At 42.3% G+C, this 257,946-nt stretch overlaps 7 protein-coding genes, 1 long non-coding RNA gene, 1 other non-coding gene and 2 pseudogenes across 15 annotated transcripts; 8 read left to right on the forward strand and 3 right to left on the reverse strand.

Moving 5' to 3' along the window:
- Positions 1-12,365: 12,365 nt before the first annotated feature.
- Positions 12,366-16,456, forward strand: LOC124004932 (zona pellucida-like domain-containing protein 1). The gene is made up of 11 exons (XM_046313739.1): positions 12,366-12,375; positions 12,548-12,649; positions 12,951-13,171; positions 13,359-13,540; positions 13,907-13,979; positions 14,185-14,282; positions 14,728-14,808; positions 15,037-15,208; positions 15,443-15,545; positions 15,873-15,902; positions 16,214-16,456. Exons 1-11 carry the CDS (start codon positions 12,366-12,368, stop codon positions 16,387-16,389), a joined length of 1,248 nt encoding a protein of 415 aa, XP_046169695.1. The 3' UTR covers positions 16,390-16,456.
- A 3,227-nt stretch (positions 16,457-19,683) lies between these two features.
- Positions 19,684-23,578, forward strand: LOC124006409 (annotated as a pseudogene).
- Positions 23,579-84,401: 60,823 nt separating this feature from the next.
- LOC124005562 (CD166 antigen homolog A-like) lies at positions 84,402-158,495 on the forward strand. Of its 2 annotated transcripts, XM_046314946.1 has the most exons (16): positions 84,403-84,661; positions 129,199-129,305; positions 140,219-140,420; positions 140,595-140,659; positions 141,103-141,190; positions 141,456-141,614; positions 142,950-143,074; positions 143,327-143,459; positions 143,981-144,093; positions 144,390-144,516; positions 148,470-148,591; positions 150,371-150,503; positions 151,123-151,152; positions 156,657-156,768; positions 156,878-157,027; positions 157,139-158,495. In XM_046314946.1, the coding sequence occupies exons 1-15, from the start codon at positions 84,610-84,612 to the stop codon at positions 156,990-156,992; spliced, it is 1,683 nt and encodes a 560-aa protein (XP_046170902.1). In that variant the 5' UTR covers positions 84,403-84,609; the 3' UTR covers positions 156,993-157,027; positions 157,139-158,495. The 2 variants fall into 2 exon arrangements, with proteins under 2 accessions (XP_046170903.1, XP_046170902.1); XM_046314947.1 differs by lacking the exon at positions 151,123-151,152 and having other exon boundaries at positions 84,402-84,661.
- A 1,072-nt stretch (positions 158,496-159,567) lies between these two features.
- On the forward strand, positions 159,568-171,980 carry LOC124005076 (dual specificity tyrosine-phosphorylation-regulated kinase 1A-like). Of its 4 annotated transcripts, none has more exons than XM_046313995.1 (12): positions 159,568-160,348; positions 162,100-162,169; positions 163,656-163,852; positions 164,025-164,117; positions 164,259-164,447; positions 166,163-166,310; positions 166,439-166,725; positions 166,910-167,056; positions 167,182-167,322; positions 167,443-167,746; positions 167,967-168,091; positions 168,429-171,980. In XM_046313995.1, exons 2-12 carry the CDS (start codon positions 162,160-162,162, stop codon positions 168,999-169,001), a joined length of 2,214 nt encoding a protein of 737 aa, XP_046169951.1. In that variant the 5' UTR covers positions 159,568-160,348; positions 162,100-162,159; the 3' UTR covers positions 169,002-171,980. The 4 variants fall into 4 exon arrangements, with proteins under 4 accessions (XP_046169951.1, XP_046169953.1, XP_046169952.1 ...); XM_046313996.1 differs by lacking the exon at positions 159,568-160,348 and adding an exon at positions 160,355-161,096; XM_046313997.1 differs by lacking the exon at positions 162,100-162,169.
- Positions 171,981-172,397: 417 nt separating this feature from the next.
- trnap-cgg lies at positions 172,398-172,469 on the forward strand. The gene has a single exon. It is a non-coding gene; the product is annotated as a tRNA-Pro (tRNA).
- A 658-nt stretch (positions 172,470-173,127) lies between these two features.
- On the forward strand, positions 173,128-176,667 carry LOC124005287 (52 kDa repressor of the inhibitor of the protein kinase-like). Its single transcript, XM_046314406.1, has 5 exons — positions 173,128-173,389; positions 173,830-173,950; positions 174,121-174,228; positions 174,391-174,427; positions 174,523-176,667. Exons 1-5 carry the CDS (start codon positions 173,301-173,303, stop codon positions 176,418-176,420), a joined length of 2,253 nt encoding a protein of 750 aa, XP_046170362.1. The 5' UTR covers positions 173,128-173,300; the 3' UTR covers positions 176,421-176,667.
- A 7,126-nt stretch (positions 176,668-183,793) lies between these two features.
- LOC124005640 lies at positions 183,794-189,008 on the forward strand. Its single transcript, XR_006833660.1, has 3 exons — positions 183,794-183,931; positions 186,127-186,188; positions 188,899-189,008. It is a non-coding gene; the product is annotated as an uncharacterized LOC124005640 (long non-coding RNA).
- Positions 189,009-189,133: 125 nt separating this feature from the next.
- LOC124004933 lies at positions 189,134-192,481 on the reverse strand (annotated as a pseudogene).
- A 2,860-nt stretch (positions 192,482-195,341) lies between these two features.
- LOC124005878 (microtubule-associated protein 6 homolog) lies at positions 195,342-199,749 on the forward strand. 2 transcript variants are annotated; one of them, XM_046315511.1, is made up of 4 exons: positions 195,342-196,504; positions 197,658-197,883; positions 198,394-198,442; positions 199,256-199,390. In XM_046315511.1, exons 1-3 carry the CDS (start codon positions 195,759-195,761, stop codon positions 198,436-198,438), a joined length of 1,017 nt encoding a protein of 338 aa, XP_046171467.1. In that variant the 5' UTR covers positions 195,342-195,758; the 3' UTR covers positions 198,439-198,442; positions 199,256-199,390. The 2 variants fall into 2 exon arrangements, with proteins under 2 accessions (XP_046171467.1, XP_046171466.1); XM_046315510.1 differs by lacking the exon at positions 198,394-198,442 and having other exon boundaries at positions 195,343-196,504; positions 199,256-199,749.
- Positions 199,750-204,891: 5,142 nt separating this feature from the next.
- Positions 204,892-209,148, reverse strand: LOC124006017. Of its 2 annotated transcripts, XM_046315680.1 has the most exons (7): positions 208,456-209,148; positions 208,003-208,260; positions 207,753-207,865; positions 207,443-207,659; positions 207,077-207,214; positions 206,890-206,922; positions 204,892-206,313 (listed from the first exon to the last, which is right to left on the reverse strand). In XM_046315680.1, exons 1-7 carry the CDS (start codon positions 208,598-208,600, stop codon positions 206,054-206,056), a joined length of 1,164 nt encoding a protein of 387 aa, XP_046171636.1. In that variant the 5' UTR covers positions 208,601-209,148; the 3' UTR covers positions 204,892-206,053. The 2 variants fall into 2 exon arrangements, with proteins under 2 accessions (XP_046171636.1, XP_046171637.1); XM_046315681.1 differs by lacking the exon at positions 206,890-206,922.
- Positions 209,149-227,486: 18,338 nt separating this feature from the next.
- LOC124006347 (autism susceptibility gene 2 protein-like) lies at positions 227,487-237,393 on the reverse strand. Its single transcript, XM_046316319.1, has 8 exons — positions 237,350-237,393; positions 237,012-237,197; positions 236,804-236,920; positions 231,010-231,081; positions 230,818-230,889; positions 230,551-230,692; positions 230,353-230,436; positions 227,487-230,206 (listed from the first exon to the last, which is right to left on the reverse strand). The coding sequence occupies exons 2-8, from the start codon at positions 237,030-237,032 to the stop codon at positions 229,071-229,073; spliced, it is 1,644 nt and encodes a 547-aa protein (XP_046172275.1). The 5' UTR covers positions 237,033-237,197; positions 237,350-237,393; the 3' UTR covers positions 227,487-229,070.
- Between the last annotated feature and the right edge of the window lie 20,553 nt (positions 237,394-257,946).

Consider the following 257,946-nt stretch of genomic DNA (forward strand, 5'->3'; position numbering starts at 1 on the left):
GCTGCTATTGACTCGTTTGTGTTGATTAGGTCTAGGCTACACAGGCTCAGTAAGTGCATTCACACAAGCAGCCAAGATTCTGATCTTTTTCCACTAATTGGTCTTTTGACCAATCACATAAGATCTTTATCAGAGCTGATATGATTGGTCAAAAGACCAATTAGTGAAAAAAGATCAGAATTGAGCTGTCTGTGTGAACGCAGCGGATGGAATCATCTTGGACGTTATTAAACTGTGGTTCAATTCAGTGCTACCACTTCCAAATACCACCAGGGGGAAGTATAGTGCCACAAAACTCTCAACTAACTTGATCACATCCTTCATCCCCATCCCACCCTGAACAATGAACATCCATTCATCTGTTCATCATAGGCTGTAAAGAAAAAGGTTTGTACAGTTACTGTAAAAAAGCAGAATCACTCTAGGTATTAAGTTTACGTCTATAGAAATAGTTTAGAGCCCCTTCGATAACTAAATGACTGCTAAAGTTGTTGGATAACCTCAAGTTAGATTAATTTGAACTGTTTGTAATCATTTTTCAATTACAAAGTAGCCCCAGAGCCATATATTTTATTCTAATATGGCTCTGGCTCTAAGTAGGCCTATACATCACAACACTGGAAGGAAAAAGTTCAATTGTGTGTCAAGTGCCTTGACCCATGAGGCAGGCTGTATCACAACTGGCCATGATTGGGAGTCCCATAGGACGGTGCACAATTGGCCCAGCATCATCCGGGTTTAGCCGGTGTAGACCGTCATCGTAAATAAGAATTTGTTCTTAACTGACTTGCCTAGTTAAATAAAGGTTCAAACATTTTTTTTATATAAATGGGACATAGGCTGTAATGTACAGAACCTTAAAAGGAAAAGAAAGGGCTAGTGTTGAACAACAAATGTTTTATTTCTTAATTTTGTCTTGACAGTCCAACAGCCTATGTAAATTCTTCATTTATTATAATTACATCAGATTATTGCAGGTGCATCCATCATGACTTCACTATCTCCTCTATTCTCATTGCGCTGGATATAAAGCCCATTATTCATTTCCCTTATCCTGCTTGCCTTTCTTTTCTATTTTCAATGAAGATGGATGTCTGATATTTGACTACTTATAGTATTTATGACTATTTGAGTATTTATGACACTCTCGTTATTCTCTATGTAAAGGGTTGCGTTACATACATAAACAATACAGTTGAAGCCGAAAGTTTACATACACTTAGGTTGGAGTATTTAAAACTCATTTTTCAACCACTCCACAAATTTCTTGCTAACAAACTATAGTTTTGGCAAGTCGGGTAGGACAGCTACTTTGTGCATGAGACAAGTCATTTTTCCAACAATTGTTTACAGACATATTATTTCACTTATAACTCACTGTATCACAATTCCAGTGGGTCAGAAGTTTACATACACTAAGTTGACTGTGCCTTTAAACAGCTTGGAAAATTCCAGAAAATGATGTCATGGCTTTCTGATAGGCTAATTTACATAATTTGAGTCAATTCGAGGTGTACCTGTGGATGTATTTCAAGCCCTACTTTCAAACTCAGTGACTCTTTGCTTGACATCATGAGAAAATCAAAAGAAATCAGCCAAGATCTCCTAAAAAAATTGTAGACCTCCACAAGTCTGGTTCATCCTTGGGAGAAATTTCCAAACGCCTGAAGGTACCGCTTTCATATGTACAAACAATAGTACGCAAGTATAAACACCATTGGACCACGCAGCCATCATACCGCTCAGGAAGGAGATGCGTTCTGTCTCCTAGAGATGAACGTACTTTGGTGCGAAAAGTGCAGAACAACAGCAAAGGAGATGCTGCAGGAAACAGTTACAAAAATTTCTATATCCACAGTAAAACGAGTCCTATATTGACATAACCTGAAAGGCTGCTCAGCAAGGAAGAAGCCACTGCTCCAAAACCGCCATAAAAAAAGTCAGACTACGGTTTGCAACTGCACATGGGGACAAAGATCGTACTTTTGGCAAAATGTTCTTTGGTCTGATGAAACCAAAATGGAACTGTTTGGCTATAATGACCATCGTTATGTTTGGAGGAAAAGGGGGAGGCTTGAAAGCCGAAGAACACCATCACAAACGTGAAGCACGTGGGTGGCAGCATCATGTTGTGGGGGTGCTTTACTGCAGGAGTGGCTGGTGCACTTCACAAAATAGATGGCATCATGAGGTAGGAAAATTCTGTGGATATATTGAAGCAACATCTCAAGACATCTGTCAGGAAGTTAAAGCTTGGTCGCAAATGGTTCTTCTAATGGACCATGACCCCAAGCATACTTCCAAAGTTGTGGCAAAATGGCTGAAGGGCAACAAAGTCACGGTATTGGAGTGGCCATCACAAAGCCCTCACCCTATAGGATCACCCATACGTAGAATGTATGCACACATGACTGTAAGTCGCTTTGGATAAAAGCATCTGCTAAATGGCATATATTATTATTATTATTATTAGAAAATGTGTGGGCAGAGCTGAAAAAGCGTGTGTGAGCAAGGAGGCCTACAAACCTGACTCAGTTATACCGGCTCTGTCAGGAGGAATGGGCCAAAATTCATCCAACTTATTGTGGGAAGCTTGTGGAAGGCTACCCAAAACGTTTGACTCAAGTTAAACCATTTAAAGGCAATGCTACCAAATACTAATTGAGTGTATGTAAACTTATGACCCACTGGGAATGTGATGAAAAAAATAAAAGCTTAAATAAATAATTCTCTCACCTATTATTCTGACATTTCACATTCCTACAATAAAGTGGTGATCCTAACTGACCTAAAACAGGCCATTTTACTAGGATTACATGGCAGGAATTGTGAAAAACTGAGTTTAAATGTATTTGGCTAAGGTGTATGTAAACTTCTGACTTCAACTGTATGTCATCCTGTGGTTTTCCTCTCCCACATGGGAATATTAGCAGCATGGTTCTCGCCCAACATAAGACCCTTGCACATTTCCATTCATGGTCAAAGTTCAAGAGTGACCCAAAGCTCTGCTCACATTACCATAACATATTGCACTCATGTAAGCATACACTACATAAGGCTTTTATCCTAGTAGTTTAGTGTAATTTATATCCTAAAACTCAAGACCCAGCGGAATTTGGTCCCCCCCTGAGTGTTTTCTTTAGTATTTTTTATCAATGAGCCACTCTTGCTGTGTCTACTACATAAGTAAGTAAGCATTTCACGATAAGGTCTACACTTGTGTATATTGAATAAGAGAAACTCATGGGACAGGCTCATATAAAGGGGTTTTAAATCCACTTTAAACCCAGTCCCATGGTAGGAGAATGTTATGGCTTTTTAGAAACATTGCTCACTGAAGATCAAATGGCAGAACAGTTTTGGATGAGGACTAGGTTTCCATGTCCATGTTAAAGCTGGAGAGTCAAATTACACTGAAACTCACCAGTTTTGCGATTAACTCAGATTGTAGGATTTGCGTGTCTGTTTGGCCAGACTGTTTTTAGAAGGTGATCTGATAGAGACTGTAATATCTGGCAGAACTCACAACTCACCTAAGTGACCTTGGAGATTTCAGAACACTATAGAGGATGAACCTCAGGGAAATAGGGTAGACTATGGTACAGTGTAAAAGCATGTCAGAATCTCACTAGGCAAACGTTTCATTCCAGCATACAAATAAATTATGATACTTGTATTATGGAATGTACAGTATAAGCTGTAATAACCATAACATTGAAAATAAGATTTCTAAATAACGAAGAACATCTCACCTACACACACACCTTATAAGGTGGTCTTAACAATATATGCTTCTTATTAAAAGTAATGACTTAAGTGGAACACATGGCCAAGTAGGGCATGTGTTAGATGGTAATGGTTTCACTATGTGGATAGATGTAGGATCTTAATACACTACAAGTTTCATTTTCTGAAGAATTCTCAGCAACAAAAGTGATCAAATTCTACATCTGTATACAGATATAGGAGCTTAATTTGATCTGTATATAGATGTAGGATCTTATTTTGATCACTCTTTTGTTGCCAAGAATGTTCCTGCACGGCAGGAAATGAAAACTTCTAGTGTATTCAAGGTTTAGAAATGCTTCTAAAGTTTGACATTTCCACTTTAAAATTTCAGACTTGATTTGCCCTAAAGGAAAATGTATCAGCCCCTACAAACAATGCCCATAATTTTTAATACACATTATAATTCACAATTCCTGTTACTGAAAGACTATTTTCCTGTTGCAAACTGGCTCAAATTAAGATCCTACATCTGTACATTTTTTGTGTACATGGCCATCTGATCCTATTTGTTCTCAATGGCAGTTGTGTTCTTGTGTGTGCTTCATATTTGATTACAGCCCAGCCTCATCATGCTAATGAATAGCAGGGTCCCCTTTCCCATTGTGTGCTGAAGGCTTTGTGACCAGCTGTGGCCTAGCTTCAATCTTGCACCAAGTGTGACACATGAGGGAGGCTGCTATCAATACACTAATGCTCTATTGGGGTGCATACAGTATTATGGGGTGTTAACAAACAAACAAAAATACATGTGACAAACACACACACAAGGACAATACACACATACAGATCTTAACATGGTCACCCTTTTGCAGGAGAACTTTCCTGCAATGCAGGACATTTAAAACTTTTAGTGTATAAAAAAGGCTTCTGGAGTTTGTGATTTCCACTTTGACATTTGTTTCAGACTTAATTTTCCCTCATTAAGTGTGTATTGATCTAAGAAGGAAATACACCAGACATATTTCATGAGTAGCCTACAACATGACACACTGCTTTTCATACGTGAATCAATGCAAACACCAATGTTATCTTGCAAGCTACCTTAACATACTATGCTCTTTATACACTGTAGAAGTGGCTCTCCTAGCGGCTGGGGACTTTAAAGCAAGAAAACTTTAATCTGTTTTACGTCATTTCTACCAGCATGTCACGTGCAACGAGAGACCACCTTTACTCCACACATAGAGATGGATACAAAGCTCTCCCTCAACCTCCATTTGGCAAATCTGACCATAATTCTATCCTCCTGATTCCTGCTTACAAGCAAAAACTCAAGCAGGAAGTACCAGTGACTCATTCGATACGGAACTGGTCCGATGACATGGATGCTAAGCTACAGGACTGTTTTGCTAGCACAGAGCCGTGATTCATCCAATGGTATTGAGGAGTATACCACATTAGTCACAGGCTTCATCAATAGGTGCATCTACGACGTCGTCCCCACAGTGTCCGTACGTACATATCCCAACCAGAAGTCATGGATTACAGGCAACATCCGCACTGAGCTAAAGGCTAGAGCTGACGCTTTCGAGGAGAGGGACACTAATCCGGACACTTATAAGAAATCTCGCTATGCCCTCTGACGAACCATCAAACACGCAAAGTGTCAGTACAGGACTAAGATTGAATCCTACTACACCGGCTCTGATGCTCATCGGATGTGGCAGGGAACACACCAAGACAGTCATGAAGAGGAAAATAGAGCCATAAAAAATAGAGCCATCACCGTTTGGTATGGTAACTGCTAAAATTCGACCACAAGACGCTACAGAAAGTAGTGCAACGGCCTAGTACATCACTGGGGCCAAGATCCTGCAATCCAGGACATCTATACCAGGCGGTGTCAGAGGAAGGCCCTAAAAATGATCAAAGGCTCCATTCACCCTAGTCATAGACTGTTCTCTCTGCTATCGCACGGCAAGTGGTACCAGAGCTCTAGTCTAGGTCCAAAAAGTTCCTTAACAGCATCTACCCCAAGCCATTAGACTGCTAAACAGTTAACAACTTCTGAGGGTTAGGCCCCTTTTTTCTCAATTTTCCAAAGTAAACTGCCTGTTGCTCAGGCCCTGAAGCCAGGATATGCATATAATTGTACCATTGGAATGAAAACACTTTGAAGAAATGTTAAAATAATGTAGGAGAATATAACACAATAGATATGTTAGGAGAAAATCCAAAGAAAATCCAACCGGAAATGGTGCTTTTTTGAGAGACCATCCTCTTAGAATGGCAAGTATAAGGTCATATTGAAAATTAGCTCACTGGATGCAATTTCTATGGCTTCCACAGGATGTCAGCAGTCTATATTCAAGGTTTCAGGCTCGTAACTTAAAAAACAAATAAGAAAGTTCAGTTTTAGTACAGGGACACTGTCTTGGAAATGCATGTTTGCGCGTGCCATGAAGACAGGACGCACCTGCTAAAATCAGTTTCTTATTGAACATAGAAATGTATTTTGACTTTTTGAAACAAAGTTTAGGGGTAGATTTTCAGATTCCTTTCTCTGCATGTTGAATGAGTGGATTACACAAATCGATGGTGCCAAGTAAACTGACTTTTTGGGATATAAAGAAGGATTTTATCTAACAAAACGACACTACATGTTATAACTGGGACCCTTTGGATGACAAATCAGAGGAAGATATTTAAAAAGTAAGTGAATATTTAATGGCTATTTGTGAATTTATGAAACCTGTGGCGGTGGAAAAATATTTTGATGTGGGGCGCCATCCTCAAACAATCAATCCTGGACGCCTAGCCCTAACCAACAATGCAGTTCAACAAAATATACAGATAGGAAGAAGAGATAAAAGTAACAAGTCATTAAAGAGCATTAGTGTAATAACAATAACGAGACCATATTCAGGGGGGTACCGATACAGAGTCAATTTGCTGGGGCACCGGTTATTTGAGGTAGTATGTACATATAGATAGAGTTATTAAAGTGACAACAGAGAGTAGCAGTGACAAAAGAGAGTAGCAGTGGTGTAAAGATGGGGTCAGAGGGGGTGAAGGAGGGCACTACAAATAGTCTGGGTAGCCATTTGACTAAATGTTCAGGAGTCTTATGGCTTGGGGGTAGAAGCTGTTTAGAAGCCTCTTGGACCTAGACTTGGTGCTCTGGTACCGCTTGCTGTGCGGTAGCAGAGAGAACAGTCTATGACTAGGGTGGCTGGAGTCTTTGACCATTTTTAGGGCCTTCCTCTGACACCGCCTGGTACAGAGATCCTGGATGGCAGGATCTTGGCGCCAGTGATGTACTGGGCCGTTGCACTATCCTCTGTAGTGCTTTGTGGTCGGAGGCCGAGCAGTTGCCATACCAGACAGTAATGCAACCAGTCAGGATGCTCTCGATGGTGCAGCTGTAGGACCTTTTGAGAATCTGAGGACCCATGCCAAATCTTTTCAGTCTCCTGAGGGGGAATAGGTTTTTTCATTCCCTCTTCACGACTGTCTTAGTGTGCTTCAACCATGTTAGTTTGTTGGTGATGTGGACACCAAGGAACTTGAAGCTCTCAACCTGCTCCACTGCAGCCCCATCGATGAGAATGGGGGCATGATCAGTCCTCTTTTTCCTGTAGTCCACAATCATCTCCTTTGTCTTGATCACGTTGAGGGAGAGGTTGTTGTCCTGGCACCACACGGCCAGGTCTCTGACCTCCTCCCTATATGCTGTCTCATCGTTGTCGGTGATCAGGCCTACCACTGTTGTGTCATCAGCAAATGTAATGATGGTGTTGGAGTCGTGCTTGGCCGTGCAGTCATGAGTGAACAGGGAGTACAGGAAGGGACTGAGCACGTAACCCTGAGTGACCCCTGTGTTGAGGATCAGCATGGTAGATGTGTTGTTACCTACCCTTACCACCTGGGGACGGCCCGTCAGTAAGTCCAGGCTCCAGTTGCAGAGGAAGGTGTTTAGTCCCAGGGACCTTAGCTTATTGATGAGATTTGAGGGCACTATGGTGGTGAACACTGAGCTGTAGTCAATGAATAGCATTCTCACATAGGTGTTCCTTTTGTCCAGTTGGGAACGAGCAGTGTGGAGTGCAATGGAGATTGAATCATCTGTGGATCTGTTTGGGCGGTATGCAAATTGGAGTGGGTCTAGGGTTTCTGGGATGATGGTGTTGATGTGAGCCATGACCAGCCTTTCAAAGCACTTCATAGTTACAGACGTGAGTGCTACGGGTTGGTAGTCGATTAGACAGGTTACCTTAGTGTTCTTGAGCACAGGAACTATGGTGGTCTGCTTAAACATCATTAAGTGTCCTGTGCACTCGGAATCTTGTTACATTTTATTTTATTATTTGAGTGGCATGCATCACAAGCAAAGTCGATACGTTGGCTTTTTTTCATTTGGGCAAAAGTCTGTCCTCTCGCCTCCTTGCCCTTTCCACCGTGACCTGGAAACAGATAAGTGGTCAAGTAGTTGAGGAGAGTGTAAGTTTGGGATGCAGAGTGGTATGTTGCTGGATATCTGGGTCATATCCTGAGTCGTTATACTTAGGCTTATGTGGGGCTACTCAACCATGGAAACCCATTTCATGAAGCTCCCGACGAAGCTCCCGACATGTGCTCATGTTGCTTCCAGAGGCAGTTTCGAACTCAGTAGTGAGTGTTGCAACTAAGGACAGATGAGTTTTACACCCTACACGCTTCAGGTCCCATTCTGTGAGCTTGTGCGGCCTACCACTTCACGGCTGAGCCGTTGTTGCTCCTAGGCATTTCCACTTCACAATAACAGCACTTACAGTTGACCGAGGCAGCTCTAGCATGGCATAGATTCTGCAAACTGACTTGTTGAAAATGTGGCATCCTATTCAGTAAGGCTATTCTACTGCCAATGTTTTTCTATGGAGATTGCATGGCTGTGTGCTCGATTCTTTTTTTACACCTGTCAGCAATGGTCTGGCTGAAATAGCCGAATGCACTAATTTCAATCGGTGTCCATATATATAGTGTATCTGCCACACCCTCTTTGAAGCAGTTGTTGTTTTCTCAAAGGACAAAAGCATGTAAACATTTAAAAACTATACGCTACTTAACCTTTTACTTATAAAACATCTTGCACAATTAGCAACATTTGTTTTACCACTTTACACATTTATTTTGGGATTCCACCCCTGTAAATGTAATTTGCTTGATGATGCACAAGTGGAGAGAAGAGTCTCACTTCATACAAGTACATTTTCATCTACTTTCATTACATTTACATTTAAATCATTTAGCAGACGCTCTTATCCAGAGCGACTTACAAATTGGTTCATTCACCTTATGACATCCAGTGGAACAACCACTTTACAATAGTGCATCTAAATATTTTAAGGGGGGTGAGAAGGATTACTTTATCCTATCCTAGGTATTCCTTAAAGAGGTGGGGTTTCAGGTGTCTCCGGAAGGTGGTGATTGACTCCGCTGTCCTGGCGTCGTGAGGGAGTTTGTTCCACCATTGGGGAGCCAGAGCAGCGAACAATTTTGACTGGGCTGAGCGGGAACTGTACTTCCTCAGTGGTAGGGAGGCGAGCAGGCCAGAGGTGGATGAACGCAGTGCCCTTATTTGGGTGTAGGGCCTGATCAGAGCCTGGAGGTACTGAGGTGCCGTTCCCCTCACAGCTCCGTAGGCAAGCACCATGGTCTTGTAGCGGATGCGAGCTTCAACTGGAAGCCAGTGGAGAGAGCGGAGGAGCGGGGTGACGTGAGAGAACTTGGGAAGGTTGAACACTAGACGGGCTGCGGCGTTCTGGATGAGTTGTAGGGGTTTAATGGCACAGGCAGGGAGCCCAGCCAACAGCGAGTTGCAGTAATCCAGACGGGAGATGACAAGTGCCTGGATTAGGACCTGCGCCGCTTCCTGTGTGAGGCAGGGTCGTACTCTGCGGATGTTGTAGAGCATGAACCTACAGGAACGGGCCACCACCTTGATGTTAGTTGAGAACGACAGGGTGTTGTCCAGGATCACGCCAAGGTTCTTAGCGCTCTGGGAGGAGGACACAATGGAGTTGTCAACCGTGATGGCGAGATCATGGAACGGGCAGTCCTTCCCTGGGAGGAAGAGCAGCTCCGTCTTGCCGAAGTTCAGCTTGAGGTGGTGATCCGTCATCCACACTGATATGTCTGCCAGACATGCAGAGATGCGATTCGCCACCTGGTCATCAGAAGGGGGAAAGGAGAAGATTAATTGTGTGTCGTCTGCATAGCAATGATAGGAGAGACCATGTGAGGTTATGACAGAGCCAAGTGACTTGGTGTATAGCGAGAATAGGAGAGGGCCTAGAACAGAGCCCTGGGGGACACCAGTGGTGAGAGCGCGTGGTGAGGAGACAGATTCTCGCCACGCCACCTGGTAGGAGCGACCTGTCAGGTAGGACGCAATCCAAGCGTGGGCCGCGCCGGAGATGCCCAACTCGGAGAGGGTGGAGAGGAGGATCTGATGGTTCACAGTATCGAAGGCAGCCGATAGGTCTAGAAGGATGAGAGCAGAGGAGAGAGAGTTAGCTTTAGCGGTGCGGAGCGCCTCCGTGATACAGAGAAGAGCAGTCTCAGTTGAATGACTAGTCTTGAAACCTGACTGATTTGGATCAAGAAGGTCATTCTGAGAGAGATAGCGGGAGAGCTGACCAAGGACGGCACGTTCAAGAGTTTTGGAGAGAAAGGAAAGAAGGGATACTGGTCTGTAGTTGTTGACATCGGAGGGATCGAGTGTAGGTTTTTTCAGAAGGGGTGCAACTCTCGCTCCTTTCCTTTTCCTTGCTGCCTCTCTTCGATTACCTTTGACCTTTTTCAAAAGGAGGCGAGGCAGGACGTAGGAGAGAGGACACAGGAGTTGAGCAAATCCAATTAAGAAATAGCCATTTCATAACTTCACCTCACCTGTGAGAGATGAGGAAATTCTGAAATATTCAGAAGAGAGTGGAAGTTGATAAAAGTGCTTCAGTAGGTTATAAAGGAAAACTTTGGTCATCATTATATATGCAACCTTTGCTTAATTGCTTTAGTTTTACAGATGAAATGCTGAAGGAGCCTGTTATATTTTTCAAATGGGTTCAGGGGCCAATCACAATGGGAAAACAAAAAACATGATGTGATTAGTAAATCAGTTTTAAAAATGTGACCAATAACATAATGTTTTGTTTTGTATTCTCATTGTGATTGGTCCATTAACAGAGGACACTTTTAAATATACTGTATAAAAGCCTCCTTAATTTTCTAATTGATTCTGTTTGCTACACAATTTATGCACCTTGGTTGGATCTTGGAGCGAGGTAGCGGCGGTCTGCAATTCACTTCCTTTTGCACTTGAGAACCATTAACACACCGCCAAGCCTTGTCTGATGATGCTTTGCTGTACCAAGAGTAGTATTTGTGACCGTCATGGTTCCACCCCACGTTTACCATTTAGAAAACATCTAATCTCTAGAACAAACCGTTCAAAATGTATAACTCATATTACCTGAGATAGATTTTTTAATTGTTGTCATTATACATTCATATACCATGTTGCATACCGTTTTAAACTACTTATGGGTCGCTAAGTGTTTGTTTGAAAATAAAAAAACCTTGTTCAGTCATGTTACCATGTTCAGTCATGTAACTTAACCTGTATGTTTTAAGATGGCACTGGAAGAAAGGAAAGAGGCTCCTTGAAAGGAGATGGGCTTATGTAGTCCATATCTAATCAATCACTTTTCTGGTGCTCCTAAATACTGTTTGGTGTGCTCCTAACTTTTTAAAGTTTGGAGCACCAGTGCTACCAATGACTAAAGTAAATTTAGAGCTTTGCAGCTTAAAGTTTTATAAATCAAAAGTAATATAAGTTCATGTAAACCTTCAAAACAAAACTTTCAAGTCTAAATAGGTCCAAATTACACCATAAACTCTTCAGTTTAAATCACGGAATTAACTTTACCCTAAGTGATACCCTGTGCATCACAATGACCTACACACAGCCCTGCATTAGACTATGCAAACCAGACGTGAGTTGACTTTTATGTCCATGTGAATGCAGGCCACGGCCCGCTCTTCTCAGCACCTGATGACAGCTTAATTCCCAGGCCTGGCCCCCTGCTGAGGTGGCCGTTTGTGTGGGATGACAGACGGAGATCAGACCAAGGGGAGATGAGTGGGAACCCTGCAAGTCCGCTCAGGTTTCGAGCACCGTGAAAAGATTTGTCCAGGCCATTCACCTCTGATGGAGTTTCCCATGTTCTGCTGGGAAGCACTTTTTATTGAAGTGTTTCCATAATGAGTCCCCATTTCTCTCTATCTCTGTGTGGGCACACACATATGCGCTCACGCACGCACGTTGGCACACATATTTTGTGGTGAGAGCTGGCCTGTCCATTCGTTTTTCTGCTGCAGCCGATACCACATGGAGCACCGGTGAGCTACCAACTACACAGACCAGGGTAAGATAGGCTCGGGCCCCGGGCAAAGGGATCAGAAAAAGAAGGGAACCGGATTAAAAGGGGTTGGGGGGTCTTGGAAAGAGGAGATTTGTTAGAGTATTTAGGGGATTAGAGTAAAGGGGCTGGGATATTGAATTTTGGAAAGAGGGGCAGTAAGGGGACCAGGGAAAGATGGTTTATGGTAAGAGGAGGTCTAAATGAGAGGTGTTGGAGGACATTAGGGGATTTGAAAAGGCTTTTAAATCATTTGAGTACAGCACAGTTGCAGACATTCATGCAACACCCTAGATATTTTGGAGGTTATACATTGTTAACATTCTGAAGGATGGAAATGTGTGAACCTCGCTCTCTAGGTGTTAAGATGGAGCGGATATGTTTGATCCTCCTGCTGATGGGTAGGACCACTTCAGTCTTGGCACAGTTTAATGGATACAACTGTGATGCCAACTACCACAGTAGGTTTCCCGGTGAGCATGACAGTCATTTAATCTCCATGTAAATTCTCTCAAATCATTTTAACTTATTCTTAGCTCTGAGAATAAGTTGTTAGAATTGCAGTTTACCCTTTTATCCCGTTGTCTATTTTCTCTTTGTCTCTTTGTCTCTCTCTCTCTCTCATTCTCTCTCTCTCTCTCTCTCTCTCTCTCTCTCTCTCTCTCTCTCTCTCTCTCTCTCTCTCTCTCTCTCTCTCTCTCTCTCTCTCTCTCTCTCTCTCTCTCTCTCTCTCTCTCTCTCTCTTACTCTCACTCTCTTTAGCGGAGCGCGACATCAGCGTGTACTGCGGGGTTCAGACCATGACCCTGAAGATTAACTTCTGCCCGGTGCTGTTCTCCGGCTACACCGTTGCAGACCTTGCGCTCAATGGTCGCCATGGCGATACCCACTGCCGGGGCTTCATCAATAACAACACGTTCCCCACGGCAGTACTGTTCAGCATCAGCCTCAGCACACTGGAGGCCTGCGGCAATAGCCTGGTGGTAAGGAATACACACACAGATGGACGAACACACACACACCTACTGTTATGTTTTATACTTACACAGGTTTGTATTAGTATGACCACCAGAATCGAATGTGTTATATATTTTGGGAGCACGTCTTGCTTGAGGCTAAGGTGGGCGTTGTACTAGATTGTGTATTTAGAGACAGTGTCCCTGTCCTCAGGTGACAACAGCCTACGGGGCTAATGCCTACGGGAACATGTCGCTGGTGCAGATTGGTAATATCTCAGGGTACATCGACACTCCAGACCCGCCATCCATCATCAGCTATCTGCCCGGCCTGCTGTACAAATTCAGCTGCAGCTACCCCCTGGAATACCTGGTCAACAACTCACAGCTGGCATCGTAGGTGCCTGCAATAAACACCTGAAGGGCTTATTTTGAATACAATTTAAGTATTGAATAAGTAGAGATATTTCAGTATTTTTGACAGATGAATTTGACATTTGAAAGATAAATTTGACATTTGAAGGCAGTCAGCAATTTCATATTGACCTCGAATAGTTTGTGTCTTTTGTGCCTTTTTTAAATTGATGTAGTTCTGTCCTTGAGCTGTTCTTGTCTATTAATGTTCTGCATTATGGCATGTTTCTTGTTTTGCGTGGACCTCAGGAAGAGTAGCTGCTGCTTTCACAAAAACTAATGGGGATCCTAATAAAATACAAAAAAAAACTGTACTAAACTCTACTAATCAATTTGAACCTTTTCTAGGTCATCTGCTGCAATATCAGTGAAGGACAGCAATGGTACCTTTGTGAGCACATTGAGTATGATCCTTTACAATGTGAGTACACAACATCAGTGTTTTTTAGAGCACACACGGACTTCATAACAGGGCCCTCATAGTGGGAATTCAATGTCAAATAATAACTAGAACATGCTGAAAATACTAAACAAATGATGAGACAGTTTTATTAGGTAGGAATAGACATACAGTAGCATAAAAATAGGCAACTTTTTGATTCACGGCCAAACTCCTTTTTGTGCAGGACTCAACCTACAACCAACAACTCTCTATCCCAATGGCCGGACTGGCTTTGAAAACCCGAGTGTTTTCTGCAGTGAAAGCCACAAACCTGGACAAACGGTAAGAGATAAGGAGATCTTCAGATATGAAAAGTTATATTTTTGGTTCTAGTTTCTACTATTCACAATATAGATGGGGATATGATCTGAGATTTCCCACATGATGTGAACAGAAGCCTATGATTATGACATTATAAGTGCTGTTCAAAAAAAAATTGAATCGCTGTAACCTTCTCCCACATAACCTGGATGGCATAGAATTGATATAGTAGTCAAGTACAACTGCACTATGCTACACAGTATGTCATACACATACGCTATCATTTAAGACCTATCCTCTATGCCCCATACCAGTTCTATAAACTTTGGTTCATTGCCATTCAGCTGTCCTCTATGACTGTGTGAAGGCGCCAGTGGTGGTGCTAAAAATGTCTGATCTATCCTGTTGTGTTGTGTGGTTATATCTCTATCCTGTATCAGCCCCGTACTGTTTTGTCTCTCTCTAGATGGAATATCTTGATGGACTACTGTTACACCACTCCCTCAGGGAATCCCAATGATGAACTGCGCTACGACCTTTTCTTTGGGTAATCACGCTTTTTCTCAAACGATGCCAAGATAAATGACAAAAGTGTCCCATTACCCATTCACCCTCAACCACTTATCATAGAGCCCCTTACAATGGGTTCTCATGGTGAATGATAGGACATTTTTCTCATTGAGCAGTTAAAACAGGTCTAGACGTTTCAGTGCATTTTTGTGTGTGTTCGTGCTTGTGTGCATGCTTGTGCACATGCGATGCTCTTTCCAAACAGCTGCCATAAAGACCCACAGACAACTGTTTTTGAGAATGGGAAGAGTCAGATGGGTCGTTTTGCCTTCGAAGTGTTCCGTTTTGTCAAACACAGACACCAGAAGATGTCCACTGTGTTTCTGCACTGTGTCACCAAGCTGTGTCGGGTAGATGACTGTGTTCTGCTCATGCCGGTAAGAACATTTGACATCTTACCAAATGGTGTGTTCAACATCAGTACAGTCAGTAGGGGGAACTTCAATGCTCTGCAAATATCAGAAAACATGTACCATATTTCTTGACTTCTGATCAATATGAAGCTTCACATAGTCCATTAATACCTAAGCACTATTCACTATTCCCTATTGAATACAGTTTCATATAAAGGAGTATATGTATGTGATTTTATATTCATATAATATTGGAAGATCTGTGGCCATCGACGTAGGAGGGATGTAGAGGATAGCCTGGAGTCTAGGCCGTCGTCTGGGGATGCCATCATCACTGCTGGACCCATCATCACCAGGATTGGTACGCAGGATACCTCTTCATCCATAACCACTTCAACTAACCTATAGTTTTGTCTGAATTCAATTAGATTATTTTGATATCCATGATATAGTTGTAGAGTGAGTATTAAAACTGTATGATGTGATGTAGCCCATACATGATAATCCCTTTCGATTATATATTGTATAGTCTTGAAATCTACTGGAGGGTTATGTGAGAATAAAATTAGGTGGGATTTGACAGTATACTCAATGGTTATTCAGTACATTTGTATTAAAATGCATGGTTGTGTTCCTCAATAATGTTGAAACTCTGAAAGCATCAATGATTGATTTTGTTTCTTTACAGATGAAACTCCAATGAATAACTCACAACTCGGTAAGCTCTCTCACTTTGTCACTGCTTGTGCAATGCCTTGACAAGTGATACATTTATTTAATCTATAAACTTTATGATGTCAAAGGAGAATGTTTCTGTGCTACATATTTACATTCTTTATACATTCACTACCTTCAAAAGAAAATATGACACCATTGGATTTACCGTGGAAATGATGATAGTAATGGTTAACGCACAAGTTTCACTTCCCTCTTGTGTTTCTTAACCATTAACTGTGGTTTTAGCCTATATGAGTGAGTGTTTGTGTCTGCCCATACTTACTCTTTGTGTGTTTGTGTGTGGTAATCCAGTTGCATCGAGTGGCCACTCCCTCCCGTTGAACCCAGTGACCAGTGCTCTGCTGTCAGGTGTGGTCATTCTTGGCGTGTTCAGTCTGGGCTTCTTCCTGCTCTCGCTCCGCCTCCTCCGCAGACCCCGCCTCCCTACAGCCACACCCTCAGGAGCATGGAACCCTGGCTTCAAATAAACCTCTCGTGGGTGTGCTCTCTCTCTCTCTCTCTCTCTCTCTCTCTCTCTCTCTCTCTCTCTCTCTCTCTCTCTCTCTCTCTCTCTCTCTCTCTCTCTCTCTCTCTCTCTCTCTCTCTCTCTCTCTCTCTCTCTCTCTCTCTCTCTCTCTCTAGCTAAAATAGGCAGGTGCAGTGTAATTGGTGTGAAAATATGATGCAGAATGTCAATAACTTGCAAATAAACTCACAGTAGACATATCTGTGATCTCAAACAATTATTCTAGAGTAAGAGGTTTAGCCACAAGCAATAGTTTCACTATGTGCCTATGTAGCTACCAAGTAAATACATCAATACATAATAGGGACAGTTATTGTAGAACGGGACCTGTATTTTCTGAAAGGTTTACTTAGCTCCTCTACCTTCCTTGAATGTGTATTTTACTCTCCATTTCGCTAACTTACTCTTATCTGTCAGCTGTAACAGTCATTGTCATGCCAAACTCTGTCACACATTCATGTGTACATGTACATACACATACTCAAGCGCATATTGATACTGTAAATAGTTCATTCCTACTTTGTGTACAGGGGAACAGTACATGTTCAATAATAATAATGTTATGTACTGTTTTCCTTGTTTCGTTATGATCCTTTGATAGACCCGTGTATTGTTTTTTTACAGGTAGTGTGTAATAAAACTGACCCAGGTCAGTATGTGAGGCTGATTTCCCATCTTTACCTTAGTGTCTTTTTGTCATCCATTGCTTGGCACGGGGTCAGTTATATTAAATAAATAAAGGGTCATTCAAATAACCCTGACACCTGGGGATGACTGATACTGTCCTCTACAAAGGCCAGCACCAAAACATTACTTGTAGCTATTTCTATAACACACTGCCTATTTTAACCTGAGAAAGGGTAGGCTTAAATATAGTACTAACATCTGAGGAGAATTGAAGACGTGATTCATCATTCTATATGTATGATCATGATGAATATTTATATACCGTATGTACAGTACTTATTGGTATTAAGTATGGCTGAAATCCTGACTTCCACATAACTTGGATGTTTGTGAACGTTTTTGCCATCAATGCTTAATTAAAGAAAACTCTAATAACTTGCTCAAGTCAGGATTTCACCCTGTGCTTATTTTATTTGAGGATGATGTGTTTTTTCCCCTTTTTAGGGAATGTGCTATTTGATGTGGAAAGTTAAACAAAGAACGCAATAATCCATTTACTATAATTACTTCATTTCGTATTATGTGTTTAAAGTTATAATCATGTTGATAGGAGTTACAGGAGGGGGGGGGTATTTTTCAAATAAACCTTTTACATATCAGTCTGCCTAATGATATTATTTAATGGCCTTCATAGTGCATTAGTATCATTTTAACACTGATATTGTGGCGTGTTTGAGACTTCAAGCTAGAGTTCAATCGGACCTGATTTAGTCTTTTACCCAAGGTCAAAAAAAATCACAGAAGGTTTTTGAATATTGTAGAAAGTTTTCAGTTTTCAGAATAAATGTGCAGGCAGTTTGTAAAGAAAGATACAGCATAAATATAGCTATTTTTGTTTGAATTCAAGCTATTGTAATTCAATTATATGATGATCATGATTTATATACCTCCATATTATAGGAATATGATCCCAGTGAACTGCTTTAACATGTCTAACTATAACATGCCAATTGTCGAAATGTAACCCTCACTACAATCCTGCAATCTGGGCCCTTTATTGTGCTAATCCCATATTTCAGCAGCTATTATACATTATATTCTTTGTCCACAATGGCTGTTGATGACTGAGAGGAGAGAAATGAGAGCATGTTTTGTTTTTTCATGGACAATATTCAACCCAAGTTCAGGTCACTGCCAGGTCCAAACCCAGGCTGCATTTTGTTTTTTCTAGTGACCAGAAAACACATGATCTGTGAAAAAAAGGCGGAAAGACCCTGATATGTTTAAGTGTACACGTCATGACAATGACAATGTCATGTGTGTGTGTGTCCATTATCCTCTCTATGGTTTTGTGCACTTCACAAGGGACCATGGTAACCACCCATGTGCTCTAATATGACTCTAATCAAATTTGAACTTTGGGATAACTCTGTATGAAAAGCGCTATACAAATGAAATGTATTTGTATTATTATTATTTATTAATCAGGATAAATGTTTTCCCTTCCCAGGTGGCTGACCTGACAAGATCAGGTATTCCACTGACCTTCATGCAGTTCCTTTCAGTCCCACTACTGATTCCAGACTGGAGAAGAAGACTAGATATAGATACACTAGATATAGACACTAGATATAGACATGATGCATAATAAGTATGTGGACTCACTCTTCAAAGTCACACAGGGCACGTTTCTTGGTAATGTTTTTGGTGACATTTGCATATCATATTTGGTTTTATTTGAATTGGAGTCACATTGACGTTTTTTCAAAGGTTCATTATGAATATGTGTCTGGGTGGGTGCTTTACATTATTCGGACATGCTCTATATAATATTAGTACTTTCCCCAACACAGGAAGAATTGAATTTGTTTAAAGTGTTTTTGATAACTGTAATCAGTACTTGCTCACTGTAATGTATTTGAAATGATCATATCAACAAAGGGATTCACTTGATTAGTATAGGGCTTTAAAGATGACATTTTTAATGTTATGTTAATTACTCACCCAACATTTTAAAAAACATCACATAATAATTAATGCTCATATACTACAGTGCTGAAGCCCCCACCCGTAAAAGTGGTTGAAAACTAGGTGTGGGTCACCTAAATCGTATTAGAACTTAAAGGAAACAACAAGACGCCCCTCACATTGTGTGTGTGGTCCCTAAAGACCATGAACCATATACTTACTTGATTGTTATGTTTCATATAAGCATACAAAGGGGAGCAGGATCACACACAAAGTCACAAAGCCACCTGCCCTATGTTTACCATATAACTTTGAAGGGGACTGTGTAGGGTTTCACGAATTTGCCTCCAGGATAAGACCTGGTGCTTTATCCCCAAAAGTGAATGGTTCCCACTACCTTAGACAACCCCACCAAGATGGTAATGACCCTGTTTCCAACCAATCCCAAGGAAGTATGAGAACTATATAACTAGTCCTGGTCCCTATATATACAACCTGTCGACAGTAAATGTACTACAGATTGCACACATCTAGGAACATGGAGTCATCCCATAGCATTTTATGCTAGTCTATAAATTGGATTTTGGATTTGCACATTTTGTGCTTGACATTGACATCTGTGTGTTTTGCTGCAGATCTTCAGCGAGGATAGATTGGTGAGATGGATTTATGGAGCTCCCTCATACTGACTTCCCTGTGGATTGTGGGCCATGATCAGGCCATCACCCCTGCTGAATGTGGGGCTTACGCCAGACAACCAGGTATAGTAACTACATCACTTATACATTTCACCTCTTGTTTACTGTAGCTAATCCTAACCATCTCAGCTTCATCCAAGACAGTGTTTATGATAAAGGATTTGAGGTGGGCCTCCCGAGTGGCACGGCGGTCTAAGGCACTGCATCGCAGTGCTTCAGGCGTCATTACAGACCCAAATTCGATCCCAGGCTGTGTCACAACCGGTCGTGTTAGGGGAGGGTTTGGCCGTGGGGGCTTTAATTGGCTCACCGCGCTCTAGCGACTCCTTGTGGAGGGCCTGGCGCCTTTAGGCTGACTTCGGTCATCAGTTGAACGGTGTTTCCTCCAACGCATTGGTGCAGTTGGCTTCTGGGTTAAGCCGGCGGGTGTTAAGAAGTGCGGTTTGGCAAGTTTTGTTTTGGAGGATGCATTTGGGGGAGTTGCAGCGATGAAACAAGATCGTAATAGGATCATAATTGGATTGCAAAGAGGGGGTAAAATACACAAAAAAAGGGTTTGAGGTGGATAGGATTATAGTCTTGTTATTATAAATCATATCTGAAACAGCTATATTGCTTCAGAGCAGAGACACTTAAACTATAGTGGTTTATCTGTATACATTAGCTCAGAGTACATTTGAATGTTTTTAATCTTACTCAGTGTCTTCCTGCATCTATCAGAATACACAGACATCTCTGTGGTCTGGGGGACCTCCTCTATTGACCTCGCTATTCAAATCTGCCCTGCCATCTAGTCTGTTGATCCTGAACCACATCATGGATAACACAGTCTGTAAGGGAACTCTGAACACCAGAGTCATTCCTCCTGTCCTCAGATTCAGCTTTCCCCTTTGCCAAGGGGACGCCTGCGGGAGTGTCTTCTTGGTGATTATTAATAGGATCATGTTTATTTATGCTCTCCTCTGCCCTGGAGGAGTGCTGTGATAGAGGGAAGGCTCACAGCACACCTTGACTGAGGGGAAAGAGGGAGCAGAGAATGTATGTTTCTGTCAGAGGTTTTGACTCCTGTGAAACTTTTAAAACATTTGAAACTTACCTTATCACGAGCTAGAAAATAACACTAAATTGAACGCCCATTTACGCTAAAGAACAGGTGATGGCTTTCAGTCTAAAAGAAACTTCAAGGGAATGAGAGATCTTGTTTTCTGGTTTGCTTGTGTGCTGAAGAGGTGTCCTTCTGACAGAGAAAAATGCTATTTTGTACACACAATTGCACACAGCAACCTTCAAAGCCACATAGTCAACATGTGTTCCAGAAACAGGGATATTCTCATGCTTCTTCAGCCTCCAGACGTTCAATGTGAGCGCCGTGGTCCGATCATACGACCCCAACATAGGAACGGTCACCTATAATGCTGAGCTCAAGTACTTTTACTCCTGTGCTTACCCTCTGGAGTACCTCATCAAGAACACCCTAGTGGACGTGTAAGTGAAAAGATTTACTGGATATATCGCTTACATTACACATGGCTGCGACATGGCAAAGTGCCAATTTGCCAATGTGCTGCCACCTTATGAAATAACTCTAAACCTCTACCAACATGTGTAAACATGCCTGATCATATGTCTGATCTTAGTTAAGTGTGATTTTATAATGGTGCCATCTTCCTTTCTTCTATCACCAGGATGCAAACTATACCACACCCCTGGTTATCCCTTCTCTGGTTATTGAGGACTAATGTCTACATTCAGGTTTTAGCTGCCAACCTGACTTGCCAGTAAGAACCTTCTTGTTGTGTTCCCTCTTAGCCTTGGTAATAATTAATAATCGAACAGTTTTAGAATGTGTATAAAGGGTTCTAGTTCTGAATTGTCTGACTCAGTTCTGATGACCTCACTCTTTCTCTACAGATATCATGTGCTTCTGGACTGATGGTATGTGTCCGTCTCCCCACTGCTCTCCATCTCAACATTCATTCATCTCTTTATATCGTAAGTCAATAAAGAAAAACCAATCTTCAATCAAATATTGAAAAAGTGTTAGTTGCCCGGTTCATATCAAATGAGTATTCATTGTTTAAAATAAAAAAAATGATATCACCTTTCTTTAACCAGGTAAGCTAGTTGAGAACAAGTGTTTATTTGCATCTGCGACCTGCGAATAAACAAGCGTACAGTCAATAACACAATAGAAAAAAAATAAGTCTATATTTAAGTCTATATATTGTAATACTGGGCTTGATTAAACATTTTGCCTCCTTTGCATTCAGACACAGACACCTGCTCACTAGATAATTTAACTATCTCTATCCAGGTTCCTCTTTATCTAGTAAGCTCAATGCAAAATGGAGGAGTAGCCACTTTGTCTAGGCACCAAGGTGCCATATTCAATCATTAATACTCTTTCTGTATCTAGCAGTCTGTTGTCCTGCCTGTGTGCAAATGGGCAATTGTGAGGTGAGGTTCACCTTTTTTGTAAAGCTGCTCCATTTATCAGATGACCACCATGCTGGAGAATGGAGACAGCCAGAAGGCCCGTTTCTACTTTGTGATTGCACCACTTGCAGCAACTTCAAGGTACAGTACTATTGATCTGACCACACGACTTTAGGCCCAATCCATCCACAACAGATGTCACAGCTTTAGTTGTTGTGAGATTTACAAATTAAAGTAAAAAAGTTAGAAAATGTAGGGTATCCTCCAGAAGTCACATTTGGCCTGTCTAAGTTTACAGCCCGGTCTCATACACTAAACATAACATAGTAAACGAGGGACACTGTTTGGTATGGTTATATGAGAGGGAAGGTAAAGTCAAAAAACGAAAGGAGTCTGGTTGGTCGAGGTGGATAGGTAGGCATACAACGCAAATGTCTAGCAACCCAAAGAGTCCTATTTTTGTAACATATCATAGGAATTATAATTCGTAACATATCATACAAAATGGATGATGGACATCCAAAATAATACATTCCATACGTAACATACGTGCCAAACATAATATTTGATACTAATTTCAGTGTTCCGGATTTTTGTTTTCTATGCTACCTCTACCCTCACCTCAGGACCCAACAAGACCATGGCAGAGAGCTGTATGTCCACTCTCTATGTACCTACAGTATATTCAATGTAGCAATATGCTCATAATAGGACGTTATATCTTTCCTAAAAGACATTTGTTAATGTAATGATAATTTCACCATCATTATGTTCAGTAGGCCTATCTATTGTTTTCCAATTCCATTTCCAATACTAACATGTAATGCCAATTTGTTTGGAATAATCTTATGAATACTTTTTTTCCGGGGGGTTTTTCAGTCTCTCTTACTTCCAAAGAAGAGGGTACATTTTTCTTTATCAAGTTAACTCTACTATCATATGACAAATTAGTGACAGCAAATCCTTCGCTTTTAAAGTTGTTGACATCCTTCTAACAGGAAGGTCAGAGTTGCTCAGATGGGAAGAAGCTTTTCCACTGGCTGTTGGTGTAATGTGTCATGTTGCTCCCTCTCCCCTTTGTGCACAGCGCTTTCTGGTGGCCAAGAGAGCAGCTTGGGTACGTCTGTTGGCCTGGGGATTGCTGTATCAGTTCTCATTGTGGTTGGTGTGGCTGCTCCACTGATGGCTGCAACCGGTTAAGCTAATGCCAGTGTCTAAGACTACCATGCCAAAGCCCTTTGGTAATCAGGAGATAGAGACATGACATGACATGAGATTGACAGAGTAGCAAGGGCGGATTTCAAGGTTAGACTGCTAACCTACAAAGCATTACATGGGCTTGCTCCTACCTATCTTTCCGATTTGGTCCTGCCGTACATACTTACACATACGCTACGGTGACAAGACGCAGGCCTCCTAATTTTCCCTAGAATTTCTAAGTAAACAGCTGGAGGCAGGGCTTTCTCCTATAGAGATCCATTTTTATGGAATGGTCTGCCTACCCATGTGAGAGACGCAGACTCAGTCTCAACCTTCAAGTGTTTACTGAAGACTCATCTCTTCAGTAGGTCATATGATTGAGTGTAGTCTGGCCCAGGAGTGTGAAGGTGAACTGAAAGGCTCTGGATCAACGAACCGCGCTTGCTGTCTCTGCCTGACCGGTTCCCCTCTCGCCACTGGGATTCTCTGCCTCTAACCCTATTACAGGGGCTGAGTCACTGGCTTACTGGTGCTCTTCCATGCCGTCCCTAGGAGGGGTGCGTCACTTGGCAAAGTGGGTGGGGTTATATCCTGCCTGTTTGGCCCTGTCCGGGGGTATCATCAGATGGGGCCAGTCTCCTGACCCCTCCTGTCTCAGCCTCCAGTATTTATGCTGCAGTAGTTTGTGTCTGGGGCTAGGGTCAGTCTATTATATCTGGAGTACTCCTGTCTTATCCGGTGTCCTGTGTGAATTTAAGTATGCTCTCTCTAATGCTCTCTTTCTTTCTTTCTCTTGGAGGACCTGAGCCCTAGGACCATGCCTCAGGACTACCTGGCATATTGACTCCTTGTTGTCTCCAGTCCACCTGGCCGTGCTGCTGCTCCAGTTTCAACGTTCTGTCTGCGGCTACGGAACCCTGGCCTGTTCACCGGACGTGCTACCTGTCCCAGACCTTCTGTTTTCAACTCTCTAGAGACAGCAGGAGCGGTAGAGATGCTCTCAATGATTTGCTATGAAAAGCCAACTGACATTTACTCCTGAGGTGCTGACTTGTTGCACCTTCGACAACTACTGTGATTATTATTATTTGACCATGCTGGTCATTTATGAACATTTGAACATCTTGTCCATATTCTGTTATAATCTCCACCCGGCACAGCCAGCCTGGTTCCTCTCTAGGTTTCTTCCTAGGTTTTGGCCTTTCTAGGGAGTTTTTCCTAGCCACCGTGCTTCTACACCTGCATTGCTTGCTGTTTTAGGTTTTAGGCTGGGTTTCTATACAGCACTTTGATATATCAGCTGATTTAAGAAGGGCTATATAAATACATTTGATTTGATTTGATTTGATTAACAAGTAGAATGAACCGTGAGGATGGTAAACACAGATAGTTGACTACTGACCCTGTAAGAAACCTAATCTTTAGTTGGATAGGCAACATGGACAGTGTAATGTGTATGTACAATCCAGAGCTGCATTTTAAAGTTGAATTCAAAACTTAATATTATTGTAATCTTGATTTTTGTTGCATGTTATATAGAATTAAAGATTAGTTGCAAATGACTGTACCTTGCAATCAAGTGATCTCAGATGCCATAAGGATGAGTGAAAATGATATGTGTACTTAAAAAAAATCTGTATTCCAGAAAGATTACTAAAAGTTAATGTTAAGATTAATTTTGTTATTTAATTAAGTATTTTACCTTTATATCCAAAGGAAGTGAGACTAAGGACTGCAAACTTTTCCTGTCTAAAATAGGACTTTTTCAAATAATATTACACGTATGACGACCTATAATTCTTGTATCATGAATACTCAGGTGTGTTTCTGTTGCTTTACTTTTGGATTGATGCTTAAAAACTTGTAACGAATCTCTTCGTTGTCTGAGGAGGAGTAGGAAGGATCCGACCAATATGCAGCGTGGTAAGTGTCCATGTTAATTTATTAGACTGAACACACAAAACCAAAATAACAAAGTGAAAGTAAGAAACTTAACAGTTCTGTCAAGTGAATACACGAAACAGAAAACAACTACCCACAAATCATAGTGGGAACACAAGCTACCTAAGTATGGTTCTCAATCAGAGACAACGATTGACAGCTGCCTCTGATTGGGAACCATACCAGGCCAAAAGCAGAAATACAAAACACATCAAATGCCCACCCCAACTCACGCCCTGACCACACATAAACAGAGACATAAAAAAGGAACTAAGGTCAGGACGTGACAATGGCTTAGATCCCGCTAACGGGATCAATATGACAACAGCCAGTGAAAGTGCAGGGCGCCAAATTCAAAACAACAGAAATCTCATTATTAAAATTCCTCAAACATACAACTATTTTACACCATTTTAAAGATAAACTTGTTGTTAATCCCACCACAGTGTCCGATTTCAAAAAGGCTTTATGACGAAAGCACACCAAATGATTATGTTAGGTCTGCACCTGGTCACAAAAACACAGCCATTTTTCCAGCCAAATAGAGGAGTCACAAAAAGCAGAAATAGAGTTCAAATGAATCCCTAACCTTTGATGATCTTCATCAGATGACACTCACAGGACTTCATGTAACACAGTACATGCATGTTTTGTTCGATAAAGTTCATATTTATATCCAAAAATCTCAGTTTACATTGGCGCGTTACGTTCAGTAATGTTTTGCTTCCAAAACATCCGGTGATTTTGCAGAGAGCCACATCAATTTACAGAAATACTCATCATAAATGTTGATGAAAATACAAGTGTTATGCATGGAACTTTAGATAAACTTCTCCTTAACCTCTTAAGCGCACCCGACACACAGGCGTGCGATCTAGCCATCTGGAAATGCAAATGCGCTATGCTAAATGCTAATAGCACTCGTTAAAACTCAAACGTTCATTAAAACACGCATGCAGGGTACTGAATTAAAGCTACACTCGTTGTGAATCCAGCCAACAAGTCAGATTTTTTAAATGCTTTTCGGCGAAAGCATGAGAAGCTATTATCTGATAGCATGCAACACCCCGAAATACCTGAAGGGGACGTAAACAAAATAATTAGCATAGCCGGCGCTACACAAAACGCAAAAATAAAATATAAAACATTCATTACCTTTGACGATCTTCTTTGTTGGCGCTCCTAGATGTCCCATAAACATCACTATTGGGTCTTTTTTCCAATTAAATCGGTCCATATATACCCTAAATATCGATCTATGAAAAGTGTGTGATACAGGAAAAAACACAGTTTTAAAATGTAATGTCTTTTTTTTTTATTAAAAAAGTCGACGATAAACTTTCACAAAACACTTCGAAATACTTTTGTAATCCAACTTTAGGTATTAGTAAACGTTAATAATCTATCAAATTGATCACGGGGCGATGTGTATTCAATAGCTCCACGTCTTAAAATCATGGTCGGAAATTTCTCTGCCAAAATATCCTGTCGGAGACCGGAAGGAATGGGCTCTCTCTTACTCGTTTGACCAAGAAACAAAGCCCAGGCAATTGACAAGACTGGCGACGTCGTGTGGAAGCTGTAGGACTTGCAATCTCAGCCCCATGTAATTTGCTTTCCAATAGACAATACATGCAAGTGGCGGATTGATATTTTTTCCAGATTTTGGTGATCAGTTTTTCTTCCGCTTTTCGATGAAACACACGTTCTGTTATAATCACAGCCGAGATTTAACCAGTTTTAGAAACGTCAGAGTGTTTTCTATCCACACATACTAATCATATGCATATACTATATTCCTGGCATGAGTAGCAGGACGCTGAAATGTTGCGCGATTTTTAACAGAAAAAGTAGGGGGTAGGCTTAAGTGGTTTCTAGTGCAGGCGTTCCGGTAGCGGAACCCCTCGATAACATTCCGCTGAAAAGGCAGTGTGCGAAATTCAAAAATATTTTCTAGAAATATGTAACTTTCACACATTAACAAGTCCAATACAGCAAATGAAAGATAAACTTCTTGTTAATCTACCCATCGTGTCCGATTTCAGGAATGCTTTACAGTGAAAGCACAACATATGATTATGTTAGATCATAATAAACATTGATAAAAGATACAACTGTTATTCACATAATTAAAGGTAGACTTTTCCTTAATGCAACCGCTGTGTCAGATTTTTTTTTAACTTTACGGAAAAAGCATAATCTGAGAACGACGCTCAGAGCCCAATTCAGACAGAGAAATATTTGCCATTTTGGAGTCAACAGAATTTAGAAATAACACCATAAATATTCACCTACCTTTGATGATTTTCATCAAAAGGCACTCCCACCTGTTGTTAGCGTGTTCAGCCCAGTAATGCATCTTCATGAGGCGCAAGCACTTCGTCCAGACAAAAACTCAAAAAAGTTCCATTACAGGTCGTATCAACAAGTCAAACGATGTATGGAATCAATATTTAGGATGTTTATAACATAAAACATCAATAAGCTTCCAACCGGAGAATTCCTATGTCTGAAGTAAAGCACTGGAACGAGAGGTAACTCTGTCGGGAGCGCACGTCACAAGCCTGAGACACTCTGCCAGACCACTGACTCATACAGGTCTCATGCGCCTCTACTTTATAGTAGAATCCTCATTCAAGTTTCTAAAGACGGGTGACATCTAGTGGAAGCCATGGGAAGTGCAACTTTATCCATATCCCACTGTGTATTCGGTAGACCAAGCTTTGAAAAACTACAAACCTCAGATGTCCCACTTCCTGGTTGGATTTTTCTCAGGTTTTCACCTGCCATATGAGTTCTGTTATACTCACAGACATCATTCAAACAGTTTTAGAAACTTCCGAGTGTTTTCTATCCAATACTAATAATATGCATATATTAGCGTCTGGGACAGAGTAGGAGGCAGTTCACTCTGGGCACGCTATTCATCCAAAAGTGAAAATGCTGCCCCCTGTCCCAAAAGAGTTCATGGAACCACTGTGTCAGACTTCAGAAAAGCTTTACCGAAAAAGCACACCATGCAATAATCTGAGTACAGTGATCAGACAACATTTACATTTGCCATACAGATATCCGCCATCTTGTGGAGTCAGCAGAAGTCAGAAATAGCATTATAAATATTCACTTACATTTGATGATCTTCATCAGAATGCACTCCCAGGAATTCCAGTTCCACAATAAATGTTTGATTTGTTCGATAAAGTCCATTATTTATGTCCAAATACCTCTTTTTTGTTCGGGCGTTTAGTACAAAATCCAAACTCACAAGGCGCGGGCAAGTCCAGGCGAAAGTTCAGACAAAAAGTCATATTACAGTTCGTAGAAACATGTCATACGAAGTATAGAATCAATCTTTAAGATGTTTTTAGCATAAATCTTCGATAATGTTTCAACCGGAGAATTCCTTTGTTTGTAGAAATGCAATGGAACTGAGCTAACTCTCACATGAGCGTGCGTGATCAGCTCATGGCACTCTGGCAGAGCCCTGACTCAATCAGCTCTCATTCCCCCCTCCTTCACAGTAGAAGCATCAAACAAGGTTCTAAAGACTGTTGACATCTATTGGATGCATTAGGAAGTGCAATATAACCACATAGACACTGTATATTCGATAGGCAATGACTTGAAAAACTACAAACCTCAGATTTCCCACTTCCTGGTTGGATTGGGCCTGAGTACCAGGCAGTTTACTCTGGGCACCTTATTCATCCAAGATACTCAATACTGCCCCAGCCATAAGAAGTTCAAATCTATGTTGTGGAAACTGTTATCTGAAACCTTTGTATATTTCCAAGAAGTGAATGGTTTTAGTTGTGTATATACACTACACTGCCAAAAGTATGTAGACACATGAAAGTATGTAGACCTTCAAATTAGTGGATTCAGCTATTTCAGCCACATCTGTTCTTGACAGGTGTATAAAATTGAGCTTACAGCCATGCAATCTCCACAGCAAAAACAACATGGCACTGGCATAGGATGCCATCTTTCCAACAAGTCAGTTTGTCAAATTTCTACCCTGCTAGGGCTGCCCGGGTCAACTGTAAGCGATGTTATTATGAAGTGGAAGGTCTCGGAGCAATAACCTCTCAGCCACGAAGTGGTAGGCCACACAAGCTCACAGAACATTACTGTGGAGTGCCGTTCTCACTGCCGAGTTCAAAACAGCCTCTGGAAGCAACATCAGCACAAGAACCGTTCGTCTGGAGCTTCATGAAATGGGTTTCCATGGCCAATTAGCCGCACACAAGCCTAAGATCATCATGCGCAAGCCAAGCATCGGCTGGAGTGGTGTAAAGCTTGCCTCCATTGGACTCTGGAGCTGTGTAAACGCGTTCTCTGGAGTGGTGAATCACGCTTCACCATCTGTCAGACGGATGAATCTGGGTTTGGCGGATGCCAGAAGAATACTACCTGCCCCAATGCATAGTGCCAACTGTAAAGTTTGGTGGTGGAGGAATAATGGTCTGGGGATGTTTTTCATGTTCCAGGCTAGGCCCCTTAGTTCAAGTAAAGGGAAATCGTAATGCTAAAGCATACAATGACATTCTAGACGATTCTGTGCTTCCAACTTTGTGGCAACAGTTTGTGGAAGGCCCTTTCCTGTTTCAGCATGAAAATGCCCCTGTGCACAAAGCAATGTCCATACAGAGATGGTTTGACGAGATTGGTGTGGAAGAACTTGACTGGCCTGCACAGAGCCCTGGCCTCAACCCCATCAAGTACCTTTGGGATAGATTGGAACAGGCTAGGCTACTCTACTTGAAGCCAGAGATGCTTGTCTTGTTGCAGAGTTGTGGCCAGTTCTATTTCATGCGAATATCAGAAAACAAATGAAAATTCTGTTAATTGAAACGTTCAAAACTCACTCAAAATGATTGCCAATAACAAATGGACCTCCTCCGACTGGGTTGAAATGGAAATGACCCTAATCCAATTTTTCATTGAAAAATGTAGGGTGACAAAATAAATGGAGAAATTAAAGAGCCTATTTGATGGAATGTAAACACAGACTGCCTTTTCATTACCATACAGTAAACATTTGGTAGATTTGTTCATATGTCATAGGATGATTTTCCTTCTAAGTACAGTACAGTACATGCTGTTCTTCCAGCATCTTCCCACTAGAGGGTATCTAACCACCATCTTCAGTTTTTCAGCATGGTGTTAATGTTGGTGAGTCTATGATTTACTACTACTCTAACGAAGGATATAGTGATAGAGAGGAATCGTCAAAGATAAGCTTGTGCTGTCTGCAATGCAGTGGTAGGGAGTGCCTTTATTGTTTAACTGGCCCTCCAGTAAATTAGAGCACTTACAGTGCCTTTGGAAAGTCTTCAGACCCCTTGACCTTTTCCACATTTTGTTGCGTGCCTTATTCTAAAATGGATTAAGTAAAAACAAATCCTCAGCAATCTACACACAATACCTCATAATGACAATTCGAAAAAAGGTTTTTAGAAATTTTGGGGGGAGGGACTTGGTCAGGGAGGTGACCAAGAACCCGTTGGTCAATCTGACAGAGCTCCAGAGTTTCTCTGTGGAGATGGGAGAAACTTCCAGAAGGACAACCATCTCTGCATCACTCCACCAATCAGGCCTTTATGGTAGAGTGGCCAGACTGAAGCCTCTCCTCAGTAAATGGCACATGACAGCCCGCTTGGAGTTTGCCAAAGGACACCTCTCAGACCATGAGTAGCAAGATGCTCTGTTCTGATGAAACCAAGATAGATTTCTTTGGCCTGAATGCCAAGCTTCACGTCTGGAGGAAACCTGGCACCATTCCTACGGTGCGTGGGGGTGGCAGCATCATGCTGTGGGGATGTTTTTCAGTGGTATGGACTGGGAGACTAGTCAGGATCGAGGCAAAGTTGAAAGGAGCAAAGTACAGAGAGATCCTTGATGAAAACCTGCTCCAGAGTGCTCAGGACCTCAGACTGGGGCGAAGTTTCACCTTCCAACAAGACAACGACCCTAAGCACACAGCCAAGACAATGCAGGAGTGGCTTTGGAACAAGTCTCTGAATGTCCTTGAGTGGCCCAGCCAGAGCCAGGACTTGAACCTAATCGAACATCTCTGGAGAGACCCGAAAATAGCTGTGAAGCAATGCTGCCCATCCAACCAGACAGAATTTGAGAGGATCTGCAGAGATGAATGGGAGAAACTCCCCAAATACAGGTGTGCCAAGCTTGTAGCGTCATACGCAAGACGACTCAAGGCTGTAATTGCTGTAAAAGATCTGAATACTTATAAAAATGTGATATTTCCATTTTTTACAATTAACAATTTAGCAAACATTTCTAAAAATCTGTTTTTGCTTTGTCATTACAGGGTATTGTGTAAAGATTGAGGAGGGGAAAAATGTAGAATTAGGCTGTAACCTAACAAAATATGGAAAAAGTCAAGGGGTCTGAATACTTTCCGAAGGCACTGTATATCATGATTTGCTCTTGATGTCTCTTCAAAGTAATCTTAGCACCATATTCTTGACAGGTAAAGTGAGTGGTCTGGCTTTGTTTGATAATGGTGTCCTAAAAAATACAAGGTGAATATGTTGTGTGACCTTATGAAAAGTGATCTGCCTGAAATAGGGGGGAAAGGTCGAGGCACTGTCCTTAGCCTTTTAAGTAGGCCATATAACAAACTGTGACAGGATGACCCATTTTGAAACAGCAGAAGATAAATCAGTTGTATAAGTAATCTCCGTAATGATTCGTGTAATTGTGTGTTAGGTATAAATCTCCCCTCTCTTTATAAAGGCTTCTTTATAAGTGAATTAAAATAACAAGGACAGGCGTGTGCTTCTCTAATAGTGTGGATATTAACCTTTAGCTGCAGATGGTTCTCTAAAATGTTAATACTCTGGATCTAGTTTGGGGAGTGGTTGGTTTGGAACTCTGTGTTCTGTTTGGTTGCTCTGCTTCTGTTGCTACTGTATTTATCTGGGCCTAACTTGACAGGCCAGATGGAACAGATGACCATTACAGTAACACAATAATGCATGCTCATGATGTGATTTGTTTTAGGTAAGTGCCTGTTAGTATTGTTGGGGAAACCAGCTGCCTGCAACCAGTGCCTTTCCTTCCACAGATGTGTGTTGCTTTATATACAGTACAGAATAGAAATAAATCATGCATTCAGTTGAGATTGAATTTTGCCAATGTGGGAGAAAATCTTACGTGGTTTTAGAGTATACACCTTTTTTGAGCCACACTCACCACAGAATGATGGTTTATCACAGAATAACAGAAACAAGAAACAATCACTATCTCAAGAGCTGTCTCTACTGGGCACAGACTTCAATTCAACATCTATTTCACATCTGTTCCACGTCATTTCATTGAAATGACGTGGAAACCATGTTGATTCAACCAATGTGTGCCCAGTGGGGTGAGACTAATGAATCTATTGATCCGTCTTTAAGTATAAGAGCACAAGGCGAGACCCAAATGCAGACACAGGAGGCAGATGGATGAGCTCCGATATTTATTAAACCAAAAGGGGTAAGCAAAAGGCAGGTCGGGACAGGCGAGAGTTCATAAACCAGTTCAGAGTCCAAACAGTACCAGGGGATAGGCAGGCTCGAGGTCAGGACAGGCAGGGGTTCAGTGAACAGGTCCGAGTCCAAACAGTACAAGGGGATAGGCAGGCTCGAGGTCAGAACAGTTAGAGTGGTCAGGCAGGCCGATTCAGTGTCAGGACAGGCAAGCATCAAAACCAGGAGGGCTAGGAAAAAACAGAGAGTAGGGAAAATAGAAGCTAGGAGAAACGCTGGTTGATCAAGATGAACTGGCACAGAGATACAGGAAACACAGGGATAAATACACCTGGGACTAATGGAGAAATTAGGAGACACCTGGAGGTGGGTGGAGACAATCACCAAGACAGGTGAAACAGATCGGGGTGTGACATTAAGGGTAATATTACACTGATTCAGCTGTACATTATTTTGGGGATTCTATTGCTGAGCAACTGTTTGCATGGCACTGTGTTAGAATTGGTCAGACAGGCCAAGTATGAAGGATTGATAGACCTGGTCTACTGTAATTTAGGTCAGCCATATGAAGAGTGAGAGTCCATCAATTTCACGTATTAAATCAACAAAGCCTTCTCTTTCTTTCTTTACAGACACATCACTCTGTCTGTCATAGAGCTCTGTATTCTGACAGAATTGAAAAGAGTGTTAATGTTGGCATGGATACCAGGCAGGTAAACTGCATGGCCCTTAGAACAGATATGACCAACTGAAGATGCATTAGATGACACATTAGATGTGGCCCCAGAGACACTAGTACACCAGATTTAGATGTTTGAAAGAGGATTGGGTGTGTGCACAATTATGCATGTATGTGTGTATTTGTGCATACAGTGCCTTGCGAAAGTATTCGGCCCCCTTGAACTTTGCGACCTTTTGCCACATTTCAGGCTTCAAACATAAAGATATAAAACTGTATTCTTTTGTGAAGAATCAACAACAAGTGGGACACAATCATGAAGTGGAACGACATTTATTGGATATTTCAAACTTTTTTAACAAATCAAAAACTGAAAAATTGGGCGTGCAAAATTATTCAGCCCCTTTACTTTCAGTGCAGAAAACTCTCGCTAGAAGGTCAGTGAGGATCTCTGAATGATCCAATGTTGACCTAAATGACTAATGATGATAAATACAATCCACCTGTGTGTAATCAAGTCTCCGTATAAATGCACCAGCACTGTGATAGTCTCAGAGGTCCGTTAAAAGCGCAGAGAGCATCATGAAGAACAAGGAACACACCAGGCAGGTCCAAGATACTGTTGTGAAGAAGTTTAAAGCCGGATTTGGATACAAAAAGATTTCCCAAGCTTTAAACATCCCAAGGAGCACTGTGCAAGCGATAATATTGAAATGGAAGGAGTATCAGACCACTGCAAATCTACCAGGACCTGGCCGTCCCTCTAAACTTTCAGCTCATACAAGGAGAAGACTGATCAGAGATGCAGCCAAGAGGCCCATGATCACTCTGGATGAACTGCAGAGATCTTCAGCTGAGGTGGGAGACTCTGTCCATAGGACAACAATCAGTCGTATATTGCACAAATCTGGCCTTTATGGAAGAGTGGCAAGAAGAAAGCCATTTCTTAAAGATATCCATAAAAAGTGTTGTTTAAAGTTTGCCACAAGCCACCTGGGAGACACACCAAACATGTGGAAGAAGGTGCTCTGGTCAGATGAAACCAAAATTGAACTTTTTGGCAACAATGCAAAATGTTATGTTTGGCGTAAAAGCAACACAGCTCATCACCCTGAACACACCATCCCCACTGTCAAACATGGTGGTGGCAGCATCATGGTTTGGGCCTGCTTTTCTTCAGCAGGGACAGGGAAGACGGTTAAAATTGATGGGAAGATGGATGGAGCCAAATACAGGACCATTCTGGAAGAAAACCTGATGGAGTCTGCAAAAGACCTGAGACTGGGACGGAGATTTGTCTTCCAACAAGACAATGATCCAAAACATAAAGCAAAATCTACAATGGAATGGTTCAAAAATAAACATATCCAGGTGTTAGAATGGAAAGAACTGAAAATTGCTGTTCACAAATGCTCTCCATCCAACCTCACTGAGCTCGAGCTGTTTTGCAAGGAGGAATGGGAAAAAATGTCAGTCTCTCGATGTGCAAAACTGATAGAGACATACCCCAAGCGACTTACAGCTGTAATCGCAGCAAAAGGTGGCGCTACAAAGTATTAACTTAAGGGGGCTGAATAATTTTGCACGCCCAATTTTTCAATTTTTGATTTGTTAAAAAAGTTTGAAATATCCAATAAATGTCATTCCACTTCATGATTGTGTCCCACTTGTTGTTGATTCTTCACAAAAAAAATACAGTTTTATATCTTTATGTTTGAAGCCTGAAATGTGGCAAAAGGTTGCAAAGGTCAAGGGGGCCGAATACTTTCGCAAGGCACTGTATGTGCTCACATGTCACCCACATGTGTGTGCCACGTGTGTGTGACTGACATCTCTTTCAAAGAGAAACCTGACCAGTTGCTCTGCAGATCACCGTGGGCATCTCTTTAGATACAGAGCCTAGACTCACAAATACATGTTTTAACCAGGAGAAGTGTTAGAAGATAAAGGCAGAAAGTGTATGGTCATGCAAAGGTGATTTCTAATCTTGTGACCCAAGCACCTGGTTTAGATTTGGAATTTCTCAAATTTTCTCCCTATTTTCAGCAGGTATGTGGATATGAGACAACAAGAGGGTTGGGTCTGGCTCTGTCTTTATGCAAACAGTACAGCAGACAAAGAAAGACAAAAGTATGTCAAATCCCCCAAAAGGAGGGGTAATACTACTTTCGAGGAATAGCCCTGCTTGTCCTCTTGACCGCTACACAAACGTATTACACATATTTTACTAGACTATTATAAAACTATAGGTACCTACAGAAGAGTAGAGTAAAGCAAACCCCTGTGGAAGTTCTAGGTGAAGTGGTGGCCACCCAAGAAACAGGATTTGAGTGTCAGATTCACAACACATCAGGAGTCCACCAAACCCCTTTAAAGCATGGTGAAACTCATCTGTTGACTCTGGTTTGAGACTTTTACTTATTTCAGAATACACTTGAACAGCGTTGATCTCTTCCACTCTCTCTCTGTGAAATTCATTCCCCTGTTCCCATCTTGATATCACATATAGTATTAAATACATCTTCTGAAATGGGTAAGATCATCATCACCCTGACCTGCTTCATCTTAACATATTTGTCAAGCAAGCCACCATTCTCTCAACATTGGGCTACTTGTTAATGATTGATGCGGCACCTCTTAATGTGATGGATGAAGCCCCGCTGCATGCCGGGATAGGGGGCAGAAGGCTCCTCCTGTCTACTCTGTGAGTGTAAGTGAAGGGAACACGCCTTGTGCCTGTCTCTCATGGAACAAAGGCACATTTAATTTAAACTCCATCAATAATGCACATCCAGGCAGACAGAATGCAGGGAGGGGCTAAGGCAAAGAGGGGGCTGAGGGAGTGGGGGAGCACTGAAGAGCACCAACCTTAATTTGATAGAAGCAACATTTTCTTAAGAATGTATTTGTCAGATATGCACACAGTAAAGTCTTAGCTTTTGCTTTATCAACACTCACGGCTCATGGCTTTTACAAAAACATATGTTTCCTTTTAAAAGATTCTGGTGCATCCCTTACAACTCCCTAAGTGGTCATATTGTCAGCAAAAGGGAAGTATGTAGAACAGATACCGTACTGACATTGTCAAGCTAGCACATATATTATGGCAGACTCCTGATTTTGCAATCACAGAGTTAGTAGTCAACAGACTTGGGGGCAGAGAGTGGAATAGGGAGGATGGGAGGGGGAGTGGTTGAAAGGAAATGTTGTGTGGTGCAATCAGCAGAGAGTAGAGAGGGGGACCATTAGTGTGGAGTGTGTGGCTGGCTGTCTCCCTGCAACCACACCTACTCTACTCAACTGGAGGAACGCATGCCCACTTAGCCCTGCTGACCCAACACTAATGCAGTCTACAGGGGGGCGTAGGGGGAGGTAGGCCAGCCAGAGACACCCTTGCTGCACTCACACAACACAAATGCCCTCTGACACTCAGAGATGGGTGAATGTGCACAAGTCCCCGTGTGAGCCGCTGGGAGACCTGAGGGGCAGGATCACCTTTCATAATTCATGGAGGGAGCCAGACATCCCCAAACTGGGGGCAGACTGCCTGGGGTGTGGGCCTGCTAAGCTAAACCAACCTGTTTCATTATGCATATGGTACATAGCATACTGTGACCCAAACTCACAGACAGACAGACAGACAGACAGACAGACAGACAGACAGACAGACAGACAGACAGACAGACAGACAGACAGACAGACAGACAGACAGACAGACAGACAGACAGACAGACAGACAGACAGACAGACAGACAGACAGACAGACAGACAGACAGACAGACAGACAGACAGACAGACAGACAGACAGACAGACAGACAGACAGACAGACAGACAGTGGTCCTGTGTAGCTCAGTTGGTAGAGCATGGCGCTTGTAACGCCAGGGTAGTGGGTTCGATCCCCGGGACCACCCATTCGTAGAATGTATGCACACATGACTGTAAGTCGCTTTGGATAAAAGCGTCTGCTAAATGGCATATATTATTATTATTATATGACGGACGGACGGACGGACCCTCATACTTGTACATTGGCACTTTAACCTTCCAGCCACAGCTACCAAGTTGATGGGGTCCATGTAATTGCATGCCCTCCATGGCGAATAGTGGAGAAGACCCCCTCTCATCTCACTCAGGTCTTTTGAGTGATTAGGCATGAAAGGGGAACTGGCGAGCTGATCAGGCATAAAGTGCTGGCAAACAGCATTGGGAGAAATCCCCCCTCAGTGCAGTCAAGTGTCAACTCTCAAGGCGAGGAAAGGCAGAGCAAATTGTAATGAGTTAAGTGCAAATCAAATCAAATGTTATTTGTCACATGCACAGACTACAACAAGTGTAGACAGTACCGTGAAATGCTTACCTACAAGCCCTTAACCAACAATGCAGTTCAAGAAATAGAGAAAATATTTAATAAATAAAATAGCACAATAAATAACAATAACGAGGCTATATACAGGGGGTACCGGTACCGATTCAAAGTCCTGAGGTACAGGTTAGTCAAGGCACATGTAGGTAGGTATAAAGTGACTATGCATAGATAATAAACAGTGAGTAGCAGCAGTGTAAAAACAAAGGGGGGTCTCAATGTAAATAGTCCAGGGGGCAAATTGATTGGAGCCAACAGAGATGATCACCTCGCTTCTGGTCCTTAGGAAACTATGCAGTTATTTGTTTTTTCTGTATTCTTTTCTGTATTATTTCTTACATTGTTAGCCCAGGAAATCTCAAGTGTTATGACATTCAGTCGGGAAAAACTATTGGATATAAAAGTGAAGACAACTTACCAACATTACGACCAGGAATATTTCTTTCCCTAAGTGGATCCTTTGTTCGGAGCTCCACTCTAGACATGGGATCTTATCCCAGAAGCCGACCCAAAACAACGCAGTCACCGCAGGAGAGGCAGACTGGTCAGACTCAGGAGGCGAGCACACCATCCACCGCTCCCGAGCATATTACTCGGCAATGTCCAATCTCTAGATAACAAGGTGGATGAAAATAGGGCACGAGTTGCCTTCCAGAGAGACATCAGAGATTGTAACTGTCTCTGTTTCACAGAAACATGGCTCTATTGGGATATGTTGTCAGAGTCGGTACAGCCACCCAGTTTCTTCATGCATCGCACCGACAGAAACAAACATCTCTCTGGTAAGAAGAAGGGTGGGAGTGTATGCCTTATGATTAACGACTCATGGTGTAATCACAACAGCATACAGGAACTTAAGTCCTTTTGTTCACCTGACTTAGAATTCCTTACAATTAAATGCCGACCGCATTATCTTTCAAGAGAATTCTCTTCATAGTCACAGCCGTGTATATCCCCCCTCCAAGCAGATACCTCGTCGGCCCTGAAAGAACTTCACTGGACTCTATGTAAACTGGAAATCATACATCCTGAGGCTGCATTTATTGAATCTGGGTATTATTGTTATTTTTTAAAACACACACACACACAGGCAAGACAACACAAAGCAATATAAAGAATATACTCAACTAGAAAAAAAATACAAATACAAATACAAATAAAAGAATAGCTTTAAAGATAACATACTTTAGACAAGTTAAACACACCAGGCAGAAGGCTACAAAGGTTAAAGGGCAATCTATAGTACAGGGACAGAGCAAACACCTCACCATTGTTCCTGTAAACAGTCAAGGGATAAGGGTGGAGAAATGCAACTACTCGCAGACAGTCATGGCCACAGACCGACCATCCACTGGACCAAAAATAAAGTTTACAATGCTTTAAAATAAAATAAAAATAGAATGATTATTCATGTAGGCGTGAACAAAATGTAAAAATAACTGGGAAAAACAAGCTCACACTTCAGTCTCTGCTAGGGCAAGATGAACAAGGCATCCGCGGGTCACAATCAATAACCACATGGACCTTAATGCCCCCCCCCCCCAGCAAAAACACAGAGAGAAGCTCCTCCAACCCTTAAGTCACAGGGGCGTCAAATACAGACTTATTTTAGTTTTAATTGGAATGCCATCAGAGGATGGACTGTTTAAAGTAAGACCGAAATGGAGCCCAAGCCTCATTAAACAGTTTGGCGTTCCCACGTGAATTGAATTGAATTTTTTCTAGTTTCAGAGAGCACAACACATCTCTCACCCAATATTTATAAGATGGGGGAGCTGCCATCTTCCAGTTCTGTAGTATTAGCCGTCTAGCTAAAAGAGTTGTATAAGCAACAGTATCCGACTGGATTCTTGATAGGGGGGTACCCATGGGCAGTACTCCAAAAAGGGCTGTACGGGGAGACGGATCTATAACAGTGTCCTATATATCAGAGAAACATTTAAATATTAATTCCCAGAAACCTGACAGTTTATGACAGCCCCAAAACATATGCAACAGTGTGGCTGGTTCCACTTTACATCTGACACAGGTAGAATCAAAATCAGAGAATATTCTTCCAAGTTTGGCCCCCGACCAGTAGATATGGTGAACCACCTTGAATTAAATGAGGCTGTGTCTAGTGCGGATGAGTGCACCCTGTGCAGCACAGATTCCCAGGCGTCTTCCCCAAGTTCCTCCCCCAAATCCTTTTCCCATCGAGTCTTTAAAGGCACCAAAGACGGGTTCTGTAAGTCATGAATGATTGCATATACATCTGAAATTGCACCCCTAAGAAGCTTGTTCAACTCCAAGATGCTCGCTATAGCTGTATTCGCAGGCCTATGGTGAAATCCAGGTGTGTTAGCTCTGACAACGTTTCTAGTCTGGAGATAGCGGAAAAAGTGGAATTGGGGGAGATGGAACTTTTCCTGCAGCTGAGAAAAAGAGGCAAATGTATCATCAAAGAATAATTGGGCTAGCGAGGAGAGGCCTAGTGAATGCCAAATGCCAAAAGCCCCATCATTCAAAGATGGAGGAAATAAAATGTTCTGATTGATTGGGCCTGATAGAGAAAAGCCTCGGAGGCTAAAGTCTAAACGGAACTGATTCCAAATTTTAAGAGACTGCTTTACAATTGGGTTGACACACCTTTTGCCGAGGGACACTGGGAGAGACGAGCACAACACAGAGGAAAGTGCTGCAGGTTTACACGATTCAGACTCCATCTGGACCCAGAGTGGTCTAGGTCCAGTAGGATCAGTCTGCAGCCAGTACAGAAGGGCTCTGAAATTTGCAGCCCAGTAGTATGTCTGAAAATTTGGTAGAGCTAAACCCCCCAATGACCTAGGCTTCTGTAAATGTTTTCTACCAATCAGTGGTACCTTGCCATCCCAAATAAAATGCATGAATGTTTGATCCAGTGACATAAAAAATATTTTGTAATAAAAATGGGTAAACATTGAAATAAATATACAAATTTGGACAACACATTCATTTTAATGACATTAATCCTTCCGATAAGAGAAAGGGGTAGTGAATTCCAAAAAGTAAAAGAATGTTTCAAACTGTCTGCTAGAGCAACAAAGTTTTCCTGAAACAAATTTTAATATTTCCTTGTCACTTTAACTCCCAAGTAGGTGAATTGATCCCAGACAATCCTAAACTGAGAACTTATAAAAGAGCACTTTAAAGCATCCCTGTTTTTCCCGGAAAAAGCTCACTCTTGCCTAGATTCAGCTTGTATCCTGAGATTGATCCAAACTTTTTAAGAACAGATAGGGCACGTGGCAATGAGGTATCAGGGTTGGAGATAAACAAAAGGAGGTCGTCAGCATATAGCGAGACTTTCTGCTCCCAGCCCGCCCTGATTATACCTTGAATGGCATCATTAGAGCGTAATGCAATGGCGAGAGGCTCGATTGCCAAAGCAAACAACAAGGGGGAGAGTAGACAACCCTGTCTGGATCCGCGGTGCAAGAGAAAATAGTCAGAGGACAAGTTATTAGTCCGTACCAAAGCCATGGGGGGAAAATATGCAAAGTAAAAATGTTTGAATTGATCATTGATCTCTTTATGTATAACTGTGGTGGCACCAGACGGGGTCCTTATTTGTGGGATTAAATGTGAGGCCTCAGATTTACGGATCTGATGTGCAAGGAGTTTATTGGCCTTGTCGCCTTGTTCATAGACTTTGTATCGAGCTCGCAAGAGTAACTGTTCAGCTTGCCTGGTAGAAAGCTCTTCAAATTCATATTGGAGTAGTTGGCGCTCTTTATGCAGATCAGAGGAAGGATCCGTAGCATACTTCTCATCCAATGTGGCTATGGACTCGCTCAGGTCCCGAAGTCGCTGAGAGCGAACTCTGTTTTGGTTGGCTGTATAAGAAATTATTTGGCCACGTAGGTATGCTTTGAGAGACTCCCATATGGTAGAGCAGGACATACAGTGGGGCAAAAAATTATTTAGTCAGCCACCAATTGTGCAAGTTCTCCCACTTAAAAAGATGAGAGAGGCCAGTAATTTTTATCATAGGTACACTTCAACTATGACAGACAAGATGAGAAAAAAAATCCAGAAAATCACATTGTAGGATTTTTAATGAATTTATTTGCAAATTATGGTGGAAAATAAGTATTTGGTCACCTACAAACAAGCAAGATTTCTGGCTCTCACAGACCTGTAACGTCTTCTTTAAGAGGCTCCTCTGTCCTCCACTCGTTACCTGTATTAATGGCACCTGTTTGAACTTGTTATCAGTATAAAAGACACCTGTCCACAACCTCAAATAGCCACACTCCAAACTCCACTATGGCCAAGACCAAAGATCAGTCAAAGGGCACCAGAAACAAAATTGTAGACCTGCACCAGGCTGGGAAGACTGAATCTGCAATAGGTAAGCAGCTTGGTTTGAAGAAATCAACTGTGGGAGCAATTATTAGGAAATGGAAGACATACAAGACCACTGATAATCTCCCTCAATCTGGGGCTCCACGCAAGATCTCACCCGTGGGGTCAAAATGATCACAAGAACGGTGCGCAAAAATCCCAGAACCACAGTGAATCTAGTGAATGACCTGCAGAAAGCTGGGACCAAAGTAACAAAGCCTACCATCAGTAACACACTACGCCGCCAAGGACTCAAATCCTGCAGTGCCAGACGTGTCCCCCTGCTTAAGCCAGTACATGTCCAGGCCCGTCTGAAGTTTGCTAGAGAGCATTTGGATGATCCAGAAGAAGATTGGGAGAATGTCATATGGTCAGATTAAACCAAAATATAACTATTTGGTAAAAACTCAACTCGTCGTGTTTGGAGGACAAAGAATGATGAGTTGCATCCAAAGAACACCATACATACTGTGAAGCATGGGGGTGGAAACATCATGCTTTGGGGCTGTTTTTCTGCAAAGGGACCAGGACGACTGATCCGTGTAAAGGAAAGAATGAATGGGGCCGTGTATCGTGAGATTTTGAGTGAAAACCTCCTTCCATCAGCAAGGGCATTGAAGATGAAACGTGGCTGGGTCTTTCAGCATGACAATGATCCCAAACACACCGCCCGGGCAATGAAGGAGTGGCTTCGTAAGAAGCATTTCAAAGTCCTGGAGTGGCCTAGCCAGTCTCCAGATCTCAACCCCATAGAAAATCTTTGGACGGAGTTGAAAGTCCGTGTTGCCCAGCAACAGCCCCAAAACATCACTGCTCTAGAGGAGATCTGCATGGAGCAATGGGTCAAAATACCAGCAACAGTGTGTTAAAACCTTGTGAAGACTTACAGAAAACGTTTGACCTCTGTCATTGCCAACAAAGGGTATATAACAAAGTATTGAGAAAAACTTTTGTTATTGACCAAATACTTATTTTCCACCATAATTTGCAAATTCATTCAATAAAAATCCTACAATGTCATTTTCTGGATTTTTTTTTCTCATTTTGTCTGTCATAGTTGAAGTGTACCTATGATGAAAATTACAGGCCTCTCTCATCTTTTTAAGTGGGAGAACTTGCACAATTGGTGGCTGACTAAATACTTTTTTGCCCCACTGTATATACTGTTCTATACCATCTACTGCATCTTGCCTATGCCTATCATTAGTTACTTTAAATAATGCCACTTTAATAATGTTTACATATCCTACATCACTCATCTTATATGTATATCCTGCTCTATACCATCTACTGCATCTTGCCTATGCTGCACGCTCATCCATACATGTTTATGTACATATTCTTATTCATCCCTTACATTTGTGTGTACAAGGTATTTGTTGTGAATTTGTTAGATTACTTGTTAGATATTACTGCATTGTCGGAACTATAAGCACAAGCATTTCGCTACACTCGCAATAACATCTGCTAACCATGTGTATGTGACCAATACCATTTGATTTGATTTGATTTGATTTGATTAATTGTTCAGCAGTCTTATGGCTGCTGAAGCTTATGGTGGTGAAGCTGTGGTGATATGGGGTGGCAGGTAGCCTAATGATTAGAGTGTTGGGCCAGTAATCAAAAGGTTGCTAGACCAAATCCACGAGCTGACAATGTAAACATCTGTCGTTCTGTTCCTGAATAAGGCAGTTAACCCACTGTTCCTAGGCCGTCATTGTAAATACGAATTTGTTTTTAGCCTAGTTGAATAAATAAAAAATATTCTAATGGTACAGGCAGAAACCCCTGCAAAAATGTATCCTTTGGTTTTCTCAAATGATGGTCTCGACTCTTGAGATTGGTTTCAGGTTGTCCTGAAATGTCAGAACTGTCATTTAGAGTAATTGCCATATTACGATTGAGTCAGGCTGCCAGCTTTGGCTGCAAAGGATTTTGGATAAAATGTAAGAATAGCTGCCTGGTCCATGGTTTCAATGCAATTCATGATATATGGGCCTATTCACTCAGTCTCAGACATTAGCAAAACATTTAATTGAGTTTCATTGTTTTCCTTGTGCTGTTTTAGTTTTAATGTATTTGTTCATTATTTGTTAATTCCGTCGGTCACACTTTAATGGATAGTCCGGATTTTCATACTATTTTACAAACTATCTGTTGATAAGCAGCTGCTTGCTAAGGTTAGGGGTAGGGTTAGAATAAGGGTTAGGGTAAGGGTTAGGGTTAGGGTTAGGGTTAGGGTTAGGGTTAGGGTTAGGGTTAGGGTTAGGGTTAGGGTTAGGGTTAGGGTTAGGGTTAGAATAAGGGTTAGGGTAAGGGTTAAGTTTGAGGTTAGGATAAGAATTAAGGTTAGGGTTAGAGCTACGGTTAGGGTTACTAGATAGTTAGTTGACATGTTACTGATAGATAGTTTGTAGAGCAGAGCTCTCCAACCTTGTTCCTGGAGATCTACCCTCCTGCAGCTCCATGTTTTTCCAGACCTACTCCCATTCCTCCTTCTGATAGAATGTGAAAGAGTGGAGGTGCTTAATGTGCAGTACCTCATTTCTGACTCCTCATTTCAGGTGAAAAAATGTATGCATGTGCTATTACTTATTTTCTTCGCAGTCATTCTTCAGCACGCGGGGGTGAGTTGCCCCCCCTCACTAACTCTTTCTTATTTATTATTCACATGCCCTCTCCCACCCACCCACACTCTTTCTTTCAACCTTTGATAAGTTTTCCAGGGAAATAACCAAAGAAATACATGGAAGACAAAAGCATTCAACCTGGAACCAAAAGGGTTTTACCAAGAACCAAGAAGGGTTTTTCAAAGGGTCCTCCTATGGAGACAGCCGAAGAATCCTTTTTTTCCTTTAGTGTAAAGTGAGCTAAAGTAGATAAGGCTGCTGCCATTAAGCCCCAGAGATCTCGTATCCTTATGTGAAGCTTCAGCATACCTATTGGATTAGCCAGAGATATCTATGAAGTGGCTAAATGACATATTGTAGTGGTGCATGTTGGGAGTAAACTCAGATTCTCTCTTCTCTGAGCAATGTTCCCTCTCAGCTGCGAGACTGCTGAGCAGCTTCCCTGGGACTGCTGCGCAGAGTGCAGAAGAATATCAGCCCATGGAGGGAAGCACAAGATTGAACTTCACTCAACTTTCTAGAGTTTTCCCTGTTAGTTAACACTATCAACATTTCCCTTCAATGTGGCATTTGTGATCGAATATTAGCCACTTTCAATGCAACATACCGAAACAAAACGAACCATGCAAGAGATTTTGTTGTAGGCAGAAGGCCTTGGAGTAGGATTCTATTCCTCTACACAGACCAGTGTGGCATAACCAATCAGAGCTGCAGTAGACCTATATGCAAATAAACCATTGCCATATATAGATATGTGCAGTTTACTTTGAACTGGACTGTGTTTACAGCTGTGGTCATACGTAGATGTGTTTCTTTTTAGAGGTGCATGTAGCTATGTGTGCATATTTTGTTCATATCCTTTGCTAGTTAGAGCGTCATTAGCCCACTTATAGATCATTTGTAGTCAGCAATAGTGGAGTGACTGCTTCCTACAAGAGTATAAAATGTGTACATTTCTATACATCTTTAAAAAGCAAGTCAGGTAAAGAGCTTTTTTCGTCTTAAATGGGCAGGGTTATATTTTGAGACAGGCTTGAATAAGCTATGAAGCCAACAAGCAGAGGGTTGCATAATTTGTCTGATTCTCTGTAATAACAACACAACAACATTTTCAGTCACCTTCTTATCTGAAGGAGATAAACAGATTAATGTCAATCAAAAGTCTCATGGCATGTAGGCCTACATTGTACACCACACATTGGATGCTACTGTAGGCTGAATGATAGAACAGCTATTTCCATGTTAAAATGTTATGGGGTGTATTTTCTCCATTGTTTTTGATGGTAGTCCACTCTGGTAGGCCTACATTATGATCAAATAGCCACATTAGCCTACGTGGCCACTGTTAAAACTGTCACTTAAAGTGGGTACAGCCTCAGTGTTTACAGTGAACGCATGCTGGAAGTTGCACAGACTTTTCACAACGTTCAAGTTTGCACTCAGCAAACCTGAAATTGTCTCAGTGCCAAAAATTTTTAAAGGGAACACTGCTTGTGAGGTATGGTGTTTCCTTTTTAGCATTTTCAAAAAGAGTCTAGGTTCAGGGAGAGACATTTGTAGATGATGATATCCTTCAAATCCCACGGTAAAACCACAAAAACAACCTGCAGAGAACTGACTAAAACTACTCTCTTTAAAGATGTTCATGAAAACCATCAGGGAGATTGAGGTTTCAGATTGTTAACTGGGGAGTAAAATAATGAAAAATGAGCTTGTCTACCAACTGTGCTCCACCCTGATTTGAAAACAATGGGAAGATGAGATCCCTGTGGGAACTGAGGAGCTGGAATCCCAAAACACAGATACACCTTTCCCATGACACATCCCTGAAAATAGGGGATTCATCATCATGCTTGTTGGGGAGAAACATCTGAGCTCTCTGCATCATCCGGATTCGGGTGTGAGTGCTGGAGGCAAGGCACATCACCACCGTTTGATTAAAGATTTATACCCTTTCAGACATGATTTCTCTCATTTTCTAAGGGCCTTATCTGAGAAGGTCTGCTGGGCGATGTAGTTCAAGAGAGGGGTGTGGCCCTGTCTCATTTGTTTTGCTGTGGCTGTTGTTGTGGTTGTGTATTTGTAGCTGGGGTTCTAAACAACAGAAGTAGTCATGAATATATTCAGCGTGGCTCATTTGGTTACATGGGTTATGAAGGATTCAACGGCCAGCATAAACAGAGCATGACTGTGCTGTTACCTTCGGTTGGTGTCAGTCAGTCTTCGCCCTGAAGCCCCAGACAACAGCCGTCAATGACTTCAATTTGGTGTCTCTGTCTCTCTGAGAGTGGAAACATCAAGATCGTTTCAGCCTTTTCATTCTACACTGAGCTGTGGTGGTGGGAGTAGAAAATTGGTCACGAAATTCAAATGAATGAATAATGGGATGAAGGTGTGTTCCCGAAAATTCCACATTAAACATGAAATGGGTTTGGCTAATCCTTTGATGAAGCACAAAGAGAGAAGGTGCAGAGAGAAATAATCTGTTCTTTAATTAGTTCATCAATGTTGTATTTAAGGATAGTGAAAAGGCAGGCAGATCCTTTCAAACTCAGGTGGATTAAGTAAGCAGCGTGAGTTTAGGTTCAGAAGATCTAATGAACCTCAGTGTATTATTTAAATGTTTTATACTCTGCAGTCAAGTGTTTTGGAGACTTTTAGGTGTATATCTTCAGCTTTCTATTTAATTTTGTTTACAAGGTTGGGGTATGTGGGTGTGTGCATGCGTATTTTGGTATGTGTGAGTGGGTTTGTGCATATATGTGTGTGCATGCACGTGTTTGATTGTAGTGGATGGATCATGGCTGTAGAGGCATGATGGACTGACTTACAAAAGCCTTATTGTAAAAGACAGACCTCTGGACATGGGTTCTCATCTTTGAATAGAAAGCGGTTACCGGCTGGTGGGATTCTGGAAAGGCTGAAGGCCTGACCTCTGACCTTGTCGTGAAATATGGCCAGTGCTGATGGGATTAGAGCCCTGTTCTGTTTAGATTGAGAGAAAGTGATAGAAGGTTTCATGGAGTCAGGAGTAGGAACCAGACACAGTCTGAGTAACACTAGAACACAGTGGGTTTGTCATCGCAGGAAGCTGCAGAACCAACAAGGAAAATGAACCAGTAACAAAAGGTTTACTGGGGATAATTTCATGAGCTAGCACTACTGTTGTGGCCTTGGGCAAGGAAGGCACATTGTAGAGATTAGTAAATACGCTATTAACATGTGTAATCATTAAAACTGAGAGAGAATTTGTATTATATGAGAGTGCTATGATATAGCTAAACATAGCCTGCTATGTATTTTTCACCTCCACTGTGATGTCTTACTATATGGACAAGGAAAACAAGACAGAGGAACTGAGTTTATTAGCTTCTGTGGTATTTCTGTGAATGTCAAGCATTCAAAATCACCCTTAGCAAAGGTGGTCTTGGAAATGTGGCAGGGATGTTATGCTGTCCACGTATGGCTCAGATGAATGGTTTGTTGTCCTTGTGACAGTTGCCATGGTGGGCAGAAAGATGAATGAGGAGTGGCTTTGAGGCCAGGCACCAGGATGCTTCTGAGGAGAGGCGGAAAAGAGCCTTTGTCTAATTGTTTGTTTTTTTGTCATCAGAGATGGGCCAACCCACTCATTATCAGTCCAGGCAGATTCTCTGGGTGAGAATAGTGGATGGCATCACTGAATAATGGCATTAACCTTCACCTCTGAAGCAGCATTGTGCTGCGGTGCGGACAGACAATAAGCCTCTTGTCTATTTTCCCTGAAGAGAAGACAGTTTGGAAAGAAAGCATGCCTCAATGTAACAGACACACCTTGAAATCCTGACCTATATTTCCGTGGACACAAGCAATGCTGATGGTCTGGGGGCACTGAAAATGCCTCTATGAGAGCTTTTACAAGCATTCATTTCCAACTCTTTTTCAATTCCCTTCCATTTCAAAATGTTTATATTTCCAGTACCTCTCGCTTTTATGTTAAATCTTGGTGTTTCTGTGTTTGTTGCCCTCAAGTTGAACGTGGCCATGGAAATGATCCTCAAAAACAGTTGTTCCTCAAGTAAAGATTAAACATTGCAATAGGAAGCAGATGGCATGCTTTTTGGGCGCATAGTGGATCCATTAACTGTTCATTCAAGTTTGCACACTGACCCAAATGATATTATTTGTGTTTGTTCAATAGCAAGATGGAAACGGTGTAATATGGGGTCATTTGCAGTGATCTATGATAATAAAACAATTATACGTTTAGAATTCCGTAATATAAATGGAATATTATGGTGTCATGAATTGTTAATGTGTTATGAATGCAAGTGCAAACCCCCTTCAAGTTGTGTTACAGATAGGTTTTTCATTTCCCTTCTTCACCTTAGCATTCTCAGAAGGTGAAATCATGAGTTCCTTGCTGCAGGCCGCATATCGTTATGTGGCAAAACAAAAACACAGGCAAAATACACAAGACGATTGGATGAAAACATTTATTATGCACAGAATAAATTGGCCTCTGAAGCTTGGTGAAAGGAATCTTCCTCTGAATTTCCCCCGAAATGTTTTAATTGACACACATCAGTTTGGTTAAGTCAATCCGTAATATTTTCATTTATTGAGGAGTAAAAAATCAAACCACTATTTGGAATCTGAATAAATTGCCGGTAAAACGGCAATTGTCTCCCAGTACAGACATCATTGTACATAATTCATCGTACATTCATGTGTAGGCATCCACTACCACAAGACTGTTTTGTTACTGTAGTCTGTCATGCCATTGGTGTGATGCTGATGTGTATAGAACATGGAGGCCTTTGAAGACTACACCTGATCTTCCATTATATTGATATAAAGTCGGATTTTTTATATTTTATTAAAACATGTTTTTTTAATGTAGATGGTAGATCAGCTTATATATTTCAGATACATTGTGGCTTCCATTAATGTAACGGTCTGCATAATTTTCAATCTCCCATATATTTTTTGTAAATATATATAAATTATATACAATATATATATTTTTAATGTATTGTCCTTTATTACTTTATTATTTCCCCTTACCCTGCCATCCCTTCCCTAATTTTTATTTTATTTTATACGTTCATTTAACTAGGCAAGTCAGTTAAGAACAAATTCTTATTTTCAATGATGGCCTAGGAACAGTGGGTTAATAAGAACAAAATCTTATTTTCAATGACAGCCTAACAGTGGGTTAACTGCCTTGTTCAGGGCCAGAATGACAGCTGTTAACCTTGACAGCTCATGGATTTGACCTTGGAACCTTTTGGTTACAAGGCTACCTGCCTCCCACTACCCAGTAATAAATTGAAGTCGCAAGTTTACATACACTTAGGTTGGAGTCATTAAAAAAAGTTTTTTAACCACTCCACAAATTTCTTATAAACAAACTATAGTTTTGGCAAGTCGGTTAGCACATCTACTTTGTGCATGACACAAGTAATTTTTCCAACAATTGTTTACAGACAGATTATTTCACTTATAATTCACTGTATCACAATTCCAGTAGGTCAGAAGTTTACATACACTAAGTAGACTGTGCCTTTAAACAGCTTGAAAAATTCCAGAAAATGATGCTTCTGATAGGCTAATTGACATCATTTGAGCCAATTGGAGGTGTGCCTGTGGATGTATTTCACTTCACAAAATAGATGGCCTCATAAGGAAGAACAATTATGTGGATATATTGAAGCAACATCTCAAGTCATCAGTCAGGAAGTTAAAGCTTGGTCGCAAATGGGTCTTCAAATGGACAATGACCCAAGCATACTTCAAAAGTTATGGAAAATGGCATAAGGACAACAAAGTCAAGGTATTGGAGTGGCCATCATAAAGCCCTGACCTCAACCCTATAAAAAAATCTGTGGGCAGAACTGAAAAAGCATGTACGAGCAAGGAGGCCTACAAACCTGACTCAGTTACACCAGCTCTGCCAGGGGGAATGGGCCAAATTCACCCACCAAACAAAAATGTTTGACCCAAGTTAAACAATTTAAAGGCAACGCTACCAAATACTAATTGAGTGTATGTAAACTTCTGACCCACTGGGAATGTGATGAAAGAAAGAAATCGTTAAATCTACTATTATTCTGATATTTCACATTCTTAAAATAAAGTGGTGATCCTAAATGACCTGAGACAGGGAATGTTTACTTGGATTAAATGTAAGAAATTGTGAAAAACTGAGTTTAAATGTATTTGGCTAAGGTGTATGTAAACTTCTGACTTCAACTCTATATACAGTACCAGTCAAAAGTTTGGACACGCCTACTCTTTCAAGGGTTTTTCTTTATTTTTGATGTCTTCACTATTATTATACAGTGTAGAACACAGTACAAATAATGAAAAACCCCTGAATGAGTAGGTGTGTCCAAACTTATGACTGGTACTGTATATATTTTTACTAACTGTATACAATACAATCGAGGTGAGTGCATTGGAAATGCTTTTGGCAGTTAATCTGCTTATGTTCTGTGTGTGGCAAAGTGATATATTTAAAGGATTGGGCCCAATCTCTCAAAGGGAAAGGGAAAAGGGGATACCTAGTCAGTTGTTCAACTGAATGCCTTCAAATGAAATGTGACGGTTTTCCCCACTTTTGCACTGATGTAAAAATGTGACATCGGTCCAATACCACTGTGCACAGCTGAAGCAAGTGCCAGACATGGCTAACATGAGGGGACAGGTGGAGAGAACTGAGCAACTATTGACAAAAGGAGGAAATTAAAACATTCTGCTAGTCGAGGAACTGCGTTTGAAATCTGAACAATTAAAAGTCATTGCAAATACTTATGACGATGAACGAGCACAAACTCTTCAACAAAATCATTGTCTCCAGGAACAACTCGATTTACCCAAAACTAAATACTCGGTAGTCCACTCCAAACTAGATAAATCTCTTGTGTTATCTACAAACAGGAACGCACAATTCGATAACATGCAGGCAGTTTTGTTGAACGTTACCCAACGTTACTCTGTGGGGAATATGTCCACTAAACACGAATCGAAACGCCCATACATGGAAACAGTCCTGGAGGACTGCTTAACTTGTCATGTGCTAATTGATTTGGGTGCGACAATATCACTCATCTCTCAAACATTGTTTGATGATCTAAAAAGGGCTTTGAAGCCAACTAAACGTTGGGTAAAAGTGGAATGATGCGACACTACACTTCCGAGGGGTCACTCAGACTACCTCGCCTTTCACATTGAGAGTCATGCTGAAACTACACTTCCAGGACGTATCGCTCGTTCTCCCTGTGTATGTTACCATTTTATTACGTTTGCAATTGCAACAAATAATCTGCTCAGACCCCAACCAAGGAACATCAAAAGTCGTGCTATAAATTCACAGACAACACAAAGATTCCTTGATGCCCTTCCAGACTCCCTCTGCCTACCCAAGGACGCCAGAGGACAAAAATCCGTTAACCACCTAACTGAGGATCTCAATTTAACCTTGCGCAATACCCTAGATGCAGTTGCACCCCTAAAAACTAAAAAAATGTCTCATAAGAAACTAGCTCCATGGTACACAGAAAATACCCGAGCTCTGAAGCAAGCTTCCAGAAAATTGGAACGGAAATGGCGCCACACCAAACTGGAAGTCTTCCGACTAGCTTGGAAGGATGGTACCGTGCAGTACCGAAGAGCCCTTACTGCTGCTCGATCGTCCTATTTTTCTAACTTAATTGAGGAAAATAAGAACAATCCGAAATTCCTCTTTGATACTGTGGCAAAGCTAACTAAAAAGCAGCATTCCCCAAGAGAGGATGACTTGCACTTTAGCAGTGATAAATTCATGAACTTCTTTGAGGAAAAGATTATGATTATTAGAAAGCAAATTACGGACTCCTCTTTAAACCTGCGTATTCCTCCAAACCTCAGTTGTCCTGAGTCTGCACAACTCTGCCAGGACCTAGGATCAAGAGAGACGCTCAAGTGTTTTAGTACTATATCTCTTGACACAATGATGAAAATAATCATGGCCTCTAAACCTTCAAGCTGTATACTGGACCCTATTCCAACTAAACTACTGAAAGAGCTGCTTCCTGTGCTTGGCCCTCCTATGTTGAACATAATAAACGGCTCTCTATCCACTGGATGTGTACCAAACTCACTAAAAGTGGCAGTAATAAAGCCTCTCTTGAAAAAGCCAAACCTTGACCCAGAAAATATAAAAAACTATCGGCCTATATCGAATCTTCCATTCCTCTCAAAGATTTTAGAGAAGGCTGTTGCGCAGCAACTCACTGCCTTCCTGAAGACAAACAATTTATACGAAATGCTTCAGTCTGGTTTTAGACCCCATCATAGCACTGAGACGGCACTTGTGAAGGTGGTAAATGACATTTTGATGGCATCGGACCGAGGCTCTGCATCTGTCCTCGTGCTCCTAGACCTTAGTGCTGCTTTTGATACCATCGATCACCACATTCTTTTGGAGAGATTGGAAACCCAAATTGGTCTACACGGACATGTTCTGGCCTGGTTTAGGTCTTATCTGTCGGAAAGATATCAGTTTGTCTCTGTGAATGGTTTGTCCTCTGACAAATCAACTGTACATTTCGGTGTTCCTCAAGGTTCTGTTTTAGGACCACTATTGTTTTCACTATATATTTTACCTCTTGGGGATGTTATTCGAAAACATAATGTAAACTTTCACTGCTATGCGGATGACACACAGCTGTACATTTCAATGAAACATGGTGAAGCACCAAAATTGCCCTCGCTAGAAGCATGTGTTTCAGACATAAGGAAGTGGATGGCTGCAAACTTTCTACTATTAAACTCGGACAAAACAGAGATGCTTGTTCTAGGTCCCAAGAAACAAAGAGATCTTCTGTTGAATCTGACAATTAATCTTAATGGTTGTACAGTCGTCTCAAATAAAACTGTGAAGGACCTCGGCGTTACTCTGGACCCTGATCTCTCTTTTGAAGAACACATCAAGACCATTTCGAGGATAGCTTTTTTCCATCTACGTAACATTGCAAAAATCAGAAACTTTCTGTCCAAAAATGATGCAGAAAAATTAATCCATGCTTTTGTCACTTCTAGGTTAGACTACTGCAATGCTCTATTTTCCGGCTACCCGGATAAAGCACTAAATAAACTTCAGTTAGTGCTAAATACGGCTGCTAGAATCCTGACTAGAACCAAAAAATTTGATCATATTACTCCAGTGCTAGCCTCTCTACACTGGCTTCCTGTCAAAGCAAGGGCTGATTTCAAGGTTTTACTGCTAACCTACAAAGCATTACATGGGCTTGCTCCTACCTACCTCTCTGATTTGGTCCTGCCGTACATACCTATACGTACGCTACGGTCACAAGACGCAGGCCTCCTAATTGTCCCTAGAATTTCTAAGCAAACAGCTGGAGGCAGGGCTTTCTCCTATAGAGCTCCATTTTTATGGAACGGTCTGCCTACCCATGTCAGAGACGCAAACTCGGTCTCAACCTTTAAGTCTTTACTGAAGACTCATCTCTTCAGTGGGTCATATGATTGAGTGTAGTCTGGCCCAGGAGTGGGAAGGTGAACGGAAAGGCTCTGGAGCAACGAACCGCCCTTGCTGTCTCTGCCTGGCCGGTTCCCCTTTTTCCACTGGGATTCTCTGCCTCTAGCCCTGTTACGGGGCTGAGTCACTGGCTTGCTGGGGCTCTCTCGTGCCGTCCCTGGGGGTGCGTCACCTGGGTGGGTTGATTCACTGTTGTGGTCGGCCTGTCTGGGTCCCCCCCTTGGGTTGTACCGTGTCGGAGATCTTTGTGGGCTATACTCGGCCTTGTCTCAGGATGGTAAGTTGGTGGTTGAAGATTTCCCTCTAGTGGTGTGGGGGCTGTGCTTTGGCAAAGTGGGTGGGGTTATATCCTTCCTGTTTGGCCCTGTCAGGGGTGTCCTCGGATGGGGCCACAGTGTCTCCTGACCCCTCCTGTCTCAGCCTCCAGTATTTATGCTGCAGTAGTTTATGTGTCGGGGGCTAGGGTCAGTTTGTTTATCTGGAGTACTTCTCCTGTCCTATTCGGTGTCCTGTGTAAATCTAAGTGTGCGTTCTCTAATTCTCTCCTTCTCTCTTTCTTTCTCTCTCTCGGAGGACCTGAGCCCTAGAACCATGCCCCAGGACTACCTGACATGATGACTCCTTGCTGTCCCCAGTCCACCTGGCAATGCTGCTGCTCCAGTTTCAACTGGCCTGGGCCCTAGGACCATGTCCCAGGACTACCTGACATGAGGACTCCTTGCTGTCCCCAGTCCACCTGGCCATGCTCCTGCTCCAGTTTCAACTGTTCTGCCTTACTATTATTCAACCATGCTGGTCATTTATGAACATTTGAACATCTTGGCCACGTTCTGTTATAATCTCCACCCGGCACAGCCGGAAGAGGACTGGCCATCCCACATATGCTCTCTCTAATTCTCTCTTTCTTTCTCTCTCTCGGAGGACCTGAGCCCTAGGACCGTGCCCCAGGACTACCTGACATGATGGCTCCTTGCTGTCCCCAGTCCACCTGACTGTGCTGCTGCTCCAGTTTCAACTGTTCTGCCTTATTATTATTTGACCATGCTGGTCATTTATGAACATTTGAACATCTTGGTCATGTTCTGTTATAATCTCTACCCGGCACAGCCAGAAGAGGACTGGCCACCCCACATAGCCCGGTTCCTCTCTAGGTTTCTTCCTAGGTTTTGGCCTTTCTAGGGAGTTTTTCCTAGCCACCGTGCTTTTACACCTGCATTGTTTGCTGTTTGGGGTTTTAGGCTGGGTTTCTGTACAGCACTTTGAGATATCAGCTGACGTACGAAGGGCTATATAAATAAATTTGATTTGATTTGATTTGATTTGTATGTTACCAGCCTCGAAACTGTACCCCTGCTACTTGGAGCAGACTTGATGGATCGGTTACTCCCATTGATGGATTGGAAAACCAACCAGGTATGGTCACAGGCCACAGTGCCTTCTCCACCGACCACACTGTCCACCCCCTAATGCTAGCTGCAACACAGTCATTCCCGAGGGGTATCTGTCGAATGCACCCCTTGGGAAAAATACGTTTAGAAACCTCTTGGTGCAGAATTCTATCCAAAGATATATTACGATATCTCAACACACTCCATCAGCCAATCTGATTGACCATTCTTGTCATGATTTCGAGCCAGCTGTCTATGTGAATGAGCAACTTCCCTCCTCCTTGCAGTCATGCAATACAGTAGTTGAGATGAACTTCTCTTGCCTTTCGGACACTTCCGCAAGCACTGCAGCCGTCTCAGCAAGAAAAACATCGATTTGCAGAGTATAATCTGCTTCCGATGACACACCTTATGCTTTGTGGGGGACTGTCAACCCTTACAATGACACTAATGGCGTCAGTCCATCAGACCCGATGACTCCCACTGGTGAAACACTTTGCGATATGTTAGAGTTGCGTCAATTCGAATCTGGTATCAGGATAAATATGACAATGAGTCACAGATTGTAGACTATGTATTTTTATTAGCTAAGCATTAAGTGATAAATGCAAGTTTCGTATATATGGGCTCTCTGTCCCACCTCGCAGGGAAAACAGAGAACTGCCTTGTTCTTGACAAAGATATTATAAATATACCCTGACAGAAATAGTTCCTGCTTCCGAGCCGGCCTGTCAGAGTTGAGACTGGGCGTGGTTTAAACTCACCCAGCCTATCGTTGATTGTTGGCGCAGAGGCTGGTCCCAGCCCCCTAAGCGCTTCAGTTGATAGATGTAACTGTTGCTGTGAAGAATATCTATGCGCTCATGCTCGATACCGTTATCTCGCACCTGGCTCCTGTTATCTAACAAAATACTGTTTGTTCTCGCAACACTACGTTCTGAATGTGCCTCCCAACTCATTGCACAGTTCCTATCTTCATGTTATTCTGTATTTTTCATCATCATGAGAAAGGCCCATGGCCCTGAAACTGTTAACAATGTTTCAAGTCAGCTATATTGCAAAACACATACATACATCCACACAAGCCAACAGCAGATACTATTCCATCACAAATATGGTAAAGGGCTATAGTGCATAACACAGAATCCTCATAGATATCACAGACCATGATATCCTCGTCTCAGTTCGCAGGTACTGAACAGGTTGCCACACGCGGACGCGGTGGTGACTGACAGACCTCGACAGCCACTGAGGGTGTTGAAGCACAAACACCAGGAGATTTGGTTGAAAGGTTACAGCCATTCTCACAATAATGCGGGCACTGACAACTCGTACATAGGGTCCGAACCTTTCGTTTGCGCCTCGGATACCAACACCACATGCTGGTGGGGGGATCCCGAGACACAAATGGAGGGAATAGTAGCCCAGACCCACGATGAGCCTTATCGAGGCCGGTGGGGGTTCGAGACTATGGACAACACCGTACGAGGCTGCCAGAGCATGAAACTCCCCTTTGAGAACAGTGAGGAGCAGACAGGCCCCTAGATGGAGATTATCTTAGAACACATCTAAAATAGTACTGAGGTGTACCACACTGGTCGTAAAGGAAGTCCAGTGGACTTGTCCACCTCCAAAACAAATGGCAACAATAATCATTCCTTGCCATGTGTAGTAGTCACTACAAGACAACTAGTAAAATGCTCTAATCATGTATTCCTGTAGGATAACATTTCAGAATAAATCGGTAGGACAACTGGACCCCTTGAGTACCAGTACCAATACCACAGTCAGTCCAGCAACACTCAGTAAGAGGATTAGTAACCTCACAAGTTAAATTGCTATTGATAATAGTGACATAGGAGTCACAACACGGGGAAGGGAATCTCCATTGCACTCTTCCAATGGTTACACACGCCACTAATAAATAGAACCCTCCGTTCAGGAGAAAAGTTATTAGAAGTCATGAACTACGATCACACCACGTACGACTGGTCTAATAATTAGAGTACTTCCGTCATGAGGTTAGCTCCTCCGTGGATAACATAGCTATGAAGTAGACTTCTTCATACCTACCGCCACTACTATAGTGGAAGACAGTGACTGGTAGTAAAACCACTACAGACTCCCTCGACACCAATTCTGACTGACCTCCAGGCATTGACCTGAAAATTACCTGACGACGTCAGACTCATTCTGAACAAGTTGTAATCTGCCAGGATACTTGATTTCCTTCCCTTGACATGTGTGCTTACGTAAGCATAAACTCACATGCACAACAGAACATCCAATTAGAATTTATGCTAGGATCACTTAAGGGTCCAAGCAAAATACCAGCCTTAGTAAAGTTGAACATTTATTTTAGGGCCTTTAACTCTACAGCTACAGCACTCACCAGTTTTCTTCTCAGAAGTCCGTAGGTCATCCCTGTAGACTGCCCAAAACTAATGCAGTACAGCTGTAGACTTATCATATAGTTATCAACTTAGGATAGTACCCTAAGCAACACCCCGCAAATTAGGAAAGCCCTAGATATGACATTAGACAATGCCATGATAAGGTAATTTTGCCAAGACCATGGATGTAGACAGAATACAGTCCAAGTAGATGATTAAGGTGGCATAACTATATTTTGTTTTGTTTATGCTTTCATTCATTTTGTTTAATTTTCTTCGGCACTTAGAAAGTGATAGAGCCTAAAACAACATCCACATACAACCATCAGTTAGTGCCACAACGCCACTCATTTGGGAGGAAATGTAATGATATATTTCAGGAGTGTGTGTGCATTGTTAACATCTGCCTAAGTTACTTCCCAGATCTCCCAGTCTGGACGGCCAGACGACGGGTCTGCAACGGCGATCCCAATCCGGACATCCACTGCCCAGCCATGGAGCGGACTTCTTCATTTGCAGACACCCTACCCAGGTCGACCACCAGATGGGGACCACATCGATGGTCTTACAACCAGGACAACCCACGGTCATTTTTATGTTGGTTTGCAACATGCAGGTTAATCGCAAGATTGAACCCAACATGGGGGGACTGTCATGACGTTGGCTCGGGGGATAGGTTTATGACAGTCATAAATACCCCTTCCCCCCTTTTTCCTCTCTACCCTACTGAGGTTACATTTGCAAAACCCTTGGTTAACATAGAGATTCTGGGAATGTCAGAATGTGGGGGGAAAGGAACTATATTCTGGTAATCCGACCAATTGAACATATGCTGTGTTATTTAATGAATATGATGTCAGTTCGGTTGTCATCTGAGACATTCTCATCAATGATAAGATGGCATAAACTCTACAGTGGAAAGTCTACACATCAGAGTTATCGGATTCACATGGAATTGTTGTTCAATTTAAATGTTTGAATATTAAATTATTTGTGATGGGATGAAATGTGATTTTAGCTTCTAAAATGTGAAATGTGCGTTTTCATAAGATATTGCTGCTCACTCAGTGGCCTGCCCACGTGAAGAGACAGAGGTTGTAAACTATGACACACACCCCTTTTCTCCCTTCCTATATAAAGCCTTGACGACAATAGAACTTCCTGTTCCCGATGAGGTAGGATGATGGTCCTATGTCAGAATGGTTCAGATAATAACTACAGAACGAAGCCAACATCAGCATGACCATTGGTTGCGAATAGTATGAACTTTGAACTCTTATTCACGACAGAAGTGATACCTCTTAGCCGTTGAGTTAGCGACCGCAGCTGTAAACACAGGTTAGGTAGGAACAGACAGAGTATCCCATGTACCACACAACGACGTTACTACAACTTATCCAAGTGACCACCAGAGACATTCTTCAAAGGACAGAGGACTCGGTTTGGCAACACGGTCTTCCATCTACCACCAACCTACTGAAGCGCAGCTCAGAGTAAATATTTATTGCATTTTCCTTTTCCAAATGGGTGGTAATTTAGAGTGTATAAAATACTGTATTTACGATAGTCCAGCTTCTTCCCTTTGTTCCTCAGTCTTCCCGCTCCTTCACTCAAACCCAGCCCCTTTTCTTTTGTGTAACAAGCTGTCATATCTGTTCTGCCCGCTAGGGACGTTTTTCTTTATGACGTAATTTGTAATTAGTTATGATTTATTGTGTGTATGTGAATTCTGTGTGATTAGTTAGGTATTTAGTAAATAAATAATTAAACCCAATTTTGTATTGCTGATTCAAATTGTTAAAATCAAATCAAATCAAATTTTATTTGTCACATACACATGGTTAGCAGATGATAATGCGAGTGTAGCGAAATGCTTGTGCTTCTAGTTCCGACAATGCAGTGATAACCAACAAGTAATCTAACTAACAATTCCAAAACTACTGTCTTATACACAGTGTAAGGGGATAAGGAATATGTACATAAGGATATATGAATGAGTGATGGTACAGAGCAGCATACAGTAGATGGTATCGAGTACAGTATATACATATGAGATGAGTGTGTAGACAAAGTAAACAAAGTGGCATAATTAAAGTGGCTAGTGATACATGTATTACATAAGGATGCAGTCGATGATGTAGAGTACAGTATATACATATGCATATGAGATGAATAATGTAGGGTAAGTAACATTATATAAGGTAGCATTGTTTAAAGTGGCTAGTGATATATTTACATCATTTCCCATCAATTCCCATTATTAAAGTGGCTGGAGTTGGGTCAGTGTCAATGACAGTGTGTTGGCAGCAGCCACTCAATGTTAGTGGTGGCTGTTTAACAGTCTGATGGCCTTGAGATAGAAGCTGTTTTTCAGTCTCTCGGTTCTTGCAGATACCCAAGAATTTACAACTTTCAGATTATGAGACTGAAGTAAGATGAAGATTAATGTTGACTGCTATTGATGTAAAATATTACTAGGTCTTTAAGAGTTTATTCAGAAGATAACAGCTCTATAAATATTATTTTGTGGTGCCCGACTCTCTAGTTAATTACATTTACATGATTAGCTCAATCAGGTGATATTAATTACGCATAAATTATTTTATAGAATGGCATGTCATATCACTTAATCCGGCATAGCCAAAGACACGACATATTGGAGCCCCCTGCGTGGAATATAAAATAGAATGAGGCTTTCATTTTGATTCATCAAACAATTGGCATATACATTACTCTTACAGAATGTCCATGTGCGAGAGGGTATTGGAAATGTAATCAAAGTCTATTTATTGGATGTCAACTTGTTTTTAACCAGGACAGAATCATTTATAACTGACTTCTTCCTACATAATATAGGTACAGCAGGTCCCCTTGTTGTATGGGACACTTTTTAAAATGTGACTTTAGAGGCCATGCAATTCAATATCCATCTTTAAAACAAAAGAAATTTAAGTCAAAATAATTAATATTAAGAAAGGAAATAGAGTGACTAACAGTACAGATAGATAGCAATAAAAACAGTACCATAGAGGCACAGAATACATTAAAAACTTAAATAAATGGAGGAACTTATTCAAGAAAGAACAAGTGTAATATATTATTTAAAAGCGGACTGGATGGAATATGGTGAAAAATACACAATTTCTCTTCATCTTCAGCATAGAAATGCTACCAAAAAGAATTTGCTGAAACTTACAAATGACGGAGTTACCCATGATTCACCAAACAATATTTTGAAAGATGAATCAAAGTACTTTAAGCATATATTTTTGTTTCAGTCTCCATCTCCACTAAACAAAGTTAATTGTAAGGATTTGTTTCCTATTAATAATGTAAAATTAACTGTACAGAAAGACTCATGTGAATGCCAAATTACAGAGGAGAAACTTAAAGCCTTAAAGTCAGAGAAAACTCCAGGGCTGGATGGCATACCAGGTGAGGTATTCCTTTGATCAGGGGTGTCAAAGTCAAATGGACGGAGGGCCAAATAAAAAATTTAGCTACAAGCCGAGGGCCGGACTGTTCGAATGTTCATTGAAAATTTTTTAAATGACGCATATAGTCTAGTGAACCTAATTGAACCTACTGAAAACCTAACAAATATATTCCAATATGATCAGATAAATAAAGCAATATTTTCTTATGGCTCTGTCAGTAATCTTTAATTTTCAACAGACACAAAAGACAAATTTCCTTTATATAAAAATCCCCATAACATGAACATTAAATGAAAGAAACCGGTATTCAAGGCACCATCAGTAGCCTATATTTGATATTTTAGCAAAAGTGGGCTAAATTTACTTCAAAGAAAAAAACAATAATAGCAATTTTCTATCATGCACTCAACTGAAATATTTTAAAAATATAATTGGATTGAAATACAATAAAATAAAGTGCAAAAATCTATTAATCAAAAACAACACTTTGTTTAAGGAGAAGTAACATGCAGTGAAAACAAATATTAAACTTTAACTTTTAAACTTGAACTGAGTAAAAACTCTAAATATGTGATTGCACAGTAATGTTCACTTGTTTGAGGTTGAGGGTGATACTTGGTGGTGTCCCATCTTTTCCACAAGTTCATCAATGTTCGGGGTAAGGCTCTGAGCTGAGGAAATCCTCAGAATTGAGTGGAGGTGTTCAGCAGTAAGTCGACTTCTGTGTGATGTTTTGTTCAAGTTCATCAAAGAAAACAGTTGTTCACACAGGTATGTGCTGCCAAACATAGACAACGTTTGAGCAGCCTGGATGCGCAGCTGGGGCATTGTGTCGGGGAGGAAACGGGCGAACTCCGCAGCACCCACTGCCGCATATTTTGCCCTCAGTGCATCATTGCATTGGAGGTCAATCAACTCCATTTGGAGGTTTGGTGGTGAGCTTTCCACGTCAACAGCAAATGGGTTACCGAGCAGTTCCAACCTGCTTTTTGTGCTTCAAAGTCAGCAAATCGGCGTCGAAAGTCAGCGGCAAGCATACCTATTTTATCAGCCAACTGTGCGCTCGGGAACGCACTGGTAGAGAGCTTCTCTTTCATGGTCTGGCAGCTGGGAAAGTGGCTCAAATTTTCTTTCCGCATCTGCGTCTCCCACAGAGTCAGTTTGGTTTTAAATGCCTTCACTGTACTGTACATATCAGAGATGACACGATCCCGACCCTGCAGCTGCAAGTTCATTGCATTCAGATGACTCGTAATGTCACACAGAAAAGCCATTTCACACAGAAACATTTCGTCTCGGAGTTGTGTTGTGTCTTTCCCTTTGCTGTCCAAGAACAGACAAATCTCCTCACGAAGCTCGAAACATCTTTGAAGCCCCTTTCCCTGGCTTAGCCATCGCACCTCTGTGTGATAAGGCAAATCACCATGCTCCGTTTCTAACTCCGTCAGAAATGCCTTGAACTGGCGGTGATTCAAACCTTTGGCTCTGATAAAGTTAACTGTGCGCGTGATGATGCTCATTACATGCTCCATTTTCAAGGCTTTACCGCACAACGCTTCCTGGTGTATGATACAATGATAAGCTGTCAGCTCACCTGTCGCGTTTTCCTCTTGCATCTTTTCCCGTATCTTTGCCACCAGTCCGCTCCTGTGTCCACACATCGCAGGTGCTCCGTCGGTTGTCAAACCCACAAGTTTTTCCCAAGGCAGCTCCATCTCATTTACACATCTTGACACCTCTTCATACAAATCATGCCCCGTAGTTGTGCCATGCATAGGACGTAAAGCCAAAAACTCCTCTGTCACGCTTAGGCTGGAGTCCACTCCGCGGATGAAAATTGACAACTGGGCAATGTCAGAAATGTCGGTGCTCTCATCCACAGCCAAGGAATATGCAATGAAATCTTTTCCCTTTTTCACAAGCTGCTCTTTTAGATTGATGGACAACTGGTCTACTCTCTCGGCAATGGTGTTTCTGCTCAGACTCACATTTAAAAAGAGTTGCCTTTTTTCTGGGCAAACTTCGTCACAAACTTTAATCATGCAGTTTTTGATGAAATCCCCCTCCGTAAATGGCCGGGCTGATTTAGCGATCTCTTCTGCCAAAATAAAACTGGCCTTGACAGCAGCCTGGCCTTGTGATTTGGCTTTTTTGAACAGAGCCTGTCGAGATTTGAGGCCTCGTTTTAATTCCTCTGCCTTTTGTAGCCTTTGTTCCATGTCCATATTCTTGTTTTTGTCCGCGTGTTTCGTTTCATAATGTCGTCTCAGATTATACTCTTTCAGTACCGCCACACTTTCTCCACACAGAAGACACACAGGTTTTCCAGCTACCTCCGTGAACAAATACTCCGACTCCCACCTTGTTTGAAACCCCCGGTTCTCAGTGTCCACCTTCCGTTTTGCCATTTTTGATGGGTATCTGAAAGTTAATTTTACTGTGATGCTGACAACTGCTGTGCCAATAAATATTGAAATGAAGCAGCCTACTGCTCGGTGCGTCACCGTTGCATTGTGGGAAATGTAGTATTGGTGCGTGTAAAAGATCTGCGGGCTGCCGGCTTGCTGCGGTCTGCGGGCCGGTTCTAATAACAAATCAAGATCATCCCAGGGGCCGTAAAAAACCTTCTCGCGGGCCGGATGTGGCCCGCGGGCCTTGACTCTGACATATGTGCCTTTGATGTATTCAAAGGCCCATTATTAGCACGTTTTATTCACTCCTATAAAAATGATAGATTATCAGATAGTCTACAAGAAGGTCTGATTTCATTATTACTGAAACAGGATCCAAGTGGTAAATTTAAAGATCCAGTCCACTGTAACGTGGTCCCTGTAACGTGTCTGCTGGGAGTCAGAAAGCAAGTTCAGGGAGTGAATACATTTAATGAATGAACAAAACATAATACAAAACAAGAAACATGAACAATGTGCAGACATGAAACTGAAACAAAAACAATAATGCCTGGGGAAGGAACCAAAGGGAGTGACATAAATAGGGCAGGTAATCAAGGAGGTGATGGAGTCCAGGTGAGTGTCATAATTTTAGAAAGAGAGGGTCCAGATTGTCTAGCCCAGCTGATTTGTACTGGTCCAGGTTTTGCAGCTCTTTCAGAGCATCTGCTGTCTGGATTTGGGTGAGGGAAAAGCTGGCGAGGCTTGGGCAAGTAGCTGAAAAGACAGAACAAATAATACAACAAATATTGTGGTTAAAATCAAGTATACTAATTTATTGAAAAAACTGTATTTTTCGAATATTTTTTTTAATGGTATAATTTTTGTGAATGTTATCATAAATAGGACTGGTGGAGTTACAGTATGTCACACCTGCAGCTAACACAGACATACGGAAATGTCTGCTCTACCCAAAATTACAACCAATTAATTGCAGCATTACCACAAAAATGGAAGAGGCAAGTAGAAGGGGAAAAAGTAAGGAACTTGTATGTCATCCCTGTATTAAAGAACATAAATGGTTAAAGTAAAGTGTGATAAATAAAAACATATACTAATTTCATTTAAGGACCAAAAAACTGACAGCTGTGCCATATAAACTGCAAAATAGTTGGGAAGAGATTTTCGATGTACCCATTCCATGGCACATGGTTTATGAATTGATACGCAAAACAAAGGCGGATGCAAAACTTCACATTTTTCAATTTAAATTACTATACAAAATTGCATCTAATAGAAGGTTATATATATGGGGGGGATACAATCTTCATAGCTCTGCAGATTCTGCTGTGAGTGTCATGTATTGTATTGTCATGTCTTGTCCCTGTGCTTTCTCTTCTCTTCGTTTCCCCCTGCTGGTCGTATTAGGTTTCTTTCTCTCTCTCTATCCCTCTCTCTCTCTATCTATCGTTCCGTTCCTGCTCCCAGCTGTTCCTCATTCTCCTAACGACCTCGTTTACACTCTCACACCTGTCCCCTATTTTGCCCTCTGATTAGGTCTCTATTTCTCTCTCGGTTTCTGCCTCTGTCCTTGTCGGATTCTTGTTTGCTGTGCCCTTGTTCCGTCCTGTCGTGTTTTGCCTTTTCATCAGATGCTGCGTGTGAGCAGGTGTCTCTGTCCGCTACGGCCCGCGCCTACCCGAAGGGACCTGCAGCCTGTTGCCGCTTGTCCTGCAATTCTCCTCAACAACTAGAGGATTTATGTTTTCCCTGTTTGGACATCTCCTGTAAGGATTGAGGATTATGTTTTCCCTGTTTGGACTTTAATAAACTCAGTTTCTGTTAAGTCGCTTTTGGGTCCTCACTCACCTGCATAACAGTGAGGCAGAGTCATTAGATCATTTATTTTGGTATTGTCCATATGTAGCTCGTTTTTGGTCACAGGTCCAGGAATGGCTGAAAAATTGCAACATTTGCCTCGAACTAATGCTGCAGATAGCAATACTGGGTGATTTGAAAAGCCATAGTCAATCAATCAACAATATAACAATTATTTTAGCAAAAATGTTTATTCTTTATTTACAATCCATTGAAGCCATGAGAATAGAAAGGTTCAATTTGTTTGTGAAGCATCACAGCACAGTTGAAAAATAAATGTCAAATAGAAATCCAAAATGGATGATGCTGAGAGATAGATGGGAGGGGTTGAGAGACAGATGGGAGGAGTTGAGAGACAGATGGGAGGGGTTGAGAGACAGATGGGAGGGGTTGAGAGACAGATGGGAGAGGTTGAGAGACAGATGGGAGGGGTTGAGAGACAGATGGGAGGGGTTGAGAGACAGATGGGAGGGGTTGAGAGACAGATGGGAGGGGTTGAGAGACAGATGGGAGGGGTTGAGAGACAGATGGGAGGGGTTGAGAGACAGATGGGAGGGGTTGAGAGACAGATGGGAGATGAGGACAGATGGGAGGGGTTGAGAGACAGATGGGAGGGGTTGAGAGACAGATGGGAGAGGTTGAGAGACAGATGGGAGGGGTGAGAGACAGATGGGAGGGGTTGAGAGACAGATGGGAGGGGTTGAAGACAGATGGGAGAGGTTGAGAGACAGATGGGAGGGGTTGAGAGACAGATGGGAGAGGTTGAGAGACAGATGGGAGAGGTTGAGAGATAGATGGGAGGGGTTGAGAGACAGATGGGAGGGGTTGAGAGACAGATGGGAGAGGTTGAGAGACAGATGGGAGGGGTTGAGAGACAGATGGGAGGGGTTGAGAGACAGATGGGAGGGGTTGAGAGACAGATGGGAGAGGTTGAGAGACAGATGGGAGGGGTTGAGAGACAGATGGGAGGGGTTGAGAGACAGATGGGAGAGGTGGAATGGAGCAGAAGGGACTGGATGATGCTGAGAGATAGATGGGAGGGGTTGAATGGAGCAGAAGGGACTGGATGGTGTTGAGAGATAGATGGGAGGGGTTGAGAGACAAATGGGAGAGGTTGAATGGAGCAGAAGGGACTGGATGATGCTGAGAGATAGATGGGAGAGGTTGAATGGAGCAGAAGGGACTGGATGGTGTTGAGAGATAGATGGGAGAGGTTGAATGGAGCAGAAGGGTGGGACTAATAGCAAGATAAAACTTGTAAAACATACGTGATCTGTAAAATGTATATAGGTTCAGAACTTTTGTGAAATAGCACAGTTACAAATAGAAATCAAACTGGATGGACATCAGAAATAGAGGAAGGAGTAAAAAACAAACAAAAAATAACTATTGTAAAATAGACTGTCTGTAAAATGTGTATAAGATGTAGAAATTGAAGGTAAAAGCCAAAGTGTTTATTAGTTTACTCCAATTGGGGGTAGGGTTTGCGGGGAATAATAATAAAGGTATATTCTTTAAAAAAGTATGTATGTCTATATAGGTATGTGTATGTACATACAGTGGGGAGAACAAGTATTTGATACATTGCCGATTTTGCATGTTTTCCTACTCACAAAGATTGTAGAGGTCTGTAATTTTTTATCATAGGTACACTTCAACTGTGAGAGACAAAAATCCAGAAAATCACATTGTATGATTTTTAAGTAATTAATTTGCATTTTATTGCATGACATAAGTATTTGATACATCAGAAAAGCGGAACTTAATATTTGGTAGAGAAACCTTTGTATGCAATTACAGAGATCATACGTTTCCTGTAGTTCTTGACCAGGTTTGCACACACTGCAGCAGGGATTTTGGCCCACTCCTCCATACAGACCTTCTCCCAATCTTTCAGGTTTCAGGGCTGTCGCTGGGCAATACAGACATTCAGCTCCCTCCAAAGATGTTCTATTGGGTTCAGGTCTGGAGACTGGCTAGGCCACTCCAGGACCTTGAGATGCTTCTTACGGAGCCACTCCTTAGTTGCCCTGGCTGTGTATTTCGGGTCGTTGTCATGCTGGAAGAACCAGCCACGATCCATCTTGAATGCTCTTACTGAGAGAAGGAGGTTGTTGGCTAAGATCTCGCGATACATGGCCCCATCCATCCTCCCCTCAATACGGTGCAGTCGTCCTGTCCCCTTTGCAGAAAAGCATCCCCAAAGAATGATGTTTCCACCTCCATGCTTCATGGTTGGGATGGTGTTCTTGAGGTTGTACTCATCCTTCTTCTTCCTCCAAACACGGCGAGTGGAGTTTAGACCAAAATGTTCTATTTTTGTCTCATCAGACCACATCACCTTCTCCCATTCCTCCTCTGGATCCTCCAGATGGTCATTGTCAAACTTCAGATGGGCCTGGACATGCGCTGGCTTGAGCAAGGGGACCTTGCGTGCGCTGCAGGATTTTAATCCATGACGGCGTAGTGTGTTACTAATGGTTTTCTTTGAGACTGTGGTCCCAGCTCTCTTCAGGTCATTGACCAGGTCCTGTTGTGTAGTTCTGGGCTGATCCCTCACCTTCCTCATGATCATTGATGCCCCACGAGGTGAGATCTTGCATGGAGCCCCAGACCGAGGGTGATTGACCGTAATCTTGAACTTCTTCCATTTTCTAATAATTGTGCCAACAGTTGTTGCCTTCTCACCAAGCTGCTTGCCTATTGTCCAGTAGCCCATCCCACCCTTGTGCAGGTCTACAATTTTATCATGATAACATTTTATCCCAGTCCGCCACAGGAAGTTTTTGTGCTGGTTAAGGGCAGTCAGGTCTGGAGTGAACCAAGGGCTATATCTGTTCTTAGTTCTACATTTATGGAAAGGGGCATGCTTATTTAAGGCATCCTCAACTGACGGGATGAGGTCAATATCCTTCCAGGATACCCGGTCCAGGTCGATTAGAAAGGCCTGCTCGCAGAAGTGTTTTAGGGAGCATTTGACAGTGATGAGGGGTGGTTGTTTGACTGCGGACCCATAGCGGATGCAGGCAATAAGGCAGTGATCGCTGAGTTCCTGATTGAAAACAGCAGAGGTGTATTTGGAGGGCAAATTGGTCAGGATAATATCTATGAGGGTGCCCTTATTTACAGATTTAGGGTTGTACCTGGTGGGTTCCTTGATAATTTGTGTGAGATTGAGGGCATCTTGCTTAGATTGTAGGACGGGGTGTTAAGCATATCCCAATTTAGGTCACCTAACAGAACGAACTCTGAAGATAGATGGGGGGCGATCAATTCACATTCACACAGGGCACAGCTGGGAGCTGAGGGGGGTCTATAACAGGCGCCCTATAACAGGCGGCAACAGTGAGAGACTTATTCCTGGAGAGAATCATTTTAAAATTAGAAGCTCGAACCGTTTGGACATAGACCTGGAAAGTATGACAGAACTTTGCATGCTATCTCTGGAGTAGAATGCAACTCCTCCCCCTTTGGCAGTTCTATCTTGATGGAAAATGTTGTAGTTGGGTATGGACATCTATTTTTGTGGCCTTCCTAAGGCAGGATTCAGATAAAGTATGACTGGAATTTATATATAAATATTTTAATTTTGGAGAATCTCTTATACAATAGGTTAAAGTCATGCATAGTAAACCTAGTATCATGGCTCAGGATAAGACCAAGATGCAGACACAGGAGGCGGATAGTTCGAATCTCAGATATTTATTATAACACAGGGAGCAGGCAAATGACAGGTCGAGGGCAGGCAGAGGTTCATAAACTAGGTCAGAGTCAGGCAGGTACAGGACGACAGGCAGGTTCAGGGTCAGGACAGTCAGAAAGTTCAGAACCGGGAAGACTATAAACAAATCTTGAGAACTGGAAAATGGCAAGACGAACGGGCAACAGACAAACAGAGAATGCAAGTATAAATACACAGGAGATAATGGGGGAAAATGGAAGACGCCTGGTGGGGGGTGGAGACAAGCACAAGACAGGTGAAACAGATCAGGGCGTGACACCTAGCTGTAAAATAGTAAATCATTCTCGAACGTATTAAACTGTAAAACAAGGTTATCCACTATCAGCATAGCTATTATTATGAAACGTTAGCTATTAAAATCAGATTCAACAATAATATCAAGGGCCTTGAAATCCACGGCTTAAAAACAAAGGTGTCATTGTAAACTGATGTTTGCTTTTAAACCCACAGCCTCATAGATGATATAGATGCTTTTTTCAAACCTCTCTGGATTACATGATGAGTTATTATTTCGTATTGGATCACAAAAAAATACAACTTTTACATTACCGTGTAGTTCACCAATAAAATGGTCTGACAATGAAGTGGACATACTCGGTATTCATATCCCGAAATAAATACATTTTCACTACAATATATTTTAATTAGAGAGATGGGAAAACAGAAAATTCCTGTCTATTTGTGGTAAAATCACCTTGATTAACTCTTTAGTAATATCCCAATTCACCCATTTACATATGGCCTTGTCTAAAGTTAGCAACTTAAATAATAATATTCAATTTGATTTGGAACAGCAAGCCAGAGAAAATCAAACAGGCCTATTGTTCAGAGATAGATGGGAGAGGTTGAGTGGAGCTGAAGGATGGGACTAAAAACAAACAAAAGATAACTATTGTAAAATATACTGTGTCCGTAAAATGTATATGGTATGTATAAGCTGGAAGTAGCAGCCTAAGTGTTGTTGTCCATTAGTTTACTCCAATTAGGCGGCAGGGTAGCCTAGTGGTTAGAGTGTTGAACTAGTAACCAAAAGGTTGCATAGTTCAAATCCCTGAGCTGACAAGGTACAAATCTATCCTTCTGCCCCTGAACAGGCAGTTAACTGACTTGCCTAGTTAAATCATGTTAAAAAATTTATATATATAAATAAATCTTCCATATCTAAATTTACTTCCACAATTAACAAATAATATGTGTAATATTACTGGCTGTTCATACGAAGGATTGTTACCTTTAACCAGGATTAACATTACATTAAAATTACATTTTTGGAAAGCAATTATTATTTCTGTAAACAATTAGTGATTCATCCTGTATTGTCCCTAACATCATTACCCAATAGCAACAGATGTGGGTTACATGAAACCACACACACACACACACACACACACACACACACACACACACACACACACACACACACACACACACACACACACACACACACACACACACACACACACACACACACACACACACACACACACACACACACACCACACCGTTCCCACACAAACAGTCACAAGCTCAGATGTTCAACAATTGTTCCATCCCTGAGCCCAACTCAAGAGAAGACTTGATTTGTGAATACATTAATGTAAAGTATTGGGTGGCAGGCACAAAATGCATCAGTTTGTGCATTTTGCCATGGGGCTGGCCATGGGCCTCTTTGTGTCACACCCTGATCTGCTTCACCTGTCCCTGTGATTGTCTCCACCCCCTCCAAGTGTCGCTTATTTTACAAGTGTATTTATCCTTGTTTTTCCTGTCTCTCTCTGTGCCAGTTCGTCTTGTATGTTTTCCAAGTCAACCAGCATTTTTCCCGTTCTCCTGTTTTTTGCTATTCTCCTTTTTCTAGTCCTCCTGGTTTTGACCCTTGCCTGTTTCCCGCCTGCCTGACCTTTCTGCCTGCATTGACCACGAGCCTGTCTGCCACTTTGTACCTCCTGCACTCTGATCTTGTATTGACCTTTTGTCTGTCCACGACCATTCTCTTGCCTACTCCTTTTGGATTAATAAACATTGTAAGACTCCAACCATTTGCCTCCTTTGTCTGCATCTGGGTCTTGCCTTGTGTCATGATACTTTGGTGTTGTATAGAGTAGGAATCAGATCCCCATTGGTACACGTACGTTAAAATCACAGTAGTACCACACTCTCCAACACATTTACCAAGGCCTGTGTCAAAGAATTAAAGAGGGCTCAAATAGATTTGGTTCCTTTTGAGAAAAACATCACAGGTTGTTTTCATGCAGCAAACAATCCTCAACCATAATTGGGAGAAAAGATTGGATTCCACTTCTTTGTCAGCTATTTTAATATCAGAACATATTTCCCTATGAATGAAAGTACCCGGTGTGAGATGAAACAAAATTGCACAATATAACAGTTGAAAAAGAAACCGTGTACCCCCCATGTAGAATACTTACAGACAATCATTTATGTCACTACAGGCTACATAGAAATGAATTGATTATTTTCAGATGCCTTATACTGTCTTGATTCTTACAATAGACCTAGTCATCAAACATTTACATATCCTGCTTGAAATCGACCGTACCATCCAAAGGCTTATCAAAGGCATTGCTATAGGGAGAAAAATATTGCCAAGATGGGCTTTACTGTTAGCTGCTACTTTCTCAGAGACAAATCATATCCTCTTGAAACAGGTAATCCATTTCATAAAGATTGTGTTTCACTAGAACACATTAGTTTTGAATGGCACAATTAGATAATCTCCATATGAAATGAATGCAACAAAGAATAAAAATTAGGCCCAAAGTTAATTTTTTTCAAATAAGGCATTGGGGGAGGCAGTTGAGGTTGTGAGGAGTGAGAAGGCACCAGAGCAGGGACACGGGGGCTTGCTCAGTCAAGTGCTGAATTACTTAGACCCCACCCCCCCACCCCCATATGTTCCTGCACTGAAACATTTTCTACCAAAGGTAATTAAAATCTGCAGCAAGCACTTAACAAGATTAATTCCATCTTGATCTCCCAAATAAGGGGGGTTGCAAACATATGTGTCTCAGGATCTCAAAATATGTTTGAGCTAGGAGGCACTGCACTCTAATAAATTCCCAGGTTTTCTAAAATAACTCAAGCAATGAGCTTCAAAGTAAACACACCAAGACAGTCATGACGGGGGTACAACAACACCTTTTCCCCCTCAGGAGATTGAAAAGATTTTGCATGGGTCCCCAGATCCTCAAAATGTTTTACAGCGGTTGCATCACCGTCTGGTAAGGCAACTGCTCGGCATCTGACCATAAGGCGCTCCAGAGGGTAGTGCGTACGGGGTAGTGGGACAAAGCTTTCTGCCATCCAAGATGGTAGGCTGTTATTGTAAATAAGAATTTGTTCTTAACTGACTTGCCTAGTTAAATAAAGGTTTTTAAAAAATGATAATAATAATTAAAACTGTACTGGAGCTCCAAGTCTAGGACCAAAAGTCTCATTAACAGCTTCTACCCCCAAGCCATAAGACTGCTGAACAATTAATCAAATAGCCACCCGGACTATTTACATTGACAGCTCCCCCTAAATCCCCCAGATTCAAATGTCACGGGACTTACCTTCTCTGCTGTTCTGCTTTGTCCCCTAGGCCAACTTTAGAGTGAACTACCTCTGTTGAACCAATCTATTAATCAGTTATGTTTGATGATTGAGCCGTTGACAGAAAGTTGAACTGGATCAGGTGTTACCTGTCTGTAAATTGAGAGGGGATTGGAGGACAGGAGTTCTGTACAGTCATCCCTCTGGCGCTGGACAACATGCTCTCCACAGGTTCTTGTCACCACTCTTGTCATGACAGTAACAAATTACTTCTGCCTGTCTTTTTTGTTTTGACTTTGCAACTTTGGAATTGCGGTTACCTAAACCATTACATAACTTCAGTTATTCCATGAGGGCTAGAGCCATGAGAGCTAAAACGCTTAATAAGCTAAAATGTTGAATGTAAATTGCCTTTCACGTTCCTTTTCTTGCCCATACCATCAAGGTACCATAGTACACCTCAGTTATCAAGGGAAGGATCACTTAAATGGCAAGAATGTTAATCAACTCAATCATATAAATACAGTTGTTTTTATTGTTTTGGTGCTATTTTCATAAGTATGTGGTGAATTTTAAAAACTCAGTACAAAAATCCAAACTGGTAACACCTGTAATGTTTCATATTTAAACGTTTAAAATAAATTTTGCTTGAAGACAACCATTGATACAAAATCTAAGTTTACTGTGAAATACCATGAGAACATTGATTTAATTGCCAAAAAACAACATAATGATATCTTCTCAATTTAGTTATTTGAACAATCAAATCAAATCACATTTTATTTGTCTCGTGCCGAATACAACAGGTGAAATGCTTACTTACAAGAACTTAACCAACAATGCATTTTTAAGAAAATAGAGTTAAGACAATATTTACTAAATAAACTAAAGTAAAAACTGTTTTTTTAAGTAACATAATAAAACAACAATAACGAAGCTATTTACAGGGGGTAGCGGTACCGAGTCAATGTGCGAGGTAATTTGTACATGTACAGTACCAGTCAAAATTTTGGACACACTTACTCATTCAAGGGTTTTTCTTCATTTTTACTATTTTCTACATTGTATAATAATAGTGAAGACATCAAAACTATGAAATAACACATATGGAATCATGTAGTAACCAAAAAAGTGTTTTATATATTTTATATTCTTCAAGGTTGCCACCCTTCGCCTCTATATTTAACCAGGCAAGTCAGTGAAGAACAAATTCTTATTTACAGTAAAGGCCTAGGAACCGTGGGTTAACTGCCTTGTTCAGGAGCAGAATGACAGATTTGTACCTTGTCAGGAGGGGGATTCGATCTAGCAACCTTTCGGTTACTGGCCCAAAACTCTAACCACTAGGGTACCTGCCTTGATGACAGCTTTGCACACTCATGGAATTCTCTCAACCAGTTTCACCTGGAATGTTTTTCCAACAGTATTGAAGGAGTTCCCACATATGCTTTTTTATTTACATTTTATTTAACCTTTATTTAACTAGGAAAGTCAGTTAAGAACAAATTCTTATTTACAATGACGGCCTATAAGCTGAGCACTTGTTGGCTGCTTTTCCTTCACCCTGCGGTCCAACTCATCACAAACCATCTCAATTGGGCTGAGGTTGGGTGATTGTGAAGGCTAGGTCATCTGATGCAGCACTCCATCACTCTCCTTCTTGGTCAAATAGCCCATACACAGCCTGGAGATGTGTTGGGTCATTGGCCAGTTGAAAAACAAATGATAGTCCCACTAAGCACAGACCAGATGGGAGGGCATATCGCTGCAGAATGCTGTAGTAGCCATACTGGTTAAGTATGCTTTGAATTCTAAATAAATCTCTAACAGTGTCACCAGCAAAGCAACCCTACAACATCACACCTCCTCCTCCATTCTTGGGAACACTGCGAAGATCCTCCGTTCCCTCCGCTCACAAAGTTTGGAACCCAAAATCCAAATTTGGACTCATCAGAGCAAAGGACAGATTTCCACCGGTCTGCTATGTTCGTTACTTGGGCACAAATAAATCTCTAACAGTGTCACCAGCAAAGCAACCCTACAACATCACACCTCCTCCTCCATGCTTCACGGTGGGAACCACACATGCGAAGATCCTCCGTTCACCTACTCTCACAAAGACACCATGGTTGGAACCCAAAATCTCAAATTTGGACTCATCAGAGCAAAGGACAGATTTCCACCGGTCTAATGTTCATTGCTCGTGTTTCTTGGCCAAAGCAAGTATCTTCTTCTTATTGGTGTCCAATAGTGGTTGGTAGTGGTTTCTTTGCAGAAATTCAACCATGAGTTTCTGATTCACACAGTCTCCTCTGAACAGTTGATGTTGAGATGTGTCTGTTACTTGAACTCCGTGAAGCATTTATTTGGGCACAGTTAACTCTAATGAACTTATTCTCTGCAGCAGAGGCAACTCTGGGTCTTCCATTCCTGTGGGGGTCCTCATGATAGCCAGTTTCATCATAGCGCTTGAAGGTTTTTGCGACTGCACTTGAAGGTGGGATAATCATCGATTCCATCCTTGCATGGCCTCCCGTTACTTTTCCAGAGGTTCGATTCTTTTCCTTCTTTTTTTCCCCCTGCTTTCTGTGTTTGATTTTCTTTTAAAATTCTTGAAGTTTTCTGGAATGACTGACCTTCATATCTTGAATTAATGATGGACTGTCATTTCTCTTATTTGAGCTGCTCTTTATATAATATGGACTTGGTCATTGACCAAATAGGGCTGTCTTCTGTATACCACCCTTACTATACCTTGTCACAACCCAACTGATTGGCTCAAATGCATTAATTAAGAAGGAAATCAATTCCACAAATTCACTTTTAAGAAGGCACACCTGTTACTTGAAATACATTCCAGGTGACTACATCATGAAGCTGGTTGAGAGAATGCCAAGAGTGTGCAAAGCTGTCAAGGGAAAGGGTGGCTACTTTGAAGAATCTCAAATATAAAATGTATTTTGAGTCTTTTAAGACATTTTTGGTTACTACATGATTCCATATGTGTTATTTCATAGTTTTGATGTCTTCACTATTATTCTACAATGTAGAAAATAGTAGAAATAAAGAAAAACCCTGGAATGAGTAGATGTGTCCAAACTTTTGATAGGTACTGGATATAAACAAGGTATTTCTGTTTATTATTTTTAATTTAAAAAAATGTCAAACCTGTTTTCACTTTGTCATTATGGGTTATTTTGTGTAGATTGATGAGGAACATTTTTCATTTAATCCATTGTAGAACAAGGCTGTTTACATACAGTACATCTCTGATTTTGACCGTTTCAGATTTTCTAAAACTTACTTTGAAATAAAATCAGAATAGTCATCATTATAATAGTACATTGCAGTATATATCAACTTAATATGTTTATACTTTACAAACATACATTTTAATTATTAGTTCATTATTATGAATTATTATTATTTCATCATTATTATTATTAGTTCTCAAAATCTGTAGTAGACAAGCCAGTTTAAAATCTATAGGTTTACCAAACAGTTAATTGATGAACAATTAAGAACAGTCGGATTAAGTAATAGTAATGTATTTTAACCATTGATAAGAGAATCATATAAAAAGTTAAGTGAGCATTGCATTAGCCAAATACATTTAAACTCAGTTTCACAATTCCTGACATTTAATCCTAGTAAAAATGCCCTTTCTGTCACGCCCTAATCATAGAGATCCCTTGGTTCTCTATGGTGTAGTAGGTCAGGGCATGACTAGGGGGTGTTCTAGTTCAAAATGTCTATGTTGGTGTTTTGTATGGTTCCCAGCCTTTTTATTCTCTATTTTGGTAAGGTCGAGGTGTGACTAGGGTGGGTGATCTAGTGTGTTTATATCTATGTTGGCCTGGTATGGTTCCCAATCAGATCCAGCTGGTAATCGTTGCCTCTAATTGGGGATTTAGGTAGCCATTTTTCCCACCTGTGTTTGTGGGATATTGTTTGTTAGTGTGTTTGGGCACTACTACTTCACGTTCTTTGTAAGTTTTGTATTTTTGTTTCCAGTTTCACTTTGTATTAAAAAGATGTGGAACTCAATGCACGCTGCGCCTTTGTCCGCTCATTTTGAAGATTGTGACACTGTCTTAGGTCAGTTAGGATCACCACTTTATTTTAAGAATATGAAATGTCAGAATAGTAGTAGAGAGAATGGTATTAGTATTTGGTAGCATTCCCTTTACATTGGATCAAACATTTTGGGTAGCCTTCCACAAGCTTCCCACAATAAGTTGGGTGAATTTTGGCCCATTCCTCCTGGCAGAGCTGGTGAAATTGAGTCGGGTTTGTAGGCCTCCTAGCTCACACGCTTTTTCAGTTCTGCCCACAAATGTTCAATAGGATTGAGGTCCAATAGCTTGACTTTGTTGTCTTTAGCAATGTCATGACGTTGGCCTGGGGGTAGGTTTATGACAGTCATAAATACCTCTTTCCCCCTTTTTCCACTCTCTACCCTACTGATGTTACATTTACAAAACCCTTGGTTAACATAGAGATTCTGGGGACATCAGAAGGTGGGGGGAAATTAACTATATTCAGGTAATCCGACCAATTGAACATATGCGGTGTTATTTAATGAATATGATGCCAGTTCGGTTGTCATCTGAGACATTCTCATCAATGATAAGATGACATAAACTCTACGGTGTAAAGTCTACACATCAGAGTCATCGGATTCACATGGAATTGTTGTTCAATTTAAATGTTTGAATATGAAATTATTTGTGTTGGGATGAAATGTGATTTTAGCTTCTAAAATGTGAGATTTGGGTTTTCATAAGGTAGGGCTCTGCTCAATCAGTGGCCCGCCCCTGTGAAGGGACATGGGCTATAAAACTTTTCAAACACGCCCTCCTCTCCCTTCCCATATAAAGCCTTGACGACAATATAACCTCCTGTTCCGAGGATGTGAATACGACGGTCCAATGTCAGAATGGTTCAGATAATAACTACAGAACGAAGCCAAAATCAGAGTGAGCTTTGGTTGCGAATGGTATGAACTTTGAACTCTTATTCACTACAGAAGTGATACCTCCTAGCCGTTGAGTTAGCAACGGCCGCTGCAAACGAGGGTAGGAAGGAACAGACAGAGTATCCCGTCTACCACACAAAGACGTTACCACAACGTATTCAATTTACCTTCATTTACCTTCAAGTACCTTCAGGGAATTGAAAATTGCTCCCAAAGATGAACCAGACTTGTGGAGGTCTATAATTTTTTGTAGGTCTTGACTGATTTCTTTAGATTTTCCCATGATGTCAGGCACTGAGTTTGAAGGTAGGCCTTGAAATACATCCACAGGTACACCTCCAATTGACTCAAATTATGTCAATTAGCCTATCAGAAGCTTCTAAAGCCATGACATCCTTTTCTGGAATTTTCCAAGCTGTTTAAAGGCACAGTCAACTTAGTGTATGTAAACTTCTGACCCACTGGAATTGTGGTACAGTGAATTATAAGTGAAATAATCTGTCTGTAAACAATTGTTGGAAAAATGACTTGTGTCATGCACAAAGTAGATGTGCTAACGGACTTGCCAAAACTATAGTTTGTTAACAAGAAATTTGTGGAGTGGTTGAAAAACGAGTTTTAATGACTCCAAACTAAGTGTATGTAAACTTCCAACTTCAACTGTATATTTCTAGATGAAACACTGATTACGTATGGTGAAGAAGTGACTGTATGATTTTGTGTGTTGTGCTTAGTCAATTGAAAATGTGCTTAGAGTTTTGAAACATCTGCCTTTTTGATTATCCGTTTTGAGTTTTGTACTATGAGTGGTGAAAATGTTACCACATACTTGTGAAAATTGCACCAAAGCAATAAAAAACCTGTAATTTCTTGCTTTGAGGCAAAAGATAATAGGCTAGCTACCCTTACCTAGCATTGCATGTATCGATTCCCTTTCTTCAGAATCCAGTACTTTGGAATTTGAAAGGGATTAATATAATTTATTTAAAGCCTGGAAATATGGGAAAGTACAGGCCAAAACAAAGTGGTTCAAAAACTACTCCAGAGAAAATACTTTTTGATGTAATGACAGCTCTTTCAACCCCTAGCCCAAAAATGGTATCCGTAGATCCAGCTGCTTCGTTTGTGGTGGAAAAATAGTGTCTTTAATGTTGGATTTCTGTGTCATCTCTTTGATTTTCTTGACATGCCCTTTTCACTCAAATCTATCAGGTTTTATCTAGCTTTTTCTGCTATATATCTCCAGCTTTTGCTTTAAAGATTAAACGGCTAATAGAATATCAACCTGCTTTCTTTCTCACAAAGATTTCTGTTTTGTTTGAATTTGGATCTGTAGCAAATGCTGGTGAACAGAAAGAGGACTATTACAACATCTTTACCTCTAAAGTCAAACACAGCTGGGTCAGAGGATTAGCAGGCTAAGGTTTTCCAATGCTTTCAATTGTTATAAAGCCACACGACAGTGAATAATAAGCATATAAAATTGATGATGTAGTAATTAATACCTTGTTACCTAAAGTGTAGTATGTAAAGTAGTATTTAAGTAATAAACTATTATTGGTTGTAAACATCTTTCACTACATTTTTGGAGAGTCCGCTGTCTTTGGAGACTGAGTTAAATGAATCAGCAAAAGGGTCCACAGTCCCAGACTTGTTCGAGGCAAGACAACATTGCAAAGTTGGAGATCCATACTCTTTGGCAGCTTGGCAGATGCATAGGTTATTGCAGGTCTGTGAGCAAGCCCAAACCATCCCCATGATAGACACAATGTTTATTATTACGTATCAAAATCCAATAATCAAGATACTGTAGTGTTCCAGTGCAATAACTATGAATTGGACTAGACTCCTAAATTAATGTGGGATTTGATCTGGTCTGAGAGCGAAGTTCAACATTTAATGATTTTCCAGTTTTCCTGTAAAAAAACAACAACAACAACAACATTTAAACACAATCCATAATTAACCTGTATCATTGTCTGCATTCATTGCATTAGCTTGTAATGTTATACAAACAGTTGGATTAATGAAACGCTTCAGACCATTGTGCACATGTTGCACATTGGGAGAAAAGAGTAATTAGGTATCTATTAACATAGCCGGGAAGATGTTTTGCTGTCAATATTTTCTCTAGAGGGGGGGACCAGATTTATTTTTTTGCCAGTGCTACAGACGGCTATGATGGTCCGCTAATACAGGACTAGTAATGGCCCAGTGCACTACTTTTGTAAAGAAAAAAACATGTTTTATTCTGATTTTTCAGTGGGTGCTGCAGCACCCTCAGAACCCCTACTTTCCTGCGGCTATGTCTATAAATCTCACCTCATTAAACACACCATTTTCATAAGTTATCATTTGTTTATTTTCTGGGTTTGCTTTCTGATTGTAAGCCTGCAGGCGGAGAAAATATAAGTACGGTTGATTCCAGAGGCATCATTAGCTGACAAACCAACAAATAATTGCAGGTTTGGGTGAGCATAAACATTAGTGATGCCTGACAGCTGCCTGAATCCTAGCAGACAGGCCGATGTCTTTGTGAATAAATTCTTCACCTCTCTAGCTACCAGCGAGTAACACTTTGGGATATAACAGGTACCAAACAAACAGTACAACACAGCACAGCACAACACAGCAGCATGCATGGCAGACTACACAGTGAATGACACAGACTGAGTAATAGAGACTGTGAGTAATTAGCCCAAGAGAAACAATATGATGGGCCTAACTACAATAAAGATGCAACCTGCCTTGTTGCTTTAATAGATAGCATCAATAACTCATTTTTTATTGATTACTTTAATATAATGATGGAGGACTTGAAGGGGATCAAAAAAAGTTGAACTCTACAAAGAACAATAACATCGATTCCGACACTGACTCTTCGCAGAGGCAGAGCTAACCTGCCATCGACCACTGGGCGCTCGCACACTCAATCAGATTAACCAGTGAAGCAATCATCGATTGGAGGCTCTGCGGCTGGCTGACACAGGGCCGGCCATTAAGTGGATCCTCATCTCCCATGGACACAGCACAGAGAGAATGTCAGGGTCACTGTGTTCTCCGTCCGCTCTGTTCCACGGCCTTGTCACAGAGCCTATTCACTGGGAGACTAATCACTCCACCACTGGCCCCTGGAGGAGATGTGACCTAGGCCTCCTGCTTCATGGGACTTGCAATATCATGTCCCCAAGACCCAGTCAGGGGACAGCATGCACTGTGTCATATCAAACATGCTGCTTCTCCACAACGGAACACAGAGACAGAAGCAGGATTAGTATCAAGGCTATGATGGTGTAATTAATGCACCATGTTTCATTAAAATGTCACACTGCTGTCCTGCTCAATGCTTTATATAGCCTATTCAGAGCATGAGATGATAAAATGCACTTAGGTAATCAATATATCATTATGTTACAGTCACTTAAGACCCTCAAAATAAGTAATAAAATCTCACCAGCAATGTAATGATTTCAACCCATGAAAGATTCACTGTGTCGGTATGTTGACTGCCCCTAGATATAACTAGTTTTATTCTACGAATCCATAGAAATGCAAGGTTATTTTTATTCACCCTGATAGCAAAGGCAATGTCACAAGATGTTTCAAAAGACATTCTCTTTCATCAAATAAAAGATGTGAGCATCGGTACAGTGGCTCAGATATGACATGATATGCTGTAATTCATTATTCTCTGTGAAACCTTATTATTTAGCTCTGTGGATAACAAATACTTTCCAGTGCATACTAAATAGTACTACTAAATTACTGGGTATTCATTATCATTCTTTCCCTCCTAAACATTTTTTTTTCCCGAGCCACTGTGCTTCTACATCAGCAATGCTTGCTCTTCGTGGTTTCAGGTGGAGTATCTGTATGAGCACTTTGTGACAATTGATGGTGTAAATTCAACTATCTCAACTATATATGTTGGCCATCACTTCTTTCAGATGTTCAGTCTTGGAGTTATTTGCTTTAGCCTTGTCTACCCTAGCTAGTTTATGGGTCTCCTGAGATCCTAGCTCAAGTGCCAATTATAGCAACCTGTTTTTGTTTGGTAATTGAATGCCGAAGTCTAAGGCTTTGTTACCATTCTGACCTAATCATTCTCACCCGTGTGGAATTTTTTTTTTTTTAAATCTTTTTCTTCCTGTGCAGCCAGGCATATCACTCTCACAGAATATTGCTTTGTGGTTCACTCCTAATCAAATTGCATTTAGTTTTCACAACCAGTGCACGCAGTACATCCTTACAAAACCATTGTACTTGAAATCCTTCCCCGGTTAGATACATTTTCACCCCCACAAATCGGCTTTTTACCCAAGCTTGACGACTCAGTTAATAGCACAGTGAGAGCTAAGTTCACAGTGTCTGGTTTTGTCAAACGCAAACTCCATAATCTCACTCACTTCTGATTCTCAGTCCCACCTCTGAATGTCTAGCAGCATTAGAAATGATGCTCTGCTCGTCTGATCAGAGCACCACCTCCTGAAATTGGTGCTTTGGTGGAGTCACTGGCAGAGACTTCAAGGTAAGATATGAAGCTCAACAGACACAGAAATAAACTCTGAGTCACAGAAACCATCTAAAACCCACGGCCATCTCAGTTAACTGCAGCAGCAGCACACCTCAGCCTTGTACAAATTACCTCGACTAACCCCGCACCTCCTGTATATAGCCTCGTTATTGTTATGTAATTTGTATGAATTACTCTTTTCTTTTTTTCTTTAGTTTATTTAGCAAATATTTTCTTAACTCTATTTCTTGAACTGCATTGTTGGTTAAGGGCTTGTAAGTAAGCATTTCACAGTAAAGTCTACACCTGTTGTATTCGGCACATGTGACAAATACAACTTGATTTGAAAACAAGTAAAGCCAGCAGCAGCACAGTCTGAGTCTAGTGGGAGTATTGACTGTATAGTACTACCTACCCAAACATAAGTACTGACAGCTCACATATTCTCCAACCTTTTAAGATACCGCTGTCCTCATTTCAATCAACACAGGATTCAAGTTTAACACCTGACGTTGCACAATGCTGAGCCTCTAATCAGGACGTTAGTGAGGCGGTAGTTTGAACACCTAATGTCTCTCTCTGCCATCAGCAACTGAAATCAGGATTCAGTATGGGAGGAGCAATGTAATCTAGACATCATGCATTTGACATTTTAGTAATTTAGCAGACACCCTTATCCAGAGCGACATAGAGCAGACATTGGCAGATTTTTCACATAGCGGGCTCTGGGATTTGAACCAGCAACCTTTCAGTTACTGGCCCAACGCTCTTAACTTCTAGACTACCTGCCACCCTCATCATGCATTTTATTTCAGTCATTAGCATTAGAAACTTGGGTGGCACATAAAACAGCACCTTAGCTATGAGGAGTCACAATAGAAACTGGCTGCAGTGGAGGCTTTAGTGCTAGCCCACACCCCACCCTTTTCACATCCAGCCTGGCCTCAGAGCCATACGAAACATACTATACTTGGGTGTAATCCACGATAGTCTAGCAATCCAAAGGTTGCAAATTCCACTGTTATTTTATTCAATCTCTTACAATGCAAAGAGGCAATGTAAAATAACAGTGCGCTGCAGTTATGAATTTAAACTATGAAGAGCCACCTTGAGTCTTCACACTGGGCAAAAACTGGTTGAATCAACCTTCAATGTGATGATGTTGATCAACGTGGAAAACTCTAGGGAAATTCTTGTTTTTTAACCTAAATCCAATGACATGGTGATTTCACATTGAATTCACATTAGTTGACAACTCAACCAAATGTAAATCAAAACTAGATGTTGAAATGACATCTGGCCACTGTGTATGCATATATTTGTCTTATTTCAAAATGTGTTCTTTGCATATCCCAGTCTCTCTGAGAACCTCTGAGTGTGGGGTCACGGACAAGGTCTGCCATTATCAACAGCGAACCTGAAGCAATTTGGGTTAAGTGCCTTGCTCAAGGGCACATCAACAGATTTTTCAAATTGTTGGCTCAGAGATTCTAACTAGCAACTTTTTCGTTACTGGCAGTCTAACCGCTAGTCTGTCTGTGTGTGTGTGTGTGTGTGTGTGTGTGTGTGTGTGTGTGTGTGTGTGTGTGTGTGTGTGTGTGTGTGTGTGTGTGTGTGTGTGTGTGTGTGTGCGTGTGTGCGTGCGTGCGTGCGTGCGTGTGTGTGTGTGTGTGTGTGTGTGTGTGTGCGTGCGGGTGTGCGGGTAATGCAGTGCGGAGTGGGATCCACAAGATTGTGGTAGATCCTGGGCGGAGTTGCTGTAAATCCTACCCTACAGAGCTTCCCGTCGTCGCTCACTCGATGCGCTCCCACATTTGTTTGCCAAGGCAAGTGAGAGAGCACATGTTATACAGCAGTAACTGCACACAGTTAGTGAATATTTAACCCTGAAGTTTACGGAAAGAAGTTAACTGATCGATAATAACAAACATATTATCGAACTTTAGGAACAGCAGGGCAAGGATATCTGGCATTCGCCAGGATGCATTTTTCCGGCTGTCTGTGTGCCCTCCTCGTCGCGCTTGTCTACCAAGGTACTGTATGTAGCCTATCGTGCATCATATCGTACATTGTTTAAAAGAAAACTGATACATTTTGTCAACATTTTTAATAAACACATCATGGGAATTGCATGGTGATGATGAGTTTGTAGACGATACATCTGAAGTGAAAATACATGTCATTCGATTAGCAATCTTGATTTACTCTGCGGTTTGTGAATACATAGTTATAGCTAGTTATAGTCATGGTTAGAACGTTATTTTGCCGCTCTACCATTATTGCTCATAGCATAACTACTGCGTAACTACAAATTGTATAGCGCATTAAGTGTGTACAACCACTGGCCACACTTCGTGGGAGTGTTGAGCAGGTTTCGCCAGGTGATAGTCATGCGCTCTCAATTTGGGAGCGCTGTCCTCTCATTTTATTTCAAGAATTACAACAGTGAATCGACTTTTCACAATAATTTGTGTGGTAATCGTTCATTCCGGAACATATACATTACGCACTCAAACGCGCACACTTACCAGTGTTTTCCCACGAGGCAGGAACGCCTTGCAGATTAAAGTTGGGCTTTTTTACATTCTGTAAATGTCGTTAAAGAAAGCTTTTTTTTCAATCCAACAAGTATGCACCATGTGTTTAAGCGTTCAGACGCAACATTTAACCAATCTGCAGTGGAGCTTTGAATAGTCCTTTGGGAGAGGGAAAAACCTGTTCTCAGAGCATTTCGTATTGTTTTTTACGTAAATCAGAGACATGCCATTTAGTATGAAATGTAAATCAGAGACACTCCATTTAGCATGATATATTATGTTTCGTATGGTATGTATTAATTTATGGATGTCCATCATCCATTTCATATGAAATGTTACGAAATACAATTAGTATAATATGTTACGAATTTTCAAACTTTCAATATGTTACGAATTTGCAAAATGCATGATTTGTTACGAATTCCAGCTAGGTGGCGCTAGCTAGGCTAGGGGTTAGGTTTAAGATTAGGAGTTAGGTTAAATCAAAATCAAATCAAATGTTATTTGTCACATGTGCCGAGGGGTTAGGTTTAGGGGAATAATTAGCTAAAAGGGTTAAGGTTAGGGGAAGGGTTAATTAACATGCTACGCTGTTGCAAAGTAGCTTAAAAGTAGTAAGTAGTTGAAAAGTTGCTAATTAGCAAAAAAATGTAAGTTGTCCGTGATGAGATTCGAACACATAACCTTTGGGTTGCTAGACGTTTGCGTTATATGCCCGACCAACCAACTGCCTGTTGTTTCTGTCTTAAGCAACCATCTGTCTTATGTAACCATACCAAACATAACATATCATACTAAATGGCGCGTCTCGGAATTACATACAGAATAATGCGAAATGCTCTGCGACCAGGTTGGGAAGGGAGGTGGGTGATCTGACTTAGGTCCTCCTCTATCTGACACTGTCACTTGACATGCCTGTCATTGTAAATTACAGTGTGCCTCACTTGTCACTGTCACCCGCTCTCAGGCGTTTTTACTTGAACTGGTTGGAAAAAAGAGCCTCCCCTATAATAATAGCATGTCACGTGTTAACAGTTTTTCTCGTTGGACTGTGTGTTGTCGTTCTGTTGCCAATTGCCGCTGGTTTTAAAATAGTGGAATTGGAAGGCCTTTAGGGTGGGGCTGTAATTTAGGTTTATAGCCCCCCACATCAACATTTGATGAGTTAACATGATGCTGGCAGTTTGGCTGTCAGTCCTCCATAAATGGTGAAACCATGTGTCTGTTTGCTTGTTCTATGGAGGATTGATGATGACTTTTCAATGTGCTGGTTACTCATTACAACTTCATATGCAGTGTCATTTTAAGAAGCACTAGGCAACCATCTAGTTATTCATCTTCATCAAATCACAAAATTCCTTAGTCTAAACACCACATATTTCATCTATCACTCATGCCACCTTGTAAATGTAGAATTGGACGTTTTAAACTAAGTGCTCAGTTTGTGAAGGTAGTTTTCAGAATAGACACCATCAGTCAGTAATTAGATACACTGTTGATCTTTTTTTCCAAAAATTATCCTCTGGCAAGCTGTTCAGGCCAATCATGACCAAAACCTCCCGCAACCTGAACAGTTTCTTTCCCCTGGCTGTGGCCCTCACCAACCGGCCATTGGGCCCATAGAGACTAAAGGACTATGCACTCTATGCTGCACACGGGATCAAGCCATCTCTGTACTGTACACAAAATAACTGCACTATACTGCATTGCACTCTGTTCATCTCTCTGCATTTAGATATATTCATACTGATACTGTACATCCACTGTATATCAACTGTATACCCATCATATATTTGTTTACTGACTGCACATTATCTTATATCTTTATCCTCAATCTATCTAGTTGTATATAATGTACCATATGTCAACTTTGTTTAAACTCCACTGTCGGTATTCTGGCTCTAAAGGTTGTCTATGACTAGCAGCACCATATCACCAAGTCACATTCTGAGTATGTGTAAACGTACTTGGTGAATAAAGGTGATTGGGATTCCATTGTTTTAGAGGGAGGCGGAGGTGGTTAAACGCAGTTCCTCCGGCTCAAACACTGAGAGCTGTGACCCTCAGCCTAGACCAGATAGTGCTGGAAAAACAGGGCCCTGAAAGACTTTTAGAACAAATAGTCTGCATAGGTGCATTTGTTTTTTTGTTCCCTGCTTTCCCGCCACCCCTCCCCCATCCTCCCCCTACCCCCCCTGGAATAGACAACACTCAGTCACACCTGGTATTACTCGTCAAGCAAGTAGGGCTCTTCATTTGCTAATGGACTAATCTGGCCCCTGTTCGCGTGGGGACCACAAGGTTTCATTGTCTGAGTGAAACCTCATTGAAATATATTCATCCACTTTCTCACTCTCCGTAACCAGTTTTTGTCCTGACATGATAGATACATGTTCAGTTGATTGGTGTAGAGAAAGGCTGGAGCGATTTGCATTCTCAGTTTGCACTTGGGATTTTGCGCATGTCAATTTGTGTGACTGTGCACGTCACGTCTTGTTTAGAGGCGGGTTTGTCTAGATGTTTGTGGTTGTTCTATCTCCCGTTGACTCCTTATACAATGTAGCCCTTCATGCAAAATGTAGTTTCATGGACGGAAAGCACAATAACATGAAACTCTTCATCCTTAATCGTAGATGTTTATGATCCAGATCCTATTTTCAAAGGAGAGTGTATGTGGGTGGGGCAAGACAGTGATATCCGATAATGCAATTGTAATATCATTATTAACTTGATGTCCTACAGTTAAATAAAGGTTAAATAATAAAAATGTAAATGCTAATGACAAGTTCCATGACAGTGTTACAGGGAGGTGACAATATAAATAAAGTACCACTGCCATGCTGAAAATGCCACACTTAGCTCTGAGGAGAGCGGGCGTCACTCAGGATGACATCATCATTTTGTGTGCTCTACATTTGCATTTACGGGTCTTCAATCTGTAAATCATTCCTGTAGTATCTTTACAGAAAATGTCACCATCCTACATCATAATACTGCAAATATGGATGTTTTTAATGAGTCATTTGTGCATTGCATGACAGCATCAACAGTTTGGTATACAGGACTATATATTTATTCCTATGAGTGTCTTTCTCTCCTTTTCTGAATTCATTTCCTACCCCTCATTTAGATATGAATTACTGAAAATGGCCTTAATCACACATCATCCCCAATAAACATACCACTTTTATCCAGCTTTGCAAATGTTCAACTCGCACTGACAGCTCTTCATTTCCTTCAAAGCCACTGTGGGACAGTCAGTGTTGTGTTTGAACTGACAGTTTATGTATGTCATAGGAAATTGCAATGAGCAACGTTAAATGGTCTCATTCTTTGAGGGTATCTCTTGCTTTTCTCAGTCTTTCAACTATATCATTGAAGTGCTAGAAAAGAACTGGTGAAAAAAGAAAATAACTTGTATATTTCGATAAGGGGCATCATATTTTGGGCAATCTGGGAGTGGGAGGACATATTAATTCTAGTAAACCTACTGCACTATTGTGGCTCTGCCTCTTTATAATTTAATCCAGATTAGAGTCACAGAGACTAATTTAGTTTTAATCCACTTTGAGGCCTCTCAAGAAAAGGGGTGAGTGAAAGATGGAACCTATCCTTTTACCCAAATGCTGTGGATGAGGGTGAGCTAGCCAATAGGTCAGGGTTCCCCAACCGAATTTGGCCCGCAGGTGGTTTTTATTTAATTGGGAGGACAATGTGTACAGAGACAGTTGACTAGGTGGAGGGTCCAGGATCCTACTGAGGGACCTGTAGTAGTTGCAATGGCCCTGCTCTCTGTGTGTTCTCAGTCGTTAGTAGGACCAAAATTCAGTGTCTTTATGTCTACATATCATTACGATAACTGCTGGTGAACTGGCCAATATTTACCTATCTATTTGAAGTAGATGCTTTCCCGATACAGCTAATATCACAGGTGAGAGGGAGAGCATACAGCTCTATGAATGAAAACGCATCCCTACACTTTAGGAAAAGGGGTTCCAAAAGGGTTCTTCGGCTGTCCTCATAGGAGAACCCTTTTTGGTTCTGTGGAGAGGGTTCTATATTTATTTTACCTTTATTTATTTTACCTTTATTATATTGAACCTAAAATGATTCTTCCTCGAACCAAAAAGGTTTCTTCAAAGAGATCTCTTATGGGGACAGCCGAAGAACCCTTTTAGGTTGTAGATAGCACCTTTTTTTTCTAGGAGTGTACATGAGTGAGAATGGGCTGTGATATACACACATCTAGCATACTAGATTCATTCACTCTGGTTCAATCTCTGATTTCTCCCCTGACATGTTCAATTCTCAGTATTCACTTAGTTTAGAGAAAAGTATCGCCACTTTCTGTTAAGAGCTCAGGATTCTCAGACATTATCTGTAGTGAGAAAATGTTTCAGCACTACAGAGCTATAGTCAGGCAGCAATGAGAACATTTAAGCCAACACGGAAAGCAGTGTATTTCCGCAATGTAAAAAATAGTATTCTCAGTGACTGGACACACACAGCTATAAGATGTACAGCTTTGCTTAAGGAAAATGAAAGGGCTTGTGTGGCCATTGTTAATCAGTCTCAAACAATGACTCACTGGTGAAAAAAACATTTTGTCTGCCTGTGACAGTTTTACACACGAGGGTATCAGTAAAACAGCCAAGGGAGTCTCAATTACACTAGCTAGTATGATTAGCTCATCCCAGTTTTAGAAAGGAGCGGGAGATGCGTTCGGTTTCAACAGTCATGATTGAGATTTCCCCTTAATCCTCCCCTTATCCAGAAAACTCACAACTCTGCTTGTATTGTCACTGGTTAGACAGGTTAGAAAGGCCTGGGTTGGGTTTTATTAGACAGCTTAAGATATATGACATGTTTTACATATAGATTACATTTCCAGTCACACATTCCTGCGTGAAAGCTATAATGTAAAAATGTTGGAGAATGGCACAGAACACCCTGGTATTTCATTGAATGGAGATGCCAGCCTTCGAGTCCGCATATATATTCTACTCCCCATTATCTCTCAGCAATCTTTCTTCATCATAGCACTCCTGCTTTTCACACACCAAAAATATATTTATTTGTTATATGGAGGGAGTAACTACATTTTAGAGAAAGCCTTTAATAACAGGAGTGAGATGACTGTGCAACAGCACTCTCTCTCCCTAGTCCCTTATGCTGAAATGCACCCATTGAAATGTATGAGGGTATCTTTGGTTTTGGGGAAAGCCTACAGATCACTGGAAACGGCTCGGCCCCTGTTTTGGGGAAAAAAGCGAGGTTGTTTCTCTGTTTTGTTATTCACATTATCCCCCCTGGTTTCTCTGGGTTCCTGCAGACTCCTTCCGACAGTATTGATGCTGACTTCTCCTGCCGTCTCCTCTCTTTGTCATGAAGATGGAACAGCACACACCCCTCTGGGAGGGCATTGAGGATCTTCCCCCTGTTCTCCCACCTCTCATATGCGCAAGGCAATCCAAGCCTACTGGGGCAAAGTAGGTCTGGTCCATATGAAAGCTAATGACATGGCCCATAATGAATGACACAACAATCTTAGTTGAAATATTCTTTGGAAAGCTTTTTACTAGGTGTCATTTAATTAGAATAGTTCATTAGCTATACCATTAGCTGTGTGCATGAAGAGGAAGGGGAGGTGTTCCCAAGCTCTTTGTTCTCAGAACTCATAGAAGAAAATGTATCTTGTCTTCTTTTCCTCACATTGCCTGATGGAATCTGAAAAGAGAAAACGCAGAAAAATCAGAACTAGCTCTCAATAAGTGAGCTCCCAAGCACTAGGAACTCAACCAGACCCACTAAAGGTCAGTGGGGAAACTGCCAGAATGTACACACCCATAAAGTGATTATATTGCCACCTATTTACATGGAGTCAGGGCTGAAGCCGGCGGTACTATTGTATCACACCTATTTTTGAATCTCTCTGCAATCCAGAGCGGTCTATTGAGATGACAATGTCATTGTCCAAAAGCTGAAGCAGAAATAAGAAGCATTGGGCAATAAAATGTCATGCAATTTTCACTTTCCCATTCACTTTTAAATCGCTTTTTGGTCAGAAACAGTCCATCAATAGTGACTGGTCTCTATTCATTCAAACTTTATTTTGCAATTTTCAGCCATGAAAACACAATGTCATATTTAGTGTAGCTCCATGAAGTATCCCGCCCCAGGGATCCAAACATAAGTGTTTTGTGTCTGCATTTGACCTCAGTAGTCCCCCATTCTAGCCTTTATAAAAGCTAGTTCTTTGTGCACTGTTGATGTCCCTCATCTATCCTTCTGAGAAGGCGGCACACTACGGAGCCTGGAGCTATCTATGATTACATGCTGCTTCAGATGAACTTGCAGGAGTTCTCATTCAAACCCAGAGAGCGCCTCACTTTCAACAAGGGACAGACACTCAGTCACTGCATATCTCTGCTTTCTGGAGATTAAAACGCCTGTCATTTTTGCATGCCAGGGTATATAAACTCGTAAAAATACAGAATATCATATTCAACCCTTTTTCTTCAGCCCACTCACATGTCAAGAGTGCAGGGTGTACTCTTCCTTAGTTGCTTTGAAAAAAAAAGTATTCTTCAAGGACCTAAACATGTTGCTCAGGCAGTTTCAAATGCATGCTTCCTCTCATGCGTTGGATTCCTGGCTCTAAATCCCAGGTGGTAAAGGACTTTGTAAGAGAGTGGTATTTATGCTGATACTTATCTGGCTGTGGAGCTCTCGCTGCCTGGAATTCAAAGCCTTGTATTAGCCTTGGGTGTATGGAGTTCCTTCACCTGATGCGTACATGAAAAATCCAGAACCAAGGCTTTTGTGATCATTTGTAACAATACATTTTAGTTCATCTTTTATATATTCTAAACATAAATCTGAATGATTATTTTTACCATATGATAAAAGTATGTTAAAAGGTGTCTGGTGAGGTTGAGAACTAGACATATTTACTTGTCACTTACTGACCATAGAGAGCCCTTATTTTCTATGGTAGAGTAGGTCAGGGCGTGACTGGGGGGATTTCTAGTTATTATTTTCTATGTGGGGTTCTAGTTTAGTTTTTCTATGTTGGTGTTTGGTATGATTCCCAATTAGAGGCAGCTGGCTATCGTTGTCTCTAATTGGGGATCATATTTAAGTAGCATTTTTTCCACCTGTGTTTTATGGGATATTGTTTTAAGTTAGTGTATGTTACACCTATTTGTTACGGTTCGTTGTTTGTTTCATTCTTTCTTTGTTGTTTTGTGCGTTTCTAATAAATAATATGTGGAAACCATATCGCGCTGCAGCTTGGTCCGATAATTATTCCAGCGAATGTGACATTGCTGGTCAGTCACTGGTTGATTCTGGCCTTAAGGGCGTGATCCTCATAAAACTGCATTGTGAACGACCACTGCAATTTACTGTTTATATAGAAGGTATATACAGTACAGTGTATTTTTTTAATTAAATCTAAGTACTCAGCATTCTTCACACCAGCTCTATTATCTTAGATGTTGAACCACTTCACTTTCAATGAAGTAAAATGATGCTCTAGTAAATGTGTCACAGTGTGGATGCCATTGATAATGAATGCCATGTAAAACTGTGAGGTGTTTCATTAGCTAGTTGCTACTGTGCAGTAGCTGTATTCTAACCCTTCCATTGTCAGACATTAGTGGGTAGGTGAAAAGCCTCTTGTGCACCATTTAGATGGAGAACCTAATTATCTAATGGGACTCATCTTGAGAGGTCAAGTAGCCCCATGTTCCTGCAGAGAATTCTGAAAAGTACTTTACTCCCATCGGAGCTGTTAAACCAGGGTTTCCCAAACTCGGTCCTTGGGACCCCAAGGGGTGTACGTTTTGGTTTTTGCCATAGCTCTACATAGCTGGTTCAAATAATCACCTAATTATCAAACTAATCATCAAGCTTATCTATGCATTGTCACCTCACCCCTACCTACATGTACAAATTACCTCGACTAACCCGTACCCCCGCACATTGACTTGGTACCGGTACCCCCTGTATATAGCCTCGTTATTGTTATTTTATTGTGTTACTTTTTATTACATTATTTAATTTAGTTTATTTATTAAATATTTTCTTAACTCTTTTTATTGAACTACATTCTTGGTTTGTAAGTGAGCACCTGTTGTATTTGGTGAATGTGACAAATAAAATTTGATTTGATATGAAAAGCTTTGATAATTTGAATTAGCTTTGTAGTGTTAGGGCAAAAACAAAATGCACTCTTTGGGGTCCCCAGGACCGAGTTTGGGAAACGCTGTGTTAAGCAGTGAGACAGCTTAAGACGGACCACAGGAATTTGCAATGAAACACTAGAATCTGTTCTACAATGATGAGTCTTTTGCTTTAGAAACACATTTCATGATAGAGAGAAGGATTTGTGTTTTCTAAAGGAATCACAAACAAATTCAGCTGCATAGTTCCGTGTCAAATAAATGCTGCATTATTCGAAGTGCCAGCCCCAGTATATGAGAGCGAAGCAGTTGTAAAATAAACTTCCAGGTGTTTCATTTTGAGTAATGGAGGTGCCATAACCCATTAGGAATGTGTTTACATTCTCACCTGCAGTAGATACAACGAGGAGAGAATTTCTCTTTTCCTAATGTAATGATAGTGATTTCATTTAAATTCTCCAGGTTATGCAATAAGAGATTCTCACAATGGAAAATGCATAACAATTGGCTAGTCATATTAGTTTATGTGTTGTATGGATGAATGGGTATGGCATTCCCCCTCTCTCTCTGAGGAATTCTCTGGATTACCTGTCCCATGCTCTAGACCTTGCCATTGTGTGTTTGCCTATAAACAGATCTGACACAGGCAATGCATCACAGTGGAGAGCATCACTACCCCTGTCTGCCATTACATGCACATTTACCCAGACAGTAATGTCTCCAGATGGCCTCGCCAGTAATTGGATCGCTTTGTCACCCTTTGGCACCAGACAGTACTTTTCCGGGTTCTCATATACATTTGTTATTGATGTCCATGCTTCATAGAGTGTTGTCTCATATTGTGATCCCCACACAGAATGTTGCTGTTGCTTGTTCTTTTGTCCGTGTGGACTGTTGAGAGGCTGTTGTTCTGTACGTACGGAATGTTCTAGGGCAGGTTTTACATTTGACTATTCAAAGTGTGAGGATCCAGCCCAAGAGCTCTCCAAGCCAACGGACTCTTTAATCAGGAGATGTTTGCTGCGTGGATTCATTCTGTTGGAATGATATGAGTCATACAGCTGAAATGTTGCTTATCGACAGGCTCCTGTGACGTTATCGTGTCTTTCTGCTGCTGGTGATAGTGAAGGCAAATCAGCTCATTATCAGGGGAATCGGCAGACCTCCTGTTCAGAAGCACCAATGTTGGAATATGTTCTGTACAGACAGACAGGAGGGGATACTAGGGAAAGACGCATGGCGCCAGGCTAAATGGTTTAAAGCACTTACGTTGATATATGGCTGCTCTCGTGTGATGATGGAAGGAGAAAATGTAATGGCCATTGAGTCATTTGTAGTACAACTAATGAAAATATGTTACACCTGAGAATGAATGCTCATAAATGAGGGACACCTAAGTGAATGGTAATACTCGATGTGAGGTGACAGTTCTAACAATTGAATGATTTGAAAAGTAAATACAAGTGTTCAACTTCTCTCCTTTGTTTCTGAAGAACATAATAATCTTACCAGAACATCATCTTTTTAAACAATTCATGTTCTCTACCCCACTCTGTGTATAAAATGTATTAATTTTAGTTTTATAATACTCCCTGTGTTTTCAAGACTTTAAAAAAAGGGAACATTTTTCAGCAGTAGGCAGTGAACTTAAATAAGCAATTTTGTCTTGTAATTGTGAGGGGAAGAGTGGCTGAAGTATGCAATTTTCTCAAAGTGCTTGAATGACATTTGAATGTATGCAATTTCTCTCATGGATTTTTGTGACAATGCCACGTTTTCTAATAATGGGTCAAAAGCATACTTATATTATCATTTTTCACGTGCCCACATTTGCATATTTACTGCATGTAGTACACTTACCATTTTATGCTAACTGTAATCTCACCAAAATCCCTGCACAGAAATGCTTATTACATACTTAGTGGAATACAGCCTCTTGAGGATTTAATCACATCTTGTGAAGGTTGATAGTAAATTCATTATCTTTTCTGTACAGTTGTCTGTTGGGGAACAGCTTTGCATTGCACACGTTAATAGACTGAAAGCCTACTTAAATTGAAAAATACATCTGCATATTATGATTATGTTGGGAGAGCGCTCAAGCACTGCAGTGTGGTGGTTAGAAAACGACAGGTATTAAAACCTACTGCCTCCCGAGGTTTACAGGCTGCATCCTGCTCAACCAGTTTGAAAAATACTTTTTAATTTAAAAAAAAAAGTTGTATAATTGTAAATGTCGCTCTTTGCCAGCGAGGCCAGGCGTGGAGACAGTGATAACAGTGTAGTAATAGTTGTAGTACTACTTGTAGTAATAGTTGAGTTCAGCGGGGCATTGGGTTTTCAACTCATGCTGTCTTGGAGGCATCCATGTTAGTCACTGGACTGTGTGCTCAGTCTGTTATTGGACCAGCACAGCGTTCCCTCTCTCCATTTCTCCTTAATCTCTGTGTTAATCTCTCTGAGGGAGTGGAGATCACTGCACTCTATTCTAGATACATGGCTCAACATTGACCTCAGGGTCAACAGGCAGAACCTTTGGCAGCCTAGCCCAGAACCCTAGAATGGGGGGTGCCAAAGAGTGTGCCAAGTCACACACAAAAGCTTTCTCTGTTTTGTTCTGCACATTGAATGTTACTTCCCGGTCCACTTTATTTCGGTAGAAATAGTAGATGATAGATGCTCTACCGACTGTCCACAGAATATCGGTAACATTTGTACTAACTATCTACTAACCCTAGCTCTAACCCTAACCTTGACCCTTATTCTAACTCTAAACTGAACCCTAATCCTTACCCTAACCGTAATATTAGCAAGCAGATGCTTATCAACAGATAGTTTGTTGATATTACGACTGTTTTATCTATTATCTGTAGAGCATCTAAAGATGCAAAATCTGCATTATACAAATAAAGTGTGACCTCCCTTTTTATACATTTACTAAAGCAGAGTAAACAATATTATTTCTGTAAGGAAGACACTTGAGAAACAATATCTTCCTTTTGGAATTGATAGAAACTGTAACTAGGAGCGTGATATCCCCCTCATAAATCAAATCAAATATTATTGGTCACATGCACTGAATACAACAGGTGTAGACTTTACAGTGAAATGCTTACTTACGAGGCCTTTTCCAACAATGCAGAGTTAAAAAGTAAGAGAAATATTTGGTAAATAAAAAAGGAAATCATAACTATATAGAGACTATATACAAGGACTACCAGTACTGAGTCAATGTGCAGGGGTACGAGGTAGTTGAGGTAATTGAGGCAAGTCAGTATTTACATATAGGTAGGGGTAGAGTGACCAGGCAATCAGGATATACCATAAACAGGATATATAATAAACATGTGACGTTGGTTGGTGGGCATAACATTTTAAAATACACAGACAGGATGCCCATGCAGGTATTTAATCATCTGTGTGTATTATCTGCATTCCATGTTTTCATTCATGTTATCTGTGTTGCCATCTGAGTGACCTCAAACCCCCAGTGTTTAGAATGTCAAGCAGAACACAAACTCTCCGAATTCACAGCTAATGCCCTCTTAATACCAACCAGGCTGTGGACCTTATTGGAATGGAAGACAGGCCTGGTCTGTTTCACAGTGAAGGGTTGAAAGGTCAGTTCTGTCATTAGATGTTCCACAACACAGTGCACTACTTACTGGGATCATGAGGAAGCATCAAGCACCGCTATGGCAATTACACAAGATGAAAGCCATTGCCGGCAGTCAGTTGAACAAATGGACATATTTGTATTAGCTTTTTTTTACAACATAATAAGACATACATTATTGATAGTGCAAAGTACAAACAAACCATGAAACTGTAGGTTCTGTTGAGTGTATACACCCATTAATCATTCATTTTGCATCGGGGAAATGTCAACTCCTGCTTCTTACACCATCTAATGAAGCACTTTCAGATCAATAGCTGGATGGTGTTTTGTTTACACATAAATATAAGTGATCAGCCTTGGGGTCGTATCACCTAACTCCCTCCACACACACCCCCATCCAAACAGCCAGGGCAGGAGTGGGGCTGCTAGCATGATCGAGGCTATAGAAAAGAGAGAGAGAGAGACAGAGAGAGGAAGGGGGTAGTAATGAGCCCTGCAGGGGATGCTTTAGGCGGAGACGCGTGCCTGTAACTGAAACATACTATATGTTTGAATGCAGGTTAAACTACAGTCATTCTTACACGAAAGGCAATGGGTTAAGAGCAGCCTATAGCTTTGGTTCCTCTCTGTTTTAATCTGACTACTCCAAAGTGCCTTTCCTTGTCATTGTTGATATAATAGGCTAGCCACAAGGGTTTTGGGTGTCCAGGCTTGCTTGTGAAGTGGTTTGTTACGGGGACATTGTTATAAACCCCCAGGGCTACTAATGAAATTGAACTGAATGGTAAATTGAATGTCAAACGAACCCAGTCTGAGAGAGGACTGGGCCTAGAAATTGTGCTCATGCTCTGCTGCTTGTGTGCTAGCTTTGCCTCAGGCAGGGAAGGATAGGATAAGAATTTTATGGCTGGCCATATGCAAAAAAAAAACGAACGTGTGCTGTCTGATGCAATACCTGTTGAAGAGGTGTGTTGAGAGTAGGAACACTTTTATGTCAAGAATGTTGTCTTCAAGTGCCAAGACCATTTTGAAGTTACCTCAATAACACTTTTGTCAGAGCGCAGTCAGACCACGCCTGTCAGAATGGACCAGTGTGCTATGTAATGATATATCTGTGAGGAGGCTAATGTCTTTGTAAAGAATAGAAAGACCCTCACACTGTTTATGCTCCCAATTCCCCCGTTTTGTCTTTTCCATAGACATGGCGGAATCAATTCAATTTCAGCAGCAATTAGAAGAAACATGTTCTTCAAAGGTCACATGTCGACACAGCTGTTGAGCAGATGTTTAGTGAATAAGCTGGAAAGAAATAACACTGAGGTAAGAATGTCTGATTTGTCATCAAGTTCATTCAAAGTCAGACTCCAAAATGTGGTTCTGACTTGGTAATCAAGAAGCTCCATTAGCCCTCCCACACTGTTTTTTCACTCTGTAGTCTGACTAGTTCAAAGTTACATTAAGTGCTTCCGTAATATACAGTACGTAACCCATAGACTACTAGACTGAGGTAATCTCCGTTTCTGCAGAAGCAGCAGAATGACATCATTGCTACAAATCTGAATTAGATTAGGAGTTAATGGACCACAGGGGAAGCAGTGTGGCTGTGCTTTGTTAATGTCCGGATGTGGCTTTAATGGCACGCCATTAATGGGAGATGTTGGTGGATCTTTGGGGTCAGTACTGTGAGCCTCTGTTGGGGTTTGTTCCCTGTTCCTTGTCAATCCTTGGCTCATTGGTGAAATTAGCATTCAGACAATTTCAGACAGAAGTTGACAACAGGAACATAGCACACATGTTTCTGAGTAAGTTCTCCACCCCACCTAAGGGCACAGCTGATTTTATACATGTGATCACTCCCTAGTGGTATGATCACCTACGTCAATGTATGTGTGTATCAATAAGCTGAGGTTACCTTATAAGGCCACCTAGTACAGTAGTTTCTCGGAATTTATTAGAATTGTCCTCTGTCACACAAGATCAAAATATCATCTCTTTATCTAGTTTCGGTCTGACTTAGGCCTAGGCTGCAAGCACACTCTCACAACAGCCAGGGCTTAACCACAAAGACTAATATAGATAGCTTGTGCAACGTATAGTGGCAGAGTTTTTAGACACATAGCAACAGTATCTTATTATAAGGCCTGCAGCAAAACATATGAATCTTAAAGTCCCCTTAATCAATAATGGGGAGGATCTTTGGGACCCATCCTCTACACCTCCCATGATCTGACCCTCCCTTGTCTGGAGAGACGTCCCTTAACCACACCTCCCCTGGGGTCCCCTCCCCGGCCGCCCCCTTCAAATACATCATTCACAACATAATGGATGTGATTTCAGAGTGCACTTATCCCGTAACCCAACAGAAGGCTGCTGTTTCTGAAAGCAGTTCCTGTACCCTCCCTGCTCATCCACAGAGATAATTTATTAGTTTTTTAAGAGGCTACTGGAGCCTGCATCGGGTTTGAGTGCATAGAAGAGGACATTTGAAAGGTTAATGATTCCCACAAAATCAATTTCAGGCCAACCATGCTGGTCTTTCCAATTTGGTGGCTTTTCTTTTTTCTTATGTGCTTTGTCTCTTCCTGTCTGTCTCGTCCACGTACATACATACATACATACATACATACATACATACATACATACATACATACATACATACATACATACATACATACATACATACATACATACATACATACATACATACATACATACATACATACATACATACATACATACATACATACATACATACGCGAACACACCCTCATTCAACCTAATGTCCTCTCTTTTGTACTGCAGTATGGCACATCAGTCCTTAGACATAATGGCATAGCACAGCATAGATATAGCTCTGTAGTGTCCCAAAATTGAACTCTGTCTGTATTCTTACATAAATCCAGCTATACTAATATAGGTAGCTGGCAAATTTAATTTGGGAGTGAACTTTCCCATATAAAAAACAATTATCAAACTACACTATAAAAAAATATGTTTTTTATTCAGCTTTATGGTAAGCATTTATTCCTAATTACTCTAAGCTCCAAGGTAAACAGCATCCCCAGATATTCCTCTTTCTAAGTGAGTGCTCTGCTCAAGCATGTGAACATTTTTAATTAAACAATTTCAGTTAATTGGAAGTTAGAGATACAAGATTTTCTCTCTCGATTGCGCTGTCAGCAAGATTCAAAGCCTTCTTTAAATGAGCATAGGCTAGATTGCAGGTTGAAAATGGAAAATGTAAGTATTAATCATTTACTGAAATGATCTGCCAATGCTTTCCTCGTTTCATCACTGTAAAATCAACTGAGCTATTTTAGGCATTTACTGTTGGCAATAAAGATCAGTAACATACATTTTTTATGTTCAGTGACTCCTGAGCTTGAATGCTATTGAGCTGGAACCTGTGTGAATATCAAGGCCTGTTTTCTTCTCTGTGACACTGGGATGTGGAAGGCTTCTCTCATGGGAGGGCAGGTGGAGGAAAATGAGGCACCTGTTCACAAACAATGCAAAGACTGCTGGGTAATTTGTTTGCATCACCTAGCGATGGCTTAGGGCTCAGAGGAGACAAAGAGACAGAGAGAGGCTTCATATTGTCTGCCTCTTTGTGTTTACTCTTCAAAATAAACTCTGGTGATGGAGAATCTAGAATATATACTTTTCAGCAGGTGTTGCTGGTGCCTGTGTTGTAGGGTGATAAAATAAATGTGTTAAAAGGGCAATTCCACCACTTTTCAACATAATTGTCATTATCTCCAGTACAATACCAGTGTCCCTGTCTACATATGTGAAAACTGCGCATTTCCACGCTTTATAGAAAATAATATAAAGTTAAAAAGTTTTACCCGATGACATCTTAAAAAGTTAAAACATTTAAAAAACAGTCATTTTCAAACATTGTGAGATTCGCAGTGATGTGGAGAGCAAGAAAACACCCTCCCTCTGGCTAGAAACTCGTTGCAGGTTTTGAAAATTACCGTTTACATTTTTTACTTTTAATCCTACCTTTTGATGTCACAGACAAAGTTTTTTAGGACCTTTCTTGTTATTGTTTTAACCACAGTTCATAGAAACGCGTTGTTTTCACACACTCTGTGGACACCACTTCAAATTAGTGGATTTGGCTATTTCAGCCAGACCTGTTGCTGACAGTTGAATAAAATCGAGCACACAGCCATGCAATCTCAAAAGACAACATTGTCAATAGAATGGCCCGTACTGAAGAGCTCAGTGACTTTTAATGTGGCACCGTCACAGGCACTGTCAAATTTCTGCCCCGCTAGAACTGTCCCGGTCAACTGTAAGTGATGTTATTGTGAAGTGGTAACATCTAGGGGCAACAACGGCTCAACCACAAAGTGGTAGGCAACACAAGCACACAGAACGGGACTGCCAAGTTCTGAAGCGAGTAGCCTAAGGTCACCATGCGCAATGCCAAATGTCAGCTAGAGTGGTGTAAAGCTCGCCGCTATTGGACTCTGGGGAGGTGGAAATGCATTCTCTGAGGTGGTGAATCATGCTTCTCCATCTACCAGTCCGACGGATGAGTCTGGGTTTGGCGGATGCCAGAAGAACGCTACCTGCACGAATGCATAGTGCCAACTGTACAGTTTGGTGGTGGAGGAATAATGATATGGGACTGTTTTTCATGGGTCAGGCAAGGGCCCTTAGTTCCATGGAATGGAAATCTTAACGCTACAGCATACAATGACTTTCTAGATGATTCTGTGCTTCAAACTGTGTGGCAACAGTTCTCTGTTTTAGCATGAGAATGCCTCCGTGGACAAACCGAGGTCCATACCGAAATGGTTTTTCGAGATCGGTGTGGAAGACCTTGACTGGCCTGCACAGAGCCCTGACCTCAACCTCATTAAACACCTTTGGGATGAATTGGAACGCCGACCGTGAGCCAGGCCTAATCGCCCAACATCCGTGCCCGACCTCAGTGACCTTTGTGGCTGAATGTAAGCAAGTCCCTGCAGCAATGTTCCAACATCTAGTGGAAAGCTTTCCCAGAAGAGTGGAGGCTGTTATAGCAGTGAATAGGGTACCAACTCCATATTAATTTCTGTGATTTTGGAATGAGATGTTCGATGAGCAGGTGTCCACATACTTTTGGCCATGTAGTGTATGTAGACACTGGTTTGGTGCTGGACATAATGAATGAGGTTGAAAAGTGGCGGAATTGCCCTTTAACCTGTTGGGTGTCTTTTCAGGGCCACATCCTGGATAGTATTAGAATAGTATCCTTATGCACCGATCAAACAAAACATAGGTAACTGTGTATCATGCACCAACTTTATTTATTGGCATTGAGCAGTTGAAAGACATCTAGTTTCTAGTCCTTCATGTTTTTATGTCTTTCTTCTCCTTTGTTTCCTGAGTATTCCCTGCTACCACAAAGAGAGGGAAAATGGGGGACCTGATCCTGTCTAGTGGCAAGTCTGCACAGGTACTGACTGAGGTCTCCTCAGGATCTGTCTTGGACAGAGATGACAGGAGATGGAATTTCAGTCATTAGATGACAATGGATGCGGGACAGGTGGGACTGCAGGCTAGGTATGGTATGAGCCCTTAAGACGTAAGGTGCTTATATTTGTATTTATTGTAGCTGCCAAGGCAGCAGCTACTCTTCCTGGGGTCCAGAAGAATTTAGGCAGTTATACATTTTTAAAACATTACAATACATTCATAAAGGATTTCACAACATATTAAGTGTGTGCCCTCAGGCCTCTACTCTACAACCACATATCTACAACACAAAATCCATGTGTACATGTGTGTATAGTGCGTATGTTATTGTGTGTTTGTATGCATGTGTCTGTGTCGCTTCACAGTCCCCGCTGTTCAATAAGGTGTATTTTTATCTGTTTTTTTAATCTAATTTTACTGCTAGCATCAGTTACTTGATGTGGAATAGAGTTCCATGTAGTCATGGCTCTATGTAGCACTGTGCGCCTCCCATAGTCTGTTCTGGACTTGGGGACTGTGAAGAGACCTCTGTTGGCATGTCTTGTGGTATGGATGGGTGTCCAAGCTGTGTGCCAGTAGTTCAAACAGACAGCTTGGTGCATTCAACATGTCAATACCTCTCACAAATACAGGTAGTGATGAAGTCAATATCTCCACTTTCAGCCAGGAGAGATTGACATGCATATTATTCATGTTAGCTCTCTGTGTAAAACCAAGGGCCAGCCGTGCTGCCCTGTTCTGAGCCATTTGCATTTTCTCCCCATCCTAGCTACTGTTGTATCAACATGTTTTGACCATGTATCAGAACTCAGGATAAGACTCAGATGCATACAGCTAGAGTCACAGATGTTTATTGGCCCAAGCAGGGGGAGGCAAAAGACAGGTCAAAGGCAGGCAGAGGTCCACAATCCAGGGCAGAGTCAATAAGGTACAGAACAGAAGGCAGGGGTCAGGTCAGGCAGAGGTTTGTAAACGGGTTAGAGTCAGGCAGGTACAGAACGGCAGGCAGGCTCGTGGTTAGGGCAGGCAGAAATGGTCGGAAACTAGGAAACAGAACTTGAGAAAGCAGGGAAACGGGAAATACGCTGGTAAGACCTGACAAGACAAGACGATCTGGAAACAGACAAACAGAGAACACATGTGTAAATACACTGGGGATATGAGGAAGATGTGCAACACCTGGAGGGGGTGGATACAAGCACAAAGACAGGTGAAACAGATCAGGGTGTGACACCATGACAGTTTACAATCCAGGGTTACTCCAAGCAGTTTAGTCTCCTCAAATCTCTCTTATTTTCACTTTATTCATTACAATATTTAGTTAAGGTTTAGGGTTTAGTGAATGATTTGTCCCAAATACAATGCTTTTGAAATATTTATGAATAACTTATGCTCTTTGTTAAGTGTTGCTGTCATTTCAGTCGCTGTGGTAGCTGACGTGTATAGTGCTGAGTCATCCTCATACATAGACACACTAGCTTTACTCAAAGCCAGTGGCATGTCGTTAGTAAAGATTTTTTAAAGTAACTCTTTGTCCACAATATAGCAAAGGGAGTAAAGCCATAACTCATACGTTTTTTTCAACAACAGACTATGATCGATAATGTCAAAAGCTGCACTGAAGTCTAACAAAACATCCCCCACAATCTTTTTATCATCAATTTATCTCAGCCAATCATCAGTCAGTGCTGTGCTTGTTGAATGTCCTTCCCAATAAGCGTGCTGAAAGTCTGTTGTCAATTTGTTTACTGTAAAATAGCATTTTATCTCAAACACGTTTTCCCAAAAAGTTTACTAAGGGTTGGTAACAAGCTGATTGGTTGGCTATTTGAGCCAGGTAAAGGGGCTTTACTATTATTTGGTAGGGGAATAACATTTGCTTCCCTCCAGGCCTGAGGTCACGCACTTTCTAGCAAGCTTAAATTGAAGATATGGAAAATAGGAGTGGCAATATCATTTGCTATTATCCTCAGTGTTTACTTATTTACACCAAGATCTCACCAGTCATCTCAAACAGGCACAGCAGCTCAGGACAAGTTCCTTTTCAGCTGAGGTAGAGAACTCCGTTTATATGCCCCTTCTCCTCTAAGAGCTGCATGTTAAATATATTTTGTACTTTTCTGGAGTGACTGTCACACAACCATTTTTGTTGGTGTGGCCAGTAAATAGAGTATTCACTATAGCTGCATCTTTCCTTTCTGGTATTTCCTCACAGGAACTCACAAGGAATGTGTTTCTTACAATGCCCTTCTTGCATCATCAACAACATATGCTTTACTACTCGTCATAGAGGCTGCAAATTTGGCAGTTCTGTCAATTCTTTTGAAAATGGGGAAGTAGGCCTAAGTGTTGCTACACTAGCTTTGTGTAGAAAATAAAGCCAATGTTCCATCTGGAGGTTTTGTCACCATACATGATTGACTCTAATATCTGGGGAATCTACAGTAAGTCACATCTCCTATAGAGGACTGATTCATAATTGCACAGTTCAACAGAGCCCGGGGAAACACTTGTTTTGGTCTCAGTGTTAAAGAAACTACATGAACATTCAAATGTACCCTTTTCAATAAATAATTGATTGCAAAATATATAGCCTAGCTTTGAAAGTGAGAAAGAAACCTTGGGTTCCTCCTCATTTTTCTTCGTCTCAGAATCTCTGTACGAAGTGTTTCAGTCATAATCCCCTCAGCCATAGAATTGATGACCTGAATTGATAAAACCCCAGCTTAATTTAGTCCCCATTAGAATTCTAGAATACTGCTGTAGATTACTGATCATTTACAAGATAAAGCTCATTTTCTCACACATTTCAAATAAACAGACATAGCTCAAAAACAAAGAACAAATGACAATTACAAGTTAACTTACTTTTAAAGAGCACAACCTGACACCTCATTCATGGCAATAGCAATAACAGAAATTTAGTTTTCCATTGTGTGAAGACACTCACTATCAAAAAATGATTAACACTCAACATATTATTTACATATAAATAAATACAATTATCCAAAATGTGACCAATTTTTGTGACTAGTATTTTAAAACTCACACAAAGTAGACGAGATGATTGACAATGATTCTTAATTCTGTAAAAATGTGAACAACTATTTCAGAATATAGGTAACCTCTCTCAATAAGATTTAGTACAGACCAGGCCTGACACAAAATGTAGAAATAGCAGCCTACTGTGACAACAATTCAGTGAATGCAACAAGTATTAGATAGAGGCAGATAAAGAGAGAAGACACAAAACACAACAGTTCAGAAACAATAAAATATTTTTATGACAAAATATTTCACACTGTCACTTTAGTGTTTAGCCTTAAACATGGCATGGAACTTCTGGAAGCACTGCCCCATCCTGCAAAGTGGCACAGAGCACGTAGAGCACACAAAGGATGTTTCTACTACACATCTCCAACTCTTTGCCCTGCGTCCACTTCGGATGCAGACCACACACCCTCTCTATTGCCCTTCAAACTTCACCTGTTTTCAAATGAGTTACAACTCAGTCTACACACCCTGGTGCCACAAGCTTGGCTCCCCTCTTCCTGCCACTGTAGCCATATCACAAAGTGGATGTACAAACTACATTTTGAATGCCTTCAGTGACCAAAGCCTGCAGTTTCTGGGAAGGGGCTTTGCAGGGTCCCCGTCACAATGTATGCATTTATGATGGCAATGTTGAGCATCCCCCAAAACACATACTTCCATCATTTTCTGCCTGCGTGTCCAACATTGTAATAGCTCCTCAGTTGGTCAAGATGGTCAACCCCCTCCCATTTTCTTGTTGTAATCCATTACAAGCTCTGGAACAGATATAAGTTCCTACCACTTTTAAAAACAACTCCAAAACCCCTGCCAGTATCACTTATGGCCCAGGCTGTGTGGTACAAGGGTGAGACACACTCCATGGAAATGTAGGCTCCCCTCTCAGGTGTACTCTCACTCTTCTTCCTCTTCTCCCTCTGCTTTCTCCTCTCCCTCTGCTCTGTACTCTACCTCTGCTTCATACTCTCCCTCCTCCTCTCCATGTTTGTCGCCCTCCAGTCTCCTCTCCCTCCTCTTTATTCTCCTCTTCCTCTCTCCCTTCACTCTCCTCTCGCTCTACTCCTTCCTCCTTGCGCCACATCACTATCCCTCCAATCATCTCTAACTCCTCTTCCTCCCTGCCTTTTGCTGCTGAGCCCTGACTTTACACATCACTTCCCTCACTTTCACTGACCTAGAGGAACAGAGTAACAGAGGGAGAGGAGAGGAGCAACAAATAGGATATTTGTGGTTAGGAACAAAATCTCTCTCCCTCTCACACTATTTCTCTCTTCCTTCCTCTTTCTTTTTCACAACCATACACATACTATCTTCCTAATAAGGTCTTTCCATAATAAATTGTGTGATACAGTTTCTCACCCACACACGCTCTCTCTCTCGCTCTCTCCCCTCCAATCAACTTCCTTTTTTGTCTGACAGACTAGGCCAGTGTTAGCTGATTAGTTACTAAATTGGGACAGTTTCCAAATTAATTGCATCGGTAGAAACTGGACTAAACAAGCAACTTTTTAGCTATAAACAAATATCCAACTCATAATATGAGCTCTGCACGGCCATCTACTACCCTAACACGACAGCGAAGCTCTCAAATAATAGGTCAACAAAGCAATGTATAGCCTATGAATATCTGCACCTAGCAAACATTACATTTACATTTAAGTCATTTAGCAGACGCTCATAACCCATGCCCAACAGATAAAAACAAATTACTCTAGCCTTCATTCCGGTGGCTAGTTAGCTGGATGTCTTTATGGCTAGCTAGTGAAAGTGACTACTGAGTTTGACACTTTGTGAGCGCAGCCCTAATTTACAGCAACACACAACTTTTCTTGCCTGACAGACTAACTTGGGCTGTTTCCAAATGAATTACATCGGTAGAAACAAGACAAAACAACCAACTAGTTCGCTGACTATATACAGCTAAACACTGCAACTACTTCCATGAGACAGAGAGCAATCATTCGAGCTCTGCCGCTAATGTGCTCACCTGTAACCAACCAAGTTAACATGACAGGATTTTCTAATCGGAGTGTTATTGCCCAAGTTTCACAGCATCAAACATCGACAACACCAAACATATATCTGCTGTTTACTTACTTCCCTCACCTCATCACTTTTCAAAGTGCAAGGACATGTCCAGATCAATTTACTGTAGGGGGTGTAGACATTTCATACATTTTTTCTCTCTTTACTGGTCCCCCATGCGAATCAATCCCACAACCCTAGTGTTGCAATAGTGTCGCTATAATAATTTAAGGAAAGGCCGTCGACGGCCGCTATAGTAATTTAAGGAAAGGCCTTCGACGGCCGCTATAGTAATTTAAAGAAAGGCCGTCGACGGCCGCTATAGTAATTTAAAGAAAGGCCGTCGACGGCCGCTATAGTAATTTAAAGATAGGCCTTCGACGGCCGCTATGATTCAGTTGCCTTTACCCTGTCGTGTCTAATCATTAACCTAGTTGTGCTGGATAAAGTCTGCTGAACAACATGTAGCTTGTCAGGGGACAGCATCAGGCAGAACAACATGTAGCGTGTCGGGGGACAGCATCAGGCAGGACACCATGTAGTTTGTCAGGGGACAGCATCAGGCAGAACAACATGTAGCGTGTCGGGGGACAGCATCAGGCAGAACAACATGTAGCTTGTCAGGGGACAGCATCAGGCAGAACAACATGTAGCATGTCGGGGGACAGCATCAGGCAGGACAACATGTAGCATGTCGGGGGACAGCATCAGGCAGGACACCATGTAGTTTGTCAGGGGACAGCATCAGACAGAACAACATGTAGTTTGTCAGGGGACAGCATCAGGCAGAACAACATGTAGCTTCTCAGGGGACAGCATCAGGCAGGACACCATGTAGTTTGTCAGGGGACAGCATCAGGCAGGACAACATGTAGCGTGTCGGGGGACAGCATCAGGCAGGACACCATGTAGCTTGTCAGGGGACAGCATCAGGCAGAACAACATGTAGCGTGTCGGGGGACAGCATCAGGCAGAACAACATGTAGCTTGTCAGGGGACAGCATCAGGCAGGACACCATGTAGTTTGTCAGGGGACAGCATCAGGCAGAACAACATGTAGCTTGTCAGGGGACAGCATCAGGCAGGACACCATGTAGTTTGTCAGGGGACAGCATCAGGCAGAACAACATGTAGTTTGTCAGGGGACAGCATCAGGCAGAACAACATGTAGCTTCTCAGGGGACAGCATCAGGCAGGACACCATGTAGTTTGTCAGGGGACAGCATCAGGCAGAACAACATGTAGTTTGTCAGGGGACAGCATCAGGCAGAACAACATGTAGCGTGTCGGGGGACAGCATCAGGCAGGACACCATGTAGTTTGTCAGGGGACAGCATCAGGCAGAACAACATGTAGCGTGTCGGGGGACAGCATCAGGCAGAACAACATGTAGCGTGTCAGGGGACAGCATCAGGCAGAACAACATGTAGCATGTCGGGGGAAAGCATCAGGCAGGACACCATGTAGTTTGTCAGGGGACAGCATCAGACAGAACAACATGTAGCTTCTCAGGGGACAGCATCAGGCAGGACACCATGTAGTTTGTCAGGGGACAGCATCAGGCAGAACAACATGTAGCGTGTCGGGGGACAGCATCAGGCAGGACACCATGTAGCTTGTCAGGGGACAGCATCAGGCAGAACAACATGTAGCGTGTCGGGGGACAGCATCAGGCAGAACAACATGTAGCTTGTCAGGGGACAGCATCAGGCAGGACACCATGTAGTTTGTCAGGGGACAGCATCAGGCAGAACAACATGTAGCTTGTCAGGGGACAGCATCAGGCAGGACACCATGTAGTTTGTCAGGGGACAGCATCAGGCAGAACAACATGTAGTTTGTCAGGGGACAGCATCAGGCAGAACAACATGTAGCTTCTCAGGGGACAGCATCAGGCAGGACACCATGTAGTTTGTCAGGGGACAGCATCAGGCAGAACAACATGTAGCTTGTCAGGGGACAGCATCAGGCAGAACACCATGTAGTTTGTCAGGGGACAGCATCAGGCAGAACAACATGTTTGTCAGGGGACAGCATCAGGCAGAACAACATGTAGCTTCTCAGGGGACAGCATCAGGCAGGACACCATGTAGTTTGTCAGGGGACAGCATCAGGCAGAACAACATGTAGTTTGTCAGGGGACAGCATCAGGCAGGACAACATGTAGCGTGTCGGGGGACAGCATCAGGCAGGACACCATGTAGTTTGTCAGGGGACAGCATCAGGCAGAACAACATGTAGCGTGTCGGGGGACAGCATCAGGCAGAACAACATGTAGCGTGTCAGGGGACAGCATCAGGCAGAACAACATGTAGCATGTCGGGGGAAAGCATCAGGCAGGACACCATGTAGTTTGTCAGGGGACAGCATCAGACAGAACAACATGTAGTTTGTCAGGGGACAGCATCAGGCAGAACAACATGTAGCTTCTCAGGGGACAGCATCAGGCAGGACACCATGTAGTTTGTCAGGGGACAGCATCAGGCAGAACAACATGTAGCGTGTCGGGGGACAGCATCAGGCAGGACACCATGTAGCTTGTCAGGGGACAGCATCAGGCAGAACAACGTGTAGCGTGTCGGGGGACAGCATCAGGCAGAACAACATGTAGCTTGTCAGGGGACAGCATCAGGCAGGACACCATGTAGTTTGTCAGGGGACAGCATCAGGCAGAACAACATGTAGCTTGTCAGGGGACAGCATCAGGCAGGACACCATGTAGTTTGTCAGGGGACAGCATCAGGCAGAACAACATGTAGTTTGTCAGGGGACAGCATCAGGCAGAACAACATGTAGCTTCTCAGGGGACAGCATCAGGCAGGACACCATGTAGTTTGTCAGGGGACAGCATCAGGCAGAACAACATGTAGTTTGTCAGGGGACAGCATCAGGCAGAACAACATGTAGCTTGTCAGGGGACAGCATCAGGCAGAACACCATGTAGTTTGTCAGGGGACAGCATCAGGCAGAACAACATGTAGCTTGTCAGGGGACAGCATCAGGCAGAACAACATGTAGCTTGTCAGGGGACAGCATCAGGCAGAACAACATGTAGCTTGTCAGGGGACAGCATCAGACAGGACAGCATGTAGTTTGTCAGGGGACAGCATCAGACAGGACAGCATGTAGCTTGTCAGGGGACAGCATCAGGCAGAACAACATGTAGCCTGTCAGGGGACAGCATCAGGCAGAACAACATGTAGCTTGTCAGGGGACAGCATCAGGCAGAACAACATGTAGCATGTCGGGGGACAGCATCAGGCAGGACACCATGTAGTTTGTCAGGGGACAGCATCAGACAGAACAACATGTAGTTTGTCAGGGGACAGCATCAGGCAGAACAACATGTAGCTTCTCAGGGGACAGCATCAGGCAGGACACCATGTAGTTTGTCAGGGGACAGCATCAGGCAGAACAACATGTAGCGTGTCGGGGGACAGCATCAGGCAGGACACCATGTAGCTTGTCAGGGGACAGCATCAGGCAGAACAACATGTAGCGTGTCGGGGGACAGCATCAGGCAGAACAACATGTAGCTTGTCAGGGGACAGCATCAGGCAGGACACCATGTAGTTTGTCAGGGGACAGCATCAGGCAGAACAACATGTAGCTTGTCAGGGGACAGCATCAGGCAGGACACCATGTAGTTTGTCAGGGGACAGCATCAGGCAGAACATGTAGTTTGTCAGGGGACAGCATCAGGCAGAACAACATGTAGCTTCTCAGGGGACAGCATCAGGCAGGACACCATGTAGTTTGTCAGGGGACAGCATCAGGCAGAACAACATGTAGTTTGTCAGGGGACAGCATCAGGCAGAACAACATGTAGCTTGTCAGGGGACAGCATCAGGCAGAACACCATGTAGTTTGTCAGGGGACAGCATCAGGCAGAACAACATGTAGCTTGTCAGGGGACAGCATCAGGCAGAACAACATGTAGCTTGTCAGGGGACAGCATCAGGCAGAACAACATGTAGCTTGTCAGGGGACAGCATCAGACAGGACAGCATGTAGCTTGTCAGGGGACAGCATCAGGCAGAACAACATGTAGCCTGTCAGGGGACAGCATCAGGCAGGACACCATGTAGTTTGTCAGGGGACAGCATCAGGCAGAACGACATGTAGTTTGTCAGGGGACAGCATCAGGCAGGACACCATGTAGTTTGTCAGGAGACAGCATCAGGCAGAAAAACATGTAGTTTGTCATGGGACAGCATCAGGCAGAACAACATGTAGCTTGTCAGGGGACAGCATCAGGCAGAACACCATGTAGTTTGTCAGGGGACAGCATCAGGCAGAACAACATGTAGCTTGTCAGGGGACAGCATCAGGCAGAACAACATGTAGCTTGTCAGGGGACAGCATCAGGCATAACGCCGTGTAGTTTGTCAGGGGACAGCATCAGACAGGACACCATGTAGTTTGTCAGGGGACAGCATCAGGCAGGACACCATGTAGTTTGTCAGGGGACAGCATCAGACAGGACAGCATGTAGCTTGTCAGGGGACAGCATCAGGCAAGAAGAATGGGCACTAAAGAGCACAACACAGATGGCCGGGTGCTCCCATGATATAGCGGAATGGTGCGTTGAACAAAAAGGGCCCTGTGCGATAAGGTTGTTGTGCAAGTGTGCTGTCAGTCATCCATCAACGAGATGATTACACCCCTTCCTCAGAGAGTGAGACAGAGAGAGGGAGATAGAAATAAAGAGTGAGATGTGCAGCTGTGTGTCACAAACCTGTTCAACTGGTTGCTCTATGCATGTCAAAAATGTTTCCTAAGAACAGGAATCAGTTGAATAACATTGAATTGGAATCATTGTGCAAATTAGCATATGAAACCCTGCCATTGTAACTGACTTACAATGAGCTTGATGAATCGGTGACTGAACCCCATTGATACAGTATGGACAAGACAAACATATACAGTAACTCAGCTTTTATCCTCTGCCTCACATTCCAATCTAGTTACATTAGTTAGCTCATAGTACTGAACAGCTGTGAGGAAATGGTAGGCTAGGCTAAGCTGCTCTGTATTGTTTTGTTTCTTCAGATTCTAGATGAAAGAGTTTGTTAAATTACTGTTCTCTGTGCTCTCTCAAGAGACTCCAGGGATATGGGATTCAAAATTCCGTGGTGCTTGCTTAATAATTCACGAATTCATGGAAGGAAAAGAAAACTGTCATGCAGAGTTAAGTTTCCTTTTATTTCTGCTGCCTATACAAGTAGTGTTCACTGTAGGAGTCTGGCCTTTCTGCAACCAGTATTGATCTAGTTAGAGTGGTTCTCCTAGCTGCTCTCTAACCCCTGCATTCCCAGCTATTTGCCATGGTGCCTTTGTGGACATGCGCCACGGGATCACCATTCATTGCACAGCCCGTCAGTTTCACCACTTAATAAGTGTGGGCTTATTTTTTGTATCTCTCTCCGAAGAGGTGTGTGGCACAGAAAGAGAGAGAGATAGAAAAGAGGAACAACAGAGAGAGGCAAAGGAGAGGAATGCAGGCGGGGGGGGGGGGGGGGGGGCTGATTTCCCCCGTGAGCGCGTATCGGAGCTGTCTTCAGCTGTCTCTCCTCAGGGACAGAGCCACCTTAATCAGGAACATGAAAGTATCTCCCGTCCTGTGGTGCCGCTGTCTCTCTCTCTCTCTCTCTCTTTTATTTGATTTTCCATTTCCACTCTATGCAGTATCAACTCATTTCCACTCTATGCAGTATCAACTCATTTCCACTCTATGCAGTATCAACTCATTTCCACTCTATGCAGTATCAACTCATTTCCACTCTATGCAGCATCAACTCATTTCCACTGTATGCAGCATCAACTCATTTCCACTGTATGCAGTATTAACTCATTTCCACTCTATGCAGTATCAACTCATTTCCACTCTATGCAGTATCAACTCATTTCCACTCTATGCAGCATCAACTCATTTCCACTGTATGCAGCATCAACTCATTTCCACTGTATGCAGCATCAACTCATTTCCACTCTATGCAGCATCAACTCATTTCCACTCTATGCAGTATCAACTCATTTCCACTCTATGCATTTACATTTAAGTCATTTAGCAGACGCTCTTATCCAGAGCGACTTACAAATTGGTGCATTCACCTTATGACATCCAGTGGAACAGTCACTTTACAATAGTGCATCTAAATCTTAAAGGGGGGGGGTGAGAAGGATTACTTATCCTATCCTAGGTATTCCTTAAAGAGGTGGGGTTTCAGGTGTCTCCGGAAGGTGGTGATTGACTCCCCCGTCCTGGCGTCGTGAGGGAGTTTGTTCCACCATTGGGGGGCCAGAGCAGCGAACAGTTTAGACTGGGCTGAGCGGGAACTGTACTTCCTCAGTGGTCGGGAGGCGAGCAGGCCAGAGGTGGATGAACGCAGTGCCCTTGTTTGGGTGTAGGGCCTGATCAGAGCCTGGAGGTACTGAGGTGCCGTTCCCCTCACAGCTCCGTAGGCAAGCACCATGGTCTTGTAGCGGATGCGAGCTTCAACTGGAAGCCAGTGGAGAGAGCGGAGGAGCGGGGTGATGTGAGAGAACTTGGGAAGGTTGAACACCAGACGGGCTGCGGCGTTCTGGATGAGTTGTAGGGGTTTAATGGCACAGGCAGGGAGCCCAGCCAACAGCGAGTTGCAGTAATCCAGACGGGAGATGACAAGTGCCTGGATTAGGACCTGCGCCGCTTCCTGTGTGAGGCAGGGTTGTACTCTGCGGATGTTGTAGAGCATGAACCTACAGGAACGGGCCACCGCCTTGATGTTAGTTGAGAACGACAGGGTGTTGTCCAGGATCACGCCAAGGTTCTTAGCGCTCTGGGAGGAGGACACAATGGAGTTGTCAACCGTGATGGCGAGATCATGGAACGGGCAGTCCTTCCCCGGGAGGAAGAGCAGCTCCGTCTTGCCGAGGTTCAGCTTGAGGTGGTGATCCGTCATCCACACTGATATGTCTGCCAGACATGCAGAGATGCGATTCGCCACCTGGTCATCAGAAGGGGGAAAGGAGAGTATCAACTCATTTCCACTCTATGCAGTATCAACTCATTTCCACTCTATGCAGTATCAACTCATTTCCACTCTATGCAGTATCAACTCATAACCACTATATGCAGTATCAACTCATAACCACTATATGCAGTATTAACTCATTTCCACTCTATGCAGTATCAACTCATTTCCACTCTATGCAGTATCAACTCATTTCCACTGTATGCAATATTAACTCATTTGAACCTGAGGATTTGACTTTGAGGATGTCACATCAGAACTGGTGATCTGAACTTATTAAAAGCCCAAAGCAGCCCTTTTAATATCAAATAATTTCTGGCTAACAATTAAGTAACATACTGTGAATGTTTTCAATTAAAATGATCAAAAGAAACAAAAATAGCCATTTCTCTTGCAATAATTTTGCTAGGACTGTCTGGGAGTGGTCTGAGTGGGAGGGGAAAACTGAAAATTAGCTGTTATTGGCAGAGAGGTTTGGAACTCTCTTTGTTATAGGTCTATTAACTAATTTACCTCATGGTGATGTCACCAGGCAGGCCAAAACTCTATCTCACCAAAATTTCAGCCTGTCTTTTCAAACAGTTCTTATAATAAAAGGGCACAATTTCATAGCAGTATACCAACCTCATATTGTGGAAATATATATAAAACACAGGAAATCAAATGTTTGACTGCAATGGGCATTTAAATCTTCAGAGGACATAACCATGTCATAATATGTCATAACAGCTGACTTAACGTGACATAACTTGTCATAATATGGTCATAATACTGTCATGACACATATCTGTTGTGACATATTGTGTTATTTTATGGCTGGTTATTACACCTACATAAGAGTGTCAGATACCACAAAACCTACCACACAAGGCAAAACATTCCATTACACAATAGCCTACTTGTCAACAGTATGTTTATGTTATTTTAACATTTTCTGAAATTGACCATATTAAATTATCATTGTAATTGGCATGGCCGATTAATTAGTTTTCATAACAATCGTTAATCAGCCTTTTTGGATGCCGATTATGGCCGATTACATTGCACTCCACGAGGAGACAGCATGGCAGGCTGAACACCTGTTACGCGAGAGCAGCATCAAAAAGACATTGTGGCTGCAAGGGGCCAAGGTAAGTTGCTAGCTCGCATTAAACTTATCTTATAAAAAACAATCAATCTTCACATAATCACTAGTAAACTACACATGGTTGGTGATATTACTAGGTCACCTAGCTTGTTCTGCGTTACATATAATCAATGTGGTGCCTGTTAATTTATCATTGAATCACAGCCTACTTCAACTTGATGATTTAACAAAAGCACATTCGCGAAAAAAGAACAATCGTTGCAATAATGTAACTAACTATAAATATCAATGCCTTTCTTAAAATCAATACACAAGTATACTTTTTTTAACCTGCATATGTAGTTAAAAGAAACTTGGGAAATTGTGTCACTTCTCTTGCGTTCAGTGCAAGCAGAGTCAGTGTATATGCAGCAGTTTGGGACCCGGCTCGTTGCGAACTGTTGAAAGGCCATTTATTTCTAACAAAGACAGTCATTAATTTGCCAGAATTTTACATAATTATGACATACCATTGAAGGTTGTGCAATGTAACAGTAATATTTAGACTTAGGGTTACCACCTGTTAGATAAAATATGGAATGGTTCCATATTTCACTGAAAGAATAAACGTTTTGTTTTCAAAATGAGAGTTTCCGGATTTGACCATATTAATGACCAAAGGCTCGTATTTCTGTGTGTTTATTATATTATAATTAAGTATATGATTTCATATTTGATAGAGCAGTCTGACTGAGCGGTGGTAGGCAGCAGCAGGCTTGTAAGGATTCATTCAAACAGCAGCTCTTAGCAATGCTGGGACGCACAGCACTGTTTATGACTTCATGCCTATCAACTCCAGAGATTAGGCTGGCAATACTAAAGTGTATATAAGAACATCAAATAGTCAAAGGTATATGAAATACAAATGGTATAGAGAGAAATAGTCCTACAATTCATATAATAACTACAACCTAAAACTTTGGGATAGACACCTTTAAAAATTATTTTAGCCTAAAATGACATACCAAATCTAACTGCCTAGAGCTCAGTCCCTGAAGCAAGGATATGCATATTCTTGGTACCATTTGAAAGGAAACACTTTGGAGTTTGTGGAAATGTGAATTGAATGTAGGAGAATATAACACAATAGATCTGGTATAAGAAAATACAAAGAAAAAAAGAACCGTTTTTTTTTCTCCCACCATCTTTGATATGCAAGAGAAAGGTCCCAGTTCACACTGGTTGTAATTCCGAGGGTGACCACAAGATGTCAGGAGTGTATGTGAAAAGTTTCAGACGGATAACTTGAAGAATGAGCGAACTACATGACATTTAGTGTTTAGTCACCCAGGTACATTTGGGCAAATTGTGAAGGATACATTTGCATTCATATTACATTTTTCTGCAAGAATATCATCAAATCTGTATACTTAGACTTTGATTTAGCTTTTCAAGTATTAGTAGCCATATTATAGGTTCAACATTTGCAAAACAACCTGTTTTCATAACTTCATAACTCTGAATATTCTTAGAATTTTTGTCCAAAAGGAAAAGGCATGCTGTCATACAAGGTTAGTAGCTACATTTTTTGACATATACAGGGTTTCCGGATACTCCCGGCCAGATACTCCCGGCCCAGCTCATCGGCTATCTAGCTAGCTTTGTTGACCCCGATTGGTGCTTATTTGACAAATTTAGAGTCAAAGTTCAAGTGAAGACCGCCCACCTCATCGGCGTGCCATGAAGGCATTGCTCTCTGACCGAATATGGTGTCCTATGGGAAATACTACACCCCTAATGATATAGTGAAGCCAGGTTGAAGCAACGTTTAGGGTTAGATTTTCACAGATTCCTTTTTAGCAAATTGAACGAGTGGAAATACAAAATCAGTCGTGTATGCTATATGGACCTTTTTAGGATATGAAAAGGGATTTATATCTAACTGAACAACACTTCATGTTCTCTGGGACCCTTTGGATGATTATTCAGAGCAAGATTTCAGAATGTAAGTACACATTTCACCTGAATTTATCAAACCTATCGCGGTGAAAAAGGTGTTGTTTTCTTGTTTGGAGCTCTCCTCAAACAATATCATGGCATTTTGTCACAATAATAGCTACTGTAAATTGGACAGTGCAGTTATATTAACAAGAATTTAAGCTTTCAGTCGATGTAAGACACTTATATGTACCGACATTTTTTGTTTCTCTAAAATCTGCGATGGTGACACAAGGCTCTGCATGATTTACAACTGTCCCGTTGACGGGACGCCAATCCCTAAGAAGCTAGGAATATTGAAGACTCATGTTTAAAGGATCCACCAGCTTTCATATGTTCTCATGTTCTGAGCAAGCAACTTAAACGTTAGCTTTTTTACATGGCACATATTGCACTTTTACTTTCTTCTCCAACACTGTGTTTTTGTATTATTTAAACCAAATTGAACATGTTTCAATATTTATTTAAAAATAAATAGATTTTATTGATGCATTATATTATGTTAAAATAAGTGTTTATTGTTCATTCAGTATTGTGGTAATTGTCATTTATTACATATATATATATATAAAAATCGGCTGATTAATCGTTATCGGCTTATTTTGGTCCCCCATTAATCGGTATTGGTATCGGCGTTGAAAAATCCTAATCTTTCGACCTCTAGCATGTATGTGATAGGCCAATTTGGCTAATGATGGTCATAATACTTCTTGACAGTGTCATAAAGTGCATTTTCTTAGTCCAAGTAAAGTAACAGAGGATGGTCATAATGCTTTATGACAGTGTATTTTCAAATAAGCTGAACAAAATATGACTGTAAAGAATTCATTACAACAAAAGACTTATAAAACAAACTTTCAAATGAAAGGAAACTTCTTGGAAGGGAAAAAAACACTTTTTATGTAGGTGTCATACCTAGCCATAAAATAATACAATTTATAAACTGGGTGGTTCGAGCCCTGAATTTTGATTGCCTGACAGCCGTGGTGTATCAGACCGTATACCACGGGTATGACAAAACATTTATTTTTACTGCTCTAATTACATTGGTAACCAGTTTATAATAGCAATAAGGCACCCTGGGGTTTGTGGTATATGGCCAATATACCACGGCTAAGGACTGTATCCAGGCACTCCGCGTTGCATCGTGCATAAATAGCAGCCTTTAGCTGTGATATATTGGCCATATACCACACCCCTTGGGCCTTATTGCTTAAATATGTCACAACACAGGCGAGTTCAACAAGGCTTCTCTTTGCAGCGAACATGTTGCCAGAGTAACAATTTCAGTTGAATGATTTGAAATGAACAGCTACTTTTTGTAAGTGTTACTGTGGATTTTTAGCGACAATATTCAAACTGAAAATGACTTAGCTATTCCTACTAAATATAGTAAAAAGTCTACATGGCCACTTGATTATTTTTAGCGGCAGTTTAGACCTAAAATTGACACTTATGTTCACCGCACACTATCTTCTCAGACTGTTAGCTAATGTTTGTGAACGGTTGTGGCTAACACAAAACAAATGGAATATGTTAACTAACGTTAGCCAAACTATTTCCCTTGTTGAACGCAACTCAGGTGTAAATATAAGGGTCATGACAGTGTTTTGACCATATTATGACATGGTTATGACCGTGTTACCTGATAATGTGTTACAGTATGGTTGTGACACTATGCTCATGTAACAGCTGCCCAGCGAAGACAAGAAGACTGGTCTCGGCACCAGTGTAACAGATGTGACCGTACTTCGTAACTCTTCCATTGTGTTTTTAAAGAAAAAAAAAAACTGTCCAGCCAGCAGCCCCAGTTAATTGGTGTTTATTCTGACGATAGACACAAGGAAGCACATTAGATGTGCAGAACAACAATATGTTGATGGCTGTAGATTTGTGATTTGTCTGTTAGCATGGAAATAACTGTGAATTAGCAGGGAGCTAATGCAACCATTACATTTAGAACATGCTAACTAACTCACTCGTAGAGCAGTAACATACATACATTACATAATTATGCAGTTAATTAAATTGAATCAAAAGAAGAAAAAAAGTTATTTTACAACAATGCTTTTATTGATTGTAAAAATGAATCTAAAAAGGTATGGAACACAGTTAAGGGCTTACTTGGTAGATCTAACTCATCATGCCCATCTAGTGTGGAGGTTGACGGGAGAATAATAACAAAACCAGTTGATATTGCCAATCATTTTGCAGATTTTTTTGTACCGAAAATTAAATTACCGAGCAACAATGTAGACATACTTCCAAACAAGCTATTGTTCAATGGATTGATGATCATATTATGAGCAACAAGATCTGCTCTTTTAGTCTGCAAACAGTGTCAGTGGAGGAGGTGTTAAACCTGTTGAAGTCATTACCTGATGGTAAATCTACAGGTTATGGTCTTATGGACAATTGTTTGCTTCGCTGTGCTGCTCCCCAGATTGCAGTTCCACTGAGAGATATATTTAACTGGTCACTGGAAAAGGGAATGTTTGCAAATGTATGGTAGCATGCAAAACTGTGTCCTATTCCGAAAGAGAGCAAAGAACCTCCGAAAGAGAGCAAAGAACCCCTTACTCCTGCCAATAGTCGACCAATTAGTCTACTCACTACACTCAAGTAAGATATTGGAGGGTATTGTGAGTAGACAAATGTGGGAGTACATGGAAAAGAATGATCTGATTATAGCTAATCAGCATGCTTATCGCAAAAACCATTCCACTACCACTGCATTGGTTGATATGATTGACCAGTGGCTCAATGCTATGGATAATGGCAAGTTTGTAGGTGTGCTATTTTAATTTCAGTGCAGCATTTGATTTAGTGGATCATGAAATAATTTTGACAAAATGAATGCATTATGGTTTTAAGGAGGTAGCATTGAATTGGGTACAGTCATATCTAACTGACAGGAAACAGTCCACCTATATCAATGGTTCATTTTCTTCCCCTCATGTGTTAAACTGTGGAATACCACAGGGCAGCTGCCTTAGGCCACTTCTTTATTTAATATATACCAACGACCTTCCCTATGCCTTAGTTGAAACTCAAGCTACTATATTTTCAGATGATACTACAATTTATGCAGCAAGTGTAACGGTTCTCTTTTGGTGAAGGAGAGTCGGACCAAAATGCAGCGTGTAAATTTCAATCCATGTCAACTAACACAGCGACAGGAACAAAGACACTAAGGACAATCACCCACAACAAACTCAAAGAATATGGCTGCCTAAATATGGTTCCCAATCAGAGACAACGATAAACACCTGCCTCTGATTGAGAACCACTCCAGACAGCCATAGACTTTGCTAGATAGCCCACTAAGCTACAATCCCAATACCAACACACCACAATACAAAAACCCCATGCCACACCCTGGCCTGACCCAATACATGAAGATAAATACAAAATACTTCGACCAGGGCGTGACAGAAACCCCCCTAAGGTGCGGACTCCCGAACGCACCTCAAAACAATAGGGAGGGTCCGGGTGGGCGTCTGTCCATGGTGGCGGCTCCGGCACGGGACGTGGACCCCACTCAGTCAATGTCTTAGTCCCCTCTCCTCGCATCCCTGGATAGTCCACCCTCGCCGCCGACCATGGCCTAGTAGTCCTCACCCAGAACCCCACTGTACTGAGGAGCAGATCGGGACTGAGGCAGCTCGGGAGTGAGAGAAAGCTCGGGAGTGAGAGAAAGCTCGGGAGTGAGAGAAAGCTCGGGAGTGAGAGGAAAGCTCAGGCAGGTAGATAGATCTACCAGAACCTGGCTGGCTGATGGTTTCAGCAGATCCTGGCCGACTGGCAGTTCTGGCAGATCTGGAAGAGTCTGACTGGCGGATCTGGAAGAGTCCTGGCAGATCTGAAGAGTCTGGCTGGAGATCTGGAAGAGTCTGGTTGACTGGCAGATCTGGAAAGTCTGGTTGACTGGCAGATCTGGAAGAGTCTGGTTGACTGGCAGGATCCTGGCAGACTGAAAGATCTGGCTGCTCACTGGAAGAGTCTGCTGACTGGCGGCTCTGGCTGCTCCATGTTGAGGCTCCTGGCAGACAAAGATCTGGCTGCTGACTGGCGGCTCTGGCTGCTCCAGACTGCAGCTCTGGCGGCTCCAGACTGCAGACTGGCAGCTCCTTGCAGACTGGCAGCTCCGGCTTGCAGACTGGCAGCTCCTTGCAGACTGGCAGCTCCTTGCAGACTGGCAGCTCCTTGCAGACTGGCAGCTCTGGCTGCTTCATGCAGACTGGCAGCTCTGGCTGCTCCATGCAGACTGACAGCTCTGACTGCTCCATGCAGACTGACAGGGTCCTTCACCGTCCAGTTCGTCCTCCCATGTCCAGTCCTCCTCTCGCTGCACCTTGGGGCGGCTACACTCCCCTGGTTTAGCCCAGGGTCCTCTCCCGTCGAGGATTTCCTCCCATGTCCAGAAATCCTTATTGCGCATCTCCTCTTTGGGCTGCTCCTGCCTGTTGACACGCTGCTTGGTCCGTTTGTGGTGGGTGATTCTGTAACGGTTCTCTTTTGGTGAAGGAGAGTCGGACCAAAATGAAGCGTGTAGATTTCGATCCATGTTTAATAAACAGCGTAAACACGAATTAACACAAACACTACAAAACAAAGAACGTAAATAACGAAACGAAAACCGAAACAGCCTATACTTGTGTCAACTAACACAGCGACAGGAACAAAGACACTAAGGACAATCACCCACGACAAACTCAAAGAATATGGCTGCCTAAATATGGTTCCCAATCAGAGACAACGATAAACACCTGCCTCTGATTGAGAACCACTCCAGACAGCCATAGACTTTGCTAGATACCCCACTAAGCTACAATCCCAATACCAAAACCAAAACCCCAAGACAAACACACCACAATACAAAAACCCCATGCCACACCATGGCCTGACCCAATACATGAAGATAAATACAAAATACTTCGACCAGGGCGTGACAGCAAGACAATCGGTTCAACAGGTATAGCAGGCTTTACAAGGAGATTTGGAGAATATCAGGAAGTGGGTTTTCCAAAACAAACTGGTTTTAAACACCAAGAAAACCAAAGTTTTGTTGGTCTGTTCAACTAGGAAAAGGACAAAACAGCATGGGATACAATTAAGTATGGGAGGAGTACAAATTGAAGAAGTGGCAGAAACCAAAGTATTGGAAGTGCAGCTAGACAGCTGCTTATAATGGTTGTCTCAAACAACTAATTGATATAAAAAAGATTAACTTCTTGACGCTACCAATCTCTGTAGCGGGATAAGTTCCGTCTGCAACCGCTGAATAGCATAACGCAACAGTCAAATAATATTACTAGAAAATATTCATATTCATGAAATCACAAGTGCAATATTTTGAAACACAACGTAGCCATGTGTTAATCACCCTGTCATCTCAGATTTTGAAATTATGCTTTACAGCGAAAGAAATCCAAGTGTTTGTGTAAGCTTATCGATAGCCTAGCATAGCATTATGTGCACTTAGCATCAGGAAGCTTGGTCACGAAAATCAGAAAAGCAATCAAATTAACCGTTTACCTTTGATGATCTTCGGATGTTTTCACTCACGAGACTCCCAGTTACACAGCAAATGTTCCTTTTGTTCCATAAAAATTATTTTTATACCCAAAATACCAACATTTGTTTGTTGCGTTATGTTCAGAAATCCACAGGAAAGAGTGGTCAAGACAACGCAGACGGAAATTCCAAATAGTCTTCATAATGTCCACAGAAACATGTCAAACGTTTTTATAATCAATCCTCAGGTTGTTTTTAAAATATATAACTGATAATTTATCAACCGCAAATGTCTTTCACTGTAGGAGAGGGAAAAACAATAGCTGTCCAAACTCTGTTGCACGAGCAAAACTTATGTGACCACCTGACGCGATGTTATCTTTCTGACTCATTTTTCTAAATAAAAGCCTGAAACTATGTCTGAAGACTGTTGACACCTTGAGGAAGCGATAGGAAAAGGAATCTGGTTGATATCCCTTTAAATGGAGCAATGAGAGGCTATGGAACATGGAGTTTTCAAAATAGAAGCCACTTCCTGTTGATTTTCCTCAGGGTTTCGCCTGAAATATCAGTTCTGTTATACTCACAGACTATATTTTGACAGTTTTGGAAACTTTAGAGTGTTTTCTATCCAATACTAACAATAATATGCATATATTAGCAACTGAGACTGAGGAGCCGGCCATTTACAATGGGCACCTTTTCATCCAAGCTACTCAATACTGCCCCTGCAGCCATATGAAGTTAAAGCGAGCAGTGTGTTAAGAAGCAATGAGGCTTGGCAGGGTCATCTTTCGGAGGACGCATGTCTCTTCTGAGTCTGTATGGGAGTTGCAGCGATGGGACAAGACTGTTAATACCAATTGGATACCATGAAAAAAGGGGTAAAAATCCAAACTGGTGAGATAGCCAATTCAAAACATAACTTGCAGCAGCTATCTAGTTAGTCTGTCATCAAGGCAAAGGGTGGCTACTTCGAAGAATCTAAAATATAAAATACATTTGGATTTTAACACTTTTTTGGTTACTACAAGATTCCATATGTGTTATTTAATAGTTTTGATCATCACTATTATTCTACAATGTAGACTTTCTTCACTCTGCAAATAATAAGTTGTATGGATTCACTTTGTGTGCAGAAAAAGTGTTTAACATAATTTTTTAATTACAGCCTCATCTTTGTACCACACACATACAGTTATCCATAAGGTCCCTCAGTCGAGCGCTCATTTTTAACCACAAAGACCAGGGTGGTTTTCCAATGCCTCGCAAAGAAGGGCACCTATGGGTAAATGGGTCAAAATTTTAAAAAGCAGACATTGAATATCCCTTTGCGTAAGGTGAAGTTTTTAATTACACGTTTGATGGTGTATCAATATACCCAGCCACTACAAAGATACAGGTGTCCTTCCGAATTCAGTTGCTTGGGAGGAAGGAAAACACTCAGGGATTTCACCATGAGGCCAATGGTGACTTTAAAAAGAGTTAGAGTTTAATTGCTGTGATAGAAGAAAACTGAGGATAGATCAACATTATCGTTACCCGATTGACAGAGTGAAAAGAAGGAAGTCTGTACAGAAACATGAATCATTTTTGCAACAGGGCACTAAAGTAATACTGCAAAAAATGTGTCAAACCAATTCAATTTTTTTGTCCTGAATACAGTGTTATGTATGGGGAAATACACCACATTACTGAGTACAACTTTCCATATTTTCAAGCATCATGTTATGGGTATGTCTGTAATTGTTATGTACTGGAGAGTTTCTCAGGATAAAAAAAGATACGGAATGCAGCAAAACACAGTCAAAATCCTAGAGAAAAACTTGGTTCAGTCTGCTTTCCACCAGACATTGGGAGAATAATTTACCTTTTAGCAGGCAAAATCTAGACTGGAGTTTCTTACCAAGAAGACATGAATGTTCCTGAGTGGCCGAGTTATAGTTTTGACTTAAATCTGCTTAAAAATGTATGGCAAGACTTGAAAATGGTTGTCTAGCAATGGTCAACAATCAATTTGACAGAGCTTGAAGAATTTTGAAAAGAGTAATGGACAAATATTGTACAATCCAGGTGTGCAAAGCTCTTAAAGAATTACCTAGAAACACTCACAGTTGTAATCTCCATCAAAGGTACTTCTACAAAGTATTGATTCATGGGTGTGAATACTTATGAAAATTTGATATTTCTATATTTCATTTTCAGTAAATTTGCTAAAAATGGTTTCACATTGTCATTATGGAGTGTTTAAAAAAAAAGTATTTTATCAATTTTGAATTCAGGCTGTAACACAACAAAATGTGAAGTAAGTAAAGGGGAATTAATCTTTCCTGAAGGCACTGGATATGCCAATGATTTGTTTAGCATAGCAATGTCGAATGAATAGAAATATTAGAATTATGGACTGGTTCAAAACATGAGAAAATAACTAATGACCAGCCCACTTGGGTAGCAACTTCAAAATGCGAAAAAGATTTTACTTGTTAAAAATGTTAATGAAAACATGTATTCAATATTTGTATAAATATGTTGGAAACCGTTTTATGAAAGGCTCTTGAGCCAGGGGATTATCGTGTGATAACTTTCGACTAAGGGCTGTTCTTAGGCCCTTAAGGTGATAATCCCTGGGTTCTTATGCCTTACTTCTTAAGTAGTTCTACACACCGTTCTACTACTAATGTTCTGTTTTTGAAACTAAACATTAAATGGAGTGTACATGTCATTTGTAATAAAAACATGTGGGGTTTTACGGCTAGTAATTTAAATGGCTGATTATTCAGTTCATGGTTAACATTGTGTCATGTTGTAAGTGTTCATGATTCCTTTTATTCAAAAAAACACTTAAACAAAATAACAAAGCGAAAACGAACAGTTCTGTCAGGCACTAAACAGAAAACAAGATCCCACTGTCACACCCTGACCTGAGATATCTCTGTTTTCTTTATATTTTGGTTAGGTCAGGGTGTGACGAGGGTGAATACGCTAGTTTTTGTATTGTCTAGGGGTTTTGTATTGTCTATGGGTTTTGTATGTCTAGGGTTGTGTAGGTCTAGGTATTTGCATGTTTATGGTGGCCTGATAGGGTTCCCAATCAGAGGCAGCTGTTTATCGTTGTCTCTGATTGGGGATCATATTTAGGTAGCCTTTGGTGTTTGTGGGTTCTTGTACTGTGTGCTGTGTTTAGTTGCCTGTCTGCACTATTCATATTAGCTTCACAGTTTGTTTTGTTGTTTTGTTAGTTTGTTCAGTGTTCATTCTTTAAATAAATTAGAATGTACGCATACCACGCTGCACCTTGGTCTCATTCGTACGACGAACGTGACACCCACAAAACCCAAAAGGAAAATGACAACTTATATGTGATCCCCAATCAGAGACAACGAACCTATAGGGGAGGGTCCGGGTGGGCATCTACTCTCGGTGGGGGCTCTGGGGGTGGACGCAGACCCCGCTCCGCTTGAGGCTCCCCCTACTTCGGTGGCGCCTCTGGTGCAGGGATAGTCGGCGGGACCTCCAGACTGTAGATCATCGCTGCAGGCTCTTAACTGGGGACCGACGCTGAAGGCTCCGGACCGTCGCTGCAGGCTCTGGACCATGGATCAACACTGCAGGCTTCGTGCCATGGATCATCACTGCAGGCTTCATGCCATGGATCATCACTGCAGACTCTGGGCCATGGGTCATCACTGGTGGCTTCATTCCATGGATCATCACTGGAGGCTTTGTACGTGGAGCCGGAACAGGTCTCACTGGACTGAGGAGACATACTGGAAGCCTGGTACGTGGAGCTGCCACAACGAGTCCTGGCTGGATACCCACTCTAGCTCGGTGAGTGTGGAGAGCTGCACAGGACACACTGGGCTATGAAGGTGCACTGGAGGCATAGTGCGTAGAGCCGGCGCATGATATACTGGACCGTGGAGGCGCACTGGAGGTCTGGAGCATAGAGCTGGCACAACGCGTCCTGGCTGAATACCCCCTGTAGCACAGCAAGTGCGAGGAGCTGGAACAGGCCGCCCTGGGTTGTGCTGGCGACCTGGGGATACCGTGCGTGGAGCTGGCACAGGACATCCTGGGCCGAAGAGATGCACCGGAGACCAGGAGCGCTGAGCCAGCACAATCTGTTCTGGCTGAATGCCTACTCCAGCACGGCAACTGCGGGGAGCTGGAACAGAGCGCACCGGGCTGTGAATGCGCACTGGAGACACCATGCGCATCACCGCATAACACAGTGCCTGACTCCGCCAATCACCCCATGTGCCCCACCCCCAATTTTGGGGGAGCTGTCTCTTGGGCTTCCGTCGTTGTCTTAACTCCTCTTATCATCGCTGTTCCTCACTCGCTGCCTCTGGCTGCTTCCATAGCAGGGTCTTGTACCCTGCCATTACCTCTTCCCAGGTCCAGGATGTCCTCCACTCCCTTTTCTCCCAGGCCTAGGATCCCTGCTCCTCCTGGCCATGCTGCTTGGTCCTTTGGTGTTGGGATCTTCTGTTACAGCTCTCGTAAGGTGGTAGGAAGAGTGGACCAAAGCGCAGCATGGTACGTGTTCATGATTCCTTTTATTTAAAAAAAACACTTAAACAAAATAATAAAGTTGAAACGAACAGTTCTGTCAGGCACAGACACTAAACAGAAAACAAGATCCCACAAAACCCAAAAGGAAAATGACAACTTATATGTGATCCCCAATCAGAGACAACGATAGACAGCTGCCTCTGATTGGGAACCACACCCGGCCAAAAACAAAGAAATAGAAAACATAGACTTTCCCACCTAAGTCACACCCTGACCTAACCAAACATAGAGAATTAAAAATGATCCTTAAGGTCAGGGTGTGACATATGTTGATGGTCACCTACTCTTGTTGCTGAGAATTACCTTATCTCAACAGGCAGCAGGAGCTTTATCCTCTGTAATCCTGTCATTTAGCACACTATGATTTGTTCCCATTGTGGTCCATTGCAGTCTGGACAGATAGTATTTTTTTAATACAAACTAATTTAAAGTTCTCCAAGAGGGTGAACACGGCTTTATTTGACTGTTCAAAAATACATATTTGAATTTATCCAATGGAAATAGGATAACTTCACAACTGCTTTGTTTGAGATTATACTGTGGGGGTGTAATATTTAGAACTTGGATTTTAGACTTTTGGTTAAACATTTATATTGGTTACTTACTGCTTGCTGACAGGAACTTCAGCTCTGCCAAAAAAATGTTTTTATTTCTGTGTTTTTCATTGGGGAAAAAACAACACTATATTGAAGTGGCATGTGTAAACAGTGTAGCGAGCGTCTATACAGATAGCATACCCTGCTGCTGCTGCTTTTGTTGAGAAGATCAGGTCCCCTGATGTTGCAATGGAGGTGATCAATTTAGGTTTGAATGTAAAATTGATCTGGACAGTTGAGTACTTAGTTAATTGTTTACGTATGGGGTTAAGGCTTTTTACCAGTAAATCTAGCACGTACAGTATGTTAATTGCCGTCCTTTAGCCTCCGTTCAAGGGGTTTTATTGGTTCCATGGCTCTCCTATGTCATTTCCTTTCCTACACGCCCCCTAACCCTGACCTGAACTCTGGAAAGGCTGAAATGTGAGTGCTGTTTATGGCTAGCTGAGCAACACCTTGTAATCAGTTGAACCATGGAGGACCTCTTTTTTTTCTCTCTATGCCTGTGTAACTATCCCTCCCCTCAGTCCCCTGTTTTTTCTCTCTATGCCTGTGTAACTATCCCTCCCCTCAGTCCCCTGTTTTTTCTCTCTCTCTCATGCTGGACTTTGTCTCCACAGCAACATATTGGGGGCGGGAAAGGTTGTGAAGTAAAGTGGCTGTAAATAAGCAATTTCAAACGTTGGCTACCCTTGTGCATTTCGTTAATGTGCTGTAAGGTAGACAGACACCTGTCAATTAACAACCTTTTAGATTAGATATATTTATGAAGATGAGCTGGAATTCCCCACAAAAATCAGTAAGACCTGAATACATTTGAATGTCAATAGATCTCGGTCTGTGTTAAATATTTAATCAAATTTGCCCACTTACTGAGTAAATAACCATGTGTTTTCCACTCTCTCTCAGTGAGCGGTATGGATACAGTTATCGGCCTGTATGGAGAGACCATTGAGGTGCCATGCAACAATGGAGCCCCCAAACCAAAGGACCTGTTCATGACCAAATGGAAATACGTAAGTTGTTCATACACTGAGTTTATCAAAACATTAAGAACACCTTCCTAATATTTTGTTGCTCCACATATTGCCCTTAGAACAGCCTCAATTTGTTGGGGAATGGAGTCTAAAAGGTGTCGAAAGTGTTCATTTAAGTCATTACATTTACATTTAAGTCATTTAGCAGACGCTCTTATCCAGAGTGACTTACAAATTGGTGCATTCACCTTATGACATCCAGTGGGACAGTCACTTAACAATAGTGCATCTAAAACTTAGGGGGGGTGGGGTGAGAGGGATTACTTAACCTATCCTAGGTATTCCTTAAAGAGGTGGGGTTTCAGGTGTCTCCGGAAGGTGGTGATTGACTCCGCTGTCCTGGCGTCGTGAGGGAGTTTGTTCCACCATTGGGGGGCCAGGGCAGCGAACAGTTTTGACTGGGCTGAGCGGGAGCTGTACTTCCTCAGTGGTAGGGAGGCGAGCAGGCCAGAGGTGGATGAACGCAGTGCCCTTGTTTGGGTGTAGGGCCTGATCAGAGCCTGGAGGTACTGAGGTGCCGTTCCCCTCACAGCTCCGTAGGCAAGCACCATGGTCTTGTAGCGGATGCGAGCTTCAACTGGAAGCCAGTGGAGAGAACGGAGGAGCGGGGTGACGTGAGAGAACTTGGGAAGGTTGAACACCAGACGGGCTGCGGCGTTCTGGATGAGTTGAAGGGGTTTAATGGCACAGGCAGGGAGCCCAGCCAACAGCGAGTTGCAGTAATCCAGACGGGAGATGACAAGTGCCTGGATTAGGACCTGCGCCGCTTCCTGTGTGAGGCAGGGTCGTACTCTGCGGATGTTGTAGAGCATGAACCTACAGGAACGGGCCACCGCCTTGATGTTAGTTGAGAACGACAGGGTGTTGTCCAGGATCACGCCAAGGTTCTTGGCGCTCTGGGAGGAGGACACAATGGAGTTGTCAACCGTGATGGCGAGATCATGGAACGGGCAGTCCTTCCCCGGGAGGAAGAGCAGCTCCGTCTTGCCGAGGTTCAGCTTGAGGTGGTGATCCGTCATCCACACTGATATGTCTGCCAGACATGCAGAGATGCGATTCGCCACCTGGTCATCAGAAGGGGGAAAGGAGAAGATTAATTGTGTGTCGTCTGCATAGCAATGATAAGAGAGACCATGTGAGGTTATGACAGAGCCAAGTGACTTGGTGTATAGCGAGAATAGGAGAGGGCCAAGAACAGAGCCCTGGGGGACACCAGTGGTGAGAGCGCGTGGTGAGGAGACAGATTCTCGCCACGCCACCTGGTAGGAGCGACCTGTCAGGTAGGACGCAATCCAAGCGTGGGCCGCGCCGGAGATGCCCAACTCGGAGAGGGTGGAGAGGAGGATCTGATGGTTCACAGTATCGAAGGCAGCCGATAGATCTAGAAGGATGAGAGCAGAGGAGAGAGAGTTAGCTTTAGCAGTGCGGAGCGCCCTCCGTGATACAGAGGAGAGCAGTCTCAGTTGAATGACTAGTCTTGAAACCTGACTGATTTGGATCAAGAAGGTCATTCAGAGAGAGATAGCGGGAGAGCTGGCCAAGGACGGCACGTTCAAGAGTTTTGGAGAGAAAAGAAAGAAGGGATACTGGTCTGTAATTGTTGACATCGGAGGGATCGAGTGTAGGTTTTTTCAGAAGGGGTGCTGGCCCATGTTGACTCCAATGCTTCCCACAGTTGTGTCAAGTTGGCTGGATGTTCTTGATACACACAGGAAACTGTTGAGCGTGAAAAACCCAGCAGCGCTGCAGTTCTTGACACACTCAAACCGATACCATATCCCGTTCATAGGCACTTAAATCTTTTGTCTTGCCCAAAAACTTGAAATTGGTGAACATAATTATAGAACAAATCAAATCAAATTGATTTATATAGCCCTTCTTCCATCAGCTGATATATCAAAGTGCTGTACAGAAACCCAGGCTAAAACCCCAAACAGCAAGCAATGCAGGTGTAGAAGCACGGTGGCTAGGAAAAAACTCCCTATAACACCACGTAATTATGCAGTTAAATTCAATCGTAAGAGAAAATATATATTTTACTAACATGCTTTTATTGATTGTAAAAATTGTTTAAAAAGGTATGGAATACAGTTATGGGCCTATTTTGTAAATCTATTTCATCATGCCCATCTAGTGTGGAGGTTGACGGGAGAACAATAACAGAACCAGCTGATATTGCCAATAATTTTGCAGATTTTTTTTACAAAGAAAACTAATTTACTGAGAGATAATGTAAACACCCATTCTTGCAAACAAGCCAATGGATTGATGATCATATTAATAGCAAAATAAACTGTTATTTTATTCTACCATTGGTGTCAGTAGAGGAGGTGTTAAACCTTTTAAAGTCATTACCTATGGTTAATCTACAGATGATGATCTTATGGACAATTTTTTACTTTACTATACTGCTCCCCAGATTGCAGCTCAACTGAAATACATATTTAATTTGTCACTGGAAAATGTTTGGAAGAATGCTAAACTGTGTCCAACCCGAAAGACGGCAAAGAACCCATTACTCCTGCCAATAGTCAACCAATCAGTCTACTATTGTGTGTAAACAAATATGGGAGTATCTGGAAAATAATTATCCGATCACAGCCGATCAGCATGCTTATCGCAAAAAAACATTCCACTACCACTGCATTGGTTGACATGAATGCTATGGGTAATTGCAGGTTTGTGTCATGCAGGTAAAAGAGGACCCAAAAGCGACTTAACAGAAACAGAGTTTATTAAAGTCCAAAACGGAATAACAGAATTCCTCTAGACTTGTAGAGGGGAAACAACTGGAGAAGCGGCCACAGACTGCAGGTCGCTTCGGGTAGGCGCAGGCCGTAGTCGACTGAGACACCTGCTCACACGCAGCATCTGATGAAGGCACAAAACACGACAGGACAGGGTGATACACAATCACGGCAAAAACACGACAGGACAGGGCGAAACGCAATCACGGCATGGTGAATACAATACAAGGAACCGACGGGACAGGAACGGATCATAAAGGAATAAATAGGGACTCTAATCAGGGGAAAGGATCGGGAACAGGTGTGGGAAGACTAAATGATGATTAGGGGAATAGGAACAGCTGGGAGCAGGAACGGAACGACAGAGAGAAGAGAGAGCGAGAGAGTGAGAGAGGGAGGGGGAGAGAGAGGGATAGAACCAAACAAGACCAGCAGAGGGAAACGAATAGCATGGGGAGCACAGGGACAAGACATGACAATAAATGACAAACATGACAGTACCCCCACTCACCGAGCGCCTCCTGGCGCACTCGAGGAGGAATCCTGGCGGCAACGGAGGAAATCATCGATGAGCGAACGGTCCAGCACGTCCCGAGACGGAACCCAACTCCTCTCCTCAGGACCGTAACCCTCCCAATCCACTAGGTATTGGTGACCCCGTCCCCGAGAACGCATGTCCATAATCTTATGTACCTTGTAAATAGGTGCGCTCTCGACAAGGACGGGAGGGGGGAGGGAAGACGAACGGGGGTGCGAAGAAAGGGCTTAACACAGGAGACATGGAAGACAGGATGGACGCGACGAAGATGTCGCGGAAGAAGCAGTCGCACAGCGACAGGATTGACGACCTGGGAGACACGGAACGGACCAATGAACCGCGGAGTCAACTTACGAGAAGCTGTCGTAAGAGGAAGGTTGCGAGTGGAAAGCCACACTCTCTGGCCGCAACAATACCTTGGACTCTTAATCCTGCGTTTATTGGCGGCTCTCACCGTCTGTGCCCTGTAACGGCAATGTGCAGACCTCACCCTCCTCCAGGTGCGCTCACAACGTTGGACAAACGCTTGAGCGGAGGGAACGCTGGACTCGGCAAGCTGGGATGAGAACAGAGGAGGCTGGTAACCCAGACTACTCTGAAACGGAGATAACCCGGTAGCAGACGAAGGAAGCGAATTGTGAGCGTATTCTGCCCAGGGGAGCTGTTCTGCCCAAGACGCAGGGTTTCTGAAAGAAAGGCTGCGTAGTATGCGACCAATCGTCTGATTGGCCCTCTCTGCTTGACCGTTAGACTGGGGATGAAACCCGGAAGAGAGACTGACGGACGCACCAATCAAACGACAGAACTCCCTCCAAAACTGTGACGTGAATTGCGGGCCTCTGTCTGAAACGGCGTCTAACGGGAGGCCATGAATTCTGAATACATTCTCAATAATGATTTGTGCCGTCTCCTTAGCGGAAGGAAGTTTAGCGAGGGGAATGAAATGTGCCGCCTTAGAGAACCTATCGACAACCGTCAGAATCACAGTCTTCCCCGCAGACAAAGGCAGACCGGTAATGAAGTCTAAGGCAATGTGAGACCATGGTCGAGAAGGAATGGGGAGCGGTCTGAGACGACCGGCAGGAGGAGAGTTACCCGACTTAGTCTGCGCGCAGTCCGAACAAGCAGCCACGAAACGGCGCGTGTCACGCTCCTGAGTCGGCCACCAAAAGCGCTGGCGAATAGACGCAAGAGTGCCTCGAACACCGGGATGACCAGCTAACTTGGCAGAGTGAGCCCACTGAAGAACAGCCAGACGAGTGGAAACAGGAACGAAAAGGAGGTTACTAGGACAAGCGCGCGGCGACGCAGTGTGCGTGAGTGCTTGCTTAACCTGTCTTTCAATTCCCCAGACTGTTAACCCGACAACACGCCCATAAGGAAGAATCCCCTCGGGATCAGTAGAAGCCACAGAAGAACTAAACAGACGGGATAAGGCATCAGGCTTGGTGTTCTTGCTACCCGGACGGTAAGAAATCACAAACTCGAAACGAGCGAAAAACAACGCCCAACGAGCTTGACGGGCATTAAGTCGTTTGGCAGAACGGATGTACTCAAGGTTCTTATGGTCTGTCCAAACGACAAAAGGAACGGTCGCCCCCTCCAACCACTGTCGCCATTCGCCTAGGGCTAAGCGGATGGCGAGCAGTTCACGGTTACCCACATCATAGTTGCGCTCAGATGGCGACAGGCGATGAGAAAAATAAGCGCAAGGATGAACCTTATCGTCAGACTGGAAGCGCTGGGATAGGATGGCTCCCACGCCTACCTCTGAAGCGTCAACCTCGACAATGAATTGTCTAGTGACGTCAGGAGTAACGAGGATAGGAGCGGACGTAAAACGTTCTTTTAGAAGATCAAAAGCTCCCTGGGCGGAACCGGACCACTTAAAACACGTCTTGACAGATGTAAGAGCTGTGAGAGGGGCAGCAACTTGACCGAAATTACGAATGAAACGCCGATAGAAATTTGCGAAACCTAAAAAGAGCTGCAACTCGACACGTGACCTTGGAACGGGCCAATCACTGACAGCTTGGACCTTAGCGGAATCCATCTGAATGCCTTCAGCGGAAATAACGGAACCGAGAAAAGTAACGGAGGAGACATGAAAAGAGCACTTCTCAGCCTTTACGTAGAGACAATTCTCTAAAAGGCGCTGTAGAACACGTCGAACGTGCTGAACATGAATCTCGAGTGACGGAGAAAAAATCAGGATATCGTCAAGATAGACAAAAACAAAAATGTTCAGCATGTCTCTCAGAACATCATTAACTAATGCCTGAAAAACAGCTGGCGCATTGGCGAGACCGAACGGCAGAACCCGGTACTCAAAATGCCCTAACGGAGTGTTAAACGCCGTTTTCCACTCGTCCCCCTCTCTGATGCGCACGAGATGGTAAGCGTTACGAAGGTCCAACTTAGTAAAGCACCTGGCTCCCTGCAGAATCTCGAAGGCTGATGACATAAGGGGAAGCGGATAACGATTCTTAACCGTTATGTCATTCAGCCCTCGATATCCACGCAGGGGCGCAGAGTACCGTCCTTCTTTTAACAAAAAGAACCCCGCCCCGGCCGGAGAAGAAGAAGGCACTATGGTACCGGCGTCAAGAGACACAGACAAATAATCCTCGAGAGCCTTACGTTCGGGAGCCGACAGAGAGTATAGTCTACCTCGAGGAGGAGTGGTCCCCGGAAGGAGATCAATACTACAATCATACGACCGGTGAGGAGGAAGGGAGTTGGCTCGGGACCGACTGAAGACCGTGCGCAGATCATGATATTCCTCCGGCACTCCTGTCAAATCGCCAGGTTCCTCCTGAGAAGTAGGGACAGAAGAAATGGGAGGGATGGCAGACATTAAACACTTCACATGACAAGAAACGTTCCAGGATAGGATAGAATTACTAGACCAATTAATAGAAGGATTATGACATACAAGCCAGGGATGACCCAAAACAACAGGTGTAAACGGTGAACGGAAAATCAAAAAAGAAATAGTCTCACTGTGGTTACCAGATACTGTGAGAGTTAAAGGTAGTGTCTCAAATTTGATACTGGGAAGATGACTACCATCTAAGGCAAACATGGGCGTAGGCCTGTCTAACGGTCTGAAAGGAATGTTATGTTTCCGAGCCCATGCTTCGTCCATGAAACAACCCTCAGCCCCAGAGTCAATCAAAGCACTGCATGTAGCACCCGAACCGGTCCAGCGTAGATGGACCGACATAGTAGTACAAGATCTAGATGAAGGGACCTGAGTAGTAGCGCTCACCAGTAGCCCTCCGCTTACTGATGGGCTCTGGCCTCTTACTGGACATGAATTAACAAAATGTCCAGCAACTCCGCAATAGAGGCACAGGCGGTTGGTGATCCTCCGTTCCCTCTCCTTATTCGAGATGCGAATCCCTCCCAGCTGCATGGGCTCAGTCTCAAAGCCAGAGGAGGGAGATGGTTGCGATGCGGAGCAGGGAAACACCGTTGATGCGAGCTCTCTTCCACGAGCCCGGTGACGAAGATCTACCCGTCGTTCTATGCGGATGGCGAGAGCAATCAAAGAGTCCACATCTGAAGGAACCTCCCGGGAGAGAATCTCATCCTTAACCACTGCGTGGAGTCCCTCCAGAAAACGAGCGAGCAGCGCCGGCTCGTTCCACTCACTAGAGGCAGCAAGAGTGCGAAACTCAATGGAATAATCCGTTATGGACCGTTCACCTTGGCATAAGGAAGCCAGGGCCCTAGAAGCCTCCCCACCAAAAACTGAACGGTCAAAAACCCGAATCATCTCCTCTTTAAAGTTCTGGAATTTGTTAGAGCAATCAGCCCTTGCCTCCCAGATAGCTGTGCCCCATTCTCGAGCCCGGCCAGTAAGGAGTGAAATGACGTAAGCAACCCGAGCTCTCTCTCTAGAGTATGTGTGGGGTTGGAGAGAGAACACAATCTCACACTGCGTGAGAAAGGAGCGGCACTCAGTGGGCTGCCCGGAGTAGCAAGGTGGGTTATTAACCCTGGGTTCTGGAGGCTCGGCAGGCCAGGGAGTAACAGGTGGCACGAGACGTAGACTCTGGAACTGTCCAGAGAGGTCGGAAACCTGAGCGGCCAGGTTCTCCACGGCATGGCGAGCAGCAGACAATTCCTGCTCGTGTCTGCCGAGCATGGCTCCTTGGATCTCGACGGCAGTGTAACGAGCGTCTGAAGTCGCTGGGTCCATTCCTTGGTCGGTTCCTTCTGTCATGCAGGTAAAAGAGGACCCAAAAGCGACTTAACAGAAACAGAGTTTATTAAAGTCCAAAACGGAATAACAGAATTCCTCTAGACTTGTAGAGGGGAAACAACTGGAGAAGCGGCCACAGACTGCAGGTCGCTTCGGGTAGGCGCAGGCCGTAGTCGACTGAGACACCTGCTCACACGCAGCATCTGATGAAGGCACAAAACACGACAGGACAGGGTGATACACAATCACGGCAAAAACACGACAGGACAGGGCGAAACGCAATCACGGCATGGTGAATACAATACAAGGAACCGACGGGACAGGAACGGATCATAAAGGAATAAATAGGGACTCTAATCAGGGGAAAGGATCGGGAACAGGTGTGGGAAGACTAAATGATGATTAGGGGAATAGGAACAGCTGGGAGCAGGAACGGAACGACAGAGAGAAGAGAGAGCGAGAGAGTGAGAGAGGGAGGGGGAGAGAGAGGGATAGAACCAAACAAGACCAGCAGAGGGAAACGAATAGCATGGGGAGCACAGGGACAAGACATGACAATAAATGACAAACATGACAGTTTGTGGGTGTACTATTTTTAGATTTCAGTGCAGCATTTGATTTAGTGGATCACTAAATAACTGGGACAAAAATAGTGCATTATGGGTTTAAGGGGGCAATTGGGTACAGTCATATCTAACTGACAGAGAACAGTCCACCTACAGTATATCAGTGGGTTGTTTTCTTCCCCTCATGCTTTAAACTGTGGAATACCGCAGGGCAGCTGCCTTGGGCCACTTATTTACTTCATATATACCAACGACCTTCCTTATGCTTTATCTGAAACTCAAGCTACTATATTTGCAGATGATACTACAATTTATACAGCAAGACAATCGGTACAGCAAACAATCGCTACAGCAAGCTACAAGTAGATCTTGGAAATATCAGGGAGTGGGTTTTCTGGGAAACAAACTTGTTTTGAATGCCAAGAAAACCAAAGTTATGTTGGTCTGTTCCACCAGGAAAATGTCAACACAGCATGGGAATGCAATTAAGCTTGGGGGAGTACAAATTGAGGAAGTGGCAGAAACCAAACTACTTGGTGTGTAGCTTATTATTATTATTATGGTCGTCTCATATAACTAATATATTTAAACTCCATGCATGATCAGAAGGATAGCTAAATATTTACCGGGAAAGATTCTGAAGCTAACAACCCAAACATTAATTGGGAGTGAACTACTGTTCTGTGGTCTGGGGAAATGCATCATCAAATCAAATGTTATTGGTCACATACATGTGATTAGCAGATTTTATTGCGGATGTAACAAAATGCTTTTGCTTCTATCTCCAACAGTGCAGTAATATCTAACAAATTACACAACATATACCCAATACACACAAATCTAAGTAGGAATGAATTAAGACTATATACATATGGACGAGTGATGTCAGAGCGGAACGGACTAAGATACAGTAGAATAGTATAGAATACAATATATATATGAGATGAGTAATGCAAGATATGAAAAACATTATTAAGTGAATGAGATACCGTAGAATAGTATAGAAAACATTATATTCATATGAGATGTAGCAATTGATGCATGATTGCAACAACACATCATCAGTAACAATTGCAACAACACATCAGTAGGGTAAAACTAACCTGTCTCACGGCGGTCTAAACCCAGCTCACGTGCCCTATTAGTGGGTGATCAATCCCAACGCTCTGTGATTTCTGCTTCACAATGAAAGGAAGAGCCGACATCGAAGGATCAAAAAGCGACGTCGCTATGAACGCTTGCCAGATTTGTAAACACTATTAAAGTGATTAGTGTTCCATTCCTTAAAGTGGCCAGTGATTTCTAGTCTATGCCTATAGGCAGCAGCCTCTAATGTGTGGTGATGGCTGTTTAACAGTCTGATAGCCTTGAGATAGAAGCTGTTTTTCAGTCTCTTGCTTTCAATTGTGCATCTGCAAAAGTTTGTGAGGGTTTTAGTTGACAAGCCAAATTTCTTTAGCCTCCTGAGGTTGAAGAGGCTCTGTTTCGCCGTCTTCACCACACTGTCTGTGTGGGTGGTCCATTTCAGTTTGTCAGTGATGTGTACGCCAAGGGACTTGAAGCGTTCCACCTTTTCCACTGCGGTCCCATCGATGTAGATAGGGGTGTGCACCCTCTGCTGTTTTCTGAAGTCCACGATCATCTCCTAATCAGCAGGTGAGATTAGGAGGCTGCAGATTGGACAGAACAAAGCAGCAAGAATTGGTGGAGATATGATTCTTCTGTTGTAGTCATGCACAATGCTCTTGGGTGGTCATCAGTCAATAAAAAACATGCTTATTTTATTTCACAATGTACACCATTTAAAACGGCCAAACTCCATTCACAAAAGTATTCAGTTGGTAAGAGACAGACATTCAGTCAATACTAAGAATAGATTGTCCACCGTCTATGTGTTATCCAGACAGAAAAGAGAAAAAGGCTAAATAACATTTAGATTCAGAGCAATAAAGAAAATAAATAATTTATCTGGGCAAACCAGAAACCTTTCAATATATACATTCAAACAATACTTTAGAACCATTTAAATATAATAAATTGGAAGGTTGTGCAGGGCTATGGTAGATGAAGGAACAAATCTATCTTTTCAGACAGTTAGAGTATTTATCTGGTCAATATGTCAGTGTTTTATGTCTGTTGTTTGTAACAGTGTGTTATATATGAAAATGTGTTTGTATTATAAACTGTATTTTAATTTTTTTTTATGTCCCTTTTAAGGACTCTTGGAAGATTAGTCAAAATGAAGACTAAAATATCCTAATAAAATAAAATAAAAATCACTCTCTGAATGGCACACACACAATCAATGTCTCCCTTGTATCAAGGCTTAAAAATCATTCTTTAACCTATTTCCCCCCTTTTAACGACACTTGTTGAAGTGGATTTAACAAGTGACATCAATAAGGGATCATAGCTTTCACCTGAATTCACCTAGTCAGTCTATGTCATGGAAAGAGCAGGTGTTCCTGCCTAAAGTCCACTGGGCTAATGTTGGAGAGACTGATAGAGACTGAGACAATCACATATCTGAATCCCACCCTGTCTGGACACACGTATACACCTTTAAGTGTATTTCCACTGTGAAGACCACAAGGAGATTTCATATTTTGTATACTATATGTGTACATGTTCTCTTTACACCTTCAAGCTTCAACAGCAGCAATGGTTGATATTCTAAAATAGATATTAATAAGTCACAAACTAAGTCTATTGAGCTCCTGCACCATTAGTGGGTGCATGTTTTGTTCAATGGTTTTTATACCAAGACAGTCTTAAAGTAGTGCAGCTCCATTAGCTAAGTTTTTAAAACCCAAACTGTTTTATATTTACAGGACGATGGAGACCTGCTGACCCAGCTTAAAGACCAGGACGCCTCTGTCATAGCCACTGACAAGTACAAGGACCGTGTCAGCATGGCCGAAAACTCCAGCCTGCTGATTGCTGCAGCAACACTGAAGGACGAGAAGACTTTTACTTGCATGGTGGTGGCTGGGGCTGACATCTCAGAATACCCAGTCAAACTCCTTATCCACAGTGGGTACATAAGGGCAATAGTGCAGCCATACTAATGCATGCTATGGAATGGGTCTTTGAGGTACAATTCAATGCTGTGCTGTGCTGTGTGATATTATTATGGTTAGCCCTGGTGATAGTGAGTGCTCTCTGAGATGCCTACAGCTAGTTAATGTTATGAACTGTGTTCTACAGAGGCTCCAACCGGAGTGGAGATCACAGCCCTAGCCACGGAGCTGGAGATTGGCAAACCAACCCAGGTAGGTTCATCATGTGCTTTGCTTATGCCTACATTATGTTAAGCAGGAAATCAAGGGAAATCCTTCATTGCAGATGAAGTATCTTGAGGCAAACTAAGGAAGGATGGTGCTGCTGGAATGATGAGAGATTTAAAGTGATCCTGATGAATTAGTAAACAGCAGAATATCCCTCCTCCAATTAAAACAACCATGGGATCTAAGAGGGGGTTTAAAATGCTTTGGGCATTTCATGCTACATGAGGGAAGTTCACAAATGCAGTAAAGCCAACACAGATGAGAGCTAGTTTGCACAGATATTTGATCAATTTAGCAACAACAATATTGCAATTTTACTGGGCTACTTTCATAACATAAGGATTTTCCAACCTTTTGTGTGCCCTTGTGGATTGTTCTAAAAGAGGATTTTGCAGTTTTTTCTTCACTTTGTTTTATCATCTGCACAGCTAGGGCAATGCAGCACCTCTGATACCAACCCAGCTGCCAGCATCACATGGTTCAAGAACAAGAAACCTCTGGTGGCTGATGGGAAAGGTATGTTATTGAAATTTTGATGGATGTGGTAAATAATGAAGATTGCACATTCACACATTTCACTTGTTCGGTGTGAGATTCCACAAGAACCGAGCAGTGAAATATCACCTCTAGAGCTACATATTTTCTTCAATACTCATAAATGTGTCTGTTTCTACAGGATCTAAAATGTCAGTGACTTGGTGATCATATTATTATTTATCTCTGTGTCTGTAGGCTACTCTGTGACCATACCATTTCTAATCAGTATTGTTGTGATTTATAGGCATTATAATCAGTTCCAAAGTAAAGGTGGACGAAGTCACTGGCCTCACCACCACCTCCTCCATTCTGCAGTACACAGCTGAGAAGGGAGACACAGCAGCTCTGTTCACCTGCGGGGCTTTGAATACCTTGTCCTCTCCAGTCTCCTTCACTGTCACCTGTAAGTAACCAGAGAGCCACCAAACTACTCCAACTACCCAAACTAGCCCAACTGCCCCAAAGACCTAAACTGACCAAACCAACCTCAAACTCCTTCAACTACCCTTACTACCTAAACTACCCAAGCTACCCCAACTACCGTAACTGCCTCAACTATCCGACACAACTTCCCTAACCGCTGGTTGTTCTAGGAAGGCTATTGATCTGCTATCAGCCTCAGCAGTCAGCAGTTAGTGTATCGACAAACAGATTTATGGCTATTTTATTTTCAAGTTATAGTTGGAAAGTTTGTGCCTCTATGGCTTTTTTCTTGCAGCCCAGACAGACAACAACAATGACACCATAATGCCACTAATTTAAAAATGAGGTGAGCATGAGTCTGTTGTGGGAGTGTTTTGGAGCATAGTGTTCAATGAATAGCATAGTCAATGTTATTTGCTCTAGATGGCTCTTTAAATAGGACAGGGCTCAGATGCTGTTTGAATCCTGTTTTTAAAGAAATGTGGGCAATTTGGCTCGTCTGGAGCAGTACCATTGGCGTTTGAAAGGAGCTTTTTGTCTAGAGCCTTGGGGTGTGACTGCCATTCGAACAGCTCCACCGCTGCATTCAAAAGCAGCCATCGCCACAGAACACACTCAGAAATGGAGTGTACAGCTCTGAGGACTTCACTAGCTTGGCTAGTCTGCTCCCTGTGATGGTCTCAGAAGCCCTGTCTGTCCAGGGTCACTGTCAATCACCACATTCTTATCGGCAGACTCAACAGCCTTGGTTTCTAAAAATGACTGCCTATTCTGCTTCACCAACTACTTCTCAGACTGAGTTCAGTGTGTCAAATTGGAGGGCCTGTTGTCCGGACCTCTGGCAGTCTCTAGGGTTCAATCCTCGGGCCGACTCTTCTCTGTCTACATCAATGATGTCGCACTTGCTGCTGGTGATTCTCTGATTCACCTCTACGCAGACAACACCATTCTGTATACTTCTGGCCCTTCTTTGGACACTGTTTTAACCAACCTCCAGGCAAGCTTCAATGCAATACAACTCTCCTTCCGTGGCCTCCAACTGCTCTTAAATGCAAGGTGTAACTCTGTGTTGTTGTTTGTGTCACACTGCTTTGCTTTATCTTGGCCAGGTCTCAGTTGTTCTCTCAACTAGCCTACCTGGTTAAATAAAGGTGAAATAAAAAAATAAAACTGTGTGCCGGGTCTCAGCCTGACTGTGTCCTCCTCCTCTCTGACCCCTTTTCTCTCTCTCTCTCTCTCTCTCTCTCTCTCTCTCTCTCTCTCTCTCTCTCTCTCTCTCTCTCTCTTGTTCTGTCTCTCTGTCCTCTCCCAACAGACCCCACAGAGAGGATCAGTCTGCATGTCATTTCGAAAGGGCCCCTAATGGAAGGAGCCAACGTGACTCTGAAGTGCAAGGCCGACGGGAACCCACCTCCCACCAGCTTCAACTTCCACATTCTGGCAAGCTCTCAGTGATATGACTCCATTACCCTCCCACACAACCAGAAACCCCACCTGGCATACTGTATGCCCTTAGTTCCTACTCTGATCCCATTAATTACTTGCCTTCGGCTGCTATTGTCCTCTGTAACCCAGTCAAACCCTACACCTTGTCAAACTCTACACATCCTACACCATCCACCCTGTCTTTAAAGCGCTACATAGACTCAAGCCCATCTGAGAGTTTCAAAATGTATTCTTATGTTCCTAAAGGGAAAGGTGGTGAAGGTGGAGAACTCTGACTCCTACACTGTGACTGATGTCACACGTGAAAGCACAGGGGAATACAAGTGTTCTATCATTGACAATGCCAAGATGGAAGACTCCAAGAACATTACCATCAATTGTAAGTCACTCTTTATCTACAGATATCTTGATCAATGGTTTAAGTTATTGATTATGCGTTCTTCAATTAAGTTAGGTATTATCTTCAACTGAGATACTGCCAGCAATTTCTTTAACGATGCTAGGCCAGCAATGAATTCATGGGAAATACCAGCCATAATGATAGCCCACTTCCTCCTGCTATAGATTGCAATACTCATCATCTAATTCATAATTAATTTTATGTCCGGCTGTATAACCTCATTAGGGTTAGTTTTCTCAAAGGGGAACATTGTCAGAGTATATTTCCGTTTGCAACCTCATCCCCCAGCAGGAAAGGACATACGGTTTGTTATAGAGAATAGAAGCCAAGCATCTCCTCTCAGGTCCTTTAATGTGTTAAATAAGCTGGATCAATGAGGAGGTGCTGGGGCTTCTGTAGGGAGCTGATATGGTTTTCAACAGGAGTGCTGTTGCCCCTTCTCCTCCAGACTGTTAAAACTGCCAGTTTACAGTGTGTCCTCCTCCCTTTCTCCCTTTCAGACTTGGATATGAGTTTGAGCCCCTCAGGGAAGGTTATGAAGAGGTTTGGTGAAGGCTTGGCTCTGACCCTGCAGACCCATGCATCTGGAGAACTTAAGGTGTCTTGGACTAAGGTAAGACTAAACAGTACCAAAGTTATTATAAGGCCAAGATTTATGTTTTTGGTTGGAAATGGGTGATAAAACCTTCTCAAAGCGATAAGATGACTTCACGTGTTTAAAAGAAAATGTAGGTGAAGGTAGCCTAGTGGTTAAGAGTGTTGGGCTGATAACCTATGGGCTGATAACCTACAGGTTGATGGTTCAAATCCTTGACCCGACTGTGTGAAAAATGTTGATGCTCCCTTGAGCAAGGCACTTAAACCTTGTTGCTCTGTCTGGTAATTGTCAGTTTTGTTCATTCATTTCAGGACAATGGCAAGTTGGACAGTCGTCCCACATTTGACAAGTTGACCTACTCTGATTCTGGAAAGTATGAGGTTGTGGTCACCATGGGTCCTCTCATCAAGAAAGCCTCTTTTGAGTTGGTCGTTGAAGGTAAAGATTTTGTGACAGTTACTCAGATATGGCTTTGCTGTTGTTACTGGGCACATTCAACACTGTTTCTCAAAAATCGATTTTTGTACTTGTTCCTAATGATAGAGATTTTTATTCAAAGATCCCGATTTCCCAGTGGATGGCAGTCTCACTTGAGGAAGAGGCTTTCTCCATATTTGTTTGTATTGTCCATACCTTATCTGGTGTTGTGGCATGGCATGGTGTGTGTTATGCAGGTGAATGAGGACCCAAAAGCGACTTGGCGAAAACAGAGTCTTTAATCCAGTAAAGTAAAATACAATCAAAAAACACAATTTCCACTCGTAATGACGAGAACAGACTGGAGACTCGATCTTGAACTGCAGGTTGCCTCGGGAAGGCACTTGAACCTAGCAGACTCAGACACCTGCTCTCCACGCAGCATCTGAGGGAAACACGACACGACAGGGCGATACACAGACACAGCACGGTGAACAATAGACAAGGATCCGACAGGACAGGAACGGAAAACAAGGGAAGAAATAGGGACTCTAATCAGGGGAAAAGATAAGGAACAGGTGTGGGAAGACTAAATGATTGATTAGGGGAATAGGAACAGCTGGGAGCAGGAACGGAACGATAGAGAGAAGAGAGAGAGGAAGGGAGAGAGAAAAAGAGGAGAACGAACCTAAAAAGACCAGCAGGGGGAAAACGAAGAGGGAAAAGCAAAATGACAAGACAAAATAAGACCAAACATGACAGTACCCCCCCACTCACCGAGCGCCTCCTGGCGCTCTCGAGGAGGAACACTGGCGGCAACGGAGGAAATCATAGATCAAACGGTCCAGCACGTCCCGAGAAAGAACCCAACTCCTCTCCTCAGGACCGTAATGAAAAACGATAAAAAGGGAAACTAGGGTACTACTCTAAAAAAAAAAATGAGACACGGGTAGAGAACTGAAAGCTTTAGAGCAAACAGGACCAAACAGGCCAGGAGAGTAACAACTAGGGACAGACTGAGACACAGCAAGGGCAGGAACAAGAACAGGAGAGATGCGATGGCAGGGAACAGACTGAGACCCAGCAAGACCAGGAGCAGAAGCAGAAAAAAAAATTACCAGACTTCTTCTGCGCGCAGTCTGAACACGCAGCCACGAAACGGCGCGTGTCACGCTCCTGAGTAGGCCACCAAAACCGCTGGCGAATAGAAGCAAGCGTACCCCGAACGCCGGGATGGCCAGCTAACTTGGCAGAGTGAGCCCACTGAAGAACAGCCAGACGAGTAGAAACAGGAACGAAAAGAAGGTTACTAGGACAAGCGCGCGGCGACGCAGTGTGCGTGAGTGCTTGCTTAACCTGTCTCTCAATTCCCCAGACAGTCAACCCGACAACACGCCCAACAGGAAGGATCCCCTCGGGATCGGTAGAAGCCACAGAAGAACTAAAGAGACGGGATAAAGCATGAGGCTTGGTGTTCTTAGTACCCGGGCAATAAGAAATAACGAACTCGAAACGCGCGAAAAACAACGCCCAACGAGCATGACGCGCATTCAGTCGTTTGGCAGAACGGATGTACTCAAGGTTCCTTTGGTCAGTCCAAACGACAAAAGGAACGGTCGCCCCCTCCAACCACTGTCGCCATTTGCCTAGGGCTAAACGGATGGCGAGCAGTTCGCGGTTAGCCACATCATAGTTACGTTCCGACGGTGACAGGCGATGAGAAAAATACGCACAAGGGTGGACCCCATCGTCAGTATCGGAGCGCTGGGACAGAATGGCTCCCACGCCCACCCCCGACGCGTCAACCTCAACAATAAACTGTTTAGTGACGTCAGGTGCAACAAGGATAGGAGCGGATGCAAAACGCTTCTTAAAGAGATCAGAACAACAATCATACGACCGGTGAGGAGGAAGGGAGTTGGTTCTGGACCGACTGAAGACCGTGCGCAGACCATGATATTCCTCCGGCACTCCTGTCAAATCACCAGGTTCCTCCTGAGAAGAGGGGACAGAACAAACAGGAGAAATAGCAGACATTAAACACTTCACATGACAAGAAACGTTCCAGGAAAGGATAGAATTACTAGACCAATCAAAAGAAGGATTATGACACACTAGCCAGGGATGACCCAAAACAACAGGTGTAAAAGGTGAACAAAAAATCAAAAAAGAAATGGTTTCACTATGGTTACCAGATACAGTGAGGGTTAAAGGTAGTGTTTCACATAATATACTGGGGAGAGGACTACCATCCAAGGCAAACATGACCGTGGGCTCCCTAACTGTCTGAGAGGAATGTCATGTTCCCGCGCCCAGGCTTCGTCCATAAAACAGCCCTCTGCCCCAGAGTCTATTAATGCACTGCAGGAAGCTGCCGATCCGGTCCAGCGTAGATGGACCGGTAAAGTAGTACATGTACTTGACGGAGAGGACCGTCTAGTAGCGCTTATCAGTCGCCCTCCGCTTACTGATGAGCTCTGGCCTTTAACTGGACATGAAATGACAAAATGACCAGCGGAACCGCAATAGAGACAGAGGCGGTTGGTGATTCTCCGTTCCCTCTCCTTAGTCGAGATGCGAATACCCCCAGCTGCATGGGCTCAACACCTGAGTCAGTGGGGAAAGACGGTAGTGTCGGAGAGAGGGGAGACACAGTTAACGCGAGCTCTCTTCTATGAGCTCGGTGACGAAGATCTACCCGTCGTTCAATGCGAATAGCGAGTTCAATCAAAGAATCCACGCTGGATGGAACCTCCCGAGAGAGAATCTCATCCTTAACCTTAGCGTGGAGTCCCTCCAGAAAACGAGCGAGCAACGCCTGCTCGTTCCAGTTACTGGAGGCAGCAAGAGTGCGAAACTCTATAGAGTAATCCGTTATGGATCGATTACCTTGACATAGGGAAGACAGGGACCAGGAAGCTTCTTTCCCAAAAACTGAGCGATCAAAAACCCTTATCATCTCCTCTTTAAAGTTCAGATAATTGTTAGTACACTCAGCGCTTGCCTCCCAGATAGCTGTGCCCCACTGCCGAGCCCGACCAGTAAGGAGTGATATGACGTAGGCAATCCGAGCTCTCTCTCTGAGTATGTGTTGGGTTGGAGAGAGAACACAATATCACACTGGGTGAGAAAGGAGCGGCACTCAGTGGGCTGCCCAGAATAACATGGTGGGTTATTAACCCTAGGTTCCGGAGGCTCGGAAGAACCGGAAGTAGCTGGTGACACGAGACGAAGACTCTGATACTGTCCTGAGAGGTCGGAGACCTGAGCGGCCAGGGTCTCAACGGCATGTCGAGCAGCAGACAATTCCTGCTCGTGTCTGCCGAGCATCGCTCCCTGGAACTCGAGAGTAGAGTAGAGAGAATCCATAGTCGCTGGGTCCATTCTTGGTCGGATCCTTCTGTTATGCAGGTGAATGAGGACCCAAAAGCGACTTGGCGAAAACAGAGTCTTTAATCCAGTAAAGTAAAATACAATCAAAAAACACAATTTCCACTCGTAATGACGAGAACAGACTGGAGACTCGATCTTGAACTGCAGGTTGCCTCGGGAAGGCACTTGAACCTAGCAGACTCAGACACCTGCTCTCCACGCAGCATCTGAGGGAAACACGACACGACAGGGCGATACACAGACACAGCACGGTGAACAATAGACAAGGATCCGACAGGACAGGAACGGAAAACAAGGGAAGAAATAGGGACTCTAATCAGGGGAAAAGATAAGGAACAGGTGTGGGAAGACTAAATGATTGATTAGGGGAATAGGAACAGCTGGGAGCAGGAACGGAACGATAGAGAGAAGAGAGAGAGGAAGGGAGAGAGAAAAAGAGGAGAACGAACCTAAAAAGACCAGCAGGGGGAAAACGAAGAGGGAAAAGCAAAATGACAAGACAAAATAAGACAAAACATGACAGTGTGATCATTTTCTTGTTTGTTCTGGTGTAGCTGAGGAGGCTGTGCGTCTTCTTGCAGGTGTTCCAGTCATTCGGCGGGTGGCCAAGCGGCGCGGCGAGGACGGACAGCATAAGGTACTTACCTGCGAGGCTGAGGGCTCCCCCAAACCCACTGTGGCCTGGAGCGTCAACGGTACCTCGGTATGAACAAACACAAACATCTTCACTAAGGCGCCAGGACAGTCCACTGACACACAGGAGGCGCAATTAGACTTCACACCCATTGAGACATTCATTATACATACCACACATACTGTATTTATCCATCAGTTACTGTAAAACGCACAACAACCTTATCTATCTTGGAATTGCAGCAAAGACTCACAAAATCATTAGTCTATCTGGAATTCTCTCAAAGCAACACTTTGTGCCATGCACCCATTTATGTGTGGCGTTTCACCACATGAACGGAACTGAACACACAAATCCTCGCCATCTTTCCGGATGTGTTACTGCCAATATGAAAGCAGCTCCTGACCTTATAAAAAGAGTCCATTTAAGCTTCCTTTTATTGGAATCTGTCAGGAAGCCAGGGAACTCTAAATCTGGGAGGTTTACAGTCAATGAACCTTTGGATGTCTTTGTAGTGAATCAGTGCTTGTGGGTTTTTACTCTCCACACTCTATTTCAGACAAACAGAAACTTCCCCCATAATATTTTTCACTATGTTACTATTTGTGACTTCCTAAGTAACTTGTCTTCTTGAAACTTTTCTGACTGACACTTTCCAAATGGATGGGCTCAGTGTTTTTGTATATAGGTTTCCTTCTCTCAGATGCACACCACGTTTATTATGCATTAGCCTGTCATGAAGACAAAGGCTTTTTGTTCTTGGCGTACCTGTGTGTGCACTGATAGCACAGCTACACAATGAGCCAGTGTGAGATGATGTGCACCTGTCTGTCTGTCTGTCTGTCTGTCTGTCTGTCTGTCTGTCTGTCTGTCTGTCTGTCTGTCTGTCTGTCTGTCTGTCTGTCTGTCTGTCTGTCTGTCTGTCTGTCTGTCTGTCTGTCTGTCTGTCTGTCTGTCTGTCTGTCTGTCTGTCTGTCTGTCTGTCTGTCTGTCTGTCTGTCTGTCTGTCTGTCTGTCTGTCTGTCTGTCTGTCTGTCTGTCTGTCTGTCTGTCTGTCTGTCTGTCTGTCTGTCTGTCTGTCTGTCTGTCTGTCTGTCTGTCTGTCTGTCTGTCTGTCTGTGTGTGTGTGTGTGTGTGTGTGTGTGTGTGTGTGTGTGTGTGTGTGTGTGTGTGTGTGTGTGTGTGTGTGTGTGTGTGTGTGTGTGTGTGTGTGTGCGTGTTTTTTGTATGGGTGTGGGTCCATGACCACGCACACACACATTGGGTCTGCATGACTAATCCAATCCAAGGCGGCACTGACCTCTTTCAATGACTATTCTAAGGCTGAGTCACTCACACACAGTAATTTAGTCACAGCCCACATTGCTGCGCATCTGGGGACAAACACACCAGTGCATTCAAAGTTTAGTCTTTCGTCTCTTATTGTGTGATAAAGAGTTCTTTAAAACAGTAAATAGGATAAGAGATCAAATGTAAGCTTAGTGCAGGCTCTTTTCATAGCAGACGCACACTGTTTGCCTGTGTGTCTGGGGGTTTCTCTAGTCACCTTCCTCTATGCCCTCTATGCCTCCTTATCAGGAGTAGGTTGAGCCTTACAAAAATACAACGCCAACTCCTAGTGATAGTACATCAAATGCACATATTTTATTTGATTCTAGCAATGTTCATTATGCCATGGAATAATATAAGATTCCATATATCCCTCGCAATAGATTTATATGATATGCATCTTTGTGCTATTACTGAAGAAGAATCAGCTATGTTCTGCCATCGTTAAATCTCTATCAGATACACAAGATACAAGATAAGCCATTGTACACTAACTAACTGCGTCTATTTGATTTTCAGGCTGATGAGAGTCCCTATGTCAATGGAAAGATCACACACAAGCTGACCATTGTGCCTACAGTCAACCTGACCGTTGTCTGCACTGTGTCCAATGAGCTTGGCCAGGACACCAGGACTATTAACGTGTCGACCTGTAAGTACAGTGTGGTGGTATGGCCTACAATTCCCTGCCCTATCCCCTTCCTTCCTCTCTAAATGGTAACTCACTAATTCTTGCGTGGGTCTGGTCTATCACCCTCTTCCGACGCTAACAAACTCACCCACTGTCTGTATGCATGATGATTAGTCAAATAATATGGAACTGTTTTATGGAGGGAACCTTGGCCATGGGAGCCTAGTTCTTGTCTCTAGCCAACCTAAAACATGCTAGTATGCATACTGGGCATACTATGCATGCTCCTTGGCAATAATAATCTCCCTTTGGTTTCTGCAGTATCTGAATAGATAAATCAGTATAGACAGCCATATCTCACTCATCTTTGTGTGTTTTGAAAGGAATTTGTCCCTTTTTAATTACTCTTCGACTCTTAGTCACTTTTGGTCTGTTTGTCGGGATGCTGGACTCTATCCTTTCCCCTCTCTGCGTCACGTTCTCAGTTTGCATGCGACCGGAAAATCTACACAACTCACAGCGTTACACTCAAGCTAGAGTCTAACATAGCCAATAAAGCACTGTCTGACCAATGACATTATACAGTATACTTAATTGATTTCTGGGTTGGACGTTAATATCCCTTTATATCTGATTTCAGTATTTGAGGAGGTGAGAATGGATAAACAAGGTAAGTTGTGATGGTCTTCTTTATCATTTCCTGTAGCAAGAGGGAGGAGAGGAGGGATTCTGTATAAAATATATAGGATTCCCAGAGAAAGTGGAATCTGCTATTGTGTATTATACCCTATCAGATTAACAGCATCCAGAAATTTCCCACTGCTGAAATCTGTTCAACAACAACATGTAGTGCTGGGGATGTTGGAAATATTTGTTAAGATAAACATACAAATTCTGAGGATCAGAAGGAGTGGAGCCACCAGCATCCTGACAAAATCTCTCAATATTATCTATCCTTTCATTTGCCAAAATTGTATTTATTACCCATTCACAAGGAACAGATCACATTTTCACACATGGGGTAAACTGGGTTTGCATACTGTTCGTATGTAGTCAGTGATACATTTATTTAAATCATAATACAGAAGGTTACAAATTGTATAACAACCATCTAATTTTGTGGCATGTTTGTGTATACCTTATTCATTCATCCATATGTATTAATTCACATTTAGTTTGTTTTTTTTTAACCTCTTTTTCACCCCAATTTCATGGTATCCAATTGGTAGTTACAGTCTTGTCCCATCGCTGCAACTCCCATACAGACTCAGGGGAGGTGAAGTTCGAGAGCCGTGCGTGTTCTGAAACCAAACCGCACTGCTTCTTGTCATAATGCCCACTTAACCCGGAAGTCAGCCGCACCAATGTGTCAGAGAAAAACACCATACACCTGGCGACCGTGTCAGCATGCACTGCACCTGGTCCGCCACAGGAGTCACTAGTGCGTGATGGGACAAGAACATCCCTGCCGGCCAAACCCTCCCTTAACCTGGACGACGCTGGAAAAATTGTGTGCCGCCCCATGGGTCTCCCGGTTGCGGCTGGCTGCGACAGAGCCTGGGCGTGAACCCAGAGTCTCTGGTGGCACACCAGACCACTGTCTCACTGCCCGAGACCACTGCGCCACCCGGGAGGCCTGGGCAGTAACTTTTAACAGTTACATGTAATCTGATTACAGAAAAAAGAAACTATAATTGTAATCAGTTAACAGATACTTTGGAAAACCTATATGGACCTGTGTGGCTTAGTTGGTAGAGCATTGCTCTTGTGTTTACAAGGGTTGTTGGTTCAATTCCCATGGGGGCCCAGTATGAACAAATATAAAAATCTATGTACTGACTATTGTACATCACTCTGGATAACAGTGTTTGTCAAAAATGTAGATGATTACATTTAGAAAGGACATTTTTGAAAACATACATTATGACACCTTTCTATTTTCTTAATGACATTTCGTTCAGACTTTAAAAAAGGCACGTTTAACTCCATTGGTCCTAGGACTCCCACAGTGAAAAAGCTGAAATTCACTGCTTTCATTAACCTGCTTAAACTGCCCTCATATTTATCCTCACATTGAAGTGTTTTACCATTTTCTTTTCAGAACAACCATGGCTACAGGTAGAACACAAAACAATGACTTGTGAGCGTCATAGAGCAAAACGTGTTAGTGAGAGTCTCAGCCAGTGGAGGCTGCTGAGTGGGAGGACAGCTAATAATAAGGACTGGATCGGAGCTAATGGAACGGCATCAAGCACATATAAACCATGTGCTTGATGTATTTGATACCATTCCACCAATTCCACTCCAGCCATTACCACAAGCCTGTCCTCCCCAATGAAGGTGCCACCATTCTCCTGTGGTCTGTATAGATAGATCATAATAGTTTGTAGCTCAAACCGTTCTGACTTTACAGATGTTTTTGTGAGATGAACCACTTCTGGGATCCGCCCTTGTCTCACAAACACCACTCTAGCACAGCCCCTGTTAATTACACAAACTAATGGATAGTATCAGCGGATTAAAAATAAATAGAAGAATCTAATGCAGCAGTAGTCTGGAGCTCAAACACGCAATGTTTAAAAGGGGTTACAAGTCCAAAATGCACCAGTGTGACCATGGGACTCAAGTTAAGTTTGTTCCACCTGAGCATTTTACTTGCCATTACTGTGAGATGTTGTTGTTTATCAACCTTAGTTGAATGCATTGACTGTAAATCACTGTGGATATCAGAAGTCTGCTGGCACAATCAAATCAAATTGTATTGGTCACATACACATGGTTAGCAGATGTTATTGCGAGTGTAGCGAAATGCTTGTGCTTCTACAGTTGTGGCCAAAACTTTTGAGAATGACACAAATATTAATTTTCACAAAGTCTGGTGCCTCAGTTTGTATGATGGCAATTTGCATATACTCCAGAATGGTATGAAGAGTGATCAGATGAATTGCAATTAATTGCAAAGTCCCTCTTTGCCGTGCAAATGAACTGAATCCCCCGAAAAACATTTCCACTGCATTTCAGCCCTGCCACAAAAGGACCAGCTGACATGTCAGTGATTCTCTCGTTAACACAAGTGTGAGTGTTGACGAGGACAAGGCTGGAGATCACTCGGTCATGCTGATTGAGTTCGAATAACAGACTGGAAGCTTCAAAAGGAGGATGGTGCTTGGAATCATTGTTCTTCCTCTGTCAACCTTTGTTACCTGCAAGGAAACACATACCATCATCATTGCTTTGCACAAAAAGGGCTTCACAGGCAAGGATTTTGCTGCCTGTAAGATTGCACCGAAATCAACCATTTATCAGATCATCAAGAACTTCAAGGGGAGCGGTTCAATTGTTGTGAAGAATGCTTCAGGGCCCCCAAGAAAGTCCAGCGAGCACCAGGACCATCTCCTAAAGTTGATTCAGTTGCGTGATCGAGGCACCACCAGTACAGAGCTTGCTCAGGAATGACAACAGGCAGGTGTGAGTGCATCTGCACGCACAGTGAGGCAAAGACTTTTGGGGGATGGCCTGGTGTCAAGAAGGGCAGCAAAGAAGCCACTTCTCTCCAGGAAAAACACCAGGGACAGACTGATATTCTGCAAAAGGTACAGGGATTGGACTGCTGAGGACTGGGGTAAAGTCATTTTCTCTGATGAATCCCCTATCCGATAGTTTGGGGCATCCGGAAAAAAGCTTGTCTGAACAAGACAAGGTGAGCGCCACCATCAGTCCTGTGTCACACCAACAGTAAAGCATCCTGAGACCATTCATGTGTGAGGTTGCTTCTCAGCCAAGGGAGTGGGCTCACTCACAATTTTGCATAAGATCACAGCCATGAATAAAGAATGGTACCAACACATCCTCCAAGAGCAACTTCTCCCAACCATCCAGGAACAGTTTGGTGACGAACAATGCCTTTTCCAGCATGATGGGCACCTTGGCATAAGGCAAAAGTGATAACTATGTGGCTCAGGGAACAAAACACTGATATTGTGGGTCCATGGCCAGGAAACTCCCCAGACCTTAATCCCATTGAGAACTTGTGGTCAATCCTCAATCCTGTAATTGTCAATAAAAGCCTTATGAAATGCTTGTAACATCTGACAAAAATATTTAAAGACACTGAATCAGCAAACATTGTGGAAATTAATATTTGTGTCATTCTCAAAACTTTTGGCCACGAATGTACATATAAATTATATGGATGAGCGATGGTCAAGTGGCATTAGCAAGGTGCAATAGATGGTATAAAATACAGAATATACAGTACATATTGTAACGGCTCTCTTCTATCTCCTCCTCTGACGAAGAGGTAGAACAAGGATCGGACCAAAATGCAGCGTGATGATTCATGATATAATTTTTAATGAAGGAAAAACAATACAAGCGGAAACTACAAAATAAATGAAAAGTGAAAAACCGAAACTGCCCTATCTGGTGCAAACACAAAGACAGGAACAATCACCCACCCAAACACTCACAGAATATGGCTGACTAAATATGGTTCCCAATCAGAGACAACGATAATCACCTGACTCTGATTGAAAACCGCCTCAGGCAGCCATAGACTACGTAGACATCCCACAAACCCCTAAGACAAAAACACACCACAATAACCCATGTCACACCCTGGCCTGACCAAACAAATAAAGAAAACACAAAATACTAAGACCAAGGCGTGACACATATGATAAGAGTAATGTAAGATATGTAAACATTATTAAAGTGGCATTGTTTAAAGTGACTAGTGATCTATTTATTAAATTGGCCAGTGATTGGGTCTCAGTGTAGGCAGCAGCCACTCTTGAGTTAGTGATTGCTGTTTAGCAGACCTTGAGATAGAAGCTGTTTTTCAGGCATTTGGTCCCAGCTTTGATGCACCTGTACAGACCTCGCCTTCTGGATGGTAGTGGTGTGAACAGGCAGTGACTCGGGTGGTTGTTGTCCTTGATCTTTTTGGCCTTCCTTTGACATTGGGTGCTGTAGGTGTCACGGAAGGCAGGTAGTTTGCCCCCGGTGATGCGTTGTGCAGACGGCACCACCCTCTGGAGAGCCTTGTGGTTGAAGGTGGTGCAGTTGCCGTACCAGGCTGTGATACAAGCCCGACAGGATGCGCTCGATTGTTTATCTGTAAAAGTTTGTCAGAGTTTTGGGTGACAAGCCAAGTTACTTCAGCCTCCTACTGTCTGTGTGGGTGGACCATTTCAGTTTGCCTGTGATATGTACGCCAAGGAACTTAACTTTACACCTTCTCCGCTGCTGTCCCTTCCATGTAGAAAGGGTGCTCCCTCTGCTGTTTCCTGAAGACCATTATCATCTCCTTTGTTTTGTTGACATTGAATGAGAGGTTGTTTTCCTGACACCACACTCCCGAGTGCCCTCACCTCCTACCTGTAGACTGTCTTGTTGTTGTTGGTAATCAAGCCCACTACTGTTGTGTCGTCTGCAAACTTGATGATTGAGTTGGAGGCGTGCATGGCCTACACAGTCGTTGGGTGAACAGGGAGTACAGGAGGGGGCTGAGCACACACCATTGTGGGACCCCAGTGTTGAGGGTCAGCGAAGTGGAGATGTTGTTTCCTACCTTAACCACCTGGGGTGGCCGGTCAGAAAGTCCAGGACCCAATTGCACAGGGCGGGGTTGAGACCCAGGGCCTCCAGCTTTATGATGAGCTTGGAGGGTACTATAGTGTTGAATGCTGAGCTGTAGTCAATGAACAGCATTCTTACATAGGTATTGTGATAAGAGTGTCTGCTAAATGACCAAATATAAATATTTTGCAAGTGTTCATTTTACATTTACATTTTGGTCATTTATCAGACACTCTTGTCACACCATTGTTCTAGCAGACTTCTGATACCAGTGTAGGGTGAAAGGGGGACACAACATTGTGGACCGCTATTTTAAAAAATGGTATAGAAAGTATTTTATTTATTTTTGGAAAACAATTACATGCCCAGAAAGTATATTGTTACCAAATACATTGGATGAAATAGTTCAGACCGGTAAAATACAAATTACTAAATATTTCAAAGAAATTGAAATAAAGGATTACATTCAGAAAGAAGCCTACCCAACCCTGTTTATGCATACATGTACGGAAATGTATTTTTTGCAGTCTCTTCATTTGCAGAATGTTCTCTCTCCTAGTTTCTGATTTATTCTCTCTCTTTGTGCCTTTACAGACTCATCCGATGAGGGTGACACGACAAAGTTGGTGGTAGGAGTTATTGTTGGTCTGCTCCTGGCCACCGTTGTTGTGGGTCTAGCGTACTGGCTGTACATGAAGAAATCCAAGTAAGTGCATCAATTCAAAATGCCATTCGTATATAGCATGTTATGGTGAAATATGTGTTATTATTGGAGGGCTGTGATTAGTGTTAAACAAACTGATTTGTGTTAAAAGGCAAGGCAGCTGGAAGACCGGTGAGAAGGAGGATGGATCCACTGAGGAGAGCAAGAAACTGGAGGAGAAAATAGAAGAAAAGCTGGAGGAGAACAGCCAGAAAGTTGAGGTGTAAAGAAAATAAATGTTTAAAGAATGAGAGAAAAAAAGGTAAAGAACTTGTTTTGAAAAACACATCTACTACTGTATATTAGAATATTTGCTTCTTTTGTTTTAGATTCAAATATGCCGGTAACATGATCACTTTTTATTTTTCTGCAGTGTGGAAGCAGCAACTAGAAGATTTTGCACACTTCTGTTAAAATTTGAAAGGGGGCATTGAATTGGATGAAGATCATTTGGATTCGGACTTATACACAAAACTTTGTTTCCTCTCAATATTGAATGAAAAAAACTGGCTAAATGAACGGATATGTGTTGTACATAAGCCTAAATTGTCTACACTCTAGATAAAATGCATTAACTTTCCTACTATAATAGTTTTTGTTTCAAGTGTTGGTTAAGAGGGATTTGGTCAAATTGAGAAAAATTACAATTGGAGTGTTTGGCTTGGATTGAATTAACATTATTGCTGGTAGAATTACTACTGGACCAGTTGCCTTTTCTGTAAGGATGTGTACATTGGCCTATACCTCCCTGACTCTCAATGCATCCCGAAGAGCTGAAGGTCTTCACCGCAGTTACGTCTCAGTTCCATATCATCAACACAACCAAACACCCATCCACACAACCACAGTCAGTGCATTTTGTCTGTTTTTAATGGCACATACACAGCCATTTTTGTAGTCTCCATTGGGAAAATAAATTGTAGAATTGTTAATGAAAGGGCTAAGGGTATAGGCTACATAAACAGCTTTGGGTGTTGTAAGGTAATATGAGTTAAGCATTATACCAAGATGCATTGCCTTGGAAGTAGAGGATCTGTTGTACAAATTATTTCATGACATGTTTCATGGTTCCTGTTTATTTTTTAACATTTTTTTTACCATCAAAAGTATCAGGAGATTGAGTCATGCTGTTAGGCCTCCATTACACTCTTACCATTTGTTTGTGTATCAGTGGGTCGTGTTTAATTTGAATGTAACCACTACATTACAGAATATGTCTTATCTCAGTTGTGTTCATAGTGTTTATTTCTGTGCATTCATGTCATTTTTTATGTGGAAAGAGACAAGTTGTCCAGCAGTTGGTCAGGGTTATGAGGAGCATTTAATGAACCTGTAAATATATCAGATCTGGATGTAATTGTGATTTGTTTAGGTTATATTTCGCTATTTATATTGTTCAAGATTACACAAATAGCATCTCTGTTAGTTATATTCAATTATTCTCACATATTCCACCACTTAGTTTTAAAGGTACTGAACAATTGATAGTACTTTCTTGCAGGTATTTGACAATGATAATTATAATGTAAGCCTTCTGTGGATTTCTATGAGATTTACCACATGATATCTCATACTGTCAGCTGGCTGTTTGTTTCCTACATTGTAGTTCATCTGAAACCATCAAATTGGAAATAAGACCAAAGAGGGTAAATGTTGCCATGCAAGTATTGTAAATACTGGCTTTTGTTTTTGTACTTTTGTTTAAAATAAAGTGTAGCCTACATTTTGAAGAAAGTTGTTAAAGAATGTTTTGTTGGCTCTGTCTTTCTTCTCACAATACATCCTAAAAATGCTCACCCTTCGGCCATCGTTGAGAATAGGTACATATACACACCAAAATCCCAGAGAATCAATCTCTGTTCATCCCTATAATCCATAAATCCATATTTTACAATTGGACCACTATTGAGCATTCCTCAACACTAATAGCATGACTCTGATAAATCAATATAGAATCATACAAGAACATGATAATCAGAAATCCAGAACTGCACATAGAAAGGATGTATGCTGCCATCCATTGGCCAAAGAACATAGCACATGGATTTGCTTCATCCTCATTCAGAGAGATCAAAAATGTTACAAATAAGATTCCACTTGGATATTTAAATTGGGTTACTTTCTGTAGTTGGATCTGATTTGTGAATATCTTATCACATGTTAAATGTTACTAGTAAATTGGCAAGCATCTGGTTTTGCTAAACTGAGTTCATGGAACCTTAGAGAACCGTTACTGACAGCCATACAGTATAGGCTACATGTGGGTGCCCTTTATACCTCTAGTCTCTGCTGTAAAGCACAACAGCCACTAAAAGAAAAACTGAATTTAATTCTGTCCTGATAAGGAATGTATTTTATAGATGCAACAATATCACACAGCTTGTTCATATTCAGGAATCATGATGTCAATCTGACTTTTTTTTAATTTATTTTTTATTTAACCTTTATTTAACTAGGCAAGTCGGTTCAGAACAAATTCTTATTTAGGTCTGCATGTCTTGCATTTCATTTTCTACTAATTTATTTTTGCAGTCATACATGCAGTTTTATGACTGCCTCAAAAATGCATCCAAAAAAGTTTGGCAAATTCCTATTCATGCATTTTCTCAAAATAATTTAGAAATCCTATCTGGATGATTTTATTCTACTTTAGAATGTTATAGTTAAATTGAGACAATTTCTTCGTCAGAATTACTGATTGATTGACAAGTTATGACAGCATGCAACGTTGAATCTATGGTTGAATTATTCTCGTCATTGGTTCATCCCGGATTGGATAGTTTGATTGACAGTTGTCATAGTAACAACTCAGGCCATCGCCATTTTGTCAGAAGGTTTTTTTGCGGATTATTTTCAAATGTTCTCCCTTCCCGCCGGAATAATGCAATCACTGGATATACCATTGACATTTGTGTTGAAAACAATGCGTCGAATGGATCGAATTTAGACAATTATGAAGCAAATTATGTAGCATAGTTTAAATATATTTAGGGAGAGGCGCACTTGGTCTACCGGGCCGGTTCACTGCGCAGGTTTGGGACGCGCGCCATTTTGTGAAAATTGACATAAAAATTATTGTCCAAAATAAGCGTATATTTTAGGGCATGATATTTGTTTCATATTTTGGGGGATTTAGAATATTATTCGTTATGATTGCCTACGTCCGTGTTTCCCGTGGTGAGCTTGCAAGAAAACGGAACAATCTGAATGTAGCAACCTTTTATTTAGCTATTGAATTCCTAGCTACAGAATCTTGTTAGCTAACCTTAGCTAGTCAACAGCAGTAGCCACGTTCGTTTTGTCAACTAGCTAGCTAGCATAAGAGCTAGCTGGCGCTAGTCATCAGCTGATGCTAGTCGAAGTTGGGTGGATAACTAATTTTGTTGGTTGGGAACGCATTTGATCGTCAAGAAGTTTTACTTGGCTGGCCAGTGGGGGATACTGTTCACCTTCGTTACGGGAATTGAGTTGACTGACTGCTACCGTTAACTTAGCCGACGATTGAGGGCGGAGAAGCTCAAACTGGATAAATTGCCCTATCATACAGGTTATTTGACTTTAAATGAAGATCGTGCCATCAGAGGTGAGCCCGTATATGAAGCTGACTATGTGTGTTGTGTAAGAAAGGTAGCTAACGTTACACGGGGTGGCAATTAGCTAACTAATAAACTATCTAGCTTACGATCAGCAACCATTGCATTGGCCGGAGGATGTCATCAGAATGTCGCCAACATTAGACAGTACAGATTTGCTAGCAAACGTTAGCGCTCTGGATCTATGTTTTAAACCTAGCTAGTGAGCTAACAACATTGTACCTTTCGTTGTAGCTAGCGGCTAACGTTACGTCAGAGTGCTAACGGAAGTTAATAGTTAGCTAGCGTTAAAGTGTTTATGGCCGAGCATTTCTCGTTAGCTAGCTATGGTCGTTAACGTGCCAAACCTGTTAGAAAGGTGTGGGCAAGGTAACAGTAACAAGGTAGCCAGTTAACAATTCAGGCCCCATATCTTGCGTTATTGGCTTGCTAATAAGTTGGCAAGCTCGCCACATAGCTAGCTGGTCATCTAACGCGTAGCTTGCTAGTAGGCCCATACAGCTCGCTCGCAGAACACATCGTCACTGCAATCACTCTGGCGAGAGGAAACGGGTGGCTTGCCTTAACGTACCAAAGCTAGAAGGGTAACGTTAGCTAATGAGCAACCAAGCTAGGTAGTGTGTGTCATTGTGGACGAAGCCAGACTTTGCCGTTGACAATTCTGCTCTTGAGAAGGCTAAACCTAACAGATGATTTCCTTTCCAAATTCCAACCATGGCGAGAAATACTCCATCACCTGTGAGTAGTTAGTTAACAGTTGACAATTCCTTATTTTGAACTGATGACAGCCCGATTTGAAAGTGCAAGTATAACAAAACAGAGGGAATAATAAATGTCATAGGATAGACATAGTTAGATATGAAAATGCATACACACAATTCGTATTATAACGGTATATCAGTGTAACTAGGCCTGTGTTCATGTCTCGACTCAATAGCCAGAAAAGGAACTGTTCAGAAGACGGTCCTGAAAACGGAATGTTATGATCGTTTATGCTTTGCAAGTAATTACCTTGTTTTTCCTTAGTGGAACAGTTGGATGCGTTATTTCTACTTTATATGCACTGTTCTGAATAATTTAAATGGTATACAGTTTGTATTCAAAACACTTGCATTACAATATATGCTTATACTGCATATCATATTTAGCAACCCTTCCCACACTGAAAATACTTCAGCTCACTGTCTATACATAGTGTAATATTTTATTTTATTAGTTAGTTGCTGTTGAGGCATTCGGGCCATCTTCATCACAGGCATATCAAGTTAATGGCTTTGACAATGGGTATAGACATTCTGTGAGGAGATCTCTAGTTTTACTAGGTCCAAAACAATGGTCAGCCTGATTTGACCTGCTTGTTAGGATGGCACCTGTCTCGGTGTGAACCATGTTTCTGAACTGTTCTTGCAAAAAGTAAACAGATTTATACTTCTTAGATTTATATGGTTAATTGTCAACATGCTAAACACAATCTTTGAGTCATTGGTTCAATGAAATTAACCAGACTGACTGGGCAAATGTGATTTGTTGGATTGATTAGAGCTTTCTATTTTCTAGAATTACAGAATGTGAATTTTACAATATATATTTTCTATTAAAAAAAACATTGGGAGAGTCATCCTTTCCAATGTTTTGGTATTTTTCCTCCCTATTTTTTCCACCAAAGTTTTTGTGCTATTGGAAAGTAGATCCCACCAGAAATGCACAGTCAATGATACTTATCTCTTTTTGTTCTTCATAGTGGGTTGTGGTTTGCTGCTGGACTCTCCTCCCAGGATGATATGAAATTTTACAGGAGACGATGCATCCAGGTTAGCTGCAATATCTGCAATATTTTCTCTTTGGTGGGGAGGAGGCAGTCTTCGGACAATTTGGAATTGGGATTACATTAAATGGAGTGAAGTTTAAAATAAACCATGGTGCACCTCAAGATGTCAGCCAAGAAAGTGGAGAAGCAAGAAATGCCAGTCATCCTTACAGATGAATCTTTTGTATTTAGTGAGCTTGGAAGGATGCTTCAACAACTGGCAAGCATTATTATTATTGAACAGTTATACAAAGGACACGTGTGAAGTGACCAGCTGCAGATAATTATATAAAGGCCTATATAATATTACATGTACAATATTACCCATGTAATATAAATCACAAATTATAAGGAATAGTACTGTACTACTTATAGTGAGAAACGGGGTTAGACTAGGCTACCTTATTTGATTTTTGTCTGATTCTGAGGTCAACCCCATGATCAGTTATACCTAATACATGTGTTATTATTGTATGATGTGTCAGAAATGGCATATTACAATTGTATAATTCTAAACTGGATTCTCCTGGAATGTAGCTACTGTACATCTTTATTTCCAAGGTTCTCCTAATAATATCTATCAGTCTGGATATATTTGTTCCTCCACAGCTGGGTCAGCTCTGTTTCTAGTGCTCTCAGATGGAGTGCAGGTTTTAGGCTGTGCTGCTATTTTGCTGTCAGGCTCTAGTGTACTGAAAGCGGCCTCTAAGTGTGCCAAAGTTCAATTTTATTTCTTGTTTATTTCTTGCTTTCTCATTGGAAAATGGGAGCCGCTCTGCCCTGGCAACAAAAGTAGGCTATTTGCATACTGCGTTGTGATTGGCCTGTGCATTGATGGGCTTGCCAAATCACGCTGTATCTCTGTGGTGATAGGCTATGCTAATTAGGTGCTGTTGCTGGGATTCTGAATAGTGGTTACTGTGTAACGCTAGTGAATTGTGTTGTCTGGTGAGATGCTGATAGATGAGCAAGCTACGTAATACTTTTCTAATTTCTTTTCACATAAAGAGAAGGTTGATTTACTACCCAGGCTATATAAATATTGCATCTTTATTCCTGATCTAAAAGTACTGATGGCACCTTCTCATGGATGCTAATACAACAAACATACTGTATATAATTTGAATAACAATGCTATTTAACAGTAAGAGTTAGGCCTATGTCTTCCTACTCATGTCAATTATATGAGAGAAATTACACTGACCGTAACATGTTAGTTAGAATTTACCAACATCCCATTTGGGAATTTCAATTGAGAATCATTGAGATTCATACTACATAGTAAAGGTTAAAGCTGCGTGCCTACATTTCTTGACCCCTTGATGTGTTATTTTTGATCAGTTTGTTACTGCAGGAAACCTGCCATTGATAGAGTAATCTGTCTGAAAAATCAACTTGATTTTTCACTACTTCAGGGAAAGTTTGTATACGTTTTTAAAGTGTGTGTGTGTATATATATTTATATAAATGGCATGTTTGACTTATTTCAGGAGGAGAGACTTCAGCATGCAAACCTTCGTCCGTCCGGCTTGCGCCCTCTTTTTCTTTCCACGCTGCTGGTCTTCAGATGGCTGCTCCAATGCCCCATACGCACCAGCAGTACAGTGACCGCCACCAGCCAAGCACTGACCAAACTGCTGCGGTCCTACCGTACAGCGACCAGGCGCAACAGCTCACTGCCAATCCGGTATACAAGCAACCCACCAACCTCTCAATTTGTCGTTCACTTTTAAACACACACTTGCCCAGTAGAAATCAGAACTTTAAGTAGCCTATCATTTTGACTGCAAATTGTAAGAAAAGTTCATACACCTTTTTTTTGTCTGAGATATTAATGCTTTTCTTGTGATTTGTTACAGAGGCACATGCCCCAGTGCTTTCGTGACCCTACTTTGGCTCCCCTGCGGAAGCTCTCCATAGACCTTATCAAAACCTATAAACAGATCAATGAGGTGAGACTGGTTTCTGCTGTTTAATGTACTGCAATTGCCACAACATAAAAAATATTAGTTTTTTATATTTTTCATGTAGTTGGTTAGATCAGGAAGTACATATGCTAATGTCTGTATTGCGGTTCTTTCCTGGACTCTCAGGTGTATTATGCAAAAAAGAAGCGGCGGCACCAAACGGGTCAGGGTGAAGACTCCAGTCACAAGAAAGAGAGGAAGGTCTTCAATGATGGCTACGACGATGACAACTACGATTACATTGTCAAGAATGGGGAAAAGTGGATGGACCGCTATGAGATTGACTCCTTGATCGGCAAAGGGTCATTTGGACAGGTATAATTTTGTAAATGATTCAACATTATTCTCGTGATCACTTGTGTGATTAAAACATAAGAAAATACAGTACCAGTCAAAAGTTTGGGCAGACTTACTCATTCAAGGGTTTTTCTTTATTACTATTTTCCACATTGTAGAATAATAGTGAAGACATCAAAACTATGAAATAACACATGGAATCATGTGGTAACCAAAAAAGGGTTAAACAAATTTAAAATAGATTTGAGATTCTTCAAAGTAGCCACCCTTTGCCTTGATGACAGCTTTGCACACTCTTGGCATTCTCTCAACCATCTTCACGAGGAATGCTTTTCCTACAATCTTGAAGGAGTTTCCACCTATGCTGAGCACTTGTTGGCTGCTTTTCCTTCACTCTGTGGTCCAGCTCATCCAAAACCATCTCAATTGGGCTGACGTCGGGTGATTGTGGAGGCCAGGTCTTCTGATGCAGCACTCCATCGCTCTCCTTATTGGTCAAATAGCCCTTACACAGCCTGGAGGTGTGTTGGGTCATTGTCCTGTTGAAAAACAAATGATAGTCCCACTAAATGCACAGCAGAATGCTGTAGTAGCCATGCTGGTTAAGTGTGCCTTGAATTATAAATACATCGCTGACAGTGTTACCAGCAAAGCACCATCACACCTCCTCCATACTTCATGGTGGGAACCACACATGCAGAGATCATCCCTTCACCTACTCTGCGTCTCACAAAGACACGGCGGTTGGAACCAAAAATCGCTCATTTGGACTCATCAGACCAAAGGACAGATTTCCACCGATCTAATATCTATTGCTCGTGTTTCTTGGCCCAAGCAAGTCTCTTCTTTAGTGGTGGTTTCTTTGCAGCAATTCGACCATGAAGGCCTGATTCACGCAGTCTCCTCTGAACAGTTGATGTTGAGATGTCTGTTACTTGAACTCTGAAGCATTTATTTGACCTGCAATCTGAGGCTGGTAACTCTAATGAACTTATCCTCTGCAGCAGAGCGTCTTCCTTTCCTGCGGTGGTCCTCATGGGCGCCAGTTTCAGCATAGCACTTGATGGTTTATGCGACTGCACTTGAAGAAACGGTCAAATTTCTTGACATTTTCTAGATTGACTGACCTTCATGTCTTCCAAGTAATGATGGACTGTTTCTCTTTGCTAATTTGAGCTGTTCTTGCCATAATATGGATTTAGCCCTATTTGGTGAAAGACAATCTCCTGTATACCACCCTGCCTTGTCACAACACAACTGATTGGCTCAAACGCATTAAGAAATTCAACAAATTAACAATAATATATGCCATTTAGCAGACGCTTTTATCCAAAGCGACTTACAGTCATGTGTGCATACATTCTACGTATGGGTGGTCCCGGGGATCGAACCCACTACCCTGGCGTTACAAGCACCATGCTCTACCAACTGAGCTACAGAAGGACCAACATGGCACACCTGTTAATAGAAATGCATTTGAGGTGACTACCTCATGAAGCTGGTTGAGAGAATGCCAAGAGTGTGCAAAGCTGTCATCAAGGCAAAGGGTGGCTTCTTTGAAGAATCTCAAATATGATTCCATGTGTTATTTCATAGTTTTGATGTCTTCACTATTATTCTACAATGTAGAAAATAGCAAAAATAAAGAAAAATCCTTGAATGAGTAGGTGTTCTAAAACTTTTGACTGGTGCTCCATGTGTTGGTGTTTTTTCTCTCCTTGTGATTGCTGTAGGTTGTAAAAGCGTATGACCGTGCAGAGCAGGAGTGGGTTGCCATCAAGATCATCAAGAACAAAAAAGCTTTTCTCAATCAAGCCCAGATTGAAGTGCGTCTCCTGGAGCTCATGAACAAACATGACACTGAGATGAAATACTACATAGGTAATGCACTCTAGTGCTTGTCTATTGTCCAAGCCATTATGGAGTACTGTTATGTTTTACACATACAGGAGAGATTGGTGTATCAGCCAAATTTGATTGGCAGAATGTCTCTTTTTCCTATCATGTAGTTCACCTGAAACGTCACTTCATGTTCCGCAACCACCTCTGCCTGGTGTTTGAGATGCTCTCGTACAACCTATATGATCTGCTGCGGAACACCAACTTCCGTGGCGTCTCTCTCAACCTGACCAGGAAGTTTGCCCAGCAGCTTTGCACTGCGCTACTGTTCCTGGCCACGCCTGAGCTAAGCATCATCCACTGTGACCTGAAGCCTGAGAACATCCTGCTGTGCAACCCCAAAAGGAGCGCCATCAAGATAGTGGACTTTGGCAGCTCCTGCCAACTGGGACAGAGGGTATTCTAATCTACTACTTATTGTCTTGGTCCAAAAGAGTTTAACCTTGTCTTTCACAAGTCTAATTTCTTGCATATGTTCTGTATACCTCTGATGTATATTCTGTTCTCAAGCTTTTAATGCTGATATCTGTAATGTTATCTTTAAGAATGGGTTGTGATTTACTCTTTTTATCTTTCCTCAGATATACCAGTACATCCAGAGTCGTTTTTACCGCTCCCCAGAGGTGCTGCTGGGCATGCCCTATGACCTGGCCATCGACATGTGGTCACTGGGCTGCATCCTGGTAGAAATGCACACCGGAGAGCCCCTCTTCAGTGGCGCCAATGAGGTACAGTAGGCTTGACTGACTAGCTGTAGATCTTTTTAAATGTAGCCAACTCTTAGTAAATTAATTTGATACATGCCATTAACATTAATCCATGGCAGTATTTTGTTCTGTTCTATAATTCTCAGGTGGACCAGATGAATAAGATAGTTGAAGTTCTAGGTATCCCCCCCAATCATATTATGGACCTAGCCCCAAAAGCCAGGAAGTTCTTTGAGAAACTATCAGATGGCACATGGAGCGTTAAGAAGACCAAAGATGGCAAAAGGGTGAGTGTTCTGCAGTTCCTCTCTCAGTGTGGTGTTCTAACAGTGGCTTTTGGTAGTGTTGTGTATTTGAGTTCAAGTACCTGACAACCCCTCTTTCTCTCTTGTCTTTCCTCTGAGCAGTATAAACCTCCAGCCTCTCGAAAGCTCCACTCCATCCTGGGTGTGGAGGCCGGGGGTCCAGGTGGCCGGCGGGCGGGGGAGTCTGGCCACGCTGTCGCTGACTACTTGAAGTTCAAGGACCTGATCCTGCGGATGTTGGACTACGACCCCAAGAGCCGCATACAGCCCTACTACGCCCTACAGCACAGCTTCTTCAAGAAGACTGCAGACGAGGGGACCAACACGAGCAGCAGTGTGTCTACCAGCCCAGCGCTGGAGCAGTCCCAGTCCTCTGGAACCACCTCCAGCACCTCCTCCAGCTCCGGTAACACTCCCTGGCTCAATTGACCCTCTTTCTCTCCTCGGAATATTGCAGTTGCGGGCTCATATCTCAAAGTGGTGCCTTTTCAGTGCACTGGTGGGAAACCCAACAGTTGATGGTGCTTAAAAAATATATACTATTTTAAACCTTTGCTAGGTTGTCATTTTTTAGATGTGGTGTGATGGGCTGAGGTTGTGCCCTCGTCTCTCTCTCTCTCTTGCAGGAGGATCATCTGGGACAAGTACCAGTGGAAGAGCAAGGTCTGACCCCACCCATCACCACCTACACAGTGGAGGGCACTTTGGGGCAGTGCTGCCAGCCATCGATGGTGACACCCTCTGTCCACAGGTGACATGTCTTTGTCATTCATTTGAAGAAGCTAATTAATCAATAGACAACATGTTGTAAGTCCTAATGTAGTCAATATTATTTAAATGCACTGGGAATGTAATGGTTTGACATTTCCGAAGTAGCATTTGCCAAGTTTTTTTGAAATTGACATTTTGGTAATTTAGCAGATGCTCTTATCCAGAGTGACTGAGTTAGTGCGTTCATCTTAAGAGCTGGGTGGGACAACCACATCAGTCATATTAAGTATATGTTTCCTCAAAGTAGCTATCAGCAAAGTCAGAGCCAGTATGAGAGATGAATTGATTTGATTTCTGTTTTTGTGATCCACTGACAGGCAAGAAAGACTTACCCTCCCCCATTGGTGAGGGGAGGCGGTGTTGGACCAGAGCCAGTGGCCGGAGAGACCCACCCAGTCCAGGAGACCACCTTCCATGTCCCTCCTCAGCACCCCAAGGCCCTGCACCCCCACTCCCACCCCCATCATCACCACGCGCAGGTGATGGCCACAAGGCCCCGGCCACGGCATTACACCTCTCCCACACACAGCGCCTCCACACAGGACTCCATGGAGGTGGTGCATGGCCATCTGTCCATGACCTCCCTGTCTTCCTCTGCCTCCTCTTCCTCCACATCTTCCTCTTCCACTGGGAACCATGGCAACCAGGCCTACCAGCTCCGCCACCTGCCCTTTGGGCATCACGGCGGGCTGAGCATGGGGTTGGGCGCCTTCTCGAACCCCCGGCAGGAGACAGGCATGGCCGCCCACCCTGCGTACCCCATGGGCACAAACACTGGGCCGGCTCACTACCTACCAGAGGGCCACCTGGGCATGAGGCAGGGCATGGACCGGGAGGAGTCTCCCATGACTGGAGTGTGTGTGCAGCAAAGTTCCATGGCCAGCTCGTGACTGCACTAACATTTGGCTATGTGTTCCCCCTGTGCGTCATTTTTAAGGTGGTGTTTTTTACTACAGATGTGTCGAACTAAAGCTGCTCACGTCAGAAGGGAGATATCACTGAACCGCTACTACAGAGAAGATCCTTTGTTAAAAGAATGTGGTTTCCGTTTTTCCTTTGCAATCATTACACATAGTAATGTTGCAAAATAACCATAGTAAAATTGAGACATCCATCTGCCATTTCACAAAATTCATGTAACAAATAACCACCGTCTGGTATTACGTGGCAAAATCTTCTGGTGAGCATTGGGGATACAGTTGGAAGCAGTTTTACAGGTAGCTGTCAGTAATGAATTGCTAACACCTCTTATTTAAAACTGTGGAATTTCTGACATTTTTGTTCCACAGTTGTTGATTGTTTTACCCTTTTTTTTAAAGTGAATTGTCACAAAAGAGCTGCTTTTAAAACATGTAGCTTGACCTGAGGAAAGTGTTTGCAGTGATATTTCGTGTTGTCTGGTATTGTGTAACTCTGTGAGAGGGGAGCACATAGCAGTGGAGTTCCTACAGCGTGCGCTGGCCCAGACAGTGGAGGAATTACCCTGCAGGTGGAAGCTGTTGAGTGGGGAGGTTCTGAGGGGAGCGCTGCCCCCATTAAGTCCAGGGGCCCGGTGAGCTGGGTCCGGCCTGGCACAGACGAGAGATTGGCTCTGGAGAAGAAAAGGATCCGGCGACGCGCAGGGAAGACTGGTTCAGTCAGTGGCTGGTTCTCAGATAACCCTTTGGCCTTACGACTCATGGACTTGGAATGGGACGGAGCTGGACATTATCATTTGAATTAACATGGCTTTCCTCTATTTTTTTCTCTCTAGACAGCCCTTAATTCTTTAAGGAGAATAAACATAATAGAAAAGGGTCATTAAGAATCATTTCTGAGGCCTTTCTCTACAAAGATTTCTTATTAATGGGGCCCCACATTACAGGGTCTTCTTGTACACACCAATCTCCTAAACATTACTTCATCAAATCTTGTTCACAGATTAAGGATTTCACAGTGGAAAGAACTATCTTTTCCCTTTGCTTACCCCCCCAAATCTGCATGTAGTTCCTCATCTGAACGCCTGCACAAATTCTCCATCTTAAACGGAAACTGAAAAGAAAAACGAGTTAAGTGACTGCCTTTTTTCCTCCTCAAATTATGCTGTGAATTTTACAATAATTTATTTTCCCTTTGGATATTTTTTATACCAAAGCAGTTGTTTTTAAAGCATATTAGGTGTCTGTAACCAATAATGTAGCAGTTCACCACTTTTGACTCCGTTTATCAAGATCTTATTTTAACATCAATACAAAACAGCAGCAATATATTGCTCTAGCAAAACTGGAACCGGTTGTTGAACTTAGCTACCATATATTTTAACAGTTAAGGTTGCAATGTTTTACCAAACCTGTTTCCATATTCTTTAGTTGACTTTAATTTGTGGAGTCTCTTTTAACCTTCGTATGTTTAGTGACATTGGTAGTTACTCTGCAGGCTCCAGAGTAGCAGAATTAAAAGCTCATGGTTCAATGGAGACAACTGCATTCTATTTCTGCATTTTCCCCCACGTATACTATTTTTAAGGGTTTCGCTGCCTTTCATACATAATTTGGTTGACATGCTAGCTACTGCCATAACTCAAGACTATTTTAGTTTCATTACCCTGGCAGTGTCTAGACAATTGTTTCAAAATTATTTGGCAGAGCACCTTGTGAGCCTGGTCCTATTCAAATGGAAAGCGTGCCAGCAGCCCTCTTGCTAATGTCCTGAGGATGATGCTCAACTTAGGCAGACATGCATGTCCATAGAACTCTACATTAAATAAAATACATGTTTCATTCAGTTTATTTTATATCAGGGATTTAGAAGTTTTTTTTTTTTTTTTTGTCATCTCTGGAAAAATAACAAGACCTAAACAAAGTCCTGCTCATAACAGCCTTAGTTAAACACACACAGACCGCAGGACACCATTCTATTGTCATCGTAATTCAGGGGAGAGACCATCACAAGGACAAATCATGTTTGGTATAACCACAAATGCAAAGCTACCTGTAATGATATTTTGATTTTATCTAAATGTTAAAATTATAATCACAATCATTTTTCATACCCCTTATGATTTTTGAGATTCAGAAATTGACAGTGGTTTTGCTGGCACTCATACTGGTACTAAACATTCCAATATAAAGGTTAAAAAAAAAAGATTTAAAAATAATAATAATAAACTTGAGTGACTCTTAAGTGTGAGCCTGTTTCAGATCATGCTGAATGACCTTTGATCTAGAGCAGTTGTCATGACATGCAGCCCCTTTTTAATAGTTGAAATAGAATTGATGTATATATTTATATTTTTTAATAAAGGAAGTATAGAACTCACTACCTTGCTCCTGCTGGTATGATGATTGTTTGTCAATTTGGTGACCATTCAGTGGCAAGATCTCAGTTTTCTTAGTCAGTGGTGTATCATGGTCTCTGGTCAGAGGTACTTGACTACATCAGGACAACACTATGAGGTAGGGTTTGAATCAAACAGGGAAAGCTATATCTTCAAACCTTAATTTTCACAGGGTATATTGTAAGTGCATGTACATCCACAAACCTTACATTTTGGTTGTATGAGAAGCACATGGTGGAAAAAAAGTGGTTCCATTTTCAATAAGGCTGTTATGTTTGGGTTTCACACATTTGAGTACTTGTTGACATATCCCTCACCCTACAGAAGCGCAAGTCCTCAGATTTCATTTGAATATCTTTTCCTTCATTTTTTTTTCATCAAAATGTTTGTACATGCAACATGCACTATAAAACTGAACAGCATGGGGAAAAGGATAAGTCCATGTATCCACAGATTGTAAGATCTAGTCAAGACTTTGCTGTGTATATGACAATGCCCTTTGTATTATATTAAGACAGTCTTATGTATGATATATAAAAAGAAGTTAATTGAACTGTTGTGAGCCTCTGTTCCTCAACTTATCTTCACACACCAATATGTATTTCTTCCAGGAATACACTGTCTATTGTCTCAATGCTATTTATACCTGCACAAATACCAAATAAATTATCATGATAGTGGATACTTTTCTGCTCAATAATAATAACTGTTTAACACCATAACTCCTTTGTGTAGCCTATAATTATGATTCACACTCAAAATATACTGATCAGCACAACAAACCGGCAACGTTATCGTACTAGTTGTAAGAAAGCCTGAGTGATTCTCTCCACTCAGCAAGCTATATGTAATGGGTGTAGATGAGATGTAATTGTGATTGAAGTGACCTTATGAACCCTTCATCGTTCGCCAAATTATCACTTGAATTTTTTGATTTTATAATCATATAGATCAGCTTATTTTACGTTGTGGCTCGTTGGTCTAGGGGTATGATTCTCGCTTCGGGTGCGAGAGGTCCCGGGTTCAAATCCCGGACGAGCCCGTCATTTTAAATTTAAAGAGCATTGCTAAGATACAAGTAATTGAATGCTGTAACATAGCAACAACGTAGTGAAAAGTGGTATATTTGGTGCAACTACATAGAATATAACAAAGATTGAACAATAACTCTATGACGCAGTGAGTTCTATTTTTGCTGGGTCTAACTCGTGCACATGTATAGCGAATTCACCATGTTTCCATCCACAACGTTGACATATTTACTTTTAGACATAAAAAGAGGGCTCGTCCGGGATTTGAACCCGGGACCTCTCGCACCCTAGACCAACGAGCCAGATGAAGCATGTGTTTTGTCTTTATTCACGCTCGTTTATAAGTACATTAGTGTTTGTTTTTTCATGAATCCGAACCGTAGCCGTTTAAAGTTGACTATATTTCCTATATGTCCAATTGCCATGACAAACTAGCTATATTTTTTGCAAATTTGGGGTACCTCTACACGAGTGTAACGAAATCGTTATTGTAACGTAGAAGACGCACAGTCATCTAGAAGTCTCTATTCACGGGTTTTACACTGATCCGAGGTACGCTTTTCTTTTAATGGTTGTTAGTTAGAGCTGATCCTGGATCTGTGCATAGAGATAACACAAATGAGCACGTGACAAGACATCATTGTGACGTACATTATTTGTTGAACGGAAGCAGTTCGGTTTCCTCTTTCTCAAATCCTCCAGGCCACCCTTAGCACTGTTGCGCGCCTTTTAGGTTAATTTCAAAGTAACAGGTAGCTAGCTTGTGTAATATACATTATTCAAACGCAAAGCATATGTCTGAATACTAAATTCATTTGAAATTGAATAGACGTTTATGCACAATGCCCAATTTTTGCGCGGCTCCAAATTGTACCAGGAAGAGCACTCAATCCGATTTGGCTTTTTTCAGGTTTCCAAGAGATCCAGAAAGGTATGACAAAGTCTGGTCGTCACAATATGAACCCTTACCTTTCTCGGGGAGTAACTAGTTATACGATAGCTTGCTTGCTAAATGTAGCTATGTTGTGTTCAGTAGCACGCTAGTCATCATAGCTAACTTTCGTATGTGGAAACTAGCTAGCTAGCCAGCTCACTTGCAGCGAGCCAAGTGGTGTGTGTGGCTTACAGTGCTGACATTCGCCTGTAGCTGAGTTGCACAGATAAGTTAGCCACCATGGCATTTGTGGTGTAAATCCATCGTACCTCTATTGAAACTTTGGGACATGTATACATTAGGTACCACCCCTGCACTAACACACCTAAATAATAAATTAATCAGTCTGGACCATGATTCTTTAAAACGAATAGTTTACAGGTAACTAGGCCAATAAAAAAAAATCCACCTAACTCCTCCTATTCTGGTTTGTTCAGATGTAGGCTCTGGGTTGAGAACTGTCGTCGGGCGGATCTGGAGGCGAAAACATCAGACCAACTCAATAAACACTACAGACTGTGTGCCAAACACTTTGACCCGGCCATGGTTTGTAAAACAGTAAGTGCATATGTCAAACCACAAAGGTCTTTGTTTGAAACATGTCTACCACACTGAACAATCTGTCTTTTTAGAGATGATCATAATCTTACATTTGAGAGGTCTTGAGCTGTGTGTTTTGATATTCATGTATTTGAATAACTTGTTTTGTCTTCATTATTGTTTTTCAGAGCCCTTACAGAACAGTACTGAAGGATACTGCTATTCCAACCATATTTGATTTAACAAGCCACCTCAAAAATCCTCATAGCAGACATCGCAAGCGGATCAAAGAATTGGTATAATATTGCTTCTTTTTTTACTAGAACTTTATATCCTTGTGTTGCTTCAAAAATGAAAATTTCTGTTAACTACTACTGGCTATATTTCTTTAGGTCTGTTTTCAATGTAATAGTTAACATAGTTACATGGTCTTATGTTTCAAATAATTGTTTTAACAGACTGAAGAAGACATAAGGAGAATTAAAGAGAGAAGATGTAAGTTGTATTGTTTTTGTTTAAAAGTATTGTTGTATCCATACACCTTTTAAACATAAGCTTATATCAAATTTCATTTTTTTGTTTCCTTGCAGTGGCATCCTCCATTGAACAGCTCCACTCAAAGAAAGACATTGAGGCAACTGAGGGTCAAGATGCCGTTGAGGAGGAAATCAAGCTGTCCCCAGAGGAGAAGGAGTTCCGAGATTACCTGAGGTCTCTGTTTGAGATTGTTTTCATGCTAGGAAAGCAGAACATCCCATTGGAGACCAATGTCCCAGAAGGACTGGAGAGAGATCCCAGTCATTTCCAGGCCTTACTGGAGTACCGCATTAATGCTGGAGATGAGGCTCTGAGGAGACGGTTTGAGGCCACAGCAGTGAATGTGGAGTACCTCTCCACGGCCCAGCAGAGCCAGCTCCTAGACGTCTGTGAGGGCACTGTCAGAGAGGAGGTCCTCATGGAGGTGAGAGAGAGTCGCTTCTTCTCACTGGTCACAGGGGACCTGGTGGAGTTCGCTGGGGAGAGACACCTGCCTCTCTTTCTGCGGTTTGTAGATCAGTCCAACACTCTCAGGGAGGAGTTCTTGGACTTTTTGCCATTCGAGGGGGACGAGGCCTCACTGGTGGAGAGGCTAGAGACCCAAGTGACAGACGGGTGGGGGCTGAGGATGGAGGACTGCCGTGGCCAGGCCCATGTAGCCACCGGCACCTTTGCCACTAAGATGAAAGCTGTGGCAGTCGGACTGATGGGAAAGTACCCCATGGCAATGCACACGCCTTGTTCCACCTGCGCACTGAATATACACCTGGCCAACAGCCTTCCCTTCCCCAGTGTTCAGGTTGTCATGGCAACCCTGAGAAAGATTGGCAACTTCTTTAAGCAGTCTCCATCCTTGCAGGCTGAGCTGGAGAAGGCCATCTCTGTTTACCACCAGGGAAATGATGAGAAGGCAACCGAGCTGAAGGAGGCCTGCAGCTCTGACTGGACAGTGCAGCACAACGTGTTTGAACTGACTGTGGACCTGCTCGAGTCCCTCCTGCTGTGCATGGACTGCATTCGGGACAATGAGAACGTCAAGTTTCCTGACGCTATGACTGGGGACGCCTACTCGATCGCAGAGACCATGGCTGACTTTGAGTTTATTGTCACCTTGGTCATCCTGAAAAATGCTCTTTCTTTCACACGAGCCTTCGGCAAAAACCTGCAAGGGGAGGCCCTTGATGTGTTCTTCGCTGCCAACAGTCTAACAGCTGTCCTGCACTCTCTGAATGAAGTCTTCGACAACATCGAGGTCTACCATGAGTTTTGGTTTGAGGAGGCTGTGAATCTGGCGGGTACCATGGAGATCCCGGTGAAGGTGCCTCGTCTGTTCCTCCGGAAGCACCGATCGCCCGACACAGGCGAGATCCCGCCAGAGACTTACTTCAAGGAGTATGTGACGGTCCCGGTGATCCGCGGCATCATCGATGAAGTGGACGACATCTTCTCCCAGAGCAACCTCAAAGCCCTCAAGTGCCTGTCCCTGGTCCCTGCCATCATGGGCCAGATGAAGTTCAACACCTCAGAGGAGAACCATGCAGATGTGTACCGCAAGGACCTCCCCAACCCAGACACGCTGCCCGCTGAGCTGCATTGCTGGAAGATCAAATGGAAGCACCGGAGCAAGGAGGTCCGCCTGCCCTCCACCATCCACGAGACACTTCAGCTGTCGGACGTCAAGTTCTTCCCCAACGTCAACTGCTTCCTGAAGGTCCTGACCACCCTGCCTGTTCTGATGTTGGAGGACAGCGGCAGCTCTGAGACATCCAGGAAACGCCTGCAGACTTATCTCAGTGACACACCTATCAAACACAGGTGCAAGAGTCTAGCTGTGCTCCACATAAACTCTCATGTTAAGCATGACCTGGATGTCATGGTTGAAAAATACTGCAGACTGTACCCCGAGGATGAGCCCGAGCCCGAGTCTGAGATCAGCACTGTGGTGATATAGCATATTAAGTTTGAACTTGTGGAGTTTTTTTCCGTATAAAGGGTACAAAAATCCAATTAAAATGACATTCAAATGATGTCTCGCTGGTATATTATAGCTTTAGTCTGATAGTTTCATGAAAATGGTAACTGTAAAATATGAGTAAAATATGACCTAGACAAAGTTTTTGGGGAATAATTGTGTAACATTTTGATCATTAATATTGCTCTGTACCTTAAGAATATTGCCATTAAACATTTTTTAAATATTTTGTTTTGTTCTAATTAAATGCCACTTGGTGTCTTGAATGATACAGCTCTTTATTTTATGGGAATTCATCATATACATTTATGTTGAATTAGGACTATAGGCAATTAACTATAGGCTACCACTATAATTTTGGAGGGGAAATATGTATTTGTCACCATTATTTGCCAGTCTGTTTTATGACAACTTTACAAAAAAGGTTACACAATGTCCCTCCTTTGTGCCATAAGCACAAGTCTACCAGTTACTGTGATCTGCCCATGACCTTCCACAGAGGGAAGATTATACGATTATAGTATATTGGTATCATGTTGCAATTTTACTGTAGGCTACGTTATTACTTGATGGTAAATAGTTAAACATTATTGTGGTGCAAAATTACCTGTTGGAAATCATTCTGATAATAACTAGACTTTGTAATATGTCTTGGGAACAACAACCTTAATATGGTGCTTTAGTATGTCATCACTTAATTGGGGGAGAGTGTGCATGTGGCTCTATTTGATAGCTGTTTCTGTTTGGTATGTATGACATCCCACAGAGCCCAGAACAAGGCCTCAATCATTGTTTTGTTGTTGGTGCTCATTTGCATTTTATTTTGGCATTAATACGTGTCACATATCAGTTTGCAAACAAACAATGTAAAAAAATATATAGATTTTCATTATAAAGCTGCATACACACATGGTCTTTCTTGCTTTTCTTAAATAATGCAACTCCAAAATGCAGGTGTTTCAGTCTAGCTCAGTGCTTTCTGTGATGGAGGGTCAGCCAGCGGAAAATACAGAGCATAGGGGTTGGTAATCTTCTCTAGTTGCGCCGTGATTGGCTCAGTGTTCTCTCACTCATGGGGACTGTGTCACTGCAAAATCTACAGGGATAGCTTTAAAGTTCAAGCCCCCTTGGGTGCTGCCATAGATTTACATTAGAAGTGCCCATCCAAGAAGGTTCAAGGTCATTGGCCAAAGATACAATTATGTAAAATCACGTTAAATCTACCATAGCCTTGATTGAACTGATCATGTCAACATCGTACTTTCAAAATCTGAGCTAGCAAGCTTGACAAGCAGTCATCATCATTTTCATACCTTGTCATATGAAGAGAAATTATAGATAAAATGTATCAATGCTCATCGGCCATTGGACATACATCACACAACAAGTTGGAAATCGCAAATTCAACAAAGAGTGGTTTGGAAGGAATCCGTTGCTAACTGCAAGCTTTGCAAAGCAATCCCTATTTTGCTTCCCCTGCCTGCTATTCGGTGGAGAGGGTGTGTGGTCCAAGTCTGTGTTTAAGAATCTCTTTTCCAAGCTTAAAACCGTAGGATAAATAAAGGGGGCATATAAGCAGACTATGAAAACTCTTACAATTTTGATGACATTTCTCTAAAACAGGTTATAGGCTACATGTGCACCACCAAGTCAGAACAGTAGGCTAAGTTATGAGGGGGAAGGGGACCAATTTTGTAGGGTGAAGCACATGGGTGACTAACAGCTTAGTACACAACATAACCTTAGTATTACTTTCTTAGCTACAGTATACATATCTCCCTGACATATTACATAACTTATGCAGCAGCATAAAATACATCTTTGGACTCACCTTGTGTTGTGAATGCTTGAACAGGAAGGTGGCGCAAGCGGTCCTTTTTGTGAGCAAATTTTGTCATGAAATGTCATTTGTTTTGTTTAGTCACCAATACATCAGACAATGAATGATGGGCTCACCATTTAGTCATTGTTACTAACATTTAATCCAGTAGCAAAAAATTCTAGATACACATTTCAAAACTTTTATTTTTGAAGTGTTGAATAATAGATGGTAAATATAATTTTCCATGCAGTATTTGACTATAACTTTACATGCCCAATGTATTAAATATTTAGCATCCAGTGACAGGTTATGAGCATGTCAGTCTTACAATTTCATTATCCTTACACAGTACAGTAAAAAAAAAAGTGATTTTTAAGGATTGCTTTCATTTTCTCTGAACACTTGGTCTACTTAGTGCAAAACACTTGCGTTGTTTTTCTTTGGTTTAGTTTTTAGCAATTACTCTCTTGGTTTTTAAGATATTTTCATCATTGCAGAATGAAGAGTTTTGTCCTTGTAGCCTCTCATTTAGAATTTCTGTTATTTTCTTAGCATTGCTGTCAAAATCTGACAGATGGCCATAAATGAATTTAACCCCGCATAACTGGCTATATGGTATACCATTCTTGTGGGGAAGTGGATGCATACTATCCGCCTGTAGCAGGGTGTTGTGGGCTTAGTGTATAAGTCTGTATGTAATGCATCATTCTCTTTGATGATCCATAAGTCCAGGTAATTCATTCTTCTCTCATCAGTCTGCATGGTGAATTTGAGATATTCAGAGCTTTCGTTTAACAGAGTTTGGAATTAATTTAGTTCCTGCTGACTTCTTTCCCAGAGCAAAAATACATAATATATGTATCTCTTCCATATGAGGATTTTAGAAAGTAGGTGGTGCGTCTCTGTTTTGTAAATTGTCCCACATACAGGTTCCCATAGTTAGGGGCAAAATGGGAGCCCATGACTACACCTCGAATTTGAAAGTAAAAGTCTGACACAAAGACAAAGTCGTTTTTGAATAATACCAGTTAAGTGAGTTGCAAGATGCAATCATTGGATGGAGCAAGGGTAGGGTCTCTCTGCTGAAGGAAGTGTTGTAGCGCCTGCAAGCCTCCAGTGTGTAAACTGTTAGTGTTCAAGCTCCTCACATCAAAAGTTGCTAGCAGGGTGCCCTCCGATATCCTTCTTAAGCCCTCTATCAATGAGATCATGTGACCGGTGTCTTTGACATAAGATGGGAGATTCTCAATCATTGGTTTAATGTGGTGGTCCACAAACGTAGAGATGTTGGACATCACGAGTGGCCACCTGTCATTCAGGGCAGGTGGGGCAGAGACCCCATTTTTAGCTAAATTAATAATAATAATAATATACAGTGGCAAGACAAAGTATGTGAACCCTTTGGAATTACCTGGATTTCTGCATAAATTGGTCATCAAATTTGACCTTATCTTCATCTTAGTCACAACAATAGACAAACATAGTGTGCTATGTTTAATAACACACAAATTATTGTATTTTTCTTGTCTATATTGAATATATCATTTAAACATTCATAGTGTAGGTTGGAAAATGTATGTGAACCCCAAGTCTAATGACTTCCCCAAAACATAGTTGGAGTCAGGAGTCAGCTAACCTGGAGTCCAATCAATGAGACGAGATTGGAGATGTTGGTTTGAGCTGCCTTGTCCTTTAAAAACACTCACATTATTTGAGTTTGAGTTTGCTATTCACAAGAAGCATTGCCATGCCTAGAACAAAAGAGATCCCAGAAGACCCAAGATTAAGAATAGTTGACTTGCATAAAGCTGGAAAGGGTTGCAAAAGTAACTCTAAAAGCCACGATGTTCATCAGTCCACGCTAAGACAAATTGTCTATAAATGGAGAAAGTTCAGTACTGTTGCTACTCTCCCTAGGAGTGGCCGTCCTGCAAAGACGACTGCAAGAGCACAGTGCATAATGCTCAATGAGGTTAAGAAGAAACATAGTGTCAGCTACAGAAATCTCTGGAACATGCTAACATATCTGTTGACAAGTATACGATACGTAAAACACTAAATCAAATCAAATGTATTTGTCACATACACATGGTTAGCAGATATTAATGCGAGTGTAGCGAAATGCTTGTGCTTCTAGTTCCGACCATGCAGCAATATCTAACAAGTAATAGAACCTAACAATTTCACAACAACTACCTTATACACACAAGTGTAAAGGAATGAATACGAATATGTACATAAAAATATATGAATGAGTGATGCCCGAACGGCATAGGCAAGATGTAGTAGATGGTATAGAGTACAGTATATACATATGAGATGAGTAATGTAGGATATGAAAACATAAAAAGTGGCATTGTTTAAAGTGGCGAGTGATACATTTAATTACATCAAGATGGCAAGATGCAGTAGATGGTATAGCGTACAGTATATACATATGAGATGAGTAATGTATGGTATGTAAGCATTATATAAAGTGGCTAGTGAGATAGAAGCTGTTTTTCAGTCTCTCGGTCCCCACTTTGATGCACCTGTACTGACCTCGCCTTCTGGATGATAGCGGGGTGAACAGGCAGTGGCTCGGGTGGTGTAGGTGTCCTGGAGGGCAGGTAGTTTGCACCCGGTGATGCGTTGTGCAGACCTCACTACCCCCTAGAGAGCCTTACGGTTATGGGCAGAGCAGTTGCCGTACTAGGTGGTGATACAGCCCGACAGGATGCTCTCCATTGTGCATCTTCAGCCTCCTGAGGTTGAAGAGGCGCTGCAGCACCTTCTTCACGATGCTGTCTGTGTGAGTGGACCATTTCAGTTTGTCCGTGATGTGTACGCCGAGGAACTTAAAACTTTCCACCCTCTCCACTACTGTCCCGTCAATGTAGATAGGGGGCTGCTCCCTCAGCTGTTTCCTGAAGTCCACGATCATCTCCTTTGTTTTGTTGATATTGAGTGTGAGGTTATTTTCCTGACAACACACTCCGAGGGCCATCACTTCCTCCCTGTAGGCCGTCTCGTCGTTGGTAATCAAGTCTACCACTGTAGTGTCGCAAACGTGATGATTGAGTTGGAGGCGTGCATGGCCACACAGTCATGGGTGAACAGGGAGTACAGGAGAGGGCTCAGAACGCACCCTTGTGGGGACCCAGTGTTGAGGATCAGCGGGGAGGAGATGTTGTTGCCTACCCTCACCACCTGGGGGCGGACCGTCAGGAAGTTCAGGACCCAGCTGCACAGGACGGGGTCGAAACCCAGGGTCTCGAGCTTAATGACGAGTTTGGAGGGTACTATGGTGTTAAATGCTGAGCTGTAATCGATGAACAGCATTCTTACATAGGTATTCCTCTTGTCCAGGTGGGTTAGGGCAGTGTGCAGTGTGATGGCGATTGCATTGTCTGTGGACCTATTGGGGTGGTAAGAAAATTGGAGCGGGTCTAGGGTGTCAGGTAGGGTGGAGGTGATATGGTCCTTGACTAGTCTCTCAAAGCACTTCATGATGGCGGAAGTGAGTGCTACAGGGCGGTCGTCATTTAGCTCAGTTACCTTAGCTTTCTTGGGAACAGGAACAATGGTGGCCCTCTTGAAGCATGTGGGAACAGCAGACTGGGATAAGGTTTGATTGAATATGTCTGTAAACACACCAGCCAGCTGGTCTGCGCATGCTCTGAGGACGCGGCCTGGGATGCCGTCTGGGCCTGCAGGCTTGCGAGGGTTAACACGTTTAAATGTTTTACTCACGTTGGCTACAGTGAAGGAGAGCCCGCAGGTTTTGGTAGCGGCCCGTGTTGGTGACACTGTATTGTCCTCAAAGCAAGCAAAAAAGTTGTTTAGTCTGTCTGGGAGCAAGACATCGTGGTCCGCGAAGGGGCTGTTTTTTATTTTGTAGCCCATGATTGACTGTAGACCCTGCCACATACCTCTCGTGTCTGAGCCGTTGAATTGCGACTCCACTTTGTCTCTATACTGACGCTTAGCTTGTTTGATTGCTTTGCAGAGGGAATAGTTCAACAAGAATGGTGTTCATGGGAGGACACCACAGAAGGAGCCACTGCTGTGTAAAAAAAAACAGTTTGAAGTTTACAAAAGTGCATTTGGATGTTCCACTGCGCTACTGGCAAAATATTCTGTGGACAGATGAAACTACAGTTTAAATGTTTGGAAGGAATACACAACAGTATATGTGGAGAAAAATAGGCACAGCACACCAACATCAAAACCTCATCCCAACTGTAAAGTATGGTGGAGGGAGCATCATAGTTTGGGGCTGCTTTGCTGCCACAGGGCCTGGACAGCTTGCTATCATCGACAGAAAAATACATTCTTAAGTTTATCAAGACATTTTGCAGGAGAATGTTAGGCTATCTCTCCGCCGATTGAAGCTCAACAGAAGTTGGGTTATGCAATAGGACAACGACCTAAAACACATAAGTAAATCATGGCTTCAACAGAAGAAAATACGCCTTCTGAGTGGCCCAGTCAGAGTCCTGACCTCAACACGATTGAGATGCTGTGGCATGACCCAAGAGAGCAGTTCACACCAAACATCCCAGGAATATTGCTGAACTGAAACAGTTTTGTAAAGAGGAATGGTCCAAAATTCCTCCTAACCATTGTGTAGGTCTGATCTGCAACTACAGAAAATGTTTGATTGAGGTTATTGCTGCCAAAGGAGGGTCAACCAGTTATTAAATCCAAGGGTTTGCATACGTTTACCACCCTGCACTCTGAATGTTTACACAGTGTGTTCAATAAAGACATGAAAATGTATAAAACTTATAATTGTTTGTGTGTTATTAGTTTAAGCAGACTGTGTGTGTCTATTGTTGTGACCTAGATGAAGATCAAATCAAATTTGATGACCAATTTATGCAGAAATCCAGGTATTTCCAAAGGGTTCACATACTTTTTCTTGCCACTTGCCAAACATTTTTTGGGGGGGGCTTGCCTGTTATGCATGTTATTTTGGCATTAATACATGTCACATATCAGTTTGCAAACAATGTTAATAAAGCTGCATACACACATGGTCTCTTTTTTATTTTCTTGAATAAGGCAGCTCCAAAATGCAGGTGTTTCAGCCTAGCTCAGTGCTTTCTGTGGTGGGGCGAGCCAGCAGAAATAGGAGCATTTTGCAGGGATTGGCTCAGTGTTCTGTCACTCACTCATAAATCCTTAGTAAGGGTAGGCATCCAAAATTTCAGCCTTTTGGGGCCTCCCATAGTGTGCCCTTCCAAGAAGGCTCAAGGTCATTGGCCAAAGATAAAATGACATGAAATCATGTTATATGTACAGTGGCTATGATTGGACTGATCATGTCAACATCTTACTTTCAAAGTCTTAGCTAGCAGTCATCATCATGAATCAAGTCGATAATCTACTGGCAAATCCAATTTAATCCGTGTCATTTGAAGAGAAATAATGAAAATAAATGATACATTTCGACCATTGGACATAAAGATTACACAACAAGTTGGAAATCACAAATTCAACAATGAGTCGTTTGGAAGGAATCAGTAGCTAACTACAAGCATTGCAAAGCAATCACTAACGTTAGCTTGCTATTCATTGGAGTGGCTGTGTGTTTTTTTCTCAGAGTTCCCACCATAAATCCAGAGAATACCAGACCTTGATGACAAAATTTGCCCACAATGGACCACCGACCCACCTTCACAAGGTGAGTCCAATAATGTATTGTATGCTGCTACATAAATGATGTAATATGTCAGGAAGATATGTATACTGTAGCTAAGAAAGTAGTACTAAGTGTATGTTGTATACTAAGCTGTTAGTTGCCCATGTACCTCACCCTAATAATTTGGTCTATTTTCACCAAAGCGGTATTGTACACACATCATTCGTGGTGTTTGTGTGCTTGTTTGGTACAGCTCTGACAGTGCTACTGATAATAGGGGTGGCACTTGGCTTGCAGGTGCAATTTCAGCACACACAACATTCTATAATAGAATTGGGTTATTTGATGTGTCAAATTAAAAGCTTATTTAATGCGTCAAATAGTATTTTATATATTATATATATATATATAAAGACCCAAAAGCCGTTCAATGTGCCTCACCCTAATAATTTGGTCTATTTTCACCTCTTAATTTCAGCTACTTTTCTAACTTGGTGGTGCACATGTAGCCTATAACCTGTTTTAGATAAATGTAATCGTTGAATATTGTAATAGCTTTCATTGTGTTTAAATGCGCACTTGATTTATCCTACAGTTATGACTTGTTGTACAGGGAGTACACTGTAAGAACAGCCCATGTTCTGAATTCTGTCGCTGTACATTTCAAAACTGCTGAACAAATAGTTATATTGATTATCTCCATCGTTGCTCGCTCATGAATGTCTTAATTGAAATTACGGATTGCCTCTTATCCGCTTGTCGTCCCCTTATGCCCTAGTTTGCACATCTCAACTGTCAGTAGAAACCACATTTGTTTAAGCAAGTCAGCCATATCAGCTATGTTTTTTAAAGAAAGTAAATGAGGCTGAATGAACTGTTTCACTGCCAGACAAGGCTCAGCTGAAAGCCAGGTGTAGCAGTGGTAAGGTGTTGGGACTGCTGTTGGGACTCTGCTGTTGGGACAGCTTTATCTAGGCCCTAACAGTTTGTGGCCACTGTTTGTCACCGTTATAGTGCAATTGATGTGTTGTGTAGTGGATTTGCTGGCATGCATCCCACTTTTTTGTTTTGCCCCACCAAGATGTACATTCTAAAATTGCCACTGAACATCACAGAGTCAATTGCTGCTACAATGGGTCTACCTGGGGGAGGAGACACTTTTTTGTGTAATTTAGAAACTGTATAAAAAGTTGGTATCTTGGGAAATTTCACATATAGAAATTCACATAATTTTTTGGGTGATTTGTCCTGATTCCAAATAGATTTCCACTGTGGATATCAAATCACACTTTATTTGCCACATGCCCCTGAATACAATTGATTTATTTTATCTTTATTTAACTAGGCACGTCAGTTAAGAACAAGTTCTTATTTTCAATGACGGCCTAGGAACAGTGGGTTAACTGCCTGTTCAGGGGCAGAACGACAGATTTGTACCTTGTCAGCTCAGGGATTTGAACTTGAAACCTTTCGGTTACTGGTCCAACACTCTAAACACTAGGCTACGCTGCCGCCCCTACAATAGGTGTAGACTTGACCATGAAATGCTTACTTACAAGCCCTTAACCAACAGTACAGTTCATGAAGTAGAAATATTTACCAAGTAGGCTAAAATAAAAAATAAACAATAAAAAGTAACACAACATAAGAATAACAATAATGAGGCTATATACAGGGGGTACCGGTACCGAGTCAGTGTGCAGGGGTACAGGCTAGTTGAGGTAATCTGTACATGTAGGTGGGGGCGAAGTGACTATGCATAGGTAACAAACAAACAGTGAGTAGCAGCATTGTACAGGTGGTGGTGGGGGGGTTATGAATTGTTCAGCAGTCTAATTGCTTGGGGGTAGAAGCTGTTGAGGAGCCTTTTGGTCCTAGACTTGGAGCTCCGGCACCGCTTGCCGGAGATGATATTATGCTGGAATTCTAGGGTAGGGTCTTGATTCAGTTTGTGATAGAAGTCACCTTTAGATAGTTGTGGGCCACATTCATTCACATAGTCACATTTGTTTTGTATGCAAATTCATCCTCCTTTGTTATTTTTTTAAATGATAATAGAAGGATCCTTAAGAGCCATTCTCTCGTCTCTACTCAGGTTATCATAGGATTTGTGTTTCTATTTGTCTTTCAGTCTAACACCTACATAATTTTCAACAATCCTGCAGAAGGTTTCTACAGATGCATTGCGTTTGGGGGAGGGATTAATAAAAATTTTGCTCTAAATGTGGTTCTCTCAGAGTTGTCAGGTACCTCAGCTTGGTTGATGGCTCCATCTCCTGCTTGGCTCACAGTAGGGCAGGTAAGTCTAGTAGTAGACCTATGTGTATATCTCACTGAGGATGACATTTCAAGTGGAGTCATGTAAATTTCACTCTTATTAAAGAACTCGCACAATCTCAGATTACGGAAAAACTTAAAAAGATCTATATGGTGGTCAAAGTCATTAATGTATGTAGTACAGTTGAAGTTGGAAGTTTACAAACACCTTAGCCAAATACATTTAAACTCAGTTTTTCACGATTCCTGACATTTAATCAGAGTAAATATTCCATGTTTTAGGTCAGTTAGGATCACCACTTTATTTTAAGAATGTAAAATGTCAGAATAATAGTAGAGAGAATGATTTATTTCAGTTTTTATTTCTTTCATCACATACCCAGTGGTTCAGAAGTTTACATACACTCAATTAGTATTTGGTAGCATTGCCTTTAAATTGTTTAACTTGAGTCAAACGTTTTGGGTAGCCTTCCACAAGCTTCCCACAATAAGTTGGGTGAATTTTGGCCCATTCCTCCTGACAGAGCTGGTGTAACTGAGTCAGGTTTGTAGGCCTCCTTGCTCGTACACACGTTTTCAGTTCTGCCCACATATCTTCTATAGGATTGAGATCAGAGCTTTGTGATGGCCACTCCAATACCTTGACTTTGCTGTCCTTAAGCCATTTTTCCACAACTTTGAAAGTATGCTTGGGGTCATTGTCCATTTGGAAGACCCATTTGCGACCAAGCTTTAACTTCCTGACTGATGTCTTGAGATATTGCTTCAATATATCCTCATAATTTTCCTACCTCATGATGCTATCTATTTTGTGAAGTGCACTAGTCCCTCCTGCAGCAAAGCACCCCCATAACATGATGCTACCACCCCCGTGCTTCACGGTTGGGATGGTGTTCTTCAGCTTGCAAGCATCCCTCTTTTTCCTTGAAAACATAACGATGGTCATTATGGCCAAACAGTTCTATTTTTGTTTCATCAGACCAGAGGACATTTCTCCAAAAAGTCCCCATGTGCAGTTGCAAACCGTAGTCTGGCTTTTTTTATGGCGGTTCTGGAACAGTGGCTTCTTCCTTGCTGAGCGGCCTTTCAGGTTATGTCGATATAGGACTCGTTTTACTGTGGATGTAGATACTTTTGTACCTGTTTGCTCCCGCATCTTCACAAGGTCCTTTACTGTTGTTCTGGGATTGATTTGCACTTTTCACACCAAAGTACACTTGCGTACTATTGTTTGTACAGATGAACGTGATACCTTCAGGCGTATGGAAATTGCTCCCAAGGATGAACCAGACTTGTGGAGGTCTACAATTTATTTTCTGGGGTCTTGGCTGATTTCTTTTGATTTTCCCATGATGTCAAGCAGAGGCACTGAGTTTGAAGGTAGGCCTTGAAATACATCCACAGGTACACCTCCAATTGACTCAAATTATGTCAAGTAGTCTACATCATTTTCTGGAATTGTCCAAGCTGTTTAAAGGCACAGTCAACTTAGTGTATGTAAACTTCTGACCCACTGGAATTGTGATACAGTGAATTATAAGTGAAATAATCTGTCTGTTGTCACGTTCTGACCTTAGTTCTTTTGTTATGTCTTTGTTTTAGTATGGTTAGGGCGTGAGTTGGGTGGGTAGTCTATGTTCTTTTTTCTATGTTGTGGTTTTGTGTTTGGCCTGGTATGGTTCTCAATCAGAGGCAGGTGTCATTCGTTGTCTCTGATTGAGAATCATAGGTAGCCTTTTCCTAGGTAGCCTTTTCCTAGGTAGCCTTTTCCGACCTGGGTTTTGTGGGTGATAATTTTTTTATTTTTTTATTTTTTTTGTTCAGTGTTCAGTATTCTTAATAAAACAATATGGACACTTACCACACTGCGCATTGGTCCCCCTCGTCTTCCACCCACGACGAGCATTACATCTGTAAACAATTGTTGGAAAAATTACTTGTGTCATGCACAAAGTAGATGTCCTAACCGACTTGCCAAAACTATAGTTTGTTAACAATACATTTGTGGAGTGATTGAGAAACTAGTTTTAATGACTCCAACCTAAGTGTATGTAAACTTCCGACTTCAACTGTAAGTACAAATGATAACCCATGTCATAATAGAGAAATGGCAAGAGACATGAGTTCATAGGTAATGGTAAAAATTGGAAATGTATGTGGCGCATTTTAAATAGTCATGCCAATATACATAGCATGCTAATCATATATTATACAGCTGGTTGTGTAGTCTTTCATTTATTGATTCACTTTCAATATTAGGTGTCAACCCAACTTTATGATACTACTATAAAGTATTTAGTTTTTTCCACGTTTTGATTGTTTAGCTGTAAAATCCAGAAAATGAAAACAACAACAATTACAGGGTGAATGGCTCAAAGGCATAATTTCTTTACAATGAACAAACGAAGATATCAAATGTTTTCCAGGCATATGTAGTGTTTGAGAAGCAACTGAAAGTCAATATGGTGACATACTGTATCTTGTTAAGCTGTGGTAACATTACCACCCGGCACAGCCAGAAGAGGACTGGCCACCCCTCATAGCCTGGTTCCTCTCTAGGTTTCTTCCTAGGTTTTGGCCTTTCTAGAGAGTTTTTCCTAGCCACCGTGCTTCTACACCTGCATTGCTTGCTGTTTGGGGTTTTAGGCTGGGTTTCTGTACAGCACTTTGAGATATCAGCTGATGTACGAAGGGCTATATAAATACATTTGATTTGATTACTCCTTCCACAGATGCACATGTGGATGGATGAAGGGCCGGGGACCACTGCACTGACTGACAGGCAGAATAAGGGCTTTCAGTGAGGGCTTAATGATTCAAACTGTGATCAATAACATCAGAGGGCACCAATGAGAAGTCATGGCCTTCATACTTTATTATCATTTTAAAGAAGGAATAAAACATGTAGTGTGACGACAGTTGAATGTTTTTCGTGTTCTGTGCCCTTCTAAAATAAAGGGGGGGGGGTGTTATAGTGTGTATATGTTTTATTAAAACCTATATTCTTATCACTGTTTTGTGAACAGATAGTCACAGATTATGATAATGTGGAAGCATCTTGAGTGTCTACTGACCTCACTTGTTCTAATGTGGAACAATTTGAGGACAAGTGAATTTAGATAAATAGAGTCTCTCTGAACAATATCTTTAAATATACACACTGAACCACTGAATAGTTATATTAAAGCATACAACCGACTAATAATACATGATATTGCATGCCTGCTTGATATAAAATGTTTTACAAATGGTTTGAATAGCTGGGATACATTGGTTCGTTCACTGTAGTGAAGAGTCAAGACATCCCCCGTGTGGCCATGCAACTGACTTGTTAAGACAAATACAGAAGTGATTTGACATCACTATGTTCTCGCTGCAAAATATATTTAGAAAGTGCCAAGAAAACAACCCAGTTCTGATTCAAAAAACAAATGTTATGGATTTAAAATACACATTATCTGTTTTTAATTTCATCAGCAGAACCATACATTTAAGAAATGTTCTGCCCCCAGGACACTTCACCTAGTGATTATCCTAGAAAAACCGGCAGCATCTATTGTGTTTCAGTCTGTCTTGACAGGTAGCCTTTGATCTGTGTGATGGTTCCTTTAGTCACAGCTTCAGTCATAATGTACATGGCTTATCTGGAGCATCCAACGAGTATTGCTTGCATCTGACCCGGCCAGGGTATGACCACTCCTCAGTGAATCACCAGAACATCCTCCTCCCTCAGCTCAAAGTGGGTCTTGTGCTTGTCAAAGAGCTGTGTAAGGGAGCTCATGTGCATGGCGTGGTAATGATTCAATTCTTCTTGGCTGGGTGAACTGATCTTGGGCATCTCCATGGGTTTTCCAACTGAAAGGCAAAATAATTTTATCAGTGTTACTCACCCCAAAATAGATCAAAAATGTACCTGAATTCTCCACATACATACCTTAATGGGGTAAAAAGAAATATTTAAAAAATGTTTGGTTGCACTTTGTTTTAGAGGAACAGAAATTACTAAGAAATTACATGGTCAAATGGTAATTACATAGTAATAACATAAATAACTTTTCACACATCCTGCTACTATTTCTAGGGAACATGGTAAGCTTACCAACTGAGTTGATGTGTTTGGAGAAGGGGACCAGGCCCCAAGTGTCAGGGGAGAAGAGGCCCCGGCCCTGAAACACACAGGGGGCAAAGCCCAGGTTCTTCTGTAGCCTCCTCTGGATCAGCCTCCACCACGATCCCTCATTCAGTAGCAGCTGCTTATAGACATCATTCTCTCCAAATGAGTACACAGGCACCAGGTCAGCCCTGGTAAACAATAACACAATAAGACACAACACAACATAGTCAGTCTCACCTCCAGATGATTAGTTTGACAGTCTGTTCAAAGTGTATCTCCTTGAATCAATGTAGCTTTCTGGTGTGGATTGTTTGTGTATACCAAAGCCAGTTTCACAAAGCCCTTGCGGTTCTTTAGGGTCATACAATGAACTCCTAGAGTACAGTACCGAGATTCAGCTGCCCCTCCAACACTAATAATGACTGCATTCCCTGTTCCATTACATGACAGAATGAACTCCAGAGTGGCGCGATTCACAGGACAAACCCCTGAAGATTAATAATGAATCACTATTTTTAGGAGCAACATTTACAGAACTACTCAATCATATCTATAAATTAAACCTTTACTGTCCTTGGAGGGAAATTAATCTACAATGTATGTCCATGTTACGAACAATCACTCATTGTTTTAGTATGGGTTGAGACTAACCAGAGACCAGTGTCCTCACCTGCAGACACCAGTTACTCTCTGGCTAATGGCATGTGGAAGTTCCCAGCCAGGGTAGCCACAAATGGTGTTATTCCAGGGAACATGGCTGAAAAACCATTGGACTCAGTTGGACTCAGACTCAGTGCTCCAATTCCATGTGGGTGGTAGCCAAGGATGTAGTTTTGATTGGGCAACAAGTTGTGAGTCTTGATAAGCTGAAATCACAAGATTGTTAAATATGAGACGCAACATTGAAATTATACTAAATAGCAAATATTGTCTTGAACAACAGTTAATTTGAAATGTGACAAATCAGTGTGCAGTTACTATCACTCACTCGGATACGGACGTTGTCTCAGTAGTAGGTCCACGCTGTCCAGTTCCTTACACACGAGAACCTTCAGCCAGCTAGTAGTCAACACACCATATCATCAACAAAAAGCTACAGTAAGTCTGAAGAGCAACCAGTGCCCTACTCCAACTGTATTCTCTGAAGTAGCGATGTAAATGTAGCGATTAGCTTGCCTTGTTTGTGTGTTCCAATCATAGAAGAGCCAGATGGTACATGAGGCTGTGACACACCAGAGGTCAGTCCAGAGGAGGTACAGCATCACCACAGAGCATATAGGGCCTGGTCCAACACAGACGCCAGGGAATGAAACACAGATTCATTTTGCATTGACAAACATCCTATTAAAATCTGTAAAAATACAAAAAAGTATACAAAGAAGCACACAAGTTTAGAGAATCATATATTACTATTTGTGCTGTGTCATAGCCAGTTAGAGGTTTTGCAACCCATTAAGACCATGGTGCCATGTTTATGCCCTCTAGTACCCGACAGTTTTCCAAGAAACCCAATAAAAGGCTGGCCATTTACATGCTAAACATAAATAGAAACCAAAAATCCAGTGCTTCAGCCATTTGACAGTGAAGTGTTTAGAGCTCATCAGGGAATCTCACCCATGATAAGGAAGGAGACGATGGACTGCATGACAGAGAAGACCTGGACCTGCTTCTCCAGCCTGGGACACCAGGCCCAGCGCACAGAGAGCAGGGCCGACAGGAGGACGGGGCCAGTGCCTGAAACACATCACATTAGGATTGATTAAGTTAAATGTCAACCCTTTGCTAGTTAAAATGCAATCATATTCTATTCTCATGACCTTGAAAAGTACACAAAATATGTAACCAATATTCCAAAATATACAAGAAATCAACCAAATGTAATTAATAATGAAGATACTGGAATGGATGTATTGCACCCCGTAAAACTGATCTTACCTCGCAGGACACTGGTGTATGCCACAAGTATTGTCTTAAAAACCACAATATTGAACATAGAAAGCCAAAAATGTTAGCAGTTAACAGGCAATAAAACTAGTGATCTCTATTACAACCCATGACATCAGTGCTCTCACACTCAGTTGAGCAAGTTTATACTCCTCAAGGGAGGGAAGGGTGCTGTGATTGTCACAGAGAGCATTGTGTACTCTCTTTATTAGTGCAGGGGACATCTGAACATTGTCCTTGTATATTATCTGTTCCATTATGTCAAAATGACCCAACTGGGCTATGTTGCCTCTCTTTAGTCATTACATGCCATTTATAAACTACGTAAGCAAGCATCCTGGTCTCATGGACTAGGCGTAACATAGTACATGTAAATCCAGGACACTCAAATTAGTGTGGTATGTTAAGTTTGGTATGGTTACATAAAACAGTTGGCTAGTTATGCCAGAAACGAAAGTAGGGTGGTTGGTCAGGGTGAACATCTAGCAACCCAAAGGTTGCGAGTTTGAACTTCATCATGTAATTTGTCATTTATAATACGAAAGGGGTGATGCACATCCACATATTAATACATACCTTAATATGAAACGTAATATCATACTAAATTATGAAGTGTTGTGGATTTACGTACAGAATAATACAACATTTTCTGAGACCAGGTAGAAGCAAGGGATGAATTGGGTGTCAATGATGATTGTCAACTAATAAAGGAAATGTGTCCGATAGTAAAATAAAACAAAGGTAAATGGATTTTTCTTTGATTGAACAAATGTGTTTTCACTAAGCAATCAGTCCATGGATCATGGCATCAAACTCGAAATGAACAAATACACAAGCTGGGAAAATCCAATGGTAGTCATAGGGTGAGAGATTCCATTCCAGCGCTTTGAGACAACGTGTCTCATAGACTGTCCTTGGTTCATAACAGCTACTGTAACAATTAACAGCATGTCTTTGTTTTGCAATGATCCTGTAATCTTAACATTTTTTGTTTAATAAAGGAAACCTTGACCCCACATTGAAACCAATGAATGAATCATGGTGAAAATAAACATTCAAATGTATCTTGCATACTGTACATATTTATAAGGAGTCTTCTGTGGATCAAGTATAATACAATAAATATTGCCACCTGAATTATATTGGCAACGTTTCCTTACTTAATGTATAGATTTAAACAGATCACTATGAGCAAAGACAGGTCGGCTATCCATCAATGCCACTTTTAGTCTCATTAATGGAGACAAAAAGCCTAAATGCATTATAAGCCTCATAATGGCTTATTCAATAACATTCCCACATGATATGAAACCTAAACAATTGTGCAATTTACCCGTTCACAAGGCCTTATCTAATAGGTCCCTCCATTATAAGTGATGATACTTTGCATCTCTCAGCCACATGTAAATGATTTGAATAATGCCCTGGTTGTTCCAACTGTTTGTAGCTTTTTCTATCCCTCTGTGTTTCTGTGTTTGTTCCCAACGGTGTCTCTGCGACTGATATTTGTGACCTTTACATTCTCAATAAAGTAGGACTACTCACACTGAATCACACCCCAATAGCCTCAAGCACCATAGGTCTACTTATAATTATTCAGTATTTATGCTAAGCTATATACACAAAGGTATGTGGAAATCTGGAATTCTGACGGACGAATCTGGGAACCCTACCTGCCCCAATGCATAGTGCTAACTTTCTTTAAAGTTTGGTGGAGGAGGAATAATGGTATGGGGCTGTTTTTCAAGGTTTGTGCTAGGCCCCATAGTTCCAGTGAAGGGAAATCATAATGCTACAGCATACAATGACATTCTCAATGATTCTGTGCTTCCAACTTTGTGGCAGCAGTTTGTGGAAGGCCCTTTCCTTTTTCAGCATTACAATGCCCCCGTGCACAAAGCGATGTCCATACAGAAATGGTTCAGTGTGGAAGACATTGACTGGCCTGTACAGAGTCCTGACCTCAACCACATCAAACACCTTTGGGATTAATTGGAACACCGACTGTGAGCCAGGCCTAATCGCCCAACATCAGTGCTCGACCTCACTAATGCTCTTGTGGCTGAATGGCAGCAAGAACCCGCAGCAATATTCCAACATCTAGGGGAAAGCCTTCTCAGAAGAGTGGAGGCGGCAGGGTAGCCTAGTGGTTAGAGCTGACAAGGTGCAAATCTGTCATTCTGCCCCTGAACAGGCAGTTAACCCACTGTTCCTAGGCCGTCATTGAAAATAAGAATTTGTTCTTAACTGACTTGCCTAGTTAAATTAAGGTAAAAAAAAAAATAGCAGGAAAGGGGGGACCAACTCCATATTAATGCCCATGGCTTTGGAATGAAATGTTCAATGAGCTGATGTCCACATACTTTTTGTCATGTACTGTATTGAACTAAAGCCTACTCACCGAGCTTTAGGCCATAGACATACAGGTAACTGCCGAAATAAAGTAAATACCAACACAAAGTGTCTTAATTGGGCATTGGTGGCATAGAGTGTCTGGAACACTATTGGATGGATACGACACTATTCTTCCAAGAGAAATTCCACAATTTGGTGTTTTGTTGATGGAGGTGGAAAACGCTGCCTCAGGCACTGCTCCAGAATCTCACATACTGTAAGTGTTCAACTGAGTTATGATCTGGTGACTGAGATGTCCATGACATATAGTTTACATAATGTTCATGCTCATCAAACCATTCAGTGACCACTCATGCCCTGTGGATGGGGGCATTGTCATCGTATGGGGGCATAGCCATGGCAGCCAAAATAATGGCCGAAATAATGTTCTGCCAAACATTTTTTATACATGACCCTTAGCATGATGGGATGTTAATTGCTTAAATAGGACAGGAACCACACCTGTGTGAAAGCACCTGCTTTTAATATACTTTGTATCCCTCATACTCAAGTGTTTACATTACTTTGGCATTTACCTGTACATCTCCCATCATACATTCTAATCTACAGTTTGTGAGGGCAGAGCTAAACTATACTGTACACTAGACCGAGGTCGGCCGTGTATGTACATCTTCCACGGGAAAAGAAGGGTTAACCAGGCAGTGTCTCCTCCCTCTTTAGGGCCTAGACGTGACCGACCCAGGTGACAGTTCACAATGCAGACCCAGGGCATTTTCTGAGGTTTTACAAAACGTAGCGGGGTGGGGTCGCTCTGATGCGCAACCAGAAAGCCGATCCAGACCGCGAATGCAATGTGTTCCACACAGCAAATCCAGTCTATTTCAATTTAAATTATTTTAGCTGTGCAGAACTAGTAGCCTACAAAGGTCTTTGCCTATTTGTATTATAAGACTCTTACATTTCTTACCATCTAGCAAGCATCGTAGGATTTCTGAAAAAAAATGAGCCATAGGTGGACAAGTACATTTTCCTGACTGGACAGCATTTGAGTGGGTGCAGGGAGCATCATTTCCCCGTCTCCAGTCCGTGAGTAGGACGTTCTTTCAGGACTCTCATCAGTAGCCTAACACTTTGATTCAGATTTGAAGTACATAGGTTATTCTATATCCATCGTTGATTATGGCATGGCCGTGCATCACACGGGCTTGCTGCATTAACCGCTTCTGGAGTGAATTAGACAAAGCGGACATCGCCGTGCCTCTGGTTTTCACGAAATATTCGGATGTGGCCGAGGTGCAACACCTCCATCCTCAGCCTCCATCTAGACAGAAGAGGACCGGACCTATCACCATAGAAACCCAACCTTCTCACAGTGAACCGGCGGCGCTGGCGGCCAAGGCACCGCCCGCGACTGGTGCCGCATCAGGAAAACATGGCTGTAGTGCGTCTGTGATGCGCCAGGATTTCAGGGAATGGAAAGATATACGCCCGGAGCCCAGCTACAAACCCAAGAATGAATATCACCCCTCGGCGACTCCTTTCAACAACGTAACCCAGTATCAGAAGGATTATAAACCATGGCCTGTCCCGAAAAAGGGAGACCACCCCTGGATCCCCAAACCCAGCCCCACTGCCTCCTCCAGTGCCCAAGAAGGAGGCGTTGGGACCAAATTGGAGCATGCAGCCACAGAGCCCGAGAGCGGTGTGGAGAAGAGTGAAATTGAAGAAAAGGTGCAAGAGAAAGAATCCATAGAGAGGAAAAAGAAACCATTGAAGGAGAAGAGTGTAGAGAAGAAAGTGAGTGCCAAAACGGAGGGACAGCCACCAGCAGGTGGCACTGTGGAGGGGAAAGGAAGGGCAGCAGCAGACGCGCTGAACAGACAGATAAAACAGGTCGTCTCAACTGGCACTGGCAGCTCTTATAGGTGACGATCTGATTACTGTGGGACTATGTATTTTCATTTCATGTTTATTATTGAATTACTTTATGTACACATTTTCTGCCTCTGAAATATATTTTTTCACAGTTTAAATACAGTATATCAACCATAAATTAAACATGGAATGTAGGCCACAATTAACTTTATTGTGGAGCCCAAAATGATGTAACAAAACATACCACAATATTTTGTGTTGCTTAGCCAATACTCAATGTACAATTAATTACACAACATCTTAATATAGCATTACAGTAACTACCTAAATACATGCATAAATTATTAATCAATTATATTTAAATATTGTGCACATGTTGGTAAGATAAGAACATATTGTGCACAACATTTAAATACAATTGATTAACAATTGATGCATGCATTTTTGGTAGTTACTGTACTAGCAGTAGCAAAGCCAAGATGCATGTAGCCTTCAGTCTATTGACAATAAAGTGTACATAATCCCTACTGGGCTTTATAATCTACTCAAGAAAGCCCACACTGCCTCTCCATCATGAATTGTACATGTCAGTTTCTTTCTAGATGAATCTTACATGTTTTTTACTTTGATATTTGATATAACATATGTTCTCTCATTTCAGTGTCCTGTGATCATGATGATCAGACTAATATTGTCATAGGTAGCTGCTGCAGCATTGATTGTCCCCTATTTCATCCTCCTCTATTACCAGATCAATACAGAAGCACATCATGTCAGGGCCAAGGCAGGAGCTCTGGATATAATCATGTCTACTGTTCTCAACCTATCCCTAAGGCCTCTCTGGGGGGGCTCTCCCTTTGTTTCCCTCATTTTTGACTGCAAGGTCAATGAGTTTTTGTGTCAAATATGGAGAGAGTTTTGCAGCTGTCGTCTGTGTGTAAAAGTAAGCCTAATCTCTGTGTTGTAGTTACTGTAATGGTCAGTAAAGAGACTAACGAGTCATGCTACACTCCCGGTGTACACTTTGGCTGTAGACCACACTTTGGCTGGTCAATTTCCTCCCACCGATTTTGGGCAACAGCAATGTTTGTTTGGGATTCATAATAAGACTTAGTGATTTGTTTTATGATGAATTAATACAGTGGCATCTAGACAAAACAACAGTGGAACTAATGCTGAGTTTGCTGATTCATTGATTTTCAGGAATGAGTTCAAGGCATACAAAGATGTGAAGCCAGTGAAGTTAACCAAGCCCCAGTCTCAGTACAAACCTCCTCTGGATGAGAAGGACAAGACCAGCCTGGAGACCAGCTACAGCGCCACCTACAAGGGGGAGCAGACCAAGGTGCAGCCCACTGACAACAAGCTGCTGGAGCGCAGGAGGATACGCAGCCTGTACAACGAGCCGAGCGGCAAGGAGACCACCAAGGTGAGCCCACATCAACATGCATATGACACTGAACACTAACTATGTTATGTTAAAATGTCTATCTGATTGCACAAAATACATGTTCAATTTAGAGTTTTCCAACCTGTTGCTGTGACGGGCCAATACATGTTTATGTATTTATGTCTAATTGGAAATTAAGATAATGCAAATTACATTTCCAACTGCATTAGTTATTCTGGACATGGTTGTTTTCATGTATATGTTCTCCTTCAAGCAATATACTATGTTGATTTAGATGCTACAATAATAATGATTGAGATCATCACTGTTGCGTGTTCCATGGTCCTAATTACTGTGCAAAGTTGTACAGCATAAAATCCCAGAGGAACTGTCTAAACTACAAAATGAAGATAAGCATTAGCACATCACAAAACTAATGTAATCAATCAAGGTTAATTAAATCTCCACGTGCATGTTTGTGCGTGGTAGGAAAGTCTCATGTGTCTGCATGCTATGTTTATATGGCCCCTCCCTCTCTCACTCTTGTAGGACTGTTCTGAGACTGAGAGCAGCTCTATTCTAGATCTGCTGTAGTCAGGTGTGTTGTCAATTTCTTCTGGAAGGCATGGAGGTTAACCTCAGATTAACTCACGCCTTGATGAATGCACCTTAACCAACAGGACTAGGGTCACATTAGCCACCAAACTGACAGATAATTCAATCCTTCTGTAAAGCTATCAGCCACATCTTCAGAGTTTGGAATGCCTCTCTCAAGACCACCAAGAGAGCTTGGATTCATTAAATGAATGTATTGTTTTGCATGACATTTCAACTCTCAGTTCTTTTGTTTGATTGGTGTCAGAAGAGGCACTTTATACAAAAGGCAAACATCACAATTTTCTTTAAAAATAAAAATAAATAGTTGAATGACCAAAAATATAGTCTCGTCACAGGGAAATAGAATAAGATTGTGCATATTAAGTTAGTTGTTCTTATACTAACCCCGATTTTATACTGTAAATTTGTATTTTAGACACAGCCTTTGTGTTGTGAAATTCATTTTTCTAAGCAGAGATTTTGTTACAATAGACACAAGTGGTTTTCTTTCATTGTAAGTGCACTAACCACGCATTGCAAATATTACCAACAAGATGATGACATTTGCTATTTTATTTTTATTTGATGTTAGTAACAGGAAGGTATGTATTGCATGCTCATAATAAACATTTACTGTAACATCTCCAGGCAATGAATTACCTTAGAGATTCATGAGCTCTTTGTATTACTGTATCATACAGTATCTTTGCAAAGATGATACTGTAACCTGGACTGATGACATTTTGGCTGCATAGTTTACTTCCAGTTTTAGGAGGATGTCAAGTACAAACTGCCCTCGTTTCTGCCCCTATAGGTGGACAAGACAAAAACCAAACCAAAAAAGACAACAACAACGAGCAAAATGGTGAAAAAGGTAAAAGAGAAGACCATCGCTGGTGCACTGTCAACCAAGAAGAAAACCTCCACGAGCACCAAACCAGACGAGTCCAAGCCAGGAGGAGTTATCTCAAAGAAGAGCAAAGAGATAAGCAATAGACTGGCTGAGGCAAAAAAGTAAAAACAAAACATCTCTGCACTACTTAATTTGGGGAATTAAAGGCTGCCTAAAGAATAAGAGAACTCTCATCCATTTGGTCTATCTCACTCTCTTTGTCTTTTCCTTCATGTTCCTCATCTCTGTGTATACATACTAGATGTGGATCTTTTAAGTTGACAGTTTGACATCTTCATCATGCCCTCCTTTAACTATAATGCTTTGTGTGTGTGTGTGTGTGTGTGTGTGTGTGTGTGTGTGTGTGTGTGTGTGTGTGTGTGTGTGTGTGTGTGTGTGTGTGTGTGTGTGTGTGTGTGTGTGTGTGTGTGTGTGTGTGTGTGTGTGTGTGTGTGTGTGCGTGTGTGTGTGTGTTTTTGCGTGTTTGCGTGCGCGCGTGTGTGTTTGCGTGCGCGTGTGTGTGTTTGCGTGCGCGTGTGTGTGTTTGCGTGCGCGTGTGTGTGTTTGCGTGCGCGTGTGTGTGTTTGCGTGCGCGCGTGTGTGTTTGCGTGCGCGTGTGTGTGTTTGCGTGCGCGTGTGTGCACTTCCTCTCTGTTAAAACTCAGCACCTTTTTTGCACATTATTTTGTTGCATTTGTCAAACCTTGGTAGAAAGAATGATTAACCATTCTAAAACAGAGAGACATTGATACACAGTGTGTGGCTCTTAAACGGCTGTTGAAGGCAGTGAGAGGTTTAGCTTTTTTTTCTGACCACCTATCATCATAGTGATGATGGATTCTCTATGGTTCTTCTTTTCCATCTCTTAGACGGCATTGACTATGTGGTCTCTGCAGATATAAAATCTTAACTACTGTAGCGTTTCCTGGTTACAGTGACTGCGCTCTTTTGACCAAGATTTAATATAATTTAATATTTCATCATATTCGGGAGGATATCTGGTTTCATATATTTGGTTGCTAAGAAACCAATTGAACTGTAATGTAATTGCTACAGCTTGCATGCAAGGTCCTATTTGTGGTCCCAATCTAGCTTGTAATTGAAATCATTCATGAGAAATCAAATGGAGGCAAACCATTTCCAGAATAACTGCATGTGTAGTCATAGTCTGATCTCAAACCATAAGTGTCTACACAAACAAACAAGAAAACTGTCACTGACTTACAGTACAAAAGATAGCACTTAGTACACTGGTGCCTATTGAAACTGTTATGTCAACCCACCAGCTTTGTAGTTCTGCCTTCACACACATGGTTCTACTGCCTTCTTCAATGTGAGAACCACTCTGTCCACTTTCCAGTTATTTGATACAGTATGAAAACTGATGTATTTCTGATAATATACCCCTATTTAATGATTAGTCGTTATTATAGTCATTACAAAGCTGTGATGCTATTGGTGTGCAAAAACATGTATAATGTAAAAAATGAGCATATGTATGATATAGGACATAGGAAAACCTACTGTATTTACTCAATCACCTCCACTTTCTTCAATGGGCTCAGTAGTTAGGTGTAGAAAGATAAGGAGGGGGCCAGGATAAGAAGATCAAAACCACTTTTTGGAACATGCAGCTGTCTGTCTGGAACCATTGATATCACATCTATTCACAGTGAGTGCTACTCTGAAATCATCTCACCCTGTCTTTCTCATGTCTGTGCACCTGCAGTCCGCCAGTGTGTTACAGTATGTGGCAGTCCTCTCATATGCTGCTGTGTGTCTGCTACTGTCTATTGTACCCCCAGACCACCCTGCTCTCTAGTGCCTGTCAGGGTTCAGTGTGTTAGACCTCCGCAACTCGCAGGCTCCTAGCGCCTGCCCCCCCAGTACAGTAACTAACGTGCTGAGCACACCACACCTCGGTGCTATTACTCTCTCATCTATATGCTGTCAGTTTGATGCGAGTGTACTCGAACCGTGTGAAATGAAGATGATATGATGTCATTTACTGCAGACGTGTTGTGATTGTGTGCTTGTATTCTCAGCTTGCTCTGAATGAACTAATTAAAAATGTTGAAGCAGAATCTGAATGTTGTGACCTATTATCATGATAGAGTATTAGTTAATGCACTTGAAGTCTTGAACTGGCCCATAGACACTCTCTCAGACTCCTTCAGAAGAGGTAGTGGTTTTTATTACGCTACATAGACAAAGAGAGATTGAAAAACCTATTGGAAAATGAGGGCACCAAAACTGCCTCTTTTTATTTGAGTGGACATTAAAGATTCAGAGAAATGATGTAAGGTCCACTGAAGATGGTTTGGTTGCTTTGCTATTTCTCATTGGGTGGTACAATAAAGTGTTTGTTATGGCAGTGGAATTCACGTTCTGTCAAATTACAATTATTTAATCATATAAGCATAAAGTACAACTTCAACAAAAACATGTGTTACAATTGGTAAAACAAGGAACACTTCCCACTATTGCTAAATGAGGAACAGAAAAGCATCATCAGGAATTAGTTCTGAGATATAAATGGCCCCATCAACAAGAAGTCAACAAATGATTTTGCTTCCCACAAACAAAAGGTGCCCTCAGACAACTGCAGCTATAAAATGGAAACAGTAATTGATTGCTTTCCTAGCCAATCCAATGAAGGACTGAACACATGCAGTGTCTGTTGTTTGTCTGTGATTCAGTCATCCTAATGTAAAACCTCCTGAATAATTCAGTTGTTATGGGCCACTATTTGGAGAGCTGTATTGAATATTTAATGGAGGAGCAAAGATGGCAGTGGCTATTTAACTGAGAGACTGGACTCAGTGGAGACATGAGACCTATTAATGAATAATGAGCAAATCAGGAAAGGACTCTGATCTGGAGTGACAGACAACTTCTCCTGTCTGGGAGTTAATACCAGGGAACGTCAGTCTGTCTGCCCCAGAGAAGTCTAGCCTACTGCCCCTGTTGCCATGTGACCAGTCAAGACCCCACCAGTATAATAATTTTTGTTTATTTATTTCATCTTTGTTTAACCAGGTTGGCCAGTTGAGAACAAGTTCTCATTTACAACTGCGACCTGGCCAAGATAAAGCAAAGCAGTGCGACAAAAAGAACAACACAGAGTTACACATGGGATAAACAAATGTACAGTCAATAACACAATAGAAGCATATGTATACAGTGTGCGCAAATGAAGTAAGGAGGTAAGGCAATAAATAGGCCAATAAGTGGTGAAGTAATTACAATTTAGCAATTTACACTGGAGTGATATATGTGCAGATGAGGATGTGCAAGTAGAAATACTGGAGTGCTAAAGAGCAGAAGAAAACACATATGGGGATGAGGTAGGTAGTTGGTTGGATGGGCTATTTATAGATGGGCTGTGTACAGCTGCAGCGATCGGTAAGCTGCTCTGACAGCTGATGCGTAAAATTATTGAGGGAGTTATAAGTCTCCAATTTCAGTGATTTTTAACATTCGTTCCAGTCAATGGTAGCAGAGAACTGGAAGGAAAGGCGGCCAAAGAGGTATTGGCTTTGGGAACGACCAGTGAAATATACCCGCTGGAGTGTGTGCTACAGGTGGGTGTTGTTATGGTAACCAGTGAGCTGAGATAAGGCAGAGCTTTACCTAGCAAAGACTTATAGATGACCTGGAGCCAGTGGGTTTGGCAACGAATATGTAGCGAGGACCAGCCAGCAAGAGCATACAGGTCGTATTGGGGCGGCAGGTAGCCTAGTGGTGAGAGTGTTGGACCAGTGACCGGAAGGTTGCAAGATCAAATCTGTCGTTCTGCCCCTGAACAAGGCAGTCATTGAAAATAAGAATTTGTTCTTAACTGACTTACTAAGTTAAATAAATATGGGGCTTTGGTGACAAAACAGATGGCACTGCAATAGACTGCATCCAATTTGCTGAGTAGTGTTGGAGGCTATTTTGTAAATGACATCGCCGAAGTCAAGTTTTTAGTCAGTTTTACCAGGGTATGGTAAAATGAGTGCGAAATAGGACGCCAATTCTAGATTTCACTTTGGATTGGAGATGCTTAATATAAGTCTGGAAGGAGAGTTTACAGTCTAGCCAGACACCTAGGTATTTATAGTTGTATACATATTTTAAGTCAGAAGCATCCAGAGTAGTGATGCTTGTCGGGCGGGTGGGTGTGGGCAGCGATCGGTTGAAGAGCATGCATTTCGTTTAATATGAGTCTGGAAGGAGAGCAGTTGGAGGCCACAGAAGGAGTGTTGTATGGCATTGAAGCTCATTTGGAGTTTTGTTAACACAGTGTCCAAAGAAGGGCCAGATGTATACAGAATGGTGCCATCTGCGTAGAGGTGAATCAAAGAATCACCCACAGCAAGAACGACATCATTGATACATTGATATATCATGTAGTCTGTACTAAGTGAAGGAGATTGGAGGAGCGAATGAGGTGCTTGTCTGCAAAATAGAATCACCTTCCTCCAAGACGAATACAGGTATGTTTAAAGGCACATTCAAAATGAATAATATAAAAATACAAATTAAATGTTTATTTAAATGATTTTACCAAGCCCTCAATCATGCTGATTATTAACTGAACAATAATAAGACTGAATTTTTTTTTAAATGAGCCTTTTATGAGTTTTAGGGCTCCCGAGTGGCACAGCGGTGTAAGGCACTGCATCTCAGTGCAAGAGGCATCACTGCAGTCTCTGGTTTGAATCCAGGCTGCTTCACATCTGACGCACAATTGGCCCAGCATCACCCGGGTTTGGCCGGAGTAGGCCATCATTGTAAATGAGAATTTGCTCTTAACTGGCTTGCATAGTTAAATAACAAAACATTTTTGTTCTTTTTATGGGTTCATGGCATTGCACTCACACTCTGACACAGGTGATGTCATGGTACTATATTCAGTTATCAGACAACTGTGGCTTCTGGTGGATTTTTTCAGTACTCTTATCCACTGCAATAAGATCCAGGCCATTATGCACTCAGTGATGTTGCATACTTACACAATAGCATTTAAAACAATATATTTAATTCCCAATGCAATAGTACATGTTTTCTCCAGATCCAAACCTTATTATTCCTGTTTTCATGAGTGACAAATCTTAATTCAGGGATTTTTGAAAGTCGGGACAATCCTTGTCCGGCATGGAAACTAGATTTTTATACTTTATTTTTTTATATATTTTTTTTGCATTATTTGAGCTTAAAATACATTTAGGGAATTTTATTAGAGCAAAGACTTGATTTTGAAATTGTCAAAATATTTGTAATATTATTAAATATATATATTAATTTCTATGTCGGCTCTATACCCAGAAATGCCCTGTCACGGCTGGCTGAAGGACTGGACCAAGGTGCAGCATGGTAAGCGTACATTTTCTCTTTATTCAAAAATGACACCGACAAAACAAAAAACAAAAACCAAACCGTGAAGCTTTGGGCTATGTGCCCTGAACAAAGACAAAGTTAACTTCCCACACAACAGGTGGGGGAAAAGGGTACCTAAGGATAGTTCTCAATCAGAGACAATGATAGACAGCTGTCCTTGATTGAGAACCATACCAGGCCAAGACATAGAAATATAACATAGAAAAAATAACATAGACTACCCACCCCAACTCACGCCCTGACCAACCTAACACAAAGACATAAAAAGAAACTAAGGTCAGAATGTGACATGCCCTTACAAAGGATCCCAATTTCAAACTCTCCAAAAAAAGCGTTTAACATTTTTAAAAACAAGCAATAATGAATACTAACTGAAAAAATATCGTATGTAGTTTCTTCCAATAGCCCTCTCTGACTTTAAAGAATATTTCTCTCAAAACTAGGAGATTTGGTCAACATTGGCAGATTTGTCTTAAAACCCTAAATGAATCATGAATGAGCAGGGACAGCTTCACCATCAGGACACCTTCTTCATGTCCTCATTACCTGTAGTGCAACAAGACAACTCACGGTCTGTAAAGTTCTCTCCTTTTGATAGATTTAAACAAACAATATTAAAATCACCATTGTCACAATCATAAACTGTCAACTCCATCTGCCGAATAGATTAAGATAGGACATTATATGATTAGGTTTTAGAGTCATAAAGAAACTGAGGATAAACTTAGCATATTACTTGATTGAAGAAGAAATATTTTCATTTTTGTCAACTCCGTAAAACATCAACTCCGTCAGATTTTTGTCTAAAGTCAACTCCGTCAGAGTGCTGAAAGATCTGATAGTATGGTTATATTTTTACCAGTGTTTGTATTAAACGTTTATTTTTAGAAGCTGTTTTGAGTATTTGTTGTCAGCCTCGTCAATGGCTTGTCAACTCACTGATGGCTAACCCTCTTAATATCGATCTTTTTGTCAATATTCAGCAAAAAATATTTTAACATTGTTGCAACATATGCTTAAACTACTGACTTATTTGCTGTGTTAGACCTAAGGGTTATTGTTTGCTTTCCAAATGTTGTTTTTATGTTCTGAATCTAGAAAAACATGTCAAAATGCTAACGAAATTAGCCTTGGAGCATTATCATATCATATTTGAATAATCTAATGTTCGAAATAAACAATCAAGGCCTTTATTTAACACTTGTTGGATAATAAATATTTGTCTGACGGAGTTGACATCAATCCAGTTGCATTTTATAAAACAATTAAAGAATTAGGACGTTGTTCCTTTACATGGTGTGATAGCTGATACTTTTGTCTATCAAAATATATCATTCAAATGTTATTAATATTCAATATCTTGATATTTTTGATCTGGTAAGAATAACATCCTTGTAAATAGTCATTGGACACCACCTGTCTGTTGTGCTCTGTGTGCTGGAGGTTGTATGAGGTCAGCTTGCCAGTTGCTTTCCTCACTGCGGTGCTGACCAGAACGACAACCCCGACTAACAAAATCAAGCCCAGCAGAACTCCCAGGACTATGGTCGCCACTTTCCAGCCTTCTCCCGGGGCCGTTGATATCTGGGAAACTCCTACAGGGAAAAACAAATGTTTGGTCAATGTCTGTAAGTAACTACTGAAAGGACAATATTAGATAAGCAGCATCCCACATAAAATAAACAGAAGAAATTAGTGAAATCACAACTAAGTCACATACATTAATTGAACAACACAAACACCATCGCCATGTAATGCCAATTCACACAAAAAACGCAATGTTTTAAAAATACTTTTCAAGGTAGTTATGGCGGTTATGTCCAGGTGTTTACAGATAGTGTCCTGTAGAGCAGTCTGGAGAGCTCTTTCATCAGTGTAAATATTCTCATTAAAACCACACATCATCCTAACTACCACACTACCCCTCTGAAAGCCCACCACTGTCATGTCAAAGGATGGCTCTGTCAGAACACACCGTATTCTGGGGACAACCTGGATTTAAAAAAATAGTAAAGTAGATGTCTACATACATTTTGAAGCAGAGGACGTTAGTGTACCTATGCACAGCTTCCCAGGATTAACGGGATTCTGATCTATCAAACCAGGATAGCAGCTACACTGCTGGCTGCCTCCAGGACCAACCACACACTGAGCAAGTGATGAACACAAACCTTTGCATGAATCTGCACCTGGAGTGATATTTCCTACAAAATAGTGAGTAAATACTGCTTAACTGGAGGTACTTACTAGGGTATTACAGGGTAATAACAAATGCTATTCCACTGGTAATTACTCTTGTATAAAGTACTTATTTAATGTAAAGTGTAGCGCACATTTCAAGCAGCAAAGTTTTCTTACTCTTGCAGTCAGTTCCCGGTACGGTTGGATTTCTGTCATAGAATCTTGCCTTGCATTCACATGTATGTGAAGGTCCCTCTCTGATACAGCTGGCATTTTTTGAGCATGTGTAACTGCCTCTTTGACAGATGTCTGCCTCTGTAATAAAGTAATAAATGAAGTTACTAAAAGCCACTAAATACACATGGCGATATGATAACCACCTGGTGTGAATGTAGACTTGCTTTATACCTAGATATACAAATCTATCATTCAATTGATCCAAGGGATCAATATTTCTGTTACTTCTTAAATATTTATTCCAAAATAACATGTTTGATTAACTAGCATAGAAAATATCATTGTACGTAGTTATTGGAATTGAACCTTTTACAGAGGTGATATTCAGATCCACTCCGAGTGCAGATGATTTCAGCGCATTGATGACGCTGTTCTGCACGTCAGAGGTTGACAGGTTGACCTCCAGAGCAGTGACCAGATCAAAGTCAACGATCACACTTCCTCTGCGAACACCAGTCACAACAATCACCATTTCTTTATCCCTGATAAGGTCCCGGTATTCCTTCGGGAGATTGTTTTCAACCTTTAAAGAAACATGTGCATTTAAATCATACAGGGTTACATTATATGACTCAAATGAAAAAGCAATTATAAAAAATGCTTAGTGAATATTTACCTGCATGGTGAAATTTGTTACAAAGTCTTTGTAAAGTTTGCTGGATTGATTTGTATAATCAGACACAAAATCTCTACCTGGAATTCGAGTGAAAGATTCATAGACCTTTCCAGCTTTTGGAGAAAAAAAAGATAAATTAACATTCACCAAAAGAAATGTCCCATTGTACTAATTTGATCTATATATTTTTTTTAACAAAAGTAGGTTCTTAGTGAATTTAAGCAGATTACTTGAAAACATTTTGACATACCAGTGATTATGTTTGCTGAAATGTATTTCTTGATACTGCAGGATAAGTACTCAATAATCAGAGTGTACATGGTTCCAGGAGTAAGGTCTGAGAAAACAGCTTTGGTGGCTGAGGTCTCACTCTGGTTTGAGTTGGAACCAGACTCCAGCTTCACTTTGTACTGTATCTGCTGGTCCAGGTTAATACCTGTCCAACTCACACTGATTAACTTACTGGTGATTTTCTCCAGCCTGATGACATTCACCAGAGTTTCTGACACTGAAAACAAATGACAAATAAATAAAGGTAAAATAATTCTGTGTATGTACCGCAATATTTTCACACATTTCAATAGTCGTTGGTATCAATTTGTAAGTTAAAAAATAAATAATTCTATATTATGTCTACTACTTTTGTTATTAAGAATCATATTATCTTATGATGGTTTTTGAGTATGAGTGCATATAATCTTACCGCATTCTGCAACAGTGGTTTTGATTGTTGTCACCAAAGTAGTGTCTCTGAAAGTTAGTCCCTGTGAGGGAGTTGAGGGAGTGGATACTGCTACAAATGTTGAGGTTCTTGTTATTACTGTAGTAGTACCACTTGTTGGTGGCATTATTGGTCTTAGAGTAGTGACATCACTTGTGACTGTCGATGTAGCAGTGGGAGTTGTGGCATCACTTGAAGTGACTGTGGATGTAGTTGAGGGAGTGGTGGCATCACTTGAAGTGACTGTAGACGTAGTTGAAGTAGTGGTGGCATCACTTGAAGTGACTTTGGATGTAGTTGAGGGAGTGGTGGCATCACTTGAAGTGACTGTAGACGTAGGTGAAGTAGTGGTGGTATCACTTGAAGTGGATGTTGATGTAGTTAAGGGAATGATGGCATCCCTTGTAGTGACTGTTGATGTAGCTGAGGGAGTGGTGGCATCACTTGCATTGACTGTTGGTGTAGTTGAGGGAGTGGTGGCATAACTAAAAGTGACTGTTGATGTAGTTAAGGGAATGATGGCATCCCTTGTAGTGACTGTTGATGTAAGTGAGGGAGTGGTGGCATCACTTGAATTGACTGTTGATGTAGTTGAGCGCGTGGTGGCATAACTTGAAGTCACTGTTGATGTAGTTGAGGGAGTGGTGGCATCACTTGAAGTCACTGTTGATGTAGTTGAGGAAGTCACTGTTGATGTAGTTGAGGGAGTGGTGGCATCACTTGAAGTGGATGTAGACGTAGTTGAGGGAGTGGTGGCATCACTTGAAGTGACTGTTGATGTAGCTGAGGGAGTGGTGGCATCACTTGAAGTGACTGTAGATGTAGTTGAGGGAGTGGTGGCATCACTTGAAGTGGATGTAGACGTAGTTGAGGGAGTGGTGGCATCACTTGAAGTCACTGTTGATGTATTTGAGCGAGTGGTGGCATAACTTGAAGTCACTGTTGATGTAGTTGAGGGAGTGGTGGCATCACTTGAAGTGGATGTAGACGTAGTTGAGGGAGTGGTGGCATCACTTGAAGTGACTGTTGATGTAGCTGAGGGAGTGGTGGCATCACTTGAAGTGACTGTAGATGTAGTTGAGGGAGTGGTGGCATCACTTGAAGTGGATGTAGACGTAGTTGAGGGAGTGGTGGCATCACTTGAAGTGACTGTAGATGTAGTTGAGGGAGTGGTGTCTTCATTTGAATTGGGTGTTAATGTAATATTACTTGAAGTCAATGTAGTAGTGGTGGTATCACTTGAAGTTACTGTCAATGTAGTTGAATGAGTGGTGACATTCCTTTGAGTGACTGTTGATGGAGTGATGGCATCATTTGAGGTGGGTATTGATGTAGTTGAGGGGGTTGTGGCATTATGTGTAATGAATGTTGATGTAATATCACTTGAAATTACTGTTGATGTATTTGAGAGAGTGGTGGCATCACTTGAACTGACTGTTGAGGAAGTGGTGGAATCACTTGAACTGACTGTTGAGGGAATTTTGGGAGGGTTGACATCACTTGAAATTACTGTTGATGTAGCTGAGGGAGTGGTGGCATCACTTGAAGTGGGTGTTGTTGTTAACTAGAAGTGACTGTTGATGTGTTAAGGGAATGGGCATCACTTGTAGTGACTGTTGATGTAGTTGAGGAGTGGTGGCATCACTTGAAGTGACTGTGGCATGTGACTGTTGATTGTTGGCATCACTTGTGGTGACTGTTGGTGTTGAGGATTGGTTCACTAAAAGTGGAGTTGAGGGAGTGGTGGCATCACTAAAAGTGACTGTTGATGTAGTTAAGGGAATGATGGCATCCCTTGTAGTGACTGTTGATGTAGCTGAGGGAGTGGTGGCATCACTTGAATTGACTGTTGATGTAGTTGAGTGAGAGCTGCCATTACTTGAAGTGGATGTTGAGGGAGTGGTGGCATCACTTGAAGTGGATGTTGATGTAGTTGAGGGAGTGGTGGCATCACTTGTAGTGACTGTTGATATAGTTGAGGGAGTGGTGGCATCACTTGAAGTGACTGTAGACATAGTTGAGGGAGTGGTGGCATCACTTGTAGTGACTGTTGATATAGTTGAGGGAGTGGTGGCATCACTTGAAGTGACTATTGATATAGTTGAGGGAGTGGTGGCATCACTTGAAGTGACTGTAGATGTAGTTGAGGGAGTGGTGGCATCACTTGAAGTGACTGTAGACGTAGTTGAGGGAGTGGTGGCATCACTTGAAGTGACTATAGATATAGTTGAGGGAGTGGTGGCATCACTTGAAGTGACTATTGATATAGTTGAGGTGGTGGTGGCATCACTTGAGGTGGGTGTTATAGTTGAGGGATTGGTGGCGTCACTTGAAGTGACTATTGATATAGTTGAGGTGGTGGTGGCATCACTTGAGGTGACTGTTGAGGGAGTTAAGGGAATGATGCTATTACTTGTAGTGACTGTTGATGTCATTGAGGGAATGGTGGCATCACTTGAAGTGACTATTAATATAGTTGAGGTGGTGGTGGAATCACTTGAAGTGACTGTTGATGCAGTTGAGGGAGTGATGGCATCACTTGAAGTGACTGTTGATGCAGTTGAGGGAGTGATGGCATCACTTGAAGTGACTGTTGATGCAGTTGAGGGAGTGATGGCATCACTTGAAGTGATTGTTGATGCAGTTGAGGGTGTGGTGGCATCACTTGAAGTGACTGTTAATATAGTTGAGGGAGTGGTGGAATCACTTGAAGTGGGTGTTGTTGTAGTTGAGGGAGTGGTGGCATAACTAGAAGTGACTGTCGATGTAGTTAAGGGAATAATGGCATCACTTGTAGTGAATGTTGATGTTGTTGAGGGATTGGTGGCATCACTTGAAGTGACTATTAATATCATTGAGGTTGTGGTGGAATCACTTGAAGTGACTGTTGATGCAGTTGAGGGAGTGGTGGCATCACTTGACGTGAGTGTTGGTGTAGTTGAAGGAGTGGTGGAATCACTTGAAGTGACTGTTGATATAGTTGAGGTGGTGGTGGCATCACTTGAAGTGAATTGAGGAGTGGTGGAATCACTTGAAGTGACTATTGATATAGTTGAGGTGGTGGTGGCATCACTTGAAGTGACTGTTGAGGGAGTGGTGGAATCACTTGAAGTGACTATTGAGGGAGTGGTGGAATCACTTGAAGTGACTGTTGATGTTGTTGAGTGAGTGGTGGAATCACTTGAAGTGGGTGTTGTTGTAGTTGAGGGAGTGGTGGCATAACTAGAAGTGACTGTCGATGTAGTTAAGGGAATAATGGCATCACTTGTAGTGACTGTTGATGTTGTTGAGGGATTGGTGGCATCACTTGAAGTGACTACTAATATCGTTGAGGTTGTGGTGGAATCACTTGAAGTGACTGTTGATGCAGTTGAGGGAGTGGTGGCATCACTTGAAGTGAGTGTTGGTGTAGTTGAAGGAGTGGTGGAATCACTTGAAGTGACTGTTGATATAGTTGAGGTGGTGGTGGCATCACTTGAAGTGACTATTGAGGGAGTGGTGGAATCACTTGAAGTGACTATAGATATAGTTGAGGTGGTGGTGGCATCACTTGAAGTGACTGTTGAGGGAGTGGTGGAATCACTTGAAGTGACTATTGAGGGAGTGGTGGAATCACTTGAAGTGACTGTTGATGTTGTTGAGTGAGTGGTGGAATCACTTGAAGAGGGTGTTGGTGTAGTTGAGGGAGTAGTGGAATCACTTGAAGTGACTGTTGATGTAGTTGAGGGATTGGTGGCATCACTTGAAGTGACTATTGATATAGTTGAGGTGGTGGTGGCATCACTTGAGGTGGGTGTTATAGTTGAGGGATTGGTGGCGTCACTTGAAGTGACTATTGATATAGTTGAGGTGGTGGTGGCATCACTTGAGGTGACTGTTGAGGGAGTTAAGGGAATGATGCTATTACTTGTAGTGACTGTTGATGTCATTGAGGGAATGGTGGCATCACTTGAAGTGACTATTAATATAGTTGAGGTGGTGGTGGAATCACTTGAAGTGACTGTTGATGCAGTTGAGGGAGTGATGGCATCACTTGAAGTGACTGTTGATGCAGTTGAGGGAGTGATGGCATCCCTTGAAGTGATTGTTGATGTAGTTAAGGGAATGATGCTATCACTTGTAGTGACTGTTGATGTCATTGAGGGAATGGTGGCATCACTTGAAGTGACTATTGATATAGTTGAGGTGGTGGTGGCATCACTTGAAGTGACTGTTAATATAGTTGAGGGAGTGGTGGAATCACTTGAAGTGGGTGTTGTTGTAGTTGAGGGAGTGGTGGCATAACTAGAAGTGACTGTCGATGTAGTTAAGGGAATAATGGCATCACTTGTAGTGACTGTTGATGTTGTTGAGGGATTGGTGGCATCACTTGAAGTGACTATTAATATCGTTGAGGTGGTGGTGGAATCACTTGAAGTGACTGTTGATGCAGTTGAGGGAGTGGTGGCATCACTTGAAGTGAGTGTTGGTGTAGTTGAAGGAGTGGTGGAATCACTTGAAGTGACCGTTGATATAGTTGAGGTGGTGGTGGCATCACTTGAAGTGACTATTGAGGGAGTGGTGGAATCACTTGAAGTGACTATAGATATAGTTGAGGTGGTGGTGGCATCACTTGAAGTGACTGTTGATGTTGTTGAGTGAGTGGTGGAATCACTTGAAGTGACTATTGAGTTGAGGGAGTGGTGGAATCACTTGAAGTGACTGTTGATGTTGTTGAGTGAGTGGTGGAATCACTTGAAGAGGGTGTTGGTGTAGTTGAGGGAGTGATGGCATCACTTGATGTGACTGCTGATGTAGTATCACTTGGAGTGACAATTGATGTAGTTGAGGCAGTGGTGCCATCACTTGAAGTGGGTGTTGAGGGAGTAGTGGCATCACTTGACACGGATGTAATGTATGTGACAACTGTGAATTAAAACAACAACAATGTATCTATTTGAAGAGAGTCGCACACTCTATATATAAATTGGGTAAAAAAACAACGTTTCGGGCATCACTGTGCCTTCTTCAGGGTAATTCATGACTGCTTGAAACAGGTTGTGTAGACAAACAGTGCAATTATTGCAACCAATGACAATAGTGAGGGGTGTGTCATTATTATTAGGTTGATTAGTATGAATTAAGTGTTATTGTGACATGTAATCTCTTAGTTCAGCCATAATGCATAATAAGCATCATCAACAGGGGGAACATGTTGGGTGTACGCTGATAAGATGGATAAATAATAGAAACAATAGTACACCCGCTTTGCCCTCAGAACAGCCTCAATTTGTTGGGGTATGGACTCTCCAAGTTGTCAAAATGCTGGCCCATGTTGACTCCAATGCTTCCCACAGTTGTGTCAAGTTGGCTGAATGTCCTTTGGGTGGTATACCATTCTCAATACACATGGGAATCTGTTGAGCATGAAAAACCCAGCAGCGTTGCAGTTCTTGACACAAACCGGTGCGCCTGGCACCTACTCGTAAACCCTGTTCAAAGGCACTTCAATCTTTTGTCTTGCACATTCACCATCTGAATGGCACACATACACAATCCATGTCTTAAGGCTTAAAAATCCTTATTTAACCTGTCTCTTCCCCTTCATCTACACTGATTGAAGTGGATTTAACAAGTGACATCAATAAGGGATCATTGCATTCACCTCGATTCAGCTGGTCAGTCTACGTCATGGAAAGAGTAGGTGTTTTTAATGTTTTGTACAGTAGTATATTAACCATGACTAAAACGTCACACTGCTCTTTACTTTTTAAATGTCATTCAAATACTTAGCATTAGTTCATTTTAAACTGCTTTGACCTCAGACAGGAACGATTGAAGTGCCTCTAAGTCAGTTATGTGGTTTATGACAGTGGAAAGCGGAGTCATAAACTATAGTCTACTTAAAGTTTATCACCTAGGAAACAACTGGGTTAAAGTTAGCAGTTATCTAATTAAAAGCTTCATGAAACCATACATAAAAACATGTAACAAAATTGAACAGAGATCTATTATTTTTTACACATAAAGTCTCTATTTAATTATTTTGTAATCCGTGTCATCACACTGTCGATTTATTCAGTAATAAGTTCAAGTAATAAGGAAAAGATGGACAACAAAAACGTTTTGGTTCCAGCTACTATGCAACATAATTAAATCAGTGGTACTTACATAACATAAAGGCAATCTTGATAAGCCAAGTGGATATTCTTTCTTGCATTTTAAAAATAGATATTTTTCTTTCCCAGGCACATCTCCTTTTAACCCAGCCCAGGTAGCCTGCTATGTGATGTGAGGCAGAGATGATTTCCTTGTTCACAGGTGAAAAGCAAGGTGTGTATGGCAATCTGTTTTGTTTGGAACAACCCATTTTGCTCTCACATTTAAGTATAACCTGAAGGATGGATCAGGGAAGTGTTGAATTCACAAAGAGACCTTTGATATGTTATGGCAGGACTGAGGGTGGAACACCATGGTAACCACAGTTGGTCATTCATTAGAAACTTTGCATGATGCAACCCCTGGTAAAAACATTGATGGAAATATTAAAACAGGCTGCTTCCAAAAACACTCAACCTCAGCTTTGCATATTGTAGACCGCGCCAGCATCCCAGAGTCGCCTCTCCACCGTTGACGGTGAGACTGGTGTTTTGCGGGTACCATTTAATGAAGCTGCCAGTTGAGGACTTGTGAGGCATCTGTTTCCCAAGCTAGACACTCTAATGTACTTGTCCTCTTGCTCAGTTGTGCACCAGGGCCTTCCACTCCTCTTTCTATTCTGTTTAGGGCCAGTTTGCGCTGTTCTGTGAAGGGAGTAGTACACAGCGTTGTACGAGATCCTCAGCTTCTTGGCAATTTCTCACATGGAATAGCCTTCATTTCTCAGAACAAGAATAGACTGATGGGTTTCAGAAGAAAGTTCTTCGTTTCTGGCCATTTTGAACCTGTAATCGAACCCACAAATGCTGATGCTCCAGATACTCAACTAGTCTAAAGAATGATCAACTAGCCTTTTAAAATGATAAACATGGATTACACAACATGCCATTGGACCACAGGAGTGATAGTTGCTGATAATAGGCCTCTGTACGCCTCTGTACGGCTCTCAATAGACATATTTTCATATAGACTACCGGTAATGTAGTTGAAAGCAAATTTGAGGAAGCTTTCAGAGACATTCATCTATGCCCATGTAGGACACAGTCCACAGTGTGGCAGTCAATGTTATTTTCATCACTCTTTGTGCCTACAGGGGCATTAAATGGATACTTCGGGTTTGTGGCAATGAAGCCCTTTATCTAGTTCCCATTTTTCTTGTGGACTTTCAGTCTTTGCACTAACGCTAACAGCATTGGCTCACGAAACTGCGTCTAACTTCCATCATACAGGACACAGTGACATAAAAATGGTAGGCTATCAAAGAGTTCATCTGACTCTGTGGAAGTAGATAAAGGGCTTCAATGCCAAAATCCCATAATGGATCTTCCACTGGAGAACCACAGAAATGCATGGTTAAGAAATGATGTGACTATAGTATCTTCATAGTAAAATTCACACTGCTCAGTGGGGAAAAAAATACATCCGGTGTTTTGTGGTTTGTGATGACACTACATTAAGATCACATAACAGCACAATAATTTGCATGTTTGTTTTCATGGAAATGTTAACACTGGCACACAAAATGTACAGTCAAAGCCAGAGAAATAGTTTTACTGAATTGACATGAATCTCATAATTGAGTCCACATTTCTATGCAGATTATTCCCCTGCTTTGTATTTGTTTGTATTCATTTGAGTTATTTTCTATATATTTTAGCATAGGCTACATTTCATGACACGCATGTCATCAATTTTACTGCAGCGTAGAAGAAGAAGTTTAATGTGACCACGGCATCGAGAAACTGCGATGGATGATGAGGAGGAGACCTGGCTGATGACTGTGGCACGTTTTTGGAGCTTGGAAGATTGGAAGCTTGGAAAGTCCAGAGATAGCTAGACTAGTAAATTGGGCTAAGGAACAGAATATGGGTATTGGAGAAGCTGTACAGCGGAGGAAGACGCGGCATGAGCATGGTGAACAGATAGACATGGTTATGGACAGTGAGGAAGAAAGAGGAGCCGAGTGCAGAGCCGAGTGCAGTGGGCAGATGTGTGTTGAGGATGTGTATTCTGCTCTCTCTGAAGGCTCAGAAATTGAACCTGAATTATTTGAGGTGGGTGGCAGGTGTGGTGAAGAGCATCGCCCCGATGGTCATGCAAAGGATTATTCAGGCCCATTGGGAGTTGAGTTTAATTCCCTGTGTGTGTGACGCCGCCCGTTTGGTGCAACACAGACCCAGTGGCAACCATGGTGTCTTTACCTGATAAAGTCATATTAGAATATGTCAGTTATCCAGTGAGAGCTTTTGTGCCAAACCCACTAAGGTGTTTCAGATGCCAAGCTTATGGTCATGTTGCAGCAGTGTGTTGGAGGGAGGTTCTGAGATGTGAGAAGTGTGCAGGAAGGCATGGGACAAAGGAATGTGTAGTATGGAAAAAACAGTGTGCGCCAATTTCACTGGAGATCAGAAGTGTCCGGTGCGAGAGAGACCGGTTGAGGTCACCAGGGTCAGAGTAGAACAGAATGTGTCGTATGCTGAGGCAGTGAAGAGGGTAGAGGATGATGTGGGTGGCCAAGGGTAAGTAGTAGGCCTAGGCCAATACAGAGAGATACGAGTTTGTGCATCAGTAAGGTTGGCTTCTTAGAAGCACACAAAATCTCCCTCTTGTAGGATGCGATGATCTTCAGTCCTCTTTTGTCGGCTCAGCAAGGTAGGTTGGTACTCACACCTCCAGCTAGACCAGAACTTGCTGGTGAGACTCTGCACTTGTCTTCACTGGCTCTTGAAGATATCTGTCAGTATAAATCTCCAGGAGGAGTGGGTGAACCAACCTTTAGGGTAAGTAGCATAGCAGGAGTCAGGATGAATGGGGAGTCTGGATTGGTGAAGACAGGAACGAGAGGTCTGGTGTTGATTACAGTTGTGACCTCAGCCATAGGGATGCACAGGACTTTGTGTGAGAAGTGAAACAACTTGTTTTGTAGCAGCATGGAGTTGAGGATTCTGTGTGCCACCCCAATCATGTGCTCCCAGGGACCTCCAGGCACCTCCAATGTGTGAAGAGTGAGGAGAGTTGACTTCCCATGTACAGCCTTGTTCACTGAGGTAGTTCTGGACACCAGGCCTCTGATGTTTCTCCTTTCCGAGATCCAACTTCTTACAGACCCCTATGAAGTTTGTTCCACAATCTAATATTTGCTTTTTTTCTGGTCTACAGATGGAAAAGAAACTCCTGAGGACATTGATGTATCTGGAAGTGTCCATGGACTCGATGACTTTGATGTGCACTGCCCTAGTGCTCATGCAGGGGAACAACATCACCCAGCTTTGCGTTGAACTCGACCTCTTCTGGTACGGCGAATAGTGACTGTCCAAAAGCCAAAGACATCCAACCCCAAGTATATGAAGGGAGAGGTTGTCTTGAGGCTTTCGGGAGGAAGGTCTGCCATTCTCTGTTGTTCATTTTCCTACAGAGCTTCCACTATGTGGCACACTTGTGTAGTGCAGAGCTAATGAGCCTCTTACCCCCAACGATCCACAGGCCTGCTGCTTGGACTGCTGCTCCTGTGAAGTGGCGGCCCTGATGTTTCACCTGTTTATGGTAGTGCCGTACTAGCAGTGTAGATATGTGGTTGTGTCTTGATAGGATGAAGGGACTTTTTCTCACTACTGTCCAGCTGTGCATGTTTATGACGGCCTCCTATTCCGATGAGACCTTCGTCCAGGATGGGATTCAGCTTTGTGAGTCAACTGCTCTTAAGAAGGTCTCTTTTCTCTTCAAATGCAGTGAAATCCTCAGAGTAGATTTCTTTTTGAACTGACCTGATGATGACTTTCTTGGCTTGAGACAGCCCTTCTGGAGTCCGAGTTTGTTGCGCTGATGCCAGCCTATGCATTTGGTCAGTTGGCCCATCGAGTCGGACTTGTGTGAGCGAGCAATGTAGATGAGGAATGAAACGGCTCTCAGTAGTGAATTCCATGTGGAGAAGTGCTCAAAGCGTTCTGATGTAAGTTTTCTGTATCTGGTTTGCGTGATGAGGCTTGTTACCAGGGGCGGAATTCGACATCCAAGCCTGGACTGACCAGCTCGAACACTTGTGTCTTTGGCTGAGCATGATCAGGTTTGTACAGGAATAATGGTCCTGTGAACCATGATGTACTGGTGAGATGGGAAGTGGGAACTGACCTTGAGGTGTGGTCAATGGGATTGTGTTCTGTAGTTACGTAGTGCCACTGCTCCGGCCATGTTGATGGTCAGATGTGTTGGACTCTGTTGTGCACATACAGATAGCATTTAGTCTCATTGTATATGTACCTGAAGATTACTTTGCTGTCACAGTATAAATTGATGGTGTCTGGTTTGAGGTCTATTTCATCTAGCATGAGCTCTGCCATTTCTACTACCAACACTGCTCTACATAGTTTGAGCCGGGGTATAGTAGGATCAGACTGAGGGATTAGCCTGGCTTTCCCTAGAATGAAGCCCACATCTTGGAAGTATCTAAAAACACTCATATGTAGCTCATATGTGTTTCTATTTGAGAGGGAGTTTGTGGTGTAGGTGGGTGGGATATGAAGCTGCTTCAGATCATGTAGTGAGTCCCTCCATGCTTCCCATTCTTTCAGCTTTTCTTCAGAGAGTGGTGAATCCCAATCGCAAGTGTCTGAGGAGAGTTCCCTGTATGGTTACCAGAGCTACCAGGCTGAGAGGGTCGAAGAGGCTATTTACTGTTGACAGGCCTCAGCGACGCGTGAATGCTATGTTATTGACTGATGCTCTGAAGGTAAAGGGGTCCTTGGTTATTTTCCAGCATAATTCAAGACTGTGTTGCATGGTCGTGGTTTCTCCTCTGAGCCCTAGGTCTTTAATGCCCTCGGCATGATCTTCTGGGGGGGAATGCTTCCATCATGGTTGCACTGTTCAATGCGAACTTGCACCGTCGTATGTTTAACACTGCTAGTTATGTTTGTGTTCTCTGTAAGCAAGCCGATGGCCTCTGTATCTGTGGGCAGAGACTTGAGCCCATCATCGACATAGAAGACCCTCAACAAATTGTTGGGTGCCTGCCCCATGATCCTGTTCACCTTCTTGTGCAGCTCGCTTGAACCTGTATATGGCGACGGCAGTAGATGGGCTTTTCCCGAAGACGTGGAATCTTCATCCTGTACTCGATGATGTCTTTTTGTGACATTGTTTTCTCAGTACCAAAGGAATCTCAGGTAGTTTCTGTTATCTTCTCTCACAATGAAAACATTTAACATCTGCTGGATGTGGTGCTGTTATTGCTACAGGTTCTTTCCTGAAGCGGTTTAGAACTCCCAGGAGGCTGTTGTTTAGGTCTGGGCCTGTGAGCAGCACATTGTTGAGGGAAAGACTGTACTGCTGTGTACTGCAGTCAAAAACCACCCTGATCTGGCTTGGCTTTTGTGGATGGTAGACCCCAAAGTTTGGCAGGAACCAACACTCATCTCCATCATTCAGTCAGATAGCCAAGATAGCTAAGTGATCATTTTCCGGTTCGATGTAAATTCAATACGGATATGTGCATGCAGAATAGAGGCAATAACATGAGGTGGCGCTTTGAGAAAGCTAACTGGAAGATGGGCGTTATCAATGGAGGGGTCTATGAATGAGTGCGCTGAGGCAGTAACGTCTGTAATTATAACAGCTGCAGATGTGATTGTTCCAGTGGGTTCAGGGGTAGAAGGTGTTGGGTGGTGCCATGGTGGACAGATGAGTGCTCAAAGGTGGTGCAGGAAAGGGATATAGCTCCATGGGCACTTAAGAATGGATTGACAGAAACGGAGTATCAAAGAAAGAGGGCAAAGGCGAGAAGAACGATTAACAAAAAGAAAAGGGAGAAATTGGCGGATGTCTGAATAACTGGATTATGGACTTCCTGTTTGATCGGGTCATACAGGTGAGGGTGTTGTCAATGTGGTGTTGTGGAAATTCTTACACAGAGACACTCAAAGTCAATCTTAATATGAATAATTGTTTTTGTCAGCGTGCTAGAGAGGTTCCAACCAACTCAATGCACATGTGACAAGGTTGAAATAGACAATTAAGCAGTCGGGTTACGTATGTATAGTTGTGAAGCCACCTGCTGTATTATTTGAGTAACTGCATTCCCGTGAGTATCTATATACAGCACTGGAAAAAAATAGGAGAGCACTGCAAAATGATCAGTTTCTCTGGTTTTACTATTTATAGGTATGTGTTTGGGTAAAATTAAACATTTTGTTTAATACTATAAACTTCTGACAACATTTCTCCAAAAAAAATATATTGTCTTTTAGAGCATTTATTTGCAGAAAATTAAAACAGGTCAGAAAATAATCTCAAATAATGCAAAGAAAATAAGTTCATATACATTTATAAACCAAATAATAATCTTTTAACTTAGGAAGAGTTCAGAAATTTTCAATCACAGCTTTCATGCGTCTTAGCATGCTCTCCACCAGTCTTTCACATTGATGTTGGGTGACTTTATGTCACTCCTGGCACAAAAATTCAAGCAGATCTGCTTTGTTTCATGGCTTGTGATCATCCATCTTCCTCTTGATCACATTCCAGAGGTTTTCAATCGGGTTCAGGTCTGGAGATTGGGCTGGCTGAAGCATCCACAGATCATCACCGATCCTCCACCAAATTTCACAGTGGGTGTGAGACATGGAGAGGCCTACAAACCACAGTGTCTCGCACCCACTGTGAAATTTGGTGGAGGATCGGTGATGATCTGGGGGTGCGTCAGCAAGGCTGGAATCGGGCAGATTTGTCTTTGTGAAAGACGCATGAATCAAGCCACGTACAAGGTTATCCTGGAAGAAAACTTGCTTCCTTCTGCTCTGACAATGTTCACCAATTCTGAGGATAGTTTTTCCAGCAGGACAATGTTCCATGCCACACAGCCCGGTCAATCATGGTGTGGCTGGAGAACCACCAGACCAGTGGTCTCTTAGCTCTGGGAAAACAAATGTATGTAGGCATGATCACGCAGCATTCAGCCAAAGAGTTGTTCAACTTTGATGGATGTATGTATCGTGATCCATGCTGCACTCAGTGTTCACACTTTAAAAATGATATCTAATGCATGTTAGGCTGAAAACCATATGGTTTTATAATCGATATCGACACATGATAGTGTTAGAGCTGACATGTATTTAACATTTTATGGACATTTATCAAACTTGCACGTTGCGTTATGCTAAAGGCTAGCTGACATTCGCCTTGTACTTTCTTTGCTAATAAGGCTAGCTGACATTCGCCTTGTACTTTCTTTGCTAATAAGGCTAGTCACCTCGAACTGTAAATGTATTTTTATTTTATGTTTCATGTCACTCAGATTGCATGGTGGGTTTGCAGTTGTGCTGAAGTTTACACAGTGTTGTATGTATTCACAGGTATGTGCTCCCAAATTACTTGGAATTATGATATGTTACTTTCCACGTGTAGCCCATGTGCTGTGGTGATTCGTTAGGCCATCAGACAGAGTCATTATAAGTGGAGAGCTCCTCTGTAGTCATGTTATAAATGTAATAATGTATAAAAATGTATAGTGTAAATATACATTTACATTTTCTGAAATTATTTGATCCAGCCAAAGAGTTGTTAAACTTTGATGGAGATTGCATGGTGGGTTAGCAGTTGTGCTGAAGTTTACACAGTGTTGTATGTATTCACAGAATAAATCATGAAAGAGAACAACACTGTCCTTTGTCAAAGAGCCATATAAGAGCCATTACACACTATAGTACACAAGTCAATCGGGGAGCTCTGCTTGGGGCAGTCCCAGCAGTTGTCTTATATACTATACACAGACAAGTTATATTTGCATGATTTAGCATAATTAATGAATCATTACTGTTTTATTTAATTAATGTGACCGACCAATACTGGTTCATAACATGTACCTCAAAAGGCTACTTATAAGCTGAGACCTTGAAACTGAGATATTTTTCGTTCTCAGAACAAGGTCTGGGCGTACTGCCAAATTTCAGCTACTGATCATGAGGATTTGTTCAGTCAGCCACTTGCATGAACAGAGAAATTGGTTATTAGAACAGGCTGGTGCTTGCTCATCAGCTCAGTGTTCCACATAATGTAAACAGGTTAAGGGTTTAGATGACCTAACTCTGAACTTGTTAAAAGAAAACAACCTTCAATCATTACTCATCATCCGTATCTACAGGTGGAAATGGGAGCTCATCCAGAGTGGGCAGCTCATTAGTGTCACCATCCTCTGGAGGAGCAGAAAACATAGCTGCTGAACTCTTATCAGCCAGAGAGGCACTGAACTTATTTTTCTAGCATTAACTTCACCTAATCTGTGATAATGACAGATTGGTATTTCAATGCATTAGTCAAATTACTATACATTTTGCAGTGTGCAGACTTCCACAATCTACCTGTTACCCCAAATAAAAATGTTTGGATAAGCCTAAATCAATTATGGACATGGTTGAGCCCCCCCGGCACTAATCCTTCCTCGCATTAATGGCACATATTCAAAATGTACTTTACAGTCCATTATGTCTTGTCCATTGTCCTACCAGTACACCAGCAGCATGAGAGAGGTTTGGACTGGATCTCTCTCCGTGCTCACTCCACATGGACCCATGTCGCACTACTGAGAGAAAAAGCATGAGAGAAAAGGCAGTTGATAGTTTTGATTGGATGCAGTGTACAGTTTGCTGGCTTGGACTCAGGTCTCACGATAGAAGTTGTGAAGGACCGTGTTGATTTCCATTTTCGCCATTACATCAGCCGGTTAGAGGGAGTGAGGATCACACTGTTGTCGGCCAAATTCTCTTCTATGCATCTAGATACCATCTGTGGTCACCTTCACCATAACCTTGAGAGAAGACAGACCAGAACAGTAGTTTAGGGCATTTCTAATTTACTGTATGACAAATTATTATTACTACCTGGTTCAGGAAATCCAGACTTCTAAAACAAATGTCAAAGAACACATTTGAAACCATTTTTCCCCCAAAATGTCAAGTTGTATAATGACAGGAGACGCGAAATAGGTTTTTTTTTTTTTTTTCTCTACACAAAATAGTGTATGTCCTGAGCATGGGGACAAAGCCCAAACAAACACGTCTATAACACAGAGCTGTAACCCCAAAAAAGAGTGAGATATAAATCTCTAATAAATACACTGGCGAGGCCCGTACTAACAAGTGCACACTAACACGGTAACACACAAGCCGATACAACAGAGCACACGTACTCACAAGACCAATGGACGTGGAACAATAATCAACAAGGACAATGGGGAACAGAGGGCACATACAGTGGGGAGAACAAGTATTTGATAACCTGCAAAATCGGCAATGTTTCTACTTCAAAGCATGTAGAGCTCTGTAGTTTTTTATCATAGGTCCACTTCAACTGTGAGAGACAGAATCTAAAACAAAAATCCAGAATCACATTGTATGATTTTTAAGTAATTAATTAGCATTTTATTGCATGACATAAGTATTTGATCACCTACGAAACAGTAAGAATTCCGGCTCTCACAGGCCTGTTAGTTTTTATTTAAGAAGCCCTCCTGTTCTACACCCATTACCTGTATTAACTGCACCTGTTTGAACTTGTTACCTGTATAAAAGACACCTGTCCACACACTCAATCAAACAGACTCCAACCTCTCCACAATGGCCAAGACCAGTGAGCTGTGTAAGGACATCAGGGATAAAATTGTAGACCTGCACAAGGCTGGGATGGGCTACAGGACAATAGGTAAGCAGCTTAGTGAGAAGGCAACAACTGTTGGCGCAATTATTAGAAAATGGAAGAAGTTCAAGATGACGGTCAATCACCCTCGGTCTGGGGCTCCAAGCAAGATCTCACCTCGTGGGGCATCAATGATCATAAGGAAGGTGAGGGATCAGCCCAGAACTACACGGCAGGACCTGGTCAATGATCTGAAGAGAGCTGGGACCACAGTCTCAAAGAAAACCATTAGTAACACAGTACGCCGTCGTGGATTAAAATCCTGCAGTGCACGCAAGGTCCCCCTGCTCAAGGCAGCACATGTCCAGTCCCGTCTGAAGTTCGCCAATGACCATCTTGATGATCCAGAGGAGGAATGGGAGAAGGTCATGTGGTATGATGAGACAAAAATAGAGCTTTTTGGTCTAAACTCCACTCGCCATGTTTGGAGGAAGAAGAAGGATGAGTACAACCCCAAGAACACCATCCCAAACGTGAAGCATGGAGGTGGAAACATCATTCTTTGGGGATGCTTTTCTGCAAAGGGGACAGGACGACTGCACCATATTGAGGGGAGGATGGATGGGGCCATGTATCGCGACCACCTCCTTCCCTCAGTAAGAGCATTGAAGATGGGTCGTGGCTGGGTCTTCCAGCATGACAATGACCCGAAACACACAGTCAGGGCAACTAAGGAGTGGCTCTGTAAGAAGCATCTCAAGGTCCTGGAGTGGCCTAGCCAGTATCCAGACATGAACCCATTAGAATATCTTTGGAGGGAGCTGAAAGTCCGTTATTGCCCAGCAACTGGAGAAGGTCTGTATGGAGGAGTGGGCCAAAATCCCTGCTGCAGTGTGTGCAAACCTGGTCAAGAACTACAGGAAACGTATGATCTCTGTAATTGCAAACAAAGGTTTCTGTACCACATATTAAGTTCTGCTTTTCTGATGTATCAAATACTTATGTCATGCAATAAAAAGCAAATTAATTACTTAAAAATCATACAATGTTGTTTTCTGGATTTTTGTTTTAGATTCTGTCTCTCACAGTTGAAGTGGACCTATGATGATAAATTACAGACCTCTACATGCTTTGTAAGTAGGAAACACTGCCGATTTGGCAGGTTATCAAATACTTGTTCTCCCCACTGTTTGTACCGTACTCTGTACCAACTTCGGCCTACAATTGTATTACTAAAGTAATATTTTAATACTTCAAGTCTGTTTCCTTTCCATTACTAATGTATGTTTGATAATTATATAGACCTGATCATTTTAAGAAATTGACCATATCCATCGATCAACTCATCGCCAGCCGCTGAAGAACTCTGCCTCCCAGGAACCCGAAACCTTCTCTTTCCTTGATTCTGTCATCCTGTCCGAGTCTTCCAGAGCCCTTGCAGTTGGGCCATGCTCCTCTCACGTGTATCGACCATCAAAGACGGATCCAAGAAGGGCTCTGCCTATACTGTGGAGGGAAAGATCATCTACTCAGCCATTGCCCTGTTCGCCCCCAACGGAGAGATGAGAAGGGTTCCTACGCTGCCATGCAGGTAGGCGTGTCCTTATTTCTAAATATCTCCCAGAAGCAATTCTCCATCCCAGTGTTGATAACCGTGAAGGGGGTTACTAAGTACGTAAGGACTTGATAGACTCGGGACCAGCAGGTAATTTGATCGATCACCAGCTTGACATTGATCTTACACCTGTTACCCCTCCCTTAAGGATTAACACCCTGGACTGGCAGCCATTGGGCACGGGCTTCATCACGCACCTGACACAGAGCGTCACCCTCCGGATTGGAGTCTTCCACACCGAACCCATTCAACTCATGGAACTCTCATCCCCCAAACAGCCACTCATCCTTGGACTCCCCTGGCTTTGTCGTCACAACCCTGCCATCTCGTGGCGACAAGGTAAACTACTGTCCTAGTTTACCTGCTACCTACTTCACCAGTTGTCTCAGCCTAGCCTGCAGAGCCACCACCATTGAGGCCACTGCAGAGCCACCACCATTGAGGCCACTGCAGTGCCACCCACCATACCATTTGAATACACCCAGTACAGCAATGTCTTCATGAAAATCAAGGCCTCCACTCTGCCACCACATTGCCCAGGGGACTGTGCTACAGACTTACTCTCTGGAGTGTGTATCAGCACAGCCTTTCCTGCTGTAGTGCTGTATTGAATATACTGATGTTTTGTTGGTCTGCTTCAGCTGATACCCTCTTTATGTTTCCTCAGGTTGTGATGCATTCTTTAAGATCAAGTACCGTCTGCGGGAGCATCTGCGCAGCCACACTCAGGAGCGCCTGGGGGCCTGCCCCACCTGCGGCTGCATGTTCTCCAGCAACACCAAGTTCTTAGACCACATCCACAGACAGGCCGAGCCAGAGGGTGAATGGGCTCAGCTCTGCCTGGCCAGAAGTCACTGTTTTACAGCACAGGCAGATATGTTATTGATTTAGACATGTACATTTTATTTTGATTGAATGCCCTCTGATTCTTACAGAATCCCTGGTGTGTGAGCATTGTGACAAAGGCTTTGCCAATGAGAGACTGTTGAGAGACCACGTACGACAGCATGGTGAGTGTGCTGTTTTCCACCACTTCTCTGTTCAGTATTATTCAAATCAAATGATCAAATCAAATTTTATTAGTCACATGCGCTGAATACAACAGTTGGAGACCTTATAGTGAAATGCTTACTTACAGTTTCAGTTACTTAGCTTACTTACAGTTCCAACAATACAGTTTCAAAAAATACAGATAAGAATAAGAGATAAAAGCAAGAAGTCATTATTAAAGAGCAGCAGTAAAAAATAGCAATATATACAGGGGGGTGCCAGTACAGAGTCAATGTGCGGGGAGCACCAGTTAGTTGAGGTAGTGTGTACATGTAGGTAGAGTTAATTAAAGTGACTGCATAGATGACAACAGAGAGTGGCAGTGGTGAGTGGAGGGGTGGGGGGGCAATGTGAATAGTCTGGGTAGCCATTTGACTAGATGTTCAGGAGTCTTATGGCTTGGGGGTAGAAGCTGTTTAGAAGCCTATTGGACCTAGACTCTGAGCTCCGGTACCGCTTGCCGTGTGGTAGCAGAGAGAACAGTCTATGACGAGGGTGGCTGGGGTCTTTGACAATTTTTAGGGCCTTCCTCTGACACCGCCTGGTATAGAGGTCCTGGATGGCAGGAAGCTTGGCCCTAGTGATGTACTGGGCCGTTCGCACTATCCTCTGTAGTGCCTTGCGGTCAGAGGCCGAGCAGTTGCAATACCAGGCAGTGATGCAACCAGTCAGGATGCTCTCGATGGTGCAGCTAGTCCACAATCATCTCATTTTGTCTTGATTTAGCTCATATTTAGCTCATTTTCCATGTTTGGCTTCGACATGTACCTCTATTAGTCAAGCAGATTTATTTTTGTTGTATTGCTATCAATAAGATATTTTGATTAGCTGATGATGACTGTTGTATGTGTCCAGTTTCTTTCACTGTAAACCTTATGAGTGATCTATCCTGCCTTTCAGTGAACCATATCAAGTGTCCCGTGTGACATGACCTGCACCTCTCTCGCCACTCTGAAGATCCACATCAAGTTCCGCCACTGTGACGAGCGACCCTTTCCCTGTGACTTCTGTGAGAGCAGGTTGTTGTCCCACAGACTCATCAGAGTCCCCACAACTTGCTGACCCTTATGGACTGTACATATTGTGCACATATTATTTTGCTTACACTCTGTTGTTTATGATGTATGTCTCCCAGCTTTAAGAACCAGCACGACCTGTGGAAGCACATGGAGAACCATAATGAGGGGGCGGCCTACCACTGCTCTGTAGAGGGCTGTGACTACTACTACCACATGGCACACACCATGAACCAGCACTACAAGAGAGTACACTAGGTACTCAGAATGGCTGCAGGAGGCGCCAAACAGTCACTCCGTGCTCAATAGAACTACAGAATCAATATCCGTGTCAAAGCTAGACTTTTTAATTTGCAAAAATGTTTTTGGAATTTTGATCAACTGTGCTCTACTTGACACTTGCATAATTCTCCTCTGTAGGGTAGGGTGGAATGGTCACGAAATACAATGAGCGCTTAGCTTTAAAAAATAAAAAATAAATTCAGATCCAGCATCTTCTCCGTACCAGTGTTGGAGACCACTAATGTGGCAGTACTGAATCTCTCTGTTACAGCTGTGCTGAATGTATGATGGCTGGGCTTTAACCTGGGATGGGCTGTTTATTAAAGTTTACTAAACGTTAGTATCTCCGGTTGAGATGTGACAAGATTGTATTATTTTCATGAAATGTGTTTTTGTTTGTTAGTGTTTTACAGTATGCGCTTTAATACAGTCTGCGCTTTTAGTTCAGCCTCAGAATGTGACCCCATTGACAGCAGTTTTGAAATAACTTTTGTGGTGTCAGGTCATATTTCTGATGTTTTTGAAACTCTTTTCCGTTAAGTCATAGATCTTAGATTTTCCTTTATTCTGATTTAATTAATGATGTAGCTTTTTATTTGACCTAGTTCTTGTTTTTGTTTTTTACATTTGTTAAGTTTTGTCAGTTATTTGTATTTTTTGTCTGTCCACTTTATGAACTAATTTGTTGGATCGCACTTTGTTGTTGAGCAATGTCATTGTTCATCAATTTACAGGTGTTTTTAAGGGATGTAAATCAACATAGTAGTTTGTCTTTTATCTGTGTCATACAGGCATAATTTGTCTTGAAGCAGTACTGAGTTATAGTTCTAAGGCAAGCAAGCACACAGAGTAGGGTCTGTTGATTTCTGTCATTACGAGGTAGTTCTGTGGGGAGCTCCAGACAAGGGGAGAGAGAAGGGGACCAAAGGCGGCAGTGTGCTTAAGAACCCAGGGGTAAGAGTTCTGTTCGGGAGGCTACTCTGGGTGAGACCCACCCTGGAGATATGTGACCTAGAATAGGTGGAGGTCAGGAGGCTGGGATGGGGGAGATGGTCGTCCATGGTGGCAGAATAGAGGCTGTGCTCGTATTCCTCTCTGCGCAAGTGCAGACGCTCTCTTTCCATGAGGTAAGCCCTCTCCTGCTGCTTCAGGACCAGTAGGGAGTGATGGGGTGGGTGTGAAAAGCTGTGATGAGGGTCTCTATATGAACAGTTTGCTGCCTCCAACAGCCTGGCCCCCACCACACCATGCAGAGGATCAGCCCTCATGACCAGCTCTTGACAGGAGGAAGCAGGGAGGTCCATACCCCTGTATACATCCCACAGTGGGTCTCTTGGGGTGTCCCAGGGAAGTGCATGGTAGGGGATGAGCCCCATATTAGGAGTGCCAACCTGAGTCCGGGCCAGATTACATACACTATTTACTGGGTAGAGCCTTGGAATAATGTTCCCTATGGTCATGTGCTGCATTGACATGGAGGATGGCGTGAGTGTTGGCGTGAGTGTTGGCATGAGTGGGACCAGGGATGGTTTCTCTGTGGGTTGAGGACCTTCATTGAAATCCTCCTGGTCATCTTCTCTTTGCCGCTTAATCTTCTTGACCTTTATGAAGTTCTTACACTCAAGCCCTCTTTTCCTGTCACCTGACTCCCAGCTACAGCTGCCATTGGACCGCTGACCATGTTCCAAGGTTATTGTCTGAGGAACAGACTTGTCTTCAGCAGGTGAACTGTCATGAGTCCCTGCAGCATTGTGGACTTGGTGTTTCTCCACTATGTACTGTTTCTCCTCCATCTTCTCTCTGGGTAGGTGTAGCTGCTGTCCCCATTCTCTGTCCTGAGGTTCCCTGATTGAATCTCTTCCTGGTTGTTCAGGCTCTGTAGAGTGTTCAGGTTGACATACAGAGGATGGGGGTGTCTTCTGCTGCCTGCTCCACCACTCAGGAGTTCCTCCTTCTTCTCCACTTGGTGCATTTAGATTGTCTTTGCGATAGATCATGGGATAGTCTGCTTTTAAGAGGAAGAATAAGCAAGTCAAAGAAATGTGTGAGCTTGAAAACGCAATTCCCTCATTTATATTGTCTTTATTGACAATTTATATTGTCTTTAACATAATACTGAACCAACACTGAAGGGAGACTGAAGGTGCTACTCACTGAGTGCTAGGTTTGGCAGTCCACCAAAGGTTGTGACCCTCAGTGATCCCAAACCTCCAAATAAAGGATGTCTACTGTGTGACTCTGGAGCAGGAGAATAATGGAAAATTGCTATGTTGAGTAATTTCTCTCTGTTAGACAGTACAATAGTAAGACGAGTCATATTTTTAAGGTTTAGTCTTTGGTCCCTGTCCTCACCTGGGTTAGAGAGTGGGGTGGAGGACTGAATAATGTACCGCTGATGGGGGATGGCTTGAATCTGGTCAGAACCAGGAGGCTGAGTCAGAAATTCCGGGTTGACACCGAAGTTGATTGAATTTGCATCCACTTGCATCTTCTGCTGAGGAATGGAAGGACGGACAGACAGACAGAAAAATAGCTTCAGTTATAATGTTTGGTTTGGATACAAATAATATTTATTGGGTTTCATACACATTTTAGTGGATGTTCAACATGTTTTCATACCTTCACTCTCAGCTTATGGTGGTGGATCTGCCATGCAATGCGGACATGCATTGTATTCCACCTTCCTCTTCTCTGAGAGAACAACGAATTCAATAGGTCAGAATAGAAACAGAACTCAAAACACTTTCCAAATGAGAACATTTTGGCAATATATGTAGATATTAAATTGCAAATAATCAAAAGGATACTCACTCTTGGATCCTTCTGGAGCAGCTTGTGTGACCCAGTCCTAGGTCTAGGTGCCGTGTCTAGAATGTTTGATGTCTGACAAAGACAAGGAAATATAGACTGTTGATTACACACTAGTAACTCATGACACACAGTGGAGGCTCCTCAGAGGAGGAAGGGGAGGATCATCCTCAGTGAATTTCAGAATTAAAATAAAATAAAAAGTGAAACATTAAAAAAGTTATCCCCTTTAGATTTACAAAATATATTAAAGTCACAAAATAATTTATTAAAACACACTGATTTGCAATGAAGGTCTACAGTAGCCTCAGCAGCACTCTGTAGTGGTGTAGCCGGAGGACAGCCAGCTTCTGTCTTCCTCTGTGTATATTGACTACAATACCAAACCTAAGAGTCTCATGGTTCTCACCCCTTCCACACACTTACACCACAGGAGGCTGCTGAGGGGAGAATGGCTCGTAATAATGGCTGGAATGGAGCAAATGGAATGGCATCAAACACCTGCAAACCATGTGTTTGATTTATTTGATACCCTTCCACCTACTCCGCTCCAGTTATTACCACAACCCCGTTCTCCCTAATTACAGTGCCATCAACCTGTGACTTACAGTAATTATGACAACTTCCGGAATCCAACATGCAACAATTTCTTTGAAAGTTTCTTCAAGTGCAGTTGCAAAAACAATCAAGCACTATGATGAAACTGGCTCTCATGAGGACCGCCACAGGAAAGGAAGACTCAGAGTTACCTCTGCTGAGGAAGATAAGTTAATTTGTTACCAGCCTCAGAAATCGACAATTAATTGCACCTCAGATTGCAGTGTCAGAGTTCAAGTAACAGACAAATCTCAACATCAACTGTTCAGAGGAGACTGCGTGTATCAGGCCTTCATGGTCAAATTGCTGCAAAGAAACCACTACCGAAGGACACCAATGAGAAGAGACTTCAAACCTCCGAGCTGAAAAGGTACGAATCTGTCGTTCTGCCCCTGAACAGGTAGTTAACCCACTGTTCCCAGGCCGTCATTGAAAATAAGAATGTGTTCTTAACTGACTTGCCTGGTTAAATAAAGGTAAGATAAAATAAAAAATACTCAACTAGTCTAAAGAAGGCCAGTTTTATTGCTTCTTTAATCAGAACTACAGTTTTCAGCTGTGCTAACATAATTGCAAAAGGTTTTTCTAATGATCAATTAGCCTTTTAAAATTATAAACTTGGATTAGCTAACACAACGTGCCATTGGAACATAGGAGTGATGGTTGCTGATAATGGGCCTTTGGTGTCATATGTAAATATTCCATTAAAAATCAGCTGTTTCCAGCTACAATAGTCATTTACAACATTAACCATGTTTACACTGTATTTCTGATAAATTTGATGATATTTTAATGGACGAACATTTTGCTTTTCTTTCAAAAACAAGGACATTTCTAAGTGACCCCAAACTTTTGAACGGTAGTGTATATATATATATATATATATATATATCCATTGATTCTTGAAGAATATATAAATGCCTCATGAGCTTAGTTCAACTGTCAAACTCCATGAGAACCCAAAATATGAGCTTGTTTTTCTCCAATGTTTATAAACAAACACTGTATAGCCTCATAACATGGTTAAAACAATCATTTTGATATCATGGATGGTCAGTCCTTGCATCCATAGATGTCTATTAATCTGAGAGTGGTTACATTTCTCCATGTCACCCTGATCTGTTTCACCTGTCTTTGTGCTTGTCTCCACCCCCCACCAGGTGTCTCTCATCTTCCCCCATTATCCCTTGACTATTTATACCTACATTTTCTGTTTGTCTGTTGCCAGTTCGTCTCATCAAGCCTACCAGCATGTTTTTCCATACTCCTGTTTTCTCTAGTCCCTGTTTTCTAGTCCTCCCGGTTCTGACCTTTTCTGCCTGCCCTGACCCTGAGCCCGCCTGCCATACCATTCGGCCTGCCCTGACCCCAAGCTGCCTGCCGTCCTGTACGTGGCCTGGTTACGAACCTCTGCCTGTCCTCGACCTACCAATTGCCTACCATCCTGTACCTGCCTGACTCAGATTTGGATTACAACTCTTTGCCTGCTTTGACTTACCTTTTGCCTGCCCCTTGTACTTGAACTCTGAGACTCATACTATCCACCTCCTTTGTCTTTATCTGGGTCTTAGCCTGAGCCTTGATAGTATGAACTGGCCCTGACTGACGCGGCAGACTCGGACCAGCTCCGCAATGCTGTCTCTTCTCAAGGAGCCACCATTGGCAGACACAAGGATTTACTTCAAAACCTCATGGAAGGACTCCAGAACTTGGTAGAACACCACAACAGCGCTTTCAATGCATTGCTGGATCAATTCCGCAGATATCCTACTCAGCAGCAAGCGTCTACGGTAACCCCCAGACTTTCAGTAACCCCGCTACCAGCGGCGCTTCTCCCCAGCCTATCCAAGCTTCACGAGAACCCTGCTTTACCTCCTCCGGAGCGATATGCTGGAGATCCAGGAAACTGCAGAGCGTTTCTCTCCCAGTGCTCCCTCATCTTCGAGCTGCAGCCCTCTTCATTTCCCTCAGATTGCTCGAAGATAGAGTATCTTATAACGCTGAGGACCGGGAGGGTTCTCGCCTGTGCGACAGCAGTGTGTGAGCAACAATCCACCATTAGCCTCAGTCTGGAGGATTTTGTGGCAGAGGGTAGGAAGGTGTTTGATTCTCTGTCCGGGAGAGCGGCTGCTCTGAAGCTACTCCAACTGTGTCAACTCCCGTAGTGTGGTATATTTTCGTACATAATAATTCGTACTAATTATTGTATGAGGTTAAAGATGAGCTTGCAGCCCAGGAGCTTCCCATGGACCTTGACTCCCTCATCGCCTTGACCTTACGGATCGTTGGGCGGCTATGGGAACATAGGAGGGAGAGGTCTGCTCCCGGTCACATTTGCCCACTGCCAATGTCACCCGAGTTCCCACGAGAATCACCAAGGGCGGCCGACTCACCTCCTCCAGAGCCCAAGCTACTAGGAAGTGCTAGATTGCATCCGGATGAACATTCACGCAGATTGTCTGTCTGTATTTCAGGACTACATGACATTATATTTCTACCTGTCCAATAAAAAGACCAGGCTCATCAGTAGGTACGAGGCGTACGGGATTTTCCAATCTTCCATTACTCGTACCCCTCTTCATGTCACCACTGTTGTTGGGTGACCAGGGCAAATCTCTTCGGGTGCTCATTGACTCTGGGGCCGACGAGAGCTTTATCGATGCTACCTTGGTGTCGGAGCTCGTTATCTCCACTCAGCCCTTCTCCATTCCCATGGATGTCAGAGTGCTGGATGGGCCCGCTATTGGTCGAGTGACCCGCAATACAGTTCCTATCAACCTACGAGTATCAGGAAATCACAGTGAGTGTATGCAGTTCCTGCTCATAGAATCTCCCCATGTACCCGTGGTTTTGGGGTATTCATGGCTCCAGAAGCAGATCCCCTGATCAACTGGGCTACTGGTTCTATCTTGGGTTGGATCCCGTTTTTCCATGTGCATTGTCTTAAGTCGGCACAGCCTGACCCTGGACGTCTTCCTGCAGGCTTGGGAGAAGCCTCAGATCTCCCCGCCATTCCCGCGGAGTACACGGACCTTGACGAGGTCTTCAATAAGGCCTGTTGCTAGAAACATGTGTGCTATCTATAACCTAAAAGGGTTCTTCAGCTGTCGCCATAGGAGAATCTGTTGAAGAACCCTTTCCACAGAGGGTTCTAAATGAACCAAAACAGTTAAAAATGTATAGGGACTGCCAAAGAAACCGTCTGGAACCTTTTTTTTATAAGAGTGTATAAATAAACCTATTACACTTCTGCTCCTACCCCACTGCTCTCAGTGAGCGCTTTGCCATCTGTTGCCCAGCAACCGGCGGGTAGTTCCTACTCAGGTACATCTTCACCTGCTTAACTGCTATTCTCCTTATAGAGCCTTTTGATGTGATCCTGTTATATAAGGTAATATCTTCAGACACAATATAGCAGAAATTATTACAGTTACATGGAATGTGTTTGTTATGTCTGCTCTTCCTCTTCAGAGCCCTGTGTGCTGCATCAAGAGGTGAGTTCAGGCTTCTGGCAGGCCGCCCTCTACCTGTCCACTGAGGTCCACCAACACCAGCACACCTCTACCCTCTTCCAACATCAGCCCCCTGGCATCTCTCCCTCCGCATCGACCCTACGACTGTGCCATTGACCGTCTCCTGGGCACTACAACACATCGGGGGCTTTTTTTCCTTCATCTTCTCAAAGTTGGAGCTTCGGAATGCCTACAATCTGCTTCGGTTACGGGAAGGAGACGAGTGGAAGACAGCCTTTAACTCGGCTAGCGGGCACCATGAGTACTTGGTTATGCCACTTGGACTGACTAACGCTCCCGCTGTGTTCTAGGCCCTGGTCAACTTTGCTAGCTTCTACCGCTGCTTCATCCGGGGTTACAGCACCCTGGCTTCCCCCTCTCAGCACTCACCTCTAACAGGGTTCCATTCATGTGGTCTCCAGCAGCTGACCAGGTGTTCTCGGATCTCAAATATCGATTCACTACAGCCCCCATCTTAATCCATCCGACCCGTCCCGTCAGTTTGTGGTGGAGCCTCGGTTGTCAGAGTGGGGGCTGCCCTGTCCCAGCGTTCTGCCCAGGACAAAAAGCTTCACCCCTGAGCTTTTCTCTCCCATCGTCTTACCCCTGCTGAGAGGAACTATGATGTGGGAAATTGAGAACTCCTCGCCATCAAAGATGGCATTGGAGGAGTGAAGGCACTGGTTGGAGGAGGTGGAACACCCACTCTTTGTGTGAACTGACCATAAGAACCTGGAATATCTCTGCACCGCCAAGCGCCTCAACTCTAGGCAGGCTCGTCAGGCCCTGTTATTCACCCATTTCACCTTTCCCTGCTCGGCCACTGGTCTCTAGCCCTTCGAGTATTCCTTGGGATATCAGTCCGCGCTCTTCCCTGAGCAAAATGTCAGCATAGCACACTCAGGACCTGCCCCTCCGGGTGGAGTCCCGTAAACTTTCTCCCATTTCATCGTCCTTTTCCCCATCTAAAAAATCCTTAGCCACTCTGCTGTTCGTCTTCTGCTGCCCCACACGCTCCATGTACATCCCACTTTTCATCTCACAGCTCTTTGTCTCCTGTTTCTCCTGTAATCATATTATTATATGTAGTAGAAAGCGATGGGTAAGAAGAAGCCTACATAACCAACCCATAAAGAACATTTAACATCCATATATAACCAGCTATGTAAAATGTAACATTGATTTATCCTGCAATAGATATGGTTCAATTAGTAACATACATTTTTGTCTTCTTCTTTCTTCTAGGGGAAAGTAATTTCAAAGGAACTGAATGTAATCAGATTACATTACGGAGTTTGGATAATCCAAAGTTTATGTTACTGATTACAATTTTGGACAAGTAACTATAATGGATTCAAATTAGAAAGTAACCTACCCAAACCTGGCTGTAAACTTTCATTTTTAGGCTAGGTTGTGGCAACCTCATGATGGGTATAGGGTAAATTCGATCATCATGTAGTTGCCTAAACCTATCGATGTTACATTGAGCCAGGTGAATGCAATATGAATGACAGTCATCCAATATGCTGTAATATAAATAAGGCCATGCTGGTAAAACAAAGTGTCATCCCTCATCTTAAATAGCACCAACCACCACTGATTATACCATAACGTGATGATACATAAATACTATGTATTTTTCCTCAGCCCCAACTTCCTAGTCCCATCACTCCCTTTTCCCCTGGTACCTGGGGAGGGCATGTCTTTGGCTGGAAGGCCCCATGGAGGGAGCCGAAGGGTCCTAGGAGGGGGACAACGGTGGCTGCCATAGGGGCCAACCTCAGCATCACATGGGGATGGGGCAGCTATAGAGTAAAAAACAAATGTGTTCATTAAATGTGTATCTTGGCTTAAACAGGCATCATTGATATAGTTGATATAAAACAGTGATAAAACCTTTGGTACTTCTCCATACATTTCTGCCTGGTGTCGCCAGCATTGGGGGAACAGGTGTGGGTAGTATACCAGGGGGCTGATGTTGGAAGAAGGTAGAGGTGTGCTGGTGTTGGTGGACCTCCGTGGACAGGTAGAGGGCGGTCTGCCAGAAGCCTGAACTAACCTCTTGATGCAGCACACAAGGCTCTGAGGAGGAAGAGCAGACATAACAAACACATTCCATGTAACTGTAATAATTTCTGCTATATTGTGTCTGAAGATATTACCTTATATATGTAAACAGGACCACATTAAAAGGCTCTATAAGGAGAATAGCAGTTAAGCAGGTGAAGATGTACCTGAGTAGGAACTACCCGCCGGTTGCTGGGCAGCAGATGGCAAAGCGCTCACTGAGAACAGTGGGGTAGGAGCAGAATTGTAATAGGTTTATTTATACACTCTTATAATAAAGGGTTCCAAAAGGTTTCTTTGGCAGTCCCTATACATTTTTAACTGTTTTGGTTCATGGTAGAACCATTTAGGTTTCATTTAGAACCCTCTGTGGAAAGGGTTCTTCAACGGATTCTCCTCTGGCGACAGCTGAAGAACCCTTTTAGGTTCTAGATAGCACCATTTATTTTCTAAGAGTGTAGACAAATAAACAGACTCATGACATTGTAATTGTAATTGATAATCTCTTCCCAATGATGTCAGACATTGTGACATTTACACTTACACAATGTGCCACCTTCCTCTAGGAAAAGCCCCAGTCATTTAGGAAATCCCAACAGTTACATAGCCAACTTGCCTGATACTAGCACAAGTGCAAAGTTTTACTATGGAGCTATATATCAAATCAAAGTTTATTGGTCGTGTACACAGATTTGCAGATGTTATTGTAGGTGCAGCGAAAAGCTTGGTTCTAGCAACAATGCAGAAACATAAGCATTTTGCTGCACCTGCAAATCTGTGTACTCGACCAATAAACTGATTTGATATATAGCTCCATAGTAACATATCAAATCTGTGTACTCGACCAATAAACTGATTTGATATATAGCTCCATAGTAACATATCAAATCTGTGTACTCGACCAATAAACTGATTTGATATATAGCTCCATAGTAACATATCAAATCTGTGTACTCGACCAATAAACTGATTTGATATATAGCTCCATAGTAACATATCAAATCATCCAAAGAAAACTTGATGACAGCTTGAAAACCAGGGGCTCTATTCAATCACATCCGCTTGAACCGACATCCGCATAGCAGTTGTTTTGGTTATATCGGAGGTAGAACTATGCGCTGTCAAATATACCAGTGACTCCTGGCATTGTACCACCTGCTCCTCATTAGCATAGTGGTGAGTATCCCCGCTTGTCACGCGGGAGACGGGTTCAATTCCCCGACCAGGAGGGAGGACTGCTTTCGGGTGGCAGGTAGCCGAGTGGTTGGAGAGTTGGTCCAGTAACCGAAAGGTTGCTGATCAAATCCCTGAGCTGACAAGGTAAAAATATGTCCTTCTGCTCCTGAACAAGGCATTTAACCCACTGTTCCTAGATCGTCTTTGTAAATAAGAATGTGTTCTTTAACTGGAATGCCTAGTTAAATAAAGTTTTTTTGTGTAATATATGGAGCTCTACACTTTTAATGATAGTCCCTGATAACTCCCTTGTGTTTAACAGCCAATCAGTATCACTCGAGGTTGAAGGTCAAGGGGATATGTAAATGAGTTGTCTTGCAGTTTGAAGTGTGCCTATGTAACAGTGTAATTAAGTTGTTCAAATGGGTATTGCATAAAATGGGTATTATGCCACCTCCTGGTAGATTAGTGTGTTTACATTGTCTAATACAATCAGTGACATAAGTATGGGATTCTGGGTAATCCACAGGATTTATGTAGAATTGCTGTGGGTGAGTTGAAAATTTAGTGGTCCCAGGATATAAATGTATAAAATCCACCTTTTGCATCGTACATTAGCAATTATGTTATTAGTAACTATTGTTCTTGGTTTGGCGTCAAATAAGCCACTCTTTATATGTTATTTCCCGAATCTCAGTTTTCCATGTGGGTTTCATGCTACTAGCTAAAGTTCCCTGTTTGAAGTTAGTAGCCTTGCACCCCGTATTATCGGCATATTCAAAAGCGTTTAAGAAATATATTACCTTCAACAGTGTTATCTTGTGATCAAGCCATCAATATTTTGTGATTATTGGTGTTGTAAAAATATTAGCTAACAAGTTAGCAATTAGCATGATTGACATTTCAGTGGAAATATTACTACTGTCATCTTTTTGACAAATGGTTTAGCAAAAAAATATGTCCCGTATTATCTGCATACGTTCCCCAGTTATTGGTCACCTTACTATTTTGTTCAATTACAAGATATATATCTGTTTAATTTTGTTCAAAAAAGAGACATCAACTTCGTATCTGAAGTGTTTACTAGATAGTTGACTAGTTGGCTAGCCTTCCGGTTAAAAAATAAGACTTGCCTGTCAACTTTTCATTGCATAGCCCAATGCGCCCCCTTAAAGACCTAGTAATATTTTACATCAATAGCAGTCAATATTAATCGTCACCTTATTTCAGTCTCATCTGAAAGTTGTACATTTTTGGTTATCTTCACGAACCGTGGCTAACAAGTTGAATCAGCAATACAAAATTGGGTTTAATTATTTATTTACTAAATACCTAACTAATCACACAGAATTACATATACACAGAATGAATCATACCTTGATTACAAATTATATCATGAAGGAAAATGTCCCTAGCAGAGGGAACAGATATGACAGCTGGTTACACAAAGAAAAGGGGCTGGGTTTGAGTGAAAGCGTGGGAAGACTGAGGAACAAAGGGAGAAGCGATGTCTCTATCGTAAATACAGTATCTTATGCATTCTAAATTACAGCCCATTTGTAAGAGAAAAATGCAATACATATTTACTCTGAGCTGCGCTTCGGTAGGTTGGTGGGAGATGGAAGGCCGTGTTGCCCAACCGAGTCCTTTGTCTTTGAAGAATGTCTCTGTTGGTAAATTGGATACATTGTAGTAACATTGTTGTGTGGTAGACCGGATACGCTGTCTGTTCTTTCCTAGCCCACGTTTGTAGCTGCTGTTGCTAACTCAACGGCTAGGAGGTATCACTTCTGTAGTGAATAAGAGTTCAATTTTCATAACATTCGCAACCAAAGCTCACGCTGAGGTTGGCTTAGTTCTGTAGTTGACATGTTAGTCCTTTTAACGTATGGACCGTCGTCCTCACATCCTCGGAACAGCAGATTACATTTTCGTCAAGGCTTTATACAGTGGAGCGAGAAGGGTGTGTTTGAAACGTTTTATAACCCGTGTCTCTTCACAGGGGCGGGCCACTGATTGAGCATAGCCCTAACCTTATGAAAACCCAAATCTCTCATTTGGAAGCTAAAATTACATTTAATCTCTTCACCAATAATTTTATGTTCCAACATTAAAAATTGAAAAACAATTCCAAGTGAATCTGATAACTACTATGTGCAGACTTTCCACTGTAGAGTTTATGTCATCCTATTATTGATGATAATATCTCAGATGACAACTGAACTGACATCATATTCATTAAGTACCACCACATATGTTCAATTGGTCAGATTACCAGAATATAGTTCATTTCCCCACCACCTACTGATGTTCCCAGAATCTCTTGTTAACCAAAGGATTTTCAAATGTCACATCAGTAGGGTAGAGAGAGGAAAAGGGGGGAGGAGGTATTTGACGGTCATAAACCTACTCCCAGGCCAACGATATGACAATACTAATATATAAACTCAACAAAAAAAGAAACATCCTCTCACTGTCAACTGCGTTTATTTTCAGCAAACAGCTGAGACATAAACTGAACAAGTTCCACAGACATGTGACTAACAGAAATGGAATAATGTGTCCCTGAACAAAGAAGAGGTCAAAATCAAAAGTAACAGTCAGTATATGGTGTGGCCACCAGCTGCATTAAGTACTGCAGTATATCTTTTTTTGCTGAGTTTATATATATATACACTGCTCAAAAAAAGAACGGGAACACTAAAATAACACATCTTAGATCTGAATGTATGAAATATTCTTATTAAATACTTTTTTCTTTACATAGTTGAATGTGCTGACAACAAAATCACACACAAATTATCAATGGAAATCAAATGTATCAACCCATGGAGGTCTGGATTTGGGGTCACACTCAAAATTAAAGAGGAAAACCACACTACAGGCTGATCCAACTTTGATGTAATGTTCTTAAAACAAGTCAAAATGAGGCTCAGTAGTGTGTGTGGCCTCCACGTGCCTGTATGACCTCCCTACAACGCCTGGGCATGCTCCTGATGAGGTGGCCGATGGTCTCCTGAGGGATCTCCTCCCAGACCTGGACTAAAGCATCCGCCAACTCTTGGACAGTCTGTGGTGCAACGTGGCGTTGGTGGATGGAGCGAGACATGATGTCCCAGATGTGCTCAATTGGATTCAGGAACGGACGGGCCAGTCCATAGCATCAATGCCTTCCTCTTGCAGGAACTGCTGACACACTCCATCCACATGAGGTCTAGCATTGTCTTGCATTAGGAGGAACCCAGGGCCAACCGCACCAGCATATGGTCTCACAAGGGGTCTGAGGATCTCATCTATGTACCTAATGGCAGTCAGGCTACCTCTGGTGAGCACATGGAGGGCTGTGCGGCCCCCCAAAGAAATGCCACCCCACACCATGACTGACCCACCGCCAAACCGGTCATGCTGGAGGATGTTGCAGGCAGCAGAACGTTCTTCACGGCGTCTCCAGACTGTCACATGTGCTCAGTGTGAACCTGCTTTCATCTGTGAAGAGCACAGGGCGCCAGTGGTGAATTTGGTGTTCTCTGGCAAATGCCAAACGTCCTGCACAGTGTTGGGCTGTAAGCACAACCCCCACCTGTGGACGTCGGGCCCTCATACCACCCTCATGGAGTCTGTTTCTGATAGTTTGAGCAGGCACATGCACACTTGTGGCCTGCTGGAGGTCATTTTGCAGGGCTCTGGCATTGCTCCTCCTGCTCCTCCTTGCACAAAGGCGGAGGTAGTGGTCCTGCTGCTGGGTTGTTGCCCTCCTACGGCCTCCTCCACATCTCCTGATGTACTGGCCTGTCTCCTGGTAGCGCTCTGGACACTACGCTGACAGACAAAATACTTTGAGATCAGGAGACTGGCTAGGCCACTCCAGGACCTTGAAATGCTTCTTACGAAGCCACTCCTTCGTTGCCCGGGCGGTGTGTTTGGGATCATTGTCATGCTGAAAGACCCAGCCACGTTTCATCTTCAATGCCCTTGCTGATGGAAGGAGGTTTTCACTCAAAATCTCACGATACATGGCCCCATTCATTCTTTCCTTTACATGGATCAATCGTCCTGGTCCCTTTGCAGAAAAACAGCCCCAAAGCATGATGTTTCCACCCCCATGCTTCACAGCAGGTATGGTGTTCTTTGGATGCAACTCAGCATTCTTTGCCCTCCAAACACGACTAGTTGAGTTTTTACCAAAAAGTTATATTTTGGTTTCATCTGACCATATGACATTCTCCCAATCTGCTTCTGGATCATCCAAATGCTCTCTAGCAAACTTCAGATGGGCCTGGTCATGTACTGGCTTAAGCAGGGGGACACGTCTGGCACTGCAGGATTTGAGTCCCTGGCAGCGTAGTGTGTTACTGATGGTAGGCTTTGTTACTTTGGTCCCAGCTCTCTGCAGGTCATTCACTAGGTTCCCCCGTGTGGTTCTGGGATTTTTGCTCACCGTTCTTGTGATCATTTTGACCCCACGGGGTGAGATATTGCGTGGAGCCCCAGATCGAGGGAGATTAGCAGTGGTCTTGTATGTCTTCCATTTCCTAATAATTGCTCCCACAGTTGATTTCTTCAAACCAAGCTGCTTACCTATTTGCAGATTCAGTCTTCCCAGCCTGGTGCAGGTCTACAATTTTGTTTCTGGTGTCCTTTGACAGCTCTTTAGTCTTGGCCATAGTGGAGTTTGGAGTGTAACTGTTTGAGGTTGTGGACAGGTGTCTTTTAAACTGATAACAAGTTCAAACAGGTGCCATTAATACAGGTAGCGGGTGGAGGACAGAGGAGCCTCTTAAAGAAGAAGTTACAGGTCTGTGAGAGCCAGAAATCTTGCTTGTTTGTAGGTGACCAAATACTTATTTTCCACCATAATTTGCAAATAAATTCATAAAAATCCTACAATGTGATTTTCTGGATTTTTTTTCTTCATTTTGTCTGTCATAGTTGCAGTGTACCTATGATGAAAATTACAGGTCTCTCTCATCTTTTTAAGTGGGAAAACTTTCACAATTGGTGGCTGACTAAATACTTTTTTGCCCCACTGTAAATGCCAACACAGACCGTTGGGTAAATTGGAAAACTACTCTACTAGAGGCTGTGAACAAGCAATTCGGTGGCTTTTTCTCTCTGAGCCATTACTGTGTCGCCACCATGCTCGATGCTAGGTACAAGGACTGCTACTTCGATGCAGACAAGAAACAGGGTTTACGTGAAATGTTAGACACAGCTGGACAAGATGAAAACGGACACAGTGACAGTGCACACCGAGGAAGAGAGGCCACGGACAGACAGAGCTGAAACTTCACTGCTTGACATGCATCATGAAATCCTGGTTGAGACGGAACAAATGAACAATGAAACAGCACAGCAAGTAAGTGAAAGATATAGGTTTTGATTATGTTTTACTGGTAATGGGGACATACGTAAATGCCAACAAAATAACTTTTTGGTCAGTGTGTGTGTGTGTGTTTCAACTATTTAACTGTACTATAATGCTTAAAAGGCCGCTAAAATTGTAAATATCGGTTATCGGTATCGTTTTTTTATGCAAGGAAAATATTGTATATCGGTATCGGCCCAAAATATTATATCTGTACATCCCTATCCTCTGTGTCTTTGAACTCACAGCTGCGTGCTCTCAGTCAATACCTGCCTGTTCATTGAACTTGTGTGCCCAAAACTGATGTCTCTCGAACACAGTCTTCCTGCGTGGTGAGCAGTAATTTTCAAATGCTTTCATCACCTCGGACAGTTTTTTGTTTTCCCAGTTTCTTGTTTTCTGGGTGGCATATGTGATCTCCATTGTGTTGTATATCTCCAGTGCGTCATCACCGATGCAGTGTAGCAAAACTGCTCTTTTCCTAACCTCTGACTTTGTTACCATTTCCGCCAATTTTCTGCGTGGTTTCCAGTCAATGACAACGGAGATGGTGTTGTAAATGACTGCATTGCTGCTAATCCCAAGCTTGATAGCTAACCATATCAAAGTATGTTGTTTCACCCAAGTTAGCATTAGGCTGCTAACTAGCCACTAGTTTTAGCAGCCTGCTGGTGAAGTCTGCATTCTCACTCATTCAACTTCCACTGGACATTTTCCTCCGTTTTTTTGTTTAATCTTCTGCCACTTCTGACACCATGTCATGCTCTAGATGGCATATATATAATCAACTTGACAATGGAGACTGAAGTACTTTTACTTATAGCTTTATATCTGAAGCATGGTAACGATTAACACTGTTCACGCAGGTGTGACCTTCCTGTTCCCGTCCCTCCAGTCAGTAAGTCAACACAGGAAGGAACAATGGATGGATAGTTCATTTATTTCCAAAGCTGCAATGATGTGACACACAGTACGAATGACTGGTCAGTGGTCGACGGGATATAAATAGCACTCCCACAGCAATTCTCCATAAATCTGCTGTTTAAAATACTAACAAAAAACCTATCCAACTGTCTATGTCATTATGATCGTATAGTGGATTTAACTATTTAGAAGTTTCCACATGTAATCTCATATTTACAACATCAGAAGAAACTATCATCCATTTAAGTATTCAAAATATATAAAAATGGACCTGAAATTACTCAATGCCACACTCTTGTGGCGAAGAAATATAATACAACAAAAATGTACCGCATATTTTCCTAAGCTAACAAAATCAGGCTAATACGCTGGCTGGTGCTCATGATTTAAGTATGGTTCATCCTTGGGAGCAATTTCCAAACGCCTGAAGGTACCACGTTCATCTGCAACTGCACATGGGGACAAAGATCGTACTTTTTGGAGAAATGTCCTCTGGTCTGTTGAAACATAAATAGAACTGTTTGGCCATAACGACCATCGTTATGTTTGGAGGAAAATGGGAGAGGCTTGCAAGCCAAAGAACACCATCCCAACCGTGAAGCATGGGGGTGTCAGCATCATGTTGTGGGGGTGCTTTGCTGCAGGAGGGCCTGGTGCACTTCACAAAATTGTTGGCATCATGAGGGAGGAAAATTATGCTGAAGCAACATCTCAAGACATCAGTCAGGAATTTAAACCTTGGTCGCAAAGGGGTCTTCCAAATGGACAATGACCCCAAGCATACTTCCAAAGTTGTGGCAAAATGGCTTAAGGACAACAAAGTCAAGGTATTGGTGTGACCATCACAAAGCCCTCACCTCAATCCTGTAGAAAATTTGTGGACAGAACTGAAAAAGCATGTGCGAGCAAGGAGGCCTACAAACCTGACTCAGTTACACCAGCTCTGACAGGAGGAATGGGCCAAAATTCACCCAATTTATTGTGGGAAGCTTGTGGATTGCTACCCGAAACGTTTGACCCAAGTTAAACCATTTAAAGGTCATGCTACCAAATACTGATTGAGTGTATGTAAACTTCTGACCCACTGGGAATGTAATGAAAGAAATAAAAGCTGAAGTAAATAATTCTCTCTACTATTATTCTGACATTTTATGTTCTTAAAATAAAGTGGTGATCCTAACTGACCTAAGGGAAATTTTACTTGGATTAAATGTCAGGAATTGTGAAAAACTGAGATGAAATGTTTTTGGCTAAGGTATATTTAAACTTCCAACTTCAACTTCCCTGTGTATATCAATGATGTTGCTCTTGCTGCGGGCGATTCCCTGATCCACCTCTACGCAGACGACACCATTCTATATACTTTCGGCCCGTCATTGGACACTGTGCTATCTAACCTCCAAACGAGCTTCAATGCCATACAGCACTCCTTCCGTGGCCTCCAACTGCTCTTAAACGCGAGTAAAACCAAATGCATGCTTTTCAACCGATCGCTGCCTGCACCCGCATGCCCGACTAGCATCACCACCCTGGATGGTTCCGACCTTGAATATGTGGACATCTATAAGTACCTAGGTGTCTGGCTAGACTGCAAACTCTCCTTCCAGACCCACATCAAACATCTCCAATCGAAAATCAAATCAAGAGTCGGCTTTCTATTCCGCAACAAAGCCTCCTTCACTCACGCTGCCAAGCTTACCCTAGTAAAACTGACTATCCTACCGATCCTCGACTTCGGCGATGTCATCTACAAAATTGCTTCCAACACTCTACTCAGCAAACTGGATGCAGTCTATCACAGTGCCATCCGTTTTGTCACTAAAGCACCTTATACCACCCACCACTGCGACTTGTATGCTCTAGTCGGCTGGCCCTCACTACATATTCGTCGCCAGACCCACTGGCTCCAGGTCATCTACAAGTCCATGCTAGGTAAAGCTCCGCCTTATCTCAGTTCACTGGTCACGATGGCAACACCCATCCGTAGCACGCGCTCCAGCAGGTGTATCTCACTGATCATCCCTAAAGCCAACACATCATTTGGCTGCCTTTCGTTCCAGTACTCTGCTGCCTGTGACTGGAACGAATTGCAAAAATCGCTGAAGTTGGAGACTTTTATCTCCCTCACCAACTTCAAACATCAGCTATCCGAGCAGCTAACCGATCGCTGCAGCTGTACATAGTCTATAGGAAAATAGCCCACCCATTTTCACCTACCTCATTCCCATACTGTTTTTATTTATTTATTTTTCTGCTCTTTTGCACACCAATATCTCTACCTGTACATGACCATCTGATCATTTATCACTCCAGTGTTAATCTGCAAAACTGTGTTATTCACCTACCTCCTCATGCCTTTTGCACACATTGTATATGGACTGCCCATTTTTTTTCTACTGTGTTATTGACTTGTTAATTGTTTATTCCATGTGTAACTCTATGTTGTCTGTTCACACTGCTATGCTTTATCTTGGCCAGGTCGCAGTTGCAAATGAGAACTTGTTCTCAACTAGCCTACCTGGTTAAATAAAGGTGGAAAAAAAAAAAAAAAAAAAACTGTATACAGTGGGGCAAAAAAGTATTTAGTAGGCCACCAATTGTGCAAGTTCTCCCACTTAAAAAGATGAGAGAGGCCTGTAATTTTCATTATAGGTACACTTCAACTATGACAGACAAAATGAGAAAAAGAAATCCAGAAAATCACATTGTAGGATTTTTAATGAATTTATTTGCAAATTATGGTTTACAGGCCTCATCTTTTTAAGTGGGAAAACTTGCACAATTGGTGACTGACTAAATACTTTTTTGCCCCACTGTATGTTAAGCAGGCATTTCATGACAGGGTATCACGTCTGATGCAGATGCAGTTGAGCTTATTTCTCAAGTCAGTTGTTCGAATGGAGCTAGGAGTGTTCATGTTTCCAAGTTTCAAACATGTTCTCAAATGCCATTGAAATGGCAGCAGCGATATGAGAACCAGCACATTCTTGAGCATGAAATATGGCTTTCCTCGGTACGAAATCCTCATTGACCCACTGTGCTGTCAGACTCGTAATGCTCATGGGGCTGATATCGCTGGTCCAATTGTCTGTGGTGAAGCTAATAGCAGTGACGCCCATAGCAAGTAGCTCATGGATGTGAGTTTCAACAATGCTGTGTAACTCCGGTAGGGCAACATCTGAAAAATAGCGCCTACTTGGTCGTGTGTACCGGTGCTCGATCAGTCGGCGAAAGCCAACATAATCCACGACGGAGAACGGTTGATTGTCAAGGGCCATGAATTCCATTATCTTGGCATGAATGGATTTCACCTTTGAGTTGTCTCTCTGAAATGTTCTTACTCTTTCAAATGACTGCTCGATCCACACAGCAGACATTGTGGGCTAGGTTAGGAATGCTGTGTTGCACGTGTAGCGCTATATTCTTTGTGGCGTCATTACGTCATCTACCTACGTTATATAGGTATGCATGGTAGCTTTGACATCGGTTTTGCACATCGCCGTTAAACTAGACATCGGGCCGATGCAAAATAAGTTGCATCAGCTCAGGCTAAGGCTATGTCAGCTAGCAATAGCATAGAACAGTTTGTGCATGCTATGGAAAAAAAGGGCCTCCATGTTAAGCAATCACAAGCACAGTCAGAACAAAGACAGGCCGCTCGCTCAACCAGCAGCAGCCAAAGACTTGTGGAAAAACACACAAACCAAAGTGGTGACCTGCATTTAGTGTTGAGTGTGAAAGGTGTGGAAAGAGAAAACACTTTTTAAGTTGTGTGTAGGTCAGGGACAGATGTTGCTCTTGTTGAAACAGAGGTTAGGGAAGTGGACATGTTCATAGGTGCAGTGACACAAGCACACGAGATGCTGGCTGGCACACAAACTGCGTATAGGGGGACAGGCGGTCAATTTTAAGTTAGACATAGAAGCTGAAGATAATGTGTTCGCACAAGCAATAGCAGACAAATTGTCCAAGCAATTCAAAGTGAAAGAGACTGAGACTGTACTCGTAGCCTATGGAGGCACCCGCATCAAACCAAAGGGCATCATGCCATTGCAAGTGCACATGCGGCACAAACAAGCCCATCTACAGTTCTATGTTACAGATGCATCTGACACACCACTGCTAGGCAGAGAGGCATGTGTGCAGCTTGACCATATATGAAAAGTTGCAAGAGTTGCATGCTATGCCTCCACCTTGCATCTGTGTTTAAAGGACTATGTGAGTTTCCAGGCCAACACCACATTTACATTGATCCAAAAGTCCCTCCTGTTGTTCATGGATGTAGGAAAATCACATATGCTGTGCTTGACAGGCTGAAAGAGACATTGGACATTCAAGAGCAGAGGGGTGTGGTCAGCAAAGTAACCAAACCATCAGCGTGGGGTAGCAGCCTATTCCTAACAGACAATTAAAATGTCTCTCTTAGGGTGTGTCTGGAACAAGGCCATACAGCACCAACACTTCTCCATTCCCACCTCAGAGGATGTGCAATGCAAGAAGATCTTCACTATCATAGATGAGAAGGGGGCGTATTGGCAAATAAAGCTGAATGAGGAATCAGCTGATCTCTGCACATTCAATACCACATGGGGTAGGTACCGGTTTAATCGCTTACCTTTTTTGCATAAAAAGGCATTTCAGCAGATTAACTCCAGAGTTATGGTGACATTGATGGTGTCTATGTAATTGCAGATGACACGATAATTGCAGCAGCCACCAAAGAAGAGCATGGCCACATTCTACAGCAGGTGATGGACAGAGCTATCCGTCTGAATGTGAAGTTAAATGCTGAGAAGATATATTACATGGTAAGTGAAGTACATCATCAGTGCAGACAGGGTTAAAGCAGACATCTCCAAGGTGACAGCAATCACACAGATTCCCCTACAAGAAGACAGAAAATATCTACAGAGGTTACTGGATATGACACGTTTCCTAACCCAGTTTAAGCAAGATGAAGCCACGCTCACTGCACCACTCAGAATGCTCCTCAGGAAGGACATGGCATGGCAGTGGCACCCAGAACCAGAAGCAGCACTGGAGAGACTGAAAAAAGCCATCTCCACTACGGCGCTGCTGAAATTCTTCCAATTCACAGGAAGAGATTGAAATACAAGCGGATGCATCCAAAGATGGAGTTGGAGCTGTTCTGATGCAAAGTTAACAGCCTAGAACAGCATCCAGAGCTCTGTCTGGGGCAAAACAAAATTATGCCCAGCTAAAAAAAGGCAATCGTGTTCGCACTGAAGAGGTTTCACCAGTATGTCTATAGTGTCCCGGTCAGTTCAATCTGACCACAAACCACTTGAGGCTATAACCACCAGGCTTATTGGAAAGGCGCCTGCCTGTCTTCAAAGGATGCTCCTTCAAATACAGAAATATGACATTCACATCGTCTACACCCCAGGTAAAGACATGTTAATAGCAGACACGCTATCCTGGGATGTACCCCAGACTGCCACACATGAAGTGTGACCTCAGTGACGAGAAAGTCATTTATGCAGTCTCCACACATCAGCCACTGGAGGGTGCTGTTATGCAACAGCTGAGAGCAGTCACAGATGCAGACAGTGAGATGTAGCTGCTGAGGAACCTACACAGAGATGGATGGCCACACAAGAAGAAAAGTGCACCACTGAAAGTGGAAACCTGTTGGCACATCAGAGACTCTCTTTACATTGAAGATGTACTGCTCATGGTAAACAAAGGTATTATCATTCCCAAAGACTTTTTAGAACTGAGGTGCTGTCGGACAAGACATCGGGTACTGTCATAGCAAAGTTTAAAGCTGTGTTTGCTAGACATGGTATTGCAGCTGAACTGATTGGCTGAGAGGACCATTAAGTCAGTGAAAAACATGCTCACGTCGACAGCACAGACAGGTGTTGACCCTCACACAGCTCTACTGAACCTGAGAAACACACCTGTCACGGGTCTGCAGTACTCTTCTGCTCAGCTACTCATGGGACATGTCCTACGCTCCGACCAACCTACAAGTAAAGGAGCCCTTCACCCAGAAATGTCCAGCATGGCTTGAAACGCAGATAGCTGCAGCAGAAGACAATCTATGACAAAACAGCGTCACCACTTCCTTCGTTTCGGGAGGGAGAGAGAGCGTGCATGGAGAGGTACAAAAGGATGGCAGCCAGAAACAGTGGTGAGAATAGGAATCAGAGATGAAACGTGATCATATGATATCATCACACCCGCAGGAGCTCGCTACCGCTGAAACAGAAAGCACCTCAGACCTGACAGAACAGCCAGGTATAGGGCTAACAAAGAAGTCACAATCACTGACTCTGATTCAGACCAGGAGGTCAAAGAGGAAACACAAAGACACAAATGAACACAGACAGAACATGACAAATGACAGAACACCAGAACCCTCTCATAGAGAATCACACCAGTCAATGCACCAGAGTAGGCAGGTGCATTAAATGATCAGTGAGGCTACAGGACTATGTGCTCGAGTGAGTCAGGGGTAAAACCTGGTATTGTAAGTGAAACTAGACCACTAGACCTTTGACGCAGTATTAAAAATACTATATTCTTCTTAAAAAGTTGTTTACTTGCAAGCTCTAGCTAGGGGGGGTGTAATATTTTTTAACCTTCATTTAACTAGGTAAGTCAGTTAAGAACAAATTATTTACAATGACAGCCTAGGGAACATTGGGTTAACTGCCTTGTTCAGGGGCAGAACAACAGATTACCCTGTCAGCTCGGGGATTTGATCTGGCAACCTTTCAGTTACTGGCCCCACGCTCTTACCACTAGGCTACCTGCCACCCCATCATCTTTAATGATAGTCCATAACTCCCTTGTATTTAACAGACAATCAGTATCACTTGAGGTTGAAGGTCAAGGAGATATGTAAATTAGCTGTCTTGCAGTTTGAAGTTTACCTGCGTGAACAGTGTTAATCATTACCATGCTTCGGATATAAAGCTAAAAGTAACAGTACTTCAGTCTCCATTGTCAAGTTCATTCTACCGTGCCATCTAGAGCACGACAGGTATTATACTTAGGCTGATTAGAAATCCTCATGATTTTGTTTAATGATTTTCAATTTGAGCGTCATTATTTCTATATAGTCTACACTTTCTCGTTCTGAACTTGTAACTTGTTGTGGCTTTGCGACAATGATCAAGAGCAGCTGCTCACCGATTGGACAGCTCCAACAGTTACACCTCCTGAGTCACGACACCGCTAAAACGTTAGCTATGCAGGTGTCGGCTATTGTCGGTTAATGCTTGATCTGATTGAATCTAGGTCAAGGTGTGTTTCACAGGACAGACTAGTTCCAATGACTACAGTCTAAAAAACACAAATGATGCATGTTATGGGTTACATCATTAGAATAATCCAATTGAGGACTTTGGCTTTACAAATCCATTTAATTCATTTGGGAGGCATTCTTCCCAAGGACGCATGACCGGTAATGCTGTTAGTGAATGCTGATACACTAAACAGTTACATACATCAGGCTAGGTGCTCACCTTTACTGCAAGGTAGAGGACAGACTACTCATGTATTCTACTACATTAAATGTGTACTGTCTTTGGGTGTGTGCCAGCGGGCCAGATTACTGTCCACATTATGAGACAAAAGTCCATAGAGAATCACCAGAGCATATAACCTGCAATTAACTCACTTTGCTGAAAACCTCCTGTGAACATAAAAAGCAACAAATCCCCCTTGGATTATGCTTCTTCCCCGTGCATGGTGTTTCTATAGTGAAAGAAGCGTTGGGAGTCTCATAATGGATTGTTAGAATCTCTTTAGGGTGATGCCCTCCCTATGGGTTGAATGGAGGACAGATGAGAGAGAACTGATTCCTCTCTCTGCATGGCGTAAATCCCTTGGTGAGAGATGGGGTTTGTATGGGGCAGAGTTGATGCAATACTATGGGGAGGTGGCAGTATCGAGCCTGAGGCAATAGAGAGAGAAAACAGTAGCCCTCCGGGACTACCCCCCTTGATGACCACTGATGAAAGTCCTTCACTGTTGTGTAGCGTGTTTACACTGAGACAAATCCATGTCACATATCCTTGAATGTAGCCCATTACAGGTTGTGAGCCACATATACCACAAAACAAATTGTGGTTGTTGAATGACAGAATCCAGCTCTGAGACACTGTGTTTACCTTTAATTAACTAGGCAAGTCGGCTAAGAACAAATTCTTATTTACAATGATGGCCTACCCCGGGCCAAACCCTAACCCGAACAAAGTTGGGCCATTTGTGCACTGCCCTATGGGACTCTCAATCACAGCCAGTTGTGATACACCCTGGAATTGAACCAGGGTCTGTTGTAATGCCTCCAGCACTGAGATGCAGTGCCTTAGACCACTGTGCCACTCAGGAGCTAGTCTACTTGGACAAAACCTTACATGCTGGCTGCTGTTTATGTTCCTTCCCTCACAGAGCAGTGGTGGTTTATTTGGACTGGGGTCTTGGGTCAATGATGTATATAAACCCTGGATTGCTGATGCTATGTATTGGCCACTAAGAGGCTTTGAAGCCCCCGGTCGGCCATATTGGCACTCCCCAGTAGGCGTAGTCCTCTATAGGAACGGATGGAATTCCACAGTATTTCAATTAAATGTTTAAAGGACAAAATAACATGTATTTAAAAGTATTTGTTTTTATTGTAGTGGGGACAGTAACATTAGTCATCTAGAAAAAATGATACCAAGATGGAGGCACGGGGGCTTCAACACAGTGCCCCCTATCAGTTATCTAGTGTATATACAAATCATTGGTTTAAACCTGTGCTTAGAGCTGTCAGTCCGTGGGGTAGATTTGTCCTCCCTTACTTTACTTCCTGGCTGTTTGTTTGTCATCACAGTGCCGTGGCTGCCTTGACCTCTCTAACCCCTCTGGGCCTGAGAGATCCAAAGGTTTGATCCCTCCATTCTCGTAAAAATTGTTAAATCTTCTTGGATTGATGAGGAATAGAAAAATGGTATGGTGTAGAGGGTTGAGGCAAAAGGTATGGCAATTAAGCCCGGTAACCCAACGGATTGGCCTAACTGATACTGCAAATTAAGAAATCATGTGACTGAACTAAATAGAAAGAAAAAGAATCTATACTATGAAACAAAATATAAATTATATAAAGAATGATAGTAAAATGCTTTGGGGCACCTTAAATGAAATTTTTGGAGAAAAAGCCAACTCGGCTCCTTCATTTATTGAATCAGATGGCTAATTCATCACAAAGCCCACTCATATTGCAAAGCACTTTTAATGACTTTTTCATTGGCAAGATAAGCAAACTTAGGGATGACATGCTAGAAACAAACGTTGACACTACACATCCAAGTATATCGGACCAAATTATAAAAGACAAGAATTGTACTTTTGATTTCCATAAAGTCAGTGTGGAAGAGGTGAAAAAATGATTGTCTCAACAATGACAAGCCAATCAACAATGACAAGCCACCGGGGCTGACAATCGGGATGGAGAATTACTGAGTATAATAGCAGACAATATTGCGACTCCTTTTTGCCACATCTTCAATTTAAGCCTACTAGAGAGTGTGTGCCCTCAGGCCTGGAGGGAAGCTAAAGTCATTCCGCTACCCAAGATTAGTAAAGCCTCCTTACCTGGCTCAAATAGCTGACCAATCAGCCTTTTACCATCCCTTAGTAAACTTCTGGAAAAAATTGTGTTTAACCAGATGCAATGCTATTTCACAGTAAACAAATTGACAACAACAAATCAGCATGCTTATAGGGAAGGACACTCAACAAGCACAGCACTTACACAAATGACTGATGATTGGCTGAGAGAAATTGGTGATAAAATGATTGTGGGGGCTGTCTTGTTAGACTTCAGTGCAGCTTTTGACATTATCGATCAGTCTGCTGCTGGAAAAACTTGTGTTATGGCTTTACACCACCTGCTATAATGTGGATAAAGAGTTACTTGTCTAACCGAACACAAAGGGTGTTCTTTAATGGAAGCCTCTCAAATATAATCCAGTTAGAATCAGGAATTCCCCAGGGTAGCTGTTTAGGCCTCTTGCTTTTTTCAAGTTTTACTAACGACATGCCACTGACTTTGAGTAAAGCCAGAGTGTCTATGTATGCAGATGACTCAACACTATACTTGTCAGCTACTACAGCGACTGAAATGACTGCAACACTCAACAAAGAGCTGCAGTTAGTTTAAGAGTGGGTAGCAAGGAATAAGTTATCCCTAAATATTTCTAAAACTAAAGCATTGTATTTGGAACAAAACACTCACTAAACCCGAAACCTCAACTAAATCTTGTAATAAATAATGTGGAAACTGAGCAAGTTGAGATGACCCTAGACTGTAAACTGTCATGGTCAAAACATATTGATGCAGTAGTAGCTAAGATGGGGAGAAGTTTGTCTATAATAAAGGGGTGCTCTGCCTTCTTAACAACACCATCAACAAGGCAGGTCCTACAGGCCGTAGTTTTGTCGCACCTTGACTACTTTTCAGTTGTCACAAAAAAGGACTTTGCAATTGGCTCAGAACAGGGCAGCATGGCTGGCCCTTGGATGTAAACAGAGAGCTAATATTAATAATATGCATGTCAATCTCTTCTAGCTGAAAGTGGAGGAGAGATTGACTTCATCACTACTTTTATTTATGAGAGGTTGAATGCACCGAGCTATCTGTCTAAACTACTGGTACACAGCTCGGACACCCATGCATACCCCACAAGACATGCCACGAGGTCTCTTCACAGTCCCCAAGTCCAGGACAGACTATGGGAGGCACACAGTACTATATAGAGCCATGACTACATGGAACTCTATTCCACATCAAGTAACTGACACAAGCAGTAAATTTGATTAAAAGACACAGATTAAAAAAACACCTTATGGAACAGCGGGGACTGTGAAGCAACACAAACATTGGCACAGGCACACGCACGCACACACGCACACACACACACACACACACACACACACACACACACACACACACACACACACACACACACACACACGCACACGCACACACACACACACACACACACACACACAAAAAAAAAAAAACATCTGTAAATGTGAAATATGTAAATGTATTGTAATGTTTTTAAAATTGTATCAACTGCCTTAATTCTGCTGGACCCTAGGAAGAGTAAGCAGCAGCTAATGGGGATCCATAATATATACAAATAAAGACAATATTAGCTGGAAGTTAACCACACCTGTTCTCTAAATTTCATCCTTGTCTGCACACAAAAAAAGAAACACCAATGAAGGAGATGTATGGGAAAATGGCCAAGAATATGGAACACACGCACATACTCTGAAGAAAAAATACTTAGATACAGTAGCCTACATTGTAAATTAAGGGTAAGTATTTCCATAATATCAATTAGCAGGAAACAGTCCAAGTCCAACTAAGTTGGCAGCCCTCTCTGGGAGCATGTCATAGTAAAGAACTGGTTGAGCTGATAATTCAAACACACTCACACAGTTGTCTTTACTTGCTGACAGATTCCAACATGGTTCTCAGCTCTCTGACTGAAACAGTCTCCAAACATCTTCTCCATTCAAAATAGTGTCAAAGACACAACAACCGATAAAATCAGCTAATAATAAATTCATTGTGCAGAAGCTCATACCATATTATGGATACCAGATCATGTTTATTCGTACCTATGTTACAAATCATTAACAATGAGTAAATCTGGACAAACATTTTCAAATTTTCAAAGATCGATCACACATATACATACCTATCTATTTCTCCATCTGCCAATGCGTGTCAGCCAACCTTAGCAGCAAATCAAAAAGCCAGGCAAGTGGCTTTACTCCAAGGAAAACACCCGTATCAGACTTTGGAAGTGATTCAATATCCACCCTCTCCAGCATGAAAGACTCCTTTGGCTCTGAGACAACCTGCTGTGTCTGTCTGTGGGGTCTGTAGTGCCAGGTAACACTCAGCTTATGCAAATACTTCCTCTACCTCGCTCTGTCTCACTCACCCTCCCTCTCTCTTTCTAGCACTCTCTCCTCCTCACCTCTCTATCATGCACACTCAGTCACTTATACAGCCCAATAAATGGTCATTGGGGACACATGGGGATGTTGATTCTCTAAAGGGGGATGTGGCACAGAACATTTAACCCATTTTATAACCCAAATAATCACAACTACTATGCGTTACACCAGAAACCTGTGCTGCCCTAGGAATGCCCAACTTAATACCCATTACACATGATACATTATGACTGCTATGTATGAATACTGGCTATAGGGGTTTAAAACATTATGGAAATTATTGGAAGAGGACATACTTCATTGCATATACTATGACCTGCCATACAGGTCAATTAAATGGCCAAGCTTAACTTTCCATTTAGAATACAGAGAATTCATTAAGCACTGTCTAATCTTCCACTACTTAAGTGAGTAACCTTTATCTAAATTGCATTAAACCAGCTTAAAGTGTTAGCAGCTCTTCTTGGCATTGGTTGCTTTGTGCTGTACACAAACATTAGATTCTGAGCATGTACAGTACAGAGAAGTGACATGCATGGGCTGAACCTCTCTTTTCATAGGTCTGAACACAGTCACCTTACTGTGTTTACATCCTTTTTAAAGCTGCTTTATTAGGCTACCCAACATAGTGGACAGCTGCTTCTCTACTGAATGACAAATATACAAATATGAAATAGTGTATCTTTGTCTTCCTATTAGAGCTCATTGTACAATTTAATTGTAGGCTTCTAGAAAACAAAGACACAATCTTCAGATCTTACTGCCCTCGACTTCATGTCCTCTGGCTCCAGTCATCACTGTTACTTACCAACAGAGGAAAATACCATTAACTATCACTAGTGACTAATGGTAATCTCATTAAGACTCCTAAGCTCCTGATTTGATTTTTCACTTAACGAGCAACATGAGTGTGAACAACAGGTGGAATTATAGGTTGTAGTGTAGCCAGAGTTTCTCATTCAGCTGTTATATAGAGTGACATAAGTCAGAGGGATAAATCACTATTAAAATCATCTCACTGTGATGGAGCAGCAGTGAGCAGGAAGAGACTCCAGGGATTTTCCGTTTCGCGAAGCTCAAGTAATTTATTAAACCCAACCATACACATCAAGTCCTCAAAGCTAGGGACTGCAAACACAGTTGCACTTCTACATTATGGTATCTCTCCGCTTCCTGGAGGACATATGTTGTGTTCAGAAGTGGGAAAAATCGGACTTGTAAACTGGGAGCAATGAGTGTTCATTCACATGCCTTCAACTCATTGAGAACACCAATTGGCTGATGGCAAACAAGCTGTAGGCTGTA

Source organism: Oncorhynchus gorbuscha, linkage group LG19 (assembly GCF_021184085.1).
Source record: "Oncorhynchus gorbuscha isolate QuinsamMale2020 ecotype Even-year linkage group LG19, OgorEven_v1.0, whole genome shotgun sequence".
NCBI classification, from domain to species: domain Eukaryota; kingdom Metazoa; phylum Chordata; class Actinopteri; order Salmoniformes; family Salmonidae; genus Oncorhynchus; species Oncorhynchus gorbuscha.

Coding starts and splice junctions, on each gene's coding strand:
- LOC124004932 (XM_046313739.1), top strand. Junction 13,172..13,358: donor CCTGCGGCAATAGCCTGGTG/GTAAGGAATACA, acceptor CCCTGTCCTCAG/GTGACAACAGCCTACGGGGC. Junction 15,209..15,442: donor ACTGTGTTCTGCTCATGCCG/GTAAGAACATTT, acceptor TAATATTGGAAG/ATCTGTGGCCATCGACGTAG.
- LOC124005878 (XM_046315510.1), top strand. CDS start 195,759: ATGGCATGGCCGTGCATCACACGGGCTTGCTGCATTAACCGCTTCTGG. Junction 196,505..197,657: donor GGCACTGGCAGCTCTTATAG/GTGACGATCTGA, acceptor ATTGATTTTCAG/GAATGAGTTCAAGGCATACA. Junction 197,884..199,255: donor GCGGCAAGGAGACCACCAAG/GTGAGCCCACAT, acceptor CTGCCCCTATAG/GTGGACAAGACAAAAACCAA.
- LOC124005287 (XM_046314406.1), top strand. CDS start 173,301: ATGCCCAATTTTTGCGCGGCTCCAAATTGTACCAGGAAGAGCACTCAA. Junction 173,390..173,829: donor TTTCCAAGAGATCCAGAAAG/GTATGACAAAGT, acceptor TGGTTTGTTCAG/ATGTAGGCTCTGGGTTGAGA. Junction 174,229..174,390: donor GCAAGCGGATCAAAGAATTG/GTATAATATTGC, acceptor TTGTTTTAACAG/ACTGAAGAAGACATAAGGAG.
- LOC124005562 (XM_046314946.1), top strand. CDS start 84,610: ATGCATTTTTCCGGCTGTCTGTGTGCCCTCCTCGTCGCGCTTGTCTAC. Junction 140,421..140,594: donor AGTCAAACTCCTTATCCACA/GTGGGTACATAA, acceptor TGTGTTCTACAG/AGGCTCCAACCGGAGTGGAG. Junction 148,592..150,370: donor GGAGCGTCAACGGTACCTCG/GTATGAACAAAC, acceptor TTTGATTTTCAG/GCTGATGAGAGTCCCTATGT.
- LOC124006017 (XM_046315680.1), bottom strand. CDS start 208,600: ATGCCACCAACAAGTGGTACTACTACAGTAATAACAAGAACCTCAACA. Junction 207,866..208,002: donor TTCAGCAAACATAATCACTG/GTATGTCAAAAT, acceptor TTTCTCCAAAAG/CTGGAAAGGTCTATGAATCT. Junction 206,314..206,889: donor AGGTGCAGATTCATGCAAAG/GTTTGTGTTCAT, acceptor TTTTCCCTGTAG/GAGTTTCCCAGATATCAACG.
- LOC124006347 (XM_046316319.1), bottom strand. CDS start 237,032: ATGTATGGAGAAGTACCAAAG. Junction 231,082..236,803: donor CAAAGACATGCCCTCCCCAG/GTACCAGGGGAA, acceptor TGTCTTTGTCAG/ACATCAAACATTCTAGACAC. Junction 230,437..230,550: donor CACCCCACTCTCTAACCCAG/GTGAGGACAGGG, acceptor CTCCTGCTCCAG/AGTCACACAGTAGACATCCT.
- LOC124005076 (XM_046313995.1), top strand. Junction 164,448..166,162: donor GCAAAGGGTCATTTGGACAG/GTATAATTTTGT, acceptor TGATTGCTGTAG/GTTGTAAAAGCGTATGACCG. Junction 166,311..166,438: donor TGAGATGAAATACTACATAG/GTAATGCACTCT, acceptor CCTATCATGTAG/TTCACCTGAAACGTCACTTC.